The 283,931-nt window shown below is 53.7% G+C and overlaps 8 protein-coding genes across 15 annotated transcripts; 1 reads left to right on the forward strand and 7 right to left on the reverse strand.

Annotated features, from left to right (window-relative positions):
* Positions 1 to 214: 214 nt before the first annotated feature.
* NAV1 (neuron navigator 1) lies at positions 215 to 58,783 on the reverse strand (the record flags this gene model as incomplete). Its single annotated transcript, XM_080358100.1, has 31 exons — positions 215 to 310; positions 839 to 1,036; positions 1,284 to 1,402; positions 1,885 to 2,081; positions 2,489 to 2,560; positions 2,660 to 2,814; positions 3,069 to 3,304; positions 3,399 to 3,558; positions 3,719 to 3,814; positions 3,928 to 4,025; positions 4,281 to 4,455; positions 4,583 to 4,745; positions 4,851 to 5,047; positions 6,869 to 6,990; positions 7,616 to 7,727; positions 7,895 to 7,978; positions 8,267 to 8,344; positions 8,438 to 8,461; positions 8,628 to 8,680; positions 9,193 to 9,363; positions 9,969 to 10,120; positions 10,257 to 10,298; positions 10,502 to 10,957; positions 11,055 to 11,748; positions 12,174 to 12,468; positions 12,659 to 12,797; positions 24,670 to 25,035; positions 29,085 to 29,187; positions 54,503 to 55,231; positions 57,763 to 57,863; positions 58,230 to 58,783. 31 exons carry the CDS (start codon positions 58,781 to 58,783, stop codon positions 215 to 217), a joined length of 6,237 nt encoding a protein of 2,078 aa, XP_080214226.1.
* A 13,676-nt stretch (positions 58,784 to 72,459) lies between these two features.
* Positions 72,460 to 79,723, forward strand: RNPEP (arginyl aminopeptidase). Its single transcript, XM_080358104.1, has 11 exons — positions 72,460 to 72,860; positions 73,448 to 73,588; positions 74,946 to 75,094; positions 75,576 to 75,692; positions 75,777 to 76,012; positions 76,565 to 76,678; positions 76,929 to 77,041; positions 77,353 to 77,461; positions 78,040 to 78,264; positions 78,435 to 78,577; positions 79,520 to 79,723. Exons 1-11 carry the CDS (start codon positions 72,468 to 72,470, stop codon positions 79,682 to 79,684), a joined length of 1,905 nt encoding a protein of 634 aa, XP_080214230.1. The 5' UTR covers positions 72,460 to 72,467; the 3' UTR covers positions 79,685 to 79,723.
* Positions 79,724 to 80,349: 626 nt separating this feature from the next.
* On the reverse strand, positions 80,350 to 116,127 carry LZTR1 (leucine zipper like post translational regulator 1; the record flags this gene model as incomplete). The annotated part of the gene is made up of 20 exons (XM_080358105.1): positions 80,350 to 81,031; positions 83,462 to 83,542; positions 84,313 to 84,418; positions 84,585 to 84,734; positions 86,809 to 86,935; positions 88,232 to 88,388; positions 90,597 to 90,766; positions 92,238 to 92,421; positions 93,498 to 93,593; positions 94,949 to 95,041; positions 96,430 to 96,540; positions 107,841 to 108,042; positions 109,475 to 109,614; positions 110,083 to 110,140; positions 112,386 to 112,469; positions 114,200 to 114,308; positions 114,667 to 114,746; positions 115,656 to 115,712; positions 115,817 to 115,879; positions 115,952 to 116,127. 20 exons carry the CDS (start codon positions 116,125 to 116,127, stop codon positions 80,915 to 80,917), a joined length of 2,361 nt encoding a protein of 786 aa, XP_080214231.1. The 3' UTR covers positions 80,350 to 80,914.
* A 2,257-nt stretch (positions 116,128 to 118,384) lies between these two features.
* IPO9 (importin 9) lies at positions 118,385 to 154,486 on the reverse strand (the record flags this gene model as incomplete). Of its 3 annotated transcripts, none has more annotated exons than XR_013923219.1 (24): positions 118,385 to 118,881; positions 119,468 to 120,037; positions 122,345 to 122,446; positions 122,794 to 122,913; positions 124,213 to 124,346; positions 125,800 to 125,966; positions 128,072 to 128,347; positions 128,622 to 128,750; positions 130,500 to 130,648; positions 130,853 to 131,079; positions 132,763 to 132,922; positions 134,356 to 134,495; positions 134,770 to 134,876; positions 135,012 to 135,110; positions 135,863 to 136,014; positions 136,554 to 136,612; positions 138,316 to 138,416; positions 142,531 to 142,650; positions 143,846 to 143,932; positions 144,189 to 144,277; positions 145,047 to 145,248; positions 146,207 to 146,293; positions 146,921 to 146,982; positions 154,297 to 154,486. XR_013923219.1 is itself a non-coding variant. In XM_080358364.1 (24 exons), 24 exons carry the CDS (start codon positions 154,484 to 154,486, stop codon positions 119,927 to 119,929), a joined length of 3,147 nt encoding a protein of 1,048 aa, XP_080214490.1. In that variant the 3' UTR covers positions 118,385 to 119,926. The 3 variants fall into 3 exon arrangements, 2 of the variants coding, with proteins under 2 accessions (XP_080214490.1, XP_080214489.1); XM_080358364.1 differs by adding an exon at positions 120,558 to 120,634 and having other exon boundaries at positions 118,385 to 120,037; XM_080358363.1 differs by having other exon boundaries at positions 118,385 to 120,037.
* Positions 154,487 to 158,505: 4,019 nt separating this feature from the next.
* On the reverse strand, positions 158,506 to 216,272 carry KDM5B (lysine demethylase 5B). Of its 3 annotated transcripts, none has more exons than XM_080358378.1 (27): positions 216,085 to 216,272; positions 202,960 to 203,037; positions 199,765 to 199,887; positions 197,982 to 198,152; positions 196,954 to 197,088; positions 192,841 to 192,934; positions 191,414 to 191,511; positions 190,101 to 190,259; positions 189,394 to 189,513; positions 187,456 to 187,614; positions 186,866 to 187,047; positions 182,948 to 183,110; positions 181,846 to 181,965; positions 180,281 to 180,475; positions 179,767 to 179,948; positions 177,864 to 177,988; positions 177,384 to 177,534; positions 175,559 to 175,673; positions 172,659 to 173,014; positions 170,498 to 170,636; positions 168,159 to 168,338; positions 167,053 to 167,211; positions 165,316 to 165,801; positions 163,417 to 163,528; positions 161,343 to 161,497; positions 160,188 to 160,514; positions 158,506 to 159,188 (listed from the first exon to the last, which is right to left on the reverse strand). In XM_080358378.1, exons 1-27 carry the CDS (start codon positions 216,220 to 216,222, stop codon positions 159,051 to 159,053), a joined length of 4,560 nt encoding a protein of 1,519 aa, XP_080214504.1. In that variant the 5' UTR covers positions 216,223 to 216,272; the 3' UTR covers positions 158,506 to 159,050. The 3 variants fall into 3 exon arrangements, with proteins under 3 accessions (XP_080214504.1, XP_080214503.1, XP_080214505.1); XM_080358377.1 differs by having other exon boundaries at positions 191,414 to 191,514; XM_080358379.1 differs by lacking the exons at positions 196,954 to 197,088; positions 197,982 to 198,152; positions 199,765 to 199,887; positions 202,960 to 203,037; positions 216,085 to 216,272 and adding an exon at positions 193,138 to 193,165.
* Positions 216,273 to 232,141: 15,869 nt separating this feature from the next.
* LOC308049063 (tubulin alpha-1C chain-like) lies at positions 232,142 to 242,843 on the reverse strand (the record flags this gene model as incomplete). 2 transcript variants are annotated; one of them, XM_080358485.1, is made up of 5 exons in its annotated part: positions 232,142 to 232,528; positions 233,097 to 233,777; positions 235,129 to 235,277; positions 238,667 to 238,889; positions 242,710 to 242,843. In XM_080358485.1, 5 exons carry the CDS (start codon positions 242,710 to 242,712, stop codon positions 232,235 to 232,237), a joined length of 1,350 nt encoding a protein of 449 aa, XP_080214611.1. In that variant the 3' UTR covers positions 232,142 to 232,234. The 2 variants fall into 2 exon arrangements, with proteins under 2 accessions (XP_080214611.1, XP_080214610.1); XM_080358484.1 differs by lacking the exon at positions 242,710 to 242,843 and having other exon boundaries at positions 238,667 to 238,895.
* Positions 242,844 to 250,900: 8,057 nt separating this feature from the next.
* RABIF (RAB interacting factor) lies at positions 250,901 to 252,959 on the reverse strand (the record flags this gene model as incomplete). Of its 3 annotated transcripts, none has more annotated exons than XR_013923237.1 (3): positions 250,901 to 252,094; positions 252,142 to 252,582; positions 252,789 to 252,959. XR_013923237.1 is itself a non-coding variant. In XM_080358518.1 (2 exons), 2 exons carry the CDS (start codon positions 252,957 to 252,959, stop codon positions 252,340 to 252,342), a joined length of 414 nt encoding a protein of 137 aa, XP_080214644.1. In that variant the 3' UTR covers positions 250,901 to 252,339. The 3 variants fall into 3 exon arrangements, 1 of the variants encoding a protein (XP_080214644.1); XR_013923238.1 differs by having other exon boundaries at positions 252,031 to 252,045; XM_080358518.1 differs by having other exon boundaries at positions 250,901 to 252,582.
* Positions 252,960 to 254,872: 1,913 nt separating this feature from the next.
* Positions 254,873 to 276,953, reverse strand: KLHL12 (kelch like family member 12; the record flags this gene model as incomplete). The annotated part of the gene is made up of 11 exons (XM_080358531.1): positions 254,873 to 256,143; positions 256,494 to 256,680; positions 260,206 to 260,304; positions 261,230 to 261,388; positions 262,565 to 262,760; positions 263,649 to 263,755; positions 264,107 to 264,221; positions 266,376 to 266,525; positions 269,026 to 269,243; positions 270,004 to 270,157; positions 276,768 to 276,953. 11 exons carry the CDS (start codon positions 276,951 to 276,953, stop codon positions 256,017 to 256,019), a joined length of 1,698 nt encoding a protein of 565 aa, XP_080214657.1. The 3' UTR covers positions 254,873 to 256,016.
* Positions 276,954 to 283,931: the final 6,978 nt, after the last annotated feature.

Raw genomic sequence — 283,931 nt, forward strand, 5'->3', positions numbered from 1 at the left:
CCAAGAAGAGAAACCAGGATTCTCTCCTACCCCCAAGGTGGGGAGGGGAGACGGTGCCTCGCTCTCTCCCAAAGATGAGCCGAGCTTCCCCGCGCTCCGCCGGGACGTGCTGGAGCCCCGGTCCTCTCCGCTCGCTCGCCAGCCCCGCGCTCCGGAATGCCAGAGGAAAGGAGAGCAGCCCGGCTCCCTCCGCCTGGGCCGGCATGTCCGGGCCTCACAGAGTCGACTGCAGGTCAGGATCCACCATGGTCTCGCGATCTGGAGACTCGATGTAGTTGGCGGCTTCCTGGAGCTTCAGCAGCATGGCCATCTGCGGGGAGAGGAGCGTGGCTCTGAGCCCAGGGCGACAGGAGGCTGCGGCTGCTCTGGGGAAGCCAAGGACGCCTGGGCCTCCTGTACAAACCAGCCACCCTAAGAAGCTCCTTAGAGGGTAAAGCAAAGCGCAGAGACGCTGCACAATCCCTCCCTGTCGCCAGGCTTTGGGCTCGGGCACAGCTGGGATGCTCAGGGTGCCAAAGCAGCACGGGGTGACAAGCCCTGGTGTACCAGCCGCCGCTGTTGGCAGCAGCCTCCGCAGGTGACAGCCCGGGACATAGATGTGCAAGCCCTGGTCTGTGTGCACCCGTGTGTGGACACGATGCCTTGCGCGGTACCACGGCTCAGCGTGCAGCCTGCCGGTGCCACCATCCCGCACCCACCGCCCCTTCCCAGGAGGGCAAAAGGTTTCTGCATCCCCAAGAGAGGAGGGTTTTGCACTGCAAAGTGACGGGGACAGTGAAGCACAGCTCCATCAGCACCACCCACCCGTCTCCTGGTGCCCAGCATTGCAGGGCCATACCAGAGGGTCTGCGTCCAGGGAACTGGGCGTCGTGTCCTTGACGGTGCGCTCCTCGGGGGGGGACACGGTGCTGTGGGGCCCAATGGTGGGTGGAGGCAGGTGGTACAGCTTGGACTGGTCCTGCTGCGCTGATGGCCAGGGCAGGGTGTCCCGCACCCACTCCACGGGGTCCTCCCAGGCTGCCTTCTGTCCATGGACCTGCAGGCACAGAGCAAGCAGCAGCCACCTCTTCAGCGTGTGCCACAACCGGTGACAGGGCCCCCCGGGTTCCCCAGGACAGTGTTGCGTCCCACTGCAGCCACAGGTCAGGGCAAGGACTGGCAGAGATGCCACCTGTGCCCAAAATCCCAGTGCCTCCCCGCTCCCCATCCCATTAGACTGCTGCATGAGCATGTCCCCAAGCACCACTGGCTTGTGTCCCCAAGTGCCAGGCAGCTCTGGGTACCTTGAGCCCATCTTTTGCTCCCTCCTGCAGGTAGGGGATGATGGAGTTGTTCCACAGGTCAATGAACCAGGTTCGGAAATCCTCAATTCCAATGGGGCAGGACAAGAAGAAGCAGGGACCTGTGGGGGAAGGCAGAGAGTGAAAATGGGAGCTGGGTCCCCCTGCAACAGCCGCTGGCCCTGTGGCTGCACAGGGTGCCCTGGGCTTGGCCACCTCCTGGGAGCAGCGCCCAGGCAGCGTCTGCCTGACACAGATGGGCAGAAAGCAGGTTCCTGGGCAAGGAACGGGGCTGCCACACTCAACCCCCCCACAAAAGCACCGTGAGGCACATGGAGACCTGCCCGGGAAAACACAGCTCCTCCGTACGCAGGGAACGGTGCCGGTAAGACAGGTCACCCTGCTGGCACCAGTGACAGCTCCCATGGGGCATGGCAACAATCGTCATCCAGGGAAGAACAACACTCGTGTGTGTCATCCACCAGCTTCTGGTTGTGTGGAACCAGGGGACACAGGACAGCGCATCGGCACCCCACATTCCTTTGGGGGGCTTGCCCCAGTCCCAGCGCGAGGCAGAGGAGGGAGATGTGCGGCCAGGCCGTACCGATGAGGAAGTCGGAGGTGCTGTGTTTCTCCAGGAAGGTGTGCAAGTGGTACCAGAGCTTGGGCACCCAGTCCAGCACGCGCAGCAGCTCCTCCTTGTTGGCGTTGACGTCCGTGTCCGACTCCAGCAGCTTCCGCCGCAGGTAGCGCACCAGGAAGCCGTTGGCTGGCTCCACATTGTTGGAGAAGGTCAGCATCCTGGGGAGACACGCGGGTGTTCAGGGCTGGGGCTCCACACCAACTGCCCCCAGCACCCTCAGGGATCTCCCAGCAACCCCACAACGCCTGGGGCATCAGGTCATTCTGGGACAGAGGGACAGGTCTGAGGCTTGGTCCTCATCAGCAGCCCCAAGCACAGGATGTGTCCTCAGGACTTCCCAGGGTAGCAGCAACGGCCTCTATCCCCTGAAACCCCAAGGGGAGGTCCGCAGTGATGAATGATTGCCCAGAGAGGTGGTGGATGAACCATCCCTGGGGACATCCCAGGCCAGGCTGGACGGGGCTCTGAGCAACCTGAGCTGGTGCAGATGTCCCTGCTCATGGCAGGGGGGGCACTGGGGGAGCTGGGAAGGTCCCTCCAGCCCAAACCATTCTGTGATTCTCACCTGAAGCTGAGATGGAGGCCGTGGTTTGGGGTCATCTTCACAGGCTGGTTGGTGGTCCCAATGATGTAGGGGCTGAATGAGTGACAGCGAGAGACATGATCCATGAGAAAAGGCACCCTGCACCCCCCAACCCGGGGGACCACGCTGGAGGAGGGTGCCTAGGGCTCTCACCATTTGTGGTACTTGCAGGTGAGCGCGCCGTTGACCAGCTCGCTGATGGAGCCCGCCTCGCTGAGGTCATCCAGCAGGATCACCAGCGGCACGTCTGCTGTGCCCGTCTCCCGGTCAATCTGGTTGGCCAGGTTGGAGAGGTACAGCTGCAGGTCCTGCAACAAACGGGCCAGGTGTCACAAAGCATAGAATCATACAATCATACAATCATTTTGGTTGGAAAAGACCTTTAAGAGCATCAAGTCCATCTGTTAACCCAACACTGCCAAGTTTACCACTAACCCATGTCCCTGAGAACCTCATCTCTGCATCTGTTCAACCCCTCCAGGGATGGTGACTCCACCACTGCCCTGGGCAGCCTGTTCCAACAGCTGCCAAGAGGACACTCCCGGTTGCTGCACACCCTCACCTTGCAGGACTGCTGGTGCATGTTGAAGGTGCTGACGATGCCCTCCGTGACGTCCCGACCCGAGCGCTCCACCAGGTACTCGGCCAGGCGGTTGGTCAGGTAGGTCTTGCCGGTGCCACTGGGTCCCGAGAGGATGAGCCGCCGGTGCTTCAGCAGGAGGCTGATGTAGTGCTGCATCATGGGCTTGGGGATAAGCGTCTCGAACACCAGGCTGTCCACGCACTTCTCCTTCAAGCCTGCAGCAGGAGAGGGCTGAGGGTCCCACTCATGCCCCGCGACACCGCGAGACAGGGGAAAAAGGGACAGCAATGGAGCCTCCATCACACTGACCTTTCAGTGTGACGACGATGCTGGTCAGGCCCCGGCGGCACAGCGGCAGCTCCGGCGGCTCCGTGTCCAGGATCCGCTTGATGTGGCTGATGCTGTAGCCGTAGACGGACTCGGTGCTGAGCCCCAGCGTGGAAGCAGGATCCATCTTGGTGATATAATCCTACAAGGACAAGGACAGGGCTGTCAGTGTCCCCGAGGGCTGGCACGGAGCAAGGGGTGCTCAGCAGCTCCGGGAAGCCCCGGTAAGGACCTGGGCCATGGAGCATCACACATGGTGGAACCACAGATGGTTCTCAAAAGCGGCGTCCTTGTGTCCCTACCTTGAAGACCTGGCAGACAGCCTCATCCAGCATCTTCCAGTCCACCTTCCCGCTAACCTTGGTCCAGCCCAGGAAAAACTCCTGCTGCTTGAGGTCCTGGGGGCCAAGGCAGAGGTGTGCGGCTGGAGCAGCGTACCAGCCCTGGACAGGTGTCCCCTGCCCCTCGCCCAGGGCCATGGCATGGAGACAGGTCAGGTTCCCACACTTACCCCCTTGATGATGTGCTGGGGTGGCATGCGCACCACGATCCGCAGTGTCAGCTCGTCCTTCTGGGTGCCAGCACTGACAGCGTCCATGGGGGACACATCTGGGGACAGAGCAGTGAGGCTGAGCCGGCAGGGAGAGCTGAGCACCGGGCCTGGCCATGCCCAGCCTGCACCAAACGCTGCTGTGGCACACAGTGGCACTGGCAGCAGGACAGATCCCTGGCACAGCTGCCTCCAGGTGAGCAGCAGCACCGTGTTCCCACCAGCTGCCACCTCCCAGGGGTCTTGGCTGTATGTCGCCCCCACACACACCTGCCCCAGCCCTTCCCATCCACCAGCAGCTCCATCACCCCTACCTGTGTCCCCCAGGCTGGGGCTGAAGCCGTGGCCAAGGGCAAGCCCCAGCGAGCGCCGCGGTGAAGAAGAGGCCGACGTGCTCGTGACATGGCCGGGAACAGAGCCTGGCACTGCTGAGGGCCCCGGAGCCACTTTGAGCCGGTCATTCTCAGCCTTCAGCAGATCCACCTCCAGCTGGGGGAGAACCAGTTACAGCACAGGGTGAGGAGCTTGGACACCAGCAGCATCCTCACTCCAGGGACACAGGGACTGTGGCCACCAGGTCCTCTGAGCCAGCCCGGCTCCTGGCCAGGGTCCTCACCTGCATGTTGTGCATGGTCTCCCGCAGCTGCTCCAGCTGGTGGGCTGAGTTGAGGGCCTCCAGGCGGATGTCCGTCAGCTTCATCTCCTTCTCCCACAGCTCTGACCGGAGCTCCGACACCTCCTTCTTCTCCGGCTCGCCCTCGCTGTGGGCCTGGAAGAGCCTGGGCCACGAGAAGGGACCGAGTCTCGCATGTGTCCATGGCAGGAGCTGCAGCTCCCGTGTCCAGCCGTCCCCACCCTGTGCCACCCACCCTGACCCCACGTACTCGGTCGTGTCGATGCCCACGGAGGAGGAGGTGGAGGATTTGATAGAGGGCGAGGCGGTCTCTGTGGAGCCATGCTGCAGCTTGGGGGAGGAGGGGGCCGACGAGTCTGGCGTGGCGATCTCCTCAATATCCGAGTAGGACGAGGCTGATTTGGGGCCCTTCTTGATGCTGAAGGCCTTGTTGAAGGAGCTGCGGAGCTATGGGAGATAGAAATGGTGTTCAGGGACAGCCTAACAGCGCAGCTGCACAGAGACCTGACCTGGTCTTGCCCCGGGGGTCCCAGTCTGAGCTGGGACCAGTAACACCACATCCATCACCAAGCCAGGATGTGCCTGGGGGAGCACGGGCCTGGCTCCGCTCTGCTGGCACAGCTGATGGGGGCACAGGGCCCTTTGCGCAACGTCCCAGCCCGGACGGCACCAAACAGCCCCATGGAGTGGGACTTGTGCCCTGGTCAGGCTCCCCCTAGTCCTGCTGCCCCCCAGCACCCACATCGGGGTGTCTGGGCAGCGCACCAGCCCCCTGGTCCATGGAGAAGGGCCAACTCCATCCTCACATCCACTCCCCTACAGTCAGCCCAGCCGGGGCATTTTGGGGACATCCCCACACCCAGCCACCCCAGAGCTGGGGTCTGGCACAAGGGGACAACCTCAGCCCCACACCCTTCTCTGCCCTGCGGGGTCCCCCTGAAGCACAGTGATGTCCCTGGGATCCCCCCAAATCACAGCAATGTCCCTGGAGTCCCCCCAAAGCACAGCAATGTCCCCAGGGTCCCTTCGGGCATGCAGCATGCACACAGCACCGCAAGCAGGAGGTGAGCAGCGTGCCGGGGGATGGATGGACACTGCAGGGGCCAAACCAGGCCCAGGTCCCGCTCACACAGCACCAGCCCATGGGAGAGCAGCAGGACGGGCACCCCGCGCTCACCCCACGTCCCAGGGAGGGACAGGACCTGCTCCCAGGGAAGGTGGGAGGAAGAGGGAATGGAGGAAGGGCAGGATCCGGCCCAGCTCCCCCAGGAGCCAGGCTGCTGGTCTGGGGTGTCCCCAAAGGCAAAACCATCCCATTTCAGCATAAAAAAGCAGGTGGGTGTCAGGCTCTGCTGCTGGTGGGAGAACAGAGGAGCACTGGGGCACACATGGGTCCCAACAGGGACAGAGCCACTTGGGGCCATGTCAGACCAGCCCTGGCGATGCCGACACGCAGCAGGACACCCCAGTGCCACCAGCACGGCTGTTGTGATGTCTCTGTCCCAAAAGATCTGGCTGTGGGGAGTCAGGAGAGCACCTGCCTTCCCTTGGCAAGAAGGGGACTGTCCCCATCCCTGGGACAGGTCCCCATCCGAGCCCTTCCTAATGCCTCAGGGCCACCTGGGGCAGTCCAGCCCCTCTGCACGGGGGTGTATTTTGGCTTTGACATCCAAGGAAGCACCCAAGGTGTGTGCAGCCCGGCTGGGGCCCAGGATGGCCTGTGCTGGGGTTAGTGCCAGGGGGATGGATGGGATGCAGAGTTATGAGCACCGTCCCGCAATATGGAGCAAGGGCCCTGGCCAGGCATGGCATGGAGGGAACAGCACAGGACTTACCTCGTACACCTGGAAAAAAAGGGTTGAGGTCAGCATAGGGGGAGAGAAACAAAACAAAGCACAACTTAATCGCACGTCCAGCTCAGAGCTGCCCGGCACAGGAAGCGGCTGCCTGGCCGAGGTGTCCAGCTCCCCACGCTGCCGGAGCCTGCGTGGGCAGCAGGGAGATGTGGGGAAAAAACGAGGGAGCAGGCATGCGGGACCAGGGCTGGGAAACACCCAGAGGGGCTGGAGCAGTCCCAGACAACACATCAAGACACAAATCCATGGTGGCCACATGGTCCTCGCCAGTGCTGTCCCCAGGGGACAGAGTGGACCAACACCACAACGCCAGTGCAGACCAAGAGCAGTTGGCTCGCAGGGCTGACCCTGGCCAGACCCTGCCAGCGCTCCCCAGGCCCTGCTCCTCCTGCCAGCGCCCCGGCCAACCCACCCAGCTCTTCTTCTTCTTCTTCTTGGCGTCGGCGTCCTTGCTGCTGCCGATGCTGGAGTGGCTGGTGATGCTGTTGAGGCTGGAGATGCTGTCGGAGGAGTTCTGCCGCTTGATGCGCAGCTCTAGGGGCAGCGAGGGATGCGGGAAAGACCGAGAAAGGAGATATTGGCAAACTGTGTCTGCCCCGAGGCCGGAGACACCCATCCTCCTCCCTGCATCCCTTCCCTTCTCCCACCCAAACACCTCTTGAGCTCTCAGAGCCACCTCGTAAGATGACAGGGGGCTCAGACACCACATGGGTGCTGCCATTTGGGACAGTGACCCCAAACCCTGGGGAGATAACTGGAGCACACATGGTTCTGCTCCTGTCCCAGGCCACCTCCTGGCCCTCACATTGGGGTTTCAGGGCTGAAACAGCCCTCGTGGGAACAAAGCCCAGATCAGCAGCCAAAACTGGGATGCTGGCAAAGGGCCGGGTGAGGAGGCGTCCCAGGGAGGACAACCATCCCATCACCCCAGGAACCTACACCGAGTCCTCCTGCGGTGACAGCTCTGGCCATCCAACCCTGGCTCAGGTGTCCCCGGGGGAACAGCTGCTGTCCAGGGGACCCCGTCCCTCCCCTGTGAGGGTCCCACGTGTGCGAGGTGAGCCCTGGGACCCTGCGCAGGAGCAGCCCGGCTGGGTTTGGACAAGTAGTTCAGGAAGGGCTGCACCCCCGTGGTGGGGGCTGCAGCACCGTGCGGTACCTTTGGGGGTGACATCTGTGCCATTCAGGGCACCCTGGATCACAGCTTGGGCCTCTGAATTCTTCTTCTTCAGGAAGTCAATGGTCTCTCGCAGGTCCAGCAGCTCCGTGTCCTGGGGGAGTAGAGCCAGGAGCCATAGAGCGCACCTCAATGGCACAGGACCCACCCTGAGCGCACCCCTGGGGCGGGCAGTGCCAGGTTCAGCATCCCCCAGCCCCACAACACCCTCACACATGGCCAGTGACCCCAGTGCCCCCACAGCACCCCAACAGCACCCACCTTCTCCTCAGCGGTCTCGGCCAGGTGCCGCAGGCGGGACGTCATGCTCACCAGGCTCTGCTCAAAAGCTGCCACCAGGTTGGCCTGGGAGAGGTGGAGAAAAACGGGTGAGCACCCACGCCTGGGCAAGCACCCATGGCTGGGCGAGCACCCACGGCTGGGCGAGCACCCATGGCTGGGCGAGCACCCATGGCTGGGCGAGCACCCACGGCCGGGCGAGCACCCATGGCCGGGCGAGCACCCACGGCCATGTGTGGGACGCAGGAAGCTGGAGAGGGGAAATCCAGGCTCTCGTGGGCACAGGCAGCCCAGCCCCGTGCACAGCAGGGACACAGAGCAGCATGTCCTGCAGCAGCTCCCGCGGGGACTCACGTTAGCAGAGAGCTGGGACGTCAGGGTGGCCACCTTCTCCTGCGAGGACTCCAGCTCACGGCGCAGCTTGCGGATTTGCTGTGGGGAGAGAGCAGAGGGCGTGAGAAGGGCCGGGCGTTCGCCCTCGCTGCGGTGGCCGGCGCAGGTGACGCGCAGAGGGCGCGGGCTCACCTCGGACTGCATCTTCTCCTCAGCCTGGCAGCGCGAGAGCAGAGAGAGACAGACAGACAGAGCGGGCAGTCAGGAGGGCAGCGAGGCAGGACAGGCTCAGCGCGAGGCAGAGGCATGCACAGAGCCCCCCGCGCCCACCCCGGCCCCCCCAGCCATGCAGCAAGTGGCGCGGCACAGCGGCGGCTCTTACGGAGGAGTAGGTGGAGGACGCGCTGGAAGCCAGGGACAGCACCGATCCGTGAACTGCAACAGAACAAAACCCGGCGTGTCAGGGTGCTCCAGCCTGTGCCAGCCCTGGGGCTGCAGCTGCAGGACACAGCAGGGGACGGGATGGAGCTCCCAGGGCAGGGGAGGCGCCGCAGGGGCCAGGGGAGGCAGGGGGTGGGACAGTGGCTGCTCAGCACTGCTCATGTCTTGGCATGTGGCTGGTGACCCCCCAAGGCACGTGGAGCTCCCTCCACCTGCTCCCCCCTTTCCAGCTGAGCCTGGGGGCTCTGTCACCCTCCTTGGCTGCTTGGGACTCCCCCATTCCCAGTGCCACAACACCCTGGGACCACCCCAGGGACACCAGGCACCCATGGGGTCAGGGCTGGCTGTGACCCAGCACAGAGGCGTCTTGGGGCTGCCGTCCCCTGCTCTGATGCTGAGGACGGGATGCACCAAACCAACCCATGGCACCAAGAGGGACAGCGTGTGAGGAGCCCCATCACCCCCCAGCAGCCCCCTCCGCCTGGGCAGCAGCGCAGCACTCTCACCATCATCCACAGGGTCGCGGAAGGAGCCCGAGCGGATCATGCCCTTGGACTTGTCGGCCAGGGAGAGGGTGCTGCCCAGCTGGGACGTGCTGTACAGCTCGAAGGTGGAGTCGTGGGTGGGGATGCTGTTGGAGCGGGTGATGCGGGGGGCTGCGGCAGCAGTGGGGCTCACTGCAAGGAAAGGCAGCGTCAGAGTCACGCTGGGGAGCGGGTTGGGATGGGGAAGCGGGGCTGGGAGCGATCCACGAGCTGGGATGTGGAGAGGGAGCTGGGACCGTGGTCCCAAAGCAGGAGGCACTGGGGGAAAGTGAAATGCAGGTTTACACTGGGAAGACCTGCACACCAGCACCAAGGTAACCACAGGGCTGAGAAACAAATCCATTGCCCAAGGAAAAGCGGGCACCACCATGACAGAGCCCGTGTACCTGCAGGTGCGGGAGGGGAGCACATCATCACCTGCTGCGTCTCCAGCAGCCCCAACCCATCTGCCCGGACCCCCCAAACCATCCAGAACACACAGGTCCTGGCAAGAGCAGTCAGGGCTCACCCGGCCCTGCTGGGCACCCCCAGGGGAGCAGGGAGCTGGGGGCAGAGCCTCGAGGGCGGATGAGATGCCCTGAAGCAGAGGTGATGGTACCAAAGGTACCAGGCACTGGGGCTCCTGGGGGTGCCAAGGTGAGAAGCAGCATCAGCACGTCACACAGGGACACAGGTGACAGGGGCAGGAGGGACAGCGCTGGTCGCGAGCAGGAGAGCCTGCGGTGGAGGGCACTGACCGATGCTGGTGAGCGGCCCCTTCCCAACCAGCGCCATGGGGAGGGCAGGGGGCGAGGGCAGGTCCTGCTGGTCCTCGGCCTCGGGGAGCCCGCTGCCCACAGTGTGCGAGTGCCGCCGCTCCTTGGCCTCCTCCTGGGAGTGGAGCTGGTACCTGGTGGGCAGAGCAGAGAGTGGCGAGGTGAGGTGGCCCAGCACCATCCTGGCTCCCAGCCACCATACTCCCCCAAAAGCTCCACACCCCACGCTCCCTCCCCAGCACTGTCCGAAAGTGATGCGGGCTCTTTTACCTCAGCCCTTTCTTGGGCAGCGTGTTCCTGTCACGGTTGGCGCTGGAAGGGAAAGAAAGGTCAGTCACAACCCTGCACAGAGGAAGGAAGGTGCCATGGGCTCTCAGCCATGGGGACAGGGGGCTTTTCCCCAAAAATGTAGCAGGACAAGCCCCCGAAGGCGGCAAAGGTCATGGGCGGGCAGCAGGGAGGGATCTGAGCCTGTGGAGATGCGTGGCAGCCCCATCCCCCTCCTCCAGCTGTACCTGTCCAGATGTGCGAGCCGGGGGCTCCCACTCCAGCCCAGCTCTCCTGCCTCCTCCTCCTCCTCCTCCTCCGTGCTGGCGGGGGGCACAGCAGCAGGGGCGGGGGTGGTGGTGCTGCCCCCTGAAAAGGCACTGGGCAGGCTCATGGGCATCTGCAGGGACTCCATGCTGCGGTGCAGGCCGGAGAGCTTGGGGTACATCCTGCCTTCCTTGGGGACGCTGAAGCCCCCCATGAGCTCCAGGCCCTGGGAGAAGCTGGCGGAGTTGATGTTGAGGATGGGGGCAGGGCTGGGGCTGAAGCAGGGCGCCAGGTGCCCCCCGGCCGGGTGCAGGTCCTGCAGCTTGGCAGCGTGCGGGGGTTGCAGCTCGCTGGAGGAGGGCAAGTCCAGGCTGTTGGAGTTGACCTTGTCCAAGTTGGCCAGCGAGGGAGGCTTCACGTAGGTCTTGGCAGCCGCTCTGGAGGGGGGAAAACGGATGAGGAAGCAGGTGAGACTCGGGTGCTGGGCACAGCCATGCTGGACACCCACCGCCCTCGGAGGAGGAAGGATTGTACCTGAGAGGTGTGGGGGGCAGCTCAGCCACCTTGGCCGCCGGCGGGAGGTTGGCCTGGGCTTTTGGGGTGCTCTCAGGCGAGCTGATGCTCTTCAGCGTCCCACACTCAGAGTCAAGCGCCACCGCCTTGGCTTTGGCCTTCTCCTTCTCACGGTCCGTCTGGTTCACGGGGGCTGGCGTGCCGCGGCCAGCGCCGATCTTGGACGGCTCCTTGAGCCGTGACACCGAGATGCCGCCCTGCTTGGTGCTCAGCAGGCTGGGATCGATGCTGCTGCTGACCGGCCGGTTCGCGCTGCGGCCGCCGGTGACACTCATGGAGCTGGACTTGGCCGGCCGGGGCAGGCTGCGGTACTGAATGTTGGAACGAGCCCCCGGCGCCAGGAAGCCAGGCTCAGCTGCATTGGAGACATCCAGGCTTGTTTTCCTCCCGCTGACCGGCTTGACAGGGATGCCAGAGCTCTTCTGGATCTTGCCGAGCGTGGCCGAGCCCCCAGTCTGCATGACGGTGGCCGTGCCGGTGGTGGGAGCCGGTTTCTTGTAGCCAAAGGAGCTGGATGCTGAGGGGCGCGTGAGGCCTGAGGGCGGTTTCTTGGCGTCGGCGATGCGGTCCCGGCCGGCATCGGAGGAGGAGCGCTGCAGGCCGGTGCTCTTCACAGACAGCTTGCTCTTGTCCGTGCCTTTGGTCTCGGGCTTGCCTGCTGGGCAGGGAAGGATGGGTTAGCATCCTGGGAGCCTTTGGGGATAATTGGCTGTGAACCAGCTCAGATCAGACACGGATATCAAAGACATGGGGACGAGATGGAGACGAAAGGACGTGCCACCATCCCAGGTGCTGGGACAGAGCCACGGCCAGGCCCCCAGGACATCCAGCCAGTTTGCAGCCCCACACATCGCTATGAGGCCATGGGGCAGGCACGACCCTGGGCAAACAGGGCTTAGTGTGGGGCCAGACCCACACCCTGCCTGTGGGGACACACGGCCCTGCCACCCCGTCCAGCTGCAGGGTCTGAGCGCCGTCACAGGGCCTCCCGTGGCCAACGTGCTTCGGGAAGGCTCACAAAGACGCCACCCACCCCTCTCCCCACCAGAGAAGCTGGACTCTGGCCCAAACAGGTCTCACCTGCCACTTTGAGGGTGCTCTGGGCTGTGTGGGTGATGGGGGAGGTCACAGCCACCGGAGGGGTCTTGCCCTTCTTGAGGGAGCCCGAGGTGCCCAGGCTGACGGGCTTCTTCAGCTCACCGCCCTTGGAAACCTCGTCGCCGCCCTCCGAGGGCTCCCGCCGCCACTTGGAGCCGTGCTCCATCTTGAGGCTGCTGCTCTCGTAGTCCAGCTTCTTGGGCGCCTTGTCCTCGCCCTCGCCGTACCAGCTCAGCCCGCTCTCCGCCAGCGAGCGCTTCTCCGAGTCCGTGCGCAGCTGCTGGCGGAGCAGAGTCAGGGGTGCCCCTGGCACCCACCCCAAACCCATCCCCAGGGAGCACCACCCAGTCAGGAGAGACATGCACCAAACACCCCTTGCCATGTCTCAGTTTCCCCACACCGGCACTCTCCGTCCCCTCCCTCCCACAGAGGCTGCGGCATCGTGTCCGGGTACCACGGGCACCTACCGCTATGGCCGAGTTCCTGCGCGAGGCGGTGGGGGTGGAGGGCAGGGAGTTGAGCGAGGAGCTGGCGTTGAACTCCTCCGAGCTGAGGTTGTCGGAGGCATCGCTGAGGCCGCTGCTGATGGAGCTGCTCTCATCCCAGCTGCAAGGGCAGAGCCGCTGTCAGAGCCCCCTGCCCAGCGCCAGCTCTACGCTGGGGTGCAAACCTCAGCCCCGCAGCAGGGAGCTGGCACTCGGCAGCCGCGGCAGGCTGCAGCCCAGCCTGGCACAGGCTTAGCGTCCCACCAGAACACAAGCCCCAGTGACCCCACATCTTTGCATTAAGGCCCCTACACGAGTTTCTTTAGGGACGGGGGTGGAACCTTTGCAGCGCAGGGTGGCCAGCACACACAGCGGCAGGGCTGGCGGCACCATGGTTGGCACTGAGCCCCCTGGTTGAGAGGGTCGGGAGCATTGATGGAAAGGGCAGGGACTGTCTGAAGCAAACAAACCAGCTGTCCCGCAGCATTCACCCTTCCTTGGGTGGCCTCGTTGCACCCCGCTCCCCCCTCTCCAGCACCCACAGCAGGCACAGGCAGCAGGTACGGGCACCACGGCTGTGCCGGGGCAGCTGCTCCGTGCCGGGGGCTCAGTGGACCATGCACAAGCGCATCTCCAGGGCCGTCAGTCATGGCTGTGCCGGGGCAGCAGCTGTCTGCGCACCCCACGGGCCCGGCCGGCTCTGCGGCACCGGGCTGTGCCCGCGGCGATCCGGCACAGACGGGCAGGAGCATCTTCCAGCAGACTGAGCACAGCCCCTTTCCGGTCAGCAGCTGAGTAGGTCAGTGAGGCCCCGCAGCCTCCAAGGGGGCTGCAAGGAGCTGGGGGGACAAGCAGCAGCATAGGAGAGGGCAGCAGAGCCGCATCCAGTCCCGGTCCCTGCCAGAGACGCTCATTCCCCAACAGAGGTGCTGGAGGAGTCCAGTGCACCAGAGCCTGAGCAGCTGGTGAAGCTGCTTAGTGTCACCCAAGTGGCACCACAACCCTGGCTGAGCTGGGGACAGGACAGGGTGGGCCTGGCGTTGGAAAAAACACCCATCCTCCGCCAAACAGGGTGCCAGGGCACAGACAGCAGCCACCACCATCCCCTTGAGGATGCCCAAACACCATGACAGAGCAACACAGGCAGCTCCAGGCCCCTCTGATCAGCCCCGTGTACCCTGATAGCTGGGACTCGCCAAAGCCACGACAGTGCCAGGACAGACACAGCCCCCTTCATCCCCACAGCAACTTCGGGACAGAACCCCGCAGGCACTGCCACCAAGGGAGGGATCTAATTACGACCACATGCCCGGGATGTGCTGCTGGGCTGCCCGGCTCCAAGCATCTCCCACCAGCACGCCTTGCTCTGGAGGTGACTTCTCACCAGGACAGAAATACCTGCCCAAAGCACAAAGCAAAGCTCGTCTCTCGCATGGGCATCACGCCGCAGCAGGTAGCGCTTGAGTGAGGCAGAGCTTTGGGGAACCGCATCCCATGGGCAATAGCCGTGACCACACATGACACAGGCTCTCTCCAGCCTGGCTCCCTGGCAGCACAGACCCTAAACGCCCTCCCAGCCCCGCGCTGGAAACCCCACTGCCCCAGGCGTACAGACCCCAGTGAAACAGGCTGAATGGGGGTGACCCCAGATTCTCCTTAGCAGCCTCACACCAAGGAAGGGCAGCATGGGGGTCGCAGGTGACATCCCAATAGCACTGAAATTATGGGGGAGGCTGGGAGCCAGACCCGCTGTGGAGTGTCTCCAGCTCTTTTATGGAGCACACGGCTGGCACACTGGGGGGTCCCCAAAACTCGTGTGCTGTAGAAAGGCTCAGCTTTCTGACCTTGGCCGCGATGACTCCTGGTGCACAGCCGAGCCCAGGCACCCTGATCCCGGCCAGCTGAGGCCACCCGAGTGCCCCGGCAGACCCCAAACGCAGCCATGCTGCAGCATCCTGCTGGGGGCAAAACTCAATTCCTGCTTTGTGCTCCAGCCCCTCCATCTTATACAGAGCAGTTCCCCACCACCCTCCAGCTAGTCCCGCACCAAAGTGCCCCCGAAGGCAGCGATGTGCCGGGACACCCCCAAGCCCTGCACCTCTCTGCCCCCCACAGCTCCCACGGGAAAGACGCTCAAGGACAGAGGCGGGGGCTGCGGCAGCGTGACCGTCCTGCCGCAGCATCGGAACGTGCGGGGACCCTCCACCGGCCACAAACGTCCCGACACGGCCGCGGTGATGCGCAGCCCGACCCGAGGGGGCGGCTGCAACGGCGGTGAGCAGCGGACGGACCCGACCCACGGCCGCGGTGCGAGGGGCTTGCGGGGGGATGCTCCGCTCCCGGCGCAGCCGCACCCGCTCCGGAGCCCCCTGGTGCCCGCCCCGCCCCGCCGGGGTCAGCTCCGCCGGCCGCGGGTACCGGAGCCCCGGCAGCCCCGCGGGGGCTCGGCCCGGCCGCGCTGCAGGTGCGAGGCGGAGCCCGGGGCGCTCGTCCCGCTCCCGGGGGAGCCGCCCCGATGCTGCGGGGCCGAGCGGGGCCGCGCTGCCCGGGCCCCCCCTTCCCCCCCGCGGCGCGGCCGAGACAAAGCACCGCCCGCGGTGCGGCCCCGGGGCGCGGGGCTTTGTCTGCCGGGGCCGGGCTGCGGCCGCCCGCCCGCCCCACCCGCTCGGTGCCGGTCCCGGTGCCCGCTCCGTACGGTACCTGGCCAGGCGCGGGGCGCGGCGCGGCCCCCCCGCCCGCAGCATGGTGCTGCCCGCGGCAGCGGCCCCGCCGGGCGCGGCGGGAGGGGCGGCGGCGGCGGGACCGCCCCGCGCTGCCCGCGCCTTAAAGCGGCAGCGGCCCCGCAAGGCCCGGCCCGGCCCCCCCCGCCGCTGCCCCCCAGCACCAGCCAGACCCCCGCCGGGATGGGCCCGGGGTCCCGGCTCCCAGTCCCGCCGCTCCCAGTGACCCACCCAGCCCAGAGCCCCAAGGTCATGTCCCCACAAGCAGTCCTAGTGCTGCCCAGTCCAGCCCATGACCCCCCATCCCTGTCCCTGGTAACCCCCAGCCTCAGCCCAGCATCCCCCCAGCCTCAGCCCAGGGCTTCTCAGCTGCCCCCAGAGCCCCCAAGCCTCCATTCACATCCCCACAGGCAGCACCAGTGCCCCCCAGTCCAGCCCACAATGTGGCACCTGTGCCCCCCAGGCCACCCGCCAGCCTGGCACCAGTGCCCCCAAAACCCATCACCCCAATCACTGAAGGCAGCACGCCCCAGTCCCACTGGGTGCCAGGGCAGCTGCTCCCAACAGCCCCAGCTCCTGCCAGGAAACCAGCGCCTGCACCTCTCTGTGCTTCATCCACCAAAAAGCCAGTTTCTCTCTCTCTCTTGCATCTGAGCAGGAGCTGCAGCCCAGGGCAGTGTCCTCACTGGGACAGTGACACTGGGGACACCTTTGCCAGCCCAGCCATAGTGGGCAGAGAGGGTTAACTGCAGCCTTGGCAAACCAGACCCGGTCCCTGTGGGCTGGGAAATAAGTAATTCCTTCCTCACGCCTTCCTTAGAGGGAACGGCAACGCCTCTTGGCTCCCTCCTCACAGTGCAGCCCCATTGCTTGGCTGTGCGGTGCTTGCCCCAGCGAGGCGAGGTGCTGCGGTACACATGGCATGGCACAGCGCGGCATGGCACAGCGCGGCATGGCACGGCGGGCCAGGGATGCCCGGCTGTCCCCGTTTCCCCCATCAGACCCTGCCCGCAGTCACCATCCCCGCAGCAGCTCTCGGCCGAGGGCCAGAGCTCACAACCTCCAGCCGGTGGTGACCCCAGCGTGGCGCGGTACCCCCGCAGGCAGCCAGCCCCGCCGCGGGGTGACAGCCCCATGTCGGTGTTTGCCAATGGGTACAGCAGCACAGCCCGTCCAGCATCGCATGCCCATGGTCCCTCCGGCCACACGTGACATCGGATACTGTCCCCTCCCTGCCCTTCTCCTCGGCCCCACCACGGCCGGCTCAGGCAGCGCTCGCAGGAGCAGCTCTGGCTTTGGCTGGGCCCAAATCCAGACTCTGGGTGCCCAGGGTGGCAGGGGGATCCAGGCCAGCACAGACCAGTACAGTGGCTCCAGGAAAAGCAGCTTTGACCCTGCCAGAGCCAGGAGCCTGGTGTGAGATGATGGCAGAGAATCGCTGTTGGCCACAGCAGCCCCACCGGCACTGGCACCAGCACCAGCACCAGCACAGAGCCCTTCGCCGAGGAGCCACCCAGCCCATTTCTCAGCAGCGGCTGCTGTTGGAGCTGGAGGGTTCAGTCTCCCTGGTTCACCCATCTCGCACCAGCACAGACACCCACCCGCATGCCAGACAGATCCGCTGGCGCCCACCGGGGCTCCTGGCACTCGTGTCCCTGCCAGGCCGGTGCTGCCGAAGCCCTGGCACCCACCCGGAGCTCAGCCCTGGAGCAAGAGGTGAGTCCCTCTTGCTCTGCCCCAGCCCCTTCCTCCTGCTCTGCTGGTGACACCGCAGGGGAGGAAACACAGGCTGGCACTGGGGGTTTGTACACCCCACATCTGTGGGTCACTACGCTGAGGGGGCCCTGTGAATGTGCCACCAGTTTCCCCCATCATAGCCTTGCGCTGCTCTGGCAGGACCCGCGAGGAAAGCACGGGCACACCGCGGCTCTTTCCTCCCTCCCCTTCTTCTCCACTTAATGGGGCAGAAAAACCAATTAGCTTCATAAATCACAATCGGGGGGGCTGGGGACTCCCCGCGGGCATGGGCAGGGGGGACTCTGCTTCCCCCTCACAACTGCCTCAGGAACCACCTCAGGGCATCACAACACCCCCAGTCCCTTCCCAGACCCCCTTAGATCCCCACACCACCAGCACACCCCCCATGCCCCTCTAACAGCCCCAATCCCCCCCAGTACTGCTCGAGAACACCACAGACTCACTTAGGAGTCTCCAGATTCCTCTAAGTTCTCCCCACACCCCTCTAAATCCTGTGTGGCCTCCAAGACTCCCCCAAGCCCCCAGGTACACCCCACAGATACCACCAGCCCCTGTCCACAGGCTGCCCTGACCCCAGGTGCTTCCCATTTGCATTTTGGGTACCAGGACCCGGCACTCTTCACCAAAGCCACGCTCAGAGGAACACAGGGTGGCGCAGACTTTGCAGATGGGGAAACTGAGGCAGGGAAGGGGGTCTGCCACGCCTGAGCTCACCCAGCAGAAGAGGATCGGCATCACATCCCAGCAGTTGCTCCAGCCCCTGTCCTCCAGGCAGCACTGCCTCTGCTCCCCGGCCCTCAGGTCCCCAAGGGGTGTGGGTGACAGCCCCCGTGGGTCCCCAGAGCGTGCGCAGCCCCCGTGACCTGTGGCCAGGCTGCACCTCTCTCCAGCTCTGCGCTGCCAGCCGCGGTAACAGCAGGATCTGATCTCCTCGCGGCAGCGCGGCCGATGCCGTGGGGGTGTCAGGCAGCGAGATCAGCCGTAGACCCCAACCACGCACCCAGCCACTGTGCACCAGGGCCGCTGAGCTCAGCCGCGGGGGGACAATGCAGGGTCTCCCCTCTGACCCCCCCGAGCAGTGGAAACCCCGGAGGAAACGTGTCCCGGTGCGGGGATCCCCGGCTGCTCCGGGCGCGGTGACACACGCCGCCTCGCTCGGGGCACCGTGGCAGCATCGTGGGCTGCAGCAGCCGCGTTTGCGCTCGGAGAGTCCCAGGGCCGCACTGGGGTGGGGGAGCAGCATGACTCAGCCCGCTTGCGAAATTCCTATTTTCCCGTTGCCTGGACAAGCCGGTGGCCTCGGACACCTCCGCCCGCAGCGGCCGGGCCCCTCGCTCGCGGCAGGGTGGCACGTGGCAAGCGGCAAAGCCAGCTCTTGAGCTCCCCAGGCGGCAAGCGGACAGGCAGCGGGGTTTGGGGGGCAGATCCCCCCGAGCAGCTCTCCTGGGGTGTGTGGGTGTGCAGGGTCCAGCCTGGGGCTCGGCTCTGCTGTGTCCACACCCAGCTCCAGGACCTTCCCACATCCTGCGTGTGCGCTGACCCTCAAACGCCCTGCTCCCCACAAGTCCTGCAACGCCGGGATCTCCTTCCCAAAACATGCCCCATGCGGCCGCTGCCGCAGCAGCGCAGCCCCAGGGCCTGGGGGTCAGCACTGGGCACCTCGACCCAAACACCGAAATAAGAAGCCAGCTGGAACACAGTGCTGCGATGGCGGGGGTGCCCAGCGGGGTTCTGGGGTCCCTTCTGGGCCCGTTCCCCATCCCCAGCTGGAAGGAGGGACCCCGCTGAGCCCGGCACACGGCGCAGCACAGCAAATGTTTATCCAACACCACTTCCCGGCCCTCCCAGCTGGTCAGGCTGGGGCCCCCACACACACGCCAGGCCACGTGCGGGGCCACGGCCGTGCCCCGCAGGATGTCCCCATCGAGGAATGACTTCATGGGCTCGCCGGGACGGCGGCAGCGGGGTCAGCGCGGACCGGCCAACACCACGCGAGGGGCGTTCGAGGGAAGGGAGCGGAAAGCCGGGCCAATCCCACACGGAGCAAGGGAGGGCGGCCGCTCCCGCAGCTCTAGGGGAGCTGAGCCAAACATCTGCTCCAGCCTCCGGACTGTGCCGAGCCCAAGGAGCAGTGAGGAAGCTGGAGCCAGGCCAGCCGGAGCGCGGCGGGTGCCAGCTCGAGAGCATCCCTCCCTGGGGATGCTGCTGGCAGCCCCCAGCCCCACCAGTGCAGACCGCGGGCTCTGCAGCGCCCAGCAGCACCATCACGGTGGCACAGGACAGTGCCCAGGGGGTACAGGGAGCTGGACACAAGTGCTGATCCCCAAGCCACGTCGCGATGCCAAAGATGCTGCCACGGCTCCATTTCACAGCCATGAAGCAGCCAGGGCAGTACCCGGCTCACAGAGGCGCAGATGCTGCCATCGCTGCGGTGGGATCCAACATCAGCTCCCGTCCCACCCCCAACAGACAACGAGGCCCAAGAGGACACCCCCAAATCACAGTTGTCCCGGGGTCGCACGAGGACTTCCCTGGAGCACTGAAAGCCCCACAGGATGTGCGCAGCCTCGGGGATCAGCTCCAGAGCAATGCCTGCGCACCCGGGACCCCGTGGCACACACACATCACCAGCGCTCCCGCAGCACCGCAGCGGGAAGGTGCTGACTCAGCAGTCAGGCCCCCTCACTCCCTCCCCGCTCTCCTGGCTCTGTGCTGGGGGATGGCAGGATTGGGCCCAGCAGCACCCGTGCTTTGCCACACGGGCAGGATGAGACCAGCCTGGGCGTCCCCACGGGATTTTACCACTGCAGGGTATTTAAGCAGCTCTGAGGATGGAGCCAGCTTGTCCCAGTTTGTCCCTGGGGATCTCACTTGGGGAGCTGCCCATCCCACAGGCACCATCCCAGAGCTGAGGTTTCATGTCCCCATACGTCACCTTGCGTACCTGAGCCAGGGCGACGTGCTCCCCCTCCCCTGCACCCACAAACCCCACCCAGAGCAGCTCTGCCCTGCCCCGACCCGCTTGCAGCCGTGAGGTTTCCATGAGGGAGAGTGCGGCAGAGCCCTCGGCAATGGGTCTGCCCCACAGCATGATGAACACCAAGGGGAGGTGCTCAGACCCTGCAGAGCCCCCATCAATGGGCATGGTGACAGACCCCTCCAGGGACAGCCAGACCCCTACGCCCTGCGGCAGCATCACCGCGTGTGGGGAAGCAGCTAGGGAACGGCGCAGCTGACGAGAGGTTGACAAAAGGAGGGTGGCGGAAAGGACAACATCACGCAGAGCACCCCAAACCCAAGAGATGTGGCAGAGCGGTGCAAAGCAGTGACAACCCAGTACTCTTGTCATGCTCTCAGCCCAGGATCCCGCCTGGAGTTGTGGGAGGGGGAAACTCCCTGTCCCACCAGCTCCCCACCTCAGTGAAGCCCCACAGCACCCCGCTCGCTCCCCATCGCGTCCCCGAGGGCCCCCGGGCACACCGAGGGGTGACACACGCTCACCCGCTCCTGCGCCGGCACCCGGAACCCGCCGGAGCTGCTTACATCAGGTCCCGGAGCACACGCAGCGCGGGGGGAGACGCACCGACACGCAGCCGCACGGCGCTGCGGCGGAACAGCAGCTGCACGTGGAGGAGGTGGCACCGCTCGGACATGCAGGATGTGGCTGGGACGAAACCAGGCAAAACCTGGCTTGAACATCCCCGCTCGAGCGCTCTCCGCCACCTCCTGATTCACGTGCAGGTCTGCACACGAAGGCGCCCGCGCGGCTGCACCGCGGCCCCAGCTCCGTGCGGTGGCTGTGCCGCTGCAGAGGTCCCTTGGCGGTGGGGGCTGCGTGCTGGTGGACATCTCGGTGGGGTGGCTTCAGCAGGGTGACCTCCAGGGCCATCCCCAGCCCAGCTTGGGGGGAAAGCATCACCCACCGCAGCCCCCCAGGGAGTGATACCAGGGAGCAGCGGGCGGCACGCTGAGTGCTGGCAGATGGAAACCCAGGTTGACAGCGGCCAAGGAAGGGAGTGAAGACCTTTCAGTGCCAGGGGTTGGTGCCATCCCTGCCTGTGCCCTACCCAGGCCCCAAGGACAGGCAGGATGGGGCAGGAGAGCAGCACCATCCCGGTGAACGCTGCCGTGTTAAGCAGAGTTCACTGCCTGTGCCAGGCCCTTCAGGCACCACGGTGCCGGAAACGGCGTGGGTGCATCCTGGCAGGGCTGCTCCCAGCTCGGCTGTGCCACCAGCCAAGGGCTGCCCTGCTGCGGGGCACGAGGAGGATACGGTGACACTGGGAACAAAAGAAGGGCTTTGCTGCCAAACAGGGAGGGCAAAGCCAGAGCTTTCCACCCCCCAAAACCAGCAGCAGGTTGGTGGTGGGGCCAGGAGTGCAGACCCAATGGACACAGGCAGGCGGGCACGGGCAGGCAGGGAGCCAGGATGCTGGCATGTCCAGCTGATACAGAAATGCTTCTGGGGACAGGGGTGGCCCAGCTGGCCCCTGCTCTCAGCGCCAGACCTGATTATCCCCTCGCTCTGAGCTGGGCCCCGGGACCCCAAGTGCCTCCTGCACTGGGCTCACCCCAACAACCACCCCCCGGATTCACCCCAGCGCCCCATGGACAGTCCCACACCCCAGCCCTGCCTCACCTACCTCAGCCCTTTCTCCTGCCAGGCTGCTTCTCCGAGTCGCAGGTCCCATCCCACAGCCCCGCACGGCTCTGAGGGGACGTGTCACTGTGTCCCCGCGCTGGCTCTGACCTACTGCCCTATAAGCCTGGGTGTGCGCCGGCGCGGTGCGGGGAGGCGCTGGCCCACGGCGCGGGCTCGGGGGCTGATGGCCACATCTGCAGCGCTCGGCTCCTGCCCGGTGCATTAGCGGCACGGGGAGACGGGGCCTGCGGCGGTGTTTGCTTTCTAGGTCAGAGCCAGCCGAGGAGGCTGATGAGGGGCTGTGCTGATGAGGGGCTGTGCTGGTGAGGGGCCATGCTGGATGGGGGCTGTGCTGGGTGAGTGCTCAGCGATGCAGCCCCTCACCTGGGCCAGCTCTGGGGAGGAGGGGATGCTCCTGCTCCCCTGTCCGGCTCTGCATCCAGTGCCCAGCCTTCCAAACGGGGCACCCTTGTGTCCCCCACCACCCAGCAGGGACATCCCCTGGGGACAGAGGCTCTGTCAACAATGGGGGACACCCCAAGTCCATGGGGCCACAGGGGATGGAGTTGTGACTAGGTGACGATGCTGCCCCCCAGACATGTCCCCATGATGACAGGGCCCTGTGCTGTCCCGGCTGCCATCCTGCACCCACCCCCGGTGAGCAGTGCCCCACACAGGGCACCCAGCGGCGGGACACCGGGGGTTTCCTTGGGGTACATCCGGGGCATCACACTGGGAATGCTGCATAGGAACTGGGACCGTGACACCCGGCTGTGGTGCTGGTGGTGCCGGCCCCACTCGCCATGGCACTGAGAGCCTCACTGGCAATGGGGGACTGCGGTGCGGCCAGGGCCTCATGGGAGTGCTCTGTCCCCAAACATCAGCCCTTCCCAGGAGGAGCAGCAATGCCTGTCCAGGGCAGTGCACAGGGCTGAGCCCCGGGAGGGTCCCACTGGGACTGCTCCTGCCCGTGCCCTGCCCCTCCATCGCTGCCCCTCCATCGCTGCCCCTGCCTGCACCCTGCCCCTCCATCGCTGCCCCTGCCTGCATCCTGCCTGCGCCCTGCCCCTCCATCACTGCCCCTCTATCGCTGCCCCTGCCTGCGCCCTGCCCCTCCATCACTGCCCCTCCATCACTACCCCTGCCTGCATCCTGCCTACACCCTGCCCCTCCATCGCTGCCCCTGCCCGCACCCTGCCCCTCCATCACTGCCCCTCCATCGCTGCCCCTGCCTGCATCCTGCCCCTCCATCGCTGCCCCCGCCTGCATCCTGCCCCTCCATCGCTGCCCCTCCATCACTGCCCATCCATCACTGCCCCTGCCTGCACCCTGCCTGCTCCATCACCGCTCCTGCCTGCACCCTGCCTGCTCCATCGCTGCTCCTGCCTGCACCCTGCCTGCTCCATCATGGCCCCTGCCTGCACCCTGCCTGCTCCATCGCTGCCCCTGCCTGCACCCTGCCTGCTCGGTCGCTGATGGAGACGAAGTGATGCTCAGGTCACCCCCTCCCAGCAGCGCCTCTGCAGCCAAGGGCACCCCAAGGTTATCTGCCCGCATGAGTGGCTCTGAGATGAGCCAGGAGGACGACGGGGAGCAGTGGAGCCCTTCACCCCCCAGCCAGACCTGCTGTGGCCCCAGCCACCCAGGGCAGCCCACAGCCACCCCATAGCCCATCACACCCCAGGGTCCGGTGGCCACTGACGGAAGGTGGTGATGTGCCACCTCTGGCTGCCAAGTGATGGGTCACTGTCCCCAGGAGGGGACCACACTGTGCCAGCAGAAGGCACCGTTGTTCGCAAGCAGAGGCAGCCCCCAAGCCCACCCCATATGCCTGTGAGGAGGATGGGTCTGATGCTTGTGGTGCCACAGGCATTTTTGCCCCCAAGCTGGAGGATCACAGGGGCAGAGACCAGCACGGGCACCCCTCAGTGTCCCCCTTGTAACCATCACACGCCTCAGAGCCACATCTGAGAGCACTGGCCCCCAGGGCGGGTGTGAAGCCGTGGGCTGTGCTCTGTCCCACAAGAGCTGATGTGACTATGGCCACCCCAGAAGGGCCAGAGCAGCACTGTCAGGAGGCCAAATACCCCCTCCTGCTCTGGGACAACTCAAATGCTGGAGTGATTTATTTTCTCCTGTGCTGAAACAGGAAATCTCCAACATGCTGGAACCCCAGACCCCTGCCAGAGCCAGGGGCATCTCAACAGTGCGGCAGGAGCAGGATGCATCTGGGAAGAAAATGCGAGCCTGGGGTGAGCTGGGTTGTGCCGATGCAGCAGATGTACCTGGTCCTGCAGGTGGAGGGACAGAGGCCGACGGGACTCCCAAAAGGAGGGGACCCCGCTCAGCAGTGCACTCTGCTCCACCCATCAGCAATGACGCCTCAGCGTGCCCTGGGGTGCTGAGACCTGACCCATCCTGTCCCACCACAGACCACCAGTGCTCCCAGCTGGACACAGGACATCCCCACAGTGCCAGGGTTAGAGAGAGAAGCTCATACTCACTGGTATGACCTGGGAGAGCGCTCCTGACTTCAGCAGGGCTCTGGCTCGGGGCCTCTGCACCCACATGCCAGGTGCCCTTCTCAGCCTCTTGCTCTGGGAACACCCAGGTCAAGCAGGACACTCGTGCACGCCACGAGAGCAACACCCCAGCTCGAGGGCTCACTGGCCCCCAGCAACCCCAGCTGGCCCAGCATCACCAGCACTGCAATGGCCACACTGCCTGGCCAGGGGGAAAGCATCTTTTGGGACGTGGGGACATGGACATGATCCACACAACCAGACTGCGTGCTCCTCCATCCATCCCTGCCGTGCCTGGTGCCCCTCCACCAGCACTGAAAACCCCAGGAAAGCCATGGCGCGGGCTCTTACCCTGTGGTGATGTCGTCATCCTCTGTCAGCGTCTTCCCCATCAGGTCGCTGTCACTCATGTAGCCCGACTTCAGCTCCACGTCATCGGTGTCCAGTGATTCAACCAGCTCCAGGCGGGAGATGTGGCTCAGCTTGCTGGGGCTGCGCATGGGCATGGTGTGCGAGTAGTGCGCCCGCTCCCCGTGCATGTACCAGCTGGGGGTGCCCTCGGAGCGGCAGGTCCCCCCGACCGACGGCGCGTCCCCCGCCTGCAGGCGTGGGCTCGACTGCCCGTAGCGCCAGGACAGCGGGGAGGAGCGGTTGGACAGGCTGGAGACGCTGCGGGGGTTGGCTTCGTCGCTGTCGTAGCAGGTCATCTCCAGGGAGCTGCGAGGACAGGGTGCAGCGGTTAGAGCAGGGCAGGGTGGGCAGTGGAGGTCTGTGTGGTGCATCACCCCCCCAAAACTGAGGCTGCAAGTGCTCACAAAAGAAAACTGCCCATGTTGAAGAAGTCAGGCAAGGCCAGAGGCTCCGAGTGTGGGCTCAGGGATGCTGCCTGTCCTGGAGCCCCTCCACCTCTGCGGGCAGGGGACAGTCCCCTCCTGCCCTGCCTGGTGCCAGGCACAATGTCCCACACTCCAGGGACACCCACACCACCCGCAGCCCCAGTGTCTGGGGGTGCCCATTTCTCCCAGGGACTGTGGAGTGGGATGTGGGGTGTGATGGGGAGGTCCGTGCCCCAGACACCCCACAGAGGCGATGCACCTGGCTGCAAACTTGCTGTCCTCTGTGAGGAGAGACTGGGAGAGCTGGGGCTGCAGAGCCGGAGAAGAGAAGCTGAGAGGGATCTGATCAATGGGATCAATATCTCAGGGTGGGTGTCAGAGGATGGACCAGACTCTGTTCAGTGGTGCCCAACGCCAGGGTGAGGGGCAACGGGCACAGACTGAAACACAGGAGGCTCCATGTGAACATGAGCAGAAACTTGTTTGCTGGGAGGTGCCAGAGCCTGGCCCAGGCTGCCCAGAGCGGGTGTGGAGTCTCCTGCTCTGAGCCATTCAAACCCCCTGGACCCCCCTGTGTGATCTGCTCTGTGACCCTGCGTGAGCAGGGCTGGGCTGGGGATCTGCAGAGCTGCTGCAACCCCACCAGCCTGGGATCCTGTGAGGGTCCCGCACACCGCTGGAGACCGGCCATGGCCCCGACCCAAGTCGTGTAGAACCCCACAAACTGAGAGCCATCAGACCAGATGTGCTCCCACATGCCTGGGCTGCTCTTCCTTGGCCATTTCCAAACCAGTGTTTCAACTTCTGCACCCCAGCATCACCCCAGACACAGTTCAGCATGAACTGGGGTGGCTCACTGACCCGGGGACGCGGCAGTGGGCCGTGCAGTAAAGTGGAGGCTGTGAGCGAAAGGATGCTGAGGGGCAAAACAGGACCGGGTCCCTGCACCAGCACCCCACACCGCAGCCCTGCAGAGTGAACCTTCACGTCTGGGCAGGAGGGGACGTCTCCAGACAGCACTGCCCGGCGTGCGGCTCTCCCAGCCCAGACACATCAGGAACGGAGAGTTCGGTTACTCCCCGCACCCCTCGGGGTGTATTTTGGGCAAACTGTATGTCAGGGAGTGATGCTGAGACTAAATTTAGATACCAAAAATGATTACTTCTTGGAGCAGCTACTTGGGAACCCACAGCCCTCCACTTGGCTCCGAACGTTACTATCAGCGAGCTGTCCCTAGCTTGGATTCAGCGTTCCTGCAGAAGCACCAAACGCCAAACCCCAGCTGCAGTATTGAATTTAAAACAGGGAACTACATAAAAAACTAGGAAGTTTGCTAAAGCGGAACCAAAAGGGGCAGCTAAAAGGGTTTTGTTTTTGTCGGCAGCACAAAGGCTATTTAAGGATGTTCTGCCGGCAGCTCGGAGCAGATGCAAACCACGTCTCAGGCGGGACACGAGCAAGCCCCCGAGGAAGCGCCTGCAGCAAAGCCTGCCAGAAGCATGGTGATGTCCTTCAGGAACAAACCTGTGTCCTAGTGAGAACAGCAAAGGCTGAGCCCCCAGCTGCTGGGTGGAAGAAGAGAGCCAGGAGAACAAGAGAAATGTGAGGAATAGCTTGTGGAAGAATAAAGAGAGAGCCCGAAGCGGCTACGGGGACGTTGGCGATGCAGGGCACATCCAAAGGACTGTGGATGACATCCGTACCGGACACGCTTGTAGGAAGTGTTCCAAAGAGCAAAATTAGTGGGTACGTGTGTAATTATGACATACCAGGGAAGGGCTGACACAGCTTTGGGAAAGGAAAATGCAGCTCACAGCCTGGCGGAGCTCCGGGAGGGATGCGGGGAGCGTGCTGCGAGCACTCTCACCAAAGGCACATTAAGCTTCCTGCTGCCACGGGGTGAGAGGGAAAATCCTCACGTATTTAAGAACCACTGACAGGACAGAACACAGGGCTAGGCATCCCTGGGCTATCAATAGTCATTTTTCTCTGTGGCAGGGACCTGGCCAAGGCCTCCACCATGCGATGTACTCATAACACATCATGAGGAGGAAGTGATGGCGAAGAGTCAAAACCCACAAGCAACATCGATTTAATCACCCTTAACATCCTCGTCCTACTTCCCTAAGACCGGGGCTGACGGAGGATTTGCAATGGAGCTGAGTGCTGGGGCAGCAGGTGAAGTTTGACACAGATGAATGCCAAGCGAAAGCAAAGCGAACGCGAACAATCCCAAAGCAGCCCTGATTTGCTGTGAGCAGTGCCAGGCTGCAAACCAGCTCCTCTGCCCAGCAAACGGACGGCAGAGCCGTGACGGATAATCCCAGCAAATGGCCAGCTCAGGGAATACCGCTGCGGCCCCATTCAAAGCCCCAGTGCTTCGCTGCCACTGCCTTGGAAAAGGTCCGGAGAGTGCAGCAGGGACGAGCAAGGTCTAGATGAGCTTCTCGGTTAAGAATCGCTCAATGAGCGGGCTGCTCCACCCCGGACAAAGCCAATCGAGGGCCGACACTGGGAAGGTCCATCGTGATGAGCAGCCGGTGAAGCAGGGTGGGTGAAGCTGCTGTTTTTCGCCCGTTCCAACACAAACCCGAGGATCGAGGGAGACCGCGAGGTGGCAACAAACACCAGGAGAAGGATGTTGGCCGCCTCCTCAGCCTCCCGGCCTGGCTGACACCAGCACAGCCTCTCTGCAACGCCCAGGCTTCCAAAAACGGCTGCGGCAGCGCGGTGGGGGCTGCAGGGTGCCTGGGGAGGGGCCCCCTCCCCACCCGCTGGCCCCGCAGGGTCCGACCCTCACCCCGAGGGGCAGCCAGGCGGGAGCTGGAGCGGCCGCACGGCCCCCGGCAGCGTCCGGAGCGGAGCAGTGACCCCGCGGTGGTCTCAATGAGAGACCCAGGGGGGACACGGGTGGTCCCAGGTATGTGGCAGAGAGACCCCGGACACCCTGCCCTGGTTTGCCGTGTCCCCAGCCCCGCTGTTCCCGCAGCTGCCGCCCTGGGGTGCTGCCAGCCCTGCTTCCGGCAGGGTGACCCCTCGGCCTGCTGGTCAGCTCCGCTTTCTCCATCATCGACTACAAAGAGTGGAGAAACTGAGTCACGGGGGGGGATGGGGCCTGTGGTGCCAACCCACACAGGGGACACCTTCAGCTCCGGTTGTCCGTGGAGAACTGGGTCCAGTTCTGGGCTCCCCAGTTTAGGAAGGACAAGGAATTACTGGACAGAGAGCAGCAGTGCGCTATGAAGATGATGAGGGGCCCAGAGAACGTTTCTTAGGAAGAGAGACTGAGAGAGCTGGGGCTGTTGAGCTGGAGAAGAGAAGCTGAGAGGGGTCTGATCAATGGGATCGATATCTCAGGGTGGGTGTCAGAGGATGGACCAGACTCTGCTCAGTGGTGCCCAGCGCCAGGGTGAGGGGCAACGGGCACAGACTGAAACACAGGAGGCTCCATGTGAGCATGAGCAGAAACTTGTTTGCTGGGAGGTGCCAGAGCCTGGCCCAGGCTGCCCAGAGCGGGTGTGGAGTCTCCTGCTCTGAGCCATTCAAACCCCCTGGACCCACCTGTGTGATCTGCTCTGTGACCCTGCGTGAGCAGGGCTGGGCTGGGGATCTGCAGAGCTCCTGCAACCCCACCAGCCTGGGGTTCTGTATGGGGACACCCAACCACTGGGAAGAGACCGCAACCCTGGCTGGGGTCTGAGGGCAACTGGCTCCCCCCAGTGCCAGCACCACCCATCCCCACTGCCCCAGAGCACCAGGTTCTCCTGCAGCCCCCCATGGATTTGGGGGCATCTCTCCAAGCCCCCATGCGCAGGGTCCCCAGCCACAGGGCACAGTCAGCTCCCTTCCACCCACACGGCCGCTCTCGCTGCCCCACAAAGGACACAGCTTGTGGGGAAGGGGTGGGGGGTTCCGGTGTCAGGGCCTCACCTGTGAGACACTTGAGAGCCCCTCAGGCTGGACATGGTCTCCTCCAAGTTCTGCCGAAGGTCCAGCACATTCTGCACCGTCCTCTTCCTCTGGGACTCGGGGTCTGCGGAGAGACAAGGTGGTGGCTTTGAAGGGATGAACGGCTGCTGTGCCCCTCTGCCCGCGGCTGTGACCCCCAGCTCTCGCTATGCCGCTGGGAGGGGACAGGGCCGGGCTGGCACCGGGCTGGATCGGCACCATCACAAAACAGCACCCCTCGGGGTGCTGCAGCTGGGTTTGGGGTGTCTGCTCCAGAAAGGATGAGCTGGGGGGGACCACATGGGGCTACAGGACCCACGCAGGTGACAGGAGGCCAGCTACAGTCAGATGACCTCCAAACACTGTGACCATGCTCCACAGGGTCATGTAGGAGCACCTGTCCTGGAAGAATGTCCCCAAACCTGCCCCTGCACCCTGGGGTGCTGCGGCCTGGGGACACGGGTGCTGCGGCAGCACCGCTCGGTGTGCAGCCCGCAGGAATGAGGAGGTGCTGGGGAGCAGCACGAGCCAAGCGCTGCCCCGTGCCCGGCGAGAGGCGGCTGCTGCTGCTGGGGCTGGAGCCGCCGGTGGAACCGAGTCCCCATGGGCACAGCCCAGGGCTGGAGACCCCCGATCTCCAGCTGCCCTGGGTCTTCTCCAGGTGTGCACCCCACAGCACAGGCGTGCACGCACACAGGTGTGCACCCCCAAAAATGCACGTGTGCACACGCATGTACCTGCACCACAGCCACTTGTGCACACATGTGCACACACATGCACATCCACACACACGTGCACACGCACCTGCAAACACATGCACCCCTGCGCACACAAGCATGTGCACAGACACCCCCAGAGACACCCACACACATGAACACACACGCTGAGGTGGGTCCATCCTGGCACAGCCCTGGCAGCGCTGCCGGGCTTGGGGCCGCGGCTCCAGCCCCCCACCCGCCCCGCTCGTGTGCCTCCCCGGCGCTAACAGCCGTGCCACCGCGGCTTTGATCCCCGATTTCAAGCCTTTCAGCCGCAGCTTGCCATTGAACCGCAATGACAGCGGGCGCCGGGGACGCTGGATGCGGCTCCTCCTAACGTAACGTGGCAACCAGCACTTCGGGATTTGCGATGGCACCGTGTGAGCCGCAGCGACGCAGGGAGCGGGGGGACAGCGGCGGCACACGCCCCGCAGGCTCCCTGCAATGGCACGGCCGCACGCCCAGCGCAGGAGCAGGGCTCGTGTCCCATTGTCCCCATCGCACACCAACCGCACCGCCGGACACGCCACGGGCAGCACCCACGGGTGACGCTGCCCTGTCCCGGGGCTCTGCTCACCCACCGGCCCGCGAGCAGCACCTCGAACCAGTGAAGCAGCTCTGATTTACGCATGACCTGGAAGGCGGTGACAAGCGGGAACAGCCCCGATGAGACAGGTTAAATCAAGCAGGTTAAAGCCAGTTGAAGATGAGGGCGAGGGCTGGTGAGCCCACGGGGCACACACCATCATGCAAGGATACCCGGCCCTGCGTGTCGGATCACCCTGGTCCAGCTCCCAGAACAAGGCTTAGCGGGAGGCAAGTCGTAAAGTTGTTATTAAATCTTCGTTGCGGCCAGTGCGTGTTGGAGGGATTAATCAAAGCCACAGACCTCCGACCGGTGCCCCAGAGCTGCAGGATGGGCTGTGCAGGCGGGACGGGCAGGGGACGGAGGGCTGGAGCAGATGGCACCAGGACACAGAGGTTTGGGGGGCCCTTGGCGCCAGGTTGGCACCCACCCTGCGCTGCGGCGGGGGACAAGGGGACCCTGGGCCCCTCTTAGGGGACAGGCAGAGGGGCCGTGTTGGCAGACCAGGGGCACCCCAGCGCTGCCAGATTCTGCCCCTGGGCTGCCTGGAAAGATGGATTTTCAGGCTCGAAATGGCAGAGCAGGAACGCGAAGCCAAACCCGCTGCTGCCACACACACAGGCTGGGGGCAGTGGAAGGTTTTGGAGGGGCGGCACGTCCAAACCTTAGGGAGGAGCAATGAAACACCCACCAGTGTCCCCAGGGGGACTCAGCACCCTCAGCTCCTCCATCCCGGCTGTTTTCGGTGGGTGCTGCCCAGCTACCGCAGCCAGAGTGACACAAGACACCCCGCAGCGCTGTGTCCCCGTGGGCTTGGGACAGAGAGGGGCGGATGGAAGAGACAGCGCTGTGCCCTGGTGCCACCAGCAGCTCCCACCCCCTGCCAGCTCCCTCCTTGCCAGCACCGCTCCCTCCCAAAAACACCCCGGCTGCCTCCCAACCATTCCCTGTGCACAAAGCCAGCAAGGACTCCCAGGGACCCAAGGGAAGAAGCAGCATCCAAGGGCTTGGGGCCCAGCGTTTCAAGGTGATGGCACTGACCCCTGGCCCCATCGGCCACCCACGCCTGGCCCCCAGCTTTTGGGTGACTCCAGGTCACTCTGTCCTCTGGAGTCGCCCCAGGAAAAGCAGCAGCTCTCACCTGGGAAAAGGCCAAACTGAGACTCGAGGAGCTGCTCACCCACCTCTGGCACACACCCCATGGGCTGTGTCGCTGCCAGCACTGAAGTGCCACCACCTGTCCCCACTGTGCTGGGCCAGGACAGTGACACCAGGGCCCCCCGCAGCCCGTTTTCCAGGTGCAGAGGGGCCGGGGATGTCTCGGGACTGGCTGTAGCCGCCACATGCCGGAGCTGAGCCGAAACCGGAGCCGCTGGGAGAGGCTGGAGTGTGGGAACGGCAGGCGTGAGCTGGATTCCTCCCCGCATCGATTTAGCAAGCTTCCCGCAGCCAGATGTTTCCAGCTGCCGGAGCGGGGAGCAGCGGGGACGGCTCGGCCTGTGCCTTGGCGGGGTCAGTTGGACACGCTGCCCCAGTCAGGCTCATTTCCCCGGCAGCAGCGGCTGGGACGTGTCCTGCAGGCTCGGGGACCGGCCGTCCCTCCATCCCAGCTCCAGGCTGCCCCGCAGCCCCGTTTGCAGCTCCCTGTTGCTCTTGCAGGCTCCATCCTGCTGTCATAGAGCAAAGGAGCTGTGGCTCCAGCCTCGTGCATCCCCAGCCTGGCCACGCAACACTGAAACACAGCCCCTGTCCCCAAGCCCTGTGCAGGGAGGTCACCAGGCTCCCCCCTGTGCCAGGCTGGGTCTAAGCCACCCTCACCAGCTCTGTCTGCAGCCCCGCTTGGGCAGCTCTCCTGGTCCCCCTGGCCCTAATGCTGCTCCTTTCTTAACCAAGTGCTCAGCGCTCTCTCCAGCGTCAGCAAACACAATACAGCTCTGCTTCACATATGGGGAAACTGAGGCAGGAAGCCCTAGCGCACCCCAGTGTCTGCCAGCGCTCTCCTGCCCGGCTCCATCGCCTGCCGCGCTCTTAAACACAGGCAGTGCTGCCCACGACATGACGGCGGGCACCGGCACAGAGACCTGGCATCGTGGGTGCCCAGTCCCAACCCAGGTGCTGCCCATCACCCCCTCTCCTGCCCCGCATAGTGGGGAAACAGCAGGTACCATCGTCGAGAGAAGGAGCATCGGCGAGGCGCGATGCAGGGCTGGAGGCAGCCAAGGAGTAGGAAGAGGAGGAGGAGGAAGGAGGGAGCTGCGCTGCGAAGGGCTGGCTCAGGAGAAGGCGCTGCGGGTCTGACTGGGCCAGGCCCAGCAAAGCCCGGCCTGGAGGAGAGTGGGGAGCTCCAGGCTGAGCCCACGTCCAGCCCTTCCCGGCACCCCCAGGAGCGAGCGGGGGCAGCTCGTCTGCCTGCAGGACGGGGCGCAGCCGACGTGGCCAAGTACGTCAAGGAATGAGGAAATCATCGACTCCAAACGGCTCGTGACAGCTCGTTTCAAAGGAGCATGTGGCCAACAGCTCCCGCCGGGACCAGGCGGAGCCGCGTCCACGGACACGTGTGCCCCATGTGCCTTGGCACAGAATCCTGCATGTTTTTTTGTGTGTGTGTGTGTCACCCCAGCGCTTGTTTGCATCATACGCGCGTTCATGTGCGGGCCATGTGGTGGCAAAACCCCTCCGTCTGCAGAAAGGTGCGTGTATGTGCACACACGTGCCCACGTGTACATATGCCGGCACGAGGACGGCAGCAGCCAACACCGGCACGAGCGCACCAGACTCGCGTGGATGCACCGTCTGTGCTCGTGTTCACACGCACGGCGTGAACGTGGCGCTCGCACGCGTGTTCTCTTGCCCCCCGTGACCCAACCTGTCTCCTTTCAGAAGATCAGATTCGGAAAGGACTCCTGGTGACCCAGTAAAGATTTGAACGGCAAATGGGAATTTGCTGTAAACGGCCTCGTGGTGCTTCTGAGTCATTATGGTGGGCCCCGATTACACAGTAGCGGCAACAAATTTCCCCAGGCCGTGAAACATTTTTAACTGGTTGCTCAATTCCTTCCAGCGCATTGAATAATACACTAATAAACTCTGCAATAAAAACCATTCTCCCGGGGCCGTGAGGCTCCTCCAGCCCAGCCGAGCTCCCCATAAACCCCCGTGCAGATACACCCGTCTCCCACCGCGCTGCCTCAGCCCCTGCTCCCTGCCGCGTTTATGAATGAATCCGCCCAGGCGTCATTTTGCTGGTATTTTCCTTGCAAACCCTCTGTTCTGGCACCCGGAGCCCAGAGCCTGAGATCCCGAGCCTGGTGCAAACCTTGCAAGCCGCGCGGGTTCCCAGCTCACACCCCGCACGACGCAGTTCGGTTACCGGTGTCTTGGCATGCCAGCGGAGTCTTTCCATATGGAGGAAAGTGGGTTCATCTTGCATTTCTTACAGCTCTGACTCATGCTCCTTGACGGCTGGGCAGGGGGATGGTCACAACCTGCAATCCTTCTCCTTGTGGCTTAATTAATTCTCTTCCTCTCGCCTAACAGCTACCAAACAGGCTAAATGAGCAGCGGAGATGGCTAACGGGGCTCTGCGGGGTGGCTGCCTGGTCCGCAGTGTTTGCTTCCACCATCGGCCTCATTCTCCAGCCCAGACCCATCCCTGTAATCCCCGCATGCTCCCCGCGGGGATGTACTGGGACCCCCAAAACTCAGGAGATGCCCCAGGGCGCCCAGGCTGGGCAGAGCACGTCCCCCCGACCCAGGAGGGCATCTCGCCCTTTCCTGCAAACCCGTTGCCCCTCCGTGTCAGAAGGCAGTGGGTTCATTAGCACTCCCACGGTTTAATTGCCAGGGGCTCTTTGGTGTCTCCCACAGCAGCGTCAGGAGTGGGTCCCGCTCCCTGAGGTGCAGGGACAGGGCTGAGAACCCTGTGCCACGCAGCACCCTGGTGACACCGTACCTGGTACTCGGTTGACCAGCACCTCTCAAACACCCTAGACAGACGGATGGGGAGAAGCACGGCCACCATTCCCGCAAAAAGGCAGCAGCCCTCGGGCTGGCGGAGCTGGAGGTGGGATGCAGAGGCACAGCCTCCTGTCAGTGGGCACTGGGGACACGCAGGGGACGCTGCGGGTACCTGAGGACAGGTCCCTGTCCCCAGCCAGGGCAGGCTGGGCTCCCAGCGTGCTGCCAGCCCACACGTACCCTGTGCAGGCTGCGGGGAGGAGCCTGGACACAGCCCAGCACGTCCTGCGCTCGCCCTCGGCCGAGGGACGAAAGGCCAAGCAGCAAATTTGGGGTTACAGTGGGCAAGACCAGCAGGGACAGTGTGCCACACACAGCACCAGCCCCAGCCAGGACACCGCCACAGGAGAAGCGGTGACAGGACCCTGCTTTGGGACGGCCACCCGGTGCCTCACACCTCGCTGGCCCCTTCTGCGGAACAACCGGGCAATGCAGGAGGCTCTGGAGGTGGCTGTGGCAGGGAAGGAACCCCTTCCCCTGCCCGTACCTGCCGTCCCGTCACCACAGCCGTCCCCATCACCACAGCCGTCCCCGTCACCACAGCCATCCCCATCACCACAGCCGTCCCCATCACCACAGCCATCCCCGTCACCACAGCCATCCCTGTCACCACAGCCATTCCCACCACCGCAGACCCCACCGTGCGTGGGGCTCATCAGCTCCCCACTGGGAGGCAAGAGCAGAAAATTAGCAGCGGTGACAGGCCGAGACTTCAGCCGAATCAGCACTTCTGGGGCGAGCGCGGCTGCTAAGCCTTGCGAGTCGCCGCTCGTAACGAGGGCAGGGCTGAGAGACCTGGAGCCTGGACCCCGTCTGGCTCCAGCGAGCCAAGCTTTTAAAAGGGTTTCAGACTTTCTCAGGCTAGAGCAGCCATAAATCTACTTAATTGGGTCTCTTCCATACACAAGTTTCCAAGTGAACCCGCTGGAGAGATCCAGACCGGGCCTCCAGCCCATTTGCGGGTTATTCTTTCAATGGATGCTGTGCTTGGCCCCAAACCACCCCACCTGCACATCCAAATTTCAGCTCCGTTTTCAGCAGCGAGAGCCTCTGGCTACTCCATGTCCCGTGCATCCCACCTCCGCACCGTCCTCTGCTCTCCTGATGAACCGGGAGAGCCCCAAATCCCCCGTTCACTGCACATCCCTGTGCCGCGGCTGCTCCAGAGCTGCTCCGGGGAAGGGCTGGATGAGCTGGGAGCATCCCTGTACCAGCACGGTGCGTCTCCAGAATGACCCAGAGGAAACACCTCTGTGGTTTGGGAAGGAGGGGGGTGGCAGACGGCAGGTGGAGGGGCCGGATCCCCGCACCACGCGGTGTCCTGAACACACCGTCACACCAACTCCTCCGGCACACAGAGACGGCGTCACTCGTGGTCGCTGCACCCGGGACCTGTCCCGAGCTGGGGACATTGCAGCGCTCCGTGCCTCAGTTTCCCCCCAGTCTGCCATAACCCTGAGGTTTAGCGTTACCGTGGTGCGTCAGCAACATGGCACAGCGCAGCCCAGCCTGGGGACCTCAGGAGCCCCATATGCTCCACACACGACACCTTTAATGCAGCCACCCGCAGGCGATTAAAGCGACACCGCAGACCCTGCGCAAAGAAAAAATCACCACCACACCAAGAAATGAGGGGAAAATAATAAAAAAATAATAAACCCAAGCCCATGGCGAGGCAGAAGGTGCAGACGGGCCCCACTCGGAGGCCCCAGAGGGGTTCACGCTCCCCACGTGTCACCAGACGCAGGTCGGACATTGTGGAAATTCAAAATTCCAGATGGCTCTTTTTGGGTGGTGTGGTGGGTTTTTTTTTCCCTTGCCTCATTTCCAAGGCAACAAGACTCGCTGTCATCTGCTAGTTGCCATAGAGATTTCACCTGATTCTGCTTCAGCGGAAGAGAAAGCCGGGCTCACTGGCTGCCGCTGAGGAGCCACGAGCCGCGACCGCCTTCGAACTTGCTGGGAAGAGCAGAGATAAATGGGGCTTTATACCACGGAGGCAATGGGCTGATTCAGAGGATCAAAGGAAGGAACTGCGGGTTTTTCTAGCACAAATCAGCCCTTCACTTAACTGCTTCGGTGCCCTCCAGATGTGCCCTACATCTGGGGACGTCACCAACCCCCACCCCAGGGAGAATCCTGCACTTGCTTCTGGCTGAGACTTGAGGAGCAAGCAGGGACCCCACAGCAGGACACAGGGCAGGAGGTTGACAGCCAGTCACGGCCACCTCCTTCCTTCCACAACCCTTCTCCAAACCCCCACAGCCCGGAGAGTGAGCGAGCCAAGGGAGCACGGGGCGGATGCAGAAGCAGCCAGGGCGGAGGGACACCCTTGGGTGAGAGTGGAGATCATAGAATCATCTTGGTTGGAAGAGACCCTCAAGATCATCGAGTGGCAGGGACAGCAGCACTGGCTGCAGTCGGCTCTGGAGCACTCCCTGGGAATCTGCATCCATGTGGGGACACTGGGTGACCTTCTTCCCCATACTGGCTGGGTATTCCCTTCCCAAAGCAAGGCCTTTTGCCTGATTCCATGGTGCAGCATCGCAGGGCAGCAGCTTTCCCAAGAAGTCCTGCACAGGGTCACAGGGAAGGGCAGATGTGGTGCAATAACGTCTTCACACCCACACTGAGGTTTTCCACCAACATGGACTCAGACAGCAAAAGCCACTGGTGGGAGGGAGGTGAGGGTAACATAGAATCATGGAATCATTTTGGTTGGGAGAGACCCTCAAGATCATGGAGTCCAACTGTCCCCCACCCCTGGCACTGCCCCATGTCCTGAGAACCTCATGTCCGTCTGTCCAACCCTCCAGGGATGGTGACTCCAGCACTGCCCTGGGCAGCCTGTTCCAATGCCCCACAGCCCTTTGGGGAAGAAATTGTTCCCACATCCAACCTCAACCTCCCCTGGCGCAACTTGAGGCCGTTTCCTCTGCTCCTGGCGCTTGTTCCTGGGGAGCAGAGCCCGACCCCCCTGGCTCCAAGCTCCTTTCAGGCAGTTCAGAGATCAGAAGGTCTCCCCATAGCTCCTGAACCCCCCAGGTCCCTCAGACACCCCTCAGAAGCCCACGGGCTGTGCCCAGCACAGCTCAGTTGCTACAAACGTGGGGGTTACACACCACGTGCCCCCCAGGAGCCACATGCAGGGGCCACAGACAGCGCTTGTTCCACATCAGGCGCTGCCACCATTGCAACCGTCCCGTTACCGCTGAGGATCCTCCATGGAGACGGTGGGTTTGTGTCCGTGCCCCAGCCCCGGGTGCAGCACGTGGTTTGCAGTCACTCCCCGCAGACTCGTGTTTGCCTCCAGGTCCTGCAGCAGCTTCACGACCGCCTGTCCCTTCCCCAGCACAACCAGCTGCCCAGGACCAGGCACATCGCTGGTAGGATGGCACCATTCCACCCCCAACTGCGTGCACTCATCTCCTCCTTTCTCCAGTTGGTCTGGGAATACAAAGCCAGGTGAAAACCCAGCACCACAGGGATTCACAGGCCCCCGCACGAGCAGGACAGCCACCCAAACACAGGTGAGGAGTGACACAAAGCAACAGCAACCCAATCTATGACAGCAGCCCTTGGACGCGCACTCAGATCATAGGATCACAGAGTGTCCTGAGTTGGAAAGGACCCACAAGGATCATCAAGTCAATTGAATCAATCACATGCCCCAAATCAGCAAACCTGATGACCTAAAGGAGCCCTTCCACTCAGTCTGGGGCTCCTGTTTCTGAGAACATGGAATTCCTTGGGCATGGAAGATGCTGGGCACCAGCAGGATGCTCAGGGGTGGCCGTCACCCCCAGGAGCATGGCGGGCAGCGGCCCCATGCTCATCCCTGCCCTGCTCTCTGCTGGGCACCCAGGCCTGGCTGAAAGGGCGTTTATCAACCCCAGGAGCCCGTCCCCTCCCCAGCCCACGTCCCCGTACCAGGGTGGGCAGGGAAGGGCCCGGCCAGGCAGCTCTTGGCTCGAGTTGGCTCCATTTTGCAGAGAAAACAGAGTCATTAGCAGAGCCAAACTCCCCATTCCCAGCCAGAACACGGCCATGCTTGGTGAAGCTTTATATTCAGAGAGACAAACAACTCACATTTGCTTTTTAACTGTTGGAATTGCACCCACTGGGACGGAGCGAACAGGGAGCCTTTTGTCCCCCTCGCCTTGTGACTGCGAGCTTTGTGCAGAGCAATGCGTTGCAAACACAATTCTCCCCGGCCTCAGCTGGGCTCTGGTAGACACTTGGTCTGTCTGTCCATCACCAGATCAGCCAAAGAGCCCTCGTGCGTCTCCAGCAAGAATGTAAAATGTCCTCCCCGGCTCCCGCGCCAGCACAGCCTGCAGAGCTGCTCTGCGCCGAGCGGCTTATCAGAATCACCAGGAAGGACCCAAATCGCAGCCGGCGCTGGAGGCTCTTTGCCTTGACAAGTGACAGGGGTGGGAAACCCAAGTTGCAGGGGCTACAGGCAGCAGAGCCGCTCACCTGGGTGACAGCTTGCCTGGGAGCGTGGGAAATGCCAGCACGGCATAGTCACAGCGCCCAGGTCACCGTGACCCTCCAGGGAAGGTGCCCAATCACCTCCCAGACAGGGGGTCTCTGGAGACCCTCAGCCCATTGCTGAGCTCCTGAACACCAGAGCTGGCAAGGTACTCGCCAAGCTGCCGCAGGCACCGGCGCTGCTCGGAGCTGGAGAGGATTGAGGGACAGCCCGCCTGGAGCAGGACGTGTCCCCGAGGCAGCGGCTGAACCCCTATCCCGACCCAGCCGCACTGCCCTGCACCAGCACCCTGCGCTCCAGAGTAACGAGATCCCTGCGGTGCTGCTCCCCCAAACCCCAGCTCAGGACGGGGCTCGGAGCTCAAACCGGGCTCTCTGCAAAGCCCAGGGGACACCAGCCCCCAGGGTCCGGCTGCGGGCTGGACCAGACCACAGCACGAGGGGGTTCCCAAGTGCGCCTCGAGAGAAGAGCCAGGGCAGGAGGCAGCTCATCTCGGCTCCCCCAGCCCGGGGGGTGAACCCTGCTTAAACGAGTTCCAGCCTCGTTAGTGGATCTATTGTTACCACCTCCCGCGGGAGCAGGGAGATAACCCAGGCTATTTTTGCTTCCATCTGGGGAATCGTTTCCCTCCAACATGCACTGCCACGATGCTAATTTTTAAGGCTGATGATTAATTGATGCCAGGCTCATTACGGGGCCAACGGATCCCTCTTCCCCAGGAGCCCCAAGGACGGGGGGCGACATGTTTTGACAGATGTTGTTTGAGCCGCGTGTGGGTGACGTCCTAACAACGGAGGAAAATAGGAGCCATTACCATGGAAAGCCCTGGAAATGGGAAGGGAAGTGCCTGCACGCGACCCCGGCGCCCTTCCCCGCACACCCCTAATCCGCCCTTCACGCTCTGCCCTGACGGTTACCAGGGTTTTGCTCCCGGAGATAAATGGCCATTGTGCGAGCGCGGGGGTAATTGAATCTCCTGCCTGCGGCGCGGGTAGCGGGGAGGGCTCAGCCTTTCTTGTCCCCCGGCCCAGCCCCGCAGGACGGCCAGGTGCCAAATTCACCCTGGCACCGGGCGCAGCAGCCTGTGGAGAGCCAGAAACCAGTCCCTGCACATGCGAGCACCGGGACCCTGCGAGGCTTAGGGTCACCGTCCACCTGCGGTTCCCGGTGAGCACTGCTGGGAGGTCTGGGGGTGCTGGTCTTACCAAGCACCAGGGCAAGATTCACCCCCTGAAAATCGTGGCAGCATCTGCAATAGCAGCCCAGGCAGGGCTGAGGACCGATGCGCACATCATGCGTTTTGGGGTCCCTTCATTCTGCCCCAGCAGCTGCCAAGGTGATGTTCACCCCAAAGCAAACCTGCAGCGCGCTCCCATAGAAGGAACAGCAGCAGGAGGGTCGGTGGCTCTCACGGTGACACACTGATGTCCTTCGTTTGTCCCCCAGGTCCCCTGTGCAGCCCACAGGAACCAAGAGCTCCAGAGCCCCTGCCCAGAGCTGGGAAGAGGTAGCCTGGTGATGGGAGGGACTCAGAGGCTTTAGGACTCAACGCCAAGAACTGCTGTGAGTGCAAGTTTTACTGTATGATTGGCAGTGCCAGGGACGGGCAGGGGGGAAAAGGCTCTGAAAATGGCATTGGCACCAACAGGAGGGATTTCAGCGGGGCATCCCAGCTCTCCACTGAGCGCCGGCTCCCGCTGACACCCTCGCCACGCATCTGCCAACACCAAGGGCTGAGTGACGTGCAGTGACGGCAGCCACGAGCCCCCAGGCACATCAGCTCGCTCCGGCGTTAAACGGGAGAGCGGCCGCTCCCGCTCATCTCCAGAGAGCCCTGTGCAACAACAAGCCCCATCCCTGCGTGCTGCAGGAACCGCGTGAGCATGCCAAGAGCACGCCGAGCTGCACACCCCGGCTTGGACGGTTCGGGATCCCCCCGCCGGGCTGCAGACAATGCTGTTCCCTGCACCGCCAAAGCCTCGAGCGCATGGCTGTGCCGCAGGCAGCGTCCTCGGGGGATGTGACCCTCTGAGGATGGCGCGGTGGGGTCTCCCCAGCACCACAGCTGGGATTTATCCCCTCCAAGATGTCCCACCTCCGCTCAGCGCTGGACGAGCCCTCTCCGCCGTGGGAAGCAGCGCTGCAATGTGCTTTGGGCTCTTCTCCCCACATTTGCTCTGGGGGCCCGTTCAAGCACTGACGATGCGCAGCCCGGAGCCGCGACCGCTGCAGGCAAAGCTGAGCCAACACCGCGGCCTGGGGGAAAACATCAGCCAAAAGTCACTCAAACAAGGAAGCGATTTGTCTTCTCCTGGCTGCGCTTCCCCCTGACAAAGGAGCGCGGGGCAGGGAGGCAGATGTGATCGCGAGCGGCGTATGAACCAAGCGACCACCGAATCGGCAACGGGGAGCGCGCACCCCAGGAGCCCCACACATAGAACAGAACGGGGGAAAAGGATGAAAAAAGAAACACCATGTGACCCCCCGCTTGATCCAAGCCAGGCATCGCATCCAACGGTTCTGAATATGAAATGCACACAATGAGCTCCAGAGGGTAATTAATCCCTTCAGGAACACTGTAAGTGATTGCAGACAGCTTACCAAGGAAAAAAAAATTGGAAAGTCATTGAAAAAATTATCATAAAGTGTTTCTTATTCTGCTCCAGTATGAAACACAATGAGATCTGCTAGAAGATCTCCCTGCTCTGCAAAATGTACAGGCGATGGATTTAAGCTGTTTTGCTAACAGCGCTCAATCTACCTGCCAAGCTGACAGCTGTGAGAAACCCGCCCGGCCAGAGCAGCGGTGGGACGGGACGGGACGGGACGGGATGGGATGGGATGGGGTAGATTTCTGCAGGGGCCGACACACACACAGAAAGCGTCCACGGTATCGCACGGCTGCATCACCGATTCAAAATCTGAGGATGACTTTTCCAGGACAGAAGCGCCGGCAGCAGCACCAGCCATAAACCCGGCTTATGGGGCAGGATGAGCCCTCCCGGTGAGGAGATTGGGGGCTCCCTGGTGATGCGAGTCCCCCCGCCTGCCCCAGCGCCGCTCGCCATCCCCTCGCTCCCTCTTGTCTCCTTCATCTTCCTCAGCGTTATCAGCTGGTCCCTCCAGCCGGAGGGCAAAGAGCAAGGGGGCTCCGATTTGGGCCGAATTCTGGCCCGTTGCACCCAGTGCTCATGGGTGCTCAGTGCCCTGAGTGAATGGGCAGGGAACCACATCTGCCCTAGTGTACAGGCGTCTGTACACGGACAGACGGACAAGAACCTGGAGGCATCAGCAGGGGGGTCTGCGCCCCCCAAGCCTCAGCCCCCACCTCTGGGGGCACCAGCAGGGCGGTCTGTGCCCCCCAAGCCTCAGCCCCCGCCTCTGGGGGCACCGACCCCCGTCACAGTGAGGCAGGAATTAAAGGGCACAGCGGTCGCCTTTTGCTTCCATATTTCCACGGTATTTTTCCAAAACCAGCTTCTACTTGTAAAACTGAGGTTTATTAAAAAGAGCATTAGGAAATTTATTTCCTCCTGTCAATAAAGCGACTTAAAATCAGTTGGAATTTTAAAATGAAAAACACACCCTAAACTTTCACTTCCACTTGAAATCACTCTGCTTTTGAAAATAGGACCGATCCCCATGTCCTCTCCTGGGATTTCTCCCCCGCTCTCTCCTGTTCTCTCCTCACCATGGTTTTGTTTAAAAATTCATCAAGCCAGGGAAAAATTCTGGGGCAGGAAAAGAGGAGAGAAAGAAAAGAAGCGGAAGAAACTGTGGGTTTTACAAACCCATCTCCGCGCAGGGGAGGAGCAGAGCTCGGACTTGCTTCCTCCTCTTGGAAAGCGAGAGGGGCTCACAAGGACGAGGGAATATCATATATTAACAACCTCCTGACGCTCTGCAGAGCCCTGCGCCCCCCCCGGCTAACACAGCTCCCCCAGCCAGCCGGAACAGGGGGAAAAGGGATGGATGAGGCAGGAAAACCACCCCGCGTGTCGGTGTGGGATGCTGCTCCGGCGCTGATCCTCATCCCCAGCTGAGATTGCGGAGAACGGAGCAGCTCGTGACGGGGCTCTCGCTCCGATGAGACGAGCACCGGAGCGTGTCTGGCCACAGCACGGAGCTGGACACCGGTTGGTGTGACACGTCCCACTCATGACACTGCTCTGGGGAAGGACCGAGACGTTCCCAGACGCCGTTACTCAGCGGCAAGGTCGCTCCCTACACCGGTGTGCTGTGCCCAGTGGCCATGGACACCCACCAGTGTGCTGTGCCCAGCGGCCACGGACACCAAACACACGTGCTGCCCAAGGGGTGGGGGCGTCCTGCGTCCCCAGGTGTCCCCAGGTGTCTCCACAGCTTCAGGGGTTGATCCCCTCCACTGCACCATGCGCTGTACGGACGGCTGCTGCGCTCTCCGCACATGTAACGTCTGCTCACGAGAGAGAACACCCCACAAGGGGATGAAAAGCTATATGGAAATGGAAGATCATTACCATGATCTCCTTGGAAACATCCCATCGGAGCAAGTTTTTCTTCCTCCTGCTTCTCTCTCTCCCCATGTGCACGAATTCTGGCACCCCCTGCGCCGCTTGGCATCGCCTCAGCGCTGTGGGTCCAGAATGCAGGCGTCTGATTTCTAAAGCCATTGTCTAGGATGTGCTATTGAGCTGCAAAACATGGATGGTTTGCGATGGAAAACAGGCATCTCTTGCAATACAAAAAGAAGCTGGCAACCCAGATTTGACTCGTCTTTGAAGCTATAGAGAATCCCAACCAAACAAAATTTGCTTTATTCCCACAAAGGGAACGAGAAGCTTAGCAACAAAACAAATCGGCACCTCTGGCCCCTCAATGCAACGACGAGCAAACCGAGCACAGAGCAGAGGGAAAGCGGCTTCGCCCCGTTGGTCACCGTTGGGCTTGGAAAGCAGCACGGCCGCGGTAACGTGCTCCACTTGGGAACGCCAGGCTGCAAAAGCTGCTTTGCAAATGTACTTTTGATTTGGAGCTCTGGGTTTTCTCCCCTCCGTCCGTGCCGTTACATTCAGCCAGCGCTCACGCAGCCTGGTCAAGGCGGGGAGGTTTTCAGGAACCCCGAGAGCTTCCCCGGTTTTAGCACAGTGACTATTTGCTGAGGAAATCACCCCGGAAAATGTATTACTTGCTATTCACTTTCAAAAGTAAGCAGGGCTGGGAAGCACACAGCAGTGCAAACAGCAGCTGAGCTGAGAGTTAATCCTGCCCCCAGGTTCCTGTACTTTCCCCACGACTAATAAGCATCAGATAAGCGACCTCCCACCGCAAGCAACGCCGACACGCACATTCTGCTTGCAGAGGGGTTTCGGAGCAGCGTTAAAATCCCAACCTCCGGGCCCAACTCTGCACAGCCCCAAAAGCATCTCGCAGGCTCCAGAAGAGATTCCCTCACTCGTCCCCCATGCTGCTTTATGAGCGGGGCTGCTCCCCTCCCCACGCAGGCACCGGCCACATGTTCTCCATCTGGGAACAGATGCCCACGAGCCAATAAGCTCGACTTGGAAAACTAACTGAAAATAGCACAAAATTTCTGAGCGCTCTACAGACCGCGGCCGGATGATGGATATTAGTGCTCCGGCAGCACCGGGATGCCGTTTGGCACAGCGCAGCGAAAGCACAAGCTGAAAGGGTTCAGGGAAATGAGAATGAGATGGTTGAAGGTGCTGCTGCCTGAGCGCCTCTTCCAGATGTTCCTGCTCATACAGACGGTCTTGGTCTGTTGGTGAATCCATCCCCAAATGCTGTTGTGCCCAGCCTGGAGTATTGAAGGACACCAACGCTGTCCCTCCCGCATCCCTGAAACTGCTGAGGGACATTCTGGCCTCCAAGGTGAAGCTGAACAGCTGTAGGGAGGCGGTAGATCTGTCCGGCTGTAACAGCTCTCTTGCAGCTGTGCTGGCTGGGGATGGTGACACGATGGGCTGTGCCTCTTGTGCTCTGGGGACCAAGGCTGTGACACCGCGGGGACAGGACCCCTCGCTGGTGCAGGACGAGGAGCAGGAGATGCAGGGTTTGCTCTGGACGCCGTGGGGTCAGGATGCAGCCAGCTTTTGCATGCATCTAACCACCCGACAGCGGGAGACAGGAGGCCCAGACAGTGACACATCCGCCCTCAAATCAACCCAAGGTGAGCCATCAAAATGGAATTTGCCAAAAGACAACGCGCTGATGATCTGTGAGCCCCCAGCTATGCACGGTCTGAGGCACAAAAGACTCAGGTCTGCGGCTGGAGTCAGGCAAATGCCGGCGCTTTCCCTTGGTCAGCAATCGCACAACACATTCTCCAGGCTGAGCAGGATTTTAAGCCCACGCCAAGTCTACGTGCTCGTTATTTGGGAGAGAAACCACCACTACCAGCACCCTGGTACCTCTGCTCCCGATGTGCAACGCGTGGCCAGTCCAGGGTGCCTCCAACTTCTAAATGAACCCGCAGTCTGTGGGAGATGCAGAGCACACAGCAGTCACCTTCCACCACACCAGGGGCTGGAGCAGCACCGGAGAAAAGCTCCCAGCCTGTCCCCATGGGCTCCCCATGGCTGCTGGCAGTGGGACAGGACAGCAGCGCCAGCACAGCCAGACTCGATCCGCTCCCACCTCTCGATCTGTGGCCACACCAGGCCCAGCAGAGCCCGGCTGTGCTGTGATGCCACCTTGGGAATCAGCACACGCCTCTGCGCGCTCCCAGCAGCATTTCCAGGACATTGTCCGTCTTCCCTGCTGGGATGGGGAGGAAGATGGAATTTATTATTTCCCTTGCTTTTGTTCTGCACATTGGGAGTTTGGGGCTGTTTCTTGTCGCTTGGTGCAGTGAAAGGCAGGAGGTTAAACAAGGTGTCTGCAAAAGGCCACGACTAGGTGGCCGTGGGTCCTCTGCTCGCGGTGACCGCACCAGCAGAACCACCCAGCCCCAGGTCCCCGCCACGATCTGTCAATGCCTCTCCTCCTGGTTTTAACATGGGGGGACACTCAGCTGTCCCCCACCTCACAAAGCAGTGCCCGCACCTCGCAGGCGGCGGAACACCCCTGCCTTACCCAGCCCCGGGTTCCTTTGCGCCGGTGGACACGGCAAAGCTGTCTCCAAAGTTGGGAGAAGCCTCGGGATGTGGGAGAGGGGACCCGCGAGGTGACAGCGTGTCCCTGCGGCACCAGACCGGGAAGCGGCCGGGGAGGGACACGCTCACCCCATGGAACGGCCCGCGGTGTTCTCTGCCAGCCCGGCTCACCTCGGGGAGCTCCCACACCACGGCAATCGATGCGAATTAGCCGCTATCTGCTCTTCCACTTGTTTGCATCAGCTTGGAAATATAATGCCAAAGCGGAGATAAAGCGAACTGGAAAAACCCCGGCAGCATCTAACGCTTCCAGCCTGAGGGGTTCATTAAAGAGATGAGTTTCAACATCGCAGGTCCCAGTCTGAACAGCAGGTTCCTTTGCGCTGCTCCCCAAGCACATCTCTCCCCACCAGCGCCCACATCACCCACATACCGGGCTGCCAAAGGGAAGGGTTGATCCCCATCACGGGGGTTTTATGGACCCACCAAGCTCCCCACAGCAGGCTGAGTGTCCTGCCAAGGACAGGGCCACGCAGCTGTGCTACCCAGCCCCTCAGGCTGGAAAAAACACCGGGGTAAACTCCTTTTTGTGTCAATCCAGGCTGGCATAGGACCAAGATGTACCCGACATCGAGGTGCGGGAAGCCTGAGACGCCGGCGCTGCGCATGGGTGAGGGACGCGTGATTTTGAGAAGTGCCTCATCAGTAAATTATTGCCAGCCCACGGCGATGCCGAGAGCTCGCAGGGCTATAAATAGCCAGCGACGAGCCGTACCTGAGTCGCAGCTCTGAACGTGCTCCACGGCTGCTCAGGAGAGCCAGGCTGCCCAGCGCTGGGGCTGGGACAGGGACAGGGCCACCACTGGGGACATTTCAGTCCCACTGACAAAGCGCAGAGGTGTAAGCTTCACAAAAGCTCAGCTTTAGCCAGGCTGGGCTCCCAGTACAGCCAGTAAGGACTGGGTTTAGCCAAGATGCTGCATTTCATCAGAGTGCTGTTGAAAAAGCTTGTCTGGTTGCAGGGTCTTGTTGCCAGCTCTGTCATGTCACACCTGGTGACAAAACGTGCAGAGGTGGGACATGGAGCAACCCCAGATCCCAAACACATGGGCTGGCACTAGAAATAAAAGCAGTTCAGCCTTTCCCTGGTGCTAAAGGCGCAGTGCTACCCCTCTGCTATGCTGCAATTGCGACATCTCCCCCTCCAGCTCACACACCACAGGCGGTTCCCATTTTCGTGGGTCGCACGAGAACAACCACAACCTCCGGCAGCTTCCCTGGGCTGCAGAGGACCTTGGCCGCCAGCCGTCCTTCCAGCTCGCCGAGCAGGAGAGGTTCCCACCCGCGGCCAGCCGGCTGGTGAGCAGGGCAGCTGGCACGGAGCCCGGCACTCCCGGCGCTTCACCTGCGGCTGCGAGGCAGGCTCGCAACCTGCCGAGGGAACCGCGGCTCCGCGAGCGCCGCACGAAACCCTCAGCTCCAGTTCCCGACGGCAAGTCACCTCCTGGGTCCCCTTTGGAAGGTCCATCCTGGCCAACTCGCCGTCCTGCCCTTATCCACGCTGCCACGGGGCGAGATCTGGACTGGGCAAACCGTAAGGATGGAGCAGCCCCGCCTTGACACCTTCAGGAGCTAATTCCTGGATTTGCCATAAATTCCTTCTGTAATTTCAGGGGGATAGTTCGGGCCAGCCCCTTGCAGGTACGTTGGCCAGGGGAGGGCTGCAACGCGCTCACCTCTCGATGAGCGGGAGAGCTCTAGGACAGGGATAACAAGGCTGACACAAAACCAAAGCGGGATGTGGAGTGAGTAAGCATCACTGATGCCTACACTGGGTAGTTGTGGGAAACCCCGCGCTCACTGCAGCGCTGCTGCGCTCCCATGTCGCTGAAGGTGCAGACACGTGTCCCTGCTGCAGGACGCGGCTGCGTTTGGCGAGGCAGCGTGGGGGCACGTGCCCCAACGGCAGCTCCAGCGAGCTCGCCCGCCGTGCTGCGCCCTGTGCCGGGGCCGCGAGGCTCTGAGCCACCTCCCTGCCGCAAGGCTGCTCCGGGGAGCGAGGAAACCCCTGCCCAGCCACACGGCGCTGGTGCTGAGCTCCCCGGCACAGCTTCCAGCAGCTCCTGCCAGCGGGAGATGAATCTCGGCGCTTCTCCTGAATTAATAAAAAATACATTACTGCCTCAATTGGACAAGGCAAATACCAGCGTAAGGAATGAAAGAAACGCTCGAGCAAAACAAAACGTGGAAGAAATGGATTAGAGGAAAGACGAGCAGATCAGCGGGCGCACCAGGCGCTGCTCTTCAGTGTCACACCCGCCTCGACACAGGCACATCTCCATTTGCACAGCGTCTAATCTCAGCCCTGCAATGCAGCATCCCCTGCCTTCCCAGCTCCCCTCCGCGCTCGGCTCCTCGACTCCGAGCTGCAATGCAGCAGCGTGGGAGAGCCCCGCTCCTGCGCCCACCTCCGCGCCTCGCACCTCCTCTGCCCGCCCCAGCTCACCGCTGCCCAGCCGGGAACCGGCAACCCCTCCCCACACTCCCCCGGGACAGCCGCTTCACGCACCCAGAGGAGGACGTGACTTTGCAGGGTAGGGGACATGGCAGAATCACACCGTGTGTGATCTCCCACGCCCTGCATCCCCATGGCCCCATACGAGACACCCTCAAGGTGCGAAGCCTGGGGAGGACAAGGACCGAGACACCCTAGCTGGACGGAGCCGTCCCCGCTGCACCCAGTGAGCAGATGCAGAGCTGCAGCTTCACTGCCGGGCTCCAACCGCAGCTGCCGCCAGTACCAGAAACACTGCACATGCACACGGCGCCGGGACATCGCTGCCACCGCACATGCAGGGCAACAAGGTGGCCCAAAGGATGCTCTGCACCAGACAAGTGACAAATTCAGAGGATGTGTCACCAGGTCTGCTGGACATCGCAGAGCCAGGTGTGAGCTGACCCCGAGATCACAGAAAACCTGCTAGTCGCTCGGGCAGGCCCGCGGCTCAGCCGGGAGGCACACGCTGGCCACGGCAGCCGGGCTGGCACGAGAGGCTGGTGTCACTCACAGGTGACACACCTCACAGGGCACAGGCTCTGGCTCCGCACCGAGCTGGAACAAATCCTCCTGGGCAGCGGGCACAAGCACCAGCCAAGCGCTGTCCTCGGATGCTCGAGTGACCGTGGGCAGGGAGGAGCAGGGACACTGGTGTTTGGCACCGTAAGAGGTTGCACACGAAGGGAATGAGCCGGTAACCCGCACCATGTAACAGGGCGGTGGCGGAGGGGACTGGTGCCAGTATAGGGCTGTGGGCACAGAGACACGTGCCACAGCATAAGGCAAAGACGCAAAGCTGGGGACACGAGCCATCAGGAAGGGACTCTCCAGAAGGACCCCAAGCTGCCACCAGTTCCCCCAGTGCCACCCAAGCTGGAAGCACGTTGCTCAGGAGCCACTTGGACCCGAGCATTCGCTTCTGCTCAAGCAAACCACCCCAGAGGCGCCAGCAGCTGCTCTGAGGGGACACGGCCCAGGCCCCACTGCGGTCACATCCCACCAGCAGATCCCAAACAGCATTTCCAGAACTCCAGAGAATTTTGCATTCATTTACATATTTCCTCAGTGGACAAACATTGGATTTGGGGGCAAGATACAGGGAAAGCCCCATTTGAACAGCAATTTTGAGGCTCTCTGGGGGAGGAATTTGTCCCAGCAATGCAAGCCCAAATAATTTTGCCTTCGAGTGCTCTGACACTTTTCCATGGGAAACTTTGAAAGACAAATTTGGATTTAATTTTTTTTAAGCACTTTTTGCACTGCCATCATCAGTGGGAACATGGCCCATCCCAAAGAGCTTCAGCGGAAAGCCCTGGGGCTCCCGGATCACGTTTCCAGACCTTCTCCCTACTCACCAGAGCAGGAGAAAGGAGACGGATCACTGTCGGCTCCCAGGAACAGGCTGGAAGCAGCAACATGACCACGGACCTCTCCCTTTCCTTCTCACCCCTACCCCAGCTCTGCAACCAGGAAGAAATAAATCCCCACCCCAACAACCTCATCACACAGGGCCCTTAGGAGAGGAATAACCTTAGCGTGACAGTGACATTGGGACAGTTGCATCGCTTTACAAGGCAATAACCCGCTCCCCTCGCTGCGAAGAGCTACTTGGTCTCTGACCTCCTTACACTCTCCTGCCAGGCAGCCTGGTGATTGCTGCCCAGTGCTGTGACCGGCCCGTTAGTGCTTAATTAAACGGCCAGGAACGCCGCGGGGCAGAGATGCTCCCTTTAATCCCAGCCCGTGCGCCTGGCCAGGAGAGAAGGTCCCCAGCAGCGATCTCCTTGGTGAGACCGTCTCCACCGGAGCCGGGAATGCGCTCGCACGGGATGTGTCAGACACCAGCCGAGCATCTTTCCTCCGCTGTGCTTTCCTTCTAACCTGCGCACAGCCAGACGAGACATGAAGCTCCATTCCCCGCAGGAGCCCAACTGCGGGTACCAGCGCCTTGGCCCTCGGCACAGCCGCGCTCTGCCCTGCCTGCAGTGGCACCGCGGAGGATCCCGGTCCCTGCGGCACGTCCTGCCCAGCGCGGGTGTCCCTGCTGTGCCGCTCGGGGACAGTGGCATTGCCACCCGCTGCGCCCAAGGGCTGAGATGGGCTATGGCTGCACCTGCGGCCTTCGGCAGGGCTGCAGAGGCCCCTGCAGCGAGCATTTCGGGGAACACCATCCCCCGGGACCACATGTGTCCGCCTGGGCTCCGGCCCACACAACACTCGCCGCTCGCTCGCTTATGCCCATTAGCAGCCACTTAAGAGGCACATCCAGCAAGAGATGGCCAAGCAAATGGCTGCAGAAAGTAACTGCAGGATCGCAGAGGCGCTCTGGGGACAATAGGTAAGAGCCGCAATCATGCCGGGCACCGGTGCTAACAAACCCGCCCGTATGCACCTCGGCACCTGCACACTCGTGTCCGCCGCGGGTGGAGATGGGCGGGGTGAGCTTTGCACAGCAAGCTGGCCATGCGCCTCTGTACCCTCCATCCCCTGCCCGGGCACTGGTGTAATTAGCAACCTCAGCTGCCAGCCAGCTTTGATGAGGAGCCTCAGTCTTTGGTTGACGTGAAATGTGTAATTTGGGTGATGGAAATAGCCTCTACAAAGCACATGTGGTTGCTGCGGCCCAGCGACCTCTCCCATCTTGCGCAGGCTGCTGTCTTTAAACGTGGTTACATCTCCAGCAGCTCTACAAAGGCTTCGGTGCCATCAAACGGATGACACAGCGGCAGCAAGCGAATGAGAAGTAACATCTGGCCACTACTAAATAGACCGTATTTTTGGCCAGCAGAGGCTTGGGTGTGCTCCTGGCAGGTGGAGATGAGCACCAGGTGCAGGGACGAGAAGCGCACGAGGGCTCTGCAAGGTCTCGCGTGGCGGCGCAGCCGGAGCTCGGGTGAGGCAGAGCCAGCACCGGCTTCTCACACAGCTCAGCAGGTCAAGGACAACGAGATTCGTAGATGCTCCCAGCTCGCTCTTCCCAGCACAAACCAAGTTTGTACATCTTCTCCTGCCACTCTGGATGGGGTGTCCTCCACAAGACACGGTAAAACAGCTCAGGTTGATGTTGCACTTGACAAAGGGATCCATGAAAATGTCAGAGGAACCATCCCTCCCTCCCGAGCATCCCTGGAGCAGCCAAAGAAAGCCCCTCTGCTGGCCCCACTACATGAAGCCCACTCTCCTGAGCAAGTGGGATCTCATCCCAGCTGGGTCTGTCCCCACCATGGGCACAACCTCGCCCTGGAGCAGTGATGCTGTGGAAGGCACTGTCACTCTGGAGAAGGTTTCACCTGCCTGCATCGCACCAGGCGACAAGCAAAGGGGTCAGGACCAGAAGCTCAGCGTGGTCCAGCCATGGTTCTGCTGCCAGCACACGCAAAGTGACGGAGCAGCCACCACCACAGCGACGCTGTTCCCTCTTTGCACATCTCCAAGCTGCCGTCAGCATCCCCACCACACGGGCTGTCACGGACGTGCCAGGTCACGGCTGGCTTGGTGAAGCAGGTGTGACTCAACAGCACAACTTCCATGAGCGTGAGAAGGAAAGAAACATTCCTCCATGGAAGGAAAACATTCCACTGGAGTCAAGCTCCTGCCCTGTCCACCCCAGGCATTGTCCCAACGTGGCCCTCGGTCCCCACTGCAGGAAGCCCAGTGGTCCGTACATCTTGGAAAATGACCTGTTTCAGCAAATACACAGATCAGGGGGGTTCAGAGGACAGATCCAACAGAGCTTGGCCCTCACAGACCAGATGATCAAGGTTTCTGATGGTAAGCGCAGTCCATAGGGAACTCTGCACCTCCCAAGGTCAAGGTCAGCCCTGCAGCCCCAAAGTAGGCGCTGATGCAGGCAGGGGCCAGGCAGCCACCCCAGAAACCAAAGCAGGTGTTGGGGGCACTTCTGCAAGCCGTGGTTTCCTCAGCGTGGGCACGGGTGCCTGTCCCGCGGGCAGGATCTCCGGTACTCCAGCAACTGCCACAAACCAGCAGTCGCTCCCACGTGGGCCAGTCCCGTACCCCCAGGGAAGCTGCAAGGATTTCCCTCAGGGGTGCTGAGGAAACCCCCATCCAAGAGCAGAGCATCACAGGGGACACTGAAGTCCCCCCAGACATACCGACACCAGTGGGTCTGGTAATCCCACGAGTGACCAATCCTCCCGCAATCCTGCCCTTTTCCCACAGCACCTGGTGTGACCCCGGCACTGGGGCTGAGGATGGATGTCCATGAGCCCAGCTGTGCAACCACAGGGCAGCCTGAGCCCACACACACCCCACTGCGAGGCCGACCCCACGTGTCCAGCCTGCTCATCCTCACACTCTGCCTGCCCAGGCCTTGAGCTCACCCCGGGGCTTTCCAGCCCCAGGATGCTCCATCCAGGGAGGGGACGAGGCAGGGCACACACACCACTGCTGCGCCCGTGGCCGGGCATGGCCAAGAGCAACGGTCTGGCTGGCTCCGAGCCTGTGTGCCGGCACACACCGTGCACATCGTGCCAGAGCCCCGTACTGGAGCAGGGGCTGTGATGCCCTGAAGGCTCCTGGAGCGGTAGGGTGTGCAGCAGGGAACCGGGCTCAGCAAGCACGGCTTTACCGGAGCCTGACTTTGGCATGTACTCCAGCTCGCTCCACCTCTCCAAACCTCCCGCACAGCCCCCAGCTGGGGTGAATCTCTCTCCTTTCTGTTCGGCAGAGCTCTGCTCACACACAGCCGGGAGAAAGGCACCTCAAGCCAGCTCTCCAAGCGCTAGAAAAGCCCCTGGCCACCCAAAAGGGGGTCCCAGGCAGGAACCAGAACGGACAGGACACACCAAGGCTCCCAGCCCTGTCTGTACAGCTGCTCCTGCTGCCAGCAGCCACCAGGCTTAAAACCCAGCTAGCTCAGGCACCGGGAACACCATGCAGAGGTCGTTTGCCACCTTCTTACACTGCACAGACCAAACAGAGCTCTTTGGAGCTGCAAGCCACACACGGTCCTTACCCAGCTGAGCCTGCAGGCGCTGCCGGTTGGGATGCAGGGGAGAGCGGGTGTCAATGGGAAGCAGAGGCTCCCAGGGCTCTGTGGTTTCCTAGAGATCAGCACGCGGCCGCGAGGGAAACACAAGGGCTGGGCACGCTGCACCGAGACCCACGGTCCACGAGGGACACAGTGGGGCCGAGATCAGAGGCACGGCTGGCGCCAGGGGCCAGCACTTGATGCTCTGATGAAAACCCACCATGCACACAACGAGCTCTCGGCCGCATGGACTCGTGGACCAAACCCGCCAGGATAGCAAGATGCCTGTGGGCACAGGATGAAACCCGCTCACACAAACCCTGCAGCAGCATCCTTGAAGGAGGCTCTTCAGCCGGAGCCCAAGACCTTGGGGGAGCTCTGCATTTGAAGCCTCCTGCCCAAAACACAATCAGCTCACGGACCCCACACACAGCACCTCAACCAGCTGCCTCCCGGCGAGAGCGGCCAAGGTCAATCGTGAGGCGAGCCACCCCACGGCGAGGGGTGGCCACAGCACCCGGCTGGGCAACCCCCATGGTCTTTGGCAGGGTGTAGAGACCAGGGGGACCAAGAAGACACATGGGGGAGGACGAGCTCGACCGCCACCTGCAATTCCTCCTCACGAGGAGCCTGGAGCCAGGGCGAGAGGAGGCTGCACGCTGGCCCTCGGGCTGGCCGATGGCACCGTCCCTGTCTGCATCCCTTCGCCTTCACCCTCGGCATCCCTTCGCCTTCACCCTCGGCATCCCTTCGCCTTCACCCTCGGCAGGGGACACCCACGCAGCCTCCAGCACGTTTCCTCCTTGGGGTGTCCAAAGCCTCGACGCCCCAGCTAGCCGGACTCCTGCCGTGCCCCCATCCCCTGACACCAAGACCAGCGGGCACCATGGCCACACTCACCCAACATCTGGCTGAAGAGCAGCTGCTCCAGGTCTCCCAGCACCGTCACCACCAGCTCGGGGTCCACCTTCAGGTAGGGCTTCTCCTCCGCGCCCGCCGCCACCGCCGGCCCCTTCCCGCCCAGCAGCTCGTCGTCGCACTTGCCGCCCCCGCCGCCGCCGCCGCCCGCCTCGGGGGCCTTGCTGAGGGGCTTCACCTCGGCGTAGGGCCCGCGGGGGATGCGGCTGGGCTTGCCGGCGGGCGGCGGCTTGGCGGGGCCGGCGGGGCGCGGCGACAGCAGCGAGTGCTCGGAGCGGGACAGGCTCCGCGACATGGCGGGCGCCTCCCGGCCGCGGGGGCCGCCGCCGCCCCGGCCGCCTCCCCCCGCCGCCGCCCCCGTTGCCGTCGCCTTGGCCATGTCGTCGCTCCAGCGGGGCTCGTAGAGCTGCCGCTTCTTCTCGGCGTCGGTGAGGAAGGCCAGGTTGGTGAGCGACTTCTGCTTGCGCAGGTTGGAGCCGGCCGGCAGCCGCCCCTCCGCGCTGCTCGCCTTGAAGACGCGCAGCTCCGCGCCCCGCGGCGCCGCCGGTGCCGCCGCCGACTTCGCCCGCTTCGGCATCACCGCGCCGCCGTCGGGGCCCCGCCGGTAGCCGCGCTCCTCCTCGCCCAGCTCCACGTCGGGAAGGCTCTTGAGGTTGCTCCCCAGCATCCCCGCGCTGCAACCATTTAACCCGCCGGGCGCTGCTGCTGTTGCTGCGGCACCGAGGACACACCGGGCGAGACAGAGAGAGAGAGAAGCGCCGTTAGCGCCCGCCCCACCGGGGCGGAGCGGGACGGGGAGGAGATGGGGGGGGCGAGCGGCACGGCCCCACCTCGTTTCTCCGCCGCCGGCGGGACACTGCGAACCAGCGGAATGTCAGGGGCAAACAAAAAGGGCCCGCCCTCCTCCGCGCCCGGCTGGCGCGGGCAGGGGGCGGGGCGCGGCGCGCGCGCCCGCGGCGGGGAGGGAGAGAGGGGAGGGGGAGCGCGCCGCGGGGCGGGGCGAGGCGGGGGCGCGCGCCGCCGGCGGGAACGTGCAGCGCTGAGCGCGGGAACGCGCGGGACCCCGGGACACAGAGACCGTGCGGGACCCCGGGACTGTGCGGGACCCCGAGACACAGAGACCGTGCGGGACCTCGGGACACAGAGACCGTGCGGGACCCCAGGACCGTGCGGGACCCCGGAACCGTGCAGGACCCCGGGACAGAGAGACCGTGCGGGACCCCAGGACACAAAGACCGTGCGGGACCCCGGGACTGTGCGGGACCCCTGGACAGAGAGACCGTGCGGGACCCGCAGGGCTGGGGCTGCAGCTGCAGGCGCGGTGCCGCGGGTCCCCCCATGGTCACTGCCAGGGGCTGCCCCCCCGCACCGACCCGGAGGTGGCCTCCGCAACCAGAGCCTGCCCACTCCCTCCCACAGCCCCGCACAGCGCAGACACACCGGGTGCTGGCAGGGACGCGGGGGAAGCCAGGGGGGCCAAGTCCCACCACCCCGCCTGTGAAGCACCCCCCGTCCCGCCTGCCCCAGTCCCCACACCCAGCCTTGACACCCAACACCCATCCCCAGGGGGGGCAAAACTTCCCCATTTCGCCCCAAATGGTGCAGGAAGTGCCTGGGGCAGCCCCAGGAACCCCCCCGCAAGGGACACCAGGACGCCCAGACCCAGTGGGGCCTCTCCAGTGATCCAGGGGAATTAAGAGGGGGGGAAAAAAAGAGGGGGAGTGGGATCTGGTTATCATCATTTTTCATTAATTACCCATCCCTCGGGAGGGGTGAATTAAGTCTATTTGGTGACCTCACGCGGGCTGCCATGGCAACCGCCGGAAAATATTGCATTAGAGCCCATCACTATGCTGCCGAGATAAGGAGCCAGGAGGGCCAGGGGCGGTGGGAGGCCCTCAGGCCGGCCCCCCGCACGGCGACACGGCCCCCCAGGTGATTTGGGGTTCAGCCCATCGTGATGCTGAGGAGCCCCGAAATAACGTGACCTGGATGGGACAGCAAAGGGTGGCCGAAAAAAAGGATGTTTTGCACCAAAAGGTGCTGCTGGGGTAGGATGGGTGCACAAGCCACCCCACTGCACCCCAAAACTGCTCTGAGATTTTGGGGCTATTGTAGCCCTCGCTGAGCTACGAGGTTATTGCCTGGGTGTAGGGCCTGCTGTGGGGGGGCTAATCTGGGGGTGTCGTGTCATTTTGGGGCTAGCAAGGTGACCACTGGTGCCTCCCAATGTCCCCTGGCCCCTCTGGCCGGGCCAAACAGAGCCCCAAAAGTGCCGTGAGGGAGGCGCAGAGCAAGGGGCAGGATCGGGCCCTTTCCCAGCACCCACCACGCTCGGCCTCATCCCAAACCTCCCCCCAGCGAGCGGGGCAGCTGCGCCGGGATCACGCCAGCCCGGCTCCGGCTCGCTCTCTCCTGCTTCCTCCCGGAAAATCCTCCCGCTCGCCTCCGCTTTCAGCGCTTCCCAACCCGGGGCTCGGCGCTGAACCCCGTTCCCCTCCGGCTTGGTGGCGGTGCTGGGACCCTGCAGCAGAGCCGGGCTGTGCCGGGAGCCACCGCGGCTCTGACCGACTTCTGTCCCTTCAAATCACTCCCGGCTTTCTTTTCGCCCTTCCCCACGCATCCCTGGAGCATCCCTGGAGCATCCCGCCATCCTCCGCTGCCGCTGCCCTGGCAACCACCGCCCCAGCACCCCCTCCAGCAGCCGCCCCCACTAAAATTTCCCCTCAAAGCAAGTGCTGGAGGGGACTGTGGTGTCCCCACCGTGGTAGGGGGGAGCTTGGGCTCATCCGGCCCCCGAGAAAGCGGGTGTCCCCGCGGTGTGGGGAGCCAGCGGTACCCGACGCCCGCCCCCGCACTGGGTCTGTGCCGGCTCCTGGGAAATGGGTCATTCCTGGAGCTTGCGGGAAACTGGGAAGAGGAGGGAAAGGAGCCAAGCGGAACAACGTCCCGGCAGTGTCACCAGAGGAGCCACCGCAGGGGATGCCGACGTGGCTCCTGCACCCGGATGAGGCCACGCTGCCGGGTGTGGGTTTTGGCCACAGGGGTCACCGGACACAGCTGAGCTGTTCCCAGGGGAGCTGGGGCGCCTCCCGCGTGGGGGTTCCCCCCTCCACCCCACCAACCCCCAGCTCCCATTCTGGCACTGAGGGTCTGAGCTCCAGCGTGAGCCTGTGTCCCTGTCACCGTCCCCACAGCCCCAGCAGGACCCCTCCATCCCCAGCAAACCCTCCCGGACTCACTCAGGCCTCCAGCTTTGGGGTGGGGGTCAGGTCCCTCTGCAGGACCAGGGCACTTGTCACCGGGGGACATGGCTCCATCCTCCTCCGGCTCCTCCTGCAGCCTGGGGGCAGAGGGGGGGTGAGGTGGGGGACCAGGGGTGCAGCCAGCTGAGGACCCCAGGAGATGGAGACACGGAGCCTTGAGCTCTGCCAGGGATTGCGGACAATGGTCCCATGGCAAGGGGGGCCCCAGGGCATCCCACTCTCCATTGCCCCCATCGCCTGCCCCACACCGGCACCCATGGGTGCCCCAGGAGCCCCCAGCACCTCAAACACAGCAGGAACCCTTCTTTTGGGGCAGAGATCCCAGAACCAACCCCACCGTTCCCCACAGCCACCCCTGCCATGCCCACCTCCCTCCCACTGTCCCTGTGTCCCCCTGTCACCATGACCCCCCAGCCCCCTGCCCGCTGTCCCCAGGGACTCACCGGTACTGGAAAGGTGCCACGGTGGCGGTGACGGGGTGGCTGTGTGGGGGGCCTGAGGAGAAGGTGATGGCCCCTGACCCAAACACGGGGCTCCTGACCTGCGAGCCGCTGTGGGGCTCATTCCCCATCCTTGCCACAGCCTTCCCGGGGGACCTCCCCAGCCGCCCCCCACCCCTGCCCTGCACTGGGGGGGCTTTGGGCAGCTCGGTGGGCTCCCCCACCTCTGCCTCTCTCCTCCTGCTGCCCGCGGCCTCTGGCCACTTCCCGGGGGACACCGGCGCTCTGGCCGGGTGTCTCTGCCCTGCACGGGGGGGAGCGCCGGGGCTGCCCTCCCTGCCCTCGGCTCTGCCAGCGCCTTTGGGCTTGAGGGTCTTGGGGCCGGGGGCCAGCGCCTTCCCTGGCTGGGGGGACGGAGTCCTGTGGGGGACGGGGAGCCCTGAGGTGCTCGGGGGGGCTGCGGCGTGCGGCTTGGCATGGGCCACGGCGCGGGGCACCGGGATGGCGGAGACGTAGTGGCTGCGGCTGGCGGGGCTGACGTTGGCCGTCCCGTTCATCCTGGCGAGGTGGCCGCCAGCGAGGCTGCGGGGGGAGAGGAGGGTTGAGTGGGGCCCGGCATGGTGAGGGGGTGGGCACGGGGGACACCCACATCCCTTCGGCCACGCTGGACCCTGGGCTTGGCCCCCACTGCCCATGGGTGCTCAGTGTCTCCATCCCAGGAGGTGGCCGCTGCATCACACAGCCCGGGGGAGGACACACATGATGTCCCCGCACAGGGATCCCCAGGCCCAGGGTACATGTGTCATCCTCGTGCAGGGACCCTGTGCAGCCCCATCCCCTTGTCCCATGGTCCCTTTTGCAGGTCCCTGCAGCAAGGCCACATGGGCACAGACCCTCACCAGGTAGGGCTGCACCATGGGCAGGATTGGCCCTTCTTGGCCACCCAAAACCTTCTCCTGGTCCCCAAAACCACCTCCTGGTCAACCGAGACCATCTAGTGGTCATCTAAAACCTTCACCTGGCCACCTAAGAGCATTTCCCAGTCACCTGAGACCATCTCCTGGCCACCTAAGACCATCTCCTGGCCATCCAAGACCATTCCCTGGCCATCCAAGACCATTCCCTGGCCAAGACCAACTCCTGGCCACCAGAGATCATCTCCTGATGGCCCCAGACCACCTTCCAGCAGCAAGAGTACCAGCCCTCTCACCCTATTCCTCAGGCCATGACTAGTGTCAGAGCCCCATCTTTGCCCTCCTCATCCCCAGTGTCCCCCGACATGGTGCCAACATCGCTCACCCCGTGTCTCCATGCTCTTGTTCTCCTCTTGCCCCACAGTGACTCTCCCTGGCACCACCACCCCAGCGGTGCCCCATGTCCCCTTGCCTTGGTGTTTGCTCCATATGGATAAGGATGAGGTCTTGGTGCACCACCCCGTGTCACCTAGCACACCCACAAGGGCTGGCTTTGCCACCACTGGTGACAGGGACATCAGCAAGTGGAGAAGCTCATTATTTCCACAGGCTTTGCCTGGGTGGACAGAGCAGAGCTCAGCAAGAAAACCAGCCATGGAGCAAAGCTCCGTGTCCAACCAGCTCCCAGCTGCACGTCTCCAGGAAAAAGAACAACAACCAAACCTCAAAAAGAAGCATTTTCTCCAGGAGCTGGAGTGGCATAAGACGGGAGATGTGGTTCCGTCCGTGCCAACCTCTGTCCCCTCGCCCGGCACTGACTGAAATCCAAATGGGCACCGGGTGCCACAGATCGCTGGGACACACATTACACAGGTCGCTCTAACACAGTTTCCTTCAGCCCCCTCGAAGGAAAACCTCTGTGGAGGGGAACGGTGGCTTTTTGGGGGTCCCCATCACCCCCGGGGGTTCCTGTCCCCGGTGCGGGTGTCAGGCCGGTGGGTGCAGCGAGCACAAGGGCTCTTTGTGCGGCCGCCCCAGCGAGCGTGTTCGGGCGGCGCTGGAGCCGCACGGAGCCGTTCCGGGGCCGGGGGACGTGGCTGCCGGGGCCGGGGCCGCACACAAGCCGCTCTGTTCGCAGCCCGGGGCCGCATTCTGGCCGCCTGTCAAACCACCGGCCCAGACAGAGCTGCGCCGGGGCTGAGAAGGTTTCTTGGCACGCCGTGGGGCGCAGGGGGATGGCTCCCGTCACCCCGATGGGAACAGCACCCGGCCTCAGCCCTGCACCCGCTGCAGCTCCCAGCAGAGGGTGCTGCATGAGCAAGGTCCAAAAATGCCCCCAAAATGCCCTATTTTGCCTCTTCCCCAACCTACAGCTGCCCCAAGCCCTGCTCCCCAAGGCTTTTGAGGGGCTGCAAGAGCCAGGCCTTGCCTGACATGCCCCATAACGAGCCCCCCCAGGGTGACCATGTCCCTGCCATGGGCAGCACTGGAGTGAATGCACCAAATTCCCTTTTGCCGGCCCCACATGTGCTGGATCACTTGACTGCAGAGCCACGGGTCACGGGGAGAAGGGCTGATGCTGCAGACGAGATCTGAGCGCGCCAGCGCCAGCCGGGAGCTACAAAAGTCTTTTCAAGGCGATTTTAATTAAGGGGAAGAGGGAACCAACACACACAGCTCTGGGCTTGCTCTCACTGAGGCCTTTGAAATGGCCGGGGAGGTTTTATCTCGCCCCACATCCCAGCTGAGATGTCTCTGCACCGCTCGCTGCGGTCGTAGCCCCGAGTCACGGCACCGGGGGACGGAGGAGGCGCCGGGATGAGGCGCTTGGGACAGACCTGTCCCCAAGCCGCTATGTGGGGTGACATGGGGACAGACATAAGGGCTCTGCCACCCCCCCGCTGGCAAACAAGCCCGGATCTGGCCCTGTGGGCAACCACAGCCCCAGTGAGGGCCGGTGCGGGGTGACAGCGATGGGTGACGGTGACAGCACTGCGGTCGCGCTGATGCTGGGTGAGAGCAGGACCTGCCAGGAGCCCTGTGCTGGCACTGGCCTGCACCCAAGGGTGCTGTGGGCGGCGGGAGGAGCCGGGGGGCTGTGCGGGGCTGTCCCTGCACCCCTGGGGCTTCCTCACGCTCACAAATGTCACTGCTGGAAGCAGCCAGGGCTCAGCACCAGCCAAGAGCTGGATCCCGGCACATCCCCGGGACCACAACACTCCCAACCGCCACTTTGCAGCCCCCCCAGCAGCAATGGGCTCCCAGCAACCTTTCTGTCCTTTCCTAGGTTGTGCCCCACAGGCCACAATTACAACCCCCAGCTGTGCACACTATTCTCTCAGCGCAGCCCCTGCCCCAGCAGCGCTGTGCCTGGGGGAGAGCCGTTCCCAGCCTCACACCGCAAAATACCTTGTGCAAACGCCAATGGGCTCAACCTGCTGCCTCCCCATAAGCACAAGGATGCTCGGGATGGGGCTGAAGAGCCAGCGAAGCTCCAGCCTCAGGGACACAAGTGGTGAAACCACCATCCTCGACTCACCTATTTCACCCCCGAGGCCCCTTGCACGACCATGTGGTGCTGGTGGCTGTGCTCCTGGCACACAGGCAGATCATCTGCCGGTCCCGAGCTTCTCCACAACTAACTCAGAGGCATAAAAACTCCATCTAGATTTATGCTGCATCCCTGTCATCACCAGCACTATATGAGCATCACCAGCACACAACACTCCTCCAACCCCCCTACTCCCTGGGCACACGGCATCAGGGCTCTAACCAGGTTTCACAGATCTTTTTTTCCAGTCTATTTGCTTTGGATTTCTCTCTCGTGGACATAACCTCCATTTCTCCCTCCGAGCACGCCGGCAGCCACTTTGCTGCGATGCCGCGGCTGCAGCAGAAGCCAAAGCTGCCGCGTTGGCCACAAAAACATCAATCCTGCTCTTGTGCTCACAGGGTTGAGGTTTCCCTGGAGATGCCAATGGGTCCGGAGCCGTCCCCTCCCTTCAGGACACACCGCGGGGGGTCCGAGGGCACCCAGCACTGCCCGTAACACCCACTGGACCCTGGGGCTGGTGTCCTGCACCCAGGAGTGCCACCAAAGGGGTGAAACAAAGTCCCCACTTCCTGCTGTCAGCCCCAGGAGAAGCTGCTCCCGCACCAAGCAGCCATCCTACTCATCTCATCACTTTATTAATGAGCACAAACTAAAACCACTCCCAGGAGAGACTCAGCACATTCTTCTTCCAAACAAATCCTTCATTTGCCTCTAGATTGATTCCTACCCCAGCTCTGCCCCCCGGGGCCGGGGCCGCCCCGGTGTGCAGGCGAGCGCCGTGTCACGCTGCGTCACGCTGTGTCACACCAGCGTCCTGCCACCGCGGTGCCCGGCTAAAGCAGGTTACGGCTTGACCTACATAGACACGGGCAGCTCCTCTGCAATTAGCTTGAAAGGGAAATGACTTTCTCCTTTAATGCAACCCAGCCACGGGGCCTCTGTGTCAGGAACCAGCTGCCACTCGCCCTCTGGGTACCACAAGCATCAGAAGTTTGCACCCGATGCTTTAATTTTGGGACTTCCAGCCACCGGGTGAGTTTTTGGTCCCTTTCCCTCCACAGGTACCACCTTGGGATTGCTGAGTGGTGGTGGGAAGCAGCAAATCCACACAAGGTGTGTTGGCACTAGGGGTGTTTTGGGGAAGCCGCAGCAGAGGAGATGCTCATCTCCTGGCTGGGGGGAGGATGCTCGAACCAGCTGCCTCCAGAGCTCAGGTCTGGAGCATTGGCCCAGCATCTACCAGCTCCAGCACTGAACTCGAGTTTTCCCTGAATTTAAGACCTCTAAGTCCAGAGACAAGCTGGATTCTGAGCCCTTCAGATGATGCCATCCACACAGACAATATGAGTGTTCACACTGAAGGAAAATTAAACAGGCTTGGCTGAGCTACATCCTTTGTCCCAGGACAAACATGACCCAGCACATGCCTGGAGGCATCTCCTTCAAAGGCGCATCTGTTGTCCTCAGAGCTTGAGCTACTTCCCCAGCCCGGTGTCCAAATGCATCACTCACGTGCAATTTTAGCAGCCAGAAATGAATCCAGGGACTTGGAGCCCAAGTCTCATTTCACGTCCCCGTTTCGCACGTGCAGGGTCACTGGAGCATCCCCAGCATCCAAGCGGATCCACATTGGACCCATCCATCAGCCCAGCAGAGCTGAACAGCCGCTCCCCCAGCCCACGGCCTCGCAGCCCCACGGGGGCTGCACCGAGCAGCCAGAGCCCCCAGCTCCTCTGCGATGCCTCAGAAGGATTCAAGTGTTTTGGGGTGAATTTATTAACTAGATTAAATTCGCTTCCCTCTTATCTCTTGCAGCTGAGAGATCCCTGGCAGGGATGAAACTCTGCCCATGCACCAGAACAATTGCAGCAGGAGACCGAGCATGGACATTTAGTGATGGAAAAGGGTAGTACACCCTTCAGCCTCCGCTGGCATCTCGCTGCTGCTCTGTGCCTCAGTTTCCCCACCCTGACACAGCCTTCCTAGTTCTGCTAGGGATGAGGGAGCTGAAACCAGGTTGATAAATAGGAATAAAGGAGGACAGGATGTGGAGCTCCCATAAATTGGGAGCTGCCCTTGAGGTGCCCATGGGACCGGCAGCACAGGAGCACCAGGGGCTGTGGCAGAGCAGCTGTGCCTCATGTCTCTGGGGAGATGCTTGAGGGGTGCAAAGTATCCTCCGTTTTTAAGGGTGAGGATGGAGGGAGGCAGCCCAGGGGTGTGGACAGTCCAAGGAGCTGAGCCCATGCCAAGGACAGATCCTGGTGCGGTGACATGGCTGTCCCTCGAAGGTGCCACATGCACCTCACAGCCCTGCACAGGATCCAGCCCCGAGCTGCCTTTGGGGATGGCTGAGCTCCAGTGCGGCCTCCTCCCCGGCACGCTCGGGAAGGGTGACAAAGAAAAGCCTCCTTGTGACACAAGGGACATAAAACTTTCCTAAGAGAAACAGAGGGAGCGGGGGCAGAAAGGAGCTTTCAAAGGAGAACAAGCTGCCAATTCAGTCCCCAGCCCAGTTCCTCCGGCCCCCGCGCCCTGGCCGGGACCTGGCCTGCCCGCCAGCCGGTGTCATGGCCTGGGACATTGCCACCACCCGTGTCGCCAGGGCCCCGGATTAGGTCCTTCCCCAGGGAGGTCTCGCTGCCCCGGGGGTGTGGGTTTGGTGGCCCAGGCTGGGTGCAGGCAGGTGGTTCTGCTGGGTGCAGGCAGCAGATGGGCAGCGGGTGGGAGGGCAGCCTGGCAGCCCCAGTTCTGCCTGCCTGGGCTGGTCCCCCCAGCACGGTGCTGGGGGCTCCGGAAGCTGCTGAGGGATGAGCTGCAGGCTGGGGAGAAGGACAGAAAGCCCCTGTTGTCAGAGCAGAGATGCCCGGACCTGTAGCCACAGCACTAATCTCTGCTTTAGCCACTCCATGGCAATCCCATTAGGCATTTAGCCCACTTTAATAAAACCTCCCTCTGAGCAAAGTTTAGCTCTCAGCTGGACCAACCACAGCAGCCTCTGCTACCTAAAGCCCCGTATGTGGCAGTGAAATGGAGCTCTACCCAGGCTGGGCTTTGCTCAGCACAAATCCTGCTGTGGGCATGAGGATGGATGCACCGAGGCTGGGACAGGCTTTGGAGATGTGCAAGGGGCTGTGCAAGGGGCTGTGCAAGGGGCTGTGCCAGGGACTGTGCAAGGGGCTGTGCAAGGGGCTGTGCAAGGGGCTGTGCAAGGAGCTGTGCAAGGGGCTGTGCAAGCAGCTGTGCAAGCAGCTGTGCAAGGGTCTGCACGAAGGTCTGTGCAGGGGGCTTTGCCAAAGGCGTCTCCTTGGCCACGGTGTCTGGGGACATCCTGCCTCGCCGGCACACGGGCCACATGGTGTCTGGCTTCCCTTCCATGTCGCACCATCCCATCCCCACCTCGCATGTCTTCCCCTGGGGCTGTTACTGCCTGAGCCCGGCGGGTGTGACACCCCCCGGGGGCGATGGGTGACCCGGCGGGCGGGGCTCGGGGCAGAGGTGTCCCCTCCGCCGGGCTGGACACCCCGTGTGGGGACATGGGGGCAGCCGGAGCCCGGGGTCAGCGGGGCAGCCCCGGCGCACGGCGCTGGGGACGTTCAGGAGGTGCCGGTGCTGGACAGCTCCGCCCCGCGGCCCCGCCCCCGAGGGACCCGCCCCCGGGCCCCGTCACCCCCCGCCCGGTACGGGCCCCTCTCACCTCCTCACCCCGGCAAGTGTCATCTTCCCCCGCTTGATCTGGTACAGCTCCCGCCGGTCGGTGTCACTCCCCCCGGCAAGTACCGCCCTTCCAGCCCGTGTCACCCCCCCAGGCTGGTGTCACCCCCTCGGGCCGGTACCGCCTCCCCGGCCTGGTGTCAACTCCGCCCGGATCGGTGCTCTCCCGGTACCGCCTCTCCCTGCTGGTGCCTCCCCCCCGGGACCAGTGTCGCCCCCGGAGCCGGTGCCACCCTCCCGGGTCGGTGTCACCATCCCCAGATCGTACGGCCTCCCCGGGCCGGTGCAGCCCTCCCCGGGCCGGTGCCTCCCCCCGGAGCCGGTGTCCGTCCCCTCCCCAGGCCAGTGTCACCGCCCGAGCCGGCAGTGCCCGCTCGCTGCCGGTGGCCAGTGCTGTCTGTCCCCGCTGGGCCAACACCGCCCACCCGGGCCCAGCAGAGCAAGTCCCCAGGGACCAGCTGGAGTCACGCAGCTGCTCCGACCCGGGGCTGCCTGTCTGGGGCCGGTACCATCTGTGCAGAGTCTGGTGCCATCTGTCCCCCCAGCAGAGCTGCTGTCAACCCCCAGTGTCCCCAGCACCCTTGGGGACCAAGGTGGGGCTGCCCCGCCGTGGGGTGACACCCCTGAACCTCCTCCAGATGCATCCGCCCCGGCGAAGGGTTTGGGTTGTGCCTGGGGGTCTCTCGCTCCCCTCGACCTCCCGCTCCCCCCGGCCAGCAGAGCGGTGAAGCCATCAGCATGGCCACCTCCTCCCAGCACAGGAGCCACCGGGCACCGCAGAGCCCAGGGTCACTTTGGCATCCAGCGCCGCTGTCAAAAACACCTCCTAAGGTCTTCAAAACTTTCCCCGACCCCCTCCGAAATCTCTCCCAAACTTCCCCAGAACCGTGGAGCCGAGGATCCCCCAGTGCCGCATCCGGGCCCGATCCAGGGCAGGAGCCGTCCCACAGCCCAGGTGCAGGAGCTCGGACGGGTGACATTTGGATAAATTTCCGTCCGTGCCAAAACTCCGCAAAGCCGATTGCATCATTTATTTACCCCCGTGTTCCTGCCGCATCCCAGACCCGGCCCTTTGCTCCCGGGAGTTTTGAGCAAGAGCAGATGTCGCAGCATTTGCCGCCGCCACGCGGAAACGGCCCCCCCAGTCCTCAGCCCCCGAAACCTGGAAGCCCCCACCGCCTTTTGGCTTTGCTGAGCGGGGCGGCAGGAGAGGCAGCTGCACGGCGGGGCTGCAAAACGCATTAACTCAGCAGATGCTGTCGCGTTGCACGCGTACGTGTGCGGTGTGGTGGTCGGGGGGAGCTGGTGTGTCCCTGCATCCCCAGCACTCACTAATGAGCCCCTCACTGCCTGTTTGCTCCTCCCAACACTCAGCTCTCCAAGCCCATAGCAGGCAGAGTCTATCCAAAAAAGTCATTTTTTCCCCCCAAAGAGGCTTAAGGATTTCAAAATCGCTGCAGAGAGCGTGGGGTGGGTAATGCTGGGGCCACAGCAAAGCAGGAGCTTTAACCCCGAGAGCTGAGACACGGAGCCACTGCTGTGTCCCTCCCTGCAAAGCAGCTGAGCTCCACGCTGGGGCATTTTTAGAAATCAAAACTGCTTTGGGTGATGAAGCAAGTGAGGGAGTCAACTCATGGCTCCGATTCCCAGCTGAAGCCCCTGATTCCACACAATATGGACTATTCCCACTAGGAGCAAAACTCCTCTGTCTGGTCTTACCTAGGCAAGCCGAGCGAGATCTCCCCTCAGCCAGATAGTTCTTGTATAATAAATAAATCCGCTGCTCCTGCAGCCAGGACTCTTCCCGGCAGCGTTCGCCCCGAGAGCCCCGCGCGCCCCGCGGTACCCACGGCGGTTTCCCCTGGGACAGCCGGTTGTTTGCGATGGAAAGCAAAAGCCGCGGGGAGCCCTTAATGGGATGAGTGGATTTTCCAGTGAGCTGTAAATCCAAAGTGGCTGCTGGCAAACACCTCCCTGCTCCGGCCTGGGGGGGCTGCGGTGGCCGCAGCCAGATGCAGGTGACACACAGCCCAAGGGAGCCACATCCCGTGGGGTTTATCAGCACAGCCCTGATGCTGATGTCCCCAAAGAGCCAGGGACTGACTGCCACCTACTTGCATGGCTGGAAGAGGCGGGCAGGGGCTGTCAATGCCCCCTCCACCCCGGTATCCCCATCAGCCCCAGAGCAGGTGGCAGCTCTGGTCCCACCACCCTCTTACATCTGAAATTAAACCTTCTGCCTCCAAGGGACGCAGCTGATGGAGCCACTGTGGGTCTGTCACACCCAGAGGGTGCCTGGCTTTCCCGGAGGGGAGCCCAAGCATCCCTCGAGTATCCCTGGAGCATCCCTAGAGCATCCCTGGAGCATCCCTGGAGCATCCCGCCCGCACCCAGCGCGCAGCCGTGCGAGGATAGCAGCACTCCCACCCTCGCCCACCCTGCGGTGTGTGTCCCCCAGAATGGACACCCCAGGGGGAGCCAAGTCCCCAGGGCCAGCAGCGAGGGAGGGGGCAGAGCCCCGCGGGGCGGAGGACAAGGGGGGAAGGGGCGCAGGAGAAGTCGTGACTTGTCACCGGCCCTGAGCAGGGGGAGTTTCCGCTGCCGGAGGTGACGCCGCCTGGTTGCATCCGCGACTGTGTCCGGTGGGAGCTGAGGATGAGGATGTGGGGCAAACATGGCTCCTCCAGCCCCCACCTCCCCTCCTCTGTGGGAGTGGGAGGGCCTGGGGGATCCAGGCAAATACTGGGAGGTGTGAAATTGGGCCCTGGCTCCCCCAAAACCCGCTCCCCGCAGCACGGCCAGCACCTTCAGAGCCCAATTCCCACATCCCAGCGGGGAGGGGACGCCAGTCCCACTGCCCCAGCTGGCCCTGGGGATGGTGGCTTGTCCCCACCTGTCCCCTCCTCGTGTGATGCCTTGGGGCACCCCAACCCCTGGCACCTGCAGGGCAGCACCCGGGCTCCTGGCTTCATCCCCTCCATGGCCAGACCCCCTCCTCCCCGCAGCACCGGCTCCAGCTCTCCCCGCTCCGCACAGGTCCTGGTCCATTTGCAGGAAGGAGGAACACGGGCCCAGGATACACGTCTGCCAGGTGTGCGAGTGCGGTGGCACTGGGGGCAGGACCGGGTGCCCAAGCCTGGTGGCACCATGTCCCACCCCACGAGGGCTGCAGCCAGGCCCGGGTTGGTGGCTCAGCCTGGGGACACCCCGGGCGCTGCAGTGTCCCCGCTGGGGTTGGGGCTCCGGCCACCCCTGGGCTCAGTGGCTGTGCCCCAAACACCAGCCCGGGGGGGTCACAGGGGCCCTGCCCGTCTGTCCCTGGCCCAGGCCCCGCAACCCCCCCGAGCCCGGGCCCCGCTCTGTCCACAGCCGGAAACACCTTTTTCCTGTCCATGGGGCTGCGGAGGGGGTGGCAGGAAAAACCCTCGTGTTCCGGCGGGTTATTTATAACCTGCTGCCAGCGAGGCCGGCTGGATCGCCCCGCGGTGTCCCCGTGCGCACCCCGAGCCCCACGTCACCCCCGCCAGCCCCACCCCAACCCCATCCCTGTCACCATTCCCATCCTCCCCATCCCTCTCCCTGACCCCGTCCTGCTCCCCACACACCAAGACCCATCCTGGAGACCCCTCCACAGAAGGCAGAGCCCCAAATCCTGCCCTGGGGACATCATTCCCCTCCCAACCAGCACCAGAGCTCACCCAGCCCCACACTCCCCATCCCACGCTGTCTCCCTTCAAACCCACCCTGGCCCTCGGGGCCGGTTCGCTGTGCTGAGAATGCACCGCAGGGCCAGATCCAGCTCCTGCTCACACCCCAGGAGCCTTTTGACCCATCCAGTCCTGGGAAAACACGACGGGGGAAACTGAGGCATGGGGCTGGCAGGGCGAGGAGGGCACTGGGGCGGGTGCAGCCCGCAGTGTTCACAGTCACGGGGGGCTGACGGGGCACGTGTGGGCAGTGCAGGCAGAGCAGGCAGCTCCTGCCCACCCGCAGAGGCCGCGGGCAGCCCCGCACCCGGCACGGGCAGTTACTCAGCGCCTGCGAAATGACTCAGCCAGGATCCAGACGGGATTTCCTGACTCAGCTTCCCCGGCTACAAAACTTGGGGGGGTCCAACTTCACCTCGGGGGGTCCAACCCCACCTTGCAACAACACAACCACCAACACACCGTGTCAGGGGGTGCAGGGGGCTCCCCACCTTCCTGTGACCCCCATGGGAGCACCCAGACCAGCACCGGGGATGTAATGAGGAGCTACGGCAGAGCCCTGGGGAGCGTGGGCAGCACGCAGCACCCATGGGCAAACCCTGCCCCTGTGGGGGACACGCTCACCCGCTGTGGGCTGCCCGGGTACCGGCATGGCCGGCGGTGGTTTGGCAGCCCAGCACACCCAGGCTCCCTGGCTCTCCTCCCAGTTGTTTTTTTCCTAGGTGAAATCCAGGAAAACAAGAGCCCCAGCGCACACACGCTGCGGGTCTTCACCGCTTCCCTCCCACGGCGGGGTGACACATTAATGTCCCATGGGGGACACGGCTTGTGCTGAAGTCACCTCTAAGTTTTCCCCCCTGCGCCTTGCCGTCCCGGTTTGGCTGCTGGCGCCAGGGAAGGGATCCCATGGGGGCCCTGGGGATGCTCTGCCACCCCAGGGACGCTCGGCCACCCCGGCCACCCTGACTGGGTGAAAACACGGCCGGAGTGCCCAGGTGTCCCTGGGGTGGCTGAGCACCCAGCAGGGAGAAGCCATCAGGTCCCCAGCCCTGTCATCACTGGTGAAAACAGCATTTTTTAAAAAACCACAAGTCCTCACTGTCCTCCTCGCTGTCCCCATGCCATGCTGGGGACATGGAGCATCTGAAGCTGCACGGCTCTGGGCACCCATCCAGGGATCACCCATGGGTGCCCATGGCCCCACACCACCTCCCCATGCCCCAAATGAGAGCTGACACCACGAGCTGCCAGCACCAACCTGTTCCGCCCGCAGAGATGTGCGGCAGCACTACACCCGTTTTCCCACTCCAGGTCAGCTCTCTGCACAACTGTCACCCATTTTGGTAGCCCTCGTGCCTCAGTTTCCCCTGCCATCCTTTGTTGGCACTGCTGCCCTCCCAGGGATGGTTTGGAGAGGCAAAGCAGGAGCTGGCAGCACCGGCACCCACCTCTGGTACCGTGGCGGCTTCCCACAGCCCCCCCTCTGCTGTGGTTGGGGACACGGAGTGTCCGGGGGACACTGGGACACGGGAACTCGCCAGCCCGGCCACGCTGCTCCCGGAGGCCTGACCCAGATGTCAGGCGGCGCCAGCCCTCCCAGCCACCGCCTGCCAGCCGCCATCCCCGCCACGGTGTCCCCCGTGTCACGGCTGGTCCCCGCAGCACAGCCCCATCACCTCGGTCCCCACCAGGTGCCCCCATCATCTGCCCTCCCCAGCAGCTTCCCCCGTGTCTCCCTGGACCCCGGTGGGGTGTCTCCTGTCACGACTGATCCCCACCAGGATGTCCCCTCTGTAACCACCGGTCCTTGCAAGATGCGACCAACCACCTCGGTCCCACTAGGGTGTCCCCATGTCACCACCGGTCCCTGTCAGGGTGTCCCGTATCACTGCCGATCTTCACCGGGGTGTCCCTCGGGCCGGGTGTTCCCCAGCACCGCCAGTCCCCCCCGGGGTGTCCCCGCCGGGGTGTCCCCCCCATCACCCCCGGTCCCCGCCGGGGTGTCCCCCCCGCCCGGTGCCCGGTGCCCCGCGGGGCACTCACCGCTCGCCGCGCCCCGTCCCGCCGCGGTCCCGCGGGCAGCGCCCGATGCCGCCGCCGCTCGCAGCCCGGGCAGAGCGGGACCCGCGCCGGGCGGGGAGGAGTCGCGCAGGCCCGTGCCCGCCTCCGGCACCCGGCACCGACCGGCGGCTGCGGGGCCGCCCCTGCCCGGCTCGGTCCTCCCGGGGCGGCTCCGCCCGGGTCCCGCCGCCCCCGGGGCCGCTCGGCTGCTGGGACGCGGCGCCTGGAGCCGGTGGCGAAGCCTGAGACAGGGACGCCCCATGGACCCCCAGATCCCCCATGGACCCCCCGACCAGTGGATTCCCCCCTCGGATCCCTCCATGGACCCCTCCCTGTATCCCTCCCTCACCGCCCGCTCAGGAATCTCCCCATGGACCCCCCGCCCAGATCCCCCACCCTGATCATCTCCCCGTGGATCCCGACATGGAGCCCCCATGGACACCCCCCCGGCTTCCCCCTCTGGATCGCCCCGAGATACCCCCATGGATCCTCTACCATTGATCCCCCCGAGATAGCCCCCCGAGTTCCTCCCCATGGATCCCCTCCTATATCCCCTCCAGACCCCTCCTTAGGCTTCCCTTCAGGGATCCCCCCACGGATCCCTCCCATTGGTCCTCTCCCGGATTCCTCCCCATGGATCCTCCCCTATATCCCCTCCGGATCCCTCCTTAGATCCCCCCTATGGATCCCCCCCGTGGATCCCTCCCATTGATGCTCTCCCCGATTCCTCTCCATGGATCCTTCCCTATATCCCCTCCAGATCCCCGCTTAGGTCCCCCCTGTGGATCCCTCCCATTGATCCTCCCCATGGATCCCCTCCTATATCCTCCCTGGATCTCCCATTAGGTCCTTCCCCCTGGATCCCACTCATGGATCCCCCTCATGGACCCCCCCGGATTCCTCCCAATGGATCTTCTCCATTAGCCCCTCCGGATCCCTCCTTTAGATCCTCCCTGGATCCCCCCTTAGATTCCCCCTCATGGACTCCCCCCGGATTCCTCTCCACGGATCCTCTCCATTAGCCCCTCCGGATTCCCCCTTAGATCCCCCCTGTGGATCCCCCCTATGGATCCCTCCCATTGATCCTCCCCATGGATCCTCTCCTATATCCCTCCCGGATTCCCCCTTAGATCCCCCCTGGATCCCCCCTTAGGTCCCCCCTCATGGCTCCACCCGGACCCCCCGCCAGGGATCCCCCGGTCCCGCCCCCTTCCCGTCTCGGCCCCGCCCCCGGGCGGTCGTTGCCGGGCTGGCGCCGCCCCTTCCGCCGCGGCGCCGCCCGGTGTCGGCGATGGCGGCCCCGGTGGGCGACGCCGCGTCCGCCAGCAGCGCGGGCGCGTGGGAGCTGCGGCACCTGCACCTGCAGCTGCGCGTGGCGTTCGCGGCGGCGGGCGCGGGGCGGCTGTGCGGGGCCGCGCGGCTCGAGCTGCGCTGCGCGCGGGACGGCGCGGGGCCGCTGCGGCTGGACGCGCACCCCACCCTGCGCGTGCGGCGGGCGGCGCTGCTGCCGCCCCCCGGGGAGCGCGGGGACCCCCCCGGGGACCCCTCCGGGGACCCGCTGCCCGTGCAGAGCCGCCCGTTCGCCAGCTACGGCAGCGCCCTGCACATCGCCCTGCCGCAGCAACCCCGCGCCGGGCAGCTGCTCACCCTGCTCATCGACTACGAGGCGGGCGAGGGGCCCGGGGTGAGCGGGGGTCCCGGTGCTTCTGCTCGCTGAACGGCTGGGGGTGGCTGGTGTGAGCCCTGGTGCTGGCTTTGGTTAGGTGCGACGGTGGGTTTAAACGAGGCCGTGGAGCACAAGTGTGATGGAGACTGAGGGACCTGGGGGGTTCAGCTGGAGAACAGGAGCTGAGGGGAGACCTTCTGATCTCTGAACTGCCTGAAAGGAGCTTGGAGCCAGGGGGGTCGGGCTCTGCTCCCCAGGAACAAGCGCCAGGAGCAGAGGAAACGGCCTCAAGTTGCGCCAGGGGAGGGTGAGGTTGGATGTGGGAACAATTTCTTCCCCAAAGGGCTGTGGGGCATTGGAACAGGCTGCCCAGGGCAGTGCTGGAGTCACCATCCCTGGAGGGCTGGACAGACGGACATGAGGTTCTCAGGGACATGGGGCAGTGCCAGGGGTGGGTTGTGGTTGGACTCAATGATCTTGAGGGGCTTTTCCAAGCAAAATGACTCTGTGACTCTATGATCAGCAGGGAGCATCCAGGGTGAGGAGCCAGGGACACCCCTCACCCCCGGGCCGCCCCTCACCGGGGTCTCTCCCTTCTCCCCCAGGTGTGCTGGCTCTCCCCCGAGCAGACGGCAGGGAAGCAGAAGCCCTACATGTACACGCAAGGCCAGGCCGTCCTCAACAGGTCCTTCTTCCCCTGCTTCGACACCCCCTCAGTCAAATGCACGTATTCGGCCGTGGTGAAGGTAAGCGGTGGCCCCGGGAGCACATGGGGGTGCAGACCCATCCATCCCATCAACTCTAACGGGAGCAAAACCTTCCCCGAGTTTGCAGGTTGCTTGCGGGGGAGCTGCCGGCTCCCTTGCAGGATGTGCCACAACACTGGGGTGTCACATCAGTGACACCGCCCGGGCCTGTGCAGCGCCGGCACGTTGGAGGTGATGCTTGTAGTGATCACTTCAAATCCCCAGCAGAGAAGCACTTAGAAACAATTCGTTTATACTCCTATTTTTCTCTCATGCTCATCTCCAGGGGAATACAGGCAGAGCCCAGTGCTCCTCATGCTTCTCCCCACCGCGTGTGCTGGGCGCCGCTTCGCACTGTCACCCATGAGCAGGTGCAGGTGCCACCGTCCTGCTGGCAGCTCTTCTCCCCCAGTGGGACGTGACCAAAATGCTCGGTGCTTGATGCCAAAATCTCAGCTAACCGTTGGGATCAACTCGGTGTTTAAACCTCTGCGCTCTCCTCACGCGGCTGCATTTGTCTGTGATTCCTGTAGTTATCACAGAAAACCCTATTTTTGCCCCACCTGAGGGCAGCGAGGTGACGACTCTTGGTGTGTGTGTGTGCAGCAGCGGGAGGACAGCCAGGACGAGATGAGTGTGGGAGGAGCGGCTGGAGGAGGGGGTTGACACTGGGTAGCGCTGTGTCCTGCTGCCGGTGCTGGGGCTGCCGAGCTTCTGGGATGGAAGAAGCATCTGGTTTTGTACAAATATGGGACTAAATAATGCAGATTCCCTTCTCGCATGTGGGTGGTCACTGTGCCCAGTGCACCCGCCCCGAAGGGTGAGCGCAGGGCTCAGCTGTCATAGTGCCCAGGGTGATGCTCTGCTGAGAAAACCTTATTCGTCACGTTTGGAAGACCAGAGACCAGATCAGCGTCCCAGGGCTCAGCCCAGGCCGGTGGATTGGCCGTGGGTCCTGCTTTGGCTCGAGAACAGGAAAAACGAGTTGTTGTGCAAGAAATAGGAGGAAAGCAGCATCCAAAGGATCTGCAGCCTTTGCCCTTTCGGCACCTGCAGCTCCGGCGTTTCGTTAGCTCTCTGCACCTTGCAGGGCAGCTCTGGGTGTCGCGCTGTAGCACCCGGCCGGTGTTGAGGCCAAGTGCTCAGGGGTGCTGTTGCAGGGATGCAGCTGTGATCCCAACTCAGAGCTCAGGGCGTCCCTGCTCTGCTCCCCAGAACCTGCAGTGCCCACAGACCTGGCCACCTCCAGCCTGCTGGGATGTGTTCACTGTCAGAGATCGCAGCATTGCTGGCTGGGTTTAGCTGAACTCTCGCTCTGTACGTTACAGATCTAACATGTTGTTACCTACGTGTCCAGGTCCCCGAGGGTTTCACGGCTGTGATGAGTGCCACGAGCTGGGAGAAGGAGAAGGACAACACCTTCATCTTCAAGATGTCCCAGCCGATCCCCTCCTACCTGATTGCTCTGGCTGTTGGGGACATCGTGTCTGCTGACGTTGGCCCCAGGTAGGTGGCTTTGGAGGAAACCCAAGCGCTCAGCCCGGCTGTGGAGAGCCTGGAGACACTGAGCATGACCTGGCCGATCCCCCGTCTGCTGCACACATGGGGATGTGGCATCAGAGCGTGCTCTGGTGCTTCTTGTTCTCCAGAGGGAGGAGGAGCCTCAGTACCGGGTCCCCTCAGCTTTGAGGACATCCCTGGCTCTGCTTGTTTGTCCCCCATGCACGTCAGTGAGAGCAGCAGCTCCCCGTTCTTGGAGGGCTCTTGCGTCTCTTCCCAAGCTGGTGATTTGTTCAGGTTCCATGTAAAAGCCCTTTGACATTCAGACAAGGGAAGAAATTACAGTAGTTTGCACTTCCAGTCTCACCAGTGTCCTTTATTGGCAGGCTTGCGTTTTGCTGTGGAATAAACATGCAGTTTCTGTGTGATGAAGCAATAGGGTAAAAGATCACTAATGGTTAAAACTTCCTGTTCTACCCTTGGCCAGGAGCCGCGTCTGGGCTGAGCCCTGCCTGATCGAGGCTGCGAAGAAGGAGTACGATGGGGTGATCGAGGAGTTCCTGGCGGTTGGAGAGAAGCTCTTTGGACCTTACGTTTGGGGCAGGTACGGCCAAAGGGCTTGGTTCCCCAGGGCCGGGGCGGGAGCGTCGGAGCTGGTTCTGACCGCACCGCCCGCTCCTCCTGGCAGGTACGACATCCTGTTCATGCCGCCCTCCTTCCCGTTCGGCGGCATGGAGAACCCCTGCCTCACCTTCCTGACGCCCTGCGTGCTGGCCGGGGACCGCTCCCTGGCAGACGTCGTCATCCACGAGATCTCCCACAGCTGGTTTGGCAACCTGGTCACCAACGCCACGTGGGGCGAGTTCTGGCTGAACGAGGGCTTCACCATGTACGCGCAGCGGCGCATTTCCACCGAGGTGTATGGTGCGTCGCCCGGCCGTGCGTGCGGGTCTGGGGTCTGCGCTGCGGCTCAGCGCGTCCCTCCCGGCGCTGCGGGGGCCGCAGCCTGCGCTGCATCTCGGAAGAGGTGAAGAGCAGCAGCTGCAACGCCCCGGGGGTTTCATGTTGGCAGCAGAACCGCCTTTGCTCTGAGATGGTCAGACCCCCCGCAGCCCTGTGCTGGGGACATGGGTGCTGTGGTCTTGCCCAGCGTCACTGTCCTGCTCCCGCAGCTCCCTGGGGAGGTGACACCAGCCACCCTGAGCTTCCCAGACACACCGTCACATCAGTTCAGGCGTTCCTGATGGCATTTGCTGCACTCAGCTAAATCTTAATGGTTCTAAAATCCTCATGCTAACCAAGGGCTGGGTTGTCATGTCCATTTGCAACTCCACCATCCACTGCCTTGTTTATGGGTTTCCTCCTCTCCCAGCTCAACAACTAACGCCGTTTCCCTCCCGTAGCAGCACCCCATGTGCTCGACACATGCGGGGGTCTGGTCGGGGTCTCCGATCGCCTCCCGCTTGTCTCTGCCAGGTTTGCCATACACCTGCCTGGAGGCGGCCACGGGCCGGGCGCTGCTGCGCCAGCACATGGACAACACGGGCGAGGACCATCCGCTCAACAAGCTGCGCGTGGTCATCGAGCCAGGTCTGCAGGGTGTCCCCGTCCTCCCACAGCCGGCTGGGGGGAGCGGGGCCAGCGAGGGGCAGCGTTTGGGGGGAAGCTCCTGCTGCTGGGGGGGTTTGTGGTTTGCAATAAAGCAGCCGCGGTGGTGGGACCTGAGGGAGGCGATGGCTCCTGGAGGGACGTGACCGGCACCCAGCACAGAAAGCGGAAATCTCAGTGCACGTGAGGGCTGTTTTGTGGATGATTTCTGAGGGTTTTTCCCTCTTTGTAGGTGTCAATCCAGAAGACACGTACAATGAAACGCCCTACGAGAAGGGGTTCTGCTTCGTCAGCTACTTGGCCCATCTGGTGGGGGACCAGAGCAAGTTCGATGGCTTCCTCCAGGTCGGTGCAGACAGGTACCCGGTGGAGATTACAAGTCAAACACACCCCATGGTGGGAGGCCGGAGTGCAACGGGACCCTGGGAAGGGCTGGACGGGTGGCTGGGGACAGGAGGAGGAGATGGGCAGTGGTGATGTCCATGGGGGGATGAGGCAGGGACAGAGCTGGCTGCCAGCAGTGACAATGCTCTGAGGTGTCCCAGGGGACGCAGGCGGCTGGTGTGGGCTCAGCACCGCTGAACCGCAGGGGCTGGAGCCGGGGAGGGCCGGGCAGCCCTGCCTGGGTGAGCACACGTAGCGTCACGTCCCCGCAGGCCTACGTGAACCGCTTCAAGTTCCAGAGCATCACAGCGGATGACGCCCTCGGGTTCTTCCTGGAATACTTCCCAGAGCTGAAGGAGAAAGGCGTGGACACCATCCCAGGTCAGCACGGTCCCTTCCTGGCCCGGGCACCGAGGTGCCGCTTTGCAAACCAGCACCCTGTGGGCATCAGAGCCGTGCCGTGTCCCCTGCAGCCCCCCTGCTCATCGGTTTGTGCCTTTCACTGGAGACGCTGCTGCTGTTACCGGCTCTGGCCATCCCGGGATCAGGCACTGAGCTGGGCTTGGGCAGGCGCCTGCTCAGCCTGATCCGTCCATCCTGTCCGTGCCCCGCGCTCAGGCGCTGGTTGCTGCGGTTGCCGCACGGACAGCTGAGCCCGGCAGGTCTCGAGCACCAGGACGTGGGTGTTCGCTGGTGCAGCCGCGGGCGAGTGCTGGGATCGGGCTCAGCCAGCGGCCCAGGCCCCGCTCAGCCTTGCTGCGGAGATGCAGGCTTGGCAGCAGCTTTCCCTGCCGGAGCTGGCTGTCTCACTGGTGGCACTGGAGCTCTCTGCCTCTCACCATCCCCGGGCGGGTTTGCTGGTGCTGGGGACACCCCTGGAGAAGGCAGCGGGATGTCTGGGCAGCAGCGCCAGGCACGGTGTTCAGAAAACCGGTTCCAGCTCTCCCCGCTTGTTGCAGGCTTTGAGTTCGAGCGCTGGCTGAACACGCCGGGCTGGCCGCCCTACCTGCCCGACCTCTCGCCGGGGGAGCAGCTGATGAAGCCGGCGGAGGAGCTGGCTGAGCTCTGGGCGGCCGATGGCTTGAACGTGGAGGCGATTGAAGCCGTGGACATCGCGGCCTGGAGGACGTACCAGCTGGTTTACTTCCTGGATCAAGTCCTGCAGAAATCGCCCCTGCCTGAAGGTGAGGGCCAGGTCACCTCCTGGGGCTCCGGTCCAGCCAGTTGCTCAGGGACATGGGGACATACGGGTCCGTGGCCATCAGCCCATCCCCACTGTGGTCCAGCCGTGCAGGTCCTGGGGTCTGGGAGGGACTGAGCCCTTGTGGGGATGGTAACGAACCCCGTCTCACAGGGAACGTGGAGAGGCTGAGCAAGATGTACCCAAAGATCTCCAAGGCCCAGAATGCTGAACTGCGGCTCCGCTGGTGCCAGATCATCCTCAAGAACAACCTGGAGGCCGAGTACAGCAAGGTCAAGGACTTCCTGCACAGCCAGGTGGGTCCGCAGGCAGCGGTGGCCGCGCTGGGCAGAGTGCGGTGGAGGGATGGATGGGCACAGGGCACACAACCTTCCGTGCCAGGAAACGGGTTGGCTCTTGCTCTTGATGAACCCACGGAATGGTTTGATTGGAGGGACCTTCCCAGCTCCCCCAGTGCCCCCCCTGCCATGAGCAGGGACATCTGCACCAGCTCAGGTTGCTCAGAGCCCCGTCCAGCCTGGCCTGGGATGTCTCCAGGGATGGTTCATCCACCACCTCTCTGGCCAACCTGGGCCAGGCTCTCACCACCCTCAGGGACAACAATTTCTTCCTCATGTCCAGCCTGAATCTCCCTCCTTTAGTTTAAAACCATCACCCCTTGTCCTATCGCAACAGGCCTTGGTAAAAAGTCTGTCCCCATTTTTCTTACTGGCCCCTGTTCCAGCCTCTGGTCATTCCCGTGGCTCCTCTGGCCCCTCTCCAGCAGGTCCATGTGTGTCCTGTGCTGAGGACCCAGCGCTGCAGGGGGGTCTCACCAGAGTGGATCAGCGGGGCAGAATCCCCCCAAACCAGCTGCCCATGGGGCTGGGGGTGCAGCCCAAGATACGACTGATCTGGGCTGTGAGCGCACATGGCCGGGTCATGTCCCATCTCTCACCCCCAGCACCCCAAGTCCTTCTCCGCAGGGCTGCTCCCCATCCCTCCATCCCCAGCCTGGACGGATACTGGGGGCTGCCCCGACCTGGGTGCAGGACCTTGGCCTTGTTGAACTTCAGGAGCTTCCCATGGGCTCACTCCTTGGCCAAGGTCAAGGTCTTCTCCCGTGGCAGAATTTCCCACCCTGTCCCTTCCCCTGTGCTCTCTCCCTGGGCAGGAGCCGGTGATGCTGGAGATGCTGGTGTGGGGGGGTGTGGGGCTCCCGGGAGGAGGTTGTGTTGTGACCTACTCTGTGTCCGCAGGGGAAGCAGAAGTACACGCTGCCGCTGTACCGTGCCATGTGGGCCGGGCCGGAGGCCGCCCGGGCCCTGGCCATGGAGACCTTCTCCGCTACAGCCCCCCAGCTCCACGTCAACGTCCAGAACTATGTCAAGAAGATCCTGGGCTTGGAAGTGGCGGAGAACTAGTGCAGCTTTACCCTGGGCGGGGCCTCAGCCCTTTCTCCATCATTGCACACATTTCCTTATTAAAATTTGTAATTTTTCTCATTTTTGTGCTTTTCCCTGTTCCCAGTGCCCCGCGGCAGCCTGAGCGTGTCCCTGCCCCACAGCCAGGCCTGTGTCCCCACGGGGGACCCGCCAGCCCTGGGGATGTGCAGGTCACTCCAGGAGGCTGGTGGCTTCTCCTGCTGCTGTGACATCCCCGGGGGGATCTTCCCCCACTCAAGGCTGCTCTCCCCAATCCTAAAGCCAAGCCGGCTGCTCCACCTCTGCAAACACACGAGGTTTTGATCCTCACTCCATCTCCACGCGTTCCGCAGCCAGGGCAGCTGAACCTCGTCTCCCTCTGCGTGCAGGAGCGTCCGGCACAAGCGGATCAGCAGCTCTCCCGAACCGGCCGCAAAGGGCACTCGCTCATTCACCTTCCTGCAATAGCAACGACCCACGGAGACACTTCAGCACTAAATTAGCAACAAGATGTAGCACGCTTATTTTTAACAAAGTGACCTTCATCAAGCTTGCAGCTCTTTTTGCTTAGTTTTTTTCCAAAATGAAAGCCGAGTCAATCATGAAATGCCAAGAGAAGATGTTAACTCTTTATTAATAAATGGATTTAGAAAGGCTTAGCGAGACAGGATTAATGGATAGGAGGGCCAGAAAGAGCCGCTGTAATCAGGTCTGGCCTGGCGCAGAGCATGGGGCGCCTGCAAAAGGCTTTATCTTTTAATCCACACCATGAAGAGTCTCTGGAAAGTCACCACGTTCTGGTCCAGCGCTCAGCGCCACTGCGGACACCACGCTCGACTGCCACTTACAGCCCTGGCTGGTCAGCTCACCTTCTTTAGATAGTATTCTTTAAATATTTTGTTTCAAAGTATTAACGACTCTCTTACTCATGACTGCGTTATTTTACAGTATAACAGTAATAATGGGCTCAATTCTGAACTTGGCTACTCTCAAAACCACGTTATTAATCATTTCACTTTTATACTTGCAGAACAGAGCCCAAACCCTTCTCCACAAAGGTACAAACCACGCAAATCCACGGGAGAGCAAGTCGGTCGTGTCCACGCTCCCCTTGGGCACCGGCTAAATTGTGCAGACACGGAGCAGCTCGGTATGGAATGGTAAAACGGAGTCGGCCGTAAAGTGCTGTATTTTTAAGGAACGAATGACAAGGTGGGTGACGGAAGCGCGTCAGATGTCTGAGCCCAGCTCCGCGCACTGCTTGTCTGAAATGTGCTTTGCTAACGACTCTATGATGTCAACGAGGAGCAGCTGGCTGAGCGAGCGCAGATGTGGCAACTTGGAGACCTTCGAGGAAAAGAACAAACAGAAAACAAACAAAAAAAACATAACAAAGAAATTAAAACCCTCCCCAAATCACGGCTGGTGTATCAGGCTTTACCCCAACCGCCCCTCGGGAACAGGGATGCGAGAGCGGCCCCGGGGCTCCGGCGTGACCTGTGTTATAACCCACTTCAGACTCCGCGTGGTGGGGACGGAGAGCGGCAGAAACGCTGACCCCAGCACCGCTGCTGTAATTACAGGAGTGTAATTACTGCTTATATTGACAACTCTACCGCTAATGGTGCCAACTAAGCACTCTCCTAAAAGGCAAAGTTGTGCACCCTGGACTTTGAAGCCGCTGTGATGCTGCTGGGGACGTGACACCGGAGCCGATCCCTTCGGCGCCCTCGCTGGTTCTGCTGGGGATGGTGGTGACGGGAGCACCGGCCAACAAAACCCTTCACCACGGTGGGTGTGTGAGAAGCTACAACAGACTCGTCACTCTTAGGCTGGTCAGAAGCTCAACTGTTACCACAAAGGAGCTCTACAGGTTCCTTCCTATTCCACAGCCTCACAGAAATGAGCCGGTAATCCCTCTTTTTAGGGTTATTAACATCCATGCCCAGCCCCGAGGGCCTGGAAGTCTGGCCATTTATCCCACCTGTGTTAACAGATCTAAGAAAAGGTTTCTCCTCACTCTAAGAAGCTCAACTGTGATAAAGAATAAAGATTTCTCGAGCATCCTTTGGAACCCAGGAAGGACACGGCCGAGTACGCTTTCAGAAATAGCTCTAGACTTGTGCTTGATGTCCCCAAAATGCAGGTTTGTGAGGGTGGGGAGGGAAAGAGACCCTGGTGGGATCCTGCCCTGCGGAGGAACAGATGGGGCGGCCGTACAAACACTTGAGAACAGCAGCTTTATTAGGGCTTTTGCACAACGCTGACACACAAGAGCCTAAACCCACGTTGCCCACGCCAGCAAACCCCTGGGAGCAGCTCTTCCACTAGTGCTCTTACTGCAGGAAACTCCTTCGCAGTCCAAAGCGGGACCAGCGTTCACCATGCTGGAAGGACAGGAGGTCCCCATGGCCACAGACCCGCCTGCCTAAGCCGTGACGGCCCCCGGGCTGGCGAATGTCACCCCGCAGCAAAACACTGTGCCCAGCCACACGGTCACCCCGCGCTGGGCCAAAAATCATTCTCAGGCCAAAGAAAAGCATCGCGTCTCTAAGATTTCATTGTGCACGTGTGCTTGACAGTCTTCCAGGCGCATTTTGATGAAAACTGTTCTAAACAGGCGGCGGTTTGAATAGAAAACATTTCGACATATCCCGGTTAGTGGGGTGCAACTGAGTAACGCCCTTCGAAACCTCGTTCTGTGACACGTCGCGATGTTGGAATCGCACCAACACCAACACGTTTGTTGTCCTGTGGCCTCCGCTGGGGAGCGGAGACCCTGAGGTTCCAGCTCTGGGGGCCTGTGACACACTGACCCCAAACCCGGAGGATGTCGCAGCCCCCCGGTCACCCTGTAACCGGCCTGGGTCCCGCTCTCCAAGCTCTTTACGCATTTTCAGTTATTTCTGAATGTAAAAAGCTTTACACTTGGGCAGCGAAGGGTACAAACTGCAGCCAGCGCTGCTCTCCTTCCCCACAGCCAGCGGCGGGAGGGTTGCGAGCTTAAATATATAAAAGAGACCAAGCTACTTGAATACTAACGAGGGAATTATTATCAATAAGTGCGTTGCATCCAGAAATCCCAATTCCTATGATTTATCTACCGATTTCAACAATGCCAGTACGTTGTGCAGTGAAGTGGGGACATGCTGGGAAGCTCTTGGGGAGGGATCGTATCTCAGGGAACAACGCGATGACAATTCCCTTGTTCTCCCGAGTGAGGGACATCAGCACATCAGGCTCTTGACCTTTCCTGTCACAAATGCATCATCCCATGTATCACAACACAGAAAGCCCAGCCAGGACGTGTAATTTGCCTCTTGAGCACATGATAATAAAACATCTATGACAGAGGATAATTCAAGAGAAATACGAACAGCACACTCATAACTGCAAGTGAGAGATTTGTGCCCTTGACACATGACAAACTTCTCATCTTGCTACACACACGAGAACTCAATGATGGCACAGCACAAGATTAACAGCTGGAACAAGTGGAAATGGAAGCAATTCTGAGTAACTTCTGCTTTGGAAGGTCTGGAAATGGAAGCAGTGCTGGGTAACATCTGCTTTGGAGGGTCTCCACATTTCCAAACCAGGCTTTTCTAGTCTTTTAGTGTGACAAGTGTGCCTGGCAGGCTTGTGAGCGCCAGCGATACGCAGCCAGCTCTCAGCCACCGCACACGAATGAAACCGATTCCTATATTAAGGTGTCTTTAACCAATGTAGCGACAGAGGACAGCAGCTCCCGAAAACCCCAGAAAAGCTGGAACCAACCTTGATGAACTGGTGCACGATGATGTGCAGGCAGTGCCTCTTCATGTCCAGCGCCTGCGTCTTGTCAGCCGCCTCCAAAATCTAAAGCAAAAGCGACGATGTGATTTCCTTTGCGCGCAGCTCGGACGCGCGGCGCACAAACACCGTTCTGAGCTACGGAAACGTCTCGTCTTCATTACAAACCTGGATCTTTTCTGAACTATTCAAAAATGAGCTTTGGGTTTAAAATGTGTGGAGTCCTCAAGAGATAATCAGTAGGAAGGTGCAGATGTGTTGCAGAGCCAGGTCCTTGAAGTGCCCCAGAGGGGCACGGCCACGAGCCAAAAGCATTTAATGCTGGAATGGGTTCTCCTCTGGCCTGCCTGCCCAGTCGATGGTTTGTGGGCTTTCTCATCACAGAATATTTTTGGTTATCTTAAACTTCATTGCCAGATCCCACCAGCATTACTGATAAACCAAGACCAACGTCACCTGCACATCACGGTTTGCCCTGGTACAAATGTCTATGCAAAAAAGGGTTTGGAGTTGAGTGCTCAGCACCTGCTACGTCTTAAAAAGCGCTTTAGAGACACAGGTGTGTGGGGGGATGAGCAGTATGTGCTGCACAGGAGCGCAGCGGCACAAGCAGGTATAGTCCTACATGGTATTCTGATATTTTTACATGCAGTCTTAGGCAATCATGACCCTAATTCACTGCATTCAAACGCTTCCCTACACAAATCCGCTTAAAGGTACACACCTTAATAGTCTAAAGCTTCAAATAAGAATTCTTCTTGAAAAAAGAACAAATCCCAGGCCCGCTTGATTAGACCCTTTGTCTTTTCAGTATCTATGGCCACCTGGGGACATACCTGCAGCACGTTCTCCACTGTGACATTCATCTCCAGATTCTGCTTGCAATAGGCTTGCAGTCTGTTATTGGAGAAGCCGTAATAGTAAGGTGCAGCAAAGAGGTAGCTGTTAATCTCATTAAGGAACAAAAAAACCCGTAAAGCAAAGCTAAGAGCACTTACTGGAAACACAAATGCCATGATGGAGGCTCAAGTGCTGTGTCTGTTAATGCAAACCTGACTAATAACCCGCTGAGCTGGTTATCCTTCAGTTACTTCACATCTAAGGATACAGGGAGTCTTCAGGAGGCATGTTCACCTCGCCATAGTAGATGTATCTAAGCATAGATTCAAATGCTTGCTTGCTTGGAACCATTTCGCCTATAGAAATATTGACTTGTCCATCTTCTGGCATGAAGGAGCGGAACATGGCTTCAAAGTAACTGGTAAAAGAAAACAAGCTATGAGACGTTCTGCAGGCAGATGTTTAACCCAGAGCTGTTCGGAGGCCGCTCTTAAGCAGAGCAGCATATTCAGGTGACAACCTTGGCAAAAACACCCCTGAATTGTTGTTTTGTGTATGTCTGCCGTGAGAGAACTCCAAATATAATCCCCCTAATTTCCATCAGCACTACCTGCAATTTCTCTCTGTTTCTTGAAAATTAGGACACATGGTGCTTTGATTTTTGTCTGATTTGCATAAGACCCAGTACAGAGCTTAAAGCATGATGAATTTCCTCGCTATCCGCAGGCTGCCAATCACGCAGGCTTGTTTTAAGAGCTGTGAAATGCTTCTGGTAAAATACCACAGCAACTAATACTGAATATTATTGCTGGGACTGCGAAGAAAATGTGACAGTATTTGAAACAGAAATTTCTGTGAACACAATGTCTTGCAGAACATAAAGGTGCAGAACACCGAACACACAGGTGAGGGACAAACCCGCTTTATCCACATACTGAGGACAGAGAACAGTTCCCATCGTCAGACGGGTGAACTATTATACTTGTCTCTGCACCAGGTATGGGAACAATCTAGTTTCTGTTATGCACCATTTTTGTTATGCTTATTCATACTCTGTCTTAAGTATCAGCAAGTGAGGAAAAGACTCAAGTTGTCCATGATTCAGAATGGATGTTCACAATCAGAAGATTCTGTTGCTTTCCACTTCACTGAAACCGCCTCACGCTTTACAACGTTTCTCCCTTCCTGTGGTTTTAGATTCTTTTTCTTGCAGTGCATCTACTTTTACATCCTCTAGAGAAACTCTACAGTTCTAATTTCCTCCTATCACACAGAATCACAGAATGGACTGGGTTGGAAAAGCCCTCAGAGATCATCCAGCCCAACCCTTGGTCCAACTCCAGTCTGTTTACTAGATCATGGCACTAAGTGCCATGTCCAATCTCAGTTTAAAAACCTCCAGGACGGTGAGTCCAGCACTTCCCTGGGCAGCCATTCCAATGCCTGACCACTCTCTGCACAGAATTGCTTTCTAATCTCCAGCCTAAACTTCCCCTGGCAGAGTTGCAGCCCATGGCCCCTTGTCCTATTGCTGATGCCTGGGAGAAGAGCCCAATCCCACCTGGCTAGAACTGCCCTTCAGGTAGTTCTAGAGAGTGCTGAGCTCAGCTCTGAGCCTCCTCTTCTCCAGACTAAACAAGCCCAGCTCCCTCAGCCTCTCCCCATAGGGCTTGTGCTCAAGTCCCTTCCCCAGTCTTGTTGCTCTTCTCTGGCCCCGCTCCAGCACTTCAATCTCTTTCCTGAGCTGAGGGACCCAGAACTGAACACAACACTCCAGGTGTGGCCTCCCCAGTGCAGAGCACAGGGGAAGGGTCACTGCCCTTGTCCTGCTGACCACGCTGGTTTGGATACAGGACAGGACACCATTGGCCTTCTTGGCCACCTGGGCACACTGTTGGCTCATGTTGAGCTTCCTGTCCATTAGTCCCCCAGGTCCCTTTCTGCCTGGCTGCTCTCCAGCCACTCTGTGCCCAGCCTGGAGCGCTGCAGGGGGTTGTTGTGGCCAAAGTGCAGCACCCGGCACTTGGCCTTGTTGAACTTCATCCCATTGGAATCAGCCCATTCTTCCAGTCTATCCAGATCCCTCTGCAGAGCCTCCTGCCTTCCAGCAGCTCCACACTCCCTCCCAACTTGGTGTCATCAGCAAATTTGCTGATGATGGTCTCAATCCCCTCATCTAAATCATCAATAAAGATGTTAAACAGGACTGGACTCAACACTGACCCCTGGGGACACCACTGGGCCGCCAGCTGGATGCAGCCCCATTCACCAGCACTCTCTGGGCCTGGCCCTCCAGCCGGCCCTATCATTCCCCGCTGGGTATAAAATTAATCACTTAAAGGCTTATCACACTCATTGCACAAAGCTGTATCTTACCCTTTATGTGGATATAAAGTTCCTCCCTGACTTCTAAAAAAAGCCAAGTTGACCCACAGACTGCAGAGCACTGAGTATCACAAGCTTAGGCTCAGTGTTAGTGAGCCGGGACGCACCTGGAGCGGGCAGCTAGGATGGCTTTGTGTGCTGGCCAAGGGTGGCCGTCTAGGAGAAGGATGATATCACAGAATTCAGTCCCAGCTCCTTCCAGGTACGCCTTCATGTCCTGAATTAAAGACGTTCCTGAAAGCCAAGGGAGAGAAACAATTAAAGATGTGACAGTTCTAGGTGGTATCAGACTAATCACCAATCAAACTAATACATGGGCAAGTGGTAGCTCCAGCCCCTCTGTCCTTTGGGATGTCGGGGTGAGTGGGAGGCAAGTCCTTCCTCAGATCTTGGAGCAAAATGAGCTTCGTCCTTCCCCATCGCCGACTGAAACCACCGCCAGCTCTGCTGCCCAGCCACACCGGCTGTGCCCACACTGAAAGGTGTTCTCTAGAGATAAAGAAACTGCAATTTTCCCCACTCTTTTCATTATTTCCATCCACCAGGAATATTAAATTCTGTCTCTTAGTGGAAAAGCTTTCCTCAAATTCCCCACAAAACGCTTCTTTTATGCCACATTTTCATGAACCTTTGAAAATACACAATAACTGAGAGATACAGCAAATTCAAGTCTGATCTGAACTCACCGGTATTGTCATTTTTTTGCTGTTTGGGCGTCTCACACCGTTCCAGCTGTAGGTACAGGTGTTGGCCCAATGCTGCAGCACAGCCAAGGGCTCTGTGCTCAGCCTTCCAGGCCTGGCCTCCCCATCTTTCCCTCTAGCCCCCAATTCTTTTTGTGCAGCATTCCAAATACATACTGCCAATGCCTCCCAACTTGGTGGCCTCAGCAAATTTCATTATTACCTGCTGGTTTTTGTGTGTCAGGATGGTAAAATCTTGCATAAGGCTAGTCCCAAATCAGCCCTTGATGAATTCCGTATTAAAATTGTACATCAAATGTTCTTCTTCCAGCACAACCACAGGAATTAAAGGTTTGACCACTAGTACAGGTTATTTATCTTCTCCCTACCTTCTCTTCCTGTTAACTTTTCTTTCTCTTGGTTAATCTTTCCATGTGTATTGCTGTCCCTCTCCAGTAAGCTCCACCTTGTCAGCACCGCTTTACTCACAAGATCTTCCCTACTCCTGCTCCTCCTTCAGTGAAAACTCAGCTTTGTTACCTTGGTTATCGAGTCCACTCACACTGCAGGTCATTCATTATACCTTTTTGTTCCTTCTGCCTCTTCTCTCAACACAATCAGGATATTTTATTGGAAGAACATGACTATATTTAACATGACCCTTCATGGATTTTGGTGGGATAATGAAGCTCACTGGAAAAATAACCAGCGTGTCCTGTTTGAGTCTGGGAAACAGCCTGAGCACAGTTATCCCAACTGGTGAACTTCCTAGGCTGCCTTAGCCTAAACTAACCACTAGTAAAGCAAAACCAGCACAAGCGATTAGTTTATAAAGCAGACAAGTTACCGATGTCAAGCGGCTGATCGGAATGCGTTCGAACAGGAGGCTGCTGCTTCCTCCGCACGATCTCCACTATGAGCGACGAAGAAAGATGCTCAAACTCCTTCATCATTATCACTTGATTAAAATGTGATTCCTTCACCACAAAGTTCAGGCAATGTTCCTTAAAATAAATATAATAATATTAATAAAAATTTACGGTTTACTGCATAATTTATTCTACAGCATCACGTAAGTGTTACCTTGTTCCATGTGTAATCAGCCACCCTTTCCTTATGACCCTCCCCAGGGATCCTGCAGCTGCCACTATCAATGATCTCCTCCCTAAGGGACTGTTTAGGCTCCTACTTGAATGGGAAATTCAGGACAATTCTAAGCATCTAGAAAAAAACCTGACTAAGAAATAATAACGAGGAAAATACTAATTGCCTCCCATCCAGCTGCTCCGACGCTTTCTGAAATAGGAATTTCAGGAGACGTTGGAAACCTCACGGAGTTAACCAAGATTGGTTGCTATCTCATAACAATTCTGCATACAATCAGATACCAAAATTAATTTAGAAGGATGAAGAGACAAATAACTTGCAGGGTTTCCTTGTGTGGATTTTGCCGTAACCTTTTCTCTAAAGGCTCAAAGAGTCTCAAAGAGCTTTTGTAGGTTGTGCGACAAACTTGCCAGAAAACCCAGGGTGGTGGGACGGTGCAAATGGACCGGACCTAACGCTGAACACTTATAAGAACAAAAACTGGCACTTCATTCACCAGTGTGGGCTGAAGCTCTGCCCTCAACACTTCCATAGGCAAAGAATATCGATACCAGCTCACCATAAGGTGAGCAGAAAATTCACCCAGAAAAGCAGTTCCTACTGTCCTAAAGCCCTTGTCCCACTACAGAGAGATGAAGAATAGAAGACATATTTTGTTTTTCAGTAAAGTGTTTTCAGATCAAAAGCATGAGAACGGAATTTAATCTTTCAGCAGAACGGGTGAAAGAACCTGTTGGCAGTTTCTATTTAAAACAGTGGGACCAGAAAATGCACAGATTCCATCTCGCTGCGGTGAGAGTGAACTGAGGGAGACAAAGTCACTTTGCCCGTTACATCCTACAGGGCAGATCTGCAAAAATACCAAACACTTCTCGAAAAAACCTTCATAATATTCATGAGCAACTTCAGGACAATCCGCAACTCCACTATAACTATAGGAAAGGGCTGAATTTGCAAAAGCTGAGAACTGATATCTTCTGCAAAACACTGAGGACATCAATTTCATTTTTAAAAATTTAGTATTGGTTACTTTGTAGGAGAATCTCTCGTGTGAGGAAAGGCTGAGGGAGCTGGAGAAGAGGAGACTGAGGGGTGACTCATTCATGGGGATCAATATGGAAAGGGGGAGTGTCAGGAGGATGGAGCCAGGCTCTTCTCGGTGACAACCTTCTCCTGGTGGACAACAGGATGACCATGAGCCAGCACTGGGCCCTTGTGGCCAGGAAGCCAATGGGACCTGGGGTGGGTTAGAAGGGGGTGGTCAGTAGATCGAGAGAGGTTCTCCTGCCCCTCTGCTCTGCCCTGGTGAGACCACATCTGGAATATTGTGTCCAGCTGTGGCCCCTCAGTTCCAGCAGGACAGGGAACTGCTGCAGAGAGTCCAGCGCAGCCACCAAGATGCTGGAGGGAGTGGAGCATCTCCCGTGTGAGGAAAGGCTGAGGGAGCTGGGGCTCTTTAGTTTGGAGAAGAGGAGACTGAGGGGTGACCTTATTAATGTTTATAAATATATAAAAGGGTGAGTGTGACGAGGATGGAGCCAGGCTCTTCTCGGTGGCAAACAATGCTAGGACAAGGGGTAATGGGATCAAGCTGGAACACAAGAGGTTCCACTTAAATTTGAGAAAAAACTTCTTCTCAGTAAGGGTGTCAGAGCCTGGCCCAGGCTGCCCAGCGAGGTTGTGGAGTCTCCTTCTCTGGAGACGTTCAAAACCCGCCTGGACACCTTCCTCTGTAACCTCATCTGGGTGTTCCTGCTCCAGCAGGGGGATTGGACTGGATGAGCTTTTGAGGTCCCTTCCAATCCCAAACATACTGCGATACTGTGAACCAGTGACAGGACAAGGGGCAATGGGTTCAAACTGGAACACAAGAGGTTCCACTTAAATGTGAGAAGAACCTTGTTGGGGGTGAGGGTGTCAGAGCCTGGCCCAGGCTGCCCAGGGGGGTTGTGGAGTCTCCTTCTGTGCAGACATTCCAACCCGCCTGGACACCTTCCTGTGTAACCTCATCTGGGTGTTCCTGCTCCATGGGGAGATTGCACTGGATGAGCTTTACAGGTCCCTCCAACCCCTGACACTCTGGGGTTCTGTGAAACCGTGATTACCTTCAGCTGATCCAGCTGAAGCTTGTTAGCGTTTTCACACACAATGAGCACATTCTGCAGATCTACAGATGCTTCGATGTACTGGAGGCAGAGCTGTTCCAGCCGAGAGAGCTTGAAGTTTAAGGCTAGTTTGTATACATCCATAATAAGTAACACATCCTGCACGTGACCTGAAATTACAAGAGAGAAAAATGCTGGGGAGCTCACAGAACAAAAAGAGAAACTTTTCTCATAGTATTTATTGACTTGAGCAGTCGGAATGGTGGAACAGGCAGGGATTGGAACATTTTTATGGAGCATTCCATTGCTGGTTGGACAAAACCTGAGCTGACACTAAAAACGGAGTTTCAAAATTGAGGTATGAAAGACCAACCCCAAAATTTGGACCTAGACTTTGTGACGATTTGGATCACAATTTTGTAAAACCCATGAAAGAAAGTGAAGCCTCTAAAAACAGTGACAAGCAGAGGGGCAGGGGGACCCTCACAGGCCACAGCAAATCCCAGCCTGCAAGTGTTTTTCACTCAGGGATATTCAATCTATGCATGAAATGGATTTTTCCTTTCTTGAGGCATCCCTTTGGATTGGCATTTTGAGATGATTAATACGGGCTTGCTCTGCCTTTCTGTGTGGGCTCAGTTTGCAATGGATCAAAACAATGCCAGAAAAAGGAAATAAAGCAACCCAGGACACACGGTCATTCCAGGCAGGGTGCTGTAGTTTTCGAAATACCATGAAGGGACCTGGGGGTCTTGGGGACAGCAGGGTGACCATGAGCCAGCACTGGGCCCTTGTGGCCAGGAAGCCAATGGGACCTGGGGTGGGTCAGAAGGGGGTGGTCAGTAGGTCAGAGAGGTTCTCCTGCCCCTCTGCTCTGCCCTGGGGAGACCACATCTGGAATCTTGTGTCCAGTTGTGGCCCCTCGGTTCCAGCAGGACAGGGAACTGCTGCAGAGAGTCCAGCGCAGCCACCAAGATGCTGCAGGGAGTGGAGCATCTTCCGTGTGAGGAAAGGCTGAGGGAGCTGGGGCTCTGGAGCTGGACAAGAGGACACTGAGGGGGGACTCATTCATGTTTACAGGTATCTAAAGGGGGAGTGTCAGGAGGATGGATCCAGGCTCTTCTCGATGACAACCAGTGACAGGACAAGGGGCAATGGGTGCAAACTGGAACGCAAAAGGTTCCACTTAAATGTGAGAAGAAACTTGTTGGGGTGAGGGTGTCAGAGCCTGGCCCAGGCTGCCCAGGGGGTTGTGGAGTCTCCTTCTGTGCAGACATTCCAACCCGCCTGGACACCTTCCTGTGTAACCTCATCTGGGTGTTCCTGCTCCATGGGGGGATTGCACTGGATGAGCTTTCCAGGGCCCTTCAACCCCTGACACTCTGGGATTCTGTGATGAATTTTTGTTTGTGTTTGTTTTTTACACCTTTTGGGAAGATCGGGAACCCACTTTTCCTTGATGCTTGAAAAAAATTACAAAGCACTTTTAGCACACACTGACAGAAATCTGCTGTTAATCTCAGGTAAGTAATTAAGTGCTTAAAGCAGGATTGATCATCCGCAAATGCTCAATCCTGCTCTGTATCAAAACAAATGTTTGCTCCCCAGCTGCTAGTACTTTTTTTTATCCTCCCGTCCTACCTTTGCGAGGATATTTTATTTTATCCGTGTACAGGAACTGCATGAGCACCTCGAAGGGCTGCGCCTCGGCCTCTCGGATGGGCACCTCCAGCAGCGGCTGCAGGCGGCACAGCTTGACGTTCCCCCCAATCCCATCCTTCTGGCACGTCGCGTGTCCCTCGTCTTCAATATCTTGCTTTGATTTCTAGGACAGAAAAACAACCACTCAAACAAGGCAACGAGGCTGTTGTCAGCTCACGCTCCTTACCGTCAAACCAGAGGATCCTTCTGATTTACTGCACAATCATCAAGACCCAAGTTCTCCTTATATTCAAGATAATAAGGAATTCGTATCGCTTAAAACTGACTGGTCCACATCCTGTGACAAACGTGACAAACAAATGTGACCTGCTGGACAAAGCTCAAAAGCAGGAGCTCAGAAAAAGGGAGGAATGGATTCCACCTCTGCCCTCAGCAGGAACAGCATCTCTCCTTGGCGAAGGGGCAGGATCCGCAGAGCCCTGCCTTGCAAAGTCAGAGCTCAAAGCACTGCACACAAGTATTTTAAGCCACTATAATACTCACAGAAGTATTTTAGGCCACTCTTTTACTTTCAAGTTTCACTTTGACAGCCTTTCCCAGTGAAGATGGAGGGCTAGGGGGTGGCAAAGTAATTAACTAAGGAGTAATGAGGCATCTGTCTGTCTTACTGCAGGTTGTGTGCTACCACCTCCTCGACAGCGATAAAACCTTCGCTGTTGAAAAGCTGTAAGCAGTTAAAATTAACAGACAATGGACCACTGGCACCAGACCTTCAACTCTGGAAAACGCATCAGGAAATACTAAGGGAAAGGGCATAGAGCCAGCCTCAAAACCTTAACGCTGCCTTCCCTCTGATCTGTTTTACCTTGCAGACCATCCCCCAGGACACGCAGCTTTCACCCTCGCAAAGGGGGGGTACACGCACCTCCCCAGGGGTATTCCACAAGATTAGAACTCAGCTATGAGAGCGCCCAAGAACCACACCGCGAAATCCACATAACTGGATTAACTTTGGCTCCTCCACGTTACGCTCCTCGCCTGGTCTGATATACATGCAGCAGCCTATGTTTAATGCTAATTATCCTCTTTATTTTACTTGCACAAGAGCGTCTTAGTGTCAGATACTGCTCTGGTCCTACCTCTGTCTGCAGATATTAGCTCTTTCCTAACAACCTGATTTCCAAAATTGGGTAGAATAATCACTACCTTGCCACCAGGTCACTTCTCTAAAATACTCACCTGTTTCAACCTCTCCCTTGCCTGGATGATTTTCTTTTTCAGCCACTTGCAGCGAGCTGTAACAATTGCAGTGTGCCCTCGAACTCGTTCTTCCTTCTGTCAAAAGCAAACGAATAACACGTATTAAACTTTTATTCCCAAATCACATGGTGGTGGCACAAGTCACAGAAACCTGGGCTGAACTCCAGATTACTATACATTTACTTTAAGTTAGAATCAAAGGCAACTCTGCATCTGCTTTGCACATACAGATGAAATTGAACACCTATTTTCCCTACAGGCTAATGGCAAACACCATTTGGAAAAAGTCTTTGTTACGTTCACTGAGTGGAAGCTGTTGCGCAAGTTCAGTGCCACAGATTTTGCTTCTTATTGTTCCATCTGATTGTCCAGGCAGGGATGAGGAGCGAGTTGAGAGTCTATGGGTGAAAGTTAAGGGGCGGGCTGGCAAGGGTCATACTATTGTGGGCGTCTATTTTAGGCCACCAGATAAGGGTGAGGAAGTTGATGAGGCCTCTATAGACAGCTGAGAGCAGCCTCAGTCACAGGCCCTGGTTGTGGTGGGGATTTGAACTTCCCTGATGTTTGCTGGAAGGACTCGGCCGCAGCCACAGCCCAGGAGGTTCCTCCAGTGCCTTGATGAGAACTTTGTGATGCAAAGGGTGGAGGAGCCGACTAGAAGAGGTGCCCTGCTGGACCTCATCCGCACTGACAAGGAGGGGCTGGTTGAAGCGGTAAAGGTTGAGGGCTGCCTTGGTTGCAGCGACCATGAGATGGTGGAGTTCAGGATCTCATGTGCCCAGGGAGGTTGTGGAGTCTCCTACTCTGGAGGCATTCAAGACCTGCCTGGACACCTTCCTGTGTAACCTCACCTGGGTGTTCCTGCTCCATGGGGGGGATTGCACTGGATGAGCTTTCCAGGGCCCTTCAACCCCTGACATTCTGGGGTTCTGTGGTTCTGTGAGTGTCAGGAGGATGGAGCCAGGCTCTTCTCAGTGACAATCAGTGACAGGACAAGGGGCAATGGGTGCAAACTGGAACACAAAAGGTTCCACTTAAATGTGAGAAGACACTTGTTCCCGGTGAGGGTGGCAGAGCCTGGCCCAGGCTGCCCAGGGGGTTGTGGAGTCCCCTTCTGTGCAGACATTCCAACCCGCCTGGACACCTTCCTGTGTAACCTCATCTGGGTGTTCCTGCTCCATGGGGGGATTGCACTGGACGAGCTTTCCAGGGCCCTTCCAACCCCTGACACTCTGGGGTTCTGTGACATTTATCTGGATTAGAGCAATTTACTAAAGCAGACACACATCACTTTCAATAGTGATGCTGCTCTTAAAACTCATTCCCAGGGTTTCTGGCACAATCATCGTAAAATTTGCTTTTTCCCAGCAAATATGCAACACATGCAGCAACAAACATCCCGATGGCACCAAGCAAAAAATTCTACTCACCTCTCCCAAAACAAACTCCAAATCACTGAACTGCCTGTTTTCCCATAATCTCCCGTAATCTTCATGTAGAGTGCATTTAGGGTAACACGAAAACTAAAACAAATAAAACCCCACAGAAGACGGAATTAATTTCAAATGGGTATATCTAACAGCACTGTAGTTACACATGCTATCACTGAATTTTCTAATTAACTCGACCTCAATGTAGTATATAAAGTACAAAAATAACACGCAAACCAAATGCACACAAGGGCTCCCTCTCTGGGGAGGACAATGAAAGACAATATAAGGGTAACAGAGAGGAACTGGGGCTCGTCACAACTCGCAGCTTTGGTGGCTACGAGTCCCACCTGCTCTCAAGACCTGCCTGAGGGTCCCGTGCAATAAAATAAACTTGAGTGTAGAGAAGATTTGACCTGGTGTGAATAGCTTGAAATTTAAAATCCCAGTAGTTACTGGGGGGTGGGAACGCGGTGTGAACATAAAACTTCAGGACAAAATGCTCTGACCCTGTATCTGCTCTGTATCTAAAATAGCGTGGTCAGCAGGACAAGGGCAGTGACCCTTCCCCTGTGCTCTGCACTGGGGAGGCCACACCTGGAGTGTTGTGTTCAGTTCTGGGTCCCTCAGCTCAGGAAAGAGATTGAAGTGCTGGAGGGTCCAGAGAAGAGCAACAAGGCTGGGGAAGGGACTGGAACACAAGCCCTATGGGGAGAGGCTGAGGGAGCTGGGCTTGTTTAGTCTGGAGAAGAGGAGGCTCAGAGCTGAGCTCAGCACTCTCTAGAACTACCTGAAGGGCAGTTGTAGCCAGGTGGGATTGGGCTCTTCTCCCAGGCATCAGCAATAGGACAAGGGGCCATGGGCTTCAACTCTGCCAGGGGAAGTTTAGGCTGGAGATTAGAAAGCAATTCTGTGCAGAGAGTGGTCAGGCATTGGAATGGCTGCCCAGGGAGGTGCTGGACTCACCGGCCATGGAGGTTTTTAAACTGAGACTGGACATGGCACTTAGTGCCATGATCTAGTAAACGGACTGGAGTTGGACCAAGGGTTGGACTGGATGATCTCTGAGGGCTTTTCCAACCCAGTCCATTCTGTGATCCTGTGACCCAGGAACCGCGAAGCTGACAGGACTGGAATGGACCATTTTCAGTTAAACATCCTGGCAAATACATCTGATAGATTTTTTAATCATTTGTCAAAACAAGTTGTCACAATCTCTGTTAGAACTTCAGGAGGCACCGGAGAGCTTGGCCTTACCAAATGTCTGTCCAGACAACAGATCTCAAAAGATTTTAAAGATCTACAATCACCTTTTGGCGGCTGAATCTGAAACGCAAAGGTTTCCTGCAGGAAGGATGTGAAACAAAAGCCAGGGAGCTCGGCGTGAGGCAGAGCAGAAACTATGGCACATGCGGGGACAGAGCCGGGAGGATTAATGCGGAATTGGTGCGGATGCTCGAGCAGGTTTATCAGGGAATTACCTGGAACCTGTACATTTCTCCACTCCGAATGTTATTGTCCACTGTGCCACCAAAGATGTACATGGCATCCGAGATAACAGCCGCGGCGTGGAAGAGTCTCCCACTGGGTAACTAGGGAAAGGAAAGGACAAAATAGGTGAGGGAATAAATAAAAGTATCTTTTCTTTTTCTCCTAAGGAAAAGAGCCTGCAACAGAACAAGGAGTAAAACAATCAGCGTTATGCAGTGACACAACCGCTGCATCTTAATCATAGAATAATTTTGGTTGGAAAAGCCCCTCAAGATCAAGTCCAACCATAACCCACCCCTGGCACTGCCCCATGTCCTGAGAACCTCATGTCCGTCTGTCCAGCCCTCCAGGGATGGTGACTCCAGCACTGCCCTGGGCAGCCTGGTCCAATGTTTCCGACTGTATCCAGAATTTACTTTCCAGTCACATTTAAAAACACCCGTACATTGCACCTCCTAATCAGAATGGTATTTACACAGTGATCTATGTATCACGAGCGTTACAAAATATATTCTTTACCCAGCTCAGACCCAGCGCTTAGTTTTACGCAGGAAAATAAAGCTGCAAACGGGATCACTGTACAAACTCAGAGCTTATTCTGAATGTTGCCAGGAACTTGAGAGGTGAATGATCATCCATCCCCGCAGGATGCTGAACTCCAGGTTGTAAATGCACCTTCCCCGCCGCTCGCCGGGGCGGCACCATCTGGCCGAGCAGCCCCCTGCAATGCCCGATTCTGCACAAACCCCCGAAATCGGAGACATTCACAGCACTGGCACCTCCAAGTCACGTCTCCTTTGTCCATCGTGCCAGGTCCACAGAAAACAAAACCGCTGCACCAAACTGCAGTTATTTATAGGACCGAAGCATCGCCATGGAACGGCAAAATCAGATGATTTTTGAAGCGGGAGTGTCACGGAGGCACCCCGAGGTTTGTTTAAGGGACAACAGGCTCCAAAACAACTCTTATTAAAACAGTGAGAAACAGGGTTTAGCACTCCAAAGTGACTTGAATACAGGTTGGGATATCAGTTGAGGAAAATGATTAAGGGGCAGCAACTAATACAACAGGAGTTCCACAGCGTGCGTGCACGTGGCTTCACCAGACAATGCCGGAGCCGCCCTGAGTCTGGGAAGAGCCCACACTTGCCTGATACGGTGTGGGGTTATTGTAAAGGGATACACGTACTCGTATTGAGTACGGAAAGTGCACACTCGCAATCCTGCGAGGGGAAATACACGTGCAAATGAGCACGGAAAGTTACACGTGCTTATGTGGAAGCACGGGAGGAAAATACACTCGAGATTGTGCGAGGGTTAATTTATACATGTGCTCATATTGAGCACAGAAAGTACGCGTGTAAATGTGCACGGAAAGTACAAATACACGTGCAAATGTGCACGGAAACAGATGCACTCGCAATCCTGCGAGGGTTAATTTACTCACACCCATGGCAGCACGGCAAGCGCAGTCTCCATCCCGGGTGGGCTCTCGGCGGCAGTGGCTCAGCTCGTGCTCCAAGAGACTCATGACAAGGGGCAGAGTCTTGACGAGAGTCCCGTTTTCTATTGGCTGATCAGATGTGACTGTGGGCATTCCCGGAGCTTCTCTGCACCCCCACCCTGGCTGTGGGTGCCCCTGAAGCCTCCAAACATCCCCACACTGGCTGTGGGCGCCCAGCGGCTCCTGGCGCCTCGGCGCTCCCTTCTAACGGCCCTGGGCAGGGGCTCTGGGGCCAAACAAAAGAAGCTGTTGGCCTCAAACAGCACAGAGAGAGGGAGATGTGTCTGCTCCTTCCATAGCGAAAGAGCGAGGGGGACAGAGCGGGGTTTGCACTCTGCCACAGGAGTCACTGCCAGCCAAAGCCACAGGGACCCTCCTGCATGGGACAGACAACATCATTTTTAGTCGCTTCTTCTGAGGTTACACAAAAGGTGTCTCGTCACATCAGCGCATCCCACCGGGGTATCTCACAGAAAGTCAAGTGGAGATCGTAGCTTCAATGTTTTTTCCCTCAGTTTCATCAGGCTTGTTTTGTCTTCCAGGCAGCAAATCTCATTAAATCTTTGCCTACGAAATCAAAAGCCCTCTGGTATAAGAAATCTTCTCTTCTTGTACGTATTTATAGACACCACTCAAGTAAACTCCGACATGAAACAAGAATATGTTTATCTGGAGAGACATATTTTCCAGGCACCCACGCTGACTGGCATTTTTCATTACCACCGGATTATCCCCGTTACCGCAGCGTCACACAACGGTCTCATTTAGCTCGTTACTCACCAGATTTTCCATGACTTTTGCTTTTCTTCAAACTACAGCCTTTAAGGATAAAATCCCCCATGCAGGAACTGGGACTTTTTCCTCTCCCAGCTGTATTAACCACAGATTGGTGACCTTAAATTTCACATTTGCCTGCGCCAGTTTAACAAGCCATATAGATTCCTCTGGATAAATGTGATATATCCCCTTTCTCCAGCATATTTCATGGCTACTTAATAAAATAAAATACTTTAAACTTGGTGCTAATAAATACTGTGATGGGAAGACCATGGAATAATATTGATCCATTAGTGCATTCTTGCAGGGCCCCCATTCAATACCTCTCCAAAAGAGGATGAGATTACTGTCAATTATCATCTATTTTACATGGCTTCCATTTGTTCTTAGTAGTAATCTCATTAAATACGATGTACTGACTGAAAAATAAACATATTATAGAAGCTTCAAAATACATCAGTGACCTTTATCAACTGGACCTCTGAGCTCATCCCAAAATATGAAGTTTGCTTGCCAAGACCTGTTTCCACATAACTAGATGGGTTGATATTAGCTGGATTATAATATCTCTCCAACCAAAACCAAGCAAACAAAAGAACTATTCTGTCCGAGATCCAATGCAGGCCACCTGGTCTATGCTTATTCAGGTCATTTTCCATGTCTTTTTTCTTTTAAAGAAATACTGTAAGGACTTGTAATGGTTGGTATCGGGGTGACCATGGCAGCAGAGCTGTGCCGCTTCCTAGTAACTTCAGCAATCAACCAACCTGCTTTTCAAACGCACGTAAAGAAATGTAAAACAGGAGAGGACAGCCCAGGAGAAGGAAGGTCAGACGGGGTTCATCACAACATTGTGCGGCCCAGGGTTTGTGTTGCTGAATCAGAAGAGGGGAATTCAGTGCAGCACAAACCTCCGCGGGGTGACGGTGACTCTTGCCAAGTGGGGACATCCTGGTGCCACCTTGGAGGAGAACAACACTCCGCTGTCTCAGGAGCAGCACAAACCAGGGCAACTCGGTCCTCCAGAGGAAAATATTCAGGGCAAGAAGGGTAACAGAGCATAGGTTATATATATATATATACATAGAGAGAGAGAGAGAGGTTAAGGAGGGACATGCTGGGCCCCGTGTTCCTCACTCACCAACACCAGATGCCCAACACCTGCCTTTTATCTCTCTTTTATCTCTTCAGATAGCGGCAACCCTTCCCTGACGTACCGTAGTGTCAATATTCCAGCTAACAGGGTGAGAATTATAAAGGGAGCCATTACACCAGGGAGCCAGGCCTGCCGTAGGCATGCTTAACAACACATACCGCTATAGCTACGGAAACGTCCTCCTAGTATATATAATAACTATTACCTAAAACCAGCACTGTGCAGACATCTTAACCCCAGGTTCCAGTGTAAGTTGGGGAATGAGCTATTAGAGAGCAGTGTAGGGGAAAGGGAGCTGGGGGTCCTGGGGACAGCAGGGTGACCATGAGCCAGCACTGGGCCCTTGTGGCCAGGAAGCCAATGGGACCTGGGGTGGGTTAGAAGGGGGTGGTCAGTAGGTCAGAGAGGTTCTCCTGCCCCTCTGCTCTGCGCTGGGGAGACCACACCTGGAATCTTGTGTCCAGCTGTGGCCCCTCAGTTCCAGCAGGACAGGGAACTGCTGCAGAGAGTCCAGCGCAGCCACCAAGATGCTGCAGGGAGTGGAGCATCTCCCGTGTGAGGAAAGGCTGAGGGAGCTGGGGCTCTGGAGCTGGACAAGAGGACACTGAGGGGGGACTCATTCCTGGGGATCAATATGGAAAGGGGCAGTGTCAGGAGGATGGAGCCAGGCTCTTCTCGATGACAACCAGTGACAGGACAAGGGGCAATGGGTGCAAACTGGAACGCAAAAGGTTCCACTTAAATGTGATAAGCAACTTGTTGGGGTGAGGGTGTCAGAGCCTGGCCCAGGCTGCCCAGGGGGTTGTGGAGTCTCCTTCTGTGCAGACATTCCAACCCGCCTGGACACCTTCCTGTGTAACCTCATCTGGGTGTTCCTGCTCCATGGGGGGATTGCACTGGATGAGCTTTCCAGGGCCCTTCCAACCCCTGACACTCTGGGGTTCTGTGATTCTGTGATCTGGAGTCTCTCAGGTGAGATAATCTGCGCCAAACTCTCCTTTTGGTTTTGAATAACTGTAATTTCAGTAAGGATTTCTGCTGGCGCGACTGCAGACAATCGGGTGTGAATCCAAAGAGTGTGAATCCTTCTCACTCCCAGCGCACACAGGAATGCTAAAAATCACAACTAAGATAAATACGTCCACCTGCCAGTCAGAATGTATTTGTCACCTCTAGATCCTACACTCACCTCTCCATCAGCATGATCTCCTTACTTCATTAGCGGTGCCTGACAAAGGGAATTGCAGGTTCAGTCCTGACACCTCTGATGATCTGGGCTGGCACCTCTCTCCGCGACACACTGCCCTGTTTCATCTGTTGAAGTGGTTTTTCTATTTAAGGTTAATAAGATTTACAATCTGAGGCTCTTTTCAAGCTGGAATCTTTGCTTTCCAAAGCAGATCTCATCAGTCACCTTTGCTTCCCTCTCTGCATTCCCTTCCACACCGCCAGCACGATTCCAGCCATCGCTTTCACAATCCAAGTATTTCAGGAGTCTTTAAGTCTTTTTCTTTCCATTTCTTGCACTCAAAACTTACTCCGTGTCTTGTCTAGACGGCACAAATTGAGTTGGGCCTGTTATGCTCATCAGGGTTCTGATTTGACTTACAAATCTGTGCATTAGTGTTGCTTCTGCCTGTGCTGCAGCACCTACCAATCATTCAAATAGTCGAGATTGCAGCCCTGAGCATCATCTCTGGGGCTGATCCTACGTACTTTGACATACACTCAGTTAAACCTGCGCGAATCCCTACACAGACTGGTTGATGTACAGGAATACATTCGGCTTCACCTGAAGTCCTTAATAAATTAACTTGAATCAATGTAAAAGTAAAATTAAATCAAATTAATAGTTTCCACGCAGGGGTAAATACTAGTTTTCTCTATACAATTTAGAACTTGCATGTACAGACGCAATGGTTCTTAGATTACAGTTTAAGTTGAAATGGCTCAAAATAAATTTCAAGGAGGGAAAAAAGGAAGATAAAAAATATATATATCCAAGGCTGGAATTTATTTCTCTCCTAGAATGAATTTAATTTGCATTTTTGCAGCCTTCTTCACTTCCAAGTGTTGCTTTATTTACCTCCAAGTCTGCTGGGGGTGTTTAATTGTTGTTATGCTGAAATCTAAACCAAACACACCCCGAGACCTCTTTAAACCACGTTTTGCCCAGGGGAAGGAGGGCGCTGCCTCGGGGGCAGACGCTCTCTCAGACACTAGAGCTGTGCAGCTTCCAGCTGTCCTCACCCTCTCACATCAAGGAGCAGGTGTTCAGGATGCTGATCGTTGCATCAGACTCCAAAGCCAGTAAAGACGCTCCCAGATCCATTTCACAATCAAGGAACGTTGCTGAGCGTCTCCAAAGCCACTGAAAACTACAAGCCAAAATGAACTAAAAAGACCTAGAGCCATCAACAAACAAACCTGGTGAACCAACATAAACTGAAAGGTAAAAAATATATCTATTTTTCCCTTGAAGGTGGAAGAAAACCCCAAGTGCCAACAGGCCCGAAGGAGCTGTCACCACTGGTAGCTGCTCATACTCAAGAGATGCTTCTCCACTATCACACCAGGCAAGAGCGTAAAACTCTCAAGCAGATGGGCAGACAGAGCTTTGGTGATTCGTTGGGTTGAAGGAGGTTTAAGGATTTAAAATGTTTTCACATGCCGGGTGCAAAAAATCTCCACGGTCCTCAGACAAAATCGGAACAGACTCATTTTACAGAATCCCAGAGTGTCAGGGGTTGAAGGGCCCTGGAAAGCTCATCCAGTGCAATCCCCCCATGGAGCAGGAACACCCAGATGAGGTTACACAGGAAGGTGTCCAGGTGGGTTGGAATGTCTGCACAGAAGGAGACTCCACAACCCCCTGGGCAGCCTGGGCCAGGCTCTGCCACCCTCACTCCAACAAGTTTCTTCTCACATTTAAGGGGAATCTCCTGTGTTCCAGTTTGCACCCATTGCCCCTTGTCCTGTCCCTGGTTGTCACCAGCAGAGCCTGGCTCCATCCTCCTGACACTCCCCCTTTCCATACTGATGCCCATGAATGAGTCCCCCCTCAGTCTCCTCTTGTCCAGCTCCAGAGCCTCAGCTCCCTCAGCCTTTAGACTGAACTTCACGACACAGAGCTCTGCCAACAAACAGAGGAGACGGCAGATGCTGAAGGGTTTTGTTCTGCCTTTCCGGAGACGACAATTCCTTCCAGACTATGGGATGGACTCACCTAACCCAGCTTATGGCTGTGGGTACCTGAGAGTAGACAAAGTGCTGTTTATAACCCATGAAGCACCTATTGCTTTTGAAAATCTGGCATGATACAAACCCAGGAGCACAGGAGAAGCGTCCAGCCAAGCACAGGCCAGTCAGCCAGACCTGCAACCCCGGGAGTCGCGAAGCAAACGCTCCTGGAAGCAACTCCATCCCACGAAGGAGCTGACTGGGAAGAGTCAGCCAGGATTCCCCAAAGGTCAATTTTTCCTGACTAACCTGATCATTTCCTACAAAACGCTGAAAGGCCTCACGGATTAGAGGAGGGCACTGCGTCTGTGGCTGATGCCAAAGCGTCTGGAGCCGCTGAAACGCTGGAGGCTGTTGTTCCAAAGGATTTATCCAGGCTGGAAAAACAGACTGATGGGCACCTGGTGAAGTTCAGCCAAGGCAAATGCAAAGTCCTGCCCCCGGGGAAAGAGCCATTCCCTGCAATGACACAGGCTGCCGACTGGCTGGCTAGAAAGCAGCGATTAAGATCAAAACCTGGGAAGCTCTTAAGATCAAAACTGAGGACGCTCTTCAGATCAAACCCCAGGAATCCTGGTGGACAGCAAAGCTGAACAGGAGTCACCGTCACCCCAGCGAGGCCAACAGCACCCTCAGCTGGATCTGCAAGTGTGTAGCAAGGGAGCAGGGATGGGATTGCTCCTCCTCTATTCAGCACTTGCCAGAACGCACCTGAAGGACTCTGCCCTGTTTTGGGCTCCCCAATACAGAAAGGCATCAACCTACGGGGTGTTCCAAAAATATGGGACCCAATTCCTAATTGGATTCCATTTCAGTTGGGTCCATCTTTTTGAAACACCCTGTATAACTCATCAGAGAGGATCAGGCACAATTTAAAGAGCAAGTATTGCCCAATCCAATCAATGTGGCTCAAGAGGTCATGCACTGAAATCTAACAACACATGACAAAAGTGGCCATTTGCTCCTTTTTGGCACTGTGATGTGTATTCGAAAATCAAATTACCGTGATAGTACTTTTGGGATCTTAATCTGAGTTCCTGCAAAATCTGCAAGAATCTTAACTACGGTTACTCTGCTAAGAAGGTTCTTATAAATACCGACATTTCAAGATCTCTCTCCCCAGCTTCCTGAACATGAACTTGAAAAGGATTGAAGATCCTAAATTTACCAAACATGTATTCAAATGAGGATGAAAGTCTGAACACTACGTATGATCTATAAACATAAGAAGTATCGGTCTCTTAGACCGTGAAATGCTGCGTTTTCTCTCGCCCAGCAGAACATGATACCCTGACAGCTTCACTCCCCACATCTGAAGGCAGATCTCGTCAGGGCCTCACTGCAGGAATTCAGGGGTTTATTCCCATAATAATATGTTTCTTTTGCCTGAAGATACCTCAGTGGGTGTAAGTGATCCTGCACGGGGCAGACTCATGAGTAAATCCTTTTAATCCCTCTTAGCTGCCCACAAACCACGTCACTGCGATCCAGCTGAAGAAATCCAGAGCGGTGCCTCAAAGCCAGAGAAGGTTGCGCACACACCAACCTCCCTTTCTGCTTATTAAAAGAAAAATTAAGAGCTTTGAAAGTCAAAAGTTTTTCCTTCTCTTGACTTTGAAAGGCCTGATTGTGAGAGTAAAATGTTTCGCAGGCCAAGTTGGAGAGATTTCTCTTGTAACTTCAGGAAAGACAGAATGCTCGGCAGGACCTGCTGGGGAGATGACGGTGATTTGCCAGGGAACAGATACTTTAACTGTCCCATGCACTGACCTTCGTTACGTATTGTGAGGACAAAGGACTTTCTTCGATCCCTTTGAGGCGCTGCCCATTGCCAAATTATCATCTTTAATTCTGTGGAACTGTGGCCACAATTGGCCGCATGTCCCTCCCGGATCTCAAGCTGCTCTGAGGTTCCTGCAACGCACCCTGCTGGTGCGCGACCTGCGACTGCTGCCTGCACGTCCGTCCGTCTGTCTGTCTGTCTGCTGGGAAGCAACTGTGCAAGATGAGGCATTTACTGTCAGCACCTCGGGGAACTTTGGTGGCGTTGAGCAGGCAGGACTCAGATGTGAGTCAGCCCCACCGCCATCCCTGGGAAACTGATGGAACGACTTCTCCTTGGTGCCATCTCAAGGCATATCAGGGATAAGAGGGTCATTAGGGGCAGTCAACATGGCTTCACCAAGGGGAAGTCGTGCTTGACCAACCTCATTGACTTTTATGAGGACACAACAAGATGGATGGGTGATGGCAGAGCGGTGGACGTGATCTACCTTGACTTGAGTGAGGCATTGACACAGTCTCCACAGCATCCTCACAGCTGAACTGAGGGAGTGTGGTCTGGATGAGCAGGGAGTGAGGTGACTGTGAACTGGCTGAAGGGAAGAAGCCAGAGAGTCGTGGTCAATGGGTAGAGTCCAGTTGAGGCCTGGACCCAGTGCAGTGCCTCAGGGGCAGTGCTGGGGCCGGGATTATTCAATATATTCATCAATGATTTGGACGAGGGAACAGAGTGACTGTCATCACGTTTGCTGGTGACACCAAGCTGGGAGGAGTGGTGACACTGGAAGCTGTGCTGCCATCAGAGACCTGGACAGGCTGGAGAGCTGGGCAGGGAAAATGTAATGAAATAGAACAAGGGCAAGCGCAGAGTCTTGAATCTGGGCAGGAACAACCCCAGGTACCAGTGTAAGTTGGGGAATGACCTATTAGAGAGCAGCGTAGGGGAAACGGACCTGGGGGTCCTGGGGACAGCAGGGTGACCATGAGCCAGCACTGGGCCCTTGTGGCCAGGAAGCCAATGGGACGTGGGGTGGATGAGAAGGGGGTGGTCAGTAGGTCAGAGAGGTTCTCCTGCCCCTCTGCTCTGCCCTGGGGAGACCACACCTGGAATCTTGTGTCCAGTTGTGGCCCCTCAGTTCCAGCAGGACAGGGAACTGCTGCAGAGAGTCCAGCGCAGCCACCAAGATGCTGCAGGGAGTGGAGCATCTCCCGTGTGAGGAAAGGCTGAGGGAGCTGGGGCTCTGGAGCTGGACAAGAGGACACTGAGGGGGGACTCATTCATGTTTACAGATATCTAAAGGGGCAGTGTCAGGAGGATGGAGCCAGGCTCTTCTGGTGACAACCAGTGACAAGGGGCAATGGGTTCAAACTGGAAAACAAAAGGTTCCACTTAAATGTGAGAAGAAACTTCTGGTGAGGGTGGCAGAGCCTGGCCCAGGCTGCCCAGGGGGGTTGTGGAGTCTCCTTCTGTGCAGACATTCCAACCCTCCTGGACACCTTCCTGTGTAACCTCATCTGGGTGTTCCTGCTCCATGGGGGGATTGCACTGGATGAGCTTTCCAGGTCCCTTCAACCCCTGACACTGTGGGATTCTGTGATATTTTAGCCTGGCATGTGTAGGTCTGAAAAGCCCAAATCATGACCTGTATCACTCTGAAAAGCTTCTCAGAGCTGTTTTAGTCTTAGTTCTGATACCAAGAAAGACAGAAATGGCAGCAGTTCCCCTCCTGCAGTGTGAATATAAAAAATCTCTTTTGCAAAGCTCTGTAAAAATCACCACTGAATTAATAACAGCTCCATCAGCACCAAGATTTTGGATTCTGGCAGCTTCATCCACTCAATGCTAAACGTCCAAAAGAAGGAAGAAATAAGGAAATACAACCCATGGTGGTAAGTATGAAAGTTAACGCAGCTATAGTGCTGTTCGAGTTGAAATGCAGCATTTCTAAGAGCATATAACACAGAAAAATCCACATGCCATACAATCCATCCATTAGAAAAAGCGGAAAAAGACTGACTAACAAAAGCCAAGAGAGATTGTCCTGCCGCGGGGTAACAGAGGCCACATCACACACAGCAGGGTCCTTCAGGTGCTGGGACAGCGCTGCACTCATTGTCCTCTGCTTTGTTTCAACTTAATGTGAATAATTTTGTTCACAGATAGGGACAAGAAAGGAAATGTCAAGTTCCAAGTGTCCTGGGAATGGTGTGGGATTGGAGACTCACTGCCAGTGTTTAAAGACTCTGCCAAAAGCTCCTGGAAACTTCAGGATGACAATCCTGAGAAATGATCTAATTATCACTCCAGAGCCCACAAAATCACTTAAAACTTACTTAAACCACCAAAAGTCTCTCGGATCTTGCAGCTCATCAGTCTTCTAAGAAAATTCACTATCACGTGTGCTTCAGCCTCCCTTCTCATCCCTACAAAATCAGTCTCTAGATGCCATAACCGTGAAAGGAACTTCAAAATACAACCCACACAACAGACAGACAGACAGACAGACAGACAGACACCTGCCTGGGACTGCAGACAGCCCGAGGGCTCTGGAACATGAAGGGAAATCCAGCAGGGGGTAAGTCAGGTAAAAACGCTGTTCTACAACACTCTCGGGAGCAGGTTTGCTCCCAAAAGCGCTAAGTAGTCGTATCACAAAGAACCAGCGACTAAGGAAGCCTTAAATGTCAAATGATAACATTAGTAGGAACGGAACAGGATCTACATTCCTGAAGGCAACTAAACAGTCGCAGATGCGGTTTTATTCATATCATGTGAAAATATATCAGCTTTGCAAAGCGTAAAACAGGCTAAAAATTGGTGGGAAGGAACTATTACTATTTAACTAAAAGTCAGTGTCCTTGTCAAAAACATGTCCGTAGCCTGAGAGCAAAAATGGGTTAGAAAAAGAACATGGAATGAAACAATGAACTAGATTGGTTACCTCGCTGTCTGGGCTGGGCTGGATCACCTCCCAGGTCTGCGAGTCCACGTCATAGCAGTGAAGCTCGTTGGGCAGCGTGTTATCGGCAGCACCGCCGAACACATAGAGGTGCCGGTCAAAGGCGACCATGGTGTGGCCGTAGCGGCGCTGGGGAGGAGGAGGGGAGCCGCGCAGCAGGTGCTCCGTCGGAATTCGCGTCCAGCTGAGACATGAAAGATAAAACACGTTTACAATTAGAAAAATAGAATGGTTTGGGTTGGAGGGACCTTCCCAGCTCCCCCAGTGCCCCCCTGCCATGAGCAGGGACATCTGCACCAGCTCAGGATGCTCAGAGCCCCGTCCAGCCTGGCCTGGGATGTCTCCAGGGATGGTTCATCCACCACCTCTCTGGCCAACCTGGGCCAGGCTCTCATCACAACAATTTCTTCATATCTTTTCTGCAAAGTAAGTTTTCTAACCCCCAGATTCTAAGAACTTCATTAATGTTTACAGATATCTAAAGGGGGAGTGTCAGGAGGATGGAGCCAGGCTCTGCTGGTGACAACCAGTGACAGGACAAGGGGCAATGGGTGCAAACTGGAACACAAGAGGTTCCACTTAAATGTGAGAAGAACCTTGTTCCCGGTGAGGGTGGCAGAGCCTGGCCCAGGCTGCCCAGGGGGTTGTGGAGTCTCCTTCTCTGCAGACATTCCAACCCGCCTGGACACCTTCCTGTGTAACCTCATCTGGGTGTTCCTGCTCCATGGGGGGATTGCACTGGATGAGCTTCCCAGGGCCCTTCCAACCCCTGACACTCTGGGATTCTGTGATGAGCACAGACAACTAATCCTGCACATTTCTCTACATCAGCTCCACATTGCTGAACTGAAAACCTAACAAAGGCAACAAGGCTCCCCAACCCAGATATATTGGTGTAAACCCTGGCAGCTCAGTGACCACAACTTGGGAAGGAATCAGTGACCTATTATCACATATTTTGACAGGTAACCCTTCTAAACACAGGGCATCGTTCCGATATCGTGTCCCATTTTGATAAGACCTCACTCATTCCCTGTGGTAGCAAAATTTCAGCCAAGGTGTGGAGGCCGCCAGCTGCCATTTCAGTTCTGGTTCCACTTTGGCCAGACAGCCCAGAATGTCAGCACAGACCAGTGCGTCTATTCTCACTTTATGGCATCTTTCCCCCATCAGAGTGGCCACATTTCCAGAGCAATGGTGACACTTTGAGCACGTCACACCAACGTCTCAAACTGAATACCTGAGATTGTAAAAGATACTACGGATTTCACGCTTCCCAGTGATTTCACTGTGAACTGTCTCACAGGAACTCTGGTTTTAATCAGGTATTCCCATCATGACCAGTAGGAAGGTAATACTTGGCATCCCGTTCTGAACACAGTAACCTTTGTGCTTATTGTTTAAAGTGGATGTACTAAACTTTGTCTGCTGAAAAAGACCTGCCTGACGCATATGGCAAATGCAAAGTCTCAATAAAACCATCCACATGTATCTTCTCTGCCCTCTCTCATCACAAGATGCCGCGTTCTTCCTCAATACACTTAAGTACGTGTGTTTCCCATCTGAAGTTGTCAAGGATTACGTGGATTTTACGCAACTTAACTGTCTGCACTTACATCTTTTCCTTGAATTCAAACTGAAAGAGATTATTGGTAATCTTTGCTCCGCTCTGGCCGGAGAAAACAAACATCTTGTCTTTGCAAACAGCCACGGGAAAATTACAGCACGAAGGAGGAATTTCGCCGCTTTGCTCAATCTGAAAGATAGAACCAAAGTTCAACATTTAAAACACAGCATCGTAGCGCCCGGCTGCACGTGTCGAGGGTGCGGCGGGACCGAGCAGCAGACAGACAGACGGACAGAGCGCAGACAGCAAGTCCCTGTAAATCCGGCTACAAATGCGGTGCTTATATGTCTGCACAGACTAATTCTCCCATGGATGAAAAGGATGAGAGGCCACGTTTCTAAAGCTCCTGATAGCGTGAGGATCAGGACACTGATCGCGGGCAGTCTGGATCTGGTTCACAAACCGAAATCACGCTTCCACAAACGCTTGCTTTTCCAAATACACACCAAAAACTCAAATGTGAACTGTTTCTTTTGAGCTGTGTGACAAGTGCATTCTGAATAGCGAGCAGTATAATCCAGCACGGGAAATTTTCAATAACTGTGCATGAAAACCAAAAGAAAATGGTATGTGTTAGCTCCAATGAAAGCTTCTTACCTCGTCCCAGCACGTGAGCTCTCTGTCCTGCAGGCCAATCGTCCACATGTCGTTTAACCTGTGTGATAACACAACAAATGCTTGATTTGAAAGGGTTTCTTTTTGGTACATTTTAACTCGGGAGTTGAAAGGCCGGAGATGCTGTTTTATCACCATTCCACCCCCTGCACAGGAACCATCTCCTACGTCCACTAGCAGAAAAACAACACTATAATCTTTTTATCCTATAGCTGAATTTCATACCGCCCCCCAGCTTGCTTTATCACCTTGCTGCTTACAGCTACACCACAGTTAACAGGCACACGCAGCAACTCTGCTCGGAGCTTAAGGATTTGAGCTATTTAATCTTCTGGATTTTTTACAGAAATACCCCTTATTACCCCACTGACCCCTGAGACCGCCCACAGGGCTTATTTCTGTGGCTGAATCCCACCTCAAACACACAACAAGAGGACGGAGCGGGTGACACATCCCCGACTGCTGCAGAGCTGAGTGTGCTGCTCCCAGGACGAGTTTCTCGCACACAACTACAGCTGCTTCTTTTGTTCCAATCTGCCCGGAGGCTCATGTTCCACAAAAAGACATTTTGAACACGATTAGCCGTATTTAACATAAATTAGACAGCTCCTCTCACCCAATCCCTTCCTCCAGCTCCCTGGGGAGCTCCCTAAGCTGAACAGAGCGATTCCACAGTCACGCATCTTCCTCCAGTTCCTCCTCCAGGAATAAAGAGAAGATCCCATCTGTTTTGCCAATTAACAGCAGTTCTCCCGCAGACTCGGAGGAGCTGATAACTTTGCGGCAGATTCTCCTCAAAAGAGGAGGCGACTCAGCACGTCGAGGCAGCTCCGAGTTTGTGACAACCTCTGTGTGCTCTCACAACGTGAATATTGTGCATCGACATAAAATACATGTCAGGTCCCTCAAGGCAGAAAATAATTCGGTGTTCGGTGTTGGTTCTTCCCAGGCAAACAGCAAATGCAAAGAAGTGATACCTGGGACAAGGCACCAAACCCTCCCTGACTTTCGGGACCGCTCGTTTCCAGTCTTTTCCCATCCAAAACCTTCAACCTAAATAATATCATATATTTTCAGAGAAAAAGCTGACACATTGTGGCAGGATGCAAACCCGCCTCTCTCCTTCGCTATGGAAGGAGCAGACACATCTCTCTCTCTGTGCTGTTTGAGGCCAACAGCTTCTTTTGTTTGGCCCCAGAGCCCCTGCCCAGGGCCGTTGGGAGAAGGGAGCGCCGAGGCGCCAGGAGCCGCTGGGCACCCCTGGACAGTGTGGGGGGTGTTTGGAGGCTTCAGGGGCACCCACAGCCAGGGTGGGGGTGCAGAGAAGCTTCTGGAATGCCCACAGTCACATCTGATCAGCCTATAAAAATGGGACTCTCGTTGAGATTCCGCTCCTTGTGCGCGACCTCTTGGAACACGAGCTGAGCCGCTGCCGCCAGGAGCCACTGACCCCCGGTATGGAGACTGCGCTTGCCGTGCTGCCACGGGGGTGAGTAAATTAACCCTCGCAGGATTGTGAGCGTATCTATTTCCATGCACATTTGCACGTGTATTTCCCCTCGCAGGATTGCGAGTGTATTATAAATTCCCCTCGCAGGATTGCGAGTGTACACTTTCTGTACTCACTACGAGTACGTGTATCCCTTTACAATAACCCCACACCGTATCAGGCAAGTGTGGGCTCTTCCCAGACTCAGGGCGGCTCTGGTATTGTTATGGGTGAAGCCACGTGCACGCACGCTGTGGAACTCCTGTTGTATTAGTTGCTGCCCCTCAATAATTTACTCAACTGATATCCGAACCTGTACTCAAGTCACTTTGGAGTGCTAAACCCTGTTTCTCACCGGTTTATCCTCTTGTCCCTTAAACTAACCTTGGGGTACCTCCGTGACACACGTTGTTCTTGGTTCTGTCACATAAAACCCACACTTTGTTCTGCAAGTCTTCAGCAACATCAGAAGGCCCGTGGTAGGTACTTCTCTTTTGAGAAATGCTCATGTGCCCCATTTCAAAGACCATTTCGAGTCTTTACAAGCAAGAAGGGTGTGAAATCATATACCCACAGCCACTCTGAGTCACTAGATTTTGAGGTTTTAAAGTCACACTTATATGAAGGTGAACTGGTCAGTTGTACAAAACATAATGCTCAACAACAGGCTGGGTTTTGCAAAGCTCCGGTGATGTGTTTAAATCGCTTGGTGCACGAAAACAACTCTCCAGAGGTGGGAAGTGAGGGATTAGGGTCTGAGAAAAGCACCCAAGCAGAGAGCAGCCCCACCACGTACCGTGCGTTCCCGTCGTATCCCGCGAAGATCCACAGCTTGTCGCTGTACACGGTGGCGCCGTGAGCCGACCTGGCGACCGGCAACCTGCCATGGAGAACATGCAGAACAACAAGGTCTTAAATCACCCGCGGAGGTGCCGGGAGGATCTGCAGCACAGCTAAAACGCCATGGAAAGAGAACAAAGTCCCCTCCAAGCCAAGAAATGGCCTCTCACACATCCTCAACACACACAGCCAGCCTCTGATGAGCCTGCTTTGGAACTTCACACTCTGCTTCCTTCATTACAGAAAAACTAATGCATATGTGTCCTGGTTTTGTTAGAAAATAAGTTTCTCTTTTAGTGAATGTGCCTGTCAGCTCAAGCTTCATATCAGCTGCATTTTCCTGGAGAACCAGATGCATGTTTTGGTGAACATAGCAATGGAATACGAGGTTACTGATAAGTATGGATGGACATCTCGCAAGAGGGGCGACGAGAAACAGGTGACCAAGAAACTGACTAATGGAGTAAAACATCCCATTCACGTGAATACTTCATATAAAATGGGAGATCACGAGGATCTCGTCCCTTTTCCTTATGGTGACATTAGGAGAGGACCTTGCGAGTCATCCCTGCGACCTGAGGCCAGTGACAGACTGAATCCAGCTCCGGTTGGCTGCAGAGTCCAGTCCAGGACTTTAGGTGCCGGCTCTGCAGTTGCTGAGACTTTCCAGATTGGTTTTGTATATTTTGTATTATTTTCTCTATTCTTATTAGTAGCATGAGTAAAACATGTTTAATTTTTCCAACTCTCTTCTCTCTGTCCTTCTTTCCCTCCCGATCGCCTGTGCTGAGTGGGAAGGGGGAGAGGGAGGGATGGAAGGGGGAAGGGGGGAAGAGAGGGGTTCACGATACACCTGCCAAGGTTTTATTGTCACCCCACAATCCAAACCCTCGACAATATGAAAAGAAAAAGATAAACAATGAATTCCTTGCCAGACCTCAAACACGGTGAAGCATTTTATGGAAAGCAGCTATAAAACGGGACAATTTATAGCACTATCATTACGACAAAGTGACTATAAAAACCTCATGTATATTTTCCACATGCTAAGAACACATAGGACGGGCGCATTCGAGGTTGTAAAATATGAACAGGAATTACCCTCTGAAGCGCAGAATAACCAGGAGAAATTACTATTGTGGTCTGTGTTCTAAAATATAACAGGAACAGTAACTCAAGAATGGATGGGGTAGTATGTCCCACATGTGGGTGTGGTAAACATGACGTAGTTGGGTATCACGGATAACATCCCAAAATGTGCTCTAAGTCCGCTTTAAGAAATAATGCATTCCTGGGTTTGATTTGGCCTCGGAAAGCTGAGCCTAAGAACCTGCATCCAAACACCCATCGTCACCTCACACAGCGGCTCCTGCACTGATCGGTGTGAACACACATCGCCTTAAGGTGCCCCAAGCGAGTGCTTGAAGAGCACCCCAGGAAAGTCCAACTTCATTCAGAAAACAAGGGGCAGATTTAACTACAAATAAGCTTCAAATTGGTTTCTGATAAAACTAAATGGAAACTATGAAGGATCAACAAATTTCACGCTGTCCTTGAAAAAGAAACAACTCCAAACCAAAAATTGCCTGTGCTGCCATCCCTTCTGCCAGACATTCAACAAGAAGAAAGGATTTTGGTCACATTTCCAACGCAGCACATTTGGGAATGGAGACCTTACAAAGAAACTCCTGCAATTCTAACTGTGCTGTTTTAGATGTTTGCTGAGCTCGCTCGAGTCCCCAAGACGGGGTAACAGCGCCCGGTCCTCACCTTCCTTCCGTCTTCCACTCTGTCCACTGTCCAGTCGCAAACTTATATTCAAAAAGATCGTTTTTATTCTTCAGGTTGGAATTGGAATAAATGTCTCCAGTGTAGCCACCTGGCAGCAACAATTCCATTAGACACAAACACAACGGAGCACACGCGCTTCTAGTCGGTGTATTAGAAGAAAACTTCAGTTTAGATCACATAAAGAGAAGGTATTTGGGTGATGCGCTATTACAGGGGGGAGATTTCTCTTCCACTCCTACCCTTAAAGAAACACTATGGCAATGAGTTTCAAGTCTTCTTTAGTTTAGAGAAAACAGCAACCTAAAGCTGAAATCACAGCCATGAAAACCACCAGATTTGCCACTGAATAAGGTCTTTTGACACTTCCTAAAAATAACTCATTCTTTTTCCAGAACAATACCAGCACGTTTATCATTCCAAGCACGCATGGCTGGAACCTGTCTTACCGAACACAAACATGCTGCTGCCGTAGACCACGGCTGAGTGGTGATACCGCGGTGCCGGCGGGGTCCCCGTGGTAAAAGCCCTGCACAACATGGAGAAGAGCAGCAATCAGACCCCCTGGTCGCGCTGCGGGCGCTCAAAGCTATTATGCAAATTCAAAAAAGAAACAATTATTAAAAGTTGTTCTGCTGTTCCTGAGTGGTTTTGAGCATTTTAGTTTCTTAATTATACCAAGATTTTAAGCATAAATGGTTGCTAACACAAGGCCGCTGAAATCTGTTTGTTTGGCAGAGATGGCAGGTGAGGCACAGGTAAGAGAACATGACTGCACAGTCCAGAGCAAAACAGCAAAGCAATGACACCTGTGAGTCCCCGGGGCACCTTTCCTGCCCTGGGGGGCGGCAGCAGCCAGTCCTGCTGCCCAAACATCCTGTCAGCACCACCGCAGGTGCAGGGACAGTGGCCCATGGCTCTGTGTCCATCCCCTCTCTGGCACGAGCTGTGTGGGGACACTGGATCACTCCCTGACGCACCCTGGGTTTGCAAAGGGCAGCTGTGACAGCACTTGGGTGGGGGGTGAGAAGGCTGAGAGGGATCTGATCAATGGGATCAATATCTCAGGGTGGGTGTCAGAGGATGGACCAGACTCTGTTCAGTGGTGCCCAACACCAGGGTGAGGGGCAACGGGCACAGACTGAAACACAGGAGGCTCCATGTGAACATGAGCAGAAACTTGTTTGCTGGGAGGTGCCAGAGCCTGGCCCAGGCTGCCCAGAGCGGGTGTGGAGTCTCCTGCTCTGAGCCATTCAAACCCCCTGGACCCCCCTGTGTGATCTGCTCTGTGACCCTGCGTGAGCAGGGCTGGGATGGGGATCTGCAGAGCTCCTGCAGCCCCACCAGCCTGGGGTTCTGTGACACTCTGGTACAGCCCCGGCCTTTACAGCCGGATCCTGAGGAAGGATGGACACCTCCGGCGCCCCGCGCTGCCCACCTGCACCACGAACAGTCCTTCACGTCGAAGCGCAGCAGGTCGTTCAGCATCGTCTTCCTGCGGGGAGGAGCGGGAGGGGCGGCTGAGCGGGCCCGGGGAGCCGCCGAGGGGCAGCCCCGGCCCCGCAGCCCCGGCCTCCCCCAGGCCCGCCCTGGCCTTACCCGTTGTCCCCGCCGAACACGTAGATGGCGTCCCGGTAGGCCACCACGGTGTGCTTGCTGCGCCTGCGGGCGGCACGGAGCCGGTCAGCGCCGCCGGGACACCCGCACCCCCTCCCCATCCCGCCCGCCGCTCACCGGGCCCCCACGAACTCGTCGCAGGGAGGGAGGCGGCGCCAGCGGTGCACGGTCTCGAAGGGCCCGAAGTTGAGGGTGAGGTACTCGACGCTGTCCGAGCAGCTGTGGTCGAAATCCACGCTCGGAGCCACCTTGGAGCGCCCCGCGCCGCCCGCCGGGGTCCCGGCCGCCGCCATGGCCCGCCCGGCGTGGTGCGGGGACTACAACTCCCGGCGTGCCCCGCGGCCCCGGCGGCCCCGCTTGGACTACAGCTCCCAGCATGCACCGCTCGGGGGCGGGGGAAGAGGCGCCGCGGGAGCAGCCGGCGGCGCTGCGGAGCGGAAGGTCGCAGGTTCGAGTCCCACGCCCGCCGTGGCGGAACAACGCCTACGCCGGCTGGACCGAAGAGGCACTGGGGCCGCCCGACAAGACTCCGAAGCCAGACGGGTTTGCGCATTAAAAGAGTTTATTTGTTAATACAAATCCAAAAACCAAACCAAGAGCAATACTCGTGAATACACATGAAGTCTAATTCCAGAGTCACAGCTGAGCTATTGGCTAGTTAAACAATTGTCCAGCAAGGTGACACCCAGCGTGCAAAACACCGTCGGCTCCTCCCCATGCAGGGGCTGCAAACAGCACACGCGTGTGCCGGCACCGACAGCAGCAATGGCACACACCCAGGGCTGTGCAGCACCTGCATCCCACCCTGCAGTTCAAATTTAACAGCGAGTTTTCATTTCCTAACATGGTGTTAGCAACCTTTATGACTATTAGTCCACTGCTGAGAAGAAACTAAACAAGAGGAGCGCTCTGCACTAGACCCCAGCCACATCTCCGCAGAGCCCAGCACTTCTCCCCCTGAGCGATCACCTTGTTACGGGTCAGAGTTGTTTCAGCAAAGCTGACAGCCCTCCAGCAAAAACATCTTGTTTAAAGATACACCGTGGAGCATTCAGAATTTTGCCAGGAGGAAGAACAGTGAGAAAGCAAAAGGGCAAAGGAGTTAGATCAGTCTGAGCACCAGTGGGAACAGGCAGAGGTTCTCCAAACCATCTCGCTTGTGCACTGTCACTCACACCCTATCTGGCCTCTCCCAAGGGGAAGCTCGAGTCACAGTATTTCTTGCCAAAGCCATCCCACACACTGTGCTTGCAATCGTGTGCTGCACAGCGACGCTGCCCTGTGCCCAGCACCTCCAGGGCCGGTCCCAAACTCCGCACCCTGTCCCAGCCGCGCAGCAGCACCGGGACCAGCCAGGCTGCACCGGCGCTGGAGCCGCAGAGCACCCATCCCCAAAAGCCACTTATCCCCGAGTCTGTCCCATCTCACCAGCCACACTCCTGCAAAAGCCATCAACATCTGCAAAGCAAAGAGCGGTTTCCAACCACACTGAGGAGCTCCAAGAGGAGCTCGAACAGACACTGGCCGACCTGCTTTTGGGACCTTGCAATCCCAAACCTTTAAATTTCTCAGTTCAGGATGAGGAATGGTATCAATAGTACTGGGTTACTCTCATTTTTTATCATACAATCAGAGAACATTTGGGTTGGAAAGGCCTTTTCAGATGAGAGCACAACCACTCCCCACCCCTGGCACTGCCCCATGTCCTGAGAACCTCATGTCCGTCTGTCCAGCCCTCCAGGGATGGTGACTCCAGCACTGCCCTGGGCAGCCTGTTCCAATGCCCCACAGCCCTTTGGGGAAGAAATTGTTCCTAAATCCAACCTCAACCTCCCCTGGCGCAACTTGAGGCCGTTTCCTCTGCTCCTGGCGCTTGTTCCTGGGGAGCAGAGCCCGACCCCCCTGGCTCCAAGCTCCTTTCAGGCAGTTCAGAGATCAGAAGGTCTCCCCTCAGCTCCTGTTCTCCAGCTGAACCCCCAGGTCCCTCAGCCGCTCCATCACACTTGTGCTCCATGGTCTTGTTTAAACCCACCATCCAACTTAACTAAAACCAGCACCGCTAAGGCTTACACCAGCCAACCCCCCTACCCGGGCCCTGAACTCGCTCCCTTTACAACTAACGCCCTAAAACACCCTGGGATGCTTCCAGATGTTTGGTGGTCACTTACCTCCAAGGGGTGACTGGTTTTCCGCCTGGCTGCCAACACATATGGCAGAGATGGCCCAGGCTCTGCCCGGGTCCCTGGGGACCCTGCGCAGCTCACGCCAGCACAGCCCCCGCTGCTCCTTGCGTTTCCTCAGGACACCGCGCTGGTTTAACTCGTTGGCCCTTTTCAGCGAAAGCTGAGAGAGACAAACACCTCAAAGCAAAATTCCTAATAGGTTTAGAAAACAAAATCAAAAACTAATGGCTAGGTAGGAGACAGAACCGCAGCGTTCCCACTGAAGGGAAGTCCGCGGCACAAAGTTTAATGATGTATTTTCACACACCAGAGAATCCACAGGGAAGAAAAGATACCACGACACAGCTGCATGGAAACTTCTGATCAGAGATTACGCCTTGTTAGACACGCGGACAAAAATGGAGCTTCGGATTCTGCTTCTCATCCAAAGCCGGTGAGAGCCGAGGGGTCCCAGCGTGCAGTGAGCGCCCTGCTGTTCGGGCACACGGTGGGAGCTGGGAACAAGGTCTGCTGCACAATTCAGGGTTATTTCAGCATTTTCCCCACACATGCTACACAAATTGTGCCATCTTGGTCTGTTAAAGAGTTAATTTATTACCCCCTCCTGATAAAAAAAAGTGAAAAGCTAAACTCTGTTAGACCAGCAAGATACAGAATGACTCCAGCTCTTTGGAGGTTTTTAGATACAACTTTGAAGCGTATTATTCCACAAAGGAACAGCAAGTACCTTTCTTAAGAAAGGAAACGCTATAACGGGTCAGCCTTTTTCATTCAAGCAGATGTATCCATTACAGGACTCCCCTTCCATCCAGATGACTCCTGCGAAATACCCCAACACCCTCCGATGGCACATAATGAAGTTTCCTAAGGAGAAATGTGGCTTTTAAAAGCAGCTTCAGGAAACAAGTGCAAGTTCCTTTTAAACCTGTGTTATGAGAAGGATACTACCGTACATGTTAATAGCTTTATTTTCGTCTCCCCCAAGGGGCGACGAAAGTCAGGGAGGTGTGAGATACATCACGCCGTTCTTATGGGTAAATCAATTTGCAAATGTTATTTTCCCACTCTTTAAAAATGCACACAGGAGTGTGAAGGAAGCCAAGGAGCTCAGAGTGGCTGTCGTGGAGCGATGTGTTAAACACAATCGGGTTTGAATCCCCTAAAAATCGCAGCTCCTTGCGTGCCATAAAACCCAAAGTCTTTAATGGCCACAGGAACCGAAGTTTAAGTGGCAGGTGTCTCTGAGCATGTGCACACCAGAGCATTAAACAACAGCAGATGTGAGCGACAAAGCCCCATCCACACCAGGACAGAAGATATGCATTCAGTTTTATTGTCTCAGCTTCCCATACAAACTCCTGCAAACAGGTTCCATACCGTTCAGGCATCTCTGATAAGAGAGTCTATAGTTCTATAAAAAGAAGTCACGCTGTAAGATCAAGATATTTACCCTGTACGTGTTACGTGAGCGCGAAGAGGAACAACCTTCCCGTTTCTCAAGATACATCCAAGCAATCTGTTAGTGACCCGATTCCTTTCTCTGTCCAACTGTGCTGTGGGAAACTCGGTTAAGTGCCTCTTCACAGGTAGAGACAGTTTGCTTTTCAAAATATTAAGGACACATGTTTTTAATCTTTAAGAACTTCCTGGAAAGTTACTGTGGAAAATGAAAGTGCTCCCATGGTGAGACCAATGTGCAAAGCTCCTTGCTGCTTTCTTAGTATTCCTTCCCTTAGCAGATTCACGTTAAGATGAGGCTCGACACATCGCAACGAGGGCGTCACCCACCTGCAACGAGCAGGCGGACACTGGAAAATGTTTTATGTTTAATCATAAAACGTGGAATAAGCCAAAAAAAAATATATATGTATATTGTTCGGATATGATCGGGATGGTGTCTCGAGCGGGTTTAGATACCGATGGCCTGTAACACTCGCTTCTCGTTCTCGTTGAGATGGTCTGAAAACATGGCGTAGCAGGGCTGCTGTGCAAACTGGCAGAGGAAGTCGGTGAGATAGGCCTGCAAGGACAGACACCCCGTCAGCACCACGGAAACGCCGTTTCGCGTATCAAAAGATGAACCTCGACATGCACTAATGAGACAAAGGGGCTGCAGAGCACACAGGAGCGACGGGCGGCAGCAAAGGCCGACAAACGGCTGCTAAGGGTGGCGAAAACCAGGGGCTGGGTGGGAGCATCACCCAATGGGACATGAAATTCTGTCCTATTCCATCTGCAACCTACTTGTGACTTCAGCAAAGAGCTGTGAAGCCGATGGGTAGAAAAGTGTCATCTCCCTCCGTTCAAAATGTTTTGTTCATTCACGTTTCCAAGTTACAGATACTGATCCAATAAGGAAAACCAGCTCCAGGCATTCTTGGGATACTCAGCGCTTTCTGAGGTGATATCAGTGAACTGAGCACATTCGGGCCAACAATCAGTAACTGGTGGTTACAGTTTTGGTAAAGTATGACATAGAACAATTTAATTTATAAAGAATGATAGAAACCTGATCTTAAAAACTCATTTTAGAGCATCACCTGGAGATCTATTTGGTAAAGAGGGTCCTTTAATGCGTCTGGATCGTCCTCTTCATCGTCTTCGTAGTAATCCTCATCTGTCAGAGCCAAATCAGCAGGTTTTAACGTCAAACAGGGCAAAACACCTCAGAAGTGTTCTATGAGACTACTGTTGGAACCCAAGGATCCAAAAAGAAACAGTTTCAGCACTGCTGGGTAAAAAAATTTATATCCAGAATGTTCTCTCCTTAAGTTCAGATTATTAGAAAACACAACATCCTCTAGTTGGAGGCCAGTACCTAGTGCAGTGCCTCAGGGGCAGTGCTGGGGCCGGGATTAGTCAATATATTCATCAATGATTTGGATGAGGGAACAGAGTGACTGTCAGCAAGTTTGCTGATGACACCGAGCTGGGAGGAGTGGTGACACTGGAAGCTGTGCTGCCATCAGAGACCTGGACAGGCTGGAGAGCTGGGCAGGGAAAATGTAATGAAACAGAACAAGGGCAAGTGTAGAGTCTTGAATGTGGGCAGGAACAACCCCAGGTTCCAGTGTAAGTTGGGGAATGACCTGTTAGAGAGCAGCGTAGGGGAAAGGGAGCTGGGGGTCCTGGGGACAGCAGGGTGACCATGAGCCAGCACTGGGCCCTTGTGGCCAGGAAGCCAATGGGACCTGGGGTGGGTTAGAAGGGGGTGGTCAGTAGGTCAGAGAGGTTCTCCTGCCCCTCTGCTCTGCCCTGGGGAGACCACACCTGGAATCTTGTGTCCAGTTGTGGCCCCTCAGTTCCAGCAGGACAGGGAACTGCTGCAGAGAGTCCAGCGCAGCCACCAAGATGCTGCAGGGAGTGGAGCATCTCCCGTGTGAGGAAAGGCTGAGGGAGCTGGGGCTCTGGAGCTGGACAAGAGGACACTGAGGGGGGACTCATTCCTGGGGATCAATATGGAAAGGGGCAGTGTCAGGAGGATGCAGCCTGGCTCTGCTGGTGACAACCAGTGACAGGACAAAGGGCAATGGGTGCAAACTGGAACACAGGAGGTTCCACTTAAATTTGAGAAGAAACTTGTTGGGGGTGAGGGTGGCAGAGCCTGGCCCAGGCTGCGCAGGGGGGTTGTGGAGTCTCCTTCTGTGCAGACATTCCAACCCGCCTGGACACCTTCCTGTGTAACCTCATCTGGGTGTTCCTGCTCCATGGGGGGATTGCACTGGATGAGCTTTCCAGGGCCCTTCAACCCCTGACACTTTGGGATCCTGTGAGAACAAGAGCGGTCCCAGTGGGAGTCTCGAGGGTGACAAGCAGGTTTGTTTGTTACACGCACTATTATTTACACCTTAACCTTAAGTCAGGGTGACATTTGCAATCCTGTGCTAAGTAGTTTCCTTTTTGTATTTGCCTGTATGGTTTTCTCTTCCAGGACTATATGCAAACTGGAGAGCAGAGAAAGGAGATATTATACCTGCTCTGGCTTTATGCAGCTATTGTTTTTCAAGATCACTCCACAAACAAGCTCATCCACTGCTACAACACTTATTCCATGCTCATGTCTACGTATTTAAGCATCTATTTTCTCTTTAGTAATGCATGAACCCCACAGCAACGTGAAGCCTGCACAGCATTTGAAAAACGCAGCTGTTTAATCACTGTGTTATTCATAGACATGTTCCTCTCTTACAGAAGAACGTCTGTATTCAAAATCCCAGTTAATGTTTCCTTCCCCTCTGACGAGCTGCTGTCGAGGAAAGGAAACTTGGACTGGGATGTCACCTGCTCTATTTTCACTCCAAGTAAGCACTTTAAAGCTCTGACTTACCATACTTGTTTGTGGAAAGAATATCTGATAAGAACTGTCCTGCTAAGCCTTCATCTTCATCCTCATCCTCGTCCTGATCCTCCCACATGTCATTCAAATCATCTGCGTAGAACAAAATACATTTAGAAATAAAGCAAATGGGAGCGGTTCGGTGTGTCGATCGCTGTGCAGGGACAGCAGCTGCGGGAAGGGGGAAAGGCAAACCAGATACACCACAAAAACGACCATTTGATCGGCATACGGTCAGATCGCATCTTCCAAACTGGCCCACAATAATTCTCAGGCTTAATAACGCACAACACTGATTTTACCCCTTGGATCACTCTTTAAGCCTTTGTAATTACAGCTATACCATTTATTACTGTGAGTTTCTTATTACTAGAAACGCTTCTGAAGAGATTACAGAGTAGATTGAAGCCACGCAAAGAGAAACAAGCCCGGTATTTTACCTTGGCTCCAATCCGCAGTGGTCTGTCTGGATGCATTTGCTTCCATCGCATTAGAGAGCTCATTTATTATTAATTTTAAGATTTTTACTAACAAAGGAATGTTTGTCCAGCGCTCAGGATCTGTAAGAGAAAAAAAAACATATATTCATACCGCTTTGAATAAAAAGTTATGAAAAACAGGCCTTTTTTTGTGGTTGTTTTTGCTCGTAATTACCGTTCTGGCTAGACAACAACCGAGTTTGTTTAGTCTGGGCTGTTTGCCGGGGGTTTTAAGCACCAAATAACAAGGTAGCGGGTGTTTTGTGACCACAACTCACCTCTGACACTCCTAGTGCTCCCCCCTACTTATTTCCTTTACTAAGTGTTACTGCATCACCACAAACCCCCCGAGCCTACGAGCAGCCACTGCCCCAATGGGGCTCCAGTTTGGACCAGTACGGCTGTCACGTCCTGTCCCACAACCAGTTGTGCACAAGCTCAGCAAGCGGCAGAGCCAAGGATGTGACTGAGGACACAGGCTCCCTAGCATCTTCCCCTCTGGGAAGAGCCAAAAACGCCCAGTGATTTGATATATGAACCTGTATAATCTCTAATCAAGGATTTTGGCTTCAGCCAATTCAAAATAAGACGCGTCTTACAGAGGAGACTGGCCAAGCTTTCCTCTTGAAATCATTGCTGGTGTTTGTGAAAGTCTGCCTCATGTAAAAAACTACTTGTTTTAAATCTCTGCGTTCACTAAACACATATTCCTCTTAGAGCGGCTACCAGGCATCACGCAATTATCAGTTCTCATTAGATGGAACAGGAGGACGCAAAGTACCCATGACTCATTCATGGGGATCAATATGGAAAGGGTGAGTGTCAGGAGGATGGAGCCAGGCTCTTCTGGTGACAACCAGTGACAGGACAAGGGGCAATGGGTTCAAACTGGAAAACAGGAGGTTCCACTTAAATGTGAGAAGAAACTTGTTCCCGGTGAGGGTGTCAGAGCCTGGCCCAGGCTGCCCAGGGGGTTGTGGAGTCTCCTTCTGTGCAGACATTCCAACCCGCCTGGACACCTTCCTGTGTAACCTCATCTGGGTGTTCCTGCTCCATGGGGGGATTGCACTGGATGAGCTTTCCAGGTCCCTTCAACCCCTGACACTCTGGGATTCTGTGATTCTGTGAATAACTCCCTATCCCATAATCACCTCATCCACTTGCATTAACTCAGAGACATCAAGAGTCTTCCAAATCAGTCCTTGGCAGAATTAAAGCAAATATTGAATACTGAAGTCCACGATTAGCTCTAAAAACCAACATGTGCTTTCTTCAGGAAACATCTCTCAATGCTTTGTGTGATCTGCAAGATCTATTTTACGGCCTTTCATAGCACCTGCTAACAGGAAAAGGGTTAAAACCAGCAAAATGATTACTTACTTTTGGCCGACTTGGATCGCGTTCGTATTCCCTCATCCATATTAAATATTTCTTCTCCCTTTACCCGGATGTCCTGAAGCCGCTTGTCGTCTGTGTTGATGCCGTACTGCAGGAGTTTACACAGCGCGACGGAGCTGGGGAGCAGAGAACACGGGAATTACTGATGTCCCCAAACTGCCCGGTTTTCTCCGGGATCTGGAAACCGGGAACACATCTCCGGAGCAAATATTTCAATTCCAATTTTTTCTACAATTTCACCAAGAATGAGCATTACTGAATTTCCCTATTTCTCCTCTTATGTCAGCATGCGAATCGGGACTCGGCTCCAACGCACTCCTGAAGCATCCAGGGAAGATGAAGATGGAACTAAGAGGAAAGCAGTGGCAAGAAAGTAGTAATTTGGTTCATCTGCAGCCATGAGCGTCCCTTCTCCTCTTCTCCAGTCTCAAAGCTCTTTTCCACTCTGCTTCTCCACAGCTCAGTCACTCTCAGACCTCCCAGCTTGTTCACTCAGTAGCTTCATTCAGAGAAAACTGGTTTAGTTGATTTATTTAGTGACATTTAAGTGATCATTAAAGTGACAAGATTCTCTTAGGAAAGCCTCTACAATGCCCTGAAATTCTACAGTAGTCCATAAAGGCAATTTTATGTCAGGAAACTACTCTCATCCTGTCCTGATTTTGTTAAAAAACAAGTTTCTCTTTTGGTGAATGTGCCTGTCAGCTCAAGCTTCATATCAGCTGCATTTTCCTGGAGAACCAGATACATGTTTTGGTGAACATAGCAATGGAATACGAGGTTATTGATAAGCACGGATGGACATCCTGGGAGAGGGGCGACGAGAAACAAGTGACCAAGAAACCAATCAAATGAGTATAACATCCCATCCATGTGAATACTTCATATAAAAGTGGGAGATCACAAGGATCTCGTCCCTTTTCCTTATGGCGACATTAGGAGAGGACCTTGCGAGTCGTCCCTGCGACCTGAGGCCAGTGACAGACTGAATCCAGCTCCGGTTGGCTGCAGAGTCCAGTCCAGGACTTCGGGTGCCGGCTCTGCAGCTGCTGGGACTTTCCAGATTGGTTTTGTACATTTTGTATTATTTTCTCTATTTTTATCAGTAGCATCAGTAAAACATTGTTAATTTTTCCAACTCTCTTCTCTCTGTCCTTCTTTCCCTCCCGATCCCTGTGCTGAGTGGGAAGGGGGAGAGGGAGGGATGGAAGGGGGAAGCGGGGGGAGAGGGGGTTAACAATACACCTGCCAGGGTTTGATTGTCACCCCGCAATCTAAACCCTCAACACATCCCATTCACAGAATCTCCAAAGCCCTCCTGTGCTTGCAGGAGACACCCCAAACCCCTGCAGTCCAGCACAGGAACCCCAGGCAGCAGGAGCAGCACTTAGAGGAAGATCAGTTTGCTCCAGTTACCACAGCCCTCCTGAGCCGAACTGACATTAATTCTGTCCGACGCCGGCACACACTGATCGAGCGTGAACCAGCTCCCCTTTCCCTCACATCCCAAGCACTTAATTCCAGCGGGATATCAGTCAGTGAACGTTAACGCTTGTGAAAACATCCTACCTGACTTTGCCCTCGTACTGCCCGTAGAACAAGTGCTGCCGGCTCATCCATTCGGCCATGACGAACTCCAAGGCGGGTTTGCCGGTCGGTCCGGGGAGACTGCACAGGAACTCGAGGAGCGGCTCCAGTTGGGAGTGAACCAAGTGAGCAAACACCATGATCAGGGACTAGAAGAGGAGAAAGGAAACGTTAACGGTACATAATTTATATCAAATATTCAAATAGCTGAGTTTTCTGCAAGAGCAGAGGCCGCGCTCACCAACCCCAAGAGGAAGCACAACCCACTGCACAACGCTCTGCTAAAAGCAGCCAATAGCCAAAAAGCACAGCAGGATCAGTTTACTCACACCCGTGCCTCAAACTAATAAATCTTCCTAAAGCAAAGATTAAAAAGCTATTTAACAAAAAATATCGGAGATTTCAGTTGACTTTTGGCTAGCAAAAATATCATATGGCAACACTCAGACACTGCAACCGCCCCAGTTTGCTCAGCGGAGCAGAAGCCGTGCACATGGTTCTGTGCACAGAGCTCTAAATCTGCACGTATCTGCCAGAAATGTGGCTCGTTATCAAGCCAAGGAACAGAAGTTATTGGCCCATAACCCACATTCTCTTCCCCTTTCACCCCAGGGATGTCCCATCATCACCTCCACCATGGGATCCCCCTTCTCCCACACCAGCACATCGTCATTCGGCAGCGCTTTGCCAATCCGAGTGCGCTTTGGACACGAGTTTTAGAGAAAGAAATGCAAGTTTTAGAAAGGGGTTTTTTGTTTTTTCCAATTTTACAGCCTACAGGCTCGTTTCTCTTTCCCTGGCTATAGGGGCTTCACGGGACTGCTTCACAGTTAAGTTTTTAGACCTTTTAAATCCAAAAATAGGCAAAATGAAAGCCATTCTAAACAGTTAAGAAGAGACAAGGTTTCCAAGAGGAAAAAAATAGATATAAAGGCTTTAAGATGAAATATGTGCTGACATTTGAACGGCCTTCTTGTTTCACCTTGATCAGAGGAAGCACCAGATCAGAGGTTCGGAGCAGAGGGAGCCCCGGCCAAGCGCCATGGTGAGGGCAGCGGTGGCATCTTGCAGAACAGCACCAGCACAGCGCCCTCCAGAACAGTCTATCAGAACAAGTAGGTGATGCCCTTGTCTGGTGTCTCATCTGATGCAGGACAACCACAACCTCCCACCCATCACACGTTCACCTTGTCTCAGCTCCTGGGCATTTATCACACAGAATGTCAGGGGTTGAAGGGACCTGGAAAGCTCATCCAGTGCAATCCCCCCATGGAGCAGGAACACCCAGATGAGGTTACACAGGAAGGTGTCCAGGCGGGTTGGAATGTCTGCACAGAAGGAGACTCCACAATCCTCCTGGGCAGCCTGGGCCAGGCTCTGACACCCTCACCCCAAACAAGTTGCTTCTCACATTTAAGTGGAACCTCTTGTGTTCCAGTTTGAACCCATTGCCCCATGTCCTGTCACTGGTTGTCACCAGAAGAGCCTGGCTGCATCCTCCTGACACTCCCCCTTTCCATATTGATCCCATGAATGAGTCCCCCCTCAGTGTCCTCTTGTCCAGCTCCAGAGCCCCAGCTCCCTCAGCCTTTCCTCACACGGAAGATGCTCCACTCCCTGCAGCATCTTGGTGGCTGCGCTGGACTCTCTGCAGCAGTTCCCTGTCCTGCTGGAACTGAGGGGCCACAACTGGACACAAGATTCCAGGTGTGGTCTCCCCAGGGCAGAGCAGAGGGGCAGGAGAACCTCTCTGACCTACTGACCACCCCCTTCTAACCCACCCCAGGTCCCATTGGCTTCCTGGCCACAAGGGCCCAGTGCTGGCTCATGGTCACCCTGCTGTCCCCAGGACCCCCAGGTCCCTTTCCCCTGTGCTGCTCTCTAATAGGTCATTCCCCAGCTTACACTGGAAGTGTTGTCCTTTGAACACAGGACAAGAACACTCAAACATGGGCTGCCTTTGCAACAACATCCAGACTTTGGCAACTCTTGTCCCCTCTAAAGGTTCAGTGACCACAAGCCAAGGTCCTGAGGGACTGTTTAAGGTGCAGTAAAGCTCACCCAAGAGACCCTGGCTTACCCTGTAATCTGGTGAGCTCTGTATGAGCAGAACAGGCATTTTCCTGACCAAGAAGATATGCAGAACCTCCAATTGCGGTAGCCATAAATAATCAGGCACACAATTAAAAAAAAAAAGAGACAATTTCTTTTCCTGCCACTTGTACTGTCTCTCCTGGGTGCCCAACCTGCTCACCTGCATCACGCTGAGCGTCTCTGCTTGTTGCATTTTGCTCAGGATAGCTCTCAGGATCTGGTCCAGATTCTCTCCCAGCTCACTTCCCGCTTTCGAAATCAAAGTGGACACCAGTCTGCCCACAAAGGCCGCGGTGAATTCGGAGGTCCTGGGATCCAGAAGCTGGCTCACCACCTGCATCACGTACCACAGCCCATTGTGGCCTTGCTCATCGTGCCACTGTGCAATTTGCTCCAGCGCCACCGAGACGTATGCACGCAGACACTCGCCACCGTTCTAAACAAGAAAATGATCACGTAAGAATTTCCCTTTACCATGCAAGGGAGCAGGGAAACATGGGAAGACATCTGCTTTCATCACCCCAAAAAAGACCCTTAACCACAATGAAAACAATGGGCAAACGGGTGGCACCTGTAAAAGATCCAAGCTCTTGAACACGCAGTAAAATCAGTTCCTACATTTAAAAGTCATTTATAAAGACGTTGCAGAGTGCTGGTCACCTCCCCTGGACCCACGCAGCCCTGCGATCCCCACCCTCCCCACTGCTCACCTGCATAGTGGCGTTGTCGTCTGTGTTCAAGCTGCACTGAGCCACCGCAGGGAACGCCTGGCAGATCAGGAGCTGCGACAGTGGGGGTTTCGTATTCCTCACAACCGTAGTCAATATATCAATAGAAGTCTGAAAGGAAAGCACAAAAAGCATTGTTCCAGCGGTAGCTGTGGTATTGTTTTACCTTTACCCAACACTGGTGCGAGCACCAAAGGTGTAAACCGGAGAGACCTGAGTTAGTACCACCATCCCATCCTGACTTTACAGTCTAGAGTGACACCAGAGTCACTGCACTGGACACAGACAGGGGGTGTGTGCTGTACAAGTTCCCACAGCAGTTCAAACATAGAAAGCGACGTAACCGCTTAAACAGTTTCATGGTGTCCTGATGATGAGAGAATAGAGTGACTATCAGCAGGTTTGCTGGTGACACCAAGCTGGGAGCAGTGGTGACACTGGAAGCTGTGCTGCCATCAGAGACCTGGACAGGCTGGAGAGCTGGGCAGGGAAAATGTAATGAAATAGAACAAGGGCAAGTGTAGAGTCTTGAATCTGGGCAGGAACAACCCCAGGTTCAGTGTAAGTTGGGGAATGACCTGTTAGAGAGCAGCACAGGGGAAAGGGACCTGGGGGTCCTGGGGACAGCAGGGTGACCATGAGCCAGCACTGGGCCCTTGTGGCCAGGAAGCCAATGGGACCTGGGGTGGGTTAGAAGGGGGTGGTCAGTAGGTCAGAGAGGTTCTCCTGCCCCTCTGCTCTGCCCTGGGGAGACCACACCTGGAATCTTGTGTCCAGTTGTGGCCCCTCAGTTCCAGCAGGACAGGGAACTGCTGCAGAGAGTCCAGCGCAGCCACCAAGATGCTGCAGGGAGTGGAGCATCTCCCGTGTGAGGAAAGGCTGAGGGAGCTGGGGCTCTGGAGCTGGACAAGAGGACACTGAGGGGGGACTCATTCCTGGGGATCAATATGGAAAGGGGCAGTGTCAGGAGGATGGAGCCAGGCTCTTCTCGGTGACAACCAGTGACAGGACAAGGGGCAATGGGTGCAAACTGGAACACAGGAGGTTCCACTTAAATTTGAGAAGAAACTTGTTGGGGGTGAGGGTGTCAGAGCCTGGCCCAGGCTGCCCAGGGGGGTTGTGGAGTCTCCTTCTCTGCAGACATTCCAACCCGCCTGGACACCTTCCTGTGTAACCTCATCTGGGTGTTCCTGCTCCATGGGGGGATTGCACTGGATGAGCTTTCCAGGGCCCTTCCAACCCCTGACACTCTGGGATTCTGTGATGCATGTTAATCAGTACAGCCAGGGCACTGTTCTAGCTGACTTGTTCCACTTTGTTTCTATTGATTTAAATTTATTTTAATTACCCATGAGCAATTGTTAGAGTCATACCAATCAATAGGCAGATTATAAGTGTATTGATAAAGATGTTCAGGGGTTTAACTCCATAAAATCATTCTATACATTCAATGCCTAATCTTTTACAAGCTTTTTATAGAAAGGACAAACTGTAAGATTTAACTCCAGCAGTTTATACACATGTGACATATAAATCAAAAAAGGCCTAGAAAAAAGTGCAAGGAATAGTAATGTACTCTGCTGGAGAACATTCCACCAAAAAGAAGAGACTTATTGCTGCAAGACAGCTACATCAAAGCTAAAGGGCTACGGATACCCCGCAGAGACTGGAAGAAGGCCAGAGGAGCAGTTTAAGGTTAAATTTTGGAAGCATCTCCCCCAACCTGCAGTTTGCAGGTAGAACCTCTACCGATGATCAAAGTCGTTGTTGCAAAGCAGTTTCAAAGCAACCTTTCTACTCCTTGCAGAGCACCCTCCTGTACGTTCAAGAACAGGGAATCAGCTCCCCTGGGGCACTTACTGCACAAAGCCCCGCGGGGATCTTGTCAGCAGGGGCCTGCATGATGCTGACGAGGGTGGGGATGAGCCGCATCTGCATGGGGCCCTGGCAGGCTTCTATCTGAGCGAGCTCCTTGAAGATATCCTGGGCAAGAGAAGCAACGACTGGGTCTGGAGAGAGAAAGCATCATTTACCAAAACGCACCAACAACCACCTCAGCTTTTGCTACCGCTATTTCGAACAGGCAAAGCAGCGAGTTTCCATTTTAGCTTTACCGTTGAATGAAGCAATTTAATTATCATTTATTAAGTTTTCAGTATGAAGATTCAGTAGCAAAAACAACTGTATGTTGAGAATGCAACTTGAACACGTACCATTGCTGTACTTGAGGAATATCGCAATGGTGAAGGGGCAGATTTTGTTCTCCACACTTGCTGTAAAGGCTGGATCCACCGTGCAGACAATGCACAGCGTCTCCATGACCAGGTTCAGGACCTCGGAGCTGAACTGAGTCGCCAGGTGGATCAGCCCATCGAGAATGCTGGGAAGGAAAGGCTGCAACACGTGGGTGCTCTCCGAGATCTTCAGCTGGTCACAGTAGCTAGACAAGAAATTTGGGATACAAAAATACATATTGAATATATTAAAGTGATTTATACATTTCATACTATATTATACGTAAGGGGTTATTTCACCCCCCTCATTCTTTTTGCTCAAATTCCCTTCTCTAGGGCTTTTCCCCATCAGTCTTCTCCTTGATCTCCCAACAGCTCAGCTCCTTTTTTGGCTTGTCTTGCCTCCCCATTCCACCCCAGTGGGTCACAGAAGCAGAGCCAAGTGGTGCTCAAAGCTTCCACCGCCTCCCACTAACAATTCTCTTCAGAAGTGCCCGTTGATGGAGAAAATTAACCTTGAGGAATAAAGTGAGAGACCCACTGCTTGCACCGGCTTTAGTCACCACGTGCTACAAGTGAGACAGGGAAGAAAAGAACCATTTCAGGAATAACTAAATTGTAAGTCTCTGCATTTATTATCATTTCAGCGCAAACAAAAGACAAGGTGGTTTTGGGGGGTGGGGAAGAGTAGTTCTTTTAGGCGTTTATTGTGTGGGGTTTTTTTTAAACTAGTGTTCAATTCTGTCCTGGTTTTGTTAAAAACAAGACCGGTTCTCTGTTAGTGATTTTTCTCTCAGCCAAGTTCTAGGTGCTGTACTTTTCCCAGGTTTAGCTGCATATTTTTCCTCGGATGCTGCACTCGGTGCTGATAAGAGACCAGCGGAATGCTGGAGAAGCTCATGTTTAGATTTATTCCTATGGTAGCTAAGAAAGACTGATAAGTTTTCCCATGTCCCGTTGTGAGAGGGGTGTGTTTGAGGAGGGGGGGATGAACAGGTGACTAGAACTGACCAATGCAAGTATTGCATCCCATAATCGCCATACCCCCTATATAAGAGGGTGATCACGAGGGTCACTCTCTCTTTGACCATGGCCGGCATCCAGAGAGGACCCTGTCTGTCTGTCTGTCTGTCTGTGACCCACAGCCCTCAGGCCCTGCATCCTGCACCCAGGCTCCGCCAGCTCTGCACACCCAGCTCTGCTGCTGCAGTGACGCCAACCCCACATCCAGCGCTCCAGATTGGCTTTGTATATTTTGTATATATATTCTCTATTTATTAGGAGCATTAGTAAAACCCTTTAAAACTCTCCAACTTGAAGTCTAAGTCTCTCTTCCTTTCCCCTTATGTTTCTTATCATTTTTCCGATCTAAAGGACGGGGTGGCGGGAGGTAAAGGGGATACCAGGGAGCGTCTCCCACGGTTTATTGCCACCTTGCTTTAAACCTTGACAAATTCTCACATTAGAATCAATACAGCAGATCTTCTCTTTCTTCTTGCAACTTATTTACGCAAATAGGACACCAACACCGCCCCCCTAAACATTCCTTATTGTTGCCATTTGCTCCACAAGCCTTTATTATGCCATTTGGCCACTATTGTGACCAAACAGGAGTATGCTGGTTTCTTTTTTACGCTTTCCATCGCTACCCAGCTCTGCTTCTCTTTGGGACTGTATCCATTATAACATTTTACTGCAGCCAAGCTTGAATCTCAGTTTCATACTCCTCATTAGAGTTATTCTATCTTGAACCTGCTGACATTATTTCATTCAAAGCAAACACTTCCACAATCTATATGGAGATATTATTACTATTCTAATGCACCGGTTTCACCGGTGTGATTTACACCCCGTATCCCTGGAGCTGTGGGATTTTGGGGTTCACCTACCCCCAGATGGCTCTGACCGCGGAGATGCGCACGGAGGGCGGTTGGGTTTCGTGCAGGCCGCTGACGGTCGCCTGCAGGAACTGCTGGATGAGCTCTGGGGACATGGCCACGGTGAAGCGGCTGGCGGCCCACAGAGCACGGCCCAGGAGAAACGGAGACACTGAAACACAACAAGAACCCCCAGAGCTTTCAGAGGCACTTCCATGAGTTTAAAACGAGAGCTGCTTCCATCCATGATCCAAAATTCTGTCCTCCCAGCAGGAAAACGGTAAGATACGGCACAGAAGACGAATGGACAAAGGGTTTTTATTATGGGCCTCTGTACGGCCTTCCCACCCTCCAGCAGATCAACACGCCCACCCAACTTGGTGCAATCTGCAAACTGAGTGAGGGTTCACTCGATCCCCTCATCCGGATCACAGTATCACAGTTTGTTTGGGATTGGAAGGGACCTGGAAAGCTCATCCAGTGCAATCCCCCCATGGAGCAGGAACACCCAGATGAGGTTACACAGGAAGGTGTCCAGGCGGGTTGGAATGTCTGCACAGAAGGAGACTCCACAACCCCCTGGGCAGCCTGGGCCAGGCTCTGCCACCCTCACCGGGAACAAGTGTCTTCTCATATTTAAGTGGAACCTCCTGTGTTCCAGTTTGATCCCGTTACCCCTTGTCCTATCATTGTTTGCCACCGAGAAGAGCCTGGCTCCATCCTCCTGACACTCACCCTTTAGATATTTATAAACATTAATAAATTCACCACTCGGTGTCCTCTTGTCCAAAATAAAGAGCCCCAGCTCCCTCAGCCTTTCTTCATAAGGGAGATGCTCCACTCCCTGCAGCATCTTTGCTGCCCTATGCTGGACCCTCTCCAGCAGTTCCCTGTCCTGCTGGAACTGAGGGGCCACAACTGGACACAAGATTCCAGGTGTGGTCTCCCCAGGGCAGAGCAGAGGGGCAGGAGAACCTCTCTGACCTACTGACCACCCCCTTCTAACCCACCCCAGGTACCATTGGCTTCCTGGCCACAAGGGCCCAGTGCTGGCTCATGGTCATCCTGTTGTCCACCAGGACCCCCAGCTCCCTTTCCCCTACGCTGCTCTCTAATATGTAATTTCCCAACTTACACTGGAACCTGGGGTTGTTCCTGCCCAGATTCAAGACTCTACACTTGCCCTTGTTCTATTTCATTACATTTTCCCTGCCCAGCTCTCCAGCCTGTCCAGGTCTCTGATGGCAGCACAGCTTCCAGTGTCACCACTCCTCCAGTTTGGTGTCATCAGTAAACTTGCTGACAGTCACTCTATTCCCTCGGCCAAATCATTTATGAATATATTGAATAATACTGGCCCCTGAGGCACTGCACTAGATACAGGCCTCCAGCTAGACTCCGCACCATTGACTACCACTGATAAAGAGATTATCGATAAAGAGATCAAACAGAACTGGCCCCAGCACGGTGCCCTGGGGACACCACCACACAACATGCACAACTGCATTTCACAGCGCCCCGTGCATCCAGCAACCTGACTCAGACACTTCTGTTTGTAAGAGATTTCCAGGCTCTGGCGCTCGGCAGCTCCTCTGGCCAACGTACCTGAGAGGTTGAGGTCTGCGAGAACCACATTGGTCAGGAAGCCGTGCATATCGAAGTGTATTCTGCCGTTCTTCACGCTGTCCGTAATAATAGACTTCACAGAGCCCAGGGCCAGCATACAAGCTTCATGTATCTTCCACCTGCAAAAGAATTCAGATGCCCTGGGCAGCCTGTTCCAATGCCCAACAGCCCTTAACGGGAAGAAATGTTTCCTAATATCCAGTCTGAACCTTCCCTGGCAGAAACTTCATCACTTGTCTCAAGAACTGCTGTAATTCCTTTTATCTTCTTCTATCAGTCCTCAAATTTAATCCCTGTCCATCAGTTGCGGTGTCACAAAAAATGTGATTAAATGATGCTGCAAAAGTGCTTGTGATTCTCACCAGAGCCGTGTCCTGCCTCCCGTCTCCTTACCAGTGCTCAGCACCGTTGTTTTTAGCCTGCTCAGCTTCCTGTAAATGCCTCGTCGCTGCTGCAGCCAGCGCAGTTGCGCTCTCATTCTGGAAATCAGCAGCCACAGCCTGCACAGAAGGAAATGATAACACTTGAATAGACTTCTGAAAGTTGCCCTTTGCTCCAAACGTACTATATGAAGCTAGATTTATTATTTGTTATTGTTATTTTGGCTCTGACTCAACATGGAACACATTTCATACCAGCAAGAGATCCTGTGCAGCAATCCTCACTGTATAGGAAAAAGTATCATCGTCTTCGTCCTCCACAAATTGTTGTGGATTTGCGGTCCAAACTTTTATCTGAAACAGAAAGGAGACAAGGATGGGTGGATGACCCATTCAGAATACCAAGAGGAAAAGGGAGCTTTTCTGTTCCCAGCAGCTCAGCCTTGCAAAACTACTTTCAGCAGCTTTATCTGCCTTAAGAAGTCATCATCTTCAAGTGGTTACCACATTCTATTAGAGAAACTTTTGAAAAGAAGACACCCTCTCTGGTTTGAGCTCATCTTGCTCTTCTGCTCCTCATTTGAGAGCTGAATTTGACAGAACTAAGGACTGACCTGCAATCAGTGCCATATGGTTTTAATTATAGGTGAGGAATGGGAGAAGCAGACGAATCTTCACCAGAGTGCCTGTTTTGATGCATGTCAAGCTACACAAGGTGACGATGGCTGTCAGGTTTGGGTGGCCAGGAGCCACACAGAATTTCTGTACTGATTATTTCACATCACGAGCACGATTTTTTCACTATCATAGAAAGCTGGCTACTCCTTTCGGCATGACAAAACTCATTATCACAGCATAATACATCATAAAGAAATAAAGCTTGAGAGAGTTGGGGTGTTCAGCCTGGAGAGGAGAAGGCCCCAGGGAGACCTTATGGAGGTCTTTCAATATATAAAGGGGGTTTGTAAAAAAGATGGAGACTTTTTACCAGGACCTGTCGTGACAGGACAAGGGGCAACAGTTTTAAACTGAAAGAGGCGAGATTTAGATTAGATATATGGAAGAAATCATCTCGTTTGCTTCCTACGCAAGACAAACACGCTCACCTGCTCCTCTGTGATCTGCATATAAAGGAGGATGTAATAGATCAGCTCTGGCAAAGCCTTCTTCACCGTGCTCTTAAACTTGTTGTTTTCCAACAAGGCATGAACAAATTCAAATATGCTGAACACTAGATTCTCAAATCCCAACACTTCACCTGAACAAGGAGGAAAGTGGGAAAAGAAGAACATGACGAAATATGCAGAAAGGCAGAAGTGAAAACTAAAACCATTACTGCATATGCTGACATAAGAAATGCATACACCGGTGTTAAATATAATGACAAACTATTTGTCTGATGAGATAATGTTGATTCTTAGTCCCAGGCAGGGCAACAGGAGCCCCAGGAGGACGTCATCCCATCACTTTCTGCTCTCTTCCCACCTCACCGCACACTCCTCATTAAAACCGATCAAGCTCAACCTAAAATCCGTTTGGTTTTCTTCTGTCCCATTACTTTTACCTGAAAATTGTTGCAGAACTTACTCCTTGAGCCATTAGAAAACCTAAATTATGCAGCTTCATTGATCGCAGTCACATGTAACTTGCAAAGAAGTGACAGACACTGTTCTAACACCACAAATGAACCTTTAAGCACAACCTCCTGCAGCGTTGCAGTCACTGTTTGGACAGCAGTATTAGTAGGTAAGCCCATTCCTCTTCCAAAGAGAAGGCAAAAGAGCAACAAGTCCTTACCATCAGAATCCACAGGGTCCTCCACCTCTTCTGTGTAATTTACTTCTGTTCTCACATAAGTGGACGAGGTTAAGTAAATACACGTGTTTCTGCAGTGAAGAAAGGACTGTTCGAAAATTCAAACGGCAAATCAACTTCAGCAGCAAGTGTAACCAACCATTAGTGCAGCTGTAGCGAGGGACAGTGCAGATTCCCCTGGACCTGAGTCCTTATGTTGTAACATCTTCTTAAGATGACAAATGTCATACAAAGCGTACCAGACACAATGCAGAGATCGGCCTCAACGCTACAGGCACAGGCACTCGCATCACTCATGATGTACGACTTAAAAGTAAAAAGAAACCTTATCAACCCCACTGACCTAACAAATACCTGGTACATCTCACAGAATCCCAGAATGTCAGAGGTTGAAGGGCCCTGGAAAGCTCATCCAGTGCAATCCCCCCATGGAGCAGGAACACCCAGATGAGGTTACACAGGAAGGTGTCCAGGCGGGTTGGAATGTCTGCACAGAAGGAGACTCCACAACCCCCTGGGCAGCCTGGGCCAGGCTCTGCCACCCTCACCCCAACAAGTTTCTTCTCATCTCTAAGTGGAACCTCTTGTGTTCCAGTTGGTACCCATTGCCCCTTGTCCTGTCACTGGTTGTCACCAGCAGAGCCTGGCTCCATCCTCCTGACACTCACCCTTTCCATATTGATCCCCAGGAATGAGTCCCCTCTCAGTGTCCTCTTGTCCAGCTCCAGAGCCCCAGCTCCCTCAGCCTTTCCTCACACGGGAGATGCTCCACTCCCTTGACTGCCTCTAATGACCCTCTTATCCCTGATATGCTTTGAGATGGCACCAGGGAAAAGTTGTTCCATCAGTTTCCCAGGGATGGACGTGAGGCTGATCGGTCTATAGTTACCCGGGTTCTCCTTCTTGCCCTTTTTGAAGACTGCAGTGACATTTGCTTTCCTCCAGTCCTCAAGCACCTCTCCCATTTCCCAAGACTTGGCAAAGATGATGGAGAGTGGTCTCTCTCACATAAAGAGCAACTCCACCAGCACTCCTGGCTGGCCTGTCTTTCCTGAAAACGACACAGCCACCCATGAACACATTCCAGCCATGTGTGCTGTCCCACTGTGCCTCCGGAATTGCCACCAGGTCATCATCTCCTGCCCTAACACAGGTTTCTAACTCCTCCTGCTCATTCCCCATGCTGCACGCATTGCTGTGCAGGCATTTCAGAGAGCGAGCTGAGCGCACCCATTTCACCCCAGGGTCTGGGAGGCCTCCCAGCCTTCATCAGCTCCAGAGTGCTGCCCCACTGACGCAAGCCCAGCTACCACCCCATCCCCTCCGAGTCTCGTTTAAAGCTCTCCAAATGAGCCCCGCTAATTCCTGTCCCAGCATCCTTTTGCCCCTGCAAGATAAACCTTTCCCACATATCACCGCTTGGACTGGTGTCTTGTAAAACCAGCCGTTACCAAAGAACCCAAAGCCCTGCCTGTAGCACCAGTCCTGGAGCCAGTTGTTTACAGACTGAATTTTTCTATTCCCTCCCGTATCATCACCCAAAACTGGGAGGAGGGAAGAGAAAAATCACTTGAGCCCCAGACTCTTTTACCATCCGTCCCACCTACCCCACGGATGCCAATATTCTATCTGTCATGGTGGACTACACCATGTACCGTGCTCTCCAGCTGTCTTCAGGTCATCCTTGTGTATGAGACAGTTTGTCTTGGCTATGTTAGTTAAAACCTTTCACTCCAAAGGATATAAGGCGGCACTTTCTGTCAGGGTGTTCCAGACAATGGGCAGGATCTGCTGCATTGACGAAACCATGTGCTTCGGATAGTTTTTCACCAGTGCCGTCACAGCCTGGAATGAAAAAGAAGATCAGTCAGCAGCGAAACCATCAACAAACACTCATGGGCTGCTGCTTCATTAACAATATAATAATATAACAATATAATAATCCAATCCAATCTAATCCAAGATAATCCAATGTCTTCCTGCCACCAAGGTCTCCCCTCACTCACATGAACTCGGACAAAGAAGCTCCTCTCGTTTGCAGGGGAGGAAAGAGATAACGCGAGATGTACAGCTCTGGCAATGCAGACAGAGCAGTGATTTGGTGGTGTGGTCTAGACTGCAATCAGGTGTACATCACCGCACAGCACTGCCTGGATGCAGTTCCACCTGGAAACCATCTCGTCCCAGAAAATTAACTCTAATATCAAGTAAAATCAGACCACAGCCTATTTCCTACACTTTCACATGTGCAAGCAACACACCCGTTTGCACAAGCAGGGAATGGGAATAGGATGGTGGAGTCACCATCCCTGGAGGGTTGGACACACGGACATGAGGTTCTCAGGACATGGGGCAGTGCCAGGGCTCAGGAACGGTTGGACTTGATGATCTTGATGGGCTTTTCCAGCCAAAATGATTCTATGGTTCTATAATATACAGGTGTCAAAAGAATGGATTTTAAGCATAAAATGTACTAGAGCAAGGCTGTAAGATACTTTAGACTGTTGGTTAATTGGTGCTCTTGATATAATTACTACATCGTACATCAAATTTGTATTTCCTTGCTATGAAATGTGCCTTAACTCCGCTACCTGTCACGTTTAATCACTCTGTTTCTCTCAAAAAAAATCAATAGCGGCACATTCGACACCAACAACATCGGAACTGGGAGTCAAGAATCATTTAGTTGCAGCTCATTCATCCTCAGAGACAGCAATTTAATTCATGCTCAACTATCAAACAACAAAACAATGAATTACGCTGCTGGTATTTTGTCCTAATCCTCATGGTTGACAAGTTGAACCTCCCAGCTCCTACAAGGCTTGAAGGCACCGACTTTCCTGCTGATAATTTGTTCTGAGTTTGCAGCTACACTTAGAAAGATTTGGTACAAATTCACAAACAGCTGCTCAATATGATGTGACCCAACGCTCTTTCTCAAGCAGGATCACTATCCTAGCGGATCGGGCAGACGTGCACACTTCAGTACTATTTGTTAAAGCTTTTGACGCTCTCCTGCATGATGTTCTTATATGGAAAGCAAGATATTTTAGGTCAGGGCTGCCTCTTATTTCCACTGAGAACTCCATGAAACTTGGAGCACAAAGTTCTCAAGAGACAGGGGAAGGAAAAACAAATCTTCCCACCGCTTGCTGCACAGCACTTCATTAAGGAAAAATAGATAGGACTGAATTCGCATCTGGTTGAAAATGAACTATAAAAACCCCTTGATTCCTTCCTCCATTGCATCAGCATTTCACGGGGTTCCTGCAATGATCTCATCTGTAGAGCTGGCTTAACTAATCCCTTGAGGTCTCTTACTCCTGCTTACAGTAACTATAAAATCCACTCTTCTGGAAGGGAAGGCGATTTATGGGTCTTGCACCTGAATCCATTTTCCCTTAGAAATTTAGTTATCATCCGTTTAGAAACCCTAAGTGACCAAACCATTCATAGCCCTGAGTCAACAGCCAGAATACTCATCTCTTCACAAACAGCCTCCTACAAACCACTTGCCAGCAGACGGTCTCCTGAATTTACTGCTAAAATCCGTCCTGGTTTCCTGCTGCCATCAGCACCACCCAACACAGCCATTTAGACCGAAACCCTCGCTTGTGTCGCGCCTTCCAGAGGTGGCCAAGAGCAGGTGCCCACACACAACTAAGGAACCGAGCAAGAACGCGACGACACGTCTTCCAAGACACCGCTGCTGGGTATCGGCGCAGCCACAAAAGCACAAGTAGCTCCAATTCCAGTAAGCACTGTTAGGTAAGTAACAAAAACAGTTATTAAAGCTGCATGTAGCAAGAACAGAAGAACTGGTCTATGGTTAGAGTGAAACTACCAATTACAACTGCTTTCCCTGGAGGCTGAAAACTTCTACTCATTAAACATCTAAATGTATGTATCTGGATTCAGACAGTCTTGAGCTGCAGCCTGTTCAAATTAAGATCACACCCTGCGGAGTATCTCTGTGTTGGTTTTCCTCTTTATTACTGTCGAGGAACCCCAGTGCACAGCCAACAGAAAGGAAAACAACGCTGCAAGAGGCACTTTCCCAAGCAAAGCCGCCAACGTCCTCCCCGAGACCCAATTTGGTGCCACCCAGCAACAACCAAGCCCCTGCTGGTTCCAGTGCCAACGTCACCCCCCAGACCCCTTTTGGTGCCGCCCAGCGACAACCAAGCTCCTGCCAGTTCCAGTGCCAACGTCCCCCCCCAGACCCCCTTTGGTACTGCCCAGCAAGGACCAAGCTCCTGCTGGTTCCAGTGCCAACGTCCCCCCCAGACCCCCTTTGGTGCCGCCCAGCAACAACGAAGCCCCTGCCGGTTCCAGTGCCAACGCCCCCCCCAGACCCCTTTTGGTGCCGCCCAGTAACAACGAAGCCCCTGCCGGTTCCAGTGCCAACGCCCCCCCCAGACCCCTTTTGGTGCCGCCCAGCAAGGACCAAGCTCCTGCTGGTTCCAGTGCCAACATGCCCCCCAGACCCCCTTTGGTGCCGCCCAGCAACAACCAAGCTCCTGCTGGTTCCAGTGCCAACGTCCTCCCCCAGACCCCTTTTGGTGCTGCCCAGCAACAACGAAGCTCCTGCTGGTTCCAGTGCCAGTATCCTTCCCCAGACCCCTTTTGGTGCCGCCCAGCAACAACCAAGCCCCTGCTGGTTCCAGTGCCAACGTCCCCCCCCAGACTCCCTTTGGTGCCGCCCAGCAACAATCAAGCTCCTGCTGGTTCCAGTGCCAACGTCCCCCCCCAGGCCCCCTTTGGTGCCGTCCAGCAACAACCAAGCTCCTGCTGGTTCCAGTGCCAGCGTCCCCCCCCAGACCTCCTTTGGTGCTGCCCAGCAACAACCAAGCTCCTGCCAGTTCCAGTGCCAACGTCTCCCCCCAGACCCCCTTTGGTGCTGCCCAGCAACAACCAAGCTCCTGCTGGTTCCAGTGCCAATGCCCCCCCTAGACGCCCTTTGGTGCTGTCCAGCAAGGACCAAGCTCCTGCTGGTTCCAGTGCCAATGCCCCCCCTAGACCCCCTTTGGTGCCGCCCAGCAACAACCAAGCTCCTGCTGGTTCCAGTGCCTGGCACCCACAACCCCTTACTGGGAAATGACAGGATGGCACAACAGGTACTGCTGCCTTGGACAGGACTAAGAAAACTAGTTCCACAGCGCACAACTCAGTAGCTGCTGGTTTGTTTGATATACAGCAACTTCCTGCACCTGCCAGCATTTCCTTTCATGGCTCCGGTGCAAAGCCGGTCATTATGAAAAACTTGTGATGCTTTTCTTCGGTAACTCTTCCTTATTGTTTTGGCCAGGGAATGTGAACAAGCCTCACCGTTCACCTTCAGAAACCAGCTCACTGTCACCCAAGTGTTGCGTATCCCTATGTGCAAGTAAACGAAACATCTGGATTGGATTCTGCAGCTGATGGGTTTGAGCTCTTCTCTCCCACGTCGCCGGCAGCGCACCCAGAACCCCAGTGCACACACAGCTCTGCAATCCCATTCTCCTTCTCTGGGACACCAGGAGAATACAAAGACTTTCCATCTTTGCAGAGATAATTTAGTATTAGAGAAGGTAAGTTCTAGAAAGGTGCCTGCACGTAATAAGCTTTTAAAGCGTCATTTCAGCAGAATTCTACAGCGTTTTTAGAAAAGACAGATGTTTAACTGCTGAGCACAGTGCACAGACAAGATGCACGTCTCAGATAAGCGAATGACAAGGACAGATCACGCTATGGATTGTTCCCTATGGATCATTTTATGGCCAGATCCCTATGGATCTCACCATAGGTATTTTCATTGCAGGCAGAACAATTCATTTCCATGTTGTACGGCACTGGGAGCCAACACACTTCACCACTTGTAACACGAGAGGTGACATGCACTCAGGTTTCTCTGTTTTCCAGCACATCTGACAGTGTATTGGTGTTCAATTCTTTATTTAACCAGTCTTAAGGGACTTACCTTTAACACTTCCATCTTAAACCCGCTGTCTGATGTGGGTCCGTCTGGCATTTGCAAGGCCTGAACAAAGGCTTCGGTGAACTGCTGCACCACAGGGAAAATCAGGACTTTGGCCGCACCCTGGATAGAATCAATGCGAGCACAGGTGAGAATCAGAAACAGAACCCCCCTGTCTCACAAGTCAAGCACGAGGAGCAATGGAAATCGCACTTTTCTGCTACAAAACCAAAGAGGAACCTATGGCAAGTGCAGAATGTTACAAAGTTCAGACGTGGCTTTGGCTCCCTCCTTGTGCTGGGAACTCGGCTCAGCTGGATCTCACCCTTGCGAAGCGCACAGCACCGGCTGCTGCACAGCACACAGCTGAGCTGGTGGCTTCGGACTGAACAGGGATCCAGACAACCCAGCGCCGAGTCTCGGGAGCAGCGCATCCTCCTTCCCACCTGATGGGATGAATCACGTCCTGTGCCCCCCCCCGACCACAGAACAAATCTGGGGTGACCGTTCCACCCAACTCTCCCTCCCCCAAAGCAAAGCAGCTCTGTGGGAGCTGAGCATCAGCAGCTGGCCTGAAAACTACCCTGATGATTCTTCCTAGGAAAATGTAGTAAATATTTTTCCAGATGTCCAAGCACTCCATAAGCAGAGTAAGTAATATCGGACAAAAATAACTTCATTGAGAATGTTCCTCATAACTCCATAGCTAAGACTGTATGATTAAACTCTGAAACACCACCGTAGCAATTTATAGACAATAAAATAAATAGGCAATCTTTTAAAGTCAAATTTCAATAGAAGAAGTTTTGTTGACAATGTAAAGGACACTCAGAACAAGGAGCTATCACGATCTTTTGGATCTGGTACCAGCTGCAGGATGTTACTGCACAAGTCACATTATCAGTGCAGCTGAGATACGGTGTAATTATCAGAACTCCCCAAACACCTGCACTGAATTGTTCCCCGTGCAAACAGGGAGGAAAGAGCAGATACAGGGAGGAAAGAGCAGATACAGGGAGGAAAGAGCAGATACAGGGAGCTACGACAGGGATTTCCCAACGGAGGGACGATCCGATACACGACCCCCCTGTCCCTGAGCTGCCACAAGCACGGCTGCTGATACATCACAAACCGAGTTATGGAAACCAAGTCCCAGTATCAAGGCAGGTTGAGCCACTTTACCTGTGTTAAATTACACCCTTTCCCCCAGAATTACAGCTGACAGAGTATATAATTCTCCAACATTCCATTTTCATATTAACAATCATTGAGAACCTCGCTCAGCTGGAATTCAATGTAGGGTAAGTTAATCTCTTGCCTTTTCCAGCTCCTCCATGTTACAGATCATGTGGGCACACGTGGTGAATATCTCCACTGCACGCGACCTTGTGCGAATACCGTACACCTAGAAAACGTTGAAATCACAGATCAGGAACACAGCGTACCTGCATTGCCTTTAATTGTATTTATTTTTTGCTTTAACTTGATTCTGATTTTATCAGCGGCTTCAACATTTCTGTTGAAACATTAGATGCCACCAGCTATCACAGCATCAAGACGATTCTAAGTCATACTACAGCTTAACCTTGTAAAGGTTTCTCTGCTCCAGGAAACATTCCCACTAACGCTACTCAGTACCAGCTTAATAGTGAAGATCATACCTCTGCCATTGTGAAGATTTTGTACATCTCCGGAAGAATAACAGGAGCAACAAGCGGCATCTGCGTGTCGGTCACTTCCCGCGTAAACTCTGGAAAATCAAAAAGGAAGCGAAATTCTTATAAAAAAACAAATTTCCAGACAACAGCAACAACAGAACCATCGGGAAACACTCACAACGTATTGGAAATGCATTGATTGGGACTTGACTAGACGAACGTCATCTGGCCTGCCCGTGGCAAACCTTGCAGGCAAACAGAAAAATATCACACCAAACACTGCAGCTATTTGGAAAACGGGGGTTTGCAATCGAAGAGGTGAGCTCAGCACTCTCCAGAACTACCTGAAGGGCAGTTCTAGCCAGGTGGGATTGGGCTCTTCTCCCAGGCATCAGCAATAGGACAAGGGGCCATGGGCTGCAACTCTGCCAGGGGAAGTTTAGGCTGGAGATTAGAAAGCAATTCTGTGCAGAGAGAGTGGTCAGGCCTTGGAATGGCTGCCCAGGGAGGTGCTGGACTCACCGGCCATGGAGGTTTTTAAACTGAGATTGGACATGGCACTTAGTGCCCTGATCTAGTAAACAGACTGGAGTTGGACCAAGGGTTGGACTGGATGATCTCTCGGGTCTTTCCAACCCAGTCCGTTCTGTGATTGTGTGTGAATTTCCTTCCGAGCTATAACCTGTAGCACAGAAACTCCTTCCTCAGCTTTCACAACATCTACTGAGCATTCAGTCCAACAGGAACTGATGGACGCCGTGCCCAGCAGAAGCAGCAAATCCCAATTTCTTCAACTGGAGTGGAAAGCAATAGGATAAAGCCTAAACCGCTTCCTACGCCAGAGCTCGGGCACACACGTACCTGTCAGCACCCTCATGGCTCCGTGCACGGCGTTCACGTCTCCGCTCATCAGCATCTCCATCAAGAGATTAAAAAGCTCTGGCCAAGCTTCGGGCCAGTCCCAATGGGCAATGGCTGAAACGGCGTACGCGACGCTCGAGCGCACCTTGCTGATGGATTCTCTCAGCCCGTTGGGCAGGAGCTCCCTAATAGCGACTTTTGCCTGTGGAGAATAATGTGGGTTAGAAAAACAGGTTCCCAGTCATAAAGCAATTTAATAATATATATATATATATACACACATACCTGTGACTGTATCCTGATACTGATTCTACATGGGTTTTACAAAATGAACACTCATGAGACAACAAAGCCTTGCACACTACACCCTGTAGTGTTTTTATGGAAAACTGCATAATGTGTTGTAACGTATCCTGTTTACCCCAAAATAAGCCCTAGCCCAAAAGTAAGCCCTAGCATGATTTTTCAGGATTTGAGGATGCTCAAAATACAAGCCCTACTCCAAAAATAAGCCCTAGTTACAGCTATTTAAAAAAAATCAATTTAAACAGCTATCCATGTATAAAGTCAGCATCTTTTGGAGCAAAAAGTGTGTAAGACCCTGTCTTATTTTTGGGGAAACAGGGCAGGACTCTTCTCACACGGAGTGCTCGGCCAAGCGCACAATAAACAGCTCACAGCTACAATCCAGTGGGATGCAGATATCACCATGGGAGACACTGAGGTAGTGGAGAGACATCCCAACTCCAGCCCAGGGACCCTGTTTGCTCACTCTGGAAGATTTTAGTTAATAGGAACTAGTCCCCAACCCTGAAGGCAGAGAAGAAAAAGGCGGCACTTGCGGGGGATAATTCACAAGGTTGTCTCAAGCAGCTGTGTGTGGATGGGATCAATCCTGCCCCAGATGTGAGAGATGATCCAGTCAAAGTGGCCAAGGGCCGGAATCTGGACATTTCAGCTGTTACACACTCCTACTGAACAGATTTCCAATGAAATCCAGCAGAGCTTTAAACTGAAATCTCTCATTGTCAGCAAACTTCAACCAAAGCCTTTAGTTCCCATAATACACACGGGCATTGACACTTTTCAAACCAAACCAAAAGGAATATTCTAGGACTGATAAAACGTCTCGACGGAGACGACGTGGAACCAAACCTTACCCTTTCCGTCGTCTCCGGAGGTCTGAACTTTTCAGACTGCGAACACCAGTGAGTTTCCACATACTGTTTGAGAATGACGGACGCCAGCTGGATGAGGAGAGAGGCCAAGGATCAGGGACAAAACCCGCGACCGCAGCGACACCCCGACCCGTTCGCCCGTCTCCGTTCCCACCGCGCTGCGTCCGGAGGGGGGACAGGGCTTGCCAACAATGCAAAAATCTTTGTGAAACGGACCCAAAAACCAAGTGACTGCAGTAAAAAGATGAACTGAATCATGGGGCGACAACGGTCTGTGCAGCACTGACACCAGGCAGATTTATGCCCCCAAAAGGGCACAAGATATGGGCCTCGTGGTAACTAAAGAAATACAGAACCTCAATTTCCTTTTCAAGGAGAAAACACCTACAGAAAAAGCTGCTGCAAAGAGAAGTCAACTTTTGCTTGCTGATGCCATCCACTTGTGCCCATTCCCAGCACAGCGCCGTCTCAGCGCCACTTTATACAGTCCAAAAAGCACTGTTTTCAATAAAGGTAAGTTTATAACACCTGAATAACGTTGGAAGAGACAGTGACAGCTTTAGAGAAATTCAATAGAAAATGGAGCAGCAGTAATGGAAAGCTACCACAAATTTTTCGCCTAGAAACACCAGAGAATACTTTAACAACCAAGGAAACCACTGTCAAAATTGCTCCTGTGGTTGCAGGTGAACGCACCTGACGGATGGCCAGAGCGCCCTGGGGATCCACAGTCAGTTCTGCCAAATGAACACCGAATTCTGCAAGAAGAACAGAAAACACAATAAGTTTGGATCGTAACTTTCATTTCCCACCCAGCAAAACTCACCGAGATGTTTGGAGAAAGGCATCACACCGCCTGAATGACTCATGTGTGGGAAGGAGACAATTCCAAAGCGCAGCTACTCGAGTGAATCACGAGCTTTAATTCTCCGCTGTGCTCGCTGCACCAACTTCATTGATTTCCTCAGCATCTCATATCCCAAAACACACCCCGAGGGGGCTCAGAACGCACCGAGCACCCACCCCAGAAACTCCTGTGCAAGCGCTGGGGCCGTGGGACCTTCCCCAGTGCAAAACTGGAGCAGGAAAAGCGAGAGCGTTTCTAGTTGCCCAGCGAGTTCTGTAACAAAGGCCAAATTCAAAAGCATTTACCAATTCTGTTGATGACAGCGCAGGAAGCACAAAGCAGGCAGAGCGGCTGTTCTGCTATGGTAAATTCATATGTTTTGGTAAATTTGCTTAAAATTGCGACTTTATGTGCCGGGTAGCTGGTAACTGTACTAAACCCTTCATTGAACTTGGTGAGCACCTTTAAGAAATGCGTTTGGGAGGGTTTAGCTCTAGAAAGCTCTGTCCTGAGGTCCCGCGAGCACCACCCGCTCCCCCAGACTGGATAATGAAGCTGCTTCTGAAAGAGAGTTCTGCAATGTTATTAGCAGCACATTTCAGTGCTCACAAGCGTGGTGATCTGAGCTTCTCCCAATATCCCCCTCACTCCTAAGAAGCTTTTCTGGGTTGGTGGATAATTGCCTCTCGCTGTCCCATGATGACACTGACATACCCAGTTCCTCCAGCCCTTTCTCACAGATCTGCATTTAAAAAAGGAGGAAAAAGATCCTCTTAGCCCAGCTGCAGAAGCTTGTTCGGAGATGGACTTAACAGAATATTCCTCTTAACAGCAGCAGGGATTATTCTCCTAGCTGTCTGCAGTATTCCACACTTTAATATTGCGCTTATTTCAGCCACATTTTTAATGGGTATAAATGATTGAAGGAGCCAGAACAAACACAACGGTTTCACATAGTTGCAACTCACTGCTATGACGCTGTCTTACAATGTTTAAATCTGTCTGCATACATGCATTTGATCTGTTCTTCATGTATGGGACTCCGCACTTGAGTTACAGAATTTCCTTTCAATCATTTCAGGTCATCTCTCCAGTTTTCCAAAATCTTTTCAATTCTGCTCTCCAAGCAGATTGCGGTGCTGTCAATAATCAACCAGAAGCGACCAAGAGCTTTGTCTTAAAAGCCCCTTGGATTTCACAATGAGTTACTGTTAACAACACTACACACAGGTTCTTGGACAACTGTGTATCTCAAAAGATCACAAAACTGCATGTTCTCAACTGATAAACAACAAATTCATATCAGGAACCTACTGAACTCAGACCATCAGATCACAGAATCCCAGAATGATGGGGTTGGAAGGGCCCTGGAAAGCTCATCCAGTGCAATCCCCCCACGGAGCAGGAACACCCAGATGAGGTTACACAGGAAGGTGTCCAGGCGGGTTGGAATGTCTGCACAGAAGGAGACTCCACAACCCCCTGGGCAGCCTGGGCCAGGCTCTGACACCCTCACCCCAACAAGGTTCTTCTCAAATTTAAGTGGAACCTCCTGTGTTCCAGTTTGCACCCATTGCCCCTTGTCCTGTCACTGGTTGTCACCAGAAGAGCCTGGCTCCATCCTCCTGACACTCCCCCTTTCCATATTGATCCCCAGGAATGAGTCCCCCCTCAGTGTCCTCTTGTCCAGCTCCAGAGCCCCAGCTCCCTCAGCCTTTCCTCACACGGGAGATGCTCCACTCCCTGCAGCATCTTGGTGGCTGCGCTGGACTCTCTGCAGCAGTTCCCTGTCCTGCTGGAACTGAGGGGCCACAGCTGGACACAAGATTCCAGGTGTGGTCTCCCCAGGGCAGAGCAGAGGGGCAGGAGAACCTCTCTGACCTACTGACCACCCCCTTCTAACCCACCCCAGGTACCATTGGCTTCCTGGCCACAAGGGCCCAGTGCTGGCTCATGGTCACTCTGCTGTCCCCAGGACCCCCAGGTCCCTTTCCCCTACGCTGCTCTCTAACAGCTCAGTCCCCAACTTACACTGGACCCTGGTATCAGCTTAACCACATTACACACCCCATCTGGGAGCAGCTTAAGGAAAGCGGTGAGGGCAGAGCAACGCTTCCCAGCACAGCCCTGGGAACACTGGCCTTAGGAACCTCCCGAAGCAGGTGCTGTATCTGACCAGTGCCTTTAATGACTCTTAGTGGTTTGTTTTTCCTTCAGGAATGTCCGAACATTCTAAAACCATTCCTACAGCTCACATCCAGCGGTGACGAGTTCCATTGTTTTCACGCTGGGGAAACAACCTACTTCCTTCTACTTGTTTCAGCTTAATTCTCATCCGATCTGAGCTTCACGCACAGTCGCGAATAATCACTCCTCACTCACCTCCTCTGTCACTATTTTAGAGCCTCCGTCTCCAATAACTCTTTCCTGGGCAGAAAAGGCAATGTATTTGCTCCTTCTCAGAACAGCTTTTCCACACCCTGTGACGGTCCCTGTGCTGCCCTCCCTGTCCCCCGCGAGCAGCAGGCAGCAATGTATGCGGCACTGAGGCTGCAGAAGCAAGAGGAATTTATGTCGCGCTTTGTTCTCTGTTCCCTCCTTAACGGTCCATTTGGCTTTCCGAGCACGGCAGAGCACTGAATGGGCATTTTCAGGAGACTCGCACCAACAATGGGATTTCTTCCCCCCCGCCGTGGCAACAGTCAGCGCGGCCTGTTGTTTTTTAAAGTATCATCTGGGCCGTCTCCTCCTCCCCGAGCGTTACTTTGCTGACCAACACCATTTACACGCTCAACTCACTCTTGTGAAACTGTTCGGTAGTTTTTGCCACCGACTCGCGCTGCGGCCAGGCTGAGCAGCCCAGCGCTATCAGCAGCTTTGGCACCGCGCTACCCGCTCTTTCCCACATCATTTACGGGCGTGCTGAGCCGTCCGGCTTCACGTGGGACTCTCCATTACCTCCCTGCAGTGCGAAACACGATCCGTCACTTCTACCTCTTGTCTTCAAGCTTTTAATCACTTATTAATTCAAGAGCTGTCCCCAGCGCTTTGGTTTCTCCAAAAAGGTTCATTTAGGGAGTTTTCTAAAGGGTTTTTGACAGCCCCAGGACTCCTTCAAAGAGATCTTCTACCAAATATAGATCCATGCTGCCACAACAACCAGCTCTCCCCATTCCAGCTCTTCAAACCAGTGCAAGAGCCCCAGCGACCCACCTGAGACAACCTCGACACTCACCCTCCGCACCTCGGAGCCCTCACTAAACGTTGTCCCGTGTTACCAGTTCACATTTCTCTGGTACCTCGGTGACTTTAAGCATCAAGTTTTACAGCACAATTCGTAGCGCGGTAATTTAACGTTTGAGTCCCATCAAAACCCGTGGAGATGCACCCTGTAGCACTGGCTGTTTAAGGTAAACTGGTGAGTGAAACTGCTGCTACTTACACTTCAACCTGACGTGGATTCTCCCGCGTGTCTGCTGTAGGTGTCCTTCACCACAGCGAGCCAACACCAACACAAGGAACTTGTTTTCTTTGCTGACTTTCATTTATTTCTCATTAAAAACGCCGATATTTGTGCACTTTTCTGCTGGCCTCACTTTGGCTTTCAGCATCTTCTTTACGCTGCTTAATCATACATTTTTTGTTCCTCTAAAGCACTTTTGACACTCATGACATACATTTCTTTACCTCAGTAATATGGGGTCAGCAAACACTATTCTTATAGCTCCTCCTCTTGGTTTCTGCAAGTTTCTCCATCCCAAAGACGGCACAGAAAGGAGAATACAGTTTGTTCTTCCCGTGCTGCTTGACTGGGACAAGAGGAGGGACCACAGAAGCGCAAAATAAATCAGCTGAAAGAGACCTGACGAGGTCTCCAGCCCAAGCCCTGTGGTCAAAGCAGCGTCAGAACAGGTTGCTCCGAGCATCTTCCAGGCAGCTCTCGGAGATCCTCAAGGATGGAAACAGCACAGCTGCTCCAGACTGCACAGCCTGGCTCTCCTCACAGTGCTAACAACTCCCCTATATGAACCTTTTGCTTCAGCTTGTGCCCAATTTCCTTCGTCCCTTCCCTTCCCATCCCCCAGTGTCTTCACAACCACCCCAGAGTTACCAAAAGCTGCTGCCAGATCCACCCTCAAAACCCTCTTGTCTCCACACTGGAAAACCCCTCTCTCCCAGCATCTCCTCATGAGCTAAGTGCTGCAGTTCCTCAAGCGACTCGATGGCCTTTTGCTGAACTCACCCCTGTTTATTGCGGTTTTTCTTTCCTAGGGGAGTGGGAGCAAAACCAGACAAGTATTCTAGACGTAGCCTAACAAGATTGATCGCCACGCTGGACCCTGCTCACACAGGTGGCCCCCGGGGCTCAGTGCTGGCCCTCTCCAGCTCAGCGGCCACCAGAGCTGCACCCAGCAGCAGGTTTTGCTGTCCCATGCGCACAACTCGCCGTCTGTCCTTGCTGGACGTCAGGAGGCTCCTCTCGGTCCGTGGTCCTGTCCAAACACCTCCCCACCGGCCTGGCGTCACCTCAACCCACAGCAGAGGGTTAAATACCTGTCACCTCCTCCAGGTCATGGAACAGCTCCTGGAACGGACCTGTGCAGCTCTGGGATTGCAGCCGCAGGGCGACTGTAGGGTATTTGTAACACAGTCAAAACCAGAAGTGTAGGTGGTTCCATTCCTCTTGCCCTTAACATTATCCACCAATTCTGTTGCGTTCCTGGGCTCTCAAAGGGACCTTAGGGGCATCCATAACCCTCACAAAATATTCTTTTCTGGAAATCTGTTACCCAAACCATTACACAAACCTGGTTTATGTTTCTTGTGGTAAGATTCAGACTGTTTGGGAAGAAAAAGTTGCCACTGAAGAGCACAGTGACTGCAGCAGCTTTGCAAGGCAAAGGCTCTGGGGGCCGATGAACCTCGCCGCACCTCCAGACCCTGCAATCACTCACTAAAACCTCCAATAGCACAGATTGCCCAGTAATGCATCGAGGAAGACTTAACCTGAGAGCATTACAAGCACAAGTTCAGGGACTGCACAACAAGAAGCATTTTAGCAAACCATTTGCCTTTCTTTCACCACCCCCATCTCATTCCCAAAGCAACATTAAAAAGTTTAAAAAGTATAAAGTTATTAAAACACGCTTCTTGACCCAGTCACACCCTTAAACCTTCCTTCGCTTTGCCATGAACTTCCTTTGATAACATTTCTGACTTTAAGAGCAGAAAGAATTCAAAACGCTCCATAAAACACTTCCAGAATGGCACAACCAGATAAAGATACGGCAAAACCTGCAGGAGAACCCATGAAGAACCAGCCCATGAAGAACCAGCCCATGAAGAACCAGCCCATGAAGAACCAGCCCATGAAGAACCAGCCCATGAAGAACCAGCCCATGAAGAACCAGCCCATGAAGAACCAGCCCATGAAGAACCAGCCCATGAAGAACCAGCCCATGAAGAACCAGCCCATGAAGAACCAGCCCATGAAGAACCAGCCCATGAAGAACCAGCCCATGAAGAACCAGCCCATGAACAACCAGCCCATGAAGAACCAGCCCATGAACAACCAGCCCATGAACAACCAGCCCATGAACAACCAGCCCATGAACAACCAGCCCATGAACAACCAGCCCATGAACAACCAGCCCATGAACAACCAGCCCATGAACAACCAGCCCATGAACAACCAGCCCATGAACAACCAGCCCATGAACAACCAGCCCATGAACAACCAGCCCATGAACAACCAGCCCATGAACAACCAGCCCATGAACAACCAGCCCATGAACAACCAGCCCATGAACAACCAGCCCATGAACAACCAGCCCATGAACAAACAGCCCATGAACAAACAGCCCATGAACAAACAGCCCATGAAGCTGCTGGGCCACAGGAATAACTTATGGCCAAGGGCTGCACTGACACGTTCTCCAGCTCCCACCGAATCAGACTATAAAACTTCCAGTGGCTTCCACAGATTCCGGTTCTTTGGGATGGGTCAGACAATTCAAGCTGAAGTGAAATAAAGCATTACCATCAATAGATTTTTTTTAAGTGTAGCTTCCACCCAGGAAAAGCAGCGAGTGCATGAGCTAGCTTGGTGCCACCATAAAAAGGCCAGATGAGTAACGTAATAATTAGTGACACTACTTGAATTCAGGGTACCTGCTCTTTTAAGCTCTGTCTTTTCAGACATCATTCAGCCCTCCAGCTCCAGTGTCTTGCTTGTCCCCAGCTCTCCACAACAGACAATGGAACCCTGGCACTGGACTTTCACAAAAGACAAGGGTGCAGCTACGTCCTGACCATACTCAAAACAAACCACACACAGGACGCGGGCACAGGGACACAACCCCAGAGGTGAGAGGATCACTGGGACTGGCCTGCACACACCAGGCAGCGAGAAGGCCCTGCAGGAACACCCTGTGAGCAACCTGGAGACATCAGCTCAGCACAACGCGGTGCCCAAAGCAACAGCCTTGCTGCTCCGCACCCCCCTGCCCTCTGCGTGCTGCCTGGAGCAAGCTCAGAGCCACTCAGCCCTCGCACAGCATAGGATGATAGAATGTCCTGAGCTGGGAGGGACCCACAGGATCATGGAGTCCAACTCCTGTCCCTGCACAGGACACCCCACAGGTTACCCCGTGTGTCTGAGGATGGTGTCCAGTCTCTTGTTGAACACTCTCAGGTTGGGCCGTGACCCCTCCCTGGGGAGCCTGTTCAGTGTCCAGCACCTCTGGGGGAAGAACCTTTTCCCCATGTCCCACTGACCCCCTGGCTCATCTGCTGCCGTTCCCTCGGGTCCCTGAGCCAAAGCTGCTGCCGCTGGTAGAGCCTCTTGCGGATGAGGGTGGGCTGAGCTGCGGGAAGGGCAGGGGCGCAACACGCCCCGGGGCAGAAGGACGGGTTTCAAGGGAGGGACACGAGAGGCGGGGTGCACCCTGGTGGGCTCGGTCCAGGCCGCTCCCCTCTCCTCCCACTGCCCTGAACACACCAGGGCAGCCGCCGCTGAGCCCCCGCGGCCGGGCCGGGGCTGCCACGGGCACCGGCGGAGAAGAAGCCGCCGCCGGCCCCGGAGCTGCAGCGGGAAGTTCTGGCCGAGGCCACCGCGAGGCCACGAGGCGCCGGTACCGGGAAACGCTCGGGGAAGGCAGCGGCGGCCTGTGCCCACCGGGACCCCCCGCCCCGCTCCGCTCCGCTCCGCCCGGCGCTCACTCACCCTCCGTCACCTCCAGCACCTTCACCTGCTCCTCCGCGGCGGCGCGCACCGCCTGCACCGGGCACAGGATCCCGGTCAGCGTCTCCACCAGCGCCTCCTTCAGCCCCTGCGCCACCGGGCCGGGCCCGCCAGCGCCGCCAGCGCCGCCGCCTCCGCCGCCTCCTCCTCCCGCCGCCGCCGCGCCCGCCATCGCCCGCCCCGCCCCCCCCGCGCTCCGCCGCCGCGCGCGGGCTACGGGCCGCCGCGCGCGCCAAACGCACGGCACGCACGCGCGGGAGAGCGACACCGGGAGCTCCGTCCCGCCCCGCGGACAGAGAGAGGGAGGGACGGGCGGGCTCCGCGCGCCGCTCACAGCGCCCCCTGGCGGCGCGGGGGAACCGCGGGCTGCGGCGGGAAATGGCGGCGGAGGCTGAGGATCCCGGAGTGCCAGGGGTTGGAAGAAACCTCACCCAGTGCAATCCCCCCGTGGAGCAGGAACACCCAGATGAGGTTACACAGGAAGGTGTCCAGGCGGGTTGGAATGTCTGCACAGAAGGAGACTCCACAACCCCCTGGGCAGCCTGGGCCAGGCTCTGACACCCTCACCAGGAACAAGTTTCTTCTCACATTTAAGTGGAACCTCCTGTGTTCCAGTTTGCACCCATTGCCCCTTGTCCTGTCCCTGGTTGTCACCAGCAGAGCCTGGCTCCATCCTCCTGACACTGCCCCTTTCCATATTGATCCCCAGGAATGAGTCCCCCCTCAGTGTCCTCTTGTCCAGCTCCAGAGCCCCAGCTCCCTCAGCCTTTCCTCACACGGGAGATGCTCCACTCCCTGCAGCATCTTGGTGGCTGCGCTGGACTCTCTCCAGCAGTTCCCTGTCCTGCTGGAACTGAGGGGCCACAACTGGACACAAGATTCCAGGTGCGAGTCATGGGCCAAGGGCACAGCCTCCCGCACAGCACCCGCGGTTGCCCCGAGCAGGAGCCTGAGCGGCCCCTTTGTGCTGCAGCATCTCCTCAGAGCTGGGAGTTCCCGTCATGGTGGGAACCAGGGTCAGTCAGAGCCCGGGCACCTTTCACCACCAGTATCGGTGCTGAGTTCCCACTGTGAGAACACGGGGCAGAAGGGAACGGAGCTGGGGAAGGGACTGGAGCAGTTCTTGTCTAGTCTGTAATCCTTTTGATTTGCCTAAGTGACCGTACAACTGCTCTGAATGCTGCAATTCATCCTTCTATATTTGTAGAAATTATGCTTATTTGATTCTTCCGGGCTCTTTCAGGTTTGAATTCCCAGCTGGTTTGTACGTCGCATGTCCCTTCACACGCTTTCTGCACGGCCAGCAAACCTAGAGCTGCCTCTGAGCCGAACGGTCCTGCCGTCCCGCCTCTCTCCTCAGGTGCTTTAGGGAAGAAGGTTCAGTCACCACAAGAAGATTCTATTCTCAGCATGAAAAGCCTTTTTTATGCTAAACTTGTTTCCTCCTGTGATGTTGCAACCCACAGTCAACGCGCTCCAGCCCCGAGCTCCCCCGCAGACCCGCGGCAGGGAAGACCCTGCAGAGAGCTGGGCTGCTGCGACCAGCACAAACGTGCAGGAGGGATCGGGGCCGGGAACAAGAACCACCGCAGCATCAGCCCAAATCACAGGGTGAGCAGGGACACTCCATGGTATGAGCCTGAGCCATCCCCCGCTGGGTTAAATTTAATGCCAACAAGAAGATGGAACCCCAAAGCCCAACAGACACCGAAACAGCCCAAACACCCAACAAACGCTCTCCAACATCGGTTTGTCCTCAACAAACCACGGGGGATGGAGATACTCTTTGAATTGCGGGTTCTGTACACAGGGAGCTACTCGTTCTACTACTTTTCCTTTCTACATTTTCAGGTGCCCACCTCGCAGTAAGGAAGCACACGCATCAAATCTGGCCCAGTGTTGTGACTCAACAGCCAAATCCCTCTAAAAACTGCCTTGCAACCAGCAGCATAAACATTTCAGAACTCAAAAAGCTGAGGTACGTGAGGCACCTTCATTCACCGTGTTGAATTTAATGTGTGTCACTATTTCTTTTCAACCACCTTTCAGCAAACGTTCCTCTCAGCACTCGGGATGTTGGACCCAGCACCATGTCGCATCAGCACACGTGCTTTCATTCTTCTCATCAAATATTTGTTCCTTCTACCCGAGATGTTTTTACTGGGACCCGCTGGGACCATTTTTGTCCGTCTCCAACAGCAGCTGAGTGCTGAACCTGCAGCACAATCAATCTCCTGTGACTGCTTTATCTCCTCTTCCAGACAGGGCTGTTATTTGTATTGATGCTCTTCTCCGTGCGGGGGTGTTGCTGTCACAGACTGACACCTTTACATCCTGGAGAACTCCCGACATGCAGCTTGTTCACTTCTGAGGAAAGGACAGAGCTGTTCTCCAAGGCTGTACCTCAGCTCCTCCCGTGGAGAAGCACGTTCATGTCTAGTCTCACCAAAGCTCAGCTCAGCTCCTTAGTGTTGCTTCCAGGCAGCTGCTGCCTGTGTTCTGGAGACCGACCCTTCCTAAACCCTTATTATGATTAAATAGTTAGGGTCGGAGCAATCTAGGGAGGTTGATGGACTTGGTTGCTTCATTCTATAAGAAAAAACATTAAAAGAATGAAGCAGAGTGGGGTGGCAGGGAATTGTTTTGCTTGTTCTAGGACGGACAAGAAGACGGATGAAAGGGGTGGCTGATCTTAAGAGACCCGGCTGCTGAGCACGTTCTGCCATCATCATCTTCCCTGCTGAGGGACGTGCTCACAGAAGAGCTGCCCATGAAGCAAACAATGAATCTCTTGCTTTAGTTTGCCCAAGTCAAACCCCGACCACATCCAGCTTGAAGGATCCACATGGGGATGAAATCCGACTGCCCCAGCCCTGCAGAGCAGCAACCTCCACAGCAACCTCCACCCACCCCTTCCCGAGGTCACAATTCCAGCAGGAAATGAAATGCAGATCCATAAGGAGACGCCTCGCACTGCAGGCACAGGTCACCCAGGGACCGCGCTTTCCATTTCTTGGCAATTTTCAAGCAAAGGTGCAGTCATTTCCAAACCATCATGCTCTAATTCTACTGCATTCATTAATCTCAATGAGAAATGTTGTCAGGATCACGAACGTCTCCTCTAGCCCCTGCAGTCCACAAAATGACAATGTTCCCTTGGGCCGGTGCTGGATTGAAACAAAGATTGTGGAGTCACCAAGTCACCGTCCCTGGAGGGGTTTAAAAGGTGTTTAGACGAGGTTCTCAGGGACATGGGTTAGTGCCTGAGTTAGGCTGGGTTATGGTTGGACTCAATGATCCTGAGGGTCTCTTCCAACTGACATGATTCTATGATCTCATTGATCTCCATCTCCCAGGGCTCCAGAGCTCCCACCCTGCACAGGCCGCGGGGCCACGTCACTGTCCCCGTGTTCCCAAAGGAGCAGCAGCCCCAGCCGCACCACGAATTCCTCTCCAGAGGGTTTCGGGTGCAGCCTCAGGTGTGGTGCCAGCGGCTCCAAACCACCTCCAAAGTGTCACCCCACGGTGCCGCCTGCGCTGGCCCCACTTCCCGCAGGCTGAGCTCCCTCAAGCGCCGCTCACAGAACCACAACCGGCCCAGGATCGTCCTCATTCCTCAGGTTTTCAGCCGAAACGCAGCAGCGGGACAGCCCGACCCTCTCGGCCGAAGCCACCAGCCAAGCTGCAGAAGGAGCTGCCCCCGCTTTGCCTCTTGCGTGAACTCCCCAGTCTTGCCCTCACCAAACCACAAATTGTACCTTCAACCCTTTGTTCACCCAACCTGGAAATAATTTCAGTTTTGGAAAAGCTTTGCAAAAGACTTGAAAAAGTGTGCGAGTGTTTTGGTGTGATTAACATTGCGATCTGCATTCTCCCTTCAAATACGAGCACAGTAAGAAAATACCGTGGCTTTTGTATTTCTTTTTAAAAGATGGACTAAGAGGAGCCAGCAACGCAACCAGCATCAATCCAGAGGGAAACGAAACTGCTTTGTAAGTTCTCTAAAAACACCAACATTTAATTTTATAACATAACCAGGGGTTTATTCCACAATATAAACTGCAACATTTGATACAAGCTACCCAAAAAAGGAGAAAGCCAAAATACAGCTGTGGCAATTACTTTACAGAGCTTTGTCTTGTTTTCCTGTCTTCTACATCACCGGGCCGTCAGTGACACTAGGACCTACCATCTGCTTTCTGTACATCAACCAATGCTAGAAGCAACACGCTGTTCAGAATTGTCATTCCAGTCACTGAAACCAGACATAGAAGTTATTGCTCAGATAAATAAACCTAGTCTACGAAAAACAAAGTGGAAAAAAACTAAAGTCTCCAAAGAGTTAACAGAGTCAACAGGGATTTCCTCAAAAGAGGATTTATTGGAAAATTCATGGTGCGGGTTTTTTTTTTTGCACCTAAACCAAGCTGAATTAAATACGCCGGTAAATCCCAGAGAGGTAATTGAATGCTGTACAGTCAAAGGTGCATGTTCCAAATGCTTTCCGAATCGGTGGAAACCCCTGCTGAACAGTCAGCATCTCAAACCTCAACAACCACAAACAGATCAAGGGAAAATACAAAAGTGTCAAAAATTGTTTTGAGTTCTGGAAAATGATCCCATAAGGATAGAAGTAGCACCATTTGCAACCTGGTTCTTAAACCAGCCCCTGCGGCTTTACTGGAAAACTCTGATAACCTTCTGTACTCGAGTCCTGAATGGTTTAGGGGGAGTTTTTACTTCCGATATTGCGAGTCCTTCCCCGTGCAGCTGGCGCAGATGTAATCCTCCTTCTCGGCCATTTCTGGAGAGATGCCCACGCACACCTGGTGGAACCACTGGTTGCAGCTGCCGTCGCACTGGACCCAATCGACCTGGTGAAGAACAGACACAGCGCCGTTCAGAGAAGGACCAAGCAAAGCCAGCGCTTGTTAGTCATTCTGGGCGTTTAATCTATTGGCATGAGTGAGAAATGGCCCGTTCCGCAACTGGTTGGTGCTGTACTGAAAACAAGACAAGGGCCCATGTCCCTTGTCCCTCCTGCTGCTCTCCCACCCATGGCAAGATTGCGGAGGCAACGTCACCACAGCGCCCCCAGCACCTGGGGACGCCCCGTTCTCCATGTTCCAGTACGGATGGGGCTGTGCAGAGCTCCAAGGTTCTCAGGGACATGGCTTAGTGCCTGAGTTAGGCTGGGTTATGGTTGGACTCAATGATCCTGAGGGTCTCTTCCAACTGAAATGATTCTATGATCTCATCGATCTCCTCCAAGAGCTGCCCCCAACTTTGGAAAGGCTGCAGCACACAAAGCCAATCAGACAATCATTTTGGTTGGGAGAAATGCTCAAGATCACAGATTCCAACCATTAACCCAAATCTGGCACTAACCTATGTCCCTAAGAACCTCATCTAAACCCCTTTTAAACCCCCTCAGGGATGGTGACTCCAGCACTGCCCTGGGCAGCCTGTTCCAATGCCCCACAGCCCTTTGGGGAAGAAATTGTTCCCCACATCCAACCTCAATCTCCCCTGGCGCAACTTGAGGCCGTTTCCTCTGCTCCTGGCGCTTGCTCCTGGGGAGCAGAGCCCCTTATCACCCTTACCTACACCCTTATTTCCAGAGCACAGACGCATTGGGTGCCTGCACAGCCCCAGCTCCTCCTCCCACCCTTGTGCAGGTGTCCCCATGTCCCCCTGCCCTCCCCAGTCCCAGCTGCTCTCGGAGAAGGTGGGAAGGATCGTTCCCAATCTGTCCCCGCGGTCACAGACACGTTCTCTGGGTTACCAAGAGCCTTTGTACCCAACCCTTCTGTATTCAGACAGTTTCGGGACAGCTCAATATCCCAGAGCGCAGCGGCCCAGCCTCTACTGACCTCATCTCCCTCTGGCTGGAGACAATTCACAGCAGGGCAGATGGCGTCTTCATCCTCGGAGTCCTCCTGCTCGGAGAACGACGTGTCTGAGGGCAGCGAGTGGCTCTCGCTTGAACGAGGCACCTCCAGGAGACGCTCCCGCTCTCTCTCCAGTTTGTTAGTGCACAGATCCTTCGAGTGACTCAGTTTCAGTTTCTTCTTTTTGGGTGTTCTCATTTTTTTTACTCTCGCTCTCTTCTCATCATAGAAGGTCTCTCTCTCAAAACGCCGCTTTAGTTTTCTCTCCATGTAGCTAATTCCATCTTTTTTTCCTCGGCAACACTCGTTCTATTGGAAAGACATTTTGGTAAAATCCTAAGCATGCAAGTAACACTCATTATCCTGTTATTACATGTCCTGCTTTTAGGAATAAATAGGCTTATATCAAAGTGAGGCGTTCGACAGAGTGCTGTGTGTTCAGCAGCAGCAGGATGGGTAAGGGGAGCAAAGGACAGAAAGAAACACGAGCAAAGGACAGGGGGTCCTTTTTACAGAGATGTCTGTAAAATACGGACAGGAACCCTAACGATCAGATTCAAATTGTCACAAATGATATTACAGAACCCCAGGCTGGTGGGGTTGCAGGAGCTCTGCAGATCCCCAGCCCAGCCCTGCTCACGCAGGGTCACAGAGCAGATCACACAGGTGGGTCCAGGGGGTTTGAATGGCTCAGAGCAGGAGACTCCACACCCGCTCTGGGCAGCCTGGGCCAGGCTCTGGCACCTCCCAGCAAACAAGTTTCTGCTCATGTTCACATGGAGCCTCCTGTGTTTCAGTCTGTGCCCGTTGCCCCTCACCCTGGCATTGGGCACCACTGAACAGAGTCTGGTCCATCCTCTGACACCCACCCTGAGATATTGATCCCATTGATCAGACCCTTCTCAGCTTCTCTTCTCCAGCTCTACAGCCCCAGCTCTCTCAGCCTTTCCTCATCAGAAATTCAATTGTTTGTAACAAATTCATTAAGTTACCTACTTCTTGATCCCTTTTGGAGAAGGAAAACATATTTTCATGGAAGTAAAGACTCACACACAAACCTCTTTGCAATGGTCAGGGGTCAGGCACAGCCTCTGCTCCCCAGTGCCCCCAGGGCCATTGCTCTCATCAGACACTTGCCTTTTCATTGGCAGGTCCAAGCGCCGACCTCTGCTCTGTCTGTGAGCCGGGGCTCGGCTTTGTGAACAGGGTCTGGTAGAGCTCCTGGATTTCAGGCAGAGAAACCTGCAGCAGCTGAGCTTCCATCATCAGCTCATCCAGCTCCGTGCTAATGACTGTGGTGAAAGACAGAGAGAAGGAATCATTCAGTGTCAGCACTGATGAGAACTGCACACACAATGAAAATTCATCTCTGGTAGGATATAAAACAACTGCAAAAGACATTTTTAAATCTGCAACTCTTATCTCTTCCCTCCTGACTGCTCGTTTTTAACAGCAGGGTTAAGAAGAATGATAAAGCTTTGCATAGAAGTTATGCGCTGCGGCTCGGTACCCTTCAGGATTGCATTTCTGCTGCTTTGAGGACAAGAATTGCCATCGATCTCTGTTATTCCTCCTGCTTCTGAAGCTACAAGATGTGTGATGAACCTCTTACTAGGTAATGGGCGGGTAAGATGAACAACCAAGCACAGTGAAGAGAGGAGAGGAAAAAAAGCCAAGAGGATGAGCCTTGCAAGCGAGTCCTGCCCAACAGTCACCACCCAGCGCTGGGGCCGAGCTCCCAAACCGGCACTGGGCTTTGGAAACAGTCACAGCTGGGGAGGCCAAAATCATTGGGTAAGTATCAGCTTTTTAATACAGTATTTAGTACAACTCAAATATGGCCCGAAAAGTAAAGCTGGCTGTACAAAGAACAGCCTTGTTTGGTTTAACTGTAATGTTAAACTGAAGTGTCTAGTGTAAAAATAGCATGGGCTAAGCTCCACTGACTTGAAAACATGAAGATAAGATTAGGCCTGTGTCCCTGGACCATCCTGCGGCAGGAGGAAAGAAACGATAAATAACTTCTTTTCCAGTCGTAAAATGATGCATCTTCCAGCACCGACAGACACGGGGCTGAGCCAGGGAGGGGGCGCAGAACCTGCAGCTTCCAGCACTCAGCTCTGCGACTTGGGACGGTCGGGCTGCAGCAAAACTTCCCCAGATCTGTGTCCTGTGGGTGACGCAGCTCCTGGTCCCCAGCACCACCTCCCTGCCCTGTTCCCACCCCGCTCCTACAATTTCCACGGTCTCCCCGCTCCTGCAGCCCCTTTGGCTGCAGGACCATGAGCCAGCACTGGGCCCTTGTGGCCAGGAAGCCAATGGGACCTGGGGTGGGTTAGAAGGGGGTGGTCAGTAGGTCAGAGAGGTTCTCCTGCCCCTCTGCTCTGCCCTGGGGAGACCACACCTGGAATCTTGTGTCCAGTTGTGGCCCCTCAGTTCCAGCAGGACAGGGAACTGCTGGAGAGAGTCCAGCGCAGCCACCAAGATGCTGCAGGGAGTGGAGCATCTCCCGTGTGAGGAAAGGCTGAGGGAGCTGGGGCTCTGGAGCTGGACAAGAGGACACTGAGGGGGGACTCATTCTTGGGGATCAATATGGAAAGAGTGAGTGTCAGGAGGATGGAGCCAGGCTCTGCTGGTGACAACCAGGGACAGGACAAGGGGTAATGGGTGCAAACTGGAACACAGGAGGTTCCACTTAAATATGAGAAGAACCTTGTTGGGAGTGAGGGTGTCAGAGCCTGGCCCAGGCTGCCCAGGGGGGTTGTGGAGTCTCCTTCTGTGCAGACATTCCAACCCGCCTGGACACCTTCCTGTGTAACCTCATCTGGGTGTTCCTGCTCCATGGGGGGATTGCACTGGATGAGCTTTCCAGGGCCCTTCAACCCCTGACACTCTGGGATTCTGTGGCTGCTCCCACAGCCATGTGCTGTTCATGGGGTCCAGCCCTCAGCCGATCCCTCTTCTCCTACCACAGCTCATTTTCATTGCACACGGGGGAAGTTTGACTCGTTGAGAACTTTTCCCCCCTCTGCCAAAGCTGGACGTGACATTGCAAAGCTGCTGAGAGGATGGAGAAGCAACCAGAGCCGCTGCACAGCCCTGCGCCTCCCACCGGGGCCACCTCTGCTGACCAGGACGCACTCTCTTCTCACCAAACACAGTGAAAAGAAGAAAGAAATTAAAACTAAAAATCTACGTGAAAACTACAAACCATGAAGTGGGATGCAGTGCTGTCCTGTAGAAAATGTAGAATGTAAATATATGGTTCTGTTATCCCAGTCATGAGGCATGGAGAACGACATCGCTCCAATTGTCTGGGAAACCTAGAAAACAAAGCAGAATGCACAGGTGTTGTCACTCCACATGTCGTTTGGATTTGTCAAATAACCGCAATAGAATCAAAACTTGTTTCTCTTTAAATAACTTACATCTTGTATTCCTGCAAACTGTTCAATCTAAGACACCCAAACCCTTCATCCTTCACCCGGAAAAAGACAAAAGCAACTTTATTGCTGGAATTCAGCGTCAGAGTCACCGTGGGGTGAGCCCGGCCGTGTGGAAACAGGGGCTGCAGCTCCAAACTGACCCTGGGTAGAGCTGAGCTTCCTCCTTTTGTTCACAATAACAAAGCGGTTTCTCACGTCCTTGATCCCGTGAGACAGCGACCTGTTTTGGAGCACTTTGTTGTACCTCGGCACGCACAGAGGACACTCCAGAGGCAAAACACGCGCTTAACTACGCAAAGGTTTGGACCCGCAAGTGTCAGAACGGCATCGCACAGACGCCTTCTGAAATATCATCTATCTCGCTGTTCACGTGCCTGGGCCCCTTTCAAAATGGGGAAAGCGCGATTTGGACAGGACAGCAATGCCGAGACACTGGATTTACCAAAACAAACCTCAAAACCATCGAGGCCGAAGCTCTGGTGCAGCGGCTGTGCCGGGACGGCTCCGGAGGCCACCGTGACCGACCCCGGGTGCCGCTGTCCCCAGGAAGGGTCCTGAGCTGGTGTCCCTGCTCAGATGTTCTTCCACTGAATAGGGCTCCTGATGTGGGAAATGTGGCCACAAAGACCTGAACTGGCTCTGCTGGAGTTTCCTCAGTTTGGGAGGTTTACGGACTTGAGCTCCAGACCACACTAAAATGGTTAAACCGAGCTAAAACTGACCTAAAACTACACTTACTGGTTCTATCTCTCACCCAAACATCAACGTACATGCCCTAAGCCTTGCCTACTGTTTTTCAACTATTTGAGCTGGTCTAGTAAAAACAGACTTTCAAACCTAAACTGTCATATAAATCATCTTAGATGTCTACATATAGATGTCTACATACAGATATCTACATACAGATGTCGAGATGCACCTCCTCGAGCACGCGGGGCACGTTTTATGTTTGAAAACACACACAGACTAACTTTAGCAAAAACTAAAAGCAACCCAGTGTATTTGGGAGGTTTCGTGTCTTTATGCTGCACAAACCTCGTATTTCAGATTTATTATCTCAGGAAAATGAGAAATGCTTCACCCATTTCCCACTTCCCCTGTGCTTTTTGCTCAAAGATCTTTACTGGAGGAAGCCGAAGCTCCCTCGTGATGCTGCCTGGAACAGTTGCTGTAGCTTCACTCAGTATTAGCAGAACATTCACCTTGGGAGTTGTAAGTGACGATGAGGAGGAGCAGTAACAGATGAAGATACCCTGTTGACAGCAAACCTATCGGAGAGCGAAGCTGGGAACACACTGGACAGTTTGTGCCTCTCTTACTAATTCTCAACACTTAAAACTATATGTAAATACTTGTTGGAAGATAATATAAAGACTAATTGAGTAATAAGCACTTGAGAAACAACGGCTTCAGCAGCTCTGGCGTTAATAGTGTCACATTAGGGTGTAGGAGCTGGGAGGAAAAGGAGGAAAAGAAGGAAAACCGGGCCCGTTAGGAGCGATTGATGCCAGAACTGCAGCAGAAGGCGACGCCGAAGGCACAGACACAACCTGGCAGAGCCTGACCAGAGCACAGCAACAGACAAACACCCTGCGCTGCCACACACAGGGAACCCGCGCCCAGGGAGGTGGCGCAGACCGCCCCTGCCCACCCACCGGCCTCACCTTGTTTGTCTCCGGCAGCGGCCCCGCCGTGCTTTGCCATCTGCTGTACAATAATCCTGAGCCAACTTTGTCTTGGACAAGTTTGAGATTCCCTGAATACAACATTTGTTGTGCTCTGTGCTGCCAGTTCACAGTTCTCTCGATCATGTACCGCAAGGCGTCCCCCTCGGGAAGCCTCACGCGGATGCGCTGCAAGGAGGCCAGCAAGGGCAAGATCTTTTCTAAAGGCGGCTTTTCCGATCGGTGACAGTGAGGACAGAGCCACACGCGAGGTCCCTGCAACACGCTGGGCACCGAAACGCAGGCGGTGTGGAAGAAGCCCCTGCAGAGCTCACACTGGATCATGGGAGCCGCCGGCTCCTTCTGGCACAGACAGACTTTGAGCTCCGCGTCCTCCTCGCTCGACAGCACCTTCACCTCGTTGGCGGCTCGCAGGGCACGCAGCGCCTCCATCTCCTTCAGCCGGGCCTCCCCCAGCGTGGCCATCTGAAACGGACGTCAAAGCGGCGTTACCGGGGAGCACGGGCCGAGCTCCGCACACTCACACCCCTCATACACCAGCAACTATTGCAGATCTTTACGAAACATCTCACCCCACAGCCCTCCGAGGCTTCCGACGTTTGAAGTGAAGCGGTTATGGGGATGTGCAGTGATGCGACTTCAGCTTCCTTCCATTTGCTCACCAGGCCCAGAGATACAAAGCTTATTCCTTTGCAAAAATAACCTGACTCCCTTCCTCTCTGCCCCAAATCCTTCGTGTTTTGTACTACAAACCCATTACCTGCATTAAAGCAGCTTAAATTCCGAAACAAGTTCAGATCCAGTTTGTTCTCTGCAAACATCTCTCAAATACAAAGTCTGATTCTGTATCATCTTAAAATATACGTGGGCAGCTTTCGGGAGCCCCGATGATCCGATCCCACATGGCACACGCTGCCCAGGGCCGGCCCTGGCTCCGGACTCGCTCGGGGCTTCACAAACACCAATTCAGGTGTTTGCCTTTTCTACAGCATCTTCAGCATGATCTGCTATTAAAGATAGCAGTATATTTCCGTTTAATAAATGCTATTAGTAGCAGCTGCAAATAATAAATTCTATGCAATTTATTATGGATATAAGAATACGTGTATACAGGAGGGTTTATAGATCTGTACAAACCAGATATTTCAAACACCACGGCTTTGAAATGTGATGATTAGAGGAAAATAGGCTGTGCAAAATTCAGATGGCTTGTCCAGCATGGGCAGATACGGGACCTGGGCACAGCACAGCCCGTTACATACACGCGGTGCTGAGCGCGGCGGGTACAACGTTGGGCTTTACCACCCGCGACTACGTCTGTTCCATCCAGAACCAGCGTTTTACTGACTTCATAATGCATGAGGTTTGCTTTAATTATTTATGGGGTTTATTTTAATTATAGATGGTGTTGAGTTATTGTGTTCAGACTTGGGAAAGCCTTATCTTTAATACGGTTTTGGTGTGGTGGGGTAAAACAGGTCTCGATGGTTTGTTCTCCTGTGCTTTGTTAGGCCACGGGCATCGCCTGGTGAACTATAAGGCTGTTTCCATGCCCAAAACCAACACATTTTTTCCACTAAAAGCAATTTGGAGAAGCCTGAAGCAAGCACAGAAATCACAGTCGTAGGAATCCTTCTGCAGAACAGCAGAGCAAGCAGGAAAGAGCGGAACGTAACACAAACAGAAACCAAGATTACAGAACTTATAAGCACGTACCGCAGCCGCGGTGTCTTTGCTCTCGGACAGAGCTCTCTCCAAGTCGCTCAGAGTTTCTAGCTTGGTGCTTTTCTTCTTTCCGCTCGGCACCGGCTCCTTCAGCTTCTTCTGCTTCCTCTTCGGATTCAGCATCCCGATATCACAGCGCGGACACAGCACCTGGGGGGCAGAGCAGCGTCATTGTCTGCAGCGCGGTTAATGCGTTTGTCCTGTCCTCACGCAGCCACAGCCGACTGGTTCGAACAGGAGTTCTGCAGGTTCTTCCAAAGATTTGGTGAACTAGGATGAGAGTGGGGAGAACTGGAAGGTTAAAAAAATCGATTGTATAAAATGGGCAGCAGGCAAACACCTGTGGACAAGAGGAAACGGCCTCAAGTTGCGCCAGGGGAGGTTGAGGTGGGATTTAGGAACAGTTTCTTCCCCAAAGGGCTGTGGGGCATTGGAACAGGCTGCCCAGGGCAGTGCTGGAGTCACCATCTCTGGAGGGGTTTCAAAGGAGGTTCTCAGGACATGGGTAGTGCCAGAGTTGGGTTGTGGTTGGACTATGATCCTGAGCGTCTCTTCCAACAAAAATGATCCCATTATTCTATTATTCTATACAGTTATTCTATAACTGCCCCTGCAGGATTTACCAGCAGAGGGTTCTAGGGGTGCCCTGTGTCCCCCTCTGTCCGGACAGTGTGAGAGGCACTGCCTCTGCCTGCCTGCTGCACCTGCCTCCCCTGCACCCCAAACGTGTGTCTACTCGCAGCCCTGCTCAGCCTGGCCCCCGTCCCGCTGTCTTTCTGTCTGTCTGTCTGTCACCACGCCAGGTGTGTGCAGCGGCTACGAACCTGCGCTCCTGCGGCTGCCCAAGTAAATTCAGTGCCACACATACTCAATATTCCCATATTTATATTGCCAATGTCAGACTGTGGCACAGCAGGCTTATTGGCCACTGATTAAAAGCATAGCTAAATCTTAATAATTTTAAGAGTTTAAACCACTAAAAGCATACGTCAGTCTATAAAAATGATGTTAAAGTAATATAATCCTAAACCAATTCTGCAAATACACTTAATATTTACTGCTATTTCCTGAGTTAACACAGGGCTGAGATCTCTCACCTCCAGGAGCGAATACGGGGAGTTCTCGCCCAGGAAGGTGTTGGCTGCACATTCCTTCCACGCCTGGACCTCGGCCACCAGGTTCTCCAGCCTGGGCAGGTACTCCAGGTGCACGGGGATGGATCGGCCCCTCGTGACCAGCTCCACTAGCGTGTCCAGGACAGGGACGCGTCCTCCAACCTGTCCGATTAATAAAAGCTCCATGTATATAAGACATATCACTTCAGATAATCTCAGTGACTCGCTGTGATTTATGGAAGGTAGAGCTTGTATAAAAGAACTCGCTGCTTAGACACTCAGTCACTTCCACAACTGTTACACCAATGCTTGCGCTTCTCGTGCTCCAGTCATTAGGTATACAGGGAAAATTAATACAACATTTTTATGGGGAAAGATACCAAATGACAGTTAAAAAAGAGTCAGAAGCAGCTCCCAGGTCTTGCAGAACTGAAGCAAAAATTCTTGGCACATACAAACACATTTTTCCATATTCGGGAGGCAGAATTCCAGAAGCCAAACCAAGACATGAGCAAATGCTGAGAACAATTCGCTTAAGCCCTCTCAAGACAACACTCAAACTAAAGTTATCATTACATGACCTTTGTCCTTCAAAACGTTAAAGCCTGTGACAAGTGATTTTTGAAATCAAAAGTGCCGTTCAGCTGTAAAAGCAAAAACCCTAAAAACACAGGAAAGGAAACCGGGTCCACAAATCAAACTGTGTCCTGGTTTTGTTAAAAAATAAGTTTCTCTTTGAGTGAATGTGCCTGTCAGCTCAAGCTTCATATCAGCTGCATGTTCCTGGAGAAACAGATACATGTTTTGGTGAACATAGCAATGGAATGCGAGGTTATTGATAAGGACAGATTCACATCTCGTGAGAGGGGCGATGAGAAACTGGTGACCAAGAAACCGACCAAATGAATATAACATCCCATTAATGTGATACTTCATATAAAAGTGGGAGATCACGAGGATCTCGTCCCTTTTCCTTATGGCAACATTAGGAGAGGACCTTGTGAGTGGTCCCTGCGACCTGAGGCCAGTGACAGACTGAATCCAGCTCCGGTTGGCTGCAGAGTCCAGTCCAGGACTTCGGGTGCCGGCTCTGCAGTTGCTGGGACTTTCCAGATTGGTTTTGTATATTTTGTATTATTTTCTCTATTCTATCAGTAGCATCAGTAAAACATGTTTAATTTTTCCAACTCTCTTCTCTCTGTCCTTCTTTCCCTCCCGATCGCCTGTGCTGAGTGGGAAGGGGTTGAGGGAGTGATGGATGGGGGAAGCGGGGGGAGAGGGGGTTAACAATACACCTGCCAGGGTCTGATCGTCACCCCGCAATCAAAACCCTCGACAAACTGAAATGTTTAAGAGTTCAAGTGGGAAGTGCTAGAAGCCAAGGTGAAAACCTGTCCGGATCTCTTTGTTGGGAAGACACATCTTTCTGCTCTGCGATCAGCTTTTCGAAGAGAGTGTGAACATGGAAATGGAAACCACACAAAGCTGGAAGGAGCCTCAAAAATGGAACAAGATGAAGAGAAGAGGGGAGGAAGAAGAGGAAACCAAGTAACTTCCACCTCAAAATTCCAAGAGAACTACTACAAAACTACAAGTAATTTTATAGGTGAAATCAAAGGCTGACCACGCTGGAATAAAACACGAAACAGCCTTGAGATTGGCCACGTTTCATGGCTAACAGATGTGCGAATATGTCTGAAATATCGCTGAACACACAGATGTGGAAACACAAAGGAATTGGATGGGGCCTCATCAGCGGTCTCAGTGTCCTTGTACCATGGGGGATGCTCCAGAACAGCACATTCAAACTGGAGACAGCACAAGGACAGGACTGACCAGGAACATTCCTGGATCAGGAAATCTCCTTATTTCTTTTTAGGAGATGCTGGAATTATTTTAGTCAAGCAAATGGCATTATTGGTGACTTTCAAATGCTTGAGGGGTTTTGTTCATTCAGTGGTCAGCAAGCAGAACTTAATTGTGTCACCCGCTCCACACTACAGGAGTGCAGCGAGACGCAGAACGGTACATAAAAATATGGTTACTGGGGAATTGTTAGTAGCAGATGAGCAAAACTTACCTTAAAGTTCCATAATATAATATATTTTTGATTTTAGATTTGTTTTTTAATACCTCCTTTAGGGATTTTATTGCAGTCAGTTAACTGCAAAGGTGAACGAATACAAATCAGGTTTAGAAAGGGTAGTAAAACAATTGCACTCGGGGGTAACTGCGCCGTGTCCGCAGCAATAGATGTTACAGATGAAGCAGTTTGGCTTCAGGGAGCGTCGCTGTAACTCCCCGAGCAGCCGTTCACGCACCTGCAGCCCTTCCACTTCCTGCAGCCAGTCCTTGGCCTTCTGCACCGCGTCCTTGAGCGCGGCGCCGCTGGGCAGGTACGCCGGGATCTCCTCCACCTCCTTCAGCGCCGCCGCCAGGCTGCTCAGCGACTGCCGCGGCCTGCGGGACACAACAGCGCGCCTGAGACACCGCCACAGCTTGGGCTCCTCACCCGCTGCATCACAACCGGAGAGTTACACCAAATCACAGCGGTACGTCCTGTCCTCTAGTTGGAAGCCTGTAGCCAGTGCAGTGCCTCAGGGGGCAGTGCTGGGGCCGGGATTATTCAATATATTCATTAACAATTTAGACGAGGAAATAGAGTGACTGTCAGCAGGTTTGCTGGTGACACCAAGCTGGGAGGAGTGGTGACACTGGAAGCTGTGCTGCCATCAGAGACCTGGACAGGCTGGAGAGCTGGGCAGGGAAAATGTAATGAAATAGAACAAGGGCAAGTGTAGAGTCTTGAATGTGGGCAGGAACAACCCCAGGTTCAGTGTAAGTTGGGGAATGAGCTATTAGAGAGCAGCGTAGGGGAAAGGGAGCTGGGGGTCCTGGGGACAGCAGGGTGACCATGAGCCAGCACTGGGCCCTTGTGGCCAGGAAGCCAATGGGACCTGGGGTGGGTTAGAAGGGAGTGGTCAGTAGGTCAGAGAGGTTCTCCTGTCCCTCTGCTCTGCCCTGGGGAGACCACACCTGGAATCTTGTGTCCAGTTGTGGCCCCTCAGTTCCAGCAGGACAGGGAACTGCTGGAGAGAGTCCAGCGCAGCCACCAAGATGCTGCAGGGAGTGGAGCATCTCCCGTGTGAGGAAAGGCTGAGGGAGCTGGGGCTCTTTAGTTTGGAGAAGAGGACACTGAGGGGTGACCTTATTAATGTTTATAAATATATAAAGGGTGAGTGCCACGAGGATGGAGCCAGGCTCTTCTCAGTGACAACCAGTGATAGAACAAGGGGTAATGGGATCAAGCTGGAACACAGGAGGTTCCACTGATATTTGAGAAGAAACTTGTTGGGGTGAGGGTGTCAGAGCCTGGCCCAGGCTGCCCAGGGGGTTGTGGAGTCTCCTTCTGTGCAGACATTCCAACCCGCCTGGACACCTTCCTGTGTAACCTCATCTGGGTGTTCCTGCTCCATGGGGGGATTGCACTGGATGAGCTTTACAGGGCCCTTCCAATCCCAAACATACTGTGACACTGTACTGTACAACCAGGGCATCGGTAACGCAGGTACCCTGTTAGAAATTCTTGCTATAGGGGCCTACTAGAAACGCTAAAAACACATAGGAATATTTCTCTATCTTTTCAATATTCACACATTTGAGCTTAAGGGAGATTTAAGATTTGGTAAGTTTTAAATGGCAGACTCTTGGATCCTCCTTAAACCTCAAACCAGCACCAACTAACTAGAAGGTGAAAGAAGCGGAGGTGGATTTTCTGCATTTCACAATTGGATTCTGACATTTTAAAGAAGTCTCAACTCAAGTGCATCTCTATTTTGGAGGGTAAAACCAAGCTTACCCAGCTTTGTGCTCCTGTGAAGTTACCAATTTAAAACACTGTCATTACAAAGGAGTAAGAAGCATTCAAATGCTTTCACTGTCATGAGGTTGGTGGAAAAATGTTAAAAAAATCAGGAATCCTGAGGGCAGAAAAGCTTGTGTACAAGTTAGTGCCACCCTTCTAAACTTGAAGTAGACGGTGCTGCCCCCGTTTTACTTTATAATTTAGAAGGTCAAAGCCACGAGCAAGAAAATTTGTCTCAGTAAGGATGTATTTGGCTTGTTTCCTTCTCCCCTACATCGATTTATCCTCGATGTTAGAAATAACCTATATAATCAAATGTAAGCAGTTGGTAGCACATATCCAAGCTCCGTCTGGACACGCACCCTCCAGTGTGACACCGGGGAGGGACAAAGGTAGAAGAGAAGGACGAGTTGTCTTAAACCCCTTCCTGTGGCAGACAGAGAACCTGCACAAGGACAGCAGAGCACCACGAACCCTGCGAACCACCCCACTCACTCACCCCTTCCCCTTCTGGATGGCACCAGTTTTGCCTTTATGTTGTGAACAGAATGAACAAGAGCCCCTTGAGAAGTCAAACTGGTAGAACTCCAAAACGCAATGCTAGATGCAGCATCTACCTGGCCTTCAGCAGGTTTCTGGCTTTGTCGTCCCAGTGTTCGGACACAGTCAGGAGCTCCTGCAGCTTGGCCATCGCCTTCTCGACCGCTGGGTAGGGGGCGAGTCCAACGCCTGAGTCTATCAGCCGCCTCATGTCGTCCAGAGTCAGGGAGCCGTGGTCGGAGGACGCCAGCTGCACGTCCTCCAGCCAGCGCGCCTGCTCCAGGCGCGTGCGCAGCTCGGCCAGCTGCGGCAGGTCCACGTCGAAGTCAAAGCTGACGTCCAGCAGCTCCTGAAGCTCCGCAGCGCTGGGCATTTCTGCAGAAAGGAGTTTTTGGCTTTGCTGTTGAAAAGCTTCCACGCGATCGAGAAGATCCTGAAAGAGACAAACGCAATGATAAATCAGAAGGAAACCCAGCGCCAAATCTCTTAAGTGCTGAAGTGTTTGCTTCCTGGTAAACGCCACATTGCAATGATCACAGTGTGCAGGGCAAATTACAACATTTAGAACACAGAATCCCAGAGTGTCAGGGGTTGAAGGGCCCTGGAAAGCTCATCCAGTGCAATCCCCCCATGGAGCAGGAACACCCAGATGAGGTTACACAGGAAGGTGTCCAGGCGGGTTGGAATGTCTGCACAGAAGGAGACTTCACAACCCCCTGGGCAGCCTGGGCCAGGCTCTGCCACCCTCACCCCCAACAAGTTTCTTCTCAAATTTAAGTGGAACCTCCTGTGTTCCAGTTTGCACCCATTGCCCCTTGTCCTGTCACTGGTTGTCACCGAGCAGAGCCTGGCTCCATCCTCCTGACACTCACCCTTTCCATATTGATCCCCAGGAATGAGTCCCCCCTCAGTGTCCTCTTGTCCAGCTCCAGAGCCCCAGCTCCCTCAGCCTTTCCTCACACGGGAGATGCTCCACTCCCTGCAGCATCTTGGTGGCTGCGCTGGACTCTCTGCAGCAGTTCCCTGTCCTGCTGGAACTGAGGGGCCACAGCTGGACACAAGATTCCAGGTGTGGTCTCCCCAGGGCAGAGCAGAGGGGCAGGAGAACCTCTCTGACCTACTGACCACTCCCTTCTAACCCACCCCAGGTCCCATTGGCTTCCTGGCCACAAGGGCCCAGTGCTGGCTCATGGTCACCCTGCTGTCCCCAGGACCCCCAGGTCCCTTTCCCCTACGCTGCTCTCTAACAGGTCATTCCCCAACTTACACTGAACCTGGGGTTGTTCCTGCCCACATTCAAGACTCTACACTTGCCCTTGTTCTATTTCATTACATTTTCCCCACCCAGCTCTCAGCCTGTCCAGGTCTCTGATGGCAGCACAGGTGTCAAAAAGAGCAGATAGGACCTAACAGGAAATTTTAAATGTTCCATCAGTGCTGCGTGCTGGTTTGTTCTGGAACGATCAGCAAGGCTGAAACGCGGCAAGGTTAAGATGGTGGTGTCTTTGCAGAACACAGGGAGGGGTCTGGAGCCTCCGGGATCCATTCCTGCCGCGCTGCGAAGGGTTTGAGCTGCACCACACGGGCCCAGCGAGCCACAGGCACTTGTGCAGTGCAACACTTTCTCTCCACACATTCAACAGGTGATTATCCCAGAAAGGTGCTGTTTGCACATCACCGAGGATGCAGGACAGTGAACCAGCTCACTGCGAAGGCTGGAACCATTCTGTATCCCGCCATCCTGCCCAACGCTTCCAGCACCGCCTGAAACGCTATTCCAGCCACAAGTTCTCGCTTCACACCTTGGTGTTCTGCCAGTGAGGCTGTTTGCCAGGGTAGGCAAATCTCACCCATAATGGATAAAAAGCCTTTTCAGAGATACAGTAAACTGTCAACTGATCTCCAGTAACTGTTGGTCGTTTCTATGAACAGCCCAATTTGCATGACTACATGTACTTTAGGATTTTTAAGAATGACACAAAACAACACCCAGCCCGTGTGTGTGCGACACGTCCCGCTCAGGAATGCCAGACGGACAGAACTGTTTGCACGTCTGGCATTGCTGAACTCCTGCTTTTTAAACAGTTCCATAACTTCACGGAGTTCCAACGCTATAAACAAATAACTGTAAATAGGATTACATCAAACTGATTCACACATTCCAGACCCAATAAAGCTTCAAGCCCAACACTCGTAAGGCTGGGTTCAACTGGTCTGTTCCAATCCAAAGTTACATGACGCTGTCTGGTGTTTCTGCCTCGTGTGGGCGCTGAGGAGATGGTTCAGTTGTTGGCTCTTGGTTCCCAGCGGCTCAAATATGCAAAGCCATTCGCCTTTAAGCCAGGAACTGCAGCTGCCCAGAATTTAAGCTCCTGGGTTTTATTACCCCTCAGTGTGATATGCAACGTTTTGGCAACTACTGAAACCAAATCTTGACTTATTTTCAGCTTGTCTGAGGGTTGATCATCTGGTGAGCAAACAATCAGCACCAGGTGATTGATGGTGGTGGGACAAGTGACCTGACTCGCGGTCACAGCAGGTGACGGGGTTACCTGGGGTGTTCCCCGAGAGCATCAGGAGGGATCTGATGACAAGACTAACACAGAGCTGATTCTGGATTAACAAAGAGATACGAATAGCAGACCTGTCACTCGGAGCACTACGGGGTTTTCAATACTCTCAGCTAAACCTGGCTTCACTCTTCAGAGGACACCAGTCAACTGACCCCAAACTGTGGTCACCCAGGTCATCCCGCTGCTTCTTTTGCATTACTTTGTCAAATATTAACATTTTGATTCCTCCATGTAGTACAAAAACCTGCTGACCACAAACACCAGCGGATCAGAGAGCTCCGTTCTTAACTCACGTGCACAAACCACCCAGGCCTGCCCGTTTAAAGGTGTTCATCCTCGGAGCAAAGAGCAGGACTAGTGCAAATGCATCACTATGACAAACACTTGTGTTCTTTTCCGCTTACCTTGAGTAAGGGGGTCTGGCTGAGGACGCAGGGCAGGGCATAGAGCTGCCTCACGAACAGCCGCAGCTCGTTCACCGTCAGCTGGTTTGGACACTTTCCTCCTCCGGAGCGGTACCTGCAATTACACATAATTGAGCTAAAAATCATAATTAAAAAGAAATCAACCTAGACATCTCAAAAATCTGCTTTTCATTTCTTGTGAGTCCAACTTTACTCCCAAATAATAGAATATTCGGAAGCAGCCTAGGGCTCACATACATGGGGAGACTTCAGTTGGCGACAGCAGAATAAGCTATTGTTGAACATGCTCTTTCATATGAAATAGTGTTCTGGAACAACCACTCCGCCTTGGAAGAGCACTGGTTATTATGGAATTAAATTAGGCTTTTTTTTTTTGCAGAACACAAAGCAATTGTGGCCAAACTATTGAGTTATGTTGCAACAGCTATTGTAGTAAGCAATCCCCATGCCCGTACCCAAAGAGAACAAATCCTCATTCTGAATGGGTTTCACATTTGCAGGTCGCGTAGGCTCTGCTGAAAAACCCTCTTTATGCTGAAACCATCATGTTCATTTTATCCAAACGCATTGTATCAAGTGAGTGGCTTCGAAGTGTTAACGAATTGGCTAATATTAAGTCAATTAATATTGGTCTGAGAACTCTGAACACAAAAGGAAAGAAACCTCTTGGAGTGCTGGCTCCAATTTAATCCACAATAGGTCATTGAAAGAACAGAGGAAAACACCATCCCAGCAGGATACACCAGCATGGCCGGAATGGCAACGCTACAAAATCCATTTTAATTCACTATTCTATGTTAAAAATAGGTATTTTTAAAGGATATGCGACATCACATTGGGAGCTCCAAGATCCACAGTAATTATTCAATACAATGATTTCAAAGTCTCAGGTTATTTTATGGGTTATTTTATGGTTCACAATGTTTTACTGGTTTTTGTGGAAGTTCTGCAGTATCTTCCAGGAAAAGGCACAAGTTTTTAAACCAAATATTTATGTATATATATAAAAATATATATAAAATATACATAGGTGCACACGTATATACACACATCTAAATGCAGAACTGTCACAAGTCGGTGAAGGGGCTGGAGCACAAGTGTGATGGGACCTCGGGGGTTCAGCTGGAGAACAGGAGCTGAGGGGAGACCTTCTGATCTCTGAACTGCCTGGAAGGAGCTTGGAGCCAGGGGGGTCGGGCTCTGCTCCCAGGAGAAAAACCAGCATGTAATACAGTCCCAACGGAACTGATGCCATGAGGAGATGTGGCCTTGTCCTTCTGGACCTTTGCACTCCTTTCAACTCATTTCAGACACAAGAAGTGCTGGCGGGACTGGGCAACCAGCCATCCAGTTGACGAAGAACATATTACCCAAGCACCACCCTATCTTCAAACTCCTCAAGCTAATAACCTAAAAATACAACCTAAGTGCTGCCAAAGAACAAAGACTTGTCAGGGATCTCATACAGCGTTGCTGTCATCACCAGCTCAGGAAGTTCAGACACTTGATTTTTCCACAAGGCGTAAAGTGTAATGAATATAACGACATACGCGCCACTGATGGATTGTCAGTGTCCGCGGCACAAAGACAAGTGGACCGTATCTTGTTGGGCGTTGCTTTGTCTGGAAATACCGCACCAATTTTTCCTTCGAGGGAACAGTAGAATGAATTTACCGCCCAACTGTCAAACAGGGTGGAAGAAGAGACTGAAAGCTCAGGATGTTGAACATGCAGAAAAGGTGAATTCACTGGCATCCATCTTCAATCGCTCGGTTTTGTTGCCAACACAGACGGGAACGTTTACCTGGTTTGTCTTTTGCCGTTAAGCAGCTGCTGCGCAACCGAGGCGCATTTGTCTGCGTCCTGCGTCACCAGCCGGAGGTGGCGCAGTAGATCATTGTCCGGAAACTTCTTCATCTCTGACTCTTCTATCAATGCCTTAAAATTGATGAGACCTTTTGGGAAAGACAGGAAGTTCACCAAAGTCCCCTTTTGGGATGGATTTTAAATGGTAAGGGTGAATAAACACAATATATTAAATATATTTCTATTTCAACTTCAGTTATATTTTATGTCAAAGTGATTTATAATCTCACTCAGAAATAGCTTAGAATAATTTCTGGGACTGTAAGAGCTAAAATACTTACCTTAAAATATGAAATTATATACAATTTATTTTGACGGGCACATAAGTTTAAGAAAAAAGTTACTAGGTTCAGAAACTAAAACCTGAAAGACGAGGCATTCAAAACTAGGTGTTGTAGACAAAAGGTAAGACACTTACTTCTTTTATTGTTAATTTTTGCCTCCAGAGCTTCGTTAACGTTGGAAGCCCATTCATTGTACGACTCCGCGCGCATCTTGAGCGCGTTCATCATTGGATAGAGTTCCTCCAGGGTGTAGCGGTACCTACAAACAGCACAGAGAGCAAACTCTTCAGCGAAAACTGGGGCAGTGGGAGGGTGGAAGTGGGGGCATTGAGATGTGTTGGTCCGTACAACACAGAAAGGATCTGTTATCAGAGCATCCCGACACGTGGGAAGTCAAGGAAGGAGCCAGGAGACCTGCGTGGTTAAACAGAGAACTGCTGGGTAAGCTCTAGCGGAAGAGGAGAGTTTCTAGATCATGGAAGGAGGGGCTGGCCATGTGGGGAGAATATCAGGCTGTTGTCAGAGGGTGTAGGGAGGCAACTAGGAAAGCTGAGGCCTCCTTAGAATGAAACTTGGCGAGAGGGGTCAAGGATTATTCAACATATTCATCAATGATTTGGATGAGGGAATAGAGTGACTGTCAGCAGGTTTGCTGGTGACACCAAGCTGGGAGGAGTGGTGACACTGGAAGCTGTGCTGCCATCAGAGACCTGGACAGGCTGGAGAGCTGGGCAGGGAAACATTTAATGAAATAGAACAAGGGCAAGTGTAGAGTCTTGAATGTGGGCAGGAACAACCCCAGGTTCAGTGTAAGTTGGGGAATGACCTATTAGAGAGCAGCGTAGGGGAAAGGGAGCTGGGGGTCCTGGGGACAGCAGGGTGACCATGAGCCAGCACTGGGCCCTTGTGGCCAGGAAGCCAATGGGACCTGGGGTGGGTTAGAAGGGGGTGGTCAGTAGGTCAGAGAGGTTCTCCTGCCCCTCTGCTCTGCCCTGGGGAGACCACACCTGGAATCTTGTGTCCAGTTGTGGCCCCTCAGTTCCAGCAGGACAGGGAACTGCTGCAGAGAGTCCAGCGCAGCCACCAAGATGCTGCAGGGAGTGGAGCATCTCCCGTGTGAGGAAAGGCTGAGGGAGCTGGGGCTCTGGAGCTGGACAAGAGGACACTGAGGGGGGACTCATTCCTGGGGATCAATATGGAAAGGGGCAGTGTCAGGAGGACGGAGCCAGGCTCTGCTGGTGACAACCAGTGACAGGACAAGGGGCAATGGGTTCAAACTGGAACACAAAAGGTTCCACTTAAATGTGAGAAGAACCTTGTTGGGGGTGAGGGTGGCAGAGCCTGGCCCAGGCTGCCCAGGGGGTTGTGGAGTCTCCTTCTGTGCAGACATTCCAACCCGCCTGGACACCTTCCTGTGTAACCTCATCTGGGTGTTCCTGCTCCATGGGGGGATTGCACTGGATGAGCTTCCAGGGCCCTTCCCATCCCTGACATTCTGGGATCCTGTTACGCACCCAGAGTTCTATAATGACGACCTACAACCACACCATGTTCCGCCTCAGACAATTCAATGTCGCAACTGCTTCAAAAAGCCATTTCAAAACTACAATTAAAGCAATTGTCTAATTGTCTTAGGACAAACTACATTCATGTAGGACAAAAATGTAACAAACACCACGAACAGAAAGACGACAACAGCAAGGAAAGCAAACAAAAGCAAAAAAATACTACTCGGCAAGGGCTGGATGTGAGGGATGGTGACCACGCTATAAATAAAAAAGCAAACTAACTTATCCAGCAATTTTCACTGTTATTGAGCAAGAAGGGCTGAATGCTGAAAACAAAGAGTCTTTGCATATGAGCACAAAACAAGGCATTTTGCTTTTGGGGTACTGTATTTGCCAAGGACTGAGAGAACAGAATACCAAGACTGGCACCATTGACCAAACCCAGTAAGCACTTGACAATCAAAGTACAACATCTCTGTATATAACAAATATCTCCGGAACACAATATTAATTGCTGTCTAGAGCTTACCCCAGTTTATATTTGTAGGTGGGACAGGAACAGAGATCCTCGACGTGGTACAGGCACACCAGCAATCCGGGTTTGCAGGGACAATAAACAGCAGACATGAAACAGGTGGTTTTACACTTCAAGCACTGCCGCTCGTCATCGGGAAACAGCTCGAACGCCACCCTCTCCGAGTCGGTCACCCCCTGCAAGAGCACGATACATCACCTCAGCCCCTGATGAAGAGGGGAATGGTCCAAGCTAAACCAGGTAGACAGCAATCTCAGTTAATTAAAAAATCAGCTATGCTGCCTAGATTACTAAAAGAACAACTATTATTGTAAAAGAGACATTCTGAATAATATTTAAGGGCAGATAGTAAAACAAGATGCAAGATAAATGATTCTTTAACCTTGGAAATCACCAACAGGAATGTACCAGGTAGCTCTAGGCTGTTGACAACACAGCGCACGCCCCAGCGTGTCTTCACACCCCAGGTTCGGCTGTTCCTTCACTCATATTGTTTCCTACAACTCACCAGTTTATCAACCTTCTCACGCAGCATCTTCTCATCTTCAATCATAATTGCCATGTCTTTCTGAACCGTAGACGCTACCACAACATCCAGGTCATCGGCTTTGGAAGCCATTTTACAGATCATCTCGTCGTGGGAGAACACGCAGTAGCGGTGCAGCAGCCGATAATGCTCCACGCACTGGCGACCCAGGGGCAGCTGCAGTGAGAAACATGAATAAATGAAGAGTTTGGTTGGAAAATTACATTAGGATACTGACTTTTTATGCTACTCATCAAAAACTAACAAAATCCCAGAATGTGAGGGGTTGGAAGGGCCCTGGAAAGCTCATCCAGTGCAATCCCCCCATGGAGCAGGAACACCCAGATGAGGTTACACAGGAAGGTGTCCAGGCGGGTTGGAATGTCTGCACAGAAGGAGACTCCACAACCCCCTGGGCAGCCTGGGCCAGGCTCTGACACCCTCACCGGGGAGAAGCTTCTTCTCATATTCAAGTGGAACCTCCTGTGTTCCAGTTTGAACCCATTGCCCCTTGTCCTGTCACTGGTTGTCACCCAGCAGAGCCTGGCTCCATCCTCCTGACACTCCCCCTTTCCATATTGATCCCCAGGAATGAGTCCCCCCTCAGTGTCCTCTTGTCCAGCTCCAGAGCCCCAGCTCCCTCAGCCTTTCCTCACACGGGAGATGCTCCACTCCCTGCAGCATCTTGGTGGCTGCGCTGGACTCTCTGCAGCAGTTCCCTGTCCTGCTGGAACTGAGGGGCCACAACTGGACACAAGATTCCAGGTGTGGTCTCCCCAGGGCAGAGCAGAGGGGCAGGAGAACCTCTCTGACCTACTGACCACCTCCTTCTAACCCACCCCAGGTCCCATTGGCTTCCTGGCCACAAGGGCCCAGTGCTGGCTCATGGTCACCCTGCTGTCCCCAGGACCCCCAGCTCCCTTTTCCCTACGCTGCTCTCTAATAGGTCATTCCCCAACTTACACTGAACCTGGGGTTGTTCCTGCCCACATTCAAGACTCTACACTTCCCCTTGTTCTATTTCATTAAATGTTTCCCTGCCCAGCTCTCCAGCCTGTCCAGGTCTCTGATGGCAGCACAGCTTCCAGTGTCACCACTCCTCCCAGCTTGGTGTCACCAGCAAACGTGATGACAGTCACTCTATTCCCTCGTCCAAATCATTGATGAATATGTTGAATAATCCCGGCCCCAGCACTGCCCCTGAGGCACTGCACTGGATCCAGGTCTCAACTGGACTCTGCCCCATTGACCACGACTCTCTGGCTTCTTCCCTTCAGCCAGTTCACAGTCACCTCACTCCCCGCTCATCCAGCCGCACTCCCTCAGTTCAGCTGTGAGGATGCTGTGGGACACTGTGTCAAATGCCTCACTCAACAGGTCAAGGCCCATAGTGATGCTCAGGCTGCAATGAGGTTACGTGTTAGAGTCATGGAAGGACAAAAGGACTGTGGACTAAATGTGTGCATCAGCAGTAAATCAGAGCCATACAAAAGCCAGGAACAACGTTGGGACCGCGCGGTTTTTCAGAAACCGGCGTTGGAACGTACCCAATCCACCGTGCAGAAGTTCACGGCTTCAGCAAAATTGAAGCCCTGATTGAAGCCGCTGTGATACGCTCTGGGAAAGGTGATGACAAACTCGCCAGCGCACTGGTTGGTTCGATAAACCTGGGAGAAAGGACAAGCGTTAGGTCAGACCTAAACAGAACCGAAGGCTGCCAAGAGGGTATGGGTTTGCAACTCCTAGTAATTACTGTGATGACTTTGGATAGTTTTACAACGCAAGGCCAAGATTGCAACCGGCTAACTTGTCAAATACAACCCTAGAAAGCAAAAGCGTTTTCTATTTGTGCTCTAAGCCGTTTTAAGGCATTGTCTGTGCCTTTTGCACTTTGCCAGCTCTGCTGGCGGTTCCACAGGTAAAGCACAGGGAACACTCACTTCAACATGAACCTCAAGGGGAAGAGTAATTTGGAATGGACTCAAAAGTTGATACTGCTGTAAATCTAATGCTTTTAGTACTCGATTACCAGCCTGAGGGCAGGCAGCTCTTCCTGCAGCTCTCAATATTGGAGTCTCGCACAGCACGGTAGTCGCCACAAATTTTGCCACTTTTCCCAGATTTTCCTGAAGTCCCAAGCTCAGCTGGTCACCAGCTGATTCAGTTGTAAAGGGACATAATTCCCATGAACAATCTGGTATGGAATAGGATGGAAACGGATGAAAAATGGTTTTAAATAACTAAGAGCTTATCCAGGAAAAATAAGAGGATATGGATGACAAATGAAGGAAGAATGGGGTTTGGCCCCTTGCCAGAAACTCTACGCCAAATTAAAAACCAGTCTGATTAGACAGACATAGGACGAGCTCCCGCCATTGTTCCTAAGGTCAAGACTAAACTTTCCGGTTGAGATACAGAACTAGCAAAATGCTCAGGTGCAACTCCAGAGAAGAGTTTGCCGAGCAATGACTCCATTGCCCATCTGTTTCCACTGGCACGTCACACTAGGCAAGGGAGATACAACACCCATGGAAACCACCACAGCATCTTGGACATAGAAGTGGCTTCAATTAGCAGCTTTGCAATAGGATTAAGCGCAAATGAAAGAGGGTTGAGTTTGGGGGGTAGCACAGGAGTCCAACAACATACAGGCACTCCGTGGGCCATCAGAGTATTCGGGTTCATTATGGTGACAAGTTGGTGCAAGAGATCTGGCTGAGATTCAAAGAGCTCTGGAGCAAGCTTCTTCATTACATCCTCCAGCTGTTCAGCTGCGTACCCTGGAGCTCCGTACCACGTTTTAGGCTCCCCCCTGCAAGATTATGAAGAAAAGTTAAATGTAAGCAATCTTTAAGTTACATTTTCAGTCTTCTGCTTTAAAATACACCATGTCAAAAGAAGGGTATATCACCAGGAAGGAATGTAAAGATTATGTATCTTCCTGAACTGTCACATTTTACACAGGTCCCTCCTCCAGACCTAAGTGTTTCACTGTCTCCATTTCTGAGCACTTATATATTCTGGGGACAAAAGACTGAAGAAATCCTCACAAAATTCCACTGATTCCAGCACAACTTCAAAATCTAAACTGTTTGGCTTTTATAATACAATGAACACAACCAAAACCAGTTCTGTGTTGTGCACAATTGCCGTAAAAGGAACATATAGTAAGTAGACGTTAAACTTCCAAGTTACGCAACTGTGAGAGACGCAAAAGATATCAAGGAAAAAATATCCGCATCCAGAGTAGGCAGAACTTTTAGTGACAGTTCAAGCCAACGCAAACCAGGTGAGAAAAATCCAGGTTATGCCCATGTGTTGCGATAGACATTGGTTCAGGCTGAACCGCAAGGATGAAAATGCCTTTCAATCCTTTCCAAAGAGCAGTGGAAGGAAAGGTTTTACCAAAGAAGATAACAGACAAAGAGCTTTCTCCCACGGCTGCTGACATAGTAAAGCTGACCTGACCCGAGACTGTCATAAACCATAAAGCAATGGGGAGGGTTTCGGAAGAGAGCGCGGTATGGCTCAAGAAGCTTATCTCTCACACGTAGGAATGGGTCCTGTGCTCGAACAGCACCCATGTGGTGGTGAAGAGGACAGTTAGCGGGGGGACCGCGCGAGGGCGGTGACAACGGTGTCACACGGAACAGCACAGTCAGTTAAATGACTACGCAGCCCTGGACCTGGTCAGCATCTTGGGACAATTCTACCAATTCATGAAGACCGGCCATAGGTGCAACTAAAAACGGAGCTGTGTCCTGACCGCGGAGTGAGTTAGGCCAGAATTCTGCTCCTTGATACGCGTGGGTGCCAAGGAATGGGTGAGAGCAGCCAGGAACCACGCCAAACTCAGACCAGGATACAGGTACCAGGGGTCTGGACTTCAGAAGAACAGGAAACAGATACAAGTCTAACGGATGTGTTAAGGTGTCAGCCTAACGAAGGCGAAAACTGCAGAATGGATGGAGGCGACAGTTCCTTCTGCTCCGCTACCCGACAGCTCCACACTCCTGCCTTTAGAAACACGCTATCGACGGTGCTAATTCTTCCTCCGACCAGGACTGATGTTTTATTTATTTGCAAATATTGTTAGAAGCCACGATTTGGGGTTCTTTTTCTCTCCTTTTACCATTTCAATAATTAACACAGGATTTAGCAAGGTCAACAGCTGCAGCCCCGGTCACTGGGCACCATGTGCTCCAAGTGCCGCATTGGGACAACAACCATGGACACGTGGGGCCCCGAGTATTCACAAGAGGGAGTTCTGCCCTCTGAAGGCCTCTTAGATTTCGGAACGTTGTCTCCTCAGCACCAGGTCATTAACATTGGCTATTCAAGCCATGAACAGTGTTAAACCCAACTACACATTACTCTTGAGTAGGGCTAAAACAACCAAGACAAACCTTGAAGTTGAAGGGAAATACAGAAGAGTTTCTGCAAATGAAAAGAAATAAATGGCATTCACACCAGAGGAGGAATAAATTAAAAGCAGGTAGGGAGACTTTCACATGTGTCTGTGAATGTATCCGCATGTGTGCACACAACGTATGCATATATGCACCTTCTGGCCTTGACTGCAAGCACCAACACCTTTTGGCACAAATGGTGCAGCACATACATACTGCAAATCTAGCGAGGGGAGCTCTGCTTGAAGCAATGAAGCTTCTACTGGGAACAAAAAAACTCCCCTCCTTCCCTTAGTTTTCAGTCTGACTGAAGACCCAGACAAACAACAAAAAAAAGCAACAAATGATAAGGAAGATAATTTTTACGATGTAACCTCCATCACTAATCTACTTAACCTCACTCAAACAGTTCACAGAATCCCAGAATGTGAGGGGTTGGAAGGGCCTGGAAAGCTTATCCGGTGCAATCCCCCCATGGAGCAGGAACACCCAGATGAGGTTACACAGGAAGGTGTCCAGGCGGGTTGGAATGTCTGCAGAGAAGGAGACTCCACAACCCCCTGGGCAGCCTGGGCCAGGCTCTGACACCCTCACCGGGAACAAGTTTCTTCTCACATTTAAGTGGAACCTCTTGTGTTCCAGTTTGCACCCATTGCCCCTTGTCCTGTCACTGGTTGTCACCGAGCAGAGCCTGGCTCCATCCTCCTGACACTGCCCCTTTCCGTATTGATCCCCAGGAATGAGTCCCCCTCAGTGTCCTCTTGTCCAGCTCCAGAGCCCCAGCTCCCTCAGCCTTTCCTCACACGGGAGATGCTCCACTCCCTGCAGCATCTTGGTGGCTGCGCTGGACTCTCTGCAGCAGTTCCCTGTCCTGCTGGAACTGAGGGGCCACAACTGGACACAAGATTCCAGGTGTGGTCTCCCCAGGGCAGAGCAGAGGGGCAGGAGAACCTCTCTGACCTACTGACCACCTCCTTCTAACCCACCCCAGGTCCCATTGGCTTCCTGGCCACAAGGGCCCAGTGCTGGCTCACGGTCACCCTGCTGTCCCCAGGACCCCCAGCTCCCTTTCCCCTACGCTGCTCTCTAACAGGTCATTCCCCAACTTACACTGAACCTGGGGTTGTTCCTGCCCAGATTCAAGACTCTACACTTGCCCTTGTTCTAGTTCATTACATTTTCCCTGCCCAGCTCTCCATCCTGTCCAGGTCTCTGATGGCAGCACAGCTTCCAGTGTCACCACTCCTCCCAGCTTGGTGTCATCAGCAAACGTGCTGACAGTCACTCTATTCCCTCGTCCAAATCATTGATGAATATATTGAACATTCCCAGCCCCAGCACTGCCCCTGAGGCACTGCACTGGATACTGGCCTCCAACTGGACTTTGCCCATTGACCACGACTCTCTGGCTTCTTCCCTTCAGTCACTTCACAGTCCCAGTTGTTTTAATAACATCACGTACTAAGAAAGCAAGTGAATTAACTCAGCAGCAGCTACTTCAAGGAGCAGCAATTGAATAATCAACCAAAAACACCTAGAGAAGAGCAGCTGGGATGAGGTTTTACCGCTCTACTGTGTGGTTTTACATACTCTACTATGTGAACAAGGAAAGGGAAAGACCTTGACAGGTTTCAGGAAGAGCGACAAGAATAATTCAAACTCTAGAAAAGCTGTTGTAAGGCGAGAAGTTTAAGAGGTTCAATCTATTTAGAATATCAAAGAGATTGCAAAGATCTGTCCCGATTACAGCTGACAAGCATTCGCTTGATGAGAGGATTTATGATAGAATGATCTATCTAACAGACACAAAATTATGCAGGATTCTAAGACCGTTAGGTGAAGGCAGATGATTTTTAAAACAACCTGCATGGTTTTAGTTTTACATTGAGCATAATAAAACATTTGATGGAGTATCTGCTGCACCTCTCATGGATTTTTCACAACTGGGAATGGATGTCTCTTTCCAAAATACAACCCTTTCTCCAAAAGCAAATGAGTGCAGGAATCATGCTGTGTCAAATTTAACCCTGCTGATAGGATCGCAAGGGTTTTCCTGGCCTGAGCTCCACTGATTTGGTTTTAATCCACTAATTATAAAGGGGAGGGGTGGTATATACAGGGGGCTGCTGGTCAGGCTGAGTTTACTCCTCAAACTCACCAGTGCAGATAGTTAATCGAATAGCTCCAGTGGTCTTCTATGTGCCAACAGAATGAAGAAAAGCACATTCCCACGTAGAGCCAGGGTAGCTTCATTCCACATATGTCCGCGGTGATGTGAGCAAGAACCGACTGCTCCATCACGGGCATGTTGTTTAAATTCCAGCCGCTATCAAGGTATTCCTGAAAATGGAACAGAACAGTCCCAGCTTTATACAACATGAAGACAGAAGAAAAGCGTCTTTCCCAATTGAAGAAGAAACAGGTGAATGAATCAAAGCACAAAACCTCCACTGTCTTCGCTCTTTTCACAAACCTTATCTGAGCTGCTTTGCTAAAATTAGACTTGTTTGTTTCCTTTTCAGTCTGGAAGTTAATAAACAACTCCCAGGATAAACCTGTGGCTTTTAACGTCTGATCACAGCAAGCGTTATTTATCCAAAACTCTGTTGTCATTCTCTTCAAATACAGTGTCAGATACACAAAGTAGAATCTTTGCAACCCAGTTCCATTACTTGGTTTTGAACTGAAGAGACTCATTTCATCAAGAACTGCAATACAAACATTCACGGTGAACTAATAAAGACCTACCTCTTCTTCTGGTCTAACTTTGAATTTCCCACCCCTCACTGGGAAGCCACTGCCGAACTCCTTTGAAGCAATATCAGCTCCATATTCCACTGTCACATCCTCTTCAATGGTACTAACGAGTCTCCAAAACTCTTTCTCAACCAGCTCGGTGGGAACCATCTAGATATGAGAAGAAAAACAAGGAGTACCTATTCAGAAAGACGTATATCAAAAGCACGTGCATAAAAGCGATCTCAGGGAGGAACCTCCATCAGCGTGAAACATTCCCCATTTCAAAATAATTTCAGCAAGAGGACAAAAAAAAAAAAAAAAAAGAGCAGAAACGCAGTTCTGCCCAGGCCAGACTGCTGCTTTGTGCTCGGGAATCGGTCATAGACAGAGAGTATTCCCTGCCTTACAGACACATCCTCACAGAACCCCAGAGTGTCAGGGGCTGGAAGGGACCTGGAAAGCTCATCCAGTGCAATCCCCCCATGGAGCAGGAACACCCAGATGAGGTTACACAGGAAGGTGTCCAGGCGGGTTGGAATGTCTGCACAGAAGGAGACTCCACAACCCCCCTGGGCAGCCTGGGCCAGGCTCTGACACCCTCACCCCCAACAAGTTTCTTCTCACATTTAAGTGGAACCTCCTGTGTTCCAGTTTGCACCCATTGCCCCTTGTCCTGTCCCTGGTTGTCACCAGAAGAGCCTGGCTCCATCCTCCTGACACTGCCCCTTTCCATATTGATCCCCAGGAATGAGTCCCCCCTCAGTGTCCTCTTGTCCAGCTCCAGAGCCCCAGCTCCCCCAGCCTTTCCTCACACGGGAGATGCTCCACTCCCTTCAGCATCTTGGTGGCTGCGCTGGACTCTCTGCAGCAGTTCCCTGTCCTGCTGGAACTGAGGGGCCACAGCTGGACACAAGATTCCAGGTGTGGTCTCCCCAGGGCAGAGCAGAGGGGCAGGAGAACCTCTCTGACCTACTGACCACCCCCTTCTAACCCACCCCAGGTCCCATTGGCTTCCTGGCCACAAGGGCCCAGTGCTGGCTCATGGTCACCCTGCTGTCCCCAGGACCCCCAGCTCCCTTTCCCCTACGCTGCCCCATTGACCACGACTCTCTGGCTTCTTCCCTTCAGCCAGTTCACAGTCACCTCACTCCCTGCTCATCCAGACCACACTCCCTCAGTTCAGCTGTGAGGATGTTGTGGGAGACTGTGTCAATGCCTTACTCAAGTCAAGGTAGATCACGTCCACCACTCTGCCATCATCCATCCATCTTTTTGTGTCCTCATAAAAGTCAATGAGGTTGGTCAAGCACGACTTGCCCTTGGTGAAGCCATGTTGACTGCCCCTAATGACCCTCTTATCCCTGATATGCCTTGAGATGGCACCAAGGAGAAGTCGTTCCATCAGTTTCCCAGGGATGGACGTGAGGCTGACCGGTCTAGAGTTACCCAGGTCCTCCTTCTTGCCCTTTTTGAAGACTGGAGTGACATTTGCTTTCCCCCAGTCCTCAGGCACCTCTCCAATTTCCCAAGACTTGGCAAAGATGATGGAATGTGGTCCAGCAATGACCTCAGCCAGCTCCCTCAGCACCTGTGGGTGCATCCCATCCAGACCCATGGATTTATGGATGTCCAGATTGCCTGACTGCTCCCTAACCCAGTCCTCATCAACCCAGGCAAACTCCTCCATTGTCCTGCCTTCCCCTGGGGCCTCAGCGGTGCGGGATCCTCAGGACAGACTCCAGCAGAGCAGTGAAAAAGCCCCAGGAAGCCGGTGGAACAAGAAACCACAACACCAGCAAGTAAAAGGACTCACATGAGAACCTCTGATTTGGGGTTTCATCCCATTCAAAACCACAATTCTCCCATCCCCCTCCAAAGTTACCTATTTTAATTAAGCACAATAAATGAAATCTCCATGATGGCATCAGGATAAATACATGAACATACGTGTACTGGCATGTTAAAATAGTCCGACTTGAACGCATCTGCCATTTCTCCGAACGTGCGAAGTGTGTAGTCTCTCGCTGCCTGCTCAAAACCAAACGCTTCTTGAGGCTTATTGCACTCCTGCAATGGAAAAGGTGATTATTTCTATCGTGAATTAATAAGACAATCTGTGCTCAGGTGTGACACAAATGGGCTCGAATTACAGCACTGGCCAGGGGAGGAAGGCAGGACAAACAACTGAAATGGAACGACTGCCCCAAGTCACACCCAAGAAGAAATTACCCTGCTTAATTTATCAATAAAAACACACTGATTTGGTGAATCTGCATAAGCATTGATGAAATAATATACCTAGTTTCTCCTTCCTATAGTAGAGCTAAGCAAAAAAAACCCCATGCATAAACCTCCACACTGACGCACCCAGTGAGACTCCAGTTTTAAATACAGAGGAAAGGTGCCAATTAAAATTGAATGTATTCTTTCAAGTTTTAACAATGCTAAGGCAGACCAATTTTTCGCTTCAAAACGTTAAGTGATAGCTTTGTCATTTAAAGCACGCTGAGCCTTTATTTTAGCTTTACCCTCTATCGCCTTGTTTGCACAACCTTAGGTAATAAAAATAGTTTCAATCCCTAGGATCAAGTTAAAAAACCAAAACAAAGACCAAAAATAACCTTCAGCCTAAATGTTATGGCTTGTCGAATTACCTGAGCCAAACACTGGGGACACCTCCAGTCCCCTTTGGGGACATCGTGGAGAGGCGGAATTAAGCAGAAGGTGTGGTAACTGTCATCGCAGCCGTCGCACAGCAGCAGCCGGTCCTCGTCGTTCCCGCTGCCGCACAGGAGACACACGTACAAATCCACCTGTAACACACCACAGGTACAAATCCACCTGTAACACACCGCACGGACAAATCCACCTGGAACACACCACAGGTACAAATCCACCTGGAACACACCGCACGGACAAATCCACCTGGAACACACCGCACGGACAAATCCACCTGGAACACACCGCACGGACAAATCCACCTGTAACACACCACACGTACAAATCCACCTGGAACACATAATTGCCAGAGTGGGAATTGGAGCACTGAAGGGAACTCCCAGTGAAGGAGCCGTTTGGTAACTCTGGGACGTTCGCCAGAGCTTATATTGATTTCCTCATTGAAAGGGCAATGAGACAAGCAAACGCAAAATACTTACACTAAAGTTTAAATACCCCCTCTCTGTAATTTAAGGAAGGACCACAAGAGCTGCAAGCCCTTCCATGTTATTTTTCCAAATGGCATTCAGCAGTCAGGACAACCTAAATCAGCCGCGCCATGGATTCGGCAGGTATAGTATAACATAATATACACCTGATGGCTCACAAACCCTTTTTCTGGTTGAGCGTCAGGCTTCTTGGACTTGCACACGTCATTCTCAGGTATCTATAATAGCTACAGGTGTGGATTAAAGAAAGAACAACTTTGGTTTTAGGAAGGACCCACGTAGTAGCGTGGGCAGAAAGAATCTCGGTATCAGCTTCTCAAAAGCGAGACAAAATAGCATCACTTTCAACTCAACAGGGTTGGGTTTTGAGAAGCATTTCAACAACGAAGCTGCCGTGTTAGTGCTGAAATCGCAGATGGAGGGAAAGCCAGAGCCAAGGCTCCTGCTAAACTCACGTTAAGCTCCCTTGAGGTTAAAGAGAGATCACAGCAGAACTGCTGCTATTCGGACTCTTTCAAAGTGATTATTTTGAGACTGCACCTTAGAGACAGACAAGTTACTGCAGTTATAGACAGCAAAACTTAACTATCCTGCTATTTTCAGCGTTCTAACGGCAGGAAGCTTTATGAGTACGTCTATTCCAGCAGGCACACATACGGCTTTGCTCGAACCACAGGGTCGCATTAAGAATACAAAAGAGTCCTTAGTGTGACATAAATGACATGAGATTTCCCATCATACCCAAGAGAAACCCAGGAGCACCTGCAATGGACACGAACCAGCAGGGCGGGGATACTCACAGCGTTAGTGGGTTTTTTAGATCGAACTTTGGATTTGTCTTTCTCTGGCTCGTGTTCTCTCTTCTCAGGAGGTTTCACTGCGCTTTGCATTTCCTTTTCTGCTGCAGCACAAAATAAAGATGAAGGTATTTCCAAGTGTTTCAATGCTTAGCTTGACTTAGTATTTACTAGTACTCTATGCTTTCCCTTGTTATATTTGATTAAGTTCTTCCCTGCCCAGCTCTCCAGCCTGTCCAGGTCTCTGATGGTAGCACAGCTTCCAGTGTCACCACCGCTACCAGCTTGGTGTCATCAGCAAACATGCTGATAGTGCACTCTACAATACATTGTAGTTGCTCTCTCACTGTCCTGGTTTTGTTAAAAACAAGTTTCTCTTTCAGTGAATTTTGCCTGTCAGCTAAAGCTTCATATTAACTGCATTTTCCTGGAGAACCAGACACATGTTTTGGTGAACATAGCAATGGAATGCAAACTTATTGATAAGCACGGATGGACATCTGGCGAGAGGGGCGACGAGAAATAGGTGACCAAGAAACCGACCAACTGTGTATAACATCCCATTCATGTGAATACTTCATATAAAAGTGGGAGATCACGGGGATCTCATCCCTTTTCCTTATGGCAACATTAGGAGAGGACCTTGTGAGTGGTCCCTGCGACCTGAGGCCAGTGACAGACTGAATCCAGCTCCGGTTGGCTGCAGAGTCCAGTCCAGGACTTCGGGTGCCGGCTCTGCAGTTGCTGGGACTTTCCAGATTGGTTTTGTATATTTTGTATTATTTTCTCTATTCTTATTAGTAGCATTAGTAAAACATGTTTAATTTTTCCAACTCTGTTCTCTCTGTCCTTCTTTCCCTCCCGATCGCCTGTGCTGAGTGGAAGGGGGAGAGGGAGGGACGAAAGGGGGAAGTGGGGGGGCAGAGGAGGTTGACAATACACCTGCCAGGGTTTGATTGTCACCCCGCAATCTAAACCCTCGACACTCACATAAAGAGCAACTCCACTAGCACGCCTGGCTGGCCTGTCCTTCCTGACAAGGACACAGCCATCCATGCCCACATTCCAGCCATGTGTGCTGTCCCACCGTGTCTCTGGAATTGCCACCAGGTCACCATCTCCTGCCCTAACACAGGTTTCTAACTCCTCCTGCTCATTCCCCGTGCTGCACACATTGCTGTGCAGGCATTTCAGAGACCCAGCTGAGCGCACCCATTTCACCCCAGGGTCTGGGAGGCCTCCCAGCCTTCATCAGCTCCAGAGTGCTGCCCCACAGATGCAAGCCCAGCTACCACCCCATCCCCTTTGAATTAACGGAAGTATTTCTTTTAAAAGCGTTTTGAATTGGTCCAACTGCTGAATTCAACTCTATACAAATTCATTGTAAGACCAAAGTAAGAGAAGTTGGATTATTGTTTTGTTTCTCTCACCGTTTTCACACTTCGGGGGTGCGCAGCCCATCCTGCGCCTCAGGTTATGAGTTCGGGCTTCTGGAGCATCGGATTCAGTTTTAATATTGGTTGCCTTAAAAAGAAATAATCATTAAAAACAATCAGTTAATGGCCTTAAACACTCTGCTTTTACACTTTATACTTACAAATAAATGACAGTCTGAATTGCTGACACATTGCATTCAATTATTACAAAATAGCAAAACAATTCAGTGAGAAATAACACAGAACAACCTGAAAGGCAATCCCACAAAAAGCCTGTGCCAAGAACGGTACCTCGGGTTCCGTTTGATTTCAGTGCAACTAATAAGAAGCAAAGGAGCGAGGAACTTCGGGTGTCATGGATTTTGTGAACACACTTCAGCCTGCTCAGCGGGGAACTCAGTGCACTGCGGAGCTTTCCACACGGAATCACATCTTCCTATTTAATTCTTGTATTTCTTCCCGAAGTTTTGGGACTGGGGGAGAACGATTCGCAAAGCCCGCGGCATAAAGCCACGTTTCTCCAACACTGCGCTTTTTCAGGCTAATTCCTTAAGGAAACGAGGTGTCACAACCACTGTCTTGCTACAAGTCAGTCCAGTCCCTGACTCCAAAGCTCCTTCACTTCTGGTGTTCTTGTTGTCCAAATAGGCGTCTCCACGAGACCAGGCAGAGGTCCCGTTGCTTAAGATACACAAGAAAATGCTGCTTGTACCCTTTTCCTTTAAAATTATTAACATTTTCTCTTATGTGTTTACTAAACAGCAGGAAAGAGCAAAGTGAAACTGAGAGCTGGGCGGGGGAAATGTAATGAAATAGAACAAGGGGAAGTGTAGAGTCTTGAATCTGGGCAGGAACAACCCCAGGTTCCAGTGTAAGTTGGGGAATGACCTGTTAGAGAGCAGCGTAGGGAAAAGGGACCTGGGGGTCCTGGGGACAGCAGGGTGACCATGAGCCAGCACTGGGCCCTTGTGGCCAGGAAGCCAATGGGACCTGGGGTGGGTCAGAAGGGGGTGGTCAGTAGGTCAGAGAGGTTCTCCTGCCCCTCTGCTCTGCCCTGGGGAGACCACACCTGGAATCTTGTGTCCAGTTGTGGCCCCTCAGTTCCAGCAGGACAGGGAACTGCTGCAGAGAGTCCAGCGCAGCCACCAAGATGCTGCAGGGAGTGGAGCATCTCCCGTGTGAGGAAAGGCTGAGGGAGCTGGGGCTCTGGAGCTGGACAAGAGGACACTGAGGGGGGACTCATTCCTGGGGATCAATATGGAAAGGGGCAGTGTCAGGAGGATGCAGCCAGGCTCTGCTGGTGACAACCAGTGACAGGACAAGGGGCAATGGGTTCAAACTGAAACACAGGAGGTTCCACTTAAATTTGAGAAGCAACTTGTTCCCGGTGAGGGCGGCAGAGCCTGGCCCAGGCTGCCCAGGGGGTTGTGGAGTCTCCTTCTGTGCAGACATTCCAACCCGCCTGGACACCTTCCTGTGTAACCTCATCTGGGTGTTCCTGCTCCATGGGGGGATTGCACTGGATGAGCTTTCCAGGTCCCTTCCAACCCCTGACACTCTGGGGTTCTGTGTACTTATCTTACACCTGCAAGCTCACACTTATCCCACAGGCTGCATTTTTTGCTAGTAAGTATAATTTACTACTCTTTCCTACACTTCACTTGTTTTCAAGGTTTTTAGTAGATGCCTTTGAAAAGCAAGAAACGCCAAACCAGTAACCATAAGAATGAACCTGGCGTTTGCAATTTAAGACAAATCCTTGTATATCTTGTTAAAGCAAAAAGTCGAGACGCATTAACCAAACATTCCTGCTTTGCAACCCGGTCAGCGCAAAAATCAACTGTGTGGAGCTTCAGTGACGAATAAAATTGATTTAATCAACTTGCACTGAAATGAAATAGAAACACATTAACAGATCTTAACTTTTAGAAATTGTTGTCTTAAGCGCTACAGCTCCTCCCTAAGTGAGTCCACCCATGTCGCTTCACTCAGCTTTAGCTCTATATGTTTCAATTCTATTCTTAATCAAGTCTTTTCTTGCCACAAAAATGAGGCGCATGACATCAGTGGTGCCCAGGGAAAGAGCTGACAGGGCAGTTCTGTGTTTTGGGTACGTGTGGGCTGTTGGCTTTCACAGCAATGACACGAACGTGAACCCTTTGTTAGTCAGTGTCACCTCACACCCTGTCAGACAGAATTTTAGTCTCTATTTGCCCCGCTGTTCAACTTGAAAGGACCCGTGAGAACCGGCATCCTTCAGCCGCAGAGACTTCAAATGGCAGCTTCCAGACTACAGAGGTTTTCTCAGAATTATAAACTCACTTGTAACTCAGTATTTGAGTGGAAAAACTTTAGAAAACCTTAATTGTAGCTTACTAACTAAGAGTAATTAAAGGCAGGATTTGCCACAACTAAGCTGTACTACTTGGTAGTAATAAAGAGTAAGACTAGAACAATGGGAGTTAACAGGGAGTCTGAAATGAACTTAAATAGAAATCTAGATTATAAACAAAGAGAGGCAATCGTGACCTTCCTAACCTGAGATGTCAGCGCTAATAAGACCCTCTCCTGGGAAACAGCCTCCCCTGCTCAAACAAAAGAAATAGTAAACTCAGGAGGGGACGTCAGTCTGAAAGGATCGAAAACACAGCAGAACAGTTTGCCAGCAAGAGACACGTGGTGATCTCCTAAAATATGGCTCAGAATCCCAGAATGTCAGGGGTTGGAAGGGCCCTGGAAAGCTCATCCAGTGCAATCCCCCCATGGAGCAGGAACACCCAGATGAGGTTACACAGGAAGGTGTCCAGGCGGGTTGGAATGTCTGCACAGAAGGAGACTCCACAACCCCCTGGGCAGCCTGGGCCAGGCTCTGACACCCTCACCCTCAACAAGTTGCTTCTCACATTTAAGTGGAACCTTTTCTGTTCCAGTTTGTACCCATTATCCCTTGTCCTACCATTGGTTGTCACCGAGAAGAGCCTGGCTCCATCCTCCTGACACTCCCCCTTTCCATATTGATCCCCAGGAATGAGTCCCCCCTCAGTGTCCTCTTGTCCAGCTCCAGAGCCCCAGCTCCCTCAGCCTTTCCTCACACGGGAGATGCTCCACTCCATTCAGCATCTTGGTGGCTGCGCTGGACTCTCTGCAGCAGTTCCCTGTCCTGCTGGAACTGAGGGGCCACAACTGGACACAAGATTCCAGGTGTGGTCTCCCCAGGGCAGAGCAGAGGGGCAGGAGAACCTCTCTGACCTACTGACCACCCCCTTCTAATCCACCCCAGGTCCCATTGGCTTCCTGGCCACAAGGGCCCAGTGCTGGCTCATGGTCACCCTGCTGTCCCCAGGACCCCCAGCTCCCTTTCCCCTACTCTGCTCTCTAACAGGTTGTTCCCCAACTTACACTGGAATTATGCTTATCCAAATAAATATTATTCCTTAAGCACATGTAAGATTAATCCCGTTTGACTGTACACCACCATACTGACTTAGTTATGCAATTTTTTCCTTATGTTATCTGCTGAACATATGGAGAATTGATAGGACTCAGTAAAAACGGAAACACAACAATGCTTGTGTTTCAACAAACAACTTCTGTGCTGTAACATCTGGCTGAAACTCATGGAAGATTTACAGAAACCTCCCAAGACACTTAAAGAACAGCTCCTGTCCTCCGGGAAAACAGCAGAGATCAAAGCTGCAAAACACAAGCTTCACTTCTATAATTTGTCACCTGTATTTTAATCTATGAGCCCCACATTATTTGTAATTATACTAAACACACTATTACAACGTACACACTCGTAACTACTGTGTAAGTGGAACAGCTCCAGCAGAAAAGCCTTTCAGAACTCCCAACCACAGCAACACTTTAAATTATCACACAACCCTCACCACACTACTTATAATTTACACATTTACGAGTATTTAGGTATGTTAAGCAATGACAAAGTTAAACAGCTTATACATTTAGCATATACATTTAGCGATCTGATCGAAAGAACGTCTGTCCCGTGACGTTAACTGGCCCCGGTTGTGCTGCGTCGCCGGGCAAACGGCCATGGCACGAGGATCCCACGCAGCATTCACCTATCAAGACGGTTTCTCTCACCTCTGCTCGCAGGCGTTTTGCTCGACGGGCGGGCGGACAAGTCTCAGACGGCGGAACCGACTGTCTCTGCGGAATATCATGGGGCTTGTATTCCTTGTCCTTTGTGTCACTGGTGAGATCTGGCTTCTGCAAACACTAGAGACACACAATTCGATCGCTTAATTTCTGCTTCTAATGCAAACTTTGTGTAGAACAATTTCCTGGTTCGCGTGAAGAAAATAGACAGGGTTTTAATAATTACTGCGCTGAGTTAATAAACATAGTATTGATGACAACAGTAACATGACCTATATGAACGAGTCACAATTGTCATATCAGAGATGGACCTACAACCATATGTGAATAAAGTACTGTTGCATTTGACAAAACGACAAAGGAATCTTCACAGCGAGTCTGAATGTCCGTTATCGTGATGCTTCAATAAACCGCAGACAGAAGATACAAAAAGGCAGCATTAAAGTGGGCAGTAAGAGGTCAACTTGAAGACTGATTCTAAAACCTTCCCTTTTGATTAAAAGCTTATCTACGGCTTTCCGAATTCACAGAATCACAGAATGGACTGGGTTGGAAAAGCCCTCAGAGATCATCAAGTCCAACCCTTGGTCCAACTCCAGTCCGTTTACTAGATCATGGCACTAAGTGCCATGTCCAATCTCAGTTTAAAAACCTCCAGGGCCGGTGAGTCCAGCACCTCCCTGGGCAGCCATTCCAATGCCTGACCACTCTCTGCACAGAATTGCTTTCTAATCTCCAGCCTAAACTTCCCCTGGCAGAGTTGCAGCCCATGGCCCCTTGTCCTATTGCTGATGCCTGGGAGAAGAGCCCAATCCCACCTGGCTACAACTGCCCTTCAGGTAGTTCTAGAGACTGATTGAGAGATCGCTTCCATTGACGCCGCAGGTCGCGTCTTGTCACCTGTGTGCCACAAAGCACGAAACGCGGACTTTGGAAACATTCCATCAATACATCAAAACTAACAGGCTGGCTGCTAAACTAATTGCACTTCAATTAAGTTGAATATAGCTTACCAAGAGGCTCGCTCCGGACTGGAATAAGTTGTAAGGGTACAGAATGCGCTCGTAATGGGCACGGATGTGCGAACCCACGGCTTTGCCAGGAGCGAATCCCATTCTTGTGGCTATTTTGGTCCATTTTCTGTCCTTGCAAACGACATCAAATCCTCCTTCTTCTGCAACTAGCTAAAAAGTGAAAACAAAATGGTCATATATATTTAACACTAAAATTATTAGCATTTAAGGAAAGTACCGCTAGTTTAAAAGAAAAGACAGCGCTACAAACGCTATTTAGGTTAGAAAAACAGATTTAAAAATATAAAAAACACAACAACAAAACCACAAAAATTGTTTAAATGCAATAATGGAAACATGTACCATAACACCTGTTCAGGAAGCATAAACTTTTGGAATTGCTTTACAAACAAGTCGGCAACTTTAAACGCCCGAGCAGTAATGTAGTCCACTTGGGAGAATTTGGCTGCACTTCGCCACGCCTCTACTTTGTATTCCAATCCCACTTTCTAGCACAGTACAAACAGTTCTCATTGGAACAAGTGCTATGAAATAGTTTGTATTTGGTTGATGTTGAGTCTAACTAAAAGAAACAGAAAGAACAGATCCTGGGAGTCAGTGAATTCCATGCCCTATCAGAATACAGAAACTCCTCACAGAATCCCAGGATGTCAGGGGTTGAAGGGACCTGGAAAGCTCACCCAGTGCAATCCCCCCATGGAGCAGGAACACCCAGATGAGGTTACACAGGAAGGTGTCCAGGCGGGTTGGAATGTCTGCACAGAAGGAGACTCCACAACCCCCTGGGCAGCCTGGGCCAGGCTCTGACACCCTCACCCCAAACAAGTTTCTTCTCAAATTTAAGTGGAACCTCCTGTGTTCCAGTTTGCACCCATTGCCCCTTGTCCTGTCACTGGTTGTCACCAGCAGAGCCTGACTCCATCCTCCTGACACTCCCCCTTTCCATATTGATCCCCAGCAATGAGTCCCCCCTCAGTGTCCTCTTGTCCAGCTCCAGAGCCCCAGCTCCCTCAGCCTTTCCTCACACGGGAGATGCTCCACTCCCTGCAGCATCTTGGTGGCTGCGCTGGACTCTCTGCAGCAGTTCCCTGTCCTGCTGGAACTGAGGGGCCACAGCTGGACACAAGATTCCAGGTGTGGTCTCCCCAGCGCAGAGCAGAGGGGCAGGAGAACCTCTCTGACCTACTGACCACCCCCTTCTAACCCACCCCAGGTCCCATTGGCTTCCTGGCCACAAGGGCCCAGTGCTGGCTCACGGTCACCCTGCTGTCCCCAGGACCCCCAGCTCCCTTTCCCCTACGCTGCTCTCTAATAGGTCATTCCCCAACTTATACTGGAACCTGGGGTTGTTCCTGCCCAGATTCAAGACTCTGCACTTGCCCTTGTTCTATTTCATTACATTTTTCTCTGGAAGTTTAAAGTCATTGGATATTTCCTCCCATATTTCTAAGGAAAAAATGTTTTCCTCACTGCTGTCACTATTCAGAAGGTTCCTTCAGCTAAGCTTAAGTTTATTCTTGACCAGTTTCTATCCAAGTTCAGCTTTAAAGAAGAGTTGGATATTTAATTTTATCTTCTAACTCACATCAAAACACCCATATTTCCTATTATTTTGTCACATTAGCTATATTAGGTTAAACAAAACTATAATTTTTCCAGCTCAGATACACTCCAAAATCTCCTTTGGGCAACCACGATACCATCCCAGAAACTAAGATAACACAACATTTTAGGAAGAGTTTATCCCTTGCAATAGTCTTACTCTGTTAAGCTGAAATAAATCCAAGATCTTCCTCTCTACGTGAGGAATTTTCAGTGTGCATCCTTGAAGCTCCCAAAACTTTGCAATCTGGTCCAGAAAATTCAGCTTGACACGAGTTTGAGCCTGAAAAAGAAAGAAGAAACAAACAAAAACTGCTTGTAACTGCAGGTGAAGCTGTTGTATCCCAGCGGTTATTGTGCTGCAGCCCCAGTTCCTTGTCTGGTTATTCTCTCTCTAATGTAATTCTGCATTTTCCCCTTACATTGTATGCAGACAAAAAATCCAGCCCTTCCTCAAGTAATTTTTTGTTAATTTTTGCTGCATTTAGAAAAGTACTTTCTGAGAACAAACAAGCAATGAGATATTATGGCTGAAAACTAACTGAACTAGCAGCATGGCTTGGATTTATTACATTAATAAATGTAATCGTTTATTATGATTTTATTACAAATAAACCATAAAGAAAACAATGGTTTTCACAGAACCCCAGAATGTCAGGGGCTGGAAGGGACCTGGAAAGCTCACCCAGTGCAATCCCCCCATGGAGCAGGAACACCCAGATGAGGTTACACAGGAAGGTGTCCAGGCGGGTTGGAATGTCTGCACAGAAGGAGACTCCACAACCCCCCTGGGCAGCCTGGGCCAGGCTCTGACACCCTCACCCCCAACAAGTTGCTTCTCATATTTAAGTGGAACCTCTTGTGTTCCAGTTTGCACCCATTGCCCCTTGTCCTGTCACTGGTTGTCACCAGCAGAGCCTGGCTCCATCCTCCTGACACTGCCCCTTTCCATATTGATCCCGAGGAATGAGTCCCCGCTCAGTGTCCTCTTGTCCAGCTCCAGAGCCCCAGCTCCCTCAGCCTTTCCTCACACGGGAGATGCTCCACTCCCTGCAGCATCTTGGTGGCTGCGCTGGACTCTCTGCAGCAGTTCCCTGTCCTGCTGGAACTGAGGGGCCACAACTGGACACAAGATTCCAGGTGTGGTCTCCCCAGGGCAGAGCAGAGGGGCAGGAGAACCTCTCTGACCTACTGACCACCCCCTTCTAACCCACCCCAGGTCCCATTGGCTTCCTGGCCACAAGGGCCCAGTGCTGGCTCATGGTCACCCTGCTGTCCCCAGGACCCCCAGCTCCCTTTCCCCTACACTGCTCTCTAATAGGTCATTCCCAACTTACACTGGAACCTGAGGTTGTTCCTGCCCACATTCAAGACTCTACACTTGCCCTTGTTCTATTTCATTACATTTTCCCTGCCCAGCTCTCCAGCCTGTCCAGGTCTCTGATGGCAGCACAGCTTCCAGTGTCACCACTGCTCCCAGCTTGGTGTCACCAGCAAACCTGCTGACAGTCACTCTATTCCCTCGTTCAAATCACTGATGAATATATTGAATAATCCCGGCCCCAGCACTGCCCCTGAGGCACTGCACTGGATACAGGCCTCACCTGACTCTGCCCATTGACCACGACTCTCTGGCTTCTTCCCTTCAGTCAGTTCACAGTCACCTCACTCCCCGCTCATCCAGACCACGCTCCCTCAGTTCAGCTGTGAGGATGCTGTGGGAGACTGTGTCAATGCCTCACTCAAGTCAAGGTAGATCACGTCCACCGCTCTGCCATCACCCATCCATCTTGTTATGTCTTCATAAAAGTCAATGAGGTTGGTCAAGCACCAACAAATCAAGCCCCCAAAAATACACCCCAAAAAAAAGTGGTTTCATTAGACCTTTCCCCTCCCAACTACATTGTTTCATTTTTATGGCTGTAAACCAGTCAGGACAGGGAAAGCCGACTGGTTTGTTTGCACAGCAGTTCACACAGCAGGACAATTGGACTGTAGCTGTGTTGAACAGTAGTAGCTTAGACTTTTACACATTTAATTGTTATCACATTTTCTCTTTTTAAGGTAAAAAAAGGCCATGCCTATTCAGACTGGCTTGCTTTGAAGCTCCTAAGAGAGCTCTGAACCAGCTCACATCCACACAGATCTTTATTTTTTAGCATCCAAAGCCAGTGTCCAAGCCCATACTCTGTGGCCAGGAAGCCAATGGGACCTGGGAGGGGTTAGAAGGGGGTGGTCAGTAGGTCAGAGAGGTTCTCCTGCCCCTCTGCTCTGCCCTGGGGAGACCACACCTGGAATCTTGTGTCCAGCTGTGGCCCCTCAGTTCCAGCAGGACAGGGAACTGCTGCAGAGAGTCCAGCGCAGCCACCAAGATGCTGCAGGGAGTGGAGCATCTCCCGTGTGAGGAAAGGCTGAGGGAGCTGGGGCTCTGGAGCTGGACAAGAGGACACTGAGGGGGGACTCATTCATGTTTACAGATATATAAAGGGTGAGTGTCAGGAGGATGGAGCCAGGCTCTGCTGGTGACAACCAGTGACAGGACAAGGGGCAATGGGTGCAAACTGGAACACAGGAGGTTCCACTGAAAGATGAGAAGCAACTTGTTGGGGGTGAGGGTGTCAGAGCCTGGCCCAGGCTGCCCAGGGGGTTGTGGAGTCTCCTTCTGTGCAGACATTCCAACCCGCCTGGACACCTTCCTGTGTAACCTCATCTGGGTGTTCCTGCTCCATGGGGGGATTGCACTGGATGAGCTTTCCAGGTCCCTTCCAACCCCTGACATTCTGGGATTCTGTGAAATCAAGTGTCAGGACAAAAATCAGGCAGAGTCCCCGTCCTTTCAACTCGCACCAGCAGCGAGTTAAGCGGGACCCCCCTCCAATCACTTATTTTAGCTGGAATTCATGGAAGCAGTGAATGAAAGTGCTCGCAACCAGCAAATTTCACACCAGCTGAATCCAGATTTTGCAATTGTTTCTTCCAAATGGCTTGTTATTTTTAAAGCACTCTGTAAATGTTTCATCTCTCCTACTTTTCAAAGATGCTGCACGTGTGCAAAACGCAGACACAAATCCATGGCACTTGAAAATTTGAGTTCAAGCACTTATAAGCACCTCTGTGTGGAAAAGGTCTGAATTACATTCCTTCAATGAGCGTTAACTTTACTTTTTATGCTTGATATGTTTTTAACTAAGTTCTGAAATAGATGAGTTTCTGTGCTGATTAAAATCTGATGTTCGGAGGTCCCGAGTGCCGCCAGCTCACGTCAAACACCGCTCACAGTCACTGGAAAACGCCACCGCTCACAAAAATAGTTAAACATTTTCAAGTAGAAGCAACATTCAGCTTTCCAGTTTACCTCCAGTTCATTGAGCCTCTGGATCCTTGGTGTAAAGTGAAGCTTATCAACATCACATGCAAATGGAGGCTGCCAGTCCTGGAAAAAACAGAAGAGCTTCATCAAAAGACCAGGAAGATAATGGAAAATTCTCTATATGCCGGTCTATATGTTGAGGCCCAAAGCATGAAGAGGTCTCTGCGGCTTCCAGACCCTCCTCAGGCCTAAATGTCACAGTATGTGCCACCCTGCACGCACCCATCAGCCACCCCATCCCACCCGCTGTGGTGAGCTCTGGGTCCACCCTCCCCAGGGGGGCAGCTGAAGGTGCAGAACAGGCCACAGACCCCACCTCACGACCCAGGTCTGTTGCCAAATGAGAATCGCACAACAGCTGAGGGACAGTGAGAGCAGAATCCCAGGAAGAGCTGCTGCTCTGCAAGTCAACACTGTTGGCTCATGTTCAACTTGGTCAATGACAAGTTGAACATGAGCCAACAGTGTCCCTGGAGCCAAGAGGGCCCCGTGTCCTGGTGCACCCAGCACAGCACGGCCAGCGGGCAGGGAGGGATTGTCCCGCTCTGCTCTGCGCTGGGGCGGCCTCACCTGCAGCATTCACTGTGTGCAGGGCTGGGACACAGGGGAAAAGGAGATAAAGCTGCTGCAGAGTGTCCAGAGGAGGCTGCGAAGCTGGTGAAGGTTTGGAGGGGAAGCCGGATGAGCAGCGGCTGCAGTCCCTGGGTTTGCTCAGCTGGAGCAGAGCAGCCTGAGGGCAGAGCTCATGGGCTGCAGGTTCCTCAGCAGGAGCAGGAGGGGCAGGGTGAGCTCTGCTCTGGGACAGTGACAGAGCCCAGGGAATGGCAGCAGATGTGCCAGGGGGGGCAGTGGGACATGAGGAAAAGGTTCTTCACCCAGAGGTGCTGGACACTGAACAGGCTCCCCAGGGAGGTGTCACAGCCCAACCTGACAGTGTTCAAGAAGAGACTGGACAACGTCCTCAGACACACGGGGTGACCTGTGGGGTGTCCTGTGCAGGGACAGCAGTTGGACTCCATGATCCTGGTGGGTCCCTCCCAGCTCAGGACACTCTCTGATTCTAAGTCAATCCACCCAGAACCTTAACTGGAAATAACAGCAACTCAGTTCCAACTCAGACAGGATGCCATTTGTGTCAGCAAATTCACATTGGTACCACGCAAAAAACCAAAGTTGCATAAACCCTGATCCAAACTGTAGCGCCCGTCTCCATCCACAAGACTAACGTTGGTAGCAGAGGCTTTACATTCACAAAGGACAAACGCAGCGGTTAGTGTTCACAAATACTCGTCTCCAAAACAAACAGCAACTGCACTAAAACCATTTTTTAGAAACCTTATTTTCTGAATTCCTTGTTTGCAAACATTCAGGAACAGCTGGAATATGACCAATTAAAACCAAGATTACTACCTTGACAAAATACCTGCAACCGGTAGCGTTATTTATAAATAACCACCAGAAAGCAATTTTATCTTTTACATCTCTGCCATCTATCACATGCCATTGGTTTGCCAATACGCAGCTTCACTAAACCAAATTAGATTTGATTTAAACTTGACAGTCATTTATTACATATAAAGCCACCTTATTATCACTAATTACAGAATAAAGATAACGTGCATCAGAGCTACTGAGAATGGAGTAAGAGAAGAGCTTTCTACCAGGAAAAAGAACGTTTCCTCAGCACCTGCGGACTAGGGCGACTTCAATAAGAGCAGCGCCACAGGCAGAATACTTGTTATTTTAGCAGATTTGCAAAGCAATTATCTTACATATGAACAGCCAGGCTGAATTCCGGATTATGGGAACCCCACCATGTCAGTAGAGCAAGCCCATGGGGAACCAGGTACGGTCACAACAAGATGCAAGAGTCACCGAGAGCACAGAAAACCCGAACAGCGAAGAGCGACATCAACCTGCGTGTTTCATCAAACACACATTGACTAATCCAGACCTCTAAATTACCAATAAAAGAGAAGCTTTTTGATCCTATAAGACATTTTCAGCACATCAAAACTCAACGAGGCCAGGTTGAAATGAAGATTTGAACTGGAAATTAGATGAGAATAGGAGGGTTGTGATGACAAGTTATCAAGAGGATAGTCAATCCTCAACCAGCGCTTCTCAATCTTTTCTGTTCTTTTAACCACAAGACTAAGACTGGTGTCCAACAGCATGACGTTATTAAACTAACTAGGTAAAGCTAACCCTACATTTTTGTTTGCCAGGCCATCAAATTCAATGAAAATTGCAAATCTGATGAAGAAAACATTTGATGTTTTTTGCCAGTGTCCTGATATCTGATGGCCCCCAAAGTACAACGAGAAACATGAGTGGGAGCATTCAGGGCAAGATTTAAGTATTGTACTTCATGCCAGCACATCTGACTTCCAAGCTGAACCGACTGGTCACATCATCAGGCACAAGTCTGGGGGACAGAAGATGGGCGACCAAAGCAGGTGAGGACACAGTGGAAATGACACACAGAACACCCAGGGGACATCATGGGAACCAAATTAAACTGCCGAAGGGAGAGCTGTGAGATCCCAAGTGCTTTGCTGAGGCTGAGAGGGCAAATGAAAACAAAGAGGCATGTGCTGAGTGATGGCTTAGCTCAGTAATTAGCCAAGGTTGTCTGCAGGTGGGCAACGCTTCACCCTAAACCAGGATCCTGTAATGAGTACAAGGAACAGGAATATGAGGGGCAAGAATTCATCTCACACTCATAAAGAAATAAAGACATAAGGGTCCCCAGGACAGACGCAGACCTCAGAGCCGCTGCTAGAAAGCAGCCTGTCTTTAGACAAGACAGAAGCCAAGGTTGTCCTCTCCGCTTACAAAAGCAAATGAAGTTGTTTATGTGCGTTATCTTACAAAAATACCTCGTTCACAACATGGTGCACCAAAAACATACTACTCCACAATTTACTGATTAGCTCCAGCCATCTCCTGTTTATTATTGACAGGGGCATGTTTTGGGAAATAAGGCTGAGAGAGTTGGGGTGTTCAGCTGGAGAAGAGAAGCTACAGGAAGACCTTATTGCAGCCTTTGTGGACTTAAAAGGGGGTGATAGGAAATAGGGGGACAGACTTTCGAGCAGGGGCTGTTGCCATAGGACAAGGGGTGATGGTTTAAACTAAAGGAGGGAGATTCAGGCTGGACATGAGGAAGGAATTGTTGTCCCTGAGGCTGGTGAGAGCCTGGCCCAGGTTGGCCAGAGAGGTGGTGGATGAACCATCCCTGGAGACATCCCAGGCCAGGCTGGACGGGGCTCTGAGCAACCTGAGCTGGTGCAGATGTCCCTGTCATGGCAGGGGAGGCACTGGGGGAGCTGGGAAGGTCCCTCTAACCCAAACTATTCTATGATTCTATTAAATTATTGGCTTTTTTGGCCAAAGACACTTGCTCTAGCAAAGCACTAGTTTTCCAGTTGATCAGAAGAAGTAACACAACCCCAGACAACACCAGCTTCCAGCACAGGTATTTTCTACGCCTTGCAGTTTAAGTTTAATGATACTGAATGAACATTAAACACACTAGAAGACTTCGATGGCACGTCGGCTGCTTCGCAAAGAGCAGCTTTGGAAACTCGATCTATTCAATACAGGACTTTCAGCAGACGGTTTTTCAATCTATCAGGCAGACGGGTCCATCAACTATAAACACAAATTTAACAGCCTTAAAAGCATTTCATTTTGAGCCAGGAGAAAGTCATTGCAAGAACTTTTGTGGAGATCCGGTAAATTGACTTAATGAGGGGTAACGCTGGATTTCATCTGTTTTTTGACGTTTTTAAGCAGGTAGAGCCGAGGAAAACTCATGCTATATATTATAGAATAGGTCATATTAGATCATTATAACAAGACTTGTGACTTCAGAAACACACGACTGCATATCCCATTTATCACAAACCTGTTCCATACGACATTAGACAGTTACAGAGCCATTCACCATTTGGAGAAATTACAGCACATCTAGTAAACAGGCCACCCTATCACTGATTCATTTTCAAGTCACAAATGGTTCTTTATGGAGCATCTGAACTACTCAAAATTGATATAACCAACGAGAATAGTATTTCTCATCTTATATTCCAGAGAATGGCAAATTCCTCAATTCCTAAACAAGATGCTTTCAACTTCTCATCAATAAGCATATTATTTCCCCAACAAAATCTTGCATACATCATGAAGCACAACTTACTAAGGTAAATGCGATGTGCACTGAACGCAGCATTAAGAGAGGCGTGTTTTGAAATCAATGCCTTTATCCACCTTGCGGTTGCACCACAAGAGGGAGCTGGTCATGCCAAGGCTAATTCTGCAAGTCTGATCTGCACCGTGAGTGTTGCAGTGGAAGAGAAGAGCTCGCACAAACCAGCCCAACGGCCCCGCCACTCTGTATTTGTGTCTGGGGAATCTGTGAGAACAGACATTCCCACTTGCAAGGTCCTCAAACCTGAATTTCCAAAACAACCCAGGAGTTTTTACACCACTCAGACTCATCTGAGCTGACTTTGTTGCTTTCTGTTGTCCATACATGATTGTTTGAAGCCTGCAAGACACACACAAAACGATTTGCCTGCGTTAGCGTGCATTTGTTAACCAGACCTAGCAGAATAAACCTGAACACCAACCCACGCCAAAGATGAGTCTGGTATCAACATTTCAAACTTTGCTATAAACTTTGTAGATGAATTGAGCTGTGCACAGAATCCCGGAATGTCAGGGGTTGGAAGGGCCCTGGAAAGCTCATCCAGTGCAATCCCCCCATGGAGCAGGAACACCCAGATGAGGTTACACAGGAAGGTGTCCAGGCGGGTTGGAATGTCTGCACAGAAGGAGACTCCACAACCCCCTGGGCAGCCTGGGCCAGGCTCTGACACCCTCACCCCCAACAAGTTGCTTCTCATCTTTCAGTGGAACCTCCTGTGTTCCAGTTTGCACCCATTGCCCCTTGTCCTGTCACTGGTTGTCACCAGCAGAGCCTGGCTCCATCCTCCTGACACTCACCCTTTATATATCTGTAAACATGAATGAGTCCCCCCTCAGTGTCCTCTTGTCCAGCTCCAGAGCCCCAGCTCCCTCAGCCTTTCCTCACACGGGAGATGCTCCACTCCCTTCAGCATCCTCGTTCCCTTCGGTGCATCTTCGTGCAGGAGGCATACATCAAGAATCACAGCAATATTTCAAGTAGTAACGCAAATTACAAAGGGTCAGGAGAACTATTTCTGTACCAGTTTGATATTCCTCCTTCCGGATTTGTTGCTACAGGGATCCCAGCCTGCAGAGAATTTCAGCTGGTAAACCTTGCTCCTCATCCAAACTCACTCTCTAATTAAAATTTAACCACCCCCACCCCCTTGAAATGAAGCGAAGAAATTACCCCATCTCTGGGAAGCTGTTCTACAAGTTGGTTGGCTTTGACTTTTTCTTCTCCTTATCCCCATTTCACTTTTAAGCAAATATCTTGTTTACTGTCCAAGCAGCTATTGATGAAAGCTTCCTGCGAGCAACGTTTCAAGACATTTTTCAACAAACAAATACTATTTTCTTCTCTTTACAGCACCAGCTTTTCAGCCCCGCAAATAAAGACTTTCCTCAGGCTCTTTTCTGAAACCTCTCCTATTTTTTTCCACCAGCTTTTGAAAACTGCGAGTAGCATTTGAGTTGCAATCCCTCCGATGGCAGCCACAAAAAAGGATGTCACTTCCATTCTTTTGCTAGACAGCGTCTCATAGTAAGATCCAAAAGAATATCTTAGCGATTCTTGCCAGGGAAACACATATTCATTCAGTTAACTCGAGCGATTCCCCGCTCCCCAGGATGCCCACCCTGCGAGCGTGACCTACATTCTTTGTTCGCCGATCTCTGATCTCGCTGGCGAAGGTGTGAGGTGATTGCTGATCCGGAGGGAGGGAGCGGACGTTGACTCACGAGGTCCCTTTCAGTCGCGCGGTTTTACGACTCCATTAAAAACCCCACTCGAATGAAAGTCGGGTGGCAGGATGGGATGCGCAGCACCGTTTATCGCCCCGGCCATGTCAGTGGGTCAGCCACAAAGCTCCCTGTGGAACGGGAGGTAATCCCTCCCTGACCCTGTTACAAGGCTGCCATTAGTTGGTAACTCCAGGCAGCCTCGTCTGTGGAGACACCGGCTTTGCTTGGGCATTCTGAGTGTAGGCGATTTTTCCAACAAAAACACTGAATTCCTCCTTGCTAAGAAGGGGCCCTGGGTGCTGCAACATACCCGACACACAGAACTCTTCGATAATGTAAGCTTGGCTGAATATTTCTCATTTGAGACAAAATTGAGCTCCGTTATGTACTGCAGACTAGCAAAGGAGAACACAACCAGAAATCAACGGCAGCCAAGGACGAGCTTGTGATGGGAATCACCTCTCTGCATCCCAGTGTTTCTGTGCCAGCTCCAAACTTGGAGACAAACAAAAGCTCAGGTGAACTGGAGATGATTCTCAAGCATCGGGGCCAGCTGCTCCTTGGCACCCGACAGCAGAGTACGGGAACTATCCACAGGGTTTGAACATCAATACAAAGCAGACAGCAGGGGATCCATACAGCACACACCAGCCTTCTCTGCATGGACGGGCCTGCACGCACAGAACAGGTACAGAGGCTCTGGCAGCACCAGGCAACAACAAGCAACGTAGCGGCAGCACCGCAGCCGGCTAGGGATGCAGCGGGGTCACTGCAGCCGGCTGGGGATGCAGCGGGGTCACCGCAGCCGGCTGGGGATGCAGCGGGGTCACCGCAGTGGCGGAGCCAAGATCCCCAATTCGGTGCAGAGACCTTGAGCTGGCAGCTGAGCATCCCCCGTCCCGCGGCCAGACCCGGCTTTCAAACCTACACGTTAATCCCAACCTAACTCGGATTAAGAAAAGATCCGAATTTAACAGCCATCCCAGAAGAGACGCAGAGCGGCACGGGCGATGCTGCCGGCTCTGTCCATCCATGGGCTCTGTCCATCCATGGGCTCTGTCCATCCATGGGCTCTGTCCGTCTGCAGCTGTGGAGCCTTCGCTCACCAGGGCTCTACCGGGACCCCCCGTGGCTTCGGCTGCTGCTCCCACAACACCCTCCACTCGTGCTGCTGGGCTTCATTTTCACTTGTAAAGCACCTATTTTGAGTGAAGAGCATTTACTGACACAGGCTGGATGATCCCAGAAGTTGTCTCTGGTCTCCCAAAAGCACACACAGCATCACCCTGATAGAAGTCAGTAATTTGGGCTGGAGAGAAGCCCCATCCAAATGGATGCACAGACATAAATCAGCGCCATTCACTGGCAGCTTTAGTTTCAACGCTGGGGAAGGGAGTTGTATTGAACCTCTAATTTCAGCTTTTAGCTGATTGAGACTGTTTATCTGGGATTAAACAAACAAAAATCTGCCAAAACTCCCCAAACCTGCTGCTACTATTGCCACGCATGGAGAGTTCCAGACTAAATTGCTGCACGTGGATGAGGTTCATAGGGACATGGTTTAGTGACAGTGTTGGGTTAACAGCTGGACTTGATGATCTTAAAGATCTTTTCTAACCAAAATGATTCTATGATCTTAAACTTTCAATGAGCTTAACAGAGTGTCAAAAACCCCTCCCTGGAAGAGGCCAAGCCGAGGATGGGGACATTCTCACCATCCTCTAAGCAAGCTCCAATATTCCAGCGTTTCCCAAGCGCAGGAACATTGCCCAGGTGACCACGCCGCACAGTGGGAAAATACTGCTCCTTTTGCCTATTTTCCTACTAACGAACGATCAGAGACCATTAAATATCCGACTATGAATTTACCTCATTTCATCGCACAAACCCTGTACTGAACACAACAAATTCTTCATTTCAAATAAACATTTTCTGCTGAGCTTCAGGGACTGATCTATTTTTCTTCCCAAGGATTTGACAACGTGTGAAGAGGAACCTCAGCACTAAGACACCTCTTGCCATAAACCCACCCATTCCTGAGCCAAGGGGCAAATTCCCCATCACACTTTAGGTTTTTTCCTCCTGATCACGCTCCCAATTAAGTCCCTGTGCCCGTGTGTCCAAGTGAACCCGCTGGTGCTGACCAGGACCCAGCGGCTTCAGCGCTTCTCATTGAGACCGACACAAGATGCTGTACCCAGGATTTTCTCCACTTTTGTAGTGTAATTGAGATCTCTCTGTTTCACAGAATCCCAGAGTGTCAGGGGTTGAAGGGCCCTGGAAAGCTCATCCAGTGCAATCCCCCCATGGAGCAGGAACACCCAGATGAGGTTACACAGGAAGGTGTCCAGGCGGGTTGGAATGTCTGCACAGAAGGAGACTCCACAACCCCCCTGGGCAGCCTGGGCCAGGCTCTGACACCCTCACCCCAACAAGTTTCTTCTCAAATTTAAGTGGAACCTCCTGTGTTCCAGTTTGAACCCATTGCCCCTTGTCCTATCACTGGTTGTCACCCAGAAGAGCCTGGCTCCATCCTCCTGACACTCACCCTTTAGATATCTGTAAACATGAATGAGTCCCCGCTCAGTGTCCTCTTGTCCAGCTCCAGAGCCCCAGCTCCCTCAGCCTTTCCTCACACGGGAGATGCTCCACTCCCTGCAGCATCTTGGTGGCTGCGCTGGACTCTCTGCAGCAGTTCCCTGTCCTGCTGGAACTGAGGGGCCACAACTGGACACAAGATTCCAGGTGTGGTCTCCCCAGGGCAGAGCAGAGGGGCAGGAGAACCTCTCTGACCTACTGACCACCCCTTCTAATCTGCCTGTTACCAAATCAAACAGATCATCACAATCCGCTTCCTGGACAATTCTCTGTGTTAATTCCTGGTTTAGCCAGGGATGTTTTAAAACTCCAACTCCAGAACCCTCAAAGCTGCTTCAAAAGAGAACTGGTTTTAGTCCATAGTTTAATGAAGGGGTTTGAGGTTGGGTTTTGTTTTCTTGCCATAAAAATGAAAATAAATCAAGCAGCTGAATGAACAGCCAGAGCAGACGCTGCTTAAACCAACATTGCTCCTGAAAACACGTCCCTGGAGCAGCAGCTTCGGTTCTCCGGTGCCCTTTGCCTTCTCACCACTTGAGTTTTGTTCAGGTTACATTTTACAAAATTCCTTCTTTCACGTGCAAAACTCTCCTGACACTTGTGACGCTTCTCCGCACCCTCTCTAGATGTCCAATCCTTTTAAAAATCCTCCAGCAGTATTCTGAACGTTCCCAGTTTCACCTAAGCATCCGTGCCACCACCACACAGGTTTCCGCAAGGATCCACAGTTCTTTTCCTACGATCCATCCCACTCTAATATTGACTCAGGCTCCTTTGTTTCTAAATGCAAAACCTCACACTGGGTTCTAGTGAAGCGATTACTGTTCTATAACACGCACTATTTATCGGGCAATCGGGATCCCACGCGATCTAGCTGGAACAACTCCTTTTGTTCTTCTAATGAAAAGTAGATACTCTTGGCTTGAGGTTGCAAAAGGAACGTTTCCTTCATTACAAATCCTCATTAATAGTTGAAATAATTTGTGATGGATCAATTTTGCACAATAATTATTAAAATTAGAATACTGAAGCACGCTCAATTTATAGATCTCGGACCATGACAACACAACCGACTTTACCAAATACACCGACTTTCTAATCTTAAGTTGTCAGGCAGACCTAAGGGGACTTGGAGGCCTTGACTGTACTTCACCACGTTCCCATTATTTAAAGCAATGAAATTGAGCCTGAATTATCTCCGTTTTCTTGTGTGGCCATGGGAGAATTCCAATGCTTCTGGTGTCTTGTACAACATTGTGTATTTTGCAATGGATTAAGATGCTAAGCAAGGTTTAAGTAATTGTTGTTAGCTACTTCTTCAGAGCAGCAAAACAACTACAGAACGAGGCAAAACGAGAAGTTCATTCTCAAGAAAAATGTGCTCAAGGTCTATTAACTCCCTACTTCAAACAACGATACCGTTCTCAAGCAATTCCTCACTTCATTCCTCCCAAGGCCCCCAACAACGTGCAGAGTGGCCGTACAACCCCCCGGAGCACAAGGACACCGCTCGACACGCCAAGTTCTGGAACAAACCACTGATCCACATCACCACCTAAAGAAAGATCCTAATAAAGGATGTTTTCAGTTCACAGAAGAAAATTCTATGGACAACACAGCGCGCGAAGGGCTGTAAACAAACTGTACAGCATCCGCTTCCCTGCATCCACCTCCCACCGTTGGTTCAGCAGCAGAGCCCACGGATCTCTAATTAACGTGGCGCATTAAGGACCAGAAGTGGCGGCCACTGGTAAAGCCCGATGTCTTATCTCGATGCTTTGCTGCCAATGGGAACATCCACTCAGGCTCAAGACCGTTCACAAAAAGCCTCTGCTTTGCTGTTCCATGTCATTAAAAGTGTGAGGGAAGATGGTTATTGTGACACCCTCTACCAGACAGGGACCCACAGTCACCCAAATCACAGCAAAACCAAGTCACCAGTGACCAGTGGAACAAACCAAACTGGAAGGAAAAGGTAAAAAGCTTATGGAGCACTCAAATGGAAACTGCTACGCAGAAATTACACCTCAGGTTATATTCCCGAATGGTCTTTCATCCCGTGAACCTGCAACCGCCACTAAGGATCCGTTGTCTTCCACCCAAACGTCTACAGACCCTCAGGTGCCTCTACACACCCAAGAGAAACCATCACAAACGTGGTTTTCTCCAGGGTTACCTGGTGTCCAACTATTACCAGCAGAAAGGCACCAGCCAAAAAGCCAACACTGGTTTCAGAGAGCAGAGCTCTCCTCTTCACGGGCCGCTGCTGACCCACCAACGCCAGCTCAGCACTAATGACCTCTTCATGGGCACAAATTCATCAGCTGATAATGAACCGGCAGAGTTTAAGCTACAATAACGCCAGCCCAACAATCAAATGTTTAATTGCCTTTTGGGCAGTTCACGGTGCTGCCGACCTGCTCACCGGCACGTCACTCGCAAAAGCTCCACTTGGACGCACCAAGACTCCAAACCTCGGTCAGCGCTCCGCGTTGGAACACGCATTGTTTTGGGAAGAGGTCGGTAGAGTTCACAGTTCACAGGATTATAAACTACACAGAAAAGAACAACAACTGAATATGCATTGCGTCTGCCGTGTTCAGGAGGAAGGGCAGGAACTACGTCAACTCCCCGGCTGTTGCTGGTGGGGTGGAAGGGCTCCCTCTATGCCGGTGAACCAACAACTGCGCCTGCACAGTCACCCCAGCGCTGAGCCGGGCGGGTGAGCCGCGGGAGCTGAGCTCCCAGCCAACCCAGGCCCCAATAACCATGGGGTGCTCAGCCCTCAGCAGCTCCGAGCGTTTCCATCCTGCTTCTAGATACATTCAATCTCATAAATACACAGCTATTAGCTCTTTAGGAAGTGAGGATGAGGGTGCCAAAAACTGACTTGTAATAAGTAATTCATTCCTTAGGAGAGCTGTTCATTTATGAGTCTCTAACAGATAATACAGCCTACAAGAAACCTTTATTCTAGTGTTTTGGCTTTCTGCGCAGGCAGCCAAGAAACACAGGTGAGATTATTTGTTTCAAACAGATCACAAAAGAAAATACCTCTATAAAAATTCTGTTCTGCTCGCAGTTGCTGAAATACTGCTGATAATACACAACCCCAAAGGATCATTCGACTCAAAAATATTACATAAGTTTATTGTTGGCTGTATAATGAAAACCATCTTACCCCCTTAACTGTGTCAGCATCTGCATGAAAGGGGGCACTGGCATTTTCTACCTAGACAGAAATTGAAGAGCGTTCCTGTGTGTTCCCAGCACTGCAAGCCGGGACTCTTCCTCCAGAGCACAGAAACACCTTCCCCTCCAATGAGAATCACATCTTTCAATCCGCTACAAACATTTCTATCACCTCAGAGAGCACAAGCTACTCCTCTTTTAACTCGGAAGGAAAAGGATGGTTACCAACGGGAGTCCCGATAACCACCAATACACAAACCCGAGGAGCGTGTGCTTCCCAACATCACTTCTCCGAACTCAAAGTCTCGCTCGCAAAACTTAAGTCTGTGGCAATGTTTTGGCAGCTTCACCTCCCGCTGGATGAGCCGGGAGGCTCTGAGCTGCCCTTCGGCGTCTGGTCGCTGCCATCGCGGTGGCTCCCTGGAGCCAGCTGCGCCACCCCGACCTGCACCACCCTCCGCTCGCAGAAAGAGCGATTTGCTCCAAAGGAAGGTGAATCACATACTCTTGTTCGTGAGGTTTTTACTCTAGGAAGCCCCTCTCCTCACCAGTGCGGTGGTTTATCGCTTTAAGAGAACTAACAATTATGACTACACAAACTATCTCTGTGCTATTTCTCAGCAAATTGAGTCGGCCAACAAAAGAAAATCAGCTTTCACACCCCACTTTTGAGCTCACACCACCATCCGTAGCGATGATGATGATGGAGAAGAAGGCTTATTACTCTTCCCACTGTGTGTTGCATTCTAAAATGGTGGCCATGTCTGTCTGGGCTTCAGCTCGCAAAAGGCACCAGCCCAACTCGCAGCTGCGGAGTTTGCTGGTGTCCGACCGGAGGGAACGGTGCCCGTGTCACCCCGGGCAGGCCCGGGGAGCCCCGCGGGGCCGGGGGGGCCGCTCCCCGCAGCCCCAGCACGGTCACAATGCCAACATGGAGGGCAACACCCCGCAGCTGCCTCCTGCGGGGCTCGGCCCGGCCCCCGCTCCCCCGGCCCCGCTCCGGCCAACTCCTAACTTTCGGGGCCGGAGGAGCGGGAGGCCGGGCCGGGGAGCGCGGGGAGGCCGGCTCAGTCCCGCTCGCACCCTGCGGCCGCTCCGGCTACTTTCCTGCCGGGCAACTCCGGCACTTGGAGCGACTTTGCGGGAGAGGCCGGGCCGGCAGCCGCCCCCCCCCCGGCTCCGCGCCCCCCGGCCCAGGGGCGCTGAAACTTCAGAGCGGCGGAGGAGGCGGCGCCGCCTGCCCAGGGGTCACCGAAGCGCCCCGGGGGCAGCGGAGCGGCCGCCGGGCTGAGAGGGGGAAGGGGCGGGTGGTCGGCGGTGCGGGCCGGGCCGGGCCGCCACACAAAGGCCGTTCCCCGGCGGCGCCATGCGGGCACTCACCGGCGGCGGCCGCACCTTGCAGATGCCGGTCTGCTCGGCGATGGGCCGGATCTTGTGGATGAAGGCGAAGGGGTCGGCGAACTCCTCCCAGCTGGGCTCGAAGACGGGGCACTCGGGCGGGGGCAGGAACTCGGCCATGGCCCGGGCCAGGGGCCGCTCGCCGCCGCCGCCGCTCCGAACAATCCTCGAACAGCCGCCGAGCGCCGCTGGAACGGGCCGTGCACCTCCGCCGGGGAGAGGGGCTGGGGGGGCGGGGGGGGGCAAAGAGCTAGCGAGAGAAAAAGAGTCCGCCCCGGCCTGGGCGGGGGGAGGGGGCGGTGGCCGCCCCGGCCTGGGCGGGGGGAGGGGGCGGTGGCCGCCCCGCCCCGTCACGCGCCTTTGTGAGGGGGCGTCGGGGCCAGACCCCGGGAAGCGTTCGGTGCCGCCGGGCCGGGCCGCGCTGCCCTGTCCGTGGGCCTGCGGCGGGCACGGGCTGGCGGCGCTTCCCCCCGCTGGCCAGGCCGCAGCCGCTGGGCCGCCCTCAGGCCGTTGCCCGAGCTCGGCGCTGAGAGGCCCGTAGGGACCGAGGCCTCGGGAGGGCCGCTCGCTGACGGCTCCCGGGAGCCCGCCTGGCCGGGCCGGGCCTCGGCCCCGCGCACCCCCCGCTCCGGGACCCCCACACGGGCGCCTTTGTGCGCAGCCCAGCGCCTCAGGCCCGCCCGGCCCCTCTGGTGGCCGCTCCCCCCAGCACCGCTGGTTCGGGGAGGCCCCTCGCTGCTGGGCCGCCCCCGCCCCCGGGCAGCACCGCTCCCAGCGGCGCGGGCCGCTCTTCACGCACTCGCGGGCCGCAGCGCCCGGGGCCGCTCAACGGCCGCAGCGTCGGCGGCTGCACATGGGCCGCCGGCCCCTCGCAGCTCTGTTTACATGCGCGGAGGAATCCGCCACAGCTGACAGCCACCGCCGGCCGGCGCTTCTTTTTTTAAAGAGCCTCTCCGCTCGCCGCCATTGGCTGCGCCGCCGGCGCGTCACGGGGGGGCGGGGCCACGGGGCTCCGCGCGCCCGCATTGTCTGGGCCCGGCCCCGCGCGGCCGCCGCGAGCCCCGGGCGGCCCCGGGCCCTTTGTCCCGCGGGGGGGCCGGGCCGGGCCCATTGTCCTCCCGCCGCCCGGGGGGAGCGGAGAGCCCGTCCCACAGCCCCGGGGGGGCTCCCCCGCCGTTAACGGGGACACGGGGGCTCCCCTAGGGGAACACAGCGGGGGGACACGCTGAGGTGTCGCTCCTCCGTTCACCGGGTCGGCGGGCGCCCCCCCCCCTTCCCCCCCCCCCGCCCCGCGGGCTCCCGGTGCGGCGCCCCCGCCCCCCTGTGGCGCTGGGGGAGGGGCGGCCCCGCCGCCGCAGCCGCCGCCGCACGTAGCGCACGTGCGTGCCCGGGAGGCCCCGCCCACCCGCCATTTGCCGCAGATGGGGGGGGGGGAGGAGGAGACACGAGTGGGGGACACATGGGGGGACACCGGGACCTCCGGCGGGTTCCGGGGACACCCGAGGGGCTCAGGGCATAAACCACCTTGTTATTGCTGGAAATCTCTGCACGCACCGGAACCCTCCAATTACATTACAATTCTCAACTTTTAAGACAAATGCACAACGCTCGTGTGGCAATTTTTAATAAAACCGCACTTAACGACCTAAAATTTTGAACAAAACGAGGGATGTTCACTAATTCGTGAATAAAGTGGTTGAAAAACTCAAAACACACACCAGCAGCTGGTGGTTCCGAGTCCCGTGGGCGGTTTAACCCCTCGGAAGCTGCTGCCGCTCGCAAACGCAGCGTGAACGTCCATCGGGTCCGTGTGATGCAGGCGAACGGTGTCTGCACAAAACGTTCGGAGGCAGGAGGAAGGGGCTGGGGGTCGGAACTGCCGCTCGCCCTTAGAATAAGTAAGAAGTTATGTATAGAGAGTTCACTGCCGATTTAAGACAATGAGCCTTATTCTCTGGAGAATGTGGGACACCCATCATATGGGAGAGACCTTGAGGTGCTGGAGCGATTGAGAGAAGGGACCGGAGGTGGTGAGGGGCTGGAGCACAAGTGTGATGGAGCGGCTGAGGGACCTGGGGGTTCAGCTGGAGAACAGGAGCTGAGGGGAGACCTTCTGATCTCTGAACTGCCTGAAAGGAGCTTGGAGCCAGGGGGGTCGGGCTCTGCTCCCCAGGAACAAGTGCCAGGAGCAGAGGAAACGGCCTCAAGTTGCACCAGGGGAGGTTGAGGTTGGATCTGGGAACAATTTCTTCCCCAAAGGGCTGTGGGGCATTGGAACAGGCTGCCCAGGGCAGTGCTGGAGTCACCATCCCTGAAGGGCTGGACAGACGGACATGAGGTTCTCAGGACATGGGGCAGTGCTGGGGTGGGGAACAGTTGGACTCGATCTTGCATGCCTCTTCCAACCAAAACAATTCTGTGAGAATCTGGGTACACAATGGGTGTCAGCACCAAGAGCCAAGCTCCGCTCACAGTCTCGCCCGTGCAGGGACAGGCCAGTCCTAGGGCTCGCACCACAGCATCACAGAGCAGTTTGGGTTGGAGGGACCTTCCCAGCTCCCCCAGTGCCCCCCCTGCCATGACAGGGACATCTGCACCAGCTCAGGGTGCTCAGAGCCCCGTCCAGCCTGGCCTGGGATGTCTCCAGGGATGGTTCAGCCACCACCTCTCTGGCCAACCTGGGCCAGGCTCTCACCACCCTCAGGGCCACAATTCCTTCCTCATGTCCAGCCTGAATCTCCCTCTTTTAGTTTAAAACCATCACCCCTTGTCCTGTCGCAACAGCCCCTGCTCAAAAGTCTGTCCCCAACTTTCTTATGGGCCCCTTTTAAGTCTGGAAAGGCCACACTAAGGTCTCCCCGGAGCTTCTCTTCTCCAGCTGAACACCCCAACTCTCTCACCTGTCCCCAGCAGAGCTGTTCCAGCCTCGGGTCATTCCTGTGGCTCCTCTGGCCCCTCTCAGCAGCTCCATGTATGTCCTGTGCTGAGGACCCAGCGCTGCAGGGGGGTCTCACTCGGGTCAGGTTTTCGGGGTTCCCAGAGCACTGCAGATTCCTCAGCCATTGGGAGCATCTCAGCCATCCCTGAGCTCTAAGAGGCTCCTGCCTTTTCCTTTGCTGAATTGTATCTATAGTCGACAAGCAAACGAACCCACTTCCTTGTACAAAAGCAGTAGCGAGTTTAGACAAATCTCAAGCCATATATATAAAAATACACCATATCTATTTTCCACTTTCATTTTACACCAGACCCTCCAGCATAAATCACCTAATACCACAATCTGGAGAGTGAACTAAGCTGCTTAATCACTTTGGAACAGCTGCTCTGCATCACATCAGAACTCCAGGGTCTCTGGCGCAAAGGAGAACACTGGGCAACGCTCTTTCTGTGACTCCGCCTGAGAGTTTCTCTAAGAGTTTCAAGGATGCTTAAACACTTTTTGGTAACGTGTTTTTGGTAACGACTCCCTGAGGCCTCGTTCTGCCCGAGTTTAGCAGGACTGTTCCTGCTGATACAGCCACATACAAAGGCCTCCCATGGGAGTCTGATGGAAAAACACTCAAGACACAGACACTTTACCTGGGAAGTTATGATGGAGGAGACAAAGTGCTCACTACAGCGTTCTAAAGGTGAGCAGAGCAGGGAGATAAAGAGCCAGGGATGACAAGCAGGTGCCTGAAAGGGAGGGCAAGTGACTCAGGTCTGGATAAGACAGATTTAAGGTGAGCAGGAAGCCCCGGAGGGTCTGCACACCCCATCGGGCATCTTGTCTTTGCACCTTGCTGCCTGCTAATGGAAACGCTCCATCCACACAAACGCGTTTGCTCGCTGCCCGCTCTCGTGTCCCCTTCCTGCCGCAACATCCGCAGTGTTTGTTGTGTTGGGGGATTAACGCGGCACAGCACTGCCTGGCTTGGAAATCAGCGGCTCCGGATACCGTGGTGAATTCCCCAAGTATTACAAGCAGCGCAAACTGCAGAAGGGAGATTGCACCTGGTTGGAATGAGAACGCAGACATTCCTCCTTTGTGGTTCAGCTGACTGTCATTAATTAAAACCTTTCATTAGATAGGCTTTCTCCAAGCCGGTTATATTTGTTCGCAGGGAGCAGAATTCGCGCGTTCGCTGCAGGTGGGTGTTCTCCCCACGGGACAGCAGCTGCAGGCACCCGGACATCCGGGCGCAGGCTGGCTGAGCCGTGCCGGCGCTGCAGCCCCGCCGGGCGCTGCTCACCACGCTGGGGATGTTTCCTCAGCAGCTCCTCCCTTCTCGCTCAATGTGCCTCATCCCACAAGCGCAGCGGAGCACTGTCCATCTCATTCACTGTCCCTTCGCGCACAGCTCGCTTCATGTACCATCTGTTTGCAGGGAGTCCCAGCAACCTGTAGAGATATTAGCTCGTCCTATTTGGTGTTTCCTCAGATGGGAACCATACTGAACGTTGCTGCCCTGCTGCAGAGCCGGCGTCTGCATGGAGCACTTTGTTCACCAGGCCTACGTTGACTCATATACCCAATTCAGACCCTGCAAAGATTCATATTTTGCCTTTTCATGTACATGCCCATGCGATCCCTAGACCACTTTTCCTTTTGAGACAGAGGCTGATAACTGGAATTACTCTCTTTGAACTGGATAAGGCGGCTTTAATTCAAATTGATCCTCGGTAACTTGGAACCGCAACCCATCTGTTCCCAGGCCCTCGCTGCGGATCCCAGCACAGAGAGCGCATCTTCCATCCCAGCGGCCGCGAACCTCTGCGGTTTAATCCTGTCGCACAGCAAGAGCTTTCACTGGTGCTGGTTGCACCAGCCTGGGACAACAGGAACATCGAGAGGAGCTTTGGAAAAGAGCAGACACAAGGTATCTGCACTTTGGGTACTCTGGGTACCCTCCCGGGGGGTCTGCAATCAGCCATTCTTAAAAGATGCTAATATTACACAAGCTTCACTCCAGAATGACCTAGAAGCGAACCAGGGGGATCCTGCCCATGAGAGTCCAGGTTTTAGACCATCATGTGCAGAGAAAGCATCAAATATGGAATTAACAGTCAGGGTTTTTACAAGTCACAGATAAGTGAAACTCCATTGAAGTCAAAGCACTCATTTAATCAGCAGAGACAGGCCTAATTAAAATACTACGTGTTCTGATGGTCACAATACAGGGCAGGGAGGGAAATACGCTGAGCCGCTCAGCTCTTTAAGAAAATAGGTTCCTGGGAACAAACAGAATCTCTGACAGATCACACCAAACCAGTTTTCCTGGGCAAACAGCAGCCTGCACCAGCCTGCACAGCAGCTTGACTTTCATCACCAAGGCCAGAATAGGGCTTTACATCTTCCAGAGATGCTGGTGCATGTCAGTCCTTGAGAACAAGGACTGTTGGTAGAGCTGCCGCAGTCTCAGGTCCTGGTTAGAAATATTCTGGATACACCAGGCTATGGGCATTTTATAAGCACAGCTTCTGGCTCGCAGGCATCATAGTGATTCTTGCTTTGATGCGACATACCCAGACTGTCTTATTGTGTCCTGAGCCTCAGCAGAAGCGTTGCGAGATGCACCATTGGGTGCTTTGCTGGCAACTTTAGCTACGAGAGGAACTTTGGTTTCAACTCATAGATCCCCGGTGTCTTCCCGCTTTCCCCCAGGAGCCGCTGCCCCGCTCTGTGTCTCCGTGACGCCTCCGGCACCGCGGGGAAGCCTCGCAAGCACCGCGAGCTCTTAACTCTTCCAACTGCCAAAGATGTCAGCGACAGGAAACCGTGAGAGGGGCCGTGCCGGGGGGTGCAGGAAACCTGAGCCTGGCTTGCGGGCTGGAACCCAGCGGAGGACGGAAACCCCACAGCTGCGTACGGCACCGCGCGGGGCTGCATCAACAGACAGGTAGAAACAGCTGGCGAGCATGTGGGGGACTAAAATATCACACCTCTGCTCAAACACAGACAGCCCCCTGCAGTCGTGCAACTGCCTCCAGCGTTACTTTATTAATAAGTTCTTCAAAGCCCATACTCTGTCATTAGCTGCTATTAAAGGTTTAGTAAAGCCTTACTCCGAATCCTCGGCCAGACTGCCGCACGGACCAGGATAAGCAAACCACAGCCGTAGGAAGCACAGGACGGCGCAGCCGAGGTGCCGTTTCACACGCTCCACTCTGGGGCGGCTGCTGACTCACGCTCAACAAATTTGGGTTGTGCCTCCTTGCTCTTCGGCATTGCTAATGGCAAATGGTGCAGAACCTGCTCCGGGCAGGACGTGCACAGGGTGGGATCCATCCAGTGGAGTGTGGAGGCCGACGAGGGACCGGTCATCGATGGAGCACTTGGCGAGGCTTTAAGGTTCAGTATCCTAAAGCAGGTGTCTAAAATAGGTCAGAGTAACCCTTATTTCTTTGCATTGTACAGGGAGCCTTGAGTTCAGCACCAGAGCTCCATGCTTGGGAAAGCGAACCCCGCTCTGAAGCCCCGGCAACACAACAGAGCGATGTGGGAAATACACCTTGCCACGATGCGTAAAACCAATGCGTATCTTTTTCTTAGAAGAACTATTTCGGAAAGGAAGACGCAGCTTTTCCACCCCTAACGCCTTGGCTGCAGCGAAACAGAAAGTACCGTCAATTGGTCCCTCAAAGTATCTGAACTCAGCTGTGGTTTCTGCACAAGAGTGGAAGCAGCACTAAAAAAAACGCCAAAAAACACCCCACAGCAGCAAAACAAAACACACACAACCTCAGAGGATGGTACCTCCGCTGTCACAAAGCGGCGATTGTTGTGCTGCCACTGATAAACCACTGCACTCCTCTCCACCACCGATGATAAACCACTGCCCTCCTCCCCACAACGGCCCAGGCGAGGGGGGAAGCTGGTTTAGCAGAAAGTGTTTAATTAACAAATCTTGTTCCTAGTCAAGCTTCCCACCTCCACCATGTCTGAAATCCTCCTTGATTACGCTCCAGGACCCACTTGCCTTTAAACACACAGCAGGAAACATTGAAGAGGCAACGAAGAGACTTCATGAGCTTGCGCAATGGGATTCGGGGGACCCTTGTGCTCGAGTGACCTGCAGCTGCATTCAGGATGGGTTTATGTTCAAACATACGGATACTGCCCAAACGCTCCCCAACCCCACACTATTTCCAGGTTCCAAACAGCACATGTGGATAAAGTCACTTAAAATACACTAAAAATTTATAGTCCAAGGCTGAAGAGACAAGGGGTCAGAATATACAAAAAACTTGGCGCTTTAAGCCCCTGTCGTTCTTCAGTGATGAAGAGTCATGGGAAAACTGCCTCCAGAAGGGATTGAAACATGCAGAAATAGCAACAGGTTGCTCAGCTACATTGGAGAATGTGCAAGAGCTGCATGAATTAAAGCAGAGAAAATATTGCAGGCAAAGCTGATGACAAAGGTGACAATGTTAGCAAAGCAAAGGTGGTGAGAAGCCGCATGAATCACACAAGGCAGGCCGGTACAGGGTCTGGTGGATGGCACGCAGGTTTAAAACCAGCTGGGGAGCCAGAAGGCATTCCAAGGGGAAAGGTTGTGATTAAACAACCTGGCAATGGAGAGAACTGAGGAGCTCCACAGTCAATAAACCACCAGAATAAATCAGAACGCACCAAGTTCAGAGGGATTTTTGCAAGGTAAGCCTGGCTTATTGTGTTCGGACCACGCACAGCTCATGAAGACGATGTAGATGTTTCTAAGTCTCCAACAGAACTTAGAGCATCTTTTGGGAGGAAGTACAAGGCTGAACAACAGCAAAGCTTCCCAGTGACAAGAACAGCAAGCATTGCTCTTGATCTGCCAGCACCTACAATTAGCAAAAAAATGGGTGTATCAGCACATGGGTGTTTTAGAGAAGTGTCTGTCATACACACATATGAGCATTTGATCAATTGAATCAAAAGTAAACAAGGTCTAAATCAAGATGCAGCCAAGCTGCCCCACTCAGCCTCATCAGGCAAATCGCACACATGCAGACACACTCACCAGACATTCAAATGCTTGTAGGCAGTGGCGATAACGAAGCCAGTGCACATATGCTGTAATAGACAAAGCTGGAGCTTGAACACACTGTTGGTATCTGCAACAGCAGCGAACAAGTGACAAAACAGACAGAGAATTTGAAAACAGAGAGAGAAGATAAACACAACAAGTAAAACAAGAAACAGAAGAGGACTCAGCACAGAACTGCCAGGAACTGTTGCCTGAATTACGAGGGAAGTCACCGAGAAGGAAACTCCCCATTGCTGGGTGCCATATGGGCTTCCTGCAAGACATTAACACCATTTTCAAAAGCAATGGCAGAAACCGTTCTATAAGCTACTTGGAGACGTGACTGGGACACTTCCATACATACGTGCACGTGCTTTTGCCTTCCATATAAACACTCTGTATAAGTTGTGAAGAACAAAGGCGGAAAGGCTTTTAGAGAACAGTGGAGCCCATGGTTCGACAACAGTCCCCGCTCCAGCTGAGCCCACACTGAGCCATCCTCGTTCAGAACAGCAAGAGAAAACTACGTCCGTCCTCCTGCAAGAGGGGATAAGGGGTTTTGGCCAATAAAACAGAAAACATAGAGCTAGAGGCAGCATAAGAGCGAAAACACAACTGCAAGGGTGAGAAGAGGGACAGTTAGGCTGGTTTAACAGCACCTACGAACTGAAAGTAACTTGGCATGGGACGCAGCCTTGATAACCGGTGCAGCATTGCCCAAGATCGACCCCGGAATCGCCGGCAAACAATGCCAGGCTCAAACGGGTCCATTAACACCCCTTGGAAACAATGCAGACGCAAGGCAGGTTCTACAGACTGGGTTTTGAAATAACTGAAAAGCCACAAAGATCCCTGCGTTCAGTATAACCCACTGATAAGGAGCTTTTGCAAGCAGTAATGATGCAAGCCTGTGAAAGGCGTTTGACAGTTGTAGCTCTAACAAAAGGGCTCTAAAAGTGAGATGAAGATGCTGAAGGTCTCGGCATCCTTCTTGAAGAACATGGCCCGGGATTCATCCCTCGTTCAAAGCGCTGAAACGAGTCACCCGCAGCAGCCACCTCCGAAAAAGGAACATTGACAGCCAGTAACCTCAGGGTCTTTGTCTTAGAGAACTGCACAAAAATGACATTAAAAGTGCAGCGTAAGAACAGATTCTCAAAGAGTTCGAGCCATTTTGGATGGAGGAAATTGTCCCAATTCAAGTCTCTAGGAGTTGAACGCACAGTCCTGGACTTGACACCTTAGGCCTTCAACAGGCACTTAGGAAATCCACTTAATTCTAACTTTACCATCTAGGATGGACAGAAGCGCCCTGTCCCTGTTCTTTTCTTTCTCCTAATCCTCTTGATCTTGCAGAAGGCTCCCAGTGCACATAGAGACAAGAGGTAACTCACTGTCAAGTATAACACTTGGGAAATGGTTCTTCCGCACCAAACAGAAGGCGCAGGGTTCAGGAAAGGTGTGAACGGCCCCGTCATCTCCCTCAACCATCTCTGTTCCAACCGCCCGAGCAGCAAAGCCGATGGATGTTTGAGCAGCAGGTAGAGACCAGTGATGGCATCTCACTGGGTCAACCTCAAAACATATAGAGATGAGAGAAGCGCAGCTCTTCGGGAAGGGCTGGAAACAGGTCCTGCCCGCAGCGTAACAGTGCTCAACGTCACCAGCACCTCCGAACAGTGACAAAGCTGAAGCGGGAGAAACGCCGAACTAGTATTAATGCAACACATTTGGAATGGCCCTTCTGGAGCTCGCGTTGTGTCCATATGGACAGAAATTCAAGCCTGTTAAGTTGCCTTGAAAATTGTTTTCAGCTTCTCCATGGCCACCTGATCTCCTTGTAAAGTGGATTTCAGTATTCCTGCCTATGATCAGAACTCCCTCCCTTCTTTTTGAAACCCACAGAGGCTGAAACCCGTGTTCTTCCCGGCCTCCAAACCCACTGAATTTTGCAGTTGATGTAACACAATTACTGTTGCACATATTGCACCAAAATTGAGAGACCACTCACACCAACAGTTGCTGGTATCCTATAGGAAGCCTGGGTTAGACCTTAGAGCAGAACCGAGCTCAGCTCCTGGGCTGGAACATTTTCAAGAGACTAAGATGCATTTCCTTGCTCGGAGCGAGTAATTAACTCCCAAGTTTTCTAAGATCTGTGTTAAATATTAGAAAAAACAATTTCCTAAATGTTTTCCAGACACTCATGGTTGGTATTTACAGCTGTTTTCTAGCAAGCATTTGAAAACAACTGAACTTTGTGCTCGAGCGCTCCAAGCTCTTGATGCGAACCAGGAAACCCAAAGCAATGCTGTGAAACACCCCTGAAAAAGGACCAAGTTTGACACATCGCTGGGGAAACCAGACCCTGTCACAACTAAGAACATCTTGAAACAAGTTGATGTGTTCTGTGCCACGTGAAGCTGGTGATGGAAAGTGACATCCTCACAATGCCAACGGACAGACATCAGAAAGATGAAGAGACAGGGTTTTAACTGAATCAGTTCACTGTTTCTTCCTTTATTCTTCTTTAATTTAGTCTCCTGGGATTTCTCAGCCTCTCATCAGCCGGCACCTCCGATACCTTCAGAGCAACATCATTTCTGCCACTTCATTAGGCTCTCATTCCTTCTCTCCATTAACAGCCAGTCGAGACCACAAACCTTTAATCCTCTTGCCCAACTTTTACAAGAAATCCGCAGATCAAAGTGTTTGTGCAGTCGGGAGGTTACAGCCCTCCCTCTAGCGCAGACCCAGATAGGACAGGATTCATCATTATCACCTTGCCAATACCCACCAAAAATCCCTACGGCGCTTCCAGGGCACTTGTGCCGTATGATGGAGAATTGTTCCTCAGCTCTTTACTGCTGAATTTGTTTATAAGCCCAGGCCCTGTGTTCTTTTGGAGTAATTCCTTATAAACATGACATAAGGACCGGTGAGATCAGGAGTCACCTAATCCAGCATCTCATTCCCGACAGGAGCCTCAGTTCTATTTCTCTGTGCTTTCCCAACCTCCAGTAATTCACAAGATACATTTAGTCCTCTAGCTGAGTTTACTCACCAAACTTTTAAAGCTTCAAAAAGAAACGAATTCAAAGTACAAATGCATTGAGCAAGAAAATCTGCAGCGCAACTTGCAACTTCAGTCGCTACAATGCTTCAGCAAGGAAAGCAAAAAAGCTTATTAAAATAGCTCCGCGTTATAAATAGCGACAAGTGCAGTTTTGCTTTCGTGAAGCATCTCCTGCACAAAGGAAAACACGACCTTGGGCAAAGGCAAATAGTTTTATTTGGCAGAAACACAGGCACTTAAAAACATCAGGGGAGATGCAGCGCTGCGTTCAGATGGCGACACCTCCACTGTTGCCGTGTTCGGGTGGGTTTGACTGAAAAGCAGTGCCGAGCACCCATGACACCAGCCTTGGGCTGGAGAGCTCACCGCGGTGCGGGCAGGATGGTGACAGGACTGGAGAAGTCACTGCAGTGCAGGCAGGACGGCGACAGGAGGCCCAGGACCAGAGAACTCACTGCAGTGCGGGCAGGATGGCGACAGGAGGCCCAGGACCAGAGAACTCACTGCAGTGCGGGCAGGATGGCGACAGGAGGCCCAGGACCAGAGAACTCACTGCAGTGCGGGCAGGATGGTGACAGGAGGCCCAGGACCAGAGAACTCACTGCAGTGCGGGCAGGATGGTGACAGGAGGCCCAGGACCAGAGAACTCACTGCAGTGCAGGCAGGATGGTGACAGGAGGCCCAGGACCAGAGAACTCACTGCAGTGCAGGCAGGATGGCAACAGCACCAGAGAACTCACTGCAGTGCGGGCAGGATGGCGACAGGACCGGAGAACTCACTGCAGTGCGGGCAGGATGGCGACAGGACCAGAGAACTCACCGCAGTGCGGGCAGGATGGCGACAGGACCAGAGAACTCACCGCAGCGCGGGCAGGATGGCGACAGGACCAGAGAACTCACCGCAGTGCGGGCAGGATGGCGACAGGACCAGAGAACTCACTGCAGTGCGAGCAGGATGGCGACAGGACCAGAGAACTCACTGCAGTGCGAGCAGGATGGCGACAGGACCAGAGAACTCACTGCAGTGCGGGCAGGATGGCGACAGGAGGCCCAGGATCAGAGAACTCACCGCAGCGCGGGCAGGATGGCGACAGGACCAGAGAACTCACCGCAGCGCGGGCAGGATGGCGACAGGAGGCCCAGGACCAGAGGACTCACCACAGTATGAGCAGGATGGCGACAGGAGGCCCAGGACAAGGCAACCAAACCTACATTTGTGTTTCCAGCAGCACACTGACCGAGCCATGAATTGACACTGCGATTCCCTCAGCCCTTTCACTGCTTCCTCAGTATTTTCACAGAAATCGTGCTAAACTGCTCACGAGACATGCTGAGTCCTCACTGCTACGCTGTGGAGAAAGACAGAAGGTAAAGCCAGAGACTCTTTAATGCCAAGTCACAGTATCCATATTTGTATTTTCCTAAAGCACTGCCAACAGCAGTATAATTTGCTATCTTACCTCTACTTTTTCCACCAGAATAATGGAGTCACCCTATTGTTTCTTGATGAACTTTCAATGACAGTCTCACTAACTCCCTCTGAACACGTCCATGCTATCCAGCAACGGGCTGCCGGTCAATGTTATCCACAAGGTTTGAAGGATCTGAGGCACAAAAGCTCTTGCTGAATTTGACTGGAGAAAAAGCCACTCTACAGGGAGAAGGCGACAGCGCAGCCCGTTGTGTGCATGTTACCTATACCGCCCATAAAGCTAAGACAGATTTTTATCAGCACACTGTGGCGTGCTTACTATAGAAATGTACATAATTATATATATAATATAGACATTAACCCATTAAAAGGTATTCATGTTGCTTGTTCAGAGGGGAGAGTGGGTGGAGATCAGATTCTGCTCCGCACTGCCCTGGAATGGCACCAGAACCATCTTAGAGCAGATCTTGAGACAAGACAACCAATTCAGAACCGAGTCCATAGCAAGCGCCACGGGTCCAGCTCACTTCCTCCGCCTCCACCGCTGAGTCACGGGGCTCGTTCCGTACCAGGTGACAGCTGTTAATTGCCAAGCTCGATACCGGAGAAAGCTGCGTCACCGCACAGGTAAAGATATATTTAGTTACCCTGAGATAATCCCTGCACTTCCGCCAGGCCAACAGGCACACGGCTTTTCAAAGCACATCTACGGAGATTTCTTCCCAAATAAAACACGCGTTTGAAGTTTAGAATTAAAGAAAGGCTTGCGGAGCGTAAAGAAAGCATTTTCTTTTAAGCGACAGCTAATCTTAACCTCAACAAGTTTCAGGTATTCGCTTGCACGCTCACATTTTAATCCAGTGTAGGGTCTCTTGCATGTTTCAGGAAACAGATAAACCACCCATTTGTTAATTCAACCATAGAGCCAGTAAGTATAGCGTGGTTAAGGATTCCTGCTGAAGCAAGAGCAGCTCGAGCAGGATTTTCCTGCTGTAATTATCTTGGTTTCATATCTGAGAAAAACATCTCGGCTCAGTGTGCAGATGCCTACGCTGGGAGCCAACTGCCCACAAACAAGAGCGCTTCTTAATGCTAATATCAAGAAAATCTGAGTATGATGTAGACTGAGAACGCATAATTTATTTCCAGCACCAGTCCCACAGCCAACAAGTGACACAGCACCTCCTGTCAAACCCTCCGCCAGCGGCTGCTCGGCGTGTTTCAGCTGAGCGTCTTTGCAAAGCAGCACTACGTGTCATCTTTAAAAATTAAAAGCATAATGCATCTCAAATCTAAAGCCGACCCTGAATGTGATTCCCTTGTCAGTCCAGGTTTCTCCAAGAGCTCAGCATTCAATATGCAGAAGCCTCTTCCAAGGACGCTGGAGTGCTGTGTCCTGCACAGACTCATCGTTGTACATGCCAAGATAAAACAGTTTGACACGCTACAAACCAATTCCCATCACATAAGCAGCAGCAGCAGCGTTCTAAATAAGGGTAATCCCCTAAAAAAACCCAGACAATATCAGCAGGAAACAAAGCGTGCCAGCTTCAAATAACAAGATGAAGAATCCCAGAGAGAAGAGCCAAATCATTGCTAGAAGATCCCACTGAAGGCCGGTTCAGAAACCCACTGCTGCACAACCCCCATACACAACTTCTAAAGGAAACTATGGTGCTTTTGGCCACACAATGTTCTTCATGATCTGCTGGTATTGTAGCACAAGGTTTGCACTGAAGATCTAGACACCCACAAGGCATCAAACAGCCCTTTGCATATTCCTCCTGTGGGCACCGCCATTCCATTAAAAATCAGAATGCGTGCACTGAAACGAAGTCAGTCTGACTCGCAGCGAGGGGGACTGTCTCTTGGGCTGTGCCCAGCACATTTGCTTAATCATCCAGTAAGTAGGAAAATAAGTTATTCAACAGGACTTGAAGTTCACTACACTCATGTCTACCCTTGAACATAAAACAGAAGCAAATGAGAAACTCGCTGAAACATCAGACATGCTCAGCTACACTGAATGGCAGGAGATGCGACTGACGCAGATCTGTATATTCTGCATAAAACCATGGCCGACAAGACAGTCCAACACGCTCATCTAGGTTGTAAAGCCTGGAGATTGTTCTCCCCATCTACATAGAATTAGTGACTTTTATATCCAAGAAGTCAGATTAATTTCAAATCAGATTGACTCAACCCAATGGCCACAAGAACACATGCAGTAATTCAGGACAACATGTTTTCAGCCTAAGGAAATTACTGGTCAGCCTTTGCAGACCAGGCTGTTCTGTTAGACCCTCAAACAACAGCAGCCTGTTAATCCAAATTAAAAACAACACCCCATTTCAGTAGAAAAAAGTGCATCCAAGGCACAGTTAACACAGTGAGGTTAGGGAAAGAGTCCCAGTTTATGAGCTGATGTCAAATCCTGCAGCATCACCAGAGCACCGTAGGTTTCCCACACAGGCATTTGGGCATTTCATACCGCAGCCAAGACTCCTGCTGAGCAGGTCTGTGCATCCTCCTCAGCTAACACAGGCTGCAGGGCTTGCCCTGAGTCATGCTCTGCTATTAAATCAGGAGGAGCATAAATACAGTTCAAATAGGACAGGGAGGAATTCTCCAGCTCAGATCTAGTCTTGGGAGTCAGACTTGGGTATCTTATAATCACACACAGTTTTCAGTCAGCATCTTAACATATTTGCCTATTGCACCTTGGCTGCTTCTGTGGGAGAGATTCTCCAGAGACACCAGCTTAGCAACAGGTTCTGTGGTTTGTGGATCGCTGCCCTGTGTCCCCAGGCCCCCACGCAGCCCACGTAGGAGCTTTCAGACAGAGGCTGCTGCCCACATGAAGATAACCTGATTAGCCAAATCCTCTCCTGTTACATCAGCTCACACAGAAGGACGTTCTAATTTGCATGCTTGAACCTAGGGACTAATTATTTCTGCAAAACAATTAGTTTTAGGGAAAACTAGTGTTTAATCCTGGCCAGCTAACCCAGAGTTTGCTCTGGACAGCTTCAGGCCATGGGCTGACTCCACACAGCCAGCAGAGGAACCGCAGCTGCTCTGTGTGAGGACAACGCAGCACCAGGGCAACAACAGAGAAGCAGCAGGTTCCTCACACCCTTTACTGACATCTCTTCCAGGCTACAGCATCACTAAGACACTGACCCACACTAAGTCTAAGAGAAAACTCACCCAAATGGCCTCTGGTTTTAAAGGTGTTGCATCTTTTCTTAAGGGTAATACAAAGTTCCTGTTGCCTCGTTACACCAGCTTTGGAGCCTTGAAAAACATGTAGTTAACTAATCTGCCACCAAAAGCTCAAGCATATTCTAGTTTTGTATTCTGGGGGAAAATAGGCACTATTAGCTCTTCAAGTAGCAATGTTTTAAGGACAAGAACTTATCTAACTGTGGCATGAATATTTTATTCAGTTATCTTTCTCAAATAAATTCTGTCTCCTGGACTACTGACTACTTGCATATAGTTAATGAACACAGTCTTTGGACACTATCAATTGTCTTGAATTACAAAGTTTATTCCAATTATTTGACATGATTTACACCGCTACTGAAGAGGCAGTAAAATGGCAAAGACTTGCAATTCACTTCGCTGTATTTAATATTCTTCACCTTCATCTTCTCCATCCACTGAGTCTGTGCCCACTTCTTCATAATCTTTCTCAAGCGCAGCCAAATCTTCCCGAGCCTCTGAGAACTCCCCCTCCTCCATCCCTTCTCCGACATACCAGTGAACAAAGGCCCGTTTGGCATACATCAGATCAAACTTGTGGTCCAGACGAGCCCACGCCTCGGCGATGGCTGTAGTGTTGCTCAGCATACACACCGCCCGCTGCACTTTGGCCAGGTCACCACCAGGAACCACCGTCGGTGGCTGGTAGTTGATGCCAACCTGTGTGAAGAGCAGGAGAGACCATGAGGTTTTCCTGAAGTGTTTCACAGGCACTATAATCAAAGGAGTCCTCATTCATGTTTATAAATATGGAAAGGGTGAGTGTCAGGAGGATGGAGCCAGGCTCTTCTGGTGACAACCAGTGATAGGACAAGGGGCAATGGGTACAAACTGGAACACAAGAGGTTCTACTTAAATATGAGAAGAAACTTGTTCCCGGTGAGGGTGTCAGAGCCTGGCCCAGGCTGCCCAGGGGGGTTGTGGAGTCTCCTTCTCTGCAGACATTCCAACCGGCCTGGACACCTTCCTGTGTAACCTCATCTGGGTGTTCCTGCTCCACCAGGGGGATTGGACTCTATCTTTCCAAGCCCCTTCCAACCCCTGACATTGTGATTCTGTGAGTCAGTAGCTGAATGTATTTCACTCAGCTCTGTATAAGAACATAAGTCTCAATTTCTCAAAATACAAATCAGGTACCTCCACGACATCTTCATGAGAAAACATCCTCCACAAGCCCACGACAGTGAATAAGAAATCTATTAAAAAAATCATGATGTAACAGACTTGCCTTAAAACCAGTAGGGCACCAGTCCACAAACTGGATCGTACGCTTGGTTTTGATAGCGGCGATAGCAGCGTTGACATCCTTGGGGACGACGTCCCCGCGGTACAGCATACAACAGGCCATGTACTTGCCATGGCGAGGGTCACACTTCACCATCTGGTTGGAGGGCTCAAAGCAAGCATTGGTTATCTCGGCCACAGAGAGCTGCTCATGATAGGCTTTCTCTGCCGAAATAATCGGAGAATACGTTACCAACGGGAAGTGGATACGAGGGTAAGGCACCAGGTTAGTCTGAAATTCAGTAAGATCCACGTTCAAGGCACCATCAAATCTGAGGGAAGCGGTAATAGAAGAGACTATCTGACCAATGAGGCGGTTGAGGTTGGTGTAGGTCGGGCGTTCAATGTCCAGGTTCCTACAGCAAATATCATAGATGGCCTCATTGTCAACCATAAAGGCACAGTCAGAATGCTCCAGCGTGGTGTGGGTGGTCAGGATGGAGTTGTACGGCTCAACAACCGCTGTCGAGACCTGGGGCGCAGGGTAGATGGCAAATTCCAATTTGGATTTTTTCCCATAGTCAACTGACAGACGCTCCATCAGCAGCGAAGTAAAACCCGAGCCAGTGCCGCCCCCAAAGCTGTGGAAGATCAGGAAACCCTGCAAGCCAGTGCATTGATCAGACTGCAAGAGAAAACACGGGTGTTAAAGCCATTGTGTAGACATTAAGAATCCCAAAACAAGCTCGAGAAAGACAACTCTGAATTCTGATACATGGCAACTCTTCAGGCTTCAGGGAAATAACACTGAATTGGATTCATTCACTGATAATCAAGGAGATGTCCCAGGAAAACCTCTGTGTTCTTGGCTCTTTCATGCCCCCTACATATCAGAAGGTGACCTCTCTGCTTCAAATTACTACCTCAAGACTTCCCCTGCCCCCAATTCTCACACCAAGGTCATTAACAACGACCAAGAAAAGAAATAACATTCAAAGCACTACAGACCATCCAGCTCTTATACCAATTTAACATTCTCTGTGTGCACAGAACCTGAGCGATCCCCTGTCCCAGAACTACTGCTAATCCTGTAAGAATTGAGAGCACGTATCTCAGCGCAGGGAGGCGAGCTGTCAAAATGTATTACAGCACCATTCCGGTTCGGTGTCCTCAGATGAAGAAACCAGACTGCTTTGTCCTCAGAATGAAGCGCCACATGATGCTCAGCTTGATTCCCAGGACTGACAGCACTTCTCTTATAAAGAGAAATTACGACCGTATTTTTCAGGTCAAAGTACAGCCTGCTGCAAACTTATCTTGGATTTAATTAGAGACAGTTGCAGCCAAGTGTTGGCAATAGTACCGGTTTGGATCTGCAAAAGGTGGACTTTTCAGGAAGACTCGTTTAGCATTTCATATTAAAACACTAGAAGTATACCTGGGCTTTTTAGTGCAATGAGGATTCCTTTGTGACACAGATTAAGTCAAGTACATGCTTAGCAGCCCTAAAGAGGGAACTCTAACCTGCCATCTTCATAAATTTGTCACACGATCAAAGTACCAGGGAGCCCAAAACATCCCATCTTACTCATATTTATTCCTTTTCTACCATTATTACCATAAAATTAGTTCAGAATTTATAACAGTGGGAAATGCAAACAAGTCTAAACCACAGAAGTAAACACTCCTATTTAAATCTCCTTGCAAGAGCCCCAGCCAGAGATGAACCCTTTTCCAGCAGGAACTATGCAAGTTAATTCTCAGTCCTGGCTCTCTGAGCTCCAACACGAAACCAGAAAGTTTTGGGCACATCATCAGCATTGTAGGGCACTTAAAAGTCATATCTGACAGGAATAATCCAACCATTCTCAGCTGGCTAAGAATAAAAACAGATGCAGACTAAGTCCACAGATTCTCCTACCATGGAATAAATTAAAGCGCAATTCATAGGGCTATGTATTTTTGATAGCCTAATTTCCAAATCCTGTAAAACAAGATAAAGATGTTTAAGAGCCTTCGGTGAAGAAAAGTCTTACCAGTTTCCTGATACGCTCTAGAACTAGATCAATTATCTCCTTCCCAACTGTGTAATGACCTCGAGCGTAGTTATTTGCCGCATCTTCTTTACCAGATATCAGTTGTTCAGGATGGAAGAGCTGCTTGTATGTCCCATTCCTAACTTCATCTGGGGAGACAAGATGAATCATTTATAAGAAGCTAGTTTATGTAGACCAGGTTTTTCAAACTCCTGAGGGTGTCCAGAATAAGAGACCTAAACCCTTAGGGAGAAAAAGCAGCTTGATTTCTACCTATGAACAGGCAACTGTACTTAGTACAGTCTAAATGAGTACCCAAGAAAAATGAAGCTACTGCTTAAAGAACTGTCCCATTTTATATGTCTAAATTCTTGACGTGCCAGAGTAATTTAAAATTGAACTGTAGCAGCAGAACCATTCTTCCACAGTTTAGGACAACTTAAGGCCAACCATGCAGATCAGCATTTGAAATAATGCCTTTCCCCCTTATTTTCCACCCCTCTAGGATGTCCCCTCATTGCTTCTGCAGCTGTGGGCAGCGCCTGCACTGCCAACCTGTCCCCTCCTTTGCCTTAATTGTACTTTCTGCCAAGGTTAGAGAAGAAGATTCGAAAGGAACAGGATGCAGCCGAAATCCACATATTCTCCTACCATGGAATAAATTAAAGCGCAATTCATAGGGCTATGTATTTTTGATAACCTAATTTCCAAATCCTGTAAAACAGGATAAAGATGTTTAAGAGCCTGCAGTGAAGAAAAGTCTTACCAGTTTCCTGATATTCTCTAGAACTAGATCTTGTATATCCAGTTCTTGTAGATCTCTTGTAGAAATATCCTGTTATTCAAGTATTGAGCTTACAGCACAACTGGCTGTGTTATAAGGAAACAGCGAATGAACACAGCATTCACCCACTAGCTGCAGATTGGAGAAGGATTTACAGTTATTATCTCCACCAGTTATCAGAAATATGCACTTACATCTAGCGGACTAAAGCTCCATCCTACCACAAAGGTACAAAGATGCTCAGCAAAGCTTTGTCTCTGGTTTAGCTCAAGCCACTCCTGAGTTGTATGCTAAAACAGTTCTGCATCCTTTAATTAAAATCAGGTGGAAAGCAAAGAGCTTTATTAACTACAGATGAAGCTGCCTGTTTGCATATATTTTTTAATCTGAAAAAGAGTGAGCAAGACAAAGATAAACTGAATTTGAGATTTTAAAATACAGTTACTACCTGAAGCAATTTAGACCAGCCAGCTACCACTGCAGTTTGCAATCCAATACTCTAAAGTTATTTTCCAAGCCTCACAAAACTAAAAACAATTTTGAGAAGTCTACCATTCAAAATATCGATGTTTTTCAAGACTTTCTGCATTATCAGTCCACATTATGAAGGAGAAATATTGTTAGAAGGGTAAAATATAGAACCTAAAGTAAAAGATAGCTGGTAGGGGCAACATGAGTCATGATGGTCCTGGAGAAGGACCTGGAGAAGATGGTCTGGAGGGTCCAGAAATCGCTGGTGCACACACATGGCAGCTGCTGTACGCACAATAGACTTGGTTTATTCTCAAACAGTGCAGACGGACACGCTGCATGAATGGGAAGAACCATGCCAGCCCTACCCAGGAAACTGGATCCATGATTTTCAAATAAGCAAGGCAGGAATAAGGCCAGTCCCTAGAAAGGCACATGATGCAACCTTTAACAAAGAGCCATAACCCTTTCAGTATTACCAAGGATTTCATAAGAAACTTCTGCCCATCTCCCCATGCTACACTTGCATCATTCACAAGTGCTGGAACCTTTCACCATTTGTCCCCAGAGGCAAGGCAAGAGCTTTGCCACCTGCTTTTCCTCACCTCATTTCTCAGCCTTTTCTGGTTGTTTAGAGCCACCACCTGGTGAGCAGCAGAGGAAGCAACAGCCACGGGGCTCAAGTAAACAGCCAGACTTGCAACAGCTCCTGGGAATATCAGTGTATTGTCAAGAGCACTTTGGCTCATTTCAAGGTTCTCAGTCCAGCGCTCCCACCCTGAGCTGCCCCCTGCAGAGGTTCAGTCTGCTGCATTAGGCACAGAAAGTGGTTTGGGGTGTTACAATAAGTTGCAAGGAACCCACACTTTGGGTACATACAAGTAGCCTAAGCCTATTCTCTCATCCCCACTTCCCAACTCCATGTATTGCAGAAAGATGAAGACAGTGACTGCACAAGCACCACAAATCTCTTCTGTGAGAGTCCCAAATGTCTCCTAAAGGCAACACAGCCCCAGAACTGGCTCCAGCAGAATTACTTCAGGCACACACCAGCAGGATGAGAGAAGTGATCATGCCACTCTACTCAGCACTGGTGAGGCCTCACCTTGAATCTTGGGGCTATTTTGGGCCCCTCATCATAAGGACATTAAGGTGCTGGAGAGTGCAGAGGAGGTGGTTCAGCTGGTGAGGGGCTGGAGCACAAGTGTGATGGAGCGGCTGAGGGACCTGGGGTGTTCAGCTGGAGAACAGGAGCTGAGGGGAGACCTCCTGATCTCTGAACTGCCTGAAAGGAGCTTGGAGCCAGGGGGGTCGGCCTCTGCTCCCCAGGAACAAGCGCCAGGAGCAGAGGAAATGGCCTCAAGTTGCACCAGGGGAGGTTGAGGTTGGATGTGGGGAACAATTTCTTCCCCAAAGGGCTGTGGGGCATTGGAACAGGCTGCCCAGGGCAGTGCTGGAGTCACTATCCCTGGAGGGTTGGACAGACAGAGATGGGGTTCTCAGGGACATGGTTTAGTGCTACAAATAGGTTAGGTTACGGTTGGACTCAGTCCTGAGGGTCTCTTCCAACTGAAGTGAATGTAGATTCTAAAACCAAGATGTGTGACACAAGGCACAAGGCCTTGAAACCGGGGAGCTCACCCTGGCAGTGCAGCCAATACCACAGAACATGGGACTGATGTGTGGGATCACATCTGAACACCACGAGCCAGCATTGCCAAAGCTTGGGATACAACTGATTTTCAGGATAAGGCAGCAGGAAGGCGAAGTGCATGTTTAGAAGACTCTGAATTCAGGCTAGTGATTAAGACTCATTTCTGCAAGCACTAGTGAAGCTACAGAGAGTAGCAGATTTTTTTTTTTGAAAGCACAGGAATAATTCCAAGGTACAAAAAGAAATCTGCTTAATGATACATATCACATCTGTTTAAAAAGTTCCTCTTGACTGCTGTACACATCATTCCATATTGTTTCAAGAGGTTATAACTAGTTCCTTGCATAGCAAAAGCATGAGGCATGTTCAAAAGACTCATTTATTTCCACAGGCTGGCAGAAGGTAATACTTAAATACTTTAGAGTTCCAGAGTGCACATTTGCCAGTCTCAGTGAACATAAAACCAAGTATTTTCCATCACTAGGAAGAAGCAGGCAAGCTTTACACAGTAAAAATTTAAAGCATTTTGCAGGACTATAGAAATGGATCCCTTAGTCCAAAAAAAAGTGCGAGTTAAATCAAATCCTACAGCATGTTCTACAGTCCCTCACACAGGTCACTGTATTTACCTATTACTGCTGGTTCAAGGTCCACAAACACAGCACGAGGGACATGTTTTCCTGCACTGGTCTCGCTGAAGAATGTGTTAAAGGAATCGTCACCTCCACCAATGGTTTTGTCGCTCGGCATGGTGCCGTTGGGCTGGATGCCGTGCTCCAGGCAGTACAGCTCCCAGCAGGCATTGCCGATCTGCACTCCGGCTTGACCAACATGGACTGAGATGCACTCGCGCTGCATGGAGAAAAAAAACTGGATCACTCAGCAGAAACAGCAGTTTCCTTGTTTAGAAAACATTTAGCACACACAGCTTGAACTCCCATGCTGTAAAGCTATTAAAACATTGGTCTTATTGTCTTGGTGTTAGGGGCATTTGGCAGAAAATACAACAGGACACAAAAGCCTCTTTCAGTCGCCGTCCAGCTCCACCTAGAAAGACCCTTTTAGACATTGTCATTTCTACAGACTCATTCTGCCTTCTTGTTCCTATCCTCAACCAGGCAGTTGAGTTTGATCGACTCTTCCAAATCCTTCAGTCAACTTCCCTCTTCAAAACAAACACCGAATATAGAAGAACTGATGACTAACCTGTCAGTGGCCTAAGTGTCCCAAAAACCTTCATGCCCAGGAGCCACATGGGCACAGGCACTAGAGGGAGGGAGACCCTCCGCAAGATTCAGGGTGGTTTTGTTTGTTATGCACAAAATGAGGCGGAAAAAAATATCTCCTGATTACTTTGGAAATCTTTGCCCTTCTATAAGAAAGTTTTCACCTAACAAAACCCTTAGTAACAGTTGATAAATACGGAACATCAGGCCTCACGCCACACTGCTGCATGCAAAGTACTAAACTCCTTAACACTAGACCAAACTCTTCCTCATTTAAGCTACACAGAAAATAGGTCATGTCAGCAAAAGCACCTATTGACACCAATTTATGGATTCCCAAGTTGCTTTTGATGTCCAGAGCGTAAATCCAACTTCATTAATATTTCAGCATAGCATTTTGAATATGAAAAGCCAAACCACAATGGAACTATTTCCAAACTCCTGGCCCTTCTGTGTAGGAGAGTTTTGAATAACAGTCATGTTTAACTATGTTCAGATCAGAGGTGCTGGACACTGAACAGGCTCCCCAGGGAGGTGTCACGGCCTCAACCTGACAGTGTTCAAGAAGAGACTGGACAACGTCCTCAGACACATGGGGTGACCTGTGGGGTGTCCTGTGCGGGGACAGGAGTTGGACTCCATGATCCTGTGGGTCCCTCCCAGCTCAGGACACTCCATGATTCTCTCTGCAACCAGCCTTACTCGGAGCCGCTGTCACTCCACCACTCTCCACAGCCACTGCTCCTTCCATCTCCAGGCCCAAGCGCTGGGCTCAGCGATGTACTGCAATGGTAGAGGAGAACCGACCTTCACATTGTGAAAAGGGCAACAGAAAACGTGGCTCCAGCACACAGCCCAACAACACTGCACTGTCAGGACAAGCCAGGCCACGGCAGTGAATTAGGCCACTTCATCCTTCAAGGAAAGCAGGAGGCCAGACTGTGAGTCACCTGTACAGCGAGAGGACAAAGTCTAGAGACACATCATTTTGGTTTGAAGCTTCATCTCTATTGAGGTCCAGCAGTGATCTAAGCCTTGTTAGAAAAGCAGCTGGGGAAGGTCACTAAAAAGAAACATGTAGGGATTAGCAAGTCTAACCAAGGTGAACACATGGAATACAGACTATGTATGAGCTTTCCAGCACCAAAGGAACTAACACCGCTACTTCAGACTACACAGAGCAACAACCAGCCATGTTCTGCAGAGAAACTGTAAGTCTTTGACAGTACAGTTTGGGCAATGCAGCCACAAACCAGGTCCTACAGGTGCCATGTTAAAGGAATTACATGGGTACCTTGACAAAGCACAAAGTTCAGCACTTAGGGCAGAGTAACTCCCCGCATCAGCACAAAGCAGCAATTAATGGAGATGCAGCCCTGCTGAAAAGATTCTGGGGTTACCACAGGAACTGTCCTGGCTGTTCAACATTCTCATCTGCAATAACAAACAACATCCCAGGCTACAAGAGGAGAACTCACAGTACCAAGAGTACTGAAGAACAGAACAAAATCTGAGCCTTGAAAGTATAATCTCCAAGTTGTAAAGACATGCAAGAGAACTGTTGCACATTACAGCTCCGGGCCTTTACACATCGCTGATGGAAGGCTCGTGGTTAGTAAGGTTTAAATATGTATTACAGACAGCACTCTTAAGTGCAGTATTCAAAGCCACAAGTCAAGACACAGAAACCTTAAGTAATTAACACCAAATCTCTCCACCCCTTACATGTGCTATTTTCAAGCATAGGACCAGTTTCAGTGAAAACTTCCAGAGAACTTTAGCACAACCTGAACTCCTCCAGCCTCTGTTACCTTATCTGCTGTTGCTACAGGATGTGCTCCAGCTTAAGACCACTGGTTTGTGTTCTGTAATGCCCTTTCAGTAGCTGTAAATCACTCCTGGGGGGGCCCTTTCCACACTCTTGGTGAGGCTGAAGAAACCCAGCTCACCATCATCCAGGTGGATTGAGCTCTGGGTCCTCAGCACTGCCCAGCACAGTATTTCAGGCACAACTTCATCTGCGTGAAGCTGATGGAAAGCCAAGTTCCATCAGAATGGCTGTACCAGCTCACACCAAGTTCAACAACATACCACAACGAGGAGCGTGGTTCCCTTAGGATGAAACTCAAGGGAATCTGCATCCTTTGCAGATGCGAGGAACTGCATTAATGGGCTTGATTAGGATTAATTTTTAAAAAACGTGACTACAAACAGCCCCTCATGAAAGGGTAAGAACAACACAAGGGCAATACTATACCCCTCCAATGTTCTAACTTGTAACCATTTTCAACAAATGTTTCCCACACATTGACAACCTTAGAGATACAGTTTGCTACATTTTTTAAATCCACATAACCTTCTGACACCCACAATCTCTTTCCAAAGAGGGACAGATGGGGCAAACACCCACACAGGCAGGTGCTCCAGCTGTCCCGTCTGCAGCTGACAGCTCCCACATGTGCCCACCGCTGGACTCTGTCCTCTCACAGTGTCCCAATCTTTTATCGCACCTTGCAGATATTCCTTCAGCCTGACTCCCTGCTCGCAAGGTCACTCCACCTCAGCTTTATTGCCCAGCCAGTCTCACAAAGTCCTCCGGGAAATCTCCACCATCAGCCCCCTCTGCCAAACCCTTCACCCCACAGGTGGGGCCGGACAAGGACCAGCAAAAGCTGCTCAGAATCCCAGAGTGTCAGGGGTTGAAGGGACCTGGAAAGCTCATCCAGTGCAATCCCCCCATGGAGCAGGAACACCCAGATGAGGTTACACAGGAAGGTGTCCAGGCCGGTTGGAATGTCTGCACAGAAGGAGACTCCACAACCCCCCTGGGCAGCCTGGGCCAGGCTCTGACACCCTCACCCCAAACAAGTTTCTTCTCACATTTAAGTAGAACCTCCTGTGTTCCAGTTTGAACCCATTGTCCCTCGACTTCTCATCGGTTGTCACTGAGGCAATGGTGCAGCAGCCAGCGCGATGGCTCCTCTGCCACCCCAGCTCCCACACCCCCCAAGGAGGACTTTTTCCCTCCATGTTTTTATCCAGCCTCTCCCCCGAGAGCGGCCCCGCCGCTCAACCCCCTCACACGCCCCGCACAGCCTGTTCCGGGGCCCTGGGCCGTGCGGGCCCTTGCGGGTGACTGTGCCCGGGTCACCTCTGCGGGAGCCGCCACCGCGGCGCCGGCCGGGGCTGAGGGTCCCTCCGCCGGGGAGAGCCGCCCGCCGCCCGCCGCCATGTTCTCGGAGTGGCCACCACCATTTTGGGACGCGGCACCGCGGATGCCCATCGGGGCGGCGCAGCTCGGGCCCCGCCGGTGAGCGCGGGCCGGCGCGGTGCCCGTCCCGCCGGTCCCTCCTCTCCCGCCGCTGGCCGGACCCGCGCTTCCCGCCCCGCATCCCCCCCTCAGCATGCGGAGCTGCCCCGGAACACCCCTCCCCCGCTGCCCTCACCATGGTTCCGGCCGGCGGGCAGCGCTGGGGGCAGCAGACGCGCTACGGGTCTGGGCAGCACCGCAAAAGCGGGCAGGCTGCCCCGGCCCGGGTTATATATATGGCAGGGGGGCGGTGCAGATGGCTCTCCGCGCCTTGCTCATTGGCTGTAACTCGCCTGGAGGCGTCACTTCCCCGCGGCGCTATTGGGTGTTTGCGCATCAAGACCGTCTGCTCTCCCAATCAGGCCCGGCGGCGGCCACATGAAATGCGCCCGGCTGTCCGTCATTGGATCGCAGATATGAATTTCACCTTTCTGCGCTAGCTATTGGTTGATTCGTAACCAGGGGCGGGGAGGAGGCGGGGCTTAGTCTTCCCGCCAACGGAGGTAACACCTCCCTCCTCAGCCCCGGGCGCCCGTCGGTGCCGCCGCAGTATCCCCCGGGGTGCTCGTCTGAGGGGAACGCTGAAATACGGACAAATCTTCACATTTTCCCTCCCGGGAGGGAGGACACGGCTCCACTGCCCAGTTAACAGCCCCCGTACCAGCTGTTTCTGCAACACTCACACCGTGGAAAGGATTTGAAGCCGAAGGACTGGATCCGGAAAGCCACGCAGATCTTACTGAAATCAGTGCCTTTGGTGTTTAAATGCCCCAATTTAAGCTGGGTGTTGGACGGGAAGTGTAAAACCCCTGCGGTGTGTCCTGGGGGTTATACTAACAGAGGTTGTCCAGTTTAGTTCTGGGGTGGGAAGCGGCTGCAGTTGGGTGACGGGAGCACCGGCCGTTCGGGGGCAGCTCAGGCAGCTCTCTGGGGAAACGGCTCCTCCCCGCCGGGTTTGCAGGGCAGGAGAGGTGTGTGAGACTATTTTAAACAATAACAAAGCGGATCGTGTTTTCCGCTTCCTGCCTGGATCCGCGTTGCTGCGAGCAGCCTGCACAAAAGCGACGCTGTTGCGGGGAGTGAGGTGGAGCCGCGTCTGCGGTCCGGCGGCAGGAGAGGTGGGAAGCGACGAACCCCTCGCTCCCGCTGACCTGAAGGGCATGGACCAGAGATGGCTCAGGATGCTGCTGCCCATTTGATTGTGATCATTTCAACACAGGGTGTGGAAACGAAACCTCTGCGGGAGCACGCTCAGAATTACTGCAAGAAGACAAAGGCAAAAGGCTCTCCGAAAGCAAGGACATCGCAAGAGAAGGACAGAGGTGGAAGGAGAAGAAAAAAGCAGAAATAGTGTTGATATACTTGATATACTTGTATTTTGATGCCAAATGTAATGAGTGCCTGAAAAACATAAGATAAGAGAGCGTTAAGCTGGTGGTACGTGGAGAACTTCGCTATCTCCACACCAGAGGAGCTTGGGGAACCATTGGGAGCGACCACACACCCATACAAGCACTTGTATGTTGCTCTTGTTCAATAAACACACCGTGGCTATGAGACAAAAACGTTTTTTGACCCATGGGTGGCCAGGCCAGTTGTCATGAGGGGAGTACATACAGCTTTGCAATTAATTTTTTTAAAAAATAAGTCTCTGCTTTTATGTAATCAAATCCTCAACAAGCACAGGCTATTTGCTGAGTGCTATTGAGCTGGTATATATTTGCAGAATGCAATCAACATGTTCTAATAACACCCGCGCCCACTCCAGCTGAGCTCCTGTAATACACTCCAGTCAGCTCTGAGACCTGAAGGACTTGTCTTTCTCTTTTTCATCTCCTTTCTTTCACGCTAATTGCTTGGCCTAACTCTGCTGGGGTATGACCTTGGCTGCAAAGTGCCCTCAGCTCAGACAGAATCCAGTTTGGTAAAGACACCAGAACTGAAACCTGTAGGTGTTTGTACACAGATGGGAGGGATCACCCCTGAGGCAACCGTGAGTCATCAAAGCAATTACTGATGGAAGATGAAAGAGGAAAATAGCTGCAATGTTGTAGTTTCTTTTGTTCTTTTTGGAGAAAAACTAAAGGCAGTTAAATGTTTGTGTGTTTGGTTTTTTTTTCTCCTCTTATCATCTGTTGTGCTTTTCTCATTTGGAAACAAAAATAGCACCGCATGACTGATCAGACCTTTGCAAGCCTGGCTTTGGGAATCCTTTTCCTGCAGCATCAAAAGGAAAACAGGCAGAATTTGACTGAATTCTTCTGTATGTTGTGATTGTATTACAAATATTTCAGTGTTCTATTTTTTCCCTTCTCCTCACAGCCTCTCCTATTAGGCATCAGGTGAATCTGTGAGACTTTGATGTGTTCATTCAAAAAAATGTAGTTAGTTGGTTCTGCCCTTCCAAATTACTAAGGAGACCTTCAACCCGTGCGTAAAGCAGTACAAGATCACACTGTGGCATTTTATTCTGCTTTAGAAATGTTACAAGACCATGGAACTATAAATAGAAGGGTAAGCGCCTTGCAGATAATGAAGATCATTTTGTGAGCGCAGTGAGTATGCTTTTCAGCTCAGCTGACTGATAAAATTGGAGATCCAGGCCAGGCTGGAGTACACCCTGGTCCAGCTTAAACTGAGGTTTTCACGTACTTAACTACTCTACTAATTACCTGCTCTGATTTGTCTTAACAGCTACGGAGAAACGGACTTTTGGCGGATTCTGCAAAGCTCTGATGCAGTGAACTGCATGACCCAGGTGAGCAGGGACGGATCCGGTCACTCCTCTCCCAGCACAGTGGGACACGGCTGTGGCTGGCTGCAGCCTTTATGGCCACCTACTCACGATTCTCTGTGTCATTTGCCACGTAAAATCTTCTCTCTTAGCTTCCAGACACTAGTGCTACCCCATGTACTTTCATTTTTCATTCTCATTGCTCCCTCATCACTTTGCACAAAATGAGCACCCAGGGTTTCTCCTGGTCAGGTCGATTAAACGCAGCAGGAAAACACATGGTTGGGTTCAGGGACAGGACTGAGTTTCAGAGGCAGGGAAGGTATAATGCAGTTAATCATTCACAAATACGGCCCCTTCCCAGCGCAGGGCCCGCCGGGAGTTTATTGATTTGCCAGCACGCTGCAGGGCTCTCCGGTGCCTTCCAAAGAGGGGATCGACCGCCTCAACACGAGCACAACAAGGAGGTGGTTGCAAGCGAGCGCCCACATCCCTGCTGATGCTGGGTGCATCTATCACAGGCTGACACAGGAGCAATTAGCCCTGGGCTGAATGTTTGCGCCGTTGTGCTGGTGTGGGCTCCCTCTTTGCATTGTTAATACCTCCTGGCTGGTTTGGTGGTGTGGCAGGGAACGAGAGCTTGGTTTTAGATACATCTTTTTTAATCCTGGGGTGACTAAGCACATGAGGAACTTGCTAAGGACACAAAGGTAGGAAGAGTCCCGCAGGATCAGACGTACACCTGCTGAGCTCAGTGTTGCTTCTCTCTTGGTGGCCCATAGCAAATGCCTTGGGAAGAATTTAGAAAAGGGCCAGTGCCGGAGCATCGCTACCCCAGGATATTCTCCCCACCTGTAGAGTTTCCCATCTCAGAGGATTCCTGAACCACTAGTCTGTATTTTCTCATCCCAAACTATCATGTGGCTGCAGGTTTTTGCTTGTCTGTTTTATCCTGCCCCATTCCCCACAAGTAGGTGAACACCTTGCCTGGGTCCGTGAGGGTATCACAGAGTTACCCTCCCTCCAAAAAATCCCCTCCCAGATTTGGGGTCCTGTACTGTGACAGGAACAGGTATTTTTTAGCGTTGACAAGGAATTCCTTCCAAATTGTCTTGACAGGGATGTTCATGTATTTTGGTTTTGTTTCAATCTTCTTTTGCAACGCTGGGTGCAGTTCACCTGAGATCATCTGATTTTGGTCTGACCCTTTTCCTCTAGAACACAGGCCTGACACCCTGCCTAGGGCGGCTTGCTCTGGAGCTTTATGAGGCCTCCTATTGCACAGCCCCGACCTTTCGCTGTTGCAAAATACACTCTCAGCTCTGCAGAGGTTGGAGAGGGAAAAGGTTCCTGATATCAAGTAAAGCGGCATCTTTGTTGCCCTTTTGGAGAGGTGGAAGTGGTAGAGAAACAGGGATTTTGTTCTTTTTTTTCCTCTGTAGGCTGGAAAGGGAATGGCAGGTGAGGAAAATTGTTGTATAAAGCCTGGCTAGCAAGAATCATAGAATCATTTCGGTTGGAAGAGACCCTCAGGATCACTGAGTCCAACCATAGCCCAACTCTAGCACTAACCCATGTCCCTGAGAACCTCATCTAAACGCCTTTGAAACCCCTTCAGGGATGGTGACTCCAGCACTGCCCTGGGCAGCCTGTTCCAATGCCCCACAGCCCTTTGGGGAAGAAATTGTTCCCCAGATCCAACCTCAACCTCCCCTGGCGCAACTTGAGGCCGTTTCCTCTCATCTTATCATTTGCTGCTTGGGAGAAGAGACCCCAAGCAGTGCTGTCCTGCGCTGTGACGAGTTTCAGCTGGTTTTGCCCTGGCTGTGGTTGCTCACTGCCAGCACCAGCTCATCTGGCTGTTCCGGTCTAGATGTCGGTACGAGCATCCAGCGCAGTGTCCTCTGCTGCCTGAATGTATTGATGGGAATTAAATGAATTATGCAGATCAATAGAAGGCAACCAAAATGGATCGCTCTGTTTTGCTAGATCTGTTTAAAACCAGGAACCGTTGCAGCTCTCCCTGCAGAGCTCTCCATGCCTCCGTGTCCGGGGTGCAGAGGGGTCACCCTGCAGCAGCAGATCTCCATTTCCTCAGCTGGTTGAACATCAACAAGCCCTGCCCAGCCGGAGCTGAGCTCAGGGCGTGGGGCACAGCCCTGCTAGGAACTGGTTGTGCAAGTGAAGGTGCATCGGGGCGCACGGGTCTGGGCGGGACGCTGCAACCCTTGTCACAAACCAGTTCACATCACTGGGCTTTGATTGCCGCGCAAGATGTTTATCCCATCGCACACACCTGTACACTTTCTATCGAGCACTGCACGCAGCAAACAGAGGAACAGTGTGGGGAGAATGCACAACAGTTGGAAATGCTTAATCCACTGCTCTCAGGCCAAACCTCCATGGGAGGACATGGATTCTCCAGGAGGGTTTTGGGAATGTTTGCTGGGCGCCAAGAAATCTCTTTCTTTTAGAGCTGAAAACTATCCAACTAGACAAGGCTGAATTAATTTCTGGCCCAAACACTCCCCATTCCACATGGGCTGGAAATCCTCAGCTAGGGGAACGATGAGCGCAGAAGACACAGCTAGAGTAGTTTGTACAAGGGAAGGAATCGTTCCTCTCCTGAACACAGAATATGTGCAACAACTATATCTCTAATTATATGATTATACCCTTTTGAAACCTGGCCCTCCCCATGCAGGGAGTGTCAAAATAAGTGGAAGGATGTGCTTGAGTTGCCAGCTTGCAACCCCAAAGGGCTGGGCTCTCCTTTTGTTTGATGAGATTTCCTATGTGATAGTCAGCAGAACCGCAGCAGAATGTATATATGCAGGAGATTAACATTTCACAAGTTTAATATCAGCGTTCTCTACCTTGATCATTTGACTTCGTAACCTTAATGTGCTATTACCGTGGCTTCATGTAGATAATCCTTATATAAGTTCCTGTTTTTAATGGCCTTAAATATATCCCCTGGTTTTAAATCTTACAGTATTCGCTCTTCCAACTGTTTTAATCCCACTCCTGCAAGCATGGACGTGGCTACCTGTTCTCTGTGAGTCCCCACGGCAGGGGCTGCTCCATTCTCTGCTTGCTCCAAACGCCACTTCAGCCCCGACTCTCACGCCGTCCCCCCCGCCCGCTGTCCCGCTGGTGTGCGGTGACAAACCTCCATCGCGTATTTGTCAAAGCTGAAACAGCTTCTCCAGCAAGCCCACTGACTTTTTCTTTATTTTACAATGAAAAGATCTTCTGAATTGCTCACCTATTTGCAGTGCAATCACAGTATTGTGAGTTTTGTGTTGCTCCTCTGGTTGGTACCCTCTGTTCAAATAATGCCAGATTTTGCTAACTATTGCCTGTACCAAAGTTCTTGGCTCAGATTCTGTTTGTTACTTGGGTGTAAACTGAGTCTAACCTACAATTGGTTTTGTGTCCTCTGCCATCTTTTCTCCTCTAGAGTTGGCTCCTGTGTTTGCTGAGTCCCCGCACTCCTGGTCTCCTGCCATTTTTGGTGCTGGCCCCTTGGACCTGCCACAGTTTGTCAGACAGAACTGAGTCTTTCTGCCTGTTTTAGACAACCGGAGTCACAGATTGCTGCCACCCCAGAAAAGCACAAGGCAGCAAGTTCTTGAAGCCACGTCCTCATGTTCCATCACCAGAGATTCCAAATTAACCTGGGATTCTGCAGCGAGCTGCGGTCTGGACGTTTGCCATGGAAAGAGTGCTCTGTTCCAGGCATCACGCGGAGCAGCCGCTCAAGGAGGGGAAGGATACCTGTGCTGACATGGCTTTGCTTATTTTCCCTTGTTCTCAGGGCATCTCTTCCAGCTGGGCTCGAGCAACCGCAGATGGTGGCTCCTGGCAGCGCTCAGTTGAGAGCTCTGCCCCTGCACGCACAGCGATTAAGGCTGGCAACTGTCTCCCTTCCTCCGGGGGAATTCAAAGGCTCCTGTAAGACAAGGAACACGAAAGGGGGAGCAGAAGCACAGTTGAGTACACACATACACACACAGTCCCTGCTGCCGCCCCGCCCGGGAGAGCCGTGGATAAACACATCCATGTGGGGAACTCTCCTAGTGCAGCTTCTGCCCTCGGGGACATGTGGCTCCTGTCAATGCCACAAATTGCTCTGAAAGACTTTTCAAGGACAGACTTCGCCTGTGGTTCTGCCCTGTCCTGCCAGACTAGCCCCGGCCAGGACGGCAAGCTGCTGAAAACACCGCTCTGGCTCTTTGCTTTGGCTTCCTCTGGCGGCTGAACGGCAGCTGCTTTGCTCAGAACATGCCCCAGCTGATGTATTTGTGCCAAAGAAGAACATGTAACTGGGCATTTCTCCATGCACAAGCTGTATCCAAACTGTTCATCTTGTAACCAAAGCCAAAACTGAAGCTCACAGGAAGCACTCGTGTGATGACCAAGGGATATATCCACTGTCACAAGCTGTTATCACCCATATAGCGCTCTCAGCTTTGGGCACACAGTACTTAAAAAGCTGAGCTGCAGCAATGCAGGTTGGACTGTGCCCCCTGGACTGAGATTTAGGAAAGACGCAAGAAACAATTTATCCAAAGAGCTTCCCGTTTCCCCCTCTGCGGAGATAGCAGCGTTATCTCAGTGACCCGGGAACCTGCTCACCTCAGTGATTGCACTGGGGGAGCAAAGCACTTGATTTTTACTCTGTGTGTGGTCAGATGATTTTCAGACACCAGCGCACACTCCTGCAAAGACAGTCTTGGCCCCTCTCACTCATCCGGGGACGCAGCCCCCAGGTCGGTAACTCTCTCCGGCTGCTCCCCAGTATCAGGAATCCACATGTACAATTTGTTTGTGAAGTGTCATTTACTCAGGACTAATCAAGCCTGTTCTGCACAGTGGCGTCTTCAAAATGAAACTGTTGTGCAACACGTATTATATTTTAGTAACATGGACTATAATCTAGGTATTATAGGTCAAAACACATTCCCCAACAGATAACCACTTAAGTGAAAGTGTGAAGTTAAAGTGACGTGATCCCACCGTATCCAAGTCGAAGCTCTCCTGCCCTTCTGGGTGCACTTCTTGATGAACCTGCTCAGTTACCGAGCTTAGGGCTAGAAGACGTGAAGGGCAGGAGGAAACCAGCAATTTTGACATCAAATGTGCGTCTGACACATTTAGCAAGGACTCAGCACAAGACCCACCTCCTGCCCAAGTAAGAGCTCCATCAGACATGAAGTTCTGCTGCTCCCTCCACTCACAGATCCTGACTGTCCGCAGGTTTCTGGCAGAGCAGTCCCAGCACAGCCAGACCTTGGTTGTTCTGGCTCTCCGGTAAGGCAAAGTCTTGAATCTTAGAAGTGCAGGTGCTCAAGCACTGCAAGGACAGGCTTGTTACTCCCTCACGTGCTGCCTGGATGCTTCAAAACCCACCTTGGGCTGTGCCTGCCTTGCAGACCGCGGCCAGCAAAACCTTCAGCAGGGCAGTGAGGAAAAGGTCTCTCCCACAGCCCTGCGGCAGTAACACCGCTTGTCTTTAAGTACAACCGATCTTGACTTTGGTGGCAAATACAACTTCATCCTCCCAGCCCAACGACAGTTGTGCCTTTGTACCCAAGGTGTTTATTAGCACAGCACAGTTGCACAGCTCCCGCAGCCGGGCCCGTCCTGGGAGCCCAAGCAATCGCTGCAAAGCTGTTGTATTGTTCATACAGGGGTTACAAACGGAGAATGCAAACTGGACCACAAGCACCAAAAGATAAATACAGTGAGAACCGTGTCAATCAGCTTTGTGCCCATCTTTTAAAAGGCAGAGACCAAAACTGGACACAACAGCCCAGCACTGATCCTACCAGCTGCTTGTACAGAAGAGAAATTCCTCCCCGACTTCTATTTAGTACACACACGGCTGTTTTGACATTCTTCAGCACTGACACACAGTCACCGGACACTGCTTGTCCAATGATTCAAATCCTTTTCAGGTTGGAATCTCTTCATTCTTGTTGCCTGGAAATACTACAACCTTGCACATTATCTTTATTTGCCCCTCTATCAGCCTATGTTGTTCACAAACTCTAATTGCACTTTCCAAGTACTCAGTTAATAAAACTGCACTCAACATCAGTTAAAATGCCGTTCACGCAGTTTAAGTGCCACATACTCTTACATGCTACATTAGTCAGGATGAGGTTTTAGAGAACCTAAATGTTAAGGTTTAGGGCAGGGAACCTTTCTTCTGAAAATCATCACAAGACACAGCCTTAAACCCCACAACTGCTTTGGCTGCAGTTTGGGCAATTTAAGCTGCTGCGATTGTTCGATGTAGCCCCCGTGCCAGCACCCACATTTATTTACACAGTTGTGTCACAAACCAGCCTGGATGACACCTTAACACGTCTGAAAAACAGCAGCCACACAGGGGAGAGGTGACAGGGAGCAGCCACATCACGCTACTTGGCAAAACTGTCAGAGTGAGCTGTCCCTGCAGGTCACAGGGACCCTCCTGCCCACGACGTCCTTCCCACGCAGGCTCAGGTGAGGAGGTGGCTGTGCCGCCGCTGTGGGTCTTGGTGCCGGTCAGGGTGCGGATCTGTGGGGTGGCCAGCTGGGCTGTGGTTGGTGCGGGGCTGTATGTTGGTCACGTGTGGGGCGGGCAGGCTGTGACACTTGAACATGGGGCGGGCTGTGACACTTGAACAGGCTGCGACACTCGGCGTGGGGCGGGCTGCGACACTCGTTGTGGGGCGGGCTGCGACACTCGTTGTGGGGCGGGTTGTGACATTCGGCCGTGGGGCGGGCTGCGACACTCGGCGTGGGGCGGGCTGTGACACTCGGCGTGGGGCGGGCTGTGACACTCGTTGTGGGGCGGGCTGTGACAGTGGGCGTGGGGCGGGCTGTGACAGCGGGCGTGGGGCGGCCCGTGGCCGGCGGGGCTGTGTGGTGGCCATGCCGTGGTCAGTCTGCTGGGCCCGGCTCTGTGGGGCTGCAGGGCTGGCAGTGCTGGAGCCCAGCTCCAGGCAGGTGCCCGGGCCCACAGCCCCAGCGCCGCTGTCACTCGTGGGCCACCCGCTCCAGCGCCACGTAGAAGCTGTCCTTGTCGTCCAGGCAGTGCCAGCCGATGGGCCCCGCCTCGCAGTCGGCGCACACCAGGAACTTGACGTTGCCCACGTCGCGGGTGAAGCCCACGTTCTCGAAGGAGAACATGTCCCGCACCAGCCAGTGCTCCCGCAGCACGTCCCCGCCGCCGCCGCCCGCGGCCGCCGCCGCCTTCTTCCTCATGGCGGGCAGGAGCAGCTGCGGAGACAGCGCGTCAGCGCCCGGCCCGCAGGGGGCGCCCGGCCCGCAGGGGGCGCCCGGCCCGCAGGGGGCGCCCGGCCCGCAGGGGGCGCCCGGCCCGCAGGGGGCGCCCGGCCCGCCCCGCCCCGCCCCGCCCCGCGGCGCCGCTCCCTCCCGCCCCACCCGCCGCCCTCCGCTCCCGCCCGCCGGCCGCACCCCGGTACCTCACGGCGGGCGAAGGTGGCGGCGCCGGGCAGCAGCACCCGGGAGCCGCAGCGCTGGCACAGCACCGCCTTCAGGTTCCGGCCCTGCGCGCAGACCAGCTCGGCCGAGTCCGGCGCGGCGGCGGGAGAAGGAGGATGCGGCGGCTCCATCCGCGCACAGGCCGCCACCATGGCCGCGCATGCGCGCTGGGGCCGCCACCGCCCGGGAGCGGGGCCATGACGTCAGGCGGAGCCGTGCGCATGCGCGGTGCGGGTCCCCTCGGTGCCGCGGCGCGGAGCCGGAGCGGCGGGAGCGGACGGCCGAGGAGCCCCGAGCTCCGCTGCCCAGGCGGCTGCCCGGGCTGTGGGCTGCCCGGGCTGTGGGCTGCCCTGGCTGTGGGCTGCCCGGGGAGCCGCTGGGACCGAGCGGCCCCGCCCCGATCCCCGTGTGAACCCGGAACGGGCGGCACCAAAAGTCCCGTTGCCTGTTGGGACCCTCGGGGACCGTCAGTTCTGGGCACGGGGCTCTGGAGACGCTTCTGTCCAGCAGACGGCGAGAGCAGAGCTCGGGGGCGCTGGACACGCTGCCCACGAACTGCCGCAGGTGTTTGAACGTAGAGACGACAGCAGCCTGTGCTGTGCTCACCCTGCGGCTCGGGGCAGCTCAGCCGCTCGGTGCGGGGAACCCCCGGGGGCTGGGAGGGACAGGAAAGAGCACAGGGCAGGGGCTGGCACCGGGAACACCGTGTGTTCCAGGAGAGGAGCCTGGTGCTCAGCCTGACCCGAAAGGCTGAGGGAGCTGGGGCTCTGGAGCTTGGAGGAGACTGAGGGGGGACTCATTCCTGGGGATCAATATGGAAAGGGGGAGTGTCAGGAGGATGGAGCCAGGCTCTGCTGGTGACAACCAGTGACAGGACAAGGGGCAATGGGTGCAAACTGGAACACAAGAGGTTCCACTTAAATGTGAGAAGAAACTTGTTGGGGTGAGGGTGTCAGAGCCTGGCCCAGGCTGCCCAGGGGGTTGTGGAGTCTCCTTCTGTGCAGACATTCCAACCCGCCTGGACACCTTCCTGTGTCACCTCATCTGGGTGTTCCTGCTCCATGGGGGGATTGCACTGGATGAGCTTTCCAGGGCCCTTCAACCCCTGACACTCTGGGATTCTGTGACCCGAGGATCCCAGGCGAGCAGGAGGTGGTGCTGGTGTCACAGACAAGGTCCTGGCGTCCCAGGGGCTCTGTCTGGCTTGCTCTTTATGGAGCATTTCTGAGGCTTCATGATTTTGTGCTTATCTCAGGACCTGCTGCTGCTTCAGCCCACTCTTGGAAAGAATTGAAAACAGGTCTGCTGATTCTATCCACTGCTTCTTTAGGGGGTAAAACACATCCCCAAAGAGCCCCGATTCCCAAGGGAGATGTGTCAGGAGAGACTATTTGACATCGAGAATAACCGGTGAGGGGTTTAGTGGGGGCAGCGGGCAGAGCATTCCGCCCTGGAAGGCTGCTGGGCACGACCCTGCAGTTTGCCGTGAAACCAACAGCTTCTGGAGAGGGAAACCAGGAGGGTAGTTTGTAGCCACACCATTGACAAATCAATACTGAGCTCCATTCATCCCACATTTCCACGCTGGACAAAAGAGCTGTTATTTTTTGCAACTGCAGGCTCTATTATAACGGTATTACTCCAGTCTGTTCCTCTTCTCAAGCGGATAGTGCAACAACTTCACTCCCGGTTGGCAAGTCCTCTGGGCCTGATGGGTTTTTGTGCCGTGGACTGACAGACGGAGCAGTTGTTGTTCACCGCCACCGCCTGGTCTCACACCCTCCCCATCAGTTCCACAAACGTCTTCAGGGTACAGAACAGAACCTGAATTCCCTCTGGCTCAGGAAATATTTTATTCTTTATGCTTTCATTAAAAAATAAACATAGGAAACAAAACCACAGAACACTTGGTGTGATAGAAACAAACGCAGAAGGTCTGAGCGTTGGCTGAAAGTGCATCGTTAAGTCATGCTACCACGTCCCTGATCCCCCCGTCCCCAAGCACGGCGCCAGCAGTAAGCTCAGGGAGCAGCACTACGCGGAGCCCGGGCGCTGCGGGGGACGCGGCACAGCCCGTGCTCCCAAAAACACAGCGAGGCAGGAGACATGCTGAGCGAGCGCTGCAGCGAGCCAGCGGTGAAGCTGTGCCCTGGGGCTGCGGGGCAGGCGAGGGGCAGCTCGTGTGAGGGGGACAAAGGGAAAAACCACCCTGGAAGCAGAAAGATCCCAGATAGATCAACACAATGAACTTGACTGAAAGGCTGACATGGGCGCGCCGGACAGCGGCTGTGTCCGCGGATGAACCGCAGTCGCTCACCAGCAAGATCTATGAGAAAGGTAGCGATTGTGTCCCTACCTTCATGGCTCAGGCTCTGCACGGTGATGTCCCGCGGGGGTGGGAGCAAAGGCCCTGCCGCACCACAGCAAGGCTCCCGCTGCCGGAAAACGCAGCGCTTGGCAGCTGCATCTGTCAGGCTTTTTGGGGGAAATACAACGCGATGAAGCCCTGCTGAGCCCCCTGAGCGGAGCACAAACGCTGCAGACCTGTTTCTACACCAGGCGACGCGCTTTTCCCCTGCTCCCTGCAGCCTCTTGGGTCTCAGTAGTGAACAGCTTTCATCTGCGACTCCGTTGCGTGCAGACCTGTGAGGAAGCGGCAGATGCAGCTGCAGAGCAGGACCCCTCACACACGCTCGCTCAACGCGGTTCTGCACCGATGTGCGCTTGAGGAGCACGTTTAAACATTCAGTATGTACAAGATGATTTGAAGCTGGAACATATGAGCAGCTGGATTCACCCTCACACATCCACGTAGCTGAGAGCAGCCAGAGGACCCGCGAAGTCCTGCGGCGGCTGGAGAGACCACCCCGTTGTATGTACATGTCCCTGGAAGCGTCACCAGGCCGGGTGATGCCAAGGCTGGGGGCATCTCTGCTCTGCCGACAGCCGGAGCCACAGGAACAGCAGAGAATGCGGCTTCTCCTGACCCGCTTCACCACCTTTCTCCAGCTTCCAGAGCCCCCGATTTCAAATGACTGCTGGGATAACACGTTTACGCACATGCTCTAGTCAAAAGCAGCACAGAAAGCTGCTGTTCCGGTGCCTATTTCCACAGCATCCACAACTCTCAAGAACAGTCACTGCAAATCACTTGGGACTCTTCCTCCAGCTGAGACTCCTTATAATGTTCTTTGTCAGGTCCCTCCAGGTCACTTCTCGCGCAGGACGCAGACCCCGGCGTCACAGCGCTGCATCCCCAGGGACGTCACCACTTCCCAGCTGTCAATGATGGGGTCATAGCACTCGATGCTGCTCAGCAGTGAGTTGCCATCGTACCTGCAAGGACAGAAAGTGACAGGTGAGGGACGCTGCGGCAGGCAGAGGTTCAGAGCCCCCCTGGGAGGCCGGACAGCTGCGTACAACAGAACGGCCTGACATTAAACCCCCGCGTTGGGCTCCCTTTGCTGCGTGCTGCCGCTCTCTTGCCTGTCGTGGGCCTGGACCATCACGCTGCCTATTTATGTTGGGCATGGTGACTGTGCGGGCGACTCTCCTCTTGTAAAGCTTGAAATACAACGAGATGAGAGGCCACTGAAACAGAGCAGCAGGCTGCGTGACCTAAATTCCCTGTTTCATCAAACAGGCGTGCAAGGGATCTCCCTCTCCAACCCGGGGCAGGCACTTACCCCGCGATCGCGTACAGCCGTCCCCGCAGCACCGTGGCCCCCACGTAGCAGCGGGGGGTTGTCATGCTTGTGACAGTTGTCCAGGAATCAGTGCGAATGTTATAGGCTTCCACGGAAGAGAGATGTGCCGTCCCGTCGAACCCACCGACTACGTAAATATGGTCATTCAGCAGAGCCACGCCGGCCCCTGCGGAGAGAGAGGGCGGCACCATTACAGCTGTGAGCGGCTGGGGGAGACATTGCTGTCTACAGCTGCCTGAGAGGAGGTTGGAGAGTGGAGGGTGCTGGTCTCTTCTCCCAAGTAGCAAGTGGGAGGACAAGAGGAAACGTCCTCAAGTGCACCAGGGGAGGTTGAGGTTGGATCTAGGGAACAATTTCTTCCCCAAAGGGCTGTGGGGCATTGGAACAGGCTGCCCAGGGCAGTGCTGGAGTCACCGTCCCTGGAGGGGTTTAAAAGGCGTTTAAACGAGGTTCTTAGGGACACAGGTTAGTGCTACAGTCAAGTTATGGTGGGACTCAATGATCTTGAGGGTCTCTTCCAACCAACATGATGTTATGATTCTATGACACTGTCAGCTCTATGCCCAGGGATCACGGATACAGAGCTGAACTAGATCAGTTCCTCCCTCTTCTGAGGACATTTTCTTATGCTCGTACCTCCCACAAAAGGCCCCTCAGTTCCAGCAGGACAGGGAACTGCTGGAGAGAGTCCAGCGTAGGGCAACAAAGATGATTAAGGGAGTGGAGCATCTCCCTTATGAGGAAAGGCTGAGGGAGCTGGGGCTCTTTAGTTTGGAGGAGACTAAGGGGGGACCTTATTAATGTTTATAAATATATAAAGGGTGAGTGCCACGAGGATGGAGCCAGGCTCTTCTGGGTGGCAAACAATGATAGGACAAGGGGTAATGGGATCAAGCTGGAACACAAGAGGTTCCACTTAAATTTGAGAAGAAACTTCTTCTCAATAAGGGTGGCAGAGCCTGGCCCAGGCTGCCCAGGGGGGTTGTGGAGTCTCCTTCTGTGCAGACATTCCAACCCGCCTGGACACCTTCCTGTGTAACCTCATCTGGGTGTTCCTGCTCCATGGGGGGATTGCACTGGATGAGCTTTTGAGGTCCCTTCCAATCCCAAACATACTGTGATACTGTGAAAAGAGCTGACATAAGAGTGTCTCTGTTGTTGTCTCCAATGCGATGCACAAAAACCTCTAACTCTGCCAAATGCTGCTGGATCTCTGGTCTAAGAGGGACTGGGCGACACCGCAGCCAGGGCAGCACCAGCACCAGGACACGTTCACCTTGGCGGAACAGACCAGCGCCGGGCTCGCTCTGCTGGGACCCTGTCACCACACAGGCAGGTTTCTCCGGTGTTCCTGGCTCCGCAGCGTCACGCAGCCCCTGGCTGCAGCAGGGACAATGATGCTGCTCCATGTGAAGCTGAGGAGGGACTGTGTTGACACTGCTCCTCTGGAAAGCCGGGAAATGAGAACTCGTGTCCACTGCACTCACACAGGCTTAAGTGGCCACGATATCTGTCCGAGCAGCTGTTCTCACCTGACCTGGTAAAAGCCGTCAGTAATACAGCTGGCCCAACTAGGAACTGATGATAACAACAGAGAATAAACCTCTGCCAGCCTGTTCCTCCTCTGCAGCCCCTTCGGGCAAAGCCCCAGAGAACGCAGGAAGATAAAAATGCACATGGTGGCCTCAGGTGTTCCTGCCAACAGCCGTTGCTGTTTTTCTGAGCTGCATTTTGAGAGTAAACATGTCAGGCTGTTACCATCAACATGTTGCACTGATGAATATCCGAAGGAAACGAGCCAGCTACCCTGCAGCTCTTGGGCACCGATCTGGTTCTTCTACAAACAGGGAATAGGAGACTTTGTGTTCCATTCCATGAGGCCTCACTTGCACTGTCTGTCTCTGCTGAGAGTACCAAACCGGCTGCCCCGACGGCTTCGGTGAGGAAGAGCTTGGCTGAGAAGAGGGACCTCGAGGCCTTAATCAGGGAAGTCAGGCCTAGCAAGGCAAGCTGGCCACGGCCTCTGAGGGGCGGCCGCCTGTCCTGGTTGTGTTAAAAACAAGTTTCTCTTTTAGTGAATGTGCCTGTCAGCTCAAGCTTCATATTAACTGCACTTTCCTGGAGAACCAGACACATGTTTTGGTGAACACAGCAATGGAATGCAAACTTATTGATAAGCATGGATGGACATCTCGGGAGTGGGGCGACGAGAAACAAGTGACCAAGAAACTGACCAACTGTGTATAACATTCCATTCACGTGAATACTTCATATAAAAGTGGGAGATCACAAGGATCTCGTCCCTTTTCCTTATGGCAACATTAGGAGAGGACCTTGCGAGTCGTCCCTGTGACCTGAGGCCAGTGACAGACTGAATCCAGCTCCGGTTGGCTGCAGAGTCCAGTCCAGGACTTCGGGTGCCGGCTCTGCAGTTGCTGGGACTTTCCAGATTGGTTTTGTATATTTTGTATTATTTTCTCTATTTTATCAGTAGCATCAGTAAAACATGTTTAATTTTTCCAGCTCTCTTCTCTCTGTCCTTCTTTCCCTCCCGATCGCCTGTGCTGAGTGGGAAGGGGGAGAGGGAGGGATGGAAGGGGGAAGCGGGGGGAGAGGGGGTTAACAATACACCTGCCAGGGTTTGATTGTCACCCCGCAATCTCAACCCTCGACACCTGCCTCCAGAACGGGCCTAAGAGGTGACGAGGAACAAGGAGCAGACAACCTCTGTGAATAAAGGCAAGATGCTTTTAGTCCTGATTTCCCTCGGAATCCAGAGATCCGCGTGCAGACAGCTCCAGGAAGAGTGTCGGGGTCCTCGGGCAAAAGAAATCCGTCACCAGGACGGAGGGACTGGAACCAATGCCAGGATGGAGGCTGCAAGTACAGCTGGTACAACTGGTAGTTCAGGGTGTTGGTACCGCAGAGCGGCAGCACCAAAACTTGGGCCAAAACCCGTTCTTAGGCACAGGCCTGTTTCAGACTCAGCACCCCAGGTCACGGCGCTGAGGAGGGAACCTGCCCGGGGTCACGAGCCTCGCAACGTTCCTGCCCACCCGTGGCGCTGAGGAACGGCTCCGTGGGCTGAGCACCGCTGCCAAAAGCCTCCAGCTCTTGTGGGAGATACCGTGGGCCTGGGAAATGCTCCTAAAAGGCTTTTTACCCTTGAACCCTTTGCTTTGGGTCCTGCCTGAAGCCATCTCTGTGGTGCACACATGAGCCCCTGGGGAAAGCCGCCTCACCCTTAAGCTTTTAGATCTGTGGATCGGTCTCACATGTTGCCGCTGATATCAGAAAACCCGCAAGTTTTATTAGGTATTTTTTATTATGTTTATGATGTGGGGTCTTCCTGGACATGGAAAGTGACCGACCGCTAAATCACATCCATTCTTGGCATATGGGAAATACTTTCCAACCCACACTTAACAGGAACAGCCCCGGCAAAGGAGTAAATATTTAAAGCTTGGGGTTTTGGTGAATGCCACTGCAGGCACAGGAGAGGGAGGGGCAAAAGGGGGAAGTGGGGGGGAGAGGGTGTTAACAATACACCTGCCAGGGTTTGATTGTCACCCCGCAATCTAAACCCTCGACAGTGAGTCAACATCCCCTAAGGCAGCAGAACCAGCCAGCAGTGACTGCTGCCTCAGTGCAGCACAAAGTATTTTGACCTCAGGGCTCTGTGGGCTCTTACCTGAGCGCTTAGTGGCCATCGGGGTGACGTTTGTCCAGTGTCCAGTGTGGGGATCATACCTCTCTACGGAATTCAGGATGTTCAGCCCATCATAGCCACCTGAAACAAAGCACAGGAGCAAACCATGGGCCTGACTTCTGGAAAACGTAGAGAGCAATAAAATGGCTGGTTCATCCTTATTCATCTGGAATCTTGTGTCCAGCTGTGGCCCCTCAGCTCCAGCAGGACAGGGAACTGCTGGAGAGAGTCCAGCGCAGCCACCAAGATGCTGAAGGGAGTGGAGCATCTCCCGTGTGAGGAAAGGCTGAGGGAGCTGGGGCTCTGGAGCTGGACAAGAGGACACTGAGGGGGGACTCATTCATGTTTACAGATATCTAAAGGGGGAGTGTCAGGAGGATGGAGCCAGGCTCTTCTCGGTGACAACCAGCGACAGGACAAGGGGCAATGGGTTCAAACTGGAACACAAGAGGTTCCACTTAAACTTGAGAAGAAACTTGTTCCTGGTGAGGGTGGCAGAGCCTGGCCCAGGCTGCCCAGGGGGGCTGTGGAGTCTCCTTCTGTGCAGACATTCCAACCCGCCTGGACACCTTCCTGTGTAACCTCATCTGGGTGTTCCTGCTCCATGAGGGGATTGCACTGGATGAGCTTTCCAGGGCCCTTCAACCCCCGACACTCTGGGATTCTGTGCTTCACCTCCAGGGCACATCAGCCTGGTCCCTGCAAAGCTCAGCTGGCACTGCTCATCTGCGTCTCAGCCATCACTCAAATGTCAGCTGGTTGTGTCCAATTTGCTTCTGATGGCATTACTGTGGTTATATGGCAGCTCCAGCCTAAGGCATCACAATGGTAATGGTGAGCACTGGTTGCTTTTCGACACAGCTGAGCAGTGCCCAGCGTGGTGAAGTTAAATCTGTTCTTCCAACCTGCACATGACACGACTGGTGCTCCCCACAGACAGCACCGCAACCCCGTTTCTGGGAAAAGCAGGTATTTGCAGAGCGCCTGAGGTCCTGCGGGTACGTACCGAGGCAGTAGATAACTCCGTTGGCTACAACAAGCCCTGCTCCTTCCCGTGCGGTCTGCATGTCTCCCAGCATACTCCACTGGTCAATGTTCGGGTCGTATCGTTCCATACTGGTGTGACGTCGGCTCCCATCAAACCCGCCGGAAACATAGATCATGTCTGCAAGGTCAGACAGAAGCGGGACTCAGTAAGTAAAGTATCAAGCACATACACGGAGCAAGAAGACCCCCAGAGATGGAGTGAGCCTACAACGCGACTGCGAAACGCAGGAACAACTACAGTCTTGTCACATTTGGAGCCTCCTCACCCCAGCTCACGGCATCAGCCGCTCACACACCCAAGAAACTCAATACACGTGAACCCATCTGGCTCTTAAACCTGCATCTTCCTGACGGGTGAAAGAACACGCACAGCCCGGTTATTTTCTTGTGCTGCAGAACCTACTGAAACGCAGCCGTGCCCGAACCTGCAGTCGCTGGTGTCGCGGCAGCACCTCCCAGAGGAAACGCGTGCCAGGCAGCAGAGGAAAGGAGATCCCAAAGTCTGGATCACCACGATCAGTCCCTTAAACCACAGAATCTAATTCATGCAACGCTTTCACAAATCTGTCAAGTGTCAGCTTCAAAGCAGCCACATTTTTAACAGAATTTTCATTAGATTAGTAGTAATCTAATATTTAATGAATAATATTTAACCAAGATCAATGATTAAAAAGATTTTCTAATATAAGCATTAAAGCAGAGAGTATTCATTAGAATCATTGCTATTTTAAGGTCTAGAAAATTTCCTCTCATCTCTGCAACAACTTTTCCCTGGCCTATTTATAACTATCAGTTCTTGTTCAATTCTTATATTACCCATTTCCATCTTGTGCCAAGTTATAGACAACGATCCTTTTCCCTCTTGGGCTTTGTGTTTCCAGCACAAGCAAACTGGAGTGTTCTGGTTTGCTCAGTTGCTCTGGTTTCCAAGTCTGTCCTAAGGATCTTTCCCTGCACAGTCTCCAGTTCCAGCCTCCCGTGCTGGACGGTTCTTGCTGTACTTGGCGTCTTGCGCCCAGTAACAGTGACACCGTCACCACCCCGAGCGCTTCCCACTCCATAATCCCTCAGAAAGTTCCTCTCCCTCAGCGCACAGACACGTGGTGAGGATGCACGGAGGCAGAGCTCCTCTCAGGATACGTGGGCAGGTATTCAGTTTCTACATCCAAACGCTGAGAAGCCAGAAGTTCAGGCTCACCTCCTCCCCCGGAGCCATCCCACTCCGCACATACCGGCTCAGGGCATTCCAGGACAAGAACCGGCCAGGCCGCGCGGTCCGGTGAGCAGGACGTACCTCCGAGGGTGGTGGCTCCTGCCAGACCGCGCCGTACGTTCATCGGAGCCACCGAGTACCAGATACCGTCCTCATCGGATGTATAGTCCAGGCACTCCACCGAGCTGAGACGAGAGCGACCGTCATAGCCCCCGATGACATAGATGCGATCGTGCAGGGACACCGTAGCGACGTAGCGCCTCTTCCGGGTGATGCTCTAAAATGGGAAAAAGAATTAAAACGTCAAGGAGAGGAGATAACGTTGATGCACGGAGACCAACCGCTGCTCTTCCACCCTTTTTTGGAAAACGGCACTATGGATGTAAAGGATACGGCCCTGGCTAAGACGCTTAAATGCCGCCTTCCTCTGCCTGTGCTCCGCTGTGCTCTCTTCTCCTGGCTGGGTCTCTTTGCAATGAAATGTCATTTATCTTAACGCCACTACTGAATCTCTGATGCATCCTGGACATTTGTGCCTCCCCCTGGCTCCCTGCAGAGACTGGTAATGGGAAAACCTGGAGACTCCCAGTATCTGATGAAACTACCTGAAGCCTCCAACAAAGAACAGAATTTGGGACAGCAGGCGATACGGGGTTTCCTGCGATCAGCAATATTAAAGAAGAGGCAGTTCTCCACCATTTCACTCAGATAAAGGTGACTGCAGATATGGATAGAAATAGTTCTCAGTGCAGGAATTCGCTCTTACCTCCAGCTACGCTCAGAAACAATGAACCCAGAGAGACCACACAGCAGGGCCAATTATACTATTCCAATTAACATTTCAGTCATCATCCCTAACCTTAAAGCTTAACGCCCCTTCAATAAGAAACGTGATAACTCTCACTCCCACAACAAAGATGTGGGGCTCTGGAGGCTCAGCTGATTCAAAATACGACAACCACCTCCACACAAAGCTTACTGAGCAATTGCGAAGCAGTTGCAGCGTTCGCTGTGTAAACCTCAGCAGTTCTAAAGAATTCATGGCAGAAATTCTAAGCAGCACACAAAGGGCGGCCCAAAGAGGAATGTTATACAGCTGGTGCCACGGGAGCAGCGTTTGATCACAGCCTGTTCAACCCTGTGCTGGTCAAAAATGGTCCCTTACCGGCAAGAAACTCCACTCCTGGGTCTTCGGGTCGTATTTCTCCACCACGTCGATGGGCGACTGCTGGCTGCCGAAGCCGCCGATCACAAGCAGGACCTCGTTAGCTCCTGGAGCAAAGAGGGGAACAAAGTCAGGCCGGTCCCTTCACAGGCAAAGGGTCACCCCGAGGGAATCCCGTGAAGAAACACTGAGCAACTAAGGTGCTGAAGGTGGCTGGTTTATATCTTTTCTATTCTTTCCATGATTTTTTCCCAAACCTCCTACCACCCATCCGGCCGCTCCCCGGCAGCCTCCTCACAATGAGATCCCCTGTTGAACGCTCATCTCCGCAATAACACGCTGTCTCTCACCTTGCAGCTCTTTTTGTCTGCCTTTTCAGGCAGGTCAGTGCAATTACAGACTACAGAGGGTGTATAACACACCCCAGCCCTCCTCAGCGTCCTCCCTCGGCTGCTCACCCAGACGTGCTCGTGTCCTGGGTCCTTGCATCTGACTCCGGAGCTCGGGCCGAAGGTGGAACTTCTTGGCTTCATCGACGAGGTCTCTGCACTGCAGGCTGCACCGTATAAACGGCTGAGGAAAAACATGAGTCACGGGTACACACAATGTATTTTAAGATTCCTCCTAAGAACCGGCCTAAAGCCAACGCTCATCAGTTCAGACAGCATTGGAATGACTCGTGTGCAGGCTGTTGCTACTCGTGGCATGGTGCAAATGCTGCACACAAAGAAATGCAATGACAACTTGAGACTGGATGGCAGCTGAAAAGCTCAGCTCTCACCCCAAGTTTGGCGCTGCTGGTTCTGTAATGACAGTAATTATAGTGGAAAACTAAGGAAAAGCTACTTCTGCTAGAGTGAAACCAGCAGAAGCACATCTGAGGAGGAGGACTGGTAGCGAAACGACACTTGAAATCAGTTTGGCTGGGTCTGCCCCACATCGTTAACTCTCAGCGTGCACGTGCCACCAAAGGAGAAGCAGGGAGCACAGCACACAGAAGCAGTTTAGCTGGGTCTGTTGGCTCAACCCCTGTGCACATGGAGCTACAGGAGCAGCTCTGTAAAGGGAGCGGGGGCACTGCAGCCCAAGGGCAGCCTCATCTCCTCCTTGCATGACGCCGTGTAATTCCCACCTCCCCCGAGCATCCAGCATTCCCTTCCCTTTGGGGTTTGGTGCTATATGCTGCTGCAATACCCTAAGATTTATTTGTACACGTTCTTGGTGCTTGTGCAAGGCCACAGTGTTCAGAGCAGACGATGCCACACAGGGCCAACATTCTCCTCTCCACGCTGCCCTGAGATGACCATGTCCCACCAGTGCCTGTCACTTCCAGCCTGGAGAGGCCATCCTGTGCGGTAAGAAAGCGGCGGCCCAGTATCGCACCATCTTGGGCTGTTTTTGGAACAGATCTAATTGTTTTGGTACCAGTCCCTTTCGTACTAGCTTCCATTTCAGTTGGAAGTGGACCATAACAATCTGACCAAATGCATCTTAGCTCTGGCACAACAAACTGCTTGCTAGCTGCCATTATTTAAGAACATCTGTAAAAGGCAGCTACATCACATTAGAGGTGCGTGTTGCTAAATCAGCCATTTCTCTGTGCAGAGAAGTCTGTCACTCAACGTTCAGCACTTGTCAAGTGACAAGGGCTTGTAACCGCTGATCACCTCATATGGCCATCAAACCAGAACCTTGGTCTGAACTTGTCTGTGCCTCCCTGTCAAACCTCACCTGGGGTCAGCATCCCTTCCCGTTTGGAATTAAAATTCCACTAAAAAAGCTTAATTATCTCTCACCATCATCACCCACATTTTGATTTGCCTCTACCACACCTCAGCCACACAAAGAATCACACAATCGTTTTGGTTGGAAAGGATCCTCAAGATCATCGAGTCCAATCATTACCCAGCCTTAGTACTACCCCATGTCCTGAGAACCTCATGTCCATCTGTCTAACCCTCCAGGGATGGTGACTCCAGCACTGCCCTGGGCAGCCTGTTCCAATGCCCCACAGCCCTTTGGGGAAGAAATTGTTCCCCACATCCAACCTCAACCTCCCCTGGCGCAACTTGAGGCCGTTTCCTCTGCTCCTGGCGCTTGTTCCTGGGGAGCAGAGCCCGACCCCCCTGGCTCCAAGCTCCTTTCAGGCAGTTCAGAGATCAGAAGGTCTCCCCTCAGCTCCTGTTCTCCAGCTGAACCCCCAGGCCCCTCAGCTGAAGTAGCGTTCAATATGGCTCTGACTTGTGTGCTGGACCTACACACCTGCTGCCCTTCTCATTCATAGGTGCCCACTTGCCTTCTGCACCTGAAACAATTTCTGAGGGGTCATTTCTGCCCCAGGATCGCAGGCCAGCAGCCTCCAGCCTGGAGAAAGAGACCTGCTAGCGCTTATGAAGCAAGCAAGGCAGAAAGCACTTGTTAGCAACCACAACATGACAACAGAAAGGTGCTACACGTAACAGCAGACAACTGATTAATTGCTCTCGATGGGAAGCCCTCCCAGCTGAAAAGCAGGATGCTGTATCTGCTGGCACAGCAAACTACGTCTGCGCAAATCACTGGGCAGACGAACAGCGACAGCTCCGTAGTGTCAGCATCCAAAAGCATCAGCAGAGCGAGCAGCTTTTGACATGTTCCCTTAGGACAGCAGGAGCGTAACCAGGGAGCACAGCGACCCCGCACAGACAGCGGCTCCCAGCTGCTCTGCCACGGCCCCAATGCCGGTACCTCGGTGTCGATGACGTCCGTGATGTAGCGGGGGGTGAGCAGCGGCATCCGCACGTACTGCAGCAGCTCCGGCAGCGACGCTTCCCGTTCTTTCTTTGAGTGCTTCACCCAGTTTATAACTGCCTCGAAAACTGGCTCTTCAGAGTCCACCTGCGGAGAGGAGACACACACGGATCAGACTGTAGGATGATGTTTCAGCTGCTGCCGTGGAACAGACAACGTCCAGGCTGCTGACACCGCTTCACGGCCAGTGAGAGAGCAGAACATTTCACCTAAGAGTCTATGGAAATTCTCACCAGCTGTATTTACAAGCATTGCGAATTTCCCTCATTTCATTTTCCTTAACACTGAATTTGGTTGTTCCTTACAGCTCAGATCAACACGCGCCAGACAATCGAACTTCACGGTGTGAGCATGACATGGTGTGAGCAGAGCCAGCCGCTGGGAGCGCCCAGTCCCGAGAGCCCGGGCGCAGGCGCAGCCCGCAGGGCGGCTCCGGCTTCTCAGCCGAGCAGGAGCTACTGTCCTGCAAAATATCATCATGAAGATGATCAGATGTTTCCTTTTTACAGAGCAGTGTCTCGCTCAACCTCTTGCAGCCCAGTGCCCACGCACAGCCCCTTTATCACCCAACAAACACCAGTTGCATTTAGGCTATTTTATTTCAATCCACACTTTAAGAAACTACAAACAACTGGATTTCAGAGTGGAGAACGCCAGGGTGTGAATGTTACTGTTCTGACTAGTTCATGTCTCTCTCATCTAGGACCGGTGCTTACGCTGCTGCCAGAAGTTACACTGACTAAACCATCTGTATTTCATACCTTCAGAGAACCTCAGGTGCTTTACAGAGCTGCACAAACCACTGAGCACAGCCACACACGTCCATCCACCACTGCCCAAAGTGACACAACTGTCAAAACCCTACTATATATTATTTAGGCTCGCTTTCCTTTCTGCACGTCCTCAGATCATCCAGTGCAAAAGCCGATCAGACATGAATTTAGCAGCATGAGGTCTGTTAACTCTTATGAAATATGAGGATAAAAGGATGCACTATAATAAAGGGATTGAGTCTTTCCACCGATGTATGTCTGATACACTTTGAAGTTCTGTTGGAAGCTGTTTGTTACAGGCTGTTCTGAAGCCAGGAGCCACAGAGGTTAATTACGTAAGGCAATTCTTCCCAGCCATTGATTTATAATTGTTACAGTGTAATTTGAAATGGCCTCTTTCTACTTAAATTACAGGGAGAGGACAATTAGAGCTCACAAAAGGAGAGCGGAGTACTTTATTGTTTCCAATTTTCCACACCTCCTCCTCAAACACAAGAATCCTACATCGTTTTATTCCCTCCTGAACTCGCTGTCCTCTGGTATATTTAAAAGTTTGTGAAATCATTTGTTTTCTGATAAATGGTGAGTAACCCTAAACACAGCACCACGGTGAGGACCTGCCATCGTATTAACACTTGTTGAACAGCCTGGGGATTTTGGGAGGGTCCTCAGCGCCCTCTGACACCCCTCATCACCTCCGCACGGCACAGCAACAGCCCCACGCACCTTCCTACGGCCCTACAGGGCACGCACACCTCGGCCCTTCCAATCCACAACGAATGAGCTTGGCCTGCGTGGACCAGCTCATTAGCTCGGCTGGGTCGTCCTCAGGTTCCTCGTTGCTTCCTCTCGGCTGTTTGCAGCGTTGCCAGCGCTCGCGAGTTCAAACCTCCCAGCACTAACGCTGCGGCTCATTAAGCACCGAACACACTCGGCCTTTCCCCACCGACCTTGGCCCTTGCCGGGCTCTGTCCCCGCTGTTCCGCATCCTCCCTCTCAGGCAGGATTGTTATCAAGAGGATGTCAGTTTGGCTGAAGGCCACTTTCAAGGCGTAAATCAAGAATTCTCCTCTGGTTTCCCCAGTATTGGCTTTTCAGGAATTCCACCAGAGATACGGCCTACACTGGTTGGCTTCTAAGAGTTCATGTTGCCGTGAACTCCAATCTCTTCTTTTAGAACCGAAGGAAATGTCACCTCTCGACAAAGCCCATCTCAATAAAACCAACCAATTCCCCATTACCACGGAATGCTCAACTTATTTCAGTTCTCAAGAACATGCACATGCATAGAAAATTTGGCAAAAAGGATGTGACAGATTCCAGAACAGTAAATCCTCCAGAAACCAACCCAAAGGGAACGAAATCTGCATGTAGAGTCAGCCTGCCCTGCACCATCACGCATTGCGCTGCTTGTAAAAGCGGAGGACACCCGAACGCCTGCGATGACATGTGTGCTGCTGAGGAGCGGGCAAAGCTCTACAAATAGAAGTTAAAGCCTTGGGGGTATTTCTGAAATGTGAGCATTGAGACAACGTGTCTTTGTAACCTCTGAAAGCTCCTCCAGGGAGAGGAGATGGGAAGGAGAGCTCTGAAGGGGTAACAACTGCGATTGCCTCGCTCACGGGAAAAGCTTGTGTGACAACAAATCCTTACATAGAAGCTACAGGTTACTCATCAATTTCAGATTACACGGGTAAAAAATTAGAAGCAGCTTCTTGAAAATGAGATTTCATATTCAGGAACTGTGTGAGAAGTCCACCTGAGAAGCATGGACCACAAAGCTTTGCACAGTAACGGTACTTTTCAGGTTTTACCTGAATTTCATCACACTTGATGAGCTTTTCAACCTCTTCTTGATTTAAGAGGATAAACTCTTCATGCTGAACCACCTCTGGAAAATGTTTCTGGCTGAAGACCTCTGCCGCTTGCATTAGATCGACACAATTGTGTGTCTCAGCAAAATCCCGAATGCCCAAACAATTTGACGGATCCAGCTGGCTTTCTAGAAACTCACAGCAAGCTTGTTTCACACCTACGGAAAATTGGAGGGGTGAATGAGCACTGCATGCTTACTATCAATCCACTGCTTCGGAAAGGGCTTCAGGGAAGAAAGGTCTACACAATAATGAAAATCCAACTCAAATAACAAGCTTTAAGTACAGAAAAACACACACATGCAGATATTTATGTGGAGGGATGTGAAAACACTCCGCAGCAGCCCATGTGTTTGGGCTGTTTTGATCTCTGGCTGCTCTATTGAAATGCAAAAATGAAATCAATCGGATACTAGGAAAAGACTCACATGCGGATTGCACTCAGCTTCACAGATTACGAACAAAAATGTGCATGCTAGTGGATACAGCTACCAGATTTCTAGGTTTTCTCCAGTGTCTTTTCGATAGTTGCCCGGGATTTGGGATAATTGGCTCCATGGGTGCACGTGCAGTGACACCAGCCGGTTTGTCAACCACCCAGACAGACCACGGTGGCAGGTCAAAGGACATCTAGGATTTGCTTATAAGCTGGCTGAGCTGTAATATTTATGTGCTATACAGCCCACAGGTCCTCCCAGGAGTTCTCATGCAGAAACACAGTAGCCCAATGGAACAATACCCTGTTTTATCATGGTTTTTCTCCACCCAAGTCAGTTCTTTTACCAATGAGATCACAGCGCACAAGACACCAGAAGCTTGACATAAGTATTCATAAATATCATGCCTCCCACAACCTATCTTCCATTTACAGAAGGTCAGACAAACCAAACAGCGATTTGTGCCGATACCGGGCATTACCTTTCAGCTGGAGCAGACATGCCGCTGGGAGCAATTCTTGGACGTTTTCTACCGTCACATGAACAGTTTCTGTATATACAAAGTCTAGCAGGATTTCCATGGTGGAGGCTGTGAGTCCCTGGATATCTACATAGGGTTTATCTTTCTCGGAGAGCTGTGGGTTAGAAGAGACACAAAGGTTTCTTTTTCAGTAATGTGATCAAAAAGCAGTTTTTAAGAACGTGATCTGTCAGGAAGGTTTCAACAGAGATTTGCCCTTTCTCTTCTTGTGCTCACTGAGAGAATAAGGGGAAGGAGGGAACTTCTCAACAGAATTCACTCACAGGGTGAGTAAGAGACAAAGTTCATTATGGATCGGGACAGTCAAACTGCACTGTAAAATGAGTAAACTGAGATTAGACACAGCAGAGATTACGTGCGTCATTTCTGTCTCCTCTATGCAATAACTCCAAGTGTCACTATATGGAATGGGCTGGATGTGTTCAAGCGCACCGCTCCACTCTAAACCCAAACCAAATAAAAATCCTTCCTAACTGTTTAATTCCTGATCCATTCTGCAAGCTTATGGTGAAAGTCTGTAACAAGAATGACTATTTATAGGCCAGAAAGTTCAGAGTTAAAGGTTAAATGTAGGTTTAGCTTAAACATTTGAAAGTCAAATGACAGTACACACAGTGATAGTACTTACCCAGTCCTGACTTTGTCCCCTTACCATCTTATCATCTCTAAGACAGATCATTTTGGGATAATTATTTTTCCCAAGGACCATTACCGTTTCAACAGTCGATCTTTGGGAACAGCAAATTCTGCGAATCCACCAAATTTGCACCTCTATAGGTACAAAAAGGAGATTATGCTTCACAAAGCTTCAGCTTTGCGGTTTAGCGCACCCGTCACGGAGCTGCTGGCGCAGCCTCTGATGATTAACCAACAACGGGCTGGCAGGTGGACTCGCTCATCACACTCTGCGCAGAGCCACGAGCTCTTGGCAGCAGCAAGGGACCTCAGCGGAAAGATGTCACCGTGCGGCACGCCGCACACCCACCCTTTTGTCCCCCGACTTTTGAAGAAGCGATCAGTGCAAGCGAGAATCAGATGAAAGTCTGTGACTTTTCTTGCCAAGAATAAGACTGAAGTTGGTTACAGACAGATCGAGCAGAGACTCAGCGAATGGAAAGCATGATCAAAGCACGATTGCTTGGCTTAGAATCTGTCAGAGCTGGGGAAAGAGGAGATAAAACAGAGTAGAGAAAATAAGAGCAGTCATGGATATTCCTGCAGACACACTCGATGACACAGCAGCAGAAGGGAAGAGACGTCTCTGCTCTGCCTGAGCCATTCCTGTGATGCAGAGCGATGCACTTCACAGCAGAGAAGAGAAACGCAGGAGGTAATGGTGATACTTGAAGTAATTTGAGGGAAGAGACCTTTCAAGTCTGTTGACACAGTGAACAAACTTTATGGCATCCAGAGTCAGAAAGAAACAGCAAATTAGCTTGTCTGACCTGGTGTATGACAGGCCACGCATTGCAGAAGCTAAAACGAGTGCCTAACTCGGGCTAGAAAACATTCCCAAAGCAAGACTAAGCTGTTTGGTACAACAGGTAAAGGGCAGAGATGTCACCAAAGGTCAGAAATGATCGGACAAGATGTTCATGTGATTCCAACAAGCAAATGGAGATGTAGACCACATAGACATAAAAGAGGATCAGAAAATACAAGTGACAGGAGATGACAAGGGCACCAGACCTCCTGGTAATATATTATACTGCATCAGGTAGAAGCTACAGACATCTGTTCTTCACAAACTGGCTGGTAAAGAAGCTCCTGTGCTCACAACCAATATTCAACAATCAATAATCAACCATGCACATACTCTCTTTATATTGTTGACCAAAACAGAAACTGTAGGGACAACAGCAGCACTATAGCAATGATCATCCCCTGCTTCCCTTGTGCTTCTGCTCCGCTCCGCTCCTCGGTTGTTGTTTGGCTCACAGTTTACTCCCGCTAAGATTGCTTGGGAGGAAGAAAACATTTCAAATAGTTCCACACAACTTGTGTGATGCAGAATAACCTGGGGGTCCTGGTGGACAGCAGGGTGACCATGAGCCAGCACTGGGCCCTTGTGGCCAGGAAGCCAATGGTACCTGGGGTGTATTAGAAGGGGGGTGGTTAGTAGATCGAGAGAGGTTCTCCTTCCCCTCTACTCCGCCCTGGTGAGACCACATCTGGAATATTGTGTCCAGTTCTGGGCCCCTCAGTTCCAGCAGGACAGGGAACTGCTGGAGAGGGTCCAGCGTAGGGCAACAAAGATGATTAAGGGAGTGGAGCATCTTCCTTATGAAGAAAGGCTGAGGGAGCTGGGTCTCTTTAGTTTGGAGAAGAGGAGACTGAGGGGTGACCTTATTAATGTTTATAAATATATAAAGGGTGAGTGCCACGAGGATGGAGCCAGGCTCTTCTGGGTGGCAAACAATGATAGGACAAGGGGTAATGGGATCAAGCTGGAACACAAGAGGTTCCACTTAAATTTGAGAAAAAACTTCTTCTCAGTAAGGGTGGCAGAGCCTGGAACAGGCTGCCCAGGGGAGTTGTGGAGTCTCCTTCTCTGGAGACATTCAAGACCCACCTGGACATGTTCCTATGCGACCTCACCTGGGCGTTCCTGCTCCAGCAGGGAGACTGGACTAGATCTTTTGAGGTCCCTTCCAATCCCAAACATACTGTGATACTGGGATGCTACACCACACCGTAAAGAAGGATCTCAGAGCGGAGGCAACTCGGCTCTGAACATCCCATGAAGACTCCTGAGCTGCAGCTCCAGACGTTTTGAGAGCTGTACACACGCTTAGTGCTGCGCGGCTGGGACAGAGTGTCCCTCATTCAGTGACACATCCGCATGTTGGGACCCAGAAGCAACGCAAAATTACGGTCATATGATTCTAATTAAAACCCAGTACAAGCAGCTCGCCTTTTGCAGGTGTTTAGTGGTACGAGACGCATACCTCTGCTGTTAGAATTTCAGATTAGTTTCCCCCTTTGCTGTTTAATATTCTGCTAACCAGCAGGATGGACATTCCCTGACACAAGCACACCTCTAACACGTCATGAAACGCCTGCAGCAGCGCAGATCCAGACACCAACCACAGCATCCAGGAAAGCACTTTCCTGTAGATAAGGAAAGTCACTTGGAGACATCAGTTTTACCCCAGGATGTCTAAGCTGCTGAAAGCCTTAAGGTGAGGGCTGCAGGTCACAGCTCGGCTGTGAAACAATGTCGCTGTGTGCCATTCCACTCATAAATCATGCAGCTCGCTCTGCAGAAGAACAGGCTGAACAATTTAGAATCGCTTTCTTATCCAAATGCTGGCACGACAGTGCTAATATGTGGCTTGCTGCATTCTGGAAGGCGTTCACAGCGAGGATGACCATGTAAGAACCTGGAAACATAAGTTGTTTATGTTCAGAATAAGGAGAATATTTCTCTTTAATTTCTAGAATATAGACCCCAAGAGAACACAGAGTAGTTTATTTCTGAGGTGGAGCCAATGGTGGAGCTCTTCATCCCCAGTTAGTTAACGTGTTCAAATAAAGACAGAAATGCCAATGCCAAAATAGGATCCCGGGTAGAATTTGCTAAAACTGCTCTTCAGTTTTCATAAAGGAAGAAGGTAAAACTGATGGGTGTTTCAGTTTTCCCCCACGACTCAGCACAGGGGCAGAGAAAAGTCTTGCTCAGGGGTTCAACAGGTGATCAGTGGCTTCTCCTCGCTTGGGAAAACGGGAACAGAAAATGGGAAGAGATTGATACCAAGTAAGATTGAGAACTTGTTAAAGTAAGTGTAAAAGTCAGAAGGGAGAGAAGAAAGGAAACTAGAGACACAGGGGCTGGCCAACGCAGTTCTTTCCTGATAATCTCCGATGACAGTCCCAGTGCTACACCGGTCCCGCACAGGCGACACGGGGCACAACCCAGGGATCGGTTCTGGACAAAGCCTCGTGCGGCCACACACCACCGGTAGCCAAGTAGCCCCCAAATTCACCACAGGCAGAGGAAGCCTCACAGAGACTGTTAGTCCATTACACAACCCGGGATTTCGAGTTCCCTCCAGTTACAGCCGTGGCCAAACCCTCCGTGCCCACAAGTGTTTGGAGAGCGACCAAACGCGTCCCTCCGCGCTCACCGACGGACTTGTCGCTGACACGCAGAAGCAGCGGGTCCCCTTTGAGGCTTACCGAGCTGTCACTGCCCGCAAAGTCGCTCTCCCACAAACACTCCGTAATGACGCGTGCCACTTGGCAGCTCTGTCATTTCGGGGTTTCCATACGGAAAAGTATACTTGGAAGGAACACAAACTAAGCAAAAGTAGTTAAACTGCTAAAGCAGCGGCAATCTGGGAGTGTGAGAGATGGAGCAACCGTGCCCACTGGGCGTTGGACGCACTTACTTTTCTAGGAAGAATTACACCTATGAATTAAGGTTACTACAACGTTACGGTTAAAATGAGAATATAAAGAAGGAAGGAGAGATGATCTCAGCCCCAAGCACACCGATCCTCAGCCTTTGTTAGCAGCCACAAAGAACGTTCTGTAGCACACAGAACTGTCGGATCCCTGTAGGCTGCCTCGCTCAAGTCCAACAAGTCAAGAGCATTGACAGGAACGTCGAGGCGAACACAAAGAAGCAGAGGCAGCCTGATCTGCTGCTGCGCACCGCGACGCCGCTGGGAAACACGCAACTTCAGCCGCCAGGGGCTCAATTTGATCGCTGTATTTTTTTTTTAATTACATTTCCTTTATGCAGAGAAAGAGCAGAAACCTGACAAATTTACAAATTTCATCAACACACGGACAGAAAATATATTAATAGGTGGTCAGTGCAAATATGTCTTTTTCTGGTTGCTTTGCATAGGGTTATGGAAACTAAGACACCTGCTCACTCGACACAGCACTGGAAACGCGAGGTACACAGACAGCTCTGCCAACAGCATTGCTGGATAAAACAAAGAGCAAAATTATTCTCTCCTGCAAGGGCTACTGAGCTAGCAGGGAGGTCTTTAGGACCTTTGAGCTACTTAGCAATGTTTCTCCCTGCTAATGGGGAAGTTGCTAGGATATGAAAAGCACCTACTGTAAGAAAAAGCCACAGAGATTCATACTTAAAACAGACAAAGCATCTCATATTTAACAATACGAATGAGCGCTAGCTTTAGCTCAAACACAGCCTTTCCGTGATTCAGAAAAATAGGATGCAGGTAGGAGTCAGCACAGGAAGAACCGTGAGAGCATAGCTCTTCACAAGCGAGATTTGCCGAAAGTAGCAGCTGGGGCTCGTAGTCTGACCCCAAGGCCAGTGCTGGCGGTTACATTCTCTTCGCAAGAGCAACAGCAGAACCCAACACGCAGCAGCTGAACAGCCAGTGCGAAACAGAGACCAGAACACGAGTTAAATACCCTTCATTTCAGGTTTAAAGGGCTGCCTTCATTCACCACCAGTCTGAGGCTTGCACCGCTTTGCCCTGGGGCTGGTACCTTCAGCAGGAGAGAAGTCCAGAAGCACAAAGACCATAAACCACTGCTAAAAAATCAGTATCAGAGCCTTCCAGTTTGCCAGCTCGCCTGGCAGCTCGCGGGAGCACAGGCTGGTCACACAGCAGACAATGACTCAGGACCCCGGTACCAAGTGCAGCCCCTAAATCCCACCCTGCCATGAGAAAGGGCTCTGGGGCCACCAGGAGGAGACCCAGGATTGGCGTGATGGGATCCAGGGCCACCAGGAGAACATCCAGAGGGCTCCATGGCCACTGTCAGGGATCCTGGGCCACCATGAGGGGCTCCGGAGAGACCCTGGGCCACCACAGGGGGATCCAGAACCACGACAGGGGTTCTCAGAGCCACTGCGGGGGGATCAGGGGCAGATCCAGAGCCATCGTGGGGAGATCCAGAGCCACCGTGGGGGGATTAGGGGTGGATCCAGAGCCACGATGGAAGGATCCACAACCACCACTGGGGGAGGGATCCAGAGCCACCACTGGGGGGGGGGGGATCTAGAGCCACCACTTGGGGGGGGGCAGAGCCACCACTAGGGGGGGGATCCAGAGCCACCACTTGGGGGGGGATCCAGAGCCACCACTTGGGGGGGGATCCAGAGCCACCACTGGGGGGGGGGCAGAGCTACCACTGAGGGGGGGCATCCAGAGCCACCACTGGGGGTGTGGGATCCAGAGCCACCACTGGGGGTGGGGGGGGGATCCAGAGCCACCACTGGGGGTGGGGGGGGGATCCAGAGCCACCACTGGGGGGGGGGGGGATCCAGAGCCACCACTGGGGGGGGGGGGGGGATCCAGAGCCACCACTGGGGGGGGGGGGGGGGGGATCCAGAGCCACCACTGGGGGGGGGGGGGGGGGGGGGCGGGGGCAGAGCCACCACTAGGGGGGGGATCCAGAGCCACCACTAGGCGGGGGGGGGGCAGAGCTACCACTGAGGGGGGGCATCCAGAGCCACCACTGGGGGGGGGGATCCAGAGCCACTACTGAGGGGGGTGGAATCCAGAGCCACCACTGGGGGGTGGAATCCAGAGCCACCACTGGGGGGTGGGATCCAGGCCCAGCTGCTGAGCAGCTTGACAGCGAGCAGCCCGAGCAGCCCGAGCAGCGGGCGGCCCTGCCTCCTCCGCCCAGGGCCACGGCAGCCAGGGCCAGGGCAGGCAGGGCCAGGGCAGCCAGGGCCGCAGCAGCCCGCGGGCTCGGGGCGCACCGACCTCGCTGGTGAACATGGCGCAGAAGTAGTCGCTGCAGGCGGCCAGGACGATGCGGTGGGCCGGGAAGTCCTTGTGCTCCACGCGGAGGGTGACGTCGCAGAGCGTGTTGCTCTTCCGCAGGGCGTTCATGGCGTTGAGGATGGACTTGGCGTGCGAGTTGGTCATGATGTCCTTGGGGGGGGCCATGGCGCCCGGCACCTGCGGGCACAGCCAGCACGGCCACATGTCACGGCCCGCCCGCCGCGCCGCCAGGGGGCGCGCTCCCGCCGCGCCGCCCCGCCCCTCGCCTCCCTCTCCCTCTCTCTCCCTCCTGCCCCGCCCGGGTCGCCCCCGCCCCGCGCCCCGCCGGTTTCCACAGGCCGCCCGCAGCGCCGCGCCGGGGCCTCCCCTGCGGAACGGGCGGCCCGGCCGCACTCACCGCCGCGGGGACGGGGACGGGGACGGCCCGCGCACCTCACCTCCCCCCGCCCTTCCCTCTCCCCGCGCGGCGCGCTCTGATGGCGTCATCGCGCCGCGCCGAGGCGCGACCCCGCCCCTGGGTGCCTGGCGGTTGCCTGGCAACGCGCTCCTGCCGCCGCCTGGGCCCGCGCCCGCGGCCCCTCCGCAGCACCGGCCCCTCCGCAGCACCGGCCCCGCCAGGCGCGGCCGAGCGAGACCCCCGCGGGGCGGCTCCCCGGGCCCGCAGGAGCTGCTTGGGCTTGCTCGGGTCTGGGACGTTCGAGTAAAACAGTGCAGTTGTGTTGGGCGTTGTGCCGGTGGGGCCGGGCCCGGAGGCGCGGGCAGGTCCCTCCCGCAGCACGGACGCGTCTTGCGGCTGCTCGGGGGTGAACAGCCAGGAGCTGGCTCTGCATGGGGTACCGGAGCCCAACCGGCACTGAGGCCCCACCAGGCTGCTCTGAACTCCCAGGGTCTTTAAGCGAGTGCTATTTTTGAGCTCTTCCCACACCCCCGGCTCGGTGTCCGCAGCTCCGGTGACAGCCCGCAGCCCATTTCCACCCGCCAGGCGGCAGGGACTCCTTTTAAAACCTGAGCTCTGCATAGGCAGTCAGTACAGAGTCACTGTTGATGATAAATTCTCTGCTAAATGCAGAGCAAATGATGAATTAAGGAGTGTGTACACGGACGTTCAGATATTGCCATGGCCTGGAGGCTGACATTAACTCATAAACCCCTCGGAGGGGCAGGGTCGGTCTGTTCTGAGGATTTGTTAGTCCTTATTCGCACTAATCCAGCAAGCAGAGGATTGGCAAGACCCAGCAGCAGGGCTGAGGAGTCGGTGTTTCGCTGGGAGGGCAGTAAAACCGCTGCCGTCTGGGATCTACATCAGACGCAGCATCTCTTTCTCTAGATACAGTTCAAGCAGAAATTATTGTGCTGGAGACAGGTACTAGTAAGTGAAGGTTTGTGTCAGGTTATATCATCATACAGTCCTCTTGGAGCTTAACATTGGGAGGGATGTTTGACCAGAGGGATGTTTGACTATCAGCCCGTGAGAGATGCAGCCTGGAGTAACGGAGGTGAAGTCAGCATGTGCCCGCACAGTGCTTTACCTTCACGCTACGTGCTCCTCATTTCCCAACAGACACATCGCATCAGTCTCTGCATCCACCTCATGTTGATTTTGCAAAGATATCCATGAAATCTCCGAAAGTGTTAAAGACCCGTTTTAAAAAACCTGTGCCTCCCTTTATGTTTTTTCAAAACGTTCTTTACCATCTGGGGAAAACTAAGGGAGCCACAGTAAAGATTGTGTATTCAAATTATAGCCCCGAAAGTGTTCAAGGCCAGTTTGGATGGGGCTCTGAGCAACCTGGTCTGGTGGAACGTGTCCCTGCCCATGGCAAAGGGGTTGGAACGAGATGATCTTTAAGGTCCCTTTCAGCCCAAACAGTTTTATGATTCTGCAACCACAAGGGATGAAAAACACTGCACAGAAATTAGTGTTACACTGGATCTTTATGAAATAGATGCATATTGTTGTGAATGTTGACCAATGTATTGAGTTGCTCGCCACATTAATGTTCTTCATATTTTTTTCCTTTTAAATAAGTATTTTAAAATAGGAAAAAGGAATTAAAATAGAGAAAACAAAACCCAGCAACTTTGAAAATGTGTAAACAAGAGCAAGGTACATCACAGGGTTCAGAAATAACGTACAAAGAAACTTACCACAGTAGCATTGTTTCAGAATAACCAGATATTTGTAGAGCAGAGGTTTGGGAAATGAACGTGTCATCCCTTTTTGTGAGAATGTGGTTCCACCACAGCATGGTGATCGTATCTACAATGTGCTGTAAGAGTGCACTGTGCTCTCAAAGGCACCCACAGGGTACCTGGACAAGGCCCCAAGGAACCTAACGCAATGTTGGTGTTGCCTCTGCTTTCAGTGGGGCGGGACCAGAGACCTCCAGAGGTCTCCAGATGTCTGATCTAATCTGTGATCTGAGTCTATCTTAATGTCCACAAAGCTGAATTCCTTGACTTGACTTGATAGGACTTGTCCTGTCCTTGGAGTGTCCTCTGGGCTTGCATAAAAAGGTCCCAGCTTGTATGGTACGAGGGAGAAACTTGAGAGAACCTTATAGAATCACAGAATCATAGAATGTCCTGAGCTGGAAGGGACCCAGAACAGTCATTGAGTCCAACTCCTGTCCCTGCACAGGACACCCCACAGGTCACCCCGTGTGTCTGAGGACGGTGTCCAGTCTCTTCTTGAACACTGTCAGGTTGGGCCGTGACACCTCCCTGGGAGCCTGTTCAGTGTCCAGCACCTCTGGGTGAAGAACCTTTTCCCCATGTCCCACTGCCCCTCCCTGGCACATCTGCTGCCGTTCCCTGGGCTCTGTCACTGTCCCAGAGCAGAGCTCACCCTGCCCCTCCTGCTCCTGCTGAGGAACCTGCAGCCCATGAGCTCTGCCCTCGGTCTCCTCCAGCCTTTCTTTTTGGTTGCTCCCTCAGGCTGGCTCAAACTTAGAGACCTCTTGCCGCTGGGACAGCGCCAACCCAGTAAGTGGAGGAGCCACCTGTGTTGTGGCATATTTGAAGAGGCGTTTGGGCTGTGGTGGGATGAGGTCTGACACTGGAGTAGTGCTCGTGGTCTGTGTGGCATGACTTTTGGGGCAGGTGGAACTGAACGTCACGTGTGGCACAGCTGTCCCGGGCAGCCAGGGCCTGGCTCCTTGTGCCCCAGGGCTGCTCTGCAGAAGGGCCTGGCCAAAACACAACACTCATGGTGACTCAGACACTCTCCCATCCTTGTGCTGGGACATCAGGGAAGCAATTCCCCAGCAGACGCACCGGCTTGGCCCGCCAGAGCTGCAGTACATCCCGGCTCAGTGTGTGCTGCACAAGCCACGCTGGGAAAGCTGCTGTCACGCTGCCGCTCACGCTGCAAATCAGATCTGGTTTGCCCCAGAATTATTGCCCAGAAAATTGCCAGTTTCAGCTTACCAACAAGATGCATCACAGGAAGGGCCTTGGCTGCTTTACTGGGTCATGATCAGGTGCATCCCCAAGAGGAGCTGCCCCTGAGCCATCAGGGCTGTCCTTCTAGGGCTGCCCTGCTCACCTTCCTTTGCTGCCATGTTTTCCTGTAGGGGACTGAGTGCTGGCAGGGACTCCGCGCTGGCCTGGACCATCACAGATGAGCAGTTTGGGAGCGTTGCATTCTGTAAGCATGGCAAGATCCATACAGCTTCCATTTCTTTCCTCTGTGACCTGCAGGGTGGTGTTATCTCCAGCCGTCCGCACTGGGGCTGTTCTGACCCTTCCTCTGCCCCTGCAGTCAGCAGCAAAAATCCTGTGATTACAGTTGTCTTCTCTTTGCGTGGCATAAAATGGAGGTTGTGGTCCAATGAATGTAGACTTAACAGGGAAAATATTAATACTCGCAAATCCAACATCAGTCAGACAGTTTAATTCAAATCTCTGATCCTCCCCCAAGACACCATTATGTAACTATTATGTAAACTGTCTGAAAAAAATCTATGAAACGCCTCTTGTAAAAATACCCCACCTCCATCACGGAGCTATTGTGAAAACATGCTGAAGAGACCAAAAATACTGCCAAGGAGCTATCAAGAGTAAGCCCAAATCCCCACAAAGGAGCCATTGTAAATAAGACCATAAAAAATGGAGGGATCATTGTATAAATCCCTTCAAAAGACCCCCAGGAGAATGCTTCCAAAAATCACACAAAAGATTTTTATTACTGAATGCTTTGCGGCATTTTTTTTTGTCATGTTCCTTTTAATGGGGTGTTTATGGATATGCTTTGACATTGCAGATCACTTCCAAAATGGCTTCTACGTGGTGTTATTTGGGGCAATTTTAGGATCAGCAAGACGTTCACAGTAAATCCATATGGTTTGACTCTAGGGCAGCTTCACAACTGCCGTGATGATTAGCACAATTGTTTCATCAGTAATGCCCCATGGGCATTTTCTAAATGTCCCTGCGATGGGATCACTGAGACATTTGATAAATGGCTTTGGTGAGGCCTTAGATCTATATATTTACAGAATTCCTTTGTCTGTGGTTTCTGGTGTGCTGGATCTGCCCTTGGGGATTTTTTCCAGCTTTCACAGTAGTCTCAGGCTGGGGCTTTGAATGATTTTTGAAGTTCTTCTTGGCTCTGTCCCTTAGTTGGGGTCTTGGAGTCAATTAAAAATGGCTTTTGGATATCAAAGTTCCAGAGTTGGGGAGTGTCGTCAGAATATTGTAAGAAATGTCTCCCAAGTGTGACGTGAGAAGCGCTTGAAAAAGCACCCAATGATATCTTATGCTCATCTTCATGACGGCGTGTGTCTCCAGGGCGTCATTCAGATATTTGTTGGATGTGGTCTGCCAGGTACGTTCAAAATGGTCCATGTGCAAATGAGTACAGCATCCTCTGCAACGATCGATAACGTGATATCGTGATAAGTTGTAAGGATGTGATATAGTGACGGCCATAAAGATGCAGCGAGATGTGTCACTGCACAAGTGTCCACACGCCACGCGAGGGCAGAGCAGCTCCAGGTTTGCTCCAGCAGCTCTCCAGTGAAAAGATCTGCCCAGAATCAGTGTCCTAAGACCCATATAAACTCTTTGCGTGTGTATATGTGTGGCAGTGGCTGGAAAGACCCCGGTATCTCTTCTGAAACACCCAAACAGGAGCTAATGGTCCCTCTTAAGTCACCAGACATCCAGGCAGGGCTTATCGCCTGTGTGTTTTGCTGTTCTTTGGAACCGGGATTTTCGGGTAAACCTGAGCGAGAAGGGGCTCTCAAAAATTCTGAACCTCAACGCACTGGTTCAGTGGAGGTCTGGAGGGCAGGTGGGGGCTCTGGGTGTCCATTATGTGAAGAGAGTAAGAGCCAAAGGACCATCATTACACTTCAGCCACAGAACGGTCACTGTTGCAAGTGATGGGCATGTGCTCCCCTGGGTTCTCTTCACCTTGGAAAGGTGCAGCCTGGTCAGCATTTCCCCATCATGGCTGCTGCTCTCTGCAGAGCATGCAGGGCCTCGGCCTGGGTGTCCTCACGGGTCTCATCAGCTGTTCCAGCAACACTGCTGTCTCAGAAGCGATCCGCAGGACAGACCCCACAGTCACATCAAGACCTTGTCCCCCACAAGCCCCAGGAGCTCTGAGGTGTTCCTTATTCACCAGTGTTTGTCAAAACAGAGTATTGGGTTCTTTGCAGCTTCGCTCATTTGACTTACACCTGGTAGCTTCGTAACTGCAGCACAGTTTTATTTCTGTTTTCTTTCCTTTATTTGACATGGGGTTGAAAAGGAGAAATAAACTGCACAGCAGAGTCCATTATACTGTTAAGCGGCATTCTTTATTGACAGCGCTGGGGAGCTCTGGGAATCATCCTCCGTAAGCGCTCCAACGGCTGGATGCTCTTGCGTTGCTTATATTCACACAATTATTACATAGTAACTACAATTTTTAGAAATTTTTAACATATAATATATACTAAGAAATAATTGATGAAGTGTAGAGTCTTGTATCTGGGTAGGAACAACCCCAGGTTCCAGTATAAGTTGGAGAATGAGCTGTTAGAGAGCAGCGTAGGGGAAAGGGAGCTGGGGGTCCTGGGGACAGCAGGGTGACCATGAGCCAGCACTGGGCCCTTGTGGCCAGGAAGCCAATGGGACCTGGGGTGGGTTAGAAGGGGGTGGTCAGTAGGTCAGAGAGGTTCTCCTGCCCCTCTGCTCTGCCCTGGGGAGACCACACCTGGAATCTTGTGTCCAGCTGTGGCCCCTCAGTTCCAGCAGGACAGGGAACTGCTGGGGAGAGTCCAGCGCAGCCACCAAGATGCTGGAGGGAGTGGAGCATCTCCCGTGTGAGGAAAGGCTGAGGGAGCTGGGGCTCTGGAGCTGGACAAGAGGACACTGAGGGGAGACTCGTTCATGTTTACAGATATCTAAAGGGTGAGTGTCAGGAGGATGGAGCCAGGCCCTTCTGGTGACAACCAGTGACAGGACAAGGGGTAGTGGGTTCAAACTGGAACACAAAAGGTTCCACTTTGAGAAGAAACTTGTTGGGGGTGAGGGTGTCAGAGCCTGGCCCAGGCTGCCCAGGGGGTTGTGGAGTCTCCTTCTGTGCAGACATTCCAACCCGCCTGGACACCTTCCTGTGTAACCTCATCTGGGTGTTCCTGCTCCATGGGGGGATTGCACTGGATGAGCTTTCCAGATCCTTTCAACCCCTGACACTCTGGGATTCTGTGATTCTGTAAAGTTACTTATAATTGATTAGTTTCTTACTTACAACAGATCTCTTAATTACTATTTAAATATAAGCTAAGCACTCTGCTTCTAAACAATGTATCACTTAATCTTCCGTCTCCCTCTTGTCATGCAGAAGGATCTAAAACTTGAAAATTGTCCCCTCATTTTGCAGGTGGTCAGAAAGCATTGATCATGTTGATAGGTTAATGATGAGCGTGTCATTTATAACTTACTCATAGCATACATTAATTTAGCAGCTTCTCTTCAGGGGGATGGAGAGGTGTATGTAACAGGAATTCGTTAACAGAAACAGGATGGAGATGGAACAGGAAGAGAAGAAGTGAAGTGGAGATGGAGAGATGGAGGTGGGTGAGGGATTTGAACAACGAGGCGGTCACGGCAGGGCAGAGAAATGCCAACCAAACCATACAAACTGGACTG

The sequence above is a fragment of the Nesoenas mayeri genome (assembly GCF_963082525.1).
Source record: "Nesoenas mayeri genome assembly, chromosome: 23".
NCBI classification, from domain to species: domain Eukaryota; kingdom Metazoa; phylum Chordata; class Aves; order Columbiformes; family Columbidae; genus Nesoenas; species Nesoenas mayeri.

Excerpts from the sequence above, each read along its gene's own strand:
- RNPEP (XM_080358104.1), top strand. The coding sequence starts at position 72,468 with ATGGCGGCCCCGGTGGGCGACGCCGCGTCCGCCAGCAGCGCGGGCGCG. Across the intron at positions 76,679-76,928 it reads GCGCGTGGTCATCGAGCCAG|GTGTCAATCCAGAAGACACG; the intron begins GTCTGCAGGGTG and ends CCCTCTTTGTAG. Across the intron at positions 77,462-78,039 it reads AGGCGTGGACACCATCCCAG|GCTTTGAGTTCGAGCGCTGG; the intron begins GTCAGCACGGTC and ends CGCTTGTTGCAG.
- KDM5B (XM_080358377.1), bottom strand. The coding sequence starts at position 216,222 with ATGGCCGAGTTCCTGCCCCCGCCCGAGTGCCCCGTCTTCGAGCCCAGC. Across the intron at positions 187,048-187,455 it reads AAGTTAGACCAGAAGAAGAG|GAATACCTTGATAGCGGCTG; the intron begins GTAGGTCTTTAT and ends TTCCATTTTCAG. Across the intron at positions 159,189-160,187 it reads TCCAGCCAGAGGGAGATGAG|GTCGATTGGGTCCAGTGCGA; the intron begins GTCAGTAGAGGC and ends GTTCTTCACCAG.